The sequence below is a fragment of the Punica granatum genome, chromosome 3 (assembly GCF_007655135.1).
Source record: "Punica granatum isolate Tunisia-2019 chromosome 3, ASM765513v2, whole genome shotgun sequence".
Classification (NCBI taxonomy): Eukaryota; Viridiplantae; Streptophyta; class Magnoliopsida; order Myrtales; family Lythraceae; genus Punica; species Punica granatum.
Genome location: NC_045129.1, coordinates 35,466,043 through 35,708,735, shown reverse-complemented (window position 1 = coordinate 35,708,735; position 242,693 = coordinate 35,466,043). Strand labels below are relative to the sequence as shown.

At 39.4% G+C, this 242,693-nt stretch overlaps 31 protein-coding genes, 1 long non-coding RNA gene, 3 other non-coding genes and 2 pseudogenes across 66 annotated transcripts; 17 read left to right on the top strand and 20 right to left on the bottom strand.

The window, feature by feature from the left end:
• Positions 1 to 4,970: 4,970 nt before the first annotated feature.
• Positions 4,971 to 7,442, top strand: LOC116200586. The gene is made up of 3 exons (XM_031531420.1): positions 4,971 to 6,457; positions 6,577 to 6,970; positions 7,056 to 7,442. The coding sequence occupies exons 1-3, from the start codon at positions 4,971 to 4,973 to the stop codon at positions 7,440 to 7,442; spliced, it is 2,268 nt and encodes a 755-aa protein (XP_031387280.1).
• Positions 7,443 to 15,926: 8,484 nt separating this feature from the next.
• Positions 15,927 to 17,021, bottom strand: LOC116201166 (putative receptor-like protein kinase At3g47110). Of its 2 annotated transcripts, none has more exons than XM_031532296.1 (3): positions 16,888 to 17,021; positions 16,655 to 16,759; positions 15,927 to 16,480 (listed from the first exon to the last, which is right to left on the bottom strand). In XM_031532296.1, the coding sequence occupies exons 1-3, from the start codon at positions 16,934 to 16,936 to the stop codon at positions 16,335 to 16,337; spliced, it is 300 nt and encodes a 99-aa protein (XP_031388156.1). In that variant the 5' UTR covers positions 16,937 to 17,021; the 3' UTR covers positions 15,927 to 16,334. The 2 variants fall into 2 exon arrangements, with proteins under 2 accessions (XP_031388156.1, XP_031388157.1); XM_031532297.1 differs by having other exon boundaries at positions 15,927 to 16,477.
• Positions 15,959 to 22,019, bottom strand: LOC116201167 (annotated as a pseudogene).
• A 7,452-nt stretch (positions 22,020 to 29,471) lies between these two features.
• Positions 29,472 to 36,421, top strand: LOC116200947 (mitochondrial inner membrane protease subunit 1-like). 14 transcript variants are annotated; one of them, XM_031531957.1, is made up of 8 exons: positions 29,484 to 29,580; positions 29,768 to 30,066; positions 31,849 to 32,021; positions 32,205 to 32,389; positions 32,482 to 32,706; positions 33,465 to 33,575; positions 34,333 to 34,384; positions 36,147 to 36,421. In XM_031531957.1, the coding sequence occupies exons 4-7, from the start codon at positions 32,273 to 32,275 to the stop codon at positions 34,372 to 34,374; spliced, it is 495 nt and encodes a 164-aa protein (XP_031387817.1). In that variant the 5' UTR covers positions 29,484 to 29,580; positions 29,768 to 30,066; positions 31,849 to 32,021; positions 32,205 to 32,272; the 3' UTR covers positions 34,375 to 34,384; positions 36,147 to 36,421. The 14 variants fall into 14 exon arrangements, with proteins under 14 accessions (XP_031387815.1, XP_031387817.1, XP_031387813.1 ...); XM_031531953.1 differs by lacking the exon at positions 36,147 to 36,421 and adding an exon at positions 34,598 to 35,057; XM_031531956.1 differs by lacking the exon at positions 36,147 to 36,421 and adding an exon at positions 34,595 to 35,057.
• Positions 36,422 to 47,454: 11,033 nt separating this feature from the next.
• Positions 47,455 to 51,241, top strand: LOC116202003. Of its 4 annotated transcripts, none has more exons than XM_031533511.1 (9): positions 47,455 to 47,745; positions 48,164 to 48,486; positions 49,097 to 49,571; positions 49,916 to 50,027; positions 50,158 to 50,267; positions 50,491 to 50,576; positions 50,658 to 50,767; positions 50,874 to 50,906; positions 51,009 to 51,241. In XM_031533511.1, exons 2-9 carry the CDS (start codon positions 48,393 to 48,395, stop codon positions 51,057 to 51,059), a joined length of 1,071 nt encoding a protein of 356 aa, XP_031389371.1. In that variant the 5' UTR covers positions 47,455 to 47,745; positions 48,164 to 48,392; the 3' UTR covers positions 51,060 to 51,241. The 4 variants fall into 4 exon arrangements, with proteins under 4 accessions (XP_031389371.1, XP_031389370.1, XP_031389369.1 ...); XM_031533510.1 differs by having other exon boundaries at positions 47,461 to 47,745; positions 48,206 to 48,486; positions 49,910 to 50,027; XM_031533509.1 differs by having other exon boundaries at positions 47,461 to 47,745; positions 48,110 to 48,486; positions 49,910 to 50,027.
• A 6,512-nt stretch (positions 51,242 to 57,753) lies between these two features.
• LOC116199169 lies at positions 57,754 to 58,875 on the bottom strand. Its single transcript, XR_004155484.1, has 2 exons — positions 58,426 to 58,875; positions 57,754 to 58,285 (listed from the first exon to the last, which is right to left on the bottom strand). It is a non-coding gene; the product is annotated as an uncharacterized LOC116199169 (long non-coding RNA).
• A 9,564-nt stretch (positions 58,876 to 68,439) lies between these two features.
• Positions 68,440 to 72,437, top strand: LOC116201672. Of its 5 annotated transcripts, none has more exons than XR_004155916.1 (5): positions 68,440 to 68,795; positions 69,268 to 69,902; positions 70,292 to 70,353; positions 71,094 to 71,689; positions 71,968 to 72,433. XR_004155916.1 is itself a non-coding variant. In XM_031532978.1 (2 exons), exons 1-2 carry the CDS (start codon positions 68,603 to 68,605, stop codon positions 69,693 to 69,695), a joined length of 621 nt encoding a protein of 206 aa, XP_031388838.1. In that variant the 5' UTR covers positions 68,440 to 68,602; the 3' UTR covers positions 69,696 to 70,014. The 5 variants fall into 5 exon arrangements, 1 of the variants encoding a protein (XP_031388838.1); XR_004155915.1 differs by having other exon boundaries at positions 71,094 to 71,695; XR_004155918.1 differs by lacking the exon at positions 69,268 to 69,902 and having other exon boundaries at positions 71,094 to 71,695; positions 71,968 to 72,437.
• A 702-nt stretch (positions 72,438 to 73,139) lies between these two features.
• Positions 73,140 to 77,377, bottom strand: LOC116201669. The gene is made up of 6 exons (XM_031532971.1): positions 77,221 to 77,377; positions 76,527 to 76,798; positions 75,775 to 76,423; positions 75,458 to 75,657; positions 74,468 to 74,712; positions 73,140 to 74,264 (listed from the first exon to the last, which is right to left on the bottom strand). The coding sequence occupies exons 2-6, from the start codon at positions 76,796 to 76,798 to the stop codon at positions 73,633 to 73,635; spliced, it is 1,998 nt and encodes a 665-aa protein (XP_031388831.1). The 5' UTR covers positions 77,221 to 77,377; the 3' UTR covers positions 73,140 to 73,632.
• A 127-nt stretch (positions 77,378 to 77,504) lies between these two features.
• On the top strand, positions 77,505 to 80,619 carry LOC116201670 (protein MAK16 homolog). 6 transcript variants are annotated; one of them, XM_031532975.1, is made up of 10 exons: positions 77,505 to 77,665; positions 77,839 to 77,937; positions 78,071 to 78,180; positions 78,456 to 78,574; positions 78,667 to 78,764; positions 79,300 to 79,387; positions 79,471 to 79,602; positions 79,745 to 79,868; positions 80,163 to 80,314; positions 80,418 to 80,619. In XM_031532975.1, the coding sequence occupies exons 2-10, from the start codon at positions 77,876 to 77,878 to the stop codon at positions 80,460 to 80,462; spliced, it is 930 nt and encodes a 309-aa protein (XP_031388835.1). In that variant the 5' UTR covers positions 77,505 to 77,665; positions 77,839 to 77,875; the 3' UTR covers positions 80,463 to 80,619. The 6 variants fall into 6 exon arrangements, with proteins under 6 accessions (XP_031388835.1, XP_031388833.1, XP_031388836.1 ...); XM_031532973.1 differs by having other exon boundaries at positions 77,506 to 77,684; XM_031532976.1 differs by having other exon boundaries at positions 77,506 to 77,684; positions 77,810 to 77,937.
• Positions 80,620 to 81,781: 1,162 nt separating this feature from the next.
• Positions 81,782 to 83,982, top strand: LOC116200978 (plant intracellular Ras-group-related LRR protein 3-like). The gene is made up of 3 exons (XM_031532011.1): positions 81,782 to 82,599; positions 82,863 to 83,029; positions 83,127 to 83,982. The coding sequence occupies exons 1-3, from the start codon at positions 82,018 to 82,020 to the stop codon at positions 83,776 to 83,778; spliced, it is 1,401 nt and encodes a 466-aa protein (XP_031387871.1). The 5' UTR covers positions 81,782 to 82,017; the 3' UTR covers positions 83,779 to 83,982.
• A 6,911-nt stretch (positions 83,983 to 90,893) lies between these two features.
• Positions 90,894 to 92,057, top strand: LOC116200585 (ethylene-responsive transcription factor ESR2-like). Its single transcript, XM_031531419.1, has one exon. It carries the CDS (start codon positions 90,894 to 90,896, stop codon positions 92,055 to 92,057), a length of 1,164 nt encoding a protein of 387 aa, XP_031387279.1.
• Positions 92,058 to 97,729: 5,672 nt separating this feature from the next.
• Positions 97,730 to 99,223, bottom strand: LOC116201893 (annotated as a pseudogene).
• Positions 99,224 to 99,349: 126 nt separating this feature from the next.
• On the bottom strand, positions 99,350 to 103,979 carry LOC116201892. Of its 3 annotated transcripts, none has more exons than XM_031533344.1 (15): positions 103,804 to 103,979; positions 102,413 to 102,591; positions 102,184 to 102,295; positions 101,961 to 102,101; positions 101,625 to 101,729; positions 101,238 to 101,321; positions 101,026 to 101,141; positions 100,832 to 100,933; positions 100,622 to 100,738; positions 100,460 to 100,516; positions 100,282 to 100,348; positions 100,139 to 100,192; positions 99,959 to 100,033; positions 99,835 to 99,870; positions 99,350 to 99,709 (listed from the first exon to the last, which is right to left on the bottom strand). In XM_031533344.1, exons 2-15 carry the CDS (start codon positions 102,463 to 102,465, stop codon positions 99,620 to 99,622), a joined length of 1,209 nt encoding a protein of 402 aa, XP_031389204.1. In that variant the 5' UTR covers positions 102,466 to 102,591; positions 103,804 to 103,979; the 3' UTR covers positions 99,350 to 99,619. The 3 variants fall into 3 exon arrangements, with proteins under 3 accessions (XP_031389204.1, XP_031389206.1, XP_031389207.1); XM_031533346.1 differs by lacking the exon at positions 103,804 to 103,979 and adding an exon at positions 102,733 to 102,848; XM_031533347.1 differs by lacking the exon at positions 103,804 to 103,979 and having other exon boundaries at positions 102,184 to 102,290.
• A 12,367-nt stretch (positions 103,980 to 116,346) lies between these two features.
• LOC116201397 (probable protein phosphatase 2C 14) lies at positions 116,347 to 119,040 on the top strand. The gene is made up of 4 exons (XM_031532624.1): positions 116,347 to 116,719; positions 117,014 to 117,184; positions 117,908 to 118,258; positions 118,450 to 119,040. The coding sequence occupies exons 1-4, from the start codon at positions 116,453 to 116,455 to the stop codon at positions 118,948 to 118,950; spliced, it is 1,290 nt and encodes a 429-aa protein (XP_031388484.1). The 5' UTR covers positions 116,347 to 116,452; the 3' UTR covers positions 118,951 to 119,040.
• A 67-nt stretch (positions 119,041 to 119,107) lies between these two features.
• LOC116201398 (GDSL esterase/lipase At3g26430-like) lies at positions 119,108 to 120,769 on the bottom strand. The gene is made up of 5 exons (XM_031532625.1): positions 120,465 to 120,769; positions 120,182 to 120,391; positions 119,924 to 120,096; positions 119,557 to 119,827; positions 119,108 to 119,468 (listed from the first exon to the last, which is right to left on the bottom strand). The coding sequence occupies exons 1-5, from the start codon at positions 120,706 to 120,708 to the stop codon at positions 119,203 to 119,205; spliced, it is 1,164 nt and encodes a 387-aa protein (XP_031388485.1). The 5' UTR covers positions 120,709 to 120,769; the 3' UTR covers positions 119,108 to 119,202.
• A 6,585-nt stretch (positions 120,770 to 127,354) lies between these two features.
• LOC116198578 (GDSL esterase/lipase At3g26430-like) lies at positions 127,355 to 130,480 on the bottom strand. Its single transcript, XM_031528761.1, has 5 exons — positions 130,129 to 130,480; positions 128,600 to 128,809; positions 128,312 to 128,481; positions 127,932 to 128,202; positions 127,355 to 127,724 (listed from the first exon to the last, which is right to left on the bottom strand). The coding sequence occupies exons 1-5, from the start codon at positions 130,379 to 130,381 to the stop codon at positions 127,465 to 127,467; spliced, it is 1,164 nt and encodes a 387-aa protein (XP_031384621.1). The 5' UTR covers positions 130,382 to 130,480; the 3' UTR covers positions 127,355 to 127,464.
• A 5,731-nt stretch (positions 130,481 to 136,211) lies between these two features.
• On the top strand, positions 136,212 to 136,284 carry TRNAR-ACG. The gene has a single exon. It is a non-coding gene; the product is annotated as a tRNA-Arg (tRNA).
• Positions 136,285 to 136,646: 362 nt separating this feature from the next.
• LOC116200131 (eukaryotic translation initiation factor 4B2-like) lies at positions 136,647 to 142,387 on the bottom strand. The gene is made up of 3 exons (XM_031530846.1): positions 141,021 to 142,387; positions 139,116 to 139,544; positions 136,647 to 136,999 (listed from the first exon to the last, which is right to left on the bottom strand). Exons 1-3 carry the CDS (start codon positions 142,130 to 142,132, stop codon positions 136,975 to 136,977), a joined length of 1,566 nt encoding a protein of 521 aa, XP_031386706.1. The 5' UTR covers positions 142,133 to 142,387; the 3' UTR covers positions 136,647 to 136,974.
• A 4,185-nt stretch (positions 142,388 to 146,572) lies between these two features.
• LOC116199517 lies at positions 146,573 to 148,242 on the top strand. Its single transcript, XM_031529884.1, has 2 exons — positions 146,573 to 146,950; positions 147,866 to 148,242. Exons 1-2 carry the CDS (start codon positions 146,628 to 146,630, stop codon positions 147,873 to 147,875), a joined length of 333 nt encoding a protein of 110 aa, XP_031385744.1. The 5' UTR covers positions 146,573 to 146,627; the 3' UTR covers positions 147,876 to 148,242.
• A 143-nt stretch (positions 148,243 to 148,385) lies between these two features.
• LOC116199516 (protein-tyrosine-phosphatase MKP1-like) lies at positions 148,386 to 151,762 on the bottom strand. The gene is made up of 2 exons (XM_031529883.1): positions 148,974 to 151,762; positions 148,386 to 148,801 (listed from the first exon to the last, which is right to left on the bottom strand). Exons 1-2 carry the CDS (start codon positions 151,184 to 151,186, stop codon positions 148,798 to 148,800), a joined length of 2,217 nt encoding a protein of 738 aa, XP_031385743.1. The 5' UTR covers positions 151,187 to 151,762; the 3' UTR covers positions 148,386 to 148,797.
• A 3,659-nt stretch (positions 151,763 to 155,421) lies between these two features.
• LOC116201631 (protein GLE1) lies at positions 155,422 to 161,169 on the bottom strand. Its single transcript, XM_031532921.1, has 15 exons — positions 161,013 to 161,169; positions 160,754 to 160,924; positions 160,526 to 160,666; positions 160,286 to 160,400; positions 159,882 to 160,030; positions 159,357 to 159,522; positions 158,858 to 159,056; positions 158,500 to 158,603; positions 158,001 to 158,071; positions 157,809 to 157,890; positions 157,369 to 157,443; positions 156,765 to 156,848; positions 156,432 to 156,563; positions 156,178 to 156,300; positions 155,422 to 155,942 (listed from the first exon to the last, which is right to left on the bottom strand). Coding segments are annotated over exons 1-15 (1,887 nt in total). The 5' UTR covers positions 161,015 to 161,169; the 3' UTR covers positions 155,422 to 155,669.
• A 4,226-nt stretch (positions 161,170 to 165,395) lies between these two features.
• Positions 165,396 to 168,658, top strand: LOC116200735 (glycosyl hydrolase 5 family protein-like). The gene is made up of 4 exons (XM_031531600.1): positions 165,396 to 165,842; positions 166,626 to 166,873; positions 167,186 to 167,703; positions 168,015 to 168,658. Exons 1-4 carry the CDS (start codon positions 165,429 to 165,431, stop codon positions 168,506 to 168,508), a joined length of 1,674 nt encoding a protein of 557 aa, XP_031387460.1. The 5' UTR covers positions 165,396 to 165,428; the 3' UTR covers positions 168,509 to 168,658.
• A 214-nt stretch (positions 168,659 to 168,872) lies between these two features.
• On the top strand, positions 168,873 to 172,198 carry LOC116200733 (protein SIEVE ELEMENT OCCLUSION C). The gene is made up of 7 exons (XM_031531599.1): positions 168,873 to 169,326; positions 169,621 to 169,713; positions 169,827 to 170,272; positions 170,461 to 170,573; positions 170,663 to 170,790; positions 170,878 to 171,366; positions 171,485 to 172,198. The coding sequence occupies exons 1-7, from the start codon at positions 169,150 to 169,152 to the stop codon at positions 172,094 to 172,096; spliced, it is 2,058 nt and encodes a 685-aa protein (XP_031387459.1). The 5' UTR covers positions 168,873 to 169,149; the 3' UTR covers positions 172,097 to 172,198.
• Positions 172,199 to 173,940: 1,742 nt separating this feature from the next.
• LOC116199376 (protein SIEVE ELEMENT OCCLUSION B-like) lies at positions 173,941 to 177,057 on the top strand. Its single transcript, XM_031529703.1, has 7 exons — positions 173,941 to 174,221; positions 174,348 to 174,440; positions 174,686 to 175,134; positions 175,229 to 175,338; positions 175,425 to 175,567; positions 175,647 to 176,138; positions 176,233 to 177,057. Exons 1-7 carry the CDS (start codon positions 174,024 to 174,026, stop codon positions 176,848 to 176,850), a joined length of 2,103 nt encoding a protein of 700 aa, XP_031385563.1. The 5' UTR covers positions 173,941 to 174,023; the 3' UTR covers positions 176,851 to 177,057.
• Positions 177,058 to 178,832: 1,775 nt separating this feature from the next.
• LOC116202141 lies at positions 178,833 to 178,998 on the bottom strand. Its single transcript, XR_004156019.1, has one exon. It is a non-coding gene; the product is annotated as a small nucleolar RNA snoR137 (small nucleolar RNA).
• A 140-nt stretch (positions 178,999 to 179,138) lies between these two features.
• Positions 179,139 to 180,626, top strand: LOC116200584. The gene is made up of 3 exons (XM_031531418.1): positions 179,139 to 179,148; positions 180,080 to 180,192; positions 180,281 to 180,626. Exons 1-3 carry the CDS (start codon positions 179,139 to 179,141, stop codon positions 180,386 to 180,388), a joined length of 231 nt encoding a protein of 76 aa, XP_031387278.1. The 3' UTR covers positions 180,389 to 180,626.
• Positions 180,627 to 181,030: 404 nt separating this feature from the next.
• LOC116199375 (oxysterol-binding protein-related protein 1D) lies at positions 181,031 to 186,084 on the bottom strand. 2 transcript variants are annotated; one of them, XM_031529701.1, is made up of 8 exons: positions 185,178 to 186,084; positions 183,704 to 184,060; positions 183,414 to 183,501; positions 182,859 to 183,328; positions 182,362 to 182,517; positions 181,896 to 182,204; positions 181,411 to 181,755; positions 181,031 to 181,224 (listed from the first exon to the last, which is right to left on the bottom strand). In XM_031529701.1, the coding sequence occupies exons 1-8, from the start codon at positions 185,646 to 185,648 to the stop codon at positions 181,054 to 181,056; spliced, it is 2,367 nt and encodes a 788-aa protein (XP_031385561.1). In that variant the 5' UTR covers positions 185,649 to 186,084; the 3' UTR covers positions 181,031 to 181,053. The 2 variants fall into 2 exon arrangements, with proteins under 2 accessions (XP_031385561.1, XP_031385562.1); XM_031529702.1 differs by lacking the exon at positions 185,178 to 186,084 and adding an exon at positions 184,427 to 184,567.
• A 1,868-nt stretch (positions 186,085 to 187,952) lies between these two features.
• Positions 187,953 to 188,026, top strand: TRNAV-AAC. Its single transcript has one exon. It is a non-coding gene; the product is annotated as a tRNA-Val (tRNA).
• Positions 188,027 to 189,386: 1,360 nt separating this feature from the next.
• Positions 189,387 to 193,181, top strand: LOC116201030 (T-complex protein 1 subunit epsilon). Its single transcript, XM_031532096.1, has 9 exons — positions 189,387 to 189,713; positions 190,305 to 190,623; positions 190,764 to 191,112; positions 191,377 to 191,509; positions 191,614 to 191,666; positions 191,826 to 191,928; positions 192,187 to 192,353; positions 192,437 to 192,550; positions 192,808 to 193,181. The coding sequence occupies exons 1-9, from the start codon at positions 189,515 to 189,517 to the stop codon at positions 192,976 to 192,978; spliced, it is 1,608 nt and encodes a 535-aa protein (XP_031387956.1). The 5' UTR covers positions 189,387 to 189,514; the 3' UTR covers positions 192,979 to 193,181.
• Positions 193,182 to 195,686: 2,505 nt separating this feature from the next.
• Positions 195,687 to 200,279, bottom strand: LOC116199988 (ultraviolet-B receptor UVR8). Its single transcript, XM_031530615.1, has 7 exons — positions 199,987 to 200,279; positions 199,288 to 199,332; positions 198,892 to 199,184; positions 198,459 to 198,808; positions 197,578 to 197,979; positions 196,756 to 197,140; positions 195,687 to 196,313 (listed from the first exon to the last, which is right to left on the bottom strand). The coding sequence occupies exons 3-7, from the start codon at positions 199,114 to 199,116 to the stop codon at positions 196,068 to 196,070; spliced, it is 1,608 nt and encodes a 535-aa protein (XP_031386475.1). The 5' UTR covers positions 199,117 to 199,184; positions 199,288 to 199,332; positions 199,987 to 200,279; the 3' UTR covers positions 195,687 to 196,067.
• Positions 200,280 to 212,090: 11,811 nt separating this feature from the next.
• Positions 212,091 to 215,998, bottom strand: LOC116201621 (ALBINO3-like protein 1, chloroplastic). Its single transcript, XM_031532904.1, has 11 exons — positions 215,543 to 215,998; positions 215,134 to 215,244; positions 214,936 to 215,010; positions 214,763 to 214,823; positions 214,346 to 214,419; positions 214,142 to 214,246; positions 213,861 to 213,974; positions 213,313 to 213,416; positions 212,985 to 213,188; positions 212,577 to 212,900; positions 212,091 to 212,488 (listed from the first exon to the last, which is right to left on the bottom strand). The coding sequence occupies exons 1-10, from the start codon at positions 215,882 to 215,884 to the stop codon at positions 212,579 to 212,581; spliced, it is 1,512 nt and encodes a 503-aa protein (XP_031388764.1). The 5' UTR covers positions 215,885 to 215,998; the 3' UTR covers positions 212,091 to 212,488; positions 212,577 to 212,578.
• Positions 215,999 to 220,777: 4,779 nt separating this feature from the next.
• On the top strand, positions 220,778 to 221,735 carry LOC116200666 (photosystem II core complex proteins psbY, chloroplastic). Its single transcript, XM_031531505.1, has one exon. The coding sequence runs from the start codon at positions 220,915 to 220,917 to the stop codon at positions 221,512 to 221,514; it is 600 nt and encodes a 199-aa protein (XP_031387365.1). The 5' UTR covers positions 220,778 to 220,914; the 3' UTR covers positions 221,515 to 221,735.
• A 77-nt stretch (positions 221,736 to 221,812) lies between these two features.
• LOC116200664 (biorientation of chromosomes in cell division protein 1-like 1) lies at positions 221,813 to 227,029 on the bottom strand. Of its 2 annotated transcripts, XM_031531503.1 has the most exons (7): positions 226,739 to 227,029; positions 226,364 to 226,431; positions 225,713 to 226,280; positions 222,646 to 225,603; positions 222,460 to 222,499; positions 222,170 to 222,346; positions 221,813 to 222,056 (listed from the first exon to the last, which is right to left on the bottom strand). In XM_031531503.1, exons 1-6 carry the CDS (start codon positions 227,022 to 227,024, stop codon positions 222,199 to 222,201), a joined length of 4,068 nt encoding a protein of 1,355 aa, XP_031387363.1. In that variant the 5' UTR covers positions 227,025 to 227,029; the 3' UTR covers positions 221,813 to 222,056; positions 222,170 to 222,198. The 2 variants fall into 2 exon arrangements, with proteins under 2 accessions (XP_031387363.1, XP_031387361.1); XM_031531501.1 differs by having other exon boundaries at positions 221,813 to 222,346.
• A 529-nt stretch (positions 227,030 to 227,558) lies between these two features.
• Positions 227,559 to 230,680, bottom strand: LOC116200665 (very-long-chain 3-oxoacyl-CoA reductase 1). The gene is made up of 3 exons (XM_031531504.1): positions 229,707 to 230,680; positions 229,479 to 229,548; positions 227,559 to 228,016 (listed from the first exon to the last, which is right to left on the bottom strand). The coding sequence occupies exons 1-3, from the start codon at positions 230,342 to 230,344 to the stop codon at positions 227,762 to 227,764; spliced, it is 963 nt and encodes a 320-aa protein (XP_031387364.1). The 5' UTR covers positions 230,345 to 230,680; the 3' UTR covers positions 227,559 to 227,761.
• Positions 230,681 to 232,056: 1,376 nt separating this feature from the next.
• LOC116200667 (protein NOI4-like) lies at positions 232,057 to 233,319 on the bottom strand. The gene is made up of 3 exons (XM_031531506.1): positions 233,106 to 233,319; positions 232,438 to 232,626; positions 232,057 to 232,344 (listed from the first exon to the last, which is right to left on the bottom strand). The coding sequence occupies exons 1-3, from the start codon at positions 233,112 to 233,114 to the stop codon at positions 232,315 to 232,317; spliced, it is 228 nt and encodes a 75-aa protein (XP_031387366.1). The 5' UTR covers positions 233,115 to 233,319; the 3' UTR covers positions 232,057 to 232,314.
• Positions 233,320 to 234,509: 1,190 nt separating this feature from the next.
• LOC116201943 lies at positions 234,510 to 237,737 on the bottom strand. 2 transcript variants are annotated; one of them, XM_031533428.1, is made up of 7 exons: positions 237,322 to 237,737; positions 236,938 to 237,232; positions 236,351 to 236,411; positions 235,870 to 235,994; positions 235,692 to 235,754; positions 235,436 to 235,560; positions 234,510 to 234,992 (listed from the first exon to the last, which is right to left on the bottom strand). In XM_031533428.1, the coding sequence occupies exons 1-7, from the start codon at positions 237,357 to 237,359 to the stop codon at positions 234,845 to 234,847; spliced, it is 855 nt and encodes a 284-aa protein (XP_031389288.1). In that variant the 5' UTR covers positions 237,360 to 237,737; the 3' UTR covers positions 234,510 to 234,844. The 2 variants fall into 2 exon arrangements, with proteins under 2 accessions (XP_031389288.1, XP_031389285.1); XM_031533425.1 differs by having other exon boundaries at positions 236,938 to 237,240; positions 237,322 to 237,721.
• A 1,255-nt stretch (positions 237,738 to 238,992) lies between these two features.
• Positions 238,993 to 241,735, bottom strand: LOC116199417 (E3 ubiquitin-protein ligase AIRP2-like). Its single transcript, XM_031529760.1, has 5 exons — positions 241,327 to 241,735; positions 240,610 to 240,772; positions 240,446 to 240,512; positions 239,896 to 240,118; positions 238,993 to 239,415 (listed from the first exon to the last, which is right to left on the bottom strand). The coding sequence occupies exons 1-5, from the start codon at positions 241,452 to 241,454 to the stop codon at positions 239,205 to 239,207; spliced, it is 792 nt and encodes a 263-aa protein (XP_031385620.1). The 5' UTR covers positions 241,455 to 241,735; the 3' UTR covers positions 238,993 to 239,204.
• Positions 241,736 to 242,693: the final 958 nt, after the last annotated feature.

Here is a 242,693-nt window from a genome sequence, read left to right as displayed (position 1 = left end):
CATTGGTCTTCCACTAACTAATCTATATATAATTATAAAAACCGAATCAACTCATCGGACTATACCATGTAAGATGTAAGTGATCCGAAATTAAGTGACATTTAGGGTTTCAATTAATTATAACACGACAAGTGCCATGCTATTATTTGATAACGTCACTCTAAAATTCAAAGATTTCTTCGGTTACAAAAGTAATATATATATATATATATATATATATATATATATATTATTAAGAAGAGAAAATTTTCGCCTTTTGTTGCGGTGTTCTATGCCCTTAGAATGAAAACAAGAGAGATCTACCCTATGAACGAGGGGTAATTCACTTTGGTTTTTTATGAACATATCGATTTCATGGGAAAAAATAAAAACCTTGAACAAAGTAACATTGATAAGAAACAAATTTTAATCAAATATGTGGTTGCAAATGAAGGACGACTCCTCGTGATAAATTTTAGCCATAGTCAGAATTTTATGTCACTTATATGTCCGATCTAATAGTGGTCACATCCGATTTATTAGGATGTTCATCGAATCTAGCTCGTGAATAACACGGTTCTTGCGTCTAGTTGAAGATAAAGTGGTAGCAATTGCAAGTTGGATTGGTTTTTCCACAAAGACTAACTAATAGGGGGATTGGTTTTTCCACAAAGACTGACTAATAGGTGGATTGGTTTTTCCCCTCGGCAGCTTCGATCAAGCTTCCCGTTTCGATAACGGATTTTCCTCTTCCCGTTCCTCTTGAACTTGTACATTTTCCTCTCCTTGTTCCTCTCCAACTTGTAGATTGTCATCTCCTTGTTCCTCTGCTAGACCCAATGACACCGCCTCTTTCACCGATTATAAATTTGTTTGCCAATTTATGTTTAAATTAACATTCGATTTGATAAATGCATGATATGTTTTGTTTTCACCTAAGTATTCGTCCAAAATGGATAACCTTCTTCTTCTTCTTCTTCTTCTTCTTTTTTATGCGATTTTCGCAAGTAGTAATCAATCACAAGGACAACGGGCACTGCTAGTTGACGCCATTATTTTCCCCACTGGTCGTTGTGGAAAATCAAAAGCATCGTTTCTGATATTTCTGCATTATTACCTAAGTTCTGGGACTGGAAATATATTTGGATTCTTCATTCGGATAACTCGCAAGCGCACGACTTATGCCAGTTGGGCATTAAGTCAAAATTTCCTTCTTTTTGTATGCTTGAAGATTATCCATGTCTCGATGTACCGTCTCTTCATCAATATTACTCCTTCTACCTTTTTTATCAATAAATTCTGGGAAGAACCAAAGTTTCAGATTCGATATGACGACCCTGTAACAGATCGATTCTTCCAAAGGGCGCTATGACCTCAAAATAATAGGGGTCAAGGTCGAAAAAGGACAATGGGCACTGTTGTTAGTGCCATGACTTGACTTCCTATTTATTGTCGTGCCTGGAAGACTTTGCGAGTCTTGATGGTCGTAAAATGACTGGTACGAAATTATTGGTTACGAAATTACTAATCTGCCATCCCATGCGGCGATGCAGCGAGGCCGCCAGTGAAAATCTAGCAGCAGGACTCCTCCCACGGGGGAGCTGGAACTCCATTTGATAAGCATGTACGAAACACGAATATTGAGTTTTTGAAGAGTAGGAGTGTAAATGAGAAGAGCCAACTCGTAGGCTATCCGCTCGACCCGGCAATAACACAAACTCGACTTGGCATTGCCGAGCTCGAGTCGAGCTTTTGTTTGAGCGAGCCGAGTTGAGCTTGGTGGTACTCGGCTCGTTTAGCTCGCGAGCCTAGCCGAGTTTTTACATGAAATTACACATATCTCCTTTTTTAGTGAAATTAGGCCGCCAAGCCCATAATTCATGGACTGGGCTAGGCCTTTTCATCATTTTCTTAAATCCAAACAAATAAAATTAAAATTAAAATATGAAAACAAAATAATAATAAATAAAAATCTAATCCCTAATCGTCCACTTTAGTTCAGTCGATCGTGTGTCTCTTCCCAATTCTCCACCGCGACAGTAGTTAGTTGCTTCGCCTTCAATTCCACCACAATTGCATGCAAGTGTTTCTTTTTTTAATTGCTACGGGCTCAAAGCGAGCACATTCGATCGAAATCAACCTCATCTTGGTCAGAAAGGTCCATCTTGAGCGGAGGTCAATCGAGCTCGTCTTCGTTTTGAGTCCGTTGAATCAGCTCTAACGTCAAGTCGAGCTACTCGAGTATCACTTGAGCTCGAGCTGGAACCTGGATACTGAAACTCGATCGAGCTCGAGCTCAAACATTTTTTTAAGGAGCTGAGTCGAGCTTGCCTGTACTAGACCTCGACTCGGCTCGTTTACACCCCATTTGATAGTGATGCTGTTGCTTGTGGAGTATTGATCAAGCTGCAAAAGTTTATATGCTTGAAAAGGACGGCAGTTCTAGAACTGGTCCCTTCTAGTAGTGACTTGACTTTCCTATATCTCTTATTGTGTTTGGAATTGAGGATTGGTGCCTACCCCGTATTAAACTAGTTATTTCACCGTGTTGTGCCCGGGTTGATTAGATAATATTTGTTTCACATGATCAAATTAATATTGAAAATTAATAGTTATTTTTACACTTTTTAGTTAATTACATCCAGAAAGGATAGTATAGTACATATTTTTCAGAATGCATTTAACTTTAAAAAAAAGTTAAAAGTCATATATAATATATATATATGGGTTCATAATCAACTAATTATAATTTTATGTCAATTAACAAAGTTAATATCCCACATTCAACAAATCAAAAAATTTTTCCTTTTTTTTTAGGAAATGGTTTTTGGTGTAGCAACACAAGACGTCCTCAAAATAAATAGGTTTTGAGTTCGTTCCTCAACAATGGGACTTATGTACCCTTTATTTAGCTTTAATAATTCATGTTCTTACACTAGGCCCATGATCTCCCTAATAAACAAAAAAAAGATCTTTTAAGAAAAAAAAAGGAAAATTGATGTAATGATTAGTTATAAATCATATTTTTATGAGTTAAATAAAAATGAAAACAAATAGTTTATTATGTACAACAACCCAATAAACAAGATGATAAAAATAAATAATGAAAAAGCGAGCACCTACTAACTATAAGAAAAAAGAGGACAATCCTATCTTTGAATAACTCATCCTTATCACAAATAAGATCATTACGCTTATTTCTTCAGTGCTAAAATAATATTACACAAGTTCATTTTTTATTAATTGTCATATGTCCAACATGTGCTAAAATTCATGCAAGTAATAATCAAATTCTCATGGTATATGTTGTTAGTGATATGCCCTAGAGCCTGATTTATGCATTTGAATAATTCCTTTTATGATAATAAAGTTTATTATATTATTCGTATATTGTCTATATTTCTTAGAATAAAGTCCTTAAGATATTTTGAATGCTTCATTCTTAAGAGTTAAGAATATGAGTGACGAAATAATTCAGTAAGAATATCTTTAAACTGTTCACAATCGTAGGAGACTTAACTGGACATTATTTCTCCAAATAGATCGTCATTTCTGCTATTTCCATAATTAGTATATAGATACTAATAAAGATGGAGTAGTGAGTCTCATGCTATCCGATAACTGTTATCAGGACAGATATGTGGATACTTATATGATAAGTAGCCGAACGTGACGTGCAGATAATATTCATACGATAATTTACTAATGTCAATGAATGTTGTTTTGATCGTGTTAGTGCATATAGTCCTTAGACCTGAGATGGAACGCTATCTCAAGTATAGTTGATTAGGATCATGGTTCTTAGAATCACGATTCTAGAGGGGTCATACGATTCCGATCCTATGGGCTGAATCGCAATCGGCTGAATCGGGCCTGAATCGGGCGCAGAATCGCAGAATCGCGGAATCGGGCCGATTCCGCGATTCCAAATTCGGCCCACACTGGCGCAGAGGGCAGGCCTGATTTGGGCCCTTGGGCCGAAGCCCAGCCCATTGGCAACGAGCCCGACCCTTCTCACCCCCCTCTTCTTCTCCGGCTTCCCTCCTTCTCCCCGACATCTCCATGCCCTAATCCACTGGTCTTCTTCAATCTTCCGAGCTGTTCAATCTTCCGAGACGATTCTTCATGTTCTGCCCGTACCGGTGTGTCTTGTTCGGTTGTTCTGACTCCGACGAGCTTGAAGGTTGAAGTTCCGCCGGTCCGCAGATCCGACTTCGCAATTTTTGAGTTCTGATTTCCGCGAGCTTGCCGTCAGTTGCTTCCGATCATCTGCGCGAGCTTCCAGTGAGTTACTTGCTCTGCCTCTGCATTTTGCCCAAGCTTCCAGTCAGTTGCTTGCTCATCCTGTCTCTACACTGCAGTCTGTCCAGCCGAGAGCGTCCACTTTCGACTTTCCAGACTCCAGGTACCATATCTTGAACATCCAATGGCCTTCTGCTTCGATTAATTGATTAATTCGATAAACTAAAGTGAGATTAGATTACTGAATTGAAGTGAGATTACTGAACTGATATGAGATTTCTCGATTAGTAATCACGAGCAGGTCAGTCATATGCCAGATTAGCATTACAGAAGTGAGATTGCTGAACTCAACTGATTACTGATTACTGATTACTGAACTGAGATTACTGAGTCTGCTGAATTGATTACTGATTACTGAGATTACTGAACTGAACTGAACTGATATTACAAATTTGCTAGAAAATCAGACTTAGGATTAAGAAGTGCATTACAGAATGATAATATACAAGAGTGAGGGGAAGAGACTCGTGCAAAGCTAAATTCTGATTCTGAACTGAACTGAGATTATAAATTGTTGTGTTGAACTGTTGATAGTATCATAACAGAACCTTAGGTTTATGAGTCTACTGATTGTGCTGTAATTTCTAATGAGCCTGCACTGATTGTGCTGTAAATTTCGCTGAACTATTTTTTTTGAGTTTATGTTAGATTTGTTGAGTGGGTGATTATTGAGTTTGGGTTGAACGGAGATGGCTTCTGCAAGTGGATCTAGAAGTGCATCGGCTAGTAATACCGGGACAGTGGCCAAATCTAGAAAAAATGCAACTGGAGTTAGAGATGATCCGGCATGGGCACACGGTTATGAAGTTCCAGGAGAGAGGTTAAAAATTAAATGTAAATATTGTGACAAGGTAGTTTCTGGAGGTCCCTATAGATTGAAGCATCACTTAGGATGTACCAAGATTAACGTGGCACCTTGTCATGCTATTCCTGATGAAGTTAAGAATAATATGCTCAGTATTTGTATGCGTTTAGAGGGTCTTTCAATGAAGAAAAAACAAGCTAGTAGTTGTGGTTTGGAGGATGATGATGTTGTAGACGTTGATAATGATGATGAAGATGCAGGGGTTGGTATAAAGAGAAAGGGAAAGGAAACAACTGAAATTTCTAGTTTTTTTAAGAAGAGAAGTTTGAACATTCAAAGCAAGCAAAAACAACCAACAATTAATCAAATGATGAAGAAAGATTTAAGAGAGGATGTTTGCATGCAAATTGCCCGTTTTTTCTATACAAGTGCAATTCCATTTAATTGTGTGAAGAATCCTGAGTTTGAGAAGATGTGTCATTTGATTGGGAAGTATGGTGTTGGATTGAAACCGCCGTCTTATCATGAGATTAGTGATAAATATTTGAGAAAAAAGGTTGATAACACTATGTCATTGCTTGAGGAGCATAAAACTATGTGGAAAAAGTCGGGGTGTTCTATAATGTCAGATGGTTGGACTGATAAGAAGAGAAGGTCCATATGCAATTTCTTAGTAAATAGCCCTAAGGGAACAATTTTTTTGACTTCTATTGACACATCAGATATATCCAAGACTGCAGTGAAAGTATTTGAGATGATAGATGATATAGTTGAGCAAGTTGGGGAAGAGAACGTAGTTCAAATTGTCACGGACAATGCTGCCAACTACAGGGCGGCAGGTGAGATGTTAATGGAGAAGCGGAAGAAGTTATTTTGGACTCCTTGTGCAGCTCATTGCATAGATCTTATGCTAGAGGATTTAGAGAAGAAGATTAAGGTACATGAGCTGACGATAATAAAAGGGAGAAAGATTACGACCTTCATTTACTCGAGAACACTCCTCATCACAATGTTGAAGCATTTCACTAAGGGCAAAGATTTGATTAGACCGGCGGTGACTCGCTTTGCCACTGCTTATTTGACTTTGGGATGCCTCTTCGATAATAGAAATGCTCTACGAACTATGTTTGCATCCATGCAATGGAAAGGGAGTCGATTTGCGAAGTTAGAAGGTGGAAAGTATGCGGAGCGTACTGTTATGGATAATAGATTTTGGAATAATGTTAATACATGTTTGAAGGCTGCATATCCTCTCATTAAGGTGCTCCGCATGGTGGATTCGGATGAAAAGCCCGCAATGGGTTTTATTTATAATGAGATGGAGAAAGCAAAGCAGAAAATCAAAGCAAACTTCAAGGATGATCGGAAGAGGTAAAATTATTTATAAGCTGCTATATGCTTAATCTTTAATTACTTATGCATCATTATAATTTATATTAGAAATTTGATTATTTGAAAGTATCTAATAAATGCTCATTTCATGCTTTTAGCTATGATCCCATTTGGAAGGTTATTGATGAGAGATGGGAGGTTCAACTTCATAGGCCTTTGCATGCTGCTGCTTATTATTTGAATCTTCAGTTGCATTTCTCTTCTGAATTTAGAGCTGATAGGGAAGTTATGCGTGGATTATATAAGGTTATGGATAGAATGTTAGACGATGAAGAGAGGGATAAGGTTGATTTGCAGCTAGAGGAATTCAAGCATGAGAGAGGGCTCTTTGGATTTTCATCGGCAAAGTCTATGAGGTTCAAGAAGACACCGGCAGATTGGTGGGAATCATATGGTGCCGATACTCCAGAGTTACAAAAATTTAGTATAAGGATATTGAGTTTGACTTGTAGCTCTTCGGGATGTGAGCGTAATTGGAGTGCTTTTGAAATGGTATTCTATGAATTCCCTTTTTTTTATCATGTGCTTATTAGAATTCGTTTTAATATATCTACTAATTTTTTTTGGTTTTTCCTAGGTACACACAAAGAGAAGAAATCGGTTGCATCAAAAGAAGATGAATGATTTAGTATTTGTGATGTACAATTTGAAGTTGAAGGATAAGAAGATCAGGAAGCAAGTTGATCTTCAAGTGGATGACATTTCTTCCGACGATGAATGGATTGCCGAAGAGGAGACAGAGAATACTGTAACTTCAAGGCATAATTTTAACTTGCGTGCTCTTGGTTGTGGGGATGATGGTGACGAAGAAAGTGGAGGGAGTCAAATTGGCGATGAAGATGCAGAGAATATGCTCACCCAACAGCATGCCACGGTTGATAACTCAGAGCTTCCCGAAGAGGATGAATTTGATACTTTATATGATGATGATGTTGGTAACGATGAAGATTTGGATGAGATTTGACATTCTGTGTTATAATTTATGTTGTTAACAGTTTATTTTGAGAATTTGAGTTATGATTTAGACTTTGAATTTCGATAATTTGTAACGATATTTTGTGCTTTTAAGCCTTTTATAACTTATTGTTGGTTTTTGGTTTTTGGTCCTTTTTTGAATATAAGGAATCAAGGATTGATTTTTTTTTTGCTCAAGAAAGGATAATACATATATATATGCTATTTTTTTAATGTTAGGTAGAATCTTACGATTCACGTTACGATTCTACGATTCACGATTCTAGGTAGAATCGCGATTCTGAAAACCTTGATTAGGATTTGCTATTGCTAATGTATTTGTTCTTAGCGTGAGTATTCGACAGATAGTGGTCCTAGTTAGTTATACTTGGAGTTATGTGTCCGATCAAGACGAAATTCGCTAACCTGAGTAAACAGGAAAAGGTCCTATGGATATGAGTTTTATTCTGGATCGAGAAATTCTCGACCGGGGTAAATAGACTCGAATAGAAAAGAGTTTTTGTTCAAGTACTACAAATCTAAGAATAAAATCAGAGAGTCCATATGATCGGCTATAGAGTTTGGCATTTACCGTAACTCTGGCTAGATCGGGATCTTGTAGTGAAGGAATTCAATGCATGGCATATATGATCAAAGGTTCATCATAATGTTTCAATTATACATTCGTCATCATTTGGATTGTCACGATATGCTGCTAGGTGTCACTCGTGAACTTTAGGAACCAAGAGCATTTTGAGAATTATGCTTTTTATTAAAAAAAGTTTCTGGTAGTGTCAAATGAGTTGATACTATAATCCCATTGCTATTTGATGGTGAACCTAGTTAGTTACACACATTGAGTGTGTTTAAACCGAGAAAGAATTAATTTTAATTAAGGAAGTTAATTAGGAATTAATTATCGAACGAGGTTTACAATATGATTGCAAGGGTGCTAGCACATCCTGAAACCGAGTTCAATATCAAGGATAAATCTAATTAAGGAAATACTATAGTTTCTCTATTTGGAGAGTTTTTATAAATAGATTGTCTATTGATGGAAACTCATGTCAAAGACTTGTTTGATCTTTCTTTCTTGCAACAAGAGCAAGTCATTAGATGGCTTAAGTGTGAGGACTCATTTGTGATTTATTAATTAATGTGAATTAATTAATAATTGTATTTTAGTCCCTAGGGTAAAGATATATATAAATATGTTCTTACAAATAACCCTAGAATGCAATCAATCAACAAGAGAGAAAGAGAGAAGGTTTCGACTGAGGCAATAACAACAACTCAGCCGCACAAATCCCAAGGCTGATCGGAGTTCTTTTCGTTTCGGTGTTTTCGGTGTTGTCCTTAACGTCCTTGAAAAGATTTTTTCATTTCGTGATGATTCTGTTTGAGATCGGTGACCTAGATCGGAGTGTACGAGTCGAGATGAGTCTAATCTCGGTGGAGACGTGCTCGTGTGGACGAACTAGAGACCGAACACTTGGACGGTTAGTTTGATCGACTCGAATCAACAAGGTTAGTATAAAAGTCTAAACTTTTCTTGTAGATTCGATATGTGATATTGTCTATTCGTTTAGAAGGCGATTCTTATGTCAAGATATGATCTTGAAGATTTCAATTAAATGAGCACGCGTAAAAATTTGATTTTTACCGTAATTAACTTTTTCGCTACGTACGTGCTTGGTTTTCTAACATATGTTATTTAACTCACCAACTAAGAGATCATAACTGCTAGAATAATGAATTTTTCAGGATTTGCATGAAAGAAATTGAGTAATAACATGAAATGCAAACTTATATTTTATTTATTTTGTAGCATAGAAAGAAGAAAATAAAACGTCTGAGAGATATTAGCACATAATTGTATTTGTCACCGATTGTAGACATTATTCAATATTTATAAGTGTCGATATTTACTTGTGCATCTAGTGTAAAACTTCTTTTTATTAATTCTTGTACAGCTATAAATTTAATCAAAAGCATAAAAAAGAGTTATTCGATCTACATAAAATTGTGCATGTATATGTCTCCTTTTACATTTTTTTTGTGAATACATTTAAAATATTTTGAAAACATAAACGGAAAAATACTCTCATGAATTTTAAAATTAAATTAAACTCTAGATTGATATATTTATCAGTTTCACCAATGACTTTATGTATAATTAGATTATACACACACACACACACATATACGTTTACATTATTATATACATTTCTAGAGAGATTTTTCTTTTTAATCCATTACCATAACTTTTATTTTTGAAATTATTAAGTATTTGTATAAATAAACTCAAAATTTATATATTTTACTAATTTGACCCTATTTATGAGATTATATAGATATACAGATATCGATGGTTAGATACAGATGTTATGTTTAAAAGTAACTTATATATGACAATGTTAGTATATTTAAGGAGAAATACGAGAACTTCATAATCTTCTCAAATGCTTAATTTTAACAAGTGGAAAATTGTGGTAATAGAGCACCTTCTAATTCGTGGCACATATCAAAATTCAAAAGAAGAAATAATGCATTTACTAAAAGAATCAAAAGTACAAATTAGAAAATAAAAAATGATGTGGTGAGGAAGAACCAATAGAATTATTTAATTAATGATAATTATGACAATTATCCGAGTAATTAGCACCAAATTCCTAGTTTCATGCATTTCGATTGGTGCTTCCTCACTTCATGTGGTGAGGTAAAATCACCCAATAACATCCCCTTGAATATAGAGTCTTTCCCAAATTCGCTTTTTGAAGGGCATAGTTTGTCACGACAGAAAATTTTAACAGCGTTTTCCTTAAAATTTCAATAATCCAAAACCTGCTAGAAACTAGATTATTCATAATTTCCACTGTACCAGCTGTTCAATCAACTCATGAAGCTTCTTTATTAATTAATATCATATAAAACATGTCAATAATCCTAACCTCTCTTTTTTTTTTGTCATAAATTCCTCACCCTAATAAAAGGAGAGCTAAACAAAATATATCGGCTTGTAACATATTCAGACACATTCTATATAAAAAGAATACCTACAAATCAGTACCCAACAATTGGTTACCACCCATACCAATCACTCTTATATCTATTATTTTCTATGTTCTATCTTCTTCTACTGTAAAGGAAAAAAACGCAACCTCAGTCTGACTGAATCACGCAGTAAGTGCCTGTTCACAAATCTGAATCAACGTGACCGTTGCTTAAAGTTCCAAACCGCCCGTTTTTAAAATGTTGGTGCGCTCATGGGAGCCTCGACCCTTCTTCTTCTACTTTTGTAGCCTCTGTTTGACGTCATTCCGTAGTTGTCCTAGTGTGTTTGACTCGGCGCCTCCAAACTGTCCGATCATTTGCTTGTTAAATTCATCATCAACTCCATGGCAAAAGGTTAGTGGAGGCACGGCATAAGGGTCCTGACCAGGCTACTGTCATGTGACCTATGAGGGTCTCTATATGTACATCTTATAAGGACAAGGAGAAAGTATAGCATACGAACATAGCTTACGTGATTGTTAACCAGATATACGTTTCACTAGGTTTTGTAAACACATGCTTGTATAGCCTTCGCTTGAGATTTTTTGAGTTTAGTCTGTCACATTGTATGCAGGAAGATAGATGAAGATAAACCGAAACCAGAGGCACTCTACATGGAAGAGGCAAAGAATTAATCGGCTTTTGTGAATCAATGCTTGGCTGAGGCATCAGCGCGAAATGTTAGTGTTCGATGAAATTTCTGGTGATTCAGCATCATCTTGTTTCATATGGCATGTCTATGCAATGAAAGATAATCAAGGAATTGTTTTTCAGGCAATACTATTATGGAAAGAAACTTTGGATTCGTTCGCTTTATGAACTGGGGGGCCAAAATAAAGGAAATTAGCGCTAGACCTAACATAAAGTGCCCGGTTGAAATCCAACAGCACAGATCAAAGTGTTCCGATAACACCAACATAAATTACCCGTAAATGCTCGTGATGCTTCAAAGCAGTCCAGAATGCCCCTGGACCACTTGAAATTCCTGAGGCAGAACAACATTAGGTTAGAGATCAATTGATATTATTGATGTACCATTTTGAAAGGGAAATATTTAATCAGTTAATTTATTTTGTTAATTAATTAAATGATAATCACAATGCATAGTTTACTTGTATGCGTATGCAAATATATATATATATATATACAAGGATAATGATGCATCCCTGAGGATGACAATGAAACTCCCTTGAATCCTCCTTCCCTATAAATATGTGGAGTCCGCGATCAGAGGAAATGGCCGATGGTAAAAGTGATGTCAGCTGTGCATCCCTCAAAGATGACCACTACATAATATACGACGGCCATACTCATCTTCTTATCTTCCTTTGAGAACTCGAACTCCATGGACCATGAGAAGAAGCGCAACTCTGCGGTGAGCCATGCAATGATATGCCTGTGTAGTGCTGTCTGGCTTGCGATTTCACCATCTACCTGCTCTGGGGTCCATTGCCCGGGCCCTTAAACAGGAGAATCATCTGATGAACTTGTCCCGAACTATGACGATGAGTCTTGGTACTGTGCTTTCCCGCGAAGAAGTGAGGGACAAAAGGGACTCACTCATGTACTATTCCAAAGGTTGCAATTACTGCATCGAGATCAAATGTGTGATGCAAGAGGTATTCCCATTCTCGAACTTCTATCACCTGGAATTTACCTTTAGCAGGCATTTAGCATGATATCACCGTAGTTTCAAAGTGTTGGATCAAAAAGCTGGAAAATCTTCAGGACCTTGTCAGGTATGATAAATTAAACCTGTCTCCATTCTTTTATTGTTTCAGCTTACACTTTTGCTCACGGGGAAGTCCAGGCATGTGGAGCTAAGGACACTAGGCAGATGCAACCTTTCTGGTAAAGTGATCAGCAAAATGATGCGGTAGAAGACGTGGCAAATCGGTATCTCGAGAAAAACAGGTTTTGACGACTCTGTCTCGAGGGAAACAGCATCTAGAGCCAAACGGGAAATTTTAGGGTCTCAAACAGGCAATTTTATGTTATTTGGGCGTTTTGGCATAATTTAGGAAGAAGTTTATTTCTTTCGTTGCAATTCTCTAAAATAGTTTATTTCCTTTGCTGCAATTTCGTTTCTTCCTATTTAAGCGATGTAAGCCCTAGGGCTAAAGGAGTTGCCTTTTGATCAGTTAATAAAAATTGGAGCTTTCGTGCACTTTGCCCAATCTCGGATTTGATTTCAGTTTGATGCTTATTCTCTGGTATTCTGCGGAATCAACAGGTGATAGAAGGTCGTAGTTCCGGTATTCGTGTGCGAATCAACGGGTCTGTGACTGGTTACTCGCGTGTACGCTGCATCAGTTAGTATCAAAGCCTACGGTTTGATCTTGAACAAACATGCCACCCAGGAGAAGGGATCGTGTGGACGATGTTCTTGACCGTGACAACATGCGATACCTAGAATAGAGGCCGGAGCAAATCATGGAACAAAGGATGGATCGTATGATGGAGCAGTTAACGCAGAGGATGGCTGCACTTATGGGGAACCAGAATCAAGATCTACCAATGAGAAGTTTCAGTTTCATGCTAGCATATCACGTCGAAGACATATCATATGATGAAGCCAATCCAGTTTTCGATATATATCTAGATAAAAATCAAGAAGAAGTTACAGAATTTGTATTTGATAATCAAGGAAAACCAACGTTCGTAGAATCAATAGATTACAATTGTTCTTTAATTCCGCTGCGTCAGCTGAATGATGCAGCGGAAGACGTGGCAAATCGGTATCTTGAGAAAAATAGGTTTTGACGACCCTGTCTCGAGGGAAACAGCATCTGGAACCAAACGGAGAAATTTTAGGGCCTCAAACAGGTAATTTATGTTATTTGGGCGTTTTTGCATATTTTAGGAAGAAGTTTATTTCTTTCGTTGCAATTCCCTAAAATAGTTTATTTCCTTTGTTACAATTTTGTTTCTTCCTATTTAAGCGATGTAAGCCCTAAAGCTAAAGGAGTTGTCTTTTGATCAGTTAATAAAAATTGGAGCTTTCGTGCTCTTTGCCCAATCTCGGATTTGATTCGAGTTTGATGTTTATTCTCTGGTATTTTGCGGAATCAACAGATGATAGAAGGTCATAGTTCCGGTATTTGTACGCGAATCAACGGGTCTTTGACTGGTTACTCTCATGTACGCTGCGTCAGTTGGTATCAGAGCCACGTTCGCTCTTGGATCAGCGACGCCGCCTCGAAGAATGACTAATCAACATCGCGTTGCGGAGGAGGACGAACTGTATCGGAGGATCGAGCAGATTATTGATATCCGGCTGGTGCGTAGGTTGGACTTGGTTTTGGATCGCCTAACCGAGAGGATGGGGGCGCTGATGGAGGCCCGACAGGAGGTCGACCCAAGGCACGGCCGAATCCCGAATCCGACTGCAGACTTGGAAGATGTTGAGTGTGATTCATATTCTGTAAGGGACGCAACTTTGTTTTCCGAAGAGAATTCGTCTGATGACGCATTTTTGTAGCAGGAGGCGATGGAGAGCCTGAGTTCGATGAGGAGGAGGAGGATGATGAGGGAGATGACAAGGGTTGTGACGAGAACCGAAAATTCGATGAATTTGAGGGGAATGATATGGGTCTCTTTGCTTCTGCTGAGTATTATGAGGACGACAAGGAGGCTGATACGGTTTGGGAGACCATCGACAAGAGGATGGACTCGCGAAGAAAAGATAGGAGGGAGGCGAGAGTAAAGCAGGAAATTGAGAAGTACCGTGCCTCGAATCAACAGATGAGGACAGGGATGTCAGATGTCTCTATCGAACCAATCACTGCGGCAGAGTATTTTGAATCAGGATTTTTTCTAATCATCCGTTCTAGAGCATGGACTGACATTGGTTTCCGGTCAAGTATAGAAGATGTGTATGTTTGTGTGGATAATTTTATCTCTGGACTCCTGAGGTGAATTCTCCACCTAGGGGAGAATGATGCGGCAGAAGACATGGCAAATCGGTATCTCGAGAATAACAGGTTTTGACGACCTTGTCTCGAGGGAAACAATATCTTGAACCAAACGAGAAATTTTAGGGCCTCAAACATGCAATTTTATGTTATTTGGGCGTTTTTGCATATTTTAGGAACAAGTTTATTTCTTTCGTTGTAATTCTCTAAAATAACTTATTTCCTTTGTCCTAAAATAGTTTATTTCCCTTGTTGCAATTTCGTTTCTTCCTATTTAAGCGATGTAAGCCCTAGGGCTAAAGGAGTTGTCTTTTGATAAGTTAATAAAAATTGGAGCTTTGGTGCTCTTTGCCCAATCTCGGATTTGATTCGAGTTTGATGTCTATTCTCTTATATTCTGCGAAATCAACAGGTGATAGAAGGTCGTAGTTCCGGTATTCGTGCGCGAATCAATTGATCTGTGACTGATTACTCGCGTGTACGCTGCGTCAAAAAGAATTGTCCCTCGAAGAAGTGCAAAAATATGTGGCAGAAGGGGAAGAGAAGTTTAAGCCTGCGTGTTTCCTTGAAGACATTGTTCATGTTATTCTTTTTACTATTTCAACAGTATCGTAGCAAACTCACTGTATTTTTGCAAACTTCACTCGCTCATGTTTAAGATTTGAGAGAACAGACCAAGAATTGGAGTGGAATGGATCTGTTCATTAATCATCAAAATGCAAAATAAATAAAAGTGACTTCTAACTGAATTCTTGAGCACAATGGCCCGTTACTAACAACCTACTTGACTAGAAAGTAAAGCAACTGACTTCCTAAAATATAGCACAACAGCTAGTTGCCCCTAAAGACTAGGACCTCAGTAAACTGAACAGAAAAAAGCATTAAGACCTCAGTAACAGTAACAGCTCAAAATTCACTAACATTCGCCTTCTAAAGTATGAGCCGCACACACACCTAACTTTTCTCTAAGAGCTTCAAGCCGACCAACATGAAATGACTTAGTGAATATATCTGCAAGTTGGTTGTCTAAATTGCAATATACCAGCTTCACTTCACCTAATCTATGCACTTCCTTCAAGAAGGAATACTTAACTTTGAAATGCTTTGTTCTACCGTGAAAGACTGGATTTTGTGAAATGGCCAGAGTAACTTGGTTGTCCACAAACACCTCTATGTTGTTCTCTTGCTGCAGATGCAGATCATTCATCACTTTCTTCAGCCATATTGCTTGATTCACGGCTATAGTTGCTGCAATGAATTTAGTTTCTGTAATTGATTGAGCCACTAACTCTTGCTTCTTTGAACACCACGAAAAGCACCCTGATCCAAATGTGAAGCAATAGCCAAAAGTTCTTCTCATATCATCCACTGATTCAGCCCAATCACTGTCAAAATATCCCAACAACTTGAACTCCTTGACTTTACAAAACTTAATCTCATATGAAAGAGTACCCTTCAAATACCTCAACACCCTCCTTATAAACGTTTAGTTTGTTTTGTAAAAGAAAAATCAGAAATCTACGATGAGAAATCAAACAACATCACAACATTCAACTCATGAGAAAAAGCAAGCATATGTAATAGTAGAATTAGAGTCGAACCACAACATTACAACTTACCAAATACATTCTTAAAACAAAGTGAAAGTACACTCATTTAGATGTAAACATAGACTGTATCTTTTACTGTCTTCAATATCCTCAGCTTCTGGTAAGCTTCTTCCTAATTGCCTACATAGCAGCTACAACGTCTCTCGTGCTCATCCTGCCACTTGGAACTTCGGAAGAACAGACCAATCCTATTTCCATTATCAAGACCAGACACTCTTGAATCTTAAGGAACCTGTCGTGGCTCCTTCGAGTTCTCCTGATGTTGCGGCCATCATCCTCGTCGTGACTCTCCCGGAGCAAGACAGAGTCAATTATCTGCAGAACTCACTCCGGAAAGGCTGCCTTGGCAAAGAGATGAAGGTTCAGCCCATCACTGAACATGTCATCGGCGGGCCTCTTCCCTGTGAACATCTCCATGAGTTGACACCTCAGCCTCCGCTCCGTACTTTGCACCGATAAGAATTCATCTACTAATTACGTATATGATCAAGACCTTATGACATCTATATGCTTTGACTTTCATGAACAATAATCATTTCTTGGGCATATTTCATCCCTCTGCAATTCATGTTCTGCTCAACGAACAGAAAAAGATATACAAGGAAATGTAAAGGAACATGGTTAGGAAGAGTTTGGATAATTACCGGGTGCAATATAACCAGGAGATTCTTTTACTCCAATAGAACTTGTCAGCACAGAAATCAGCTCCCTAGCAGCTCCTGGCATGAACCTGACCAACCCAAAATCACCTACATGCCCAGTCATTTCACTATCAATGAGGACACTGCTTGGCTTAAGATCGCAGTGCACTATGGGTGTTTCGCATTGATGATGGAGATAATCTAAAAGCACAAGCAACATCTGCAGCAATATTCACCCTGTAGAGAAGACCTAATTGCCTCGGTATAACCTCTCTCTGCACTCATTCCAACTTGCCCAAAGAGGAAGGTATGGTGCCTAGAAGATTGTTTTTGCTCGTGGACTGGTGAGCCAACATTGACAAACTCCCGAGGGTGTGCAGGACCTCTCCGGTGAACATATTGTATGCGAGATACAATTCCTTCACTTTTTTGAGATTTCCAATTTCGGAAGGTCTGCTACCTGAAAAATTGTTGTGCAACACTGACAACACCTCCAGATTTATGAGATTCCCGATACGACTAGGCATGGTTCTGGATAAAGCATTTCCTTCCAACACGAACATGTCAAGAATGATGGACAGATTGCCGATGCATTTGGGCACTTCCCCTCCAAAATTATTATTACCTATACCAAGATAATTGAGATTTGTGGCATTTGTCAAGGAGCAGAGGAAGTCGAGGTCATTGGCTAGCCCCCTTCCCATATATTTTCCACTAATACCGAAAAAAGAGGAGGTTACTCATCTTTTGGAAAGACGGAACATCCCCCGTGAAACTATTGGATGTAATTTGAAAATAATTAGTTGGGACATGTTGGATATCGATTTGGGGATAGATCTAGTGAACCAGTTATACATTGGAGATTTGGAAGAGCGATGTCCAAGTCCAACGGCAAGGAACCCGCCAATTGGTTAATGGCCAAATCAAGAGCTTCCATGGAAGAAATGTTGGTGGGTGACGAAGGAAAATTTCCAACTAAATTATTTTGCACAAGAGAAAGAAAAATTACTTGAACAATTTCCAAATATGCTTTATACTTATTTACTATATAGTTGTAGCCAGATAATTCACAAACTTAACCCTTCAAAGTTCAAATTTCAGTATAGGAATTACTTCCATAACCATACATGTTTTTGTTAAATACAATATTCTGAAGTATTCACAAGAAAATGAAACCCTTGTTTGGAGAACTGTTCCTAAAGATGGTTTTCTAAAGATAATTTAAAACGAGATCTTGAAAGCATCAGAAAAGTATTTCTGGTTGTTTCAAAGGTTTCCCAATCTTTGAAAAACTAAGTACAAAAATGTGATCATTATTATGTTAACCTTACCTGGCTTAACACAACTATTTTCCCAAAAGAATTTCATAACAGTTTAGTTTTTCTGGGAACAAGGAACCTTAATGGAGAAAAGTCCAACATACAGCCCCTTAACTTTGAAGGACAACTCCAGCTTCACCGTCTCATATCATGTCATATTCCTGCCAAAATCACAATATATAACTGAATAAAACCTTGCTATGCTGACTCCAATTTAGCTTTCACAATATAGCAACCATCAATGAGTAGAAGATTGGTACATCATGTTCTCTCACTGCACTTTACCTGAAACTTGAACTAAGACACATATAACAGATGTGGATCAGGAAGCCCTCTCCCCTTTCTCTTTCTTTCCTATATCCTTTTTTTTTTTTTGGTTTTTACCCCAAATGGCCTATGGTTTACTCGTTTTGTCAAATCTATCATATTTTTTTTTTAATCAGATATATTCCATGGTTTATCAAATCTATCCCGACGTTATCTTTTCCGTCGACATCTAACGACCATGCTGACGTGGCATATGGAGGGATAGTGGGCCACACTTGCCACATGGGCACCACGTCAACATGGCCGTTAGATGTCGACGGAAAAAATAACACCGGGATAGATTTGATGTAAAAAGTAAACCATGGAATATATCTGACAAAAAAAAACCTACGATAGATTTGACAAAACGGGTAAACCATGGGCCATTTGGGGTAAATTCCCCCCCCCCCCCCCCCCCCCCCCCCCCCCCCCCCCATTTTAATTTTTCCTCTTTTGAAGGATAAGCAAATTTAAAAAGGAAGCAAGGTCAATGGCACCTTATCTGTATGGTGCTCCATGGTAATATCACACTTCCCAGTGGCGACATCCCAGATTTTGACTTGCCTATCGCCACTTCCACTCGCAAGTATATTCCTGTGTTTAGTAATTATCAATTAATATTTAAGAGGTCAAGTCCCGGCAAAACTTGCAAAAGACAGGGATATCCCCAGCAATAACCTGAACTCCTTGTTCCAGGCAAGACAAAGCACTGAATCTGTATGACTACCCTCCTTGTACTTAATGGATGCCTGAAAATGAGTCAAGGGAGAATTACAGAAAGCAGAAGAACAACAAAACAATAGGAAAATATATATAGAGCATAGAAGCATCCAGAAGTCCATTTCTCTGGGGACCTCAAGCTTTAGAAAATGGGTGAAAGCAATGTACCTTCTTCCCTTTCTTCTTTTTCTTTTTCATCTCTTCCTGGCCACCTAATACAAGGCATGGTTCCACTGCATCAATCTGCAAAAAGTAAGGAAAAAACAGTTGAATTCTCTATCAGCTCGCTATACAGTACAAGTTTTTAAGGAGTGAAGCTCCACAGAGTACATACAACATCAAGATCCCAAATCTCAATAGCAGGGTCCATTGAGCCAATCGCAATAAAAGTCAACATATTAAGAAAAATTATAAAACATCACAAAGAAAGTCAATTTACATCCAAACTTTGAGAAGCAAAAGTATTAGTTAACCACCACAGCTTTACTAGAATCCAGCATGAGCAGAGTTCTGCTTGTCAAGTGTCCTAACCTTTCTCTCCACCTTTAAGAGGACAATCAAGCCATTCTGTGCAGAGTGGAAAACCCGAAAGAACAATTTCATGGTGTACATACAAATTTGTATCTCCATCACCGACATCTTCTTGGAAAACATGAACCTGCTTAGCACAATGCATTCAAATATAAGCACTATCATTATTTGTCAGAGCAGTAAAAACAAAACAGACATGCAAAAGCTGACCAAGAGACGCGAAATTGAAGTAGGAGCATGAGAATAGAACCCGGCTTGAGGCCTCTAGGGTAAGAAATGATAAAAGACTCCTAGAAACTAGTGTCAAGACCATTAATACTAGGGTTCAAAATCTGGATAACCCTAACCCCAATTGCCTGATAACTTAAAAGTCTAAACCTAAAAGGCCCAAGCCTTATTGGAATATAAATATGATAAGAATCATAATGAATATAAATATCACAAAATTGTAGACTTAGTGTACGCTCCTGCACCATAATACATACCTCAAGGTGATTGTATTCTTCATCAGTCCGTGCACAAACTATAACAGAATCAGCTGGGTTAATTTCCCTGTCCTCGAGCTCTTCAGAGTCATCATCCTACAGGAATAAGGAGTGTCATATATATCCACATACATATACATAGAGAGAGGGAGATTCAAGACAGCAAAAGGAAACCCAAAAGTAGATTACAAAATAAGAAAAGCGCTTACATCTTTATCCTTTAGGTATGGGTCCATATCATTACTAGGGTAGTAGAGGTTGCCAACGCCAGTGCCAAACAGCTCTATCGCTGCACAGGATCCAATTTAATCTGATGAAAAAAAAAGTCTAAGAGCATAAATCATAATTTGTCAAATTTTTACAAATATAAAAGCCCTTAAAATGCACTCAGCAGCTTAATTTCCCTAGAGCATCAGCATAATCAACCGAGCCTGGTACTGGTTAATCTAGACTTAAGTAGAAAGATAGAAAGGATTAATTTTTTGTTGAAGATCTCAGCAAATAGACAAACCTTCATCCTCTTCATCATAACCATCCATGTTGAGCTCCTTCAGACCATCGGCTAAGTCCTCAAGAGGGGCAGCTGATTTTGCCATTTCGATTGCTTGACAAGTGCATCTGCTGCAGATAATGCATTTGCAACTTCGTCATCCTTCCCTGACGCATCAACATCCATATTTTCATCGTCGCTGCCATCATCTCCACCACATGAAATTAAACCATATCTTATCTTAGCAAACATACATATAATTCTGCACTATCACTTGTTTGGCGATGAACAATGTCCACTGCACAGAATTTGACAATACCCACAAAAAGCTTTCATTATTCAAGCAGATTCCACCCAAAGTAACCCATCGAGTTAACATATATCGCTCAAATAAAATATTTAACAAACTTCAATAACATTTTATGACATCACCGAACATATCAGTTTAGTCGATCCATTAGCATTTCCATCCAAATTTAAGAATGAAAATAAAACTACAAGAATCGGTTTAAAATCAAGTAAATCACTTCAGTCTGCAATCAAATATATGACCTTCAAATATAACAATTATCCAAAAACTAATTGATATGAACATAACAAGCTGTATACAATAGTGTCTAAATTTACTTTTTCTCCATTGCGCGACTTCTCAACATTTCCTCGATGCTTTCCTGCAAAGGTGGCTCAGCCACCTCCGGGACAGTCTTTGGAGCCCCTCTCGGGACCCATGAGATTGCTGATATCATTCTTCAATCTGTAACAAAGTAACCTATCAAACAAAATTTCAACTATAAGATAACAAAGTAAGAAAGACGGCAACACAAAAAGGGGTGGCCACCGAGGCAGCCGAAATTCCAGCTAATCCATATAGAACAATCGCCAATAGCAGTTTGCAACCCCTACTAAAATTGAACCTTTGATTGTATATTTCGCAATTCGTTGAATTAATTTCTGGATAAAACGCATTTTTTTTCCAGCTCGTTTATTCCATGGCATTGAAAACGTTATTCTTTACAAAACTATGAACTGCTTAACTTCATTACATTACATAGCGGGATCAGCATGTGCGATCAGACAGGGGCAGCCGCAAAAGAGAATCGCCGAATTCATATAAATGTGAACACGACAAAAATGAAACAAGTTGCAGGACCCCATACAAACCTAGTCACTGGTAGTCGAGGTGCCGTCTGCGGCGCAGAGGCCTGGCGTGAAGGGATGGAGATACGGCCGGGGAGGTAGAATTAGAAATCAGCAGCTGGCTTTGGAGTAGGGGGCGAGGAGCAGCTCAACGCGACAGCGGGCGCCGACGGAGAAGCAGCTTGGCCCAGCACTGAGCGTCAGGGGAGGGAGCAGCAGGCGTCGAGGGAGGAGCAGGTCATCACACATTGAGTGCCAGGGGAAGGGAGAGCAGGAGCAGCTGGCGCCGGAGTCGGCACGGGGTCGGGAAGGGAGGAGAAAGAGGCGGCAAGGTTGCAGGTTATAGTAGGGTCTTTAATTTGGATTTGGGAGATTGAATTTATTTATTTATTTATACATCATATTTGTGTTATTATTATTCTCAGGGAAAGGTACAAGAACCACCTTACAGTTTGAACTTTATGACAAATTACACCTGTAATTTTTCAATTATTTATTTATTTATACATCATATTTGTATTATTATTATTCTAAGGGAAAGGTACAAGAATCACCTTACAGTTTGAACTTTATGACAAATTACACCGGTAGTTTTTCAATGGATAAATAATACCACGTAATTCATTTCGTGAGACATAATAGAACTCATCATTAATTTTTTTGTCTTCAAACTTTTCATTTTGTCATTATTATCCAACTTTCAATAGTTTTTTAATTTGATCCTAAAATTCAAAAAAAAAGGAAGGAGCTAGGGTTAGGGCCATCGGTTGGCGATTCCGACTCCACCACCGATGTCGCATGCACCCACAGAAGATGTCGACGACCATGGAAGTGGGGTCGAAGCAACATATTAGCAGCCCCGCCCCCGAATCGACCAGGATCTTGAACTCGAGATCCTGATCAATTCGGGGGCTAAGGCTACCAATCGGCGACCCCGATCCCACCTTGAGGCTTTCGGCATCCTCTGTGAGCATCGGTAACCTCGGCGGTAGGATTGAGGTCGCCGACCAACGGCCCAAGCCCCTTCACCCTTTTTTTCAAATTTTATGATTTTGCAAAAAAGTTAATAGTTTGAGGGTAATATTGAAAAAAGAAAAGTTTGAGAACCAAAAGTGATAAAAAAATTAATGGTAATGTCCATTATGTCTCACAAAGTGAACTGCGTGGTGTTATTTATCCCTAGAAAAATCACGGGGTACAATTTATCTTAAACTCAAATCACAATTGGGATTTTTATACTTTTCCCTTATTATTATTACCAATATTGTTCTAACACGTGCATTGCACATGCTTATCTTTAATAGTAGTTATTGACATTTTTAGAGTTTTCAACAATAGCAAAAATTTCGAATAATAATCTTAATATATTAGCTTTATTTTAAATAGTTTAGTGGTGATTCTCTTATTTAAAGCCTAGTTATTAGAATCGGATTGGACCAGCTGGTTGAACTGGTTGGATCAGGAACCGACACCTCCATCGGCCTAGTTCTGTTTAAAGACCAAAATGCACGTTCAAACCCATGAACCCATAAAACTAGTTGATTTCTCAATCGAAATCCCTAAAACTGGCCAGTTCAATCAGTTCCCTCCAATTGTGTTAAATGAGAAAAATTGAAGCGATGTAAGGGAAGTCGAACACAAGACCTCTCGCTCCCTTTATGTGAAGTTGCACACCCTCTAGACCATTAAACTATCAATTTCTCGTGTTGAATTTACCCTTTACATGATTTTATAAGCATTTTGTTAAGTTTTGCAATACAAATGAGTGGATAAAGATACTTTCTCTTTCTATTATTTATTTATTTCTTCTTAATTATTATATAATTTTCAGTTATCATTACTAATCATAATTTTATTAGTAATATATGTATTATATAATTTTTAATTAAACGTGCGGTCCGACCTATCGAACTCGTAAACCTATACCTCGATCGGTTCGACATTCGGTCTGGTTCTGATAACACTGATTTAAAGTGCATTAAATATTTATTTAATCGTTAACATTATGAAAATTTAGTAAGGTGGTGTTTGGTACATGAGAATTTATGTGAATTTTCAAGAAAGATTATTTAAATTCTTACGGCATATAGGATTCCCATAATTGGTTGGGCAATGACAATCCATATTTATACTCTCACAATCCATATTTTCAATCTCATATTCCGACTAGAATAGTAATGTAGATTACCATGGGGTAAGAGGGTGAATTCCTACCTTAATGAAAATGAGCATTATTAGTAATTTAATTGTCAAGAATCCATCAAATGCCTTCTAAGTCCATCTATACAAACTTGTACCTGTAAATTCCTTTTTCGAAAATAATATTTGTTATGTCCTTACTTTCGATATCAATTTTGTTTCCTACTATGTGACCTTGATTTTGTAAAATCATTGTCGTGTAAATTTTTTGGAAATCCTATACGTAAGTGACTGGTTATTTTATTTAATATGCATTCTATTTATTAAACTATCAATATAGTTTGAAGCTATATTATACATATATCATTTTGAATAGGGGAAATTACGCCATATAGCCCATTATTTACAAGTTTTGTCAAATCGATCATATGTTTTTTTTACAAGATATATCTTATGGTTTACATTTTACTCTAAATCTATCCCAACATTATCTTATCCGTTAATAAAACGTTAGTAGGCTCCAAATATATCCCATGGTTTTAATTATTTCCTTAAAACTATCTCATAATTTTAATTTTTTTCTCAAATCTATCTCGGATAAAATGGGTCACAGTGGCAAAATCGTTAAACGTTGACAGAAATATAATGGCATAACAGATTTGGAGCAAAATGTAAACCATGAAATATATCTTCTAAGAAAAAATTCATATGATAGATTTGACAAGACTTGTAAACTATGGGTTATATGGGGTAAAAACCCCTTTTGAATATACGTTTTAGACTTTTTTTTATTGTGTTATTCAAAATTTTTATTTTCACATGTAAATTTTTTTTAATGTTCTTTTAAGTTTATGTGATAATTTATAGGGTAAATTACATTCTCATCTCTTGTGATATCTCTTGAGATATTGCTAAATGACACTTTACCCCGCTTTTTGACAAAAAAAATGACACTCTACTTCATTTTTGATAAGAAATTGACGTTCCACCACCCCATTGACTAAAGAAATTCTTCTTGTCCTCATTCTTTAATCCATTTTTCAATTTTATCCTATTTCGTTCTCTTATTCAATATTGTTCTCAACTTGTCACGGTTGGTTTACTTTGGTTATCATGTTTGAGTTTCTATTAAATTTATTGACGTGAAATTTTTTTTCAAATGAAAAATAATCTTAAAAATAAAGAAAATCAACAATATAAAAACAACTTTGGGTACTTTGACCGGTTCTATGACAACTATTAATTCCTTTAATTATTTGGGGTGAGGTATAGCTCCGAGAAGTCCTTCCCTTTGCATCGATATCAAAAAGTAGGACTAGTAAAATATTTTTTAGGGGTAGAGTCTCTCGTAGTCATACTACCACCTAAAGTTATTATTGCCAGAGTATTGCATGCAACTTTCACAAAAGTGATGGTGGCTTCTTGGAACCACAAGTTTTCTATATAATTTGCTAATATATAACTTTTTTTTCCAGAATAACAAAAGAAGTTTTAAAGATTAATTAAATAATAAATGACAACAAGGAGCAAATGAGGGGATGGCGCAGGCTGCCACCTAGGCAATACAACAGGAAAACATAGCTGGGAATCATCTCTTGGAATAGGACTACGAAGGGTTATGAGCATTTGTTGGTTGTATAGCCTTATATCTAGATCATCGAGGGTCTCAATGAATAGTCTTATCGTCAACTTTGAGCAAACTCTTTAAATTTATAGTAATTTTTCTTTATTACAAAAGTTTTCTATCAACAAAAATATTGCATGGTTATAGGCGTCTCTCAAGATCAAGATATCTAAAGTAGCAGTAAGATATCATCGAAAGCATCAACTATTATTGGACAATTACTTTTTAAAATTTTTGAAATATATATTATTCTTCAAAAATATTGTACATCATTAGATCAATTGAAAAATGAAAATTTAAACAATAAAACAAGGTGGATGAACCATGTAATATCAAGAATAAGGTCAAACAACAAGAATTAGGATGAAATTGAAAATCATTCAAAAGTTGAGACTAGAAAAGAGTTTTCTCATTGACTCAAGATGGCCAGTGGGTGGAGCATCAATTTTTGCCAAGAATGAGATTCAATGCCATTGAATAAAATCTTAAGGGAGGGAAGTGTATTTTATCATAATTTATATATGTCGTTAATTAATTATTTTCGAGTACGAATTATAGTAATATTTATTTTCATGTTCTATTACACAATTTATTGTTTTGAATGACAATAGGTATAATTATTGCATTATGATATCTTTTTAGTTCCTATATATGAATGTATATCTATACATTAAGTAATTCAAAGTATCTCTCGCTATACCATAGTGAAAAAAATACTCTTACCAGAGCCTCCTATTCAAGCGATAAGAAACTTCCAAAAGCCTCCAATTCGTGCGATGAGGAGCTTCCAAAAACGATCCATCAGCTCATGATTGATCTCCAATTCACGTCCCTTATTAATATATAAATAAACCTTATTAAATTATTTTACAATTTCTCAAGTCTCTATTTCTTAAAAATCCAAATTGTCTCATCGAACAACGAAATAAACTTGCTACAAGCTATGAATTTATTATACTTCTAATTTATGTTAATAAAATATTAATTACAATTTATAAATATAAACTCCCGCTCATATTTCTAATTTATATTACATAAAATATTAATTTAATTTTATAAATGTAAAAGTCCCGTGCATTGCGCGGTTAAGCGGATTAGTTCTCTTTTCGTTAGATTCAAAATTCTTATTTTCTGAGGTGACTTCTAATAATTCATATATTTCTCAATTAAAATTTTAATAGAACTTATTTAATATATTTATTTTCATACTTATTTATGTATCGATATTAATATGTCATTTATAATATCAGCTTTTTGGTAAAAATTATAATATAATTTTAGAATTACATTTATAAATAATATTTATGGTTTGAGTGCATATATAATATTATTTTATAAATAAAAATGGACTATTTTAACCGCATCTTATGCAACCCTATTTAATGTGAAGTGCAGTTCATTTTACTATATACTAATTTTTTTATCCCATGCGTTGCACCAATTTATTTTTATATATTCATAAACCATTTCTTATTGTAATTATATACATTTTGAAACATAAATTTTTTCATTAAAATCAATAAAAAATTTCAATTATTAATTATAATTTTAAGTATTATCTTAACATTTTTTGTTAAAAATAAGAGTCAGTCAATTATTCTTTGGGCACATAGCAAGTTAATTATTATAACAATATTTTGAAACTATTTATTTAAATTGATATTGATCATCTTATTTTTGTTAGTCATCAATATAGATTGACATATATTAAGTTTACTAATAGAATAAAACTTCATTTCCCTATCTTTTAAAACAATATTTATGAGATTCTTATTTCTAATTTTTTTTTTATGAGTTTAAGGGTCCGTTTGAAATGTAAGAGTGATTTAGAATCGCGATTCAAAGTGATTTTAACTCTACCCATAACAAAACAAATTACACTCATCAAAGTCAACATAATGGACCCCACACATACATATTTACACCATTCCATTTTAATACAATTCCATAATTACAATATTCCAGTGTTATCAGAACCGGACCGGACATCGAACCGGCCGAGCTATGGGTTCATGGGTTTACGGGTTCAACCGGGGGTTCGATGGGTCGGACCGCTTGTTTAATTATAAAATAAATAAATATTTATTATTTTAAGAAAATAACATAAAACACAAAAAATAGTAATATAAATTAAGAAAAACAGGGACCTTTGGTACTGGTGAAAAATCTTGAGCCGTGTCAAACCAGAGGCTGTATCTCTCTTCTCTACCGGCGCTTGTGCTCCCGTTCCCGTAAATGTTAGAATAGATTCTCCAATATTTCCCTCTTATGTTGCCCAAGAACTAGTAAAGATCCCGAGACACAAACCCAGACCTTGTCGTCACCCATTTTGCCACAAAAAAAAGGATTAAGTTCAAGAAGGAGAAGAGGAAGCTTGAACCTCCTCTGCTCGATCAGTTCAACAAAGACGGACTAGACGGGTGAGAGAGGCGAACTGGCGAAGAAAAGATTGAACTGATGAAGCCACCGATGATTAAACTTGGGCGTGTAGACCCATGTACCTCCGACCGACTCTCTCGCTCATAGACGAACCCAGTGACCCTCTCGACGGAGCTCTCGAACTGCAACGAGGCCTGCTGCTCCGGCGCCGATGACGGCTACGTAGCGAGACGTGTATGGTGGAGGAGGCTTGGTCAAGGTGTGGACTGCAGGGGCAGCCCTTGCGAGGGACCATGAAGATCCAATTGAACTGAAGAGGGATGAAGACTAGGGTTTCACCTGATCTCCTTCAATTTCGTCCAATTTCCTTCAATTTCGCCCGATTTCCTCTAAAAAATGCTGAACCCATGAAACCGCCCGGTTCGATTGGGTTCGATGGGTTTACCCAAAAATCGGCTGGTTTTTTTGGTTCACCGATTTTTTTGTGTATTTTGGGTTTTTTAGCTAACCGAACGGGTCATAGGTCCGGTTTCCAGTCCGACCGGTCGAACCGCCCGGTCCGGTCCGGTTTTGATAACACTGCAATATTCTCAACACCATTCATTTATCTATATGTTAAGATGTTCCCTCCTTTCAGCGTGCCATATTTGATTTGCAATACGGTCCCGTACTGCATCCATCGCCCTACTCCTCAGATTAGGCCTGCAAATTTCTGTTCGCCCTCTCCGCTAGCATTGTTAAAACCCTCCTAGCCTAGCAAAATCCTTAGAACCAAGGGGCAACCTTCGGAACCCTAATTCAGGTGTTCCTCACTTTGAATCGCAAATCGAAATTGAAATGCTAGCTGGAGAAAATACCTTGTAATAGGTGTTGTTGTGCGGTATTTCGTTCCTGCAATGGCCGCTTAAGAAGACGCTCGGTAGGTAGGGGCCCGACTAGAACCTTCGTTCAGGTAGCTCTGCTAGCGATGACAGGGGAGGGCATGCAGGACTCTTCGGGAATTTCGGGCCGGCTTCGCTCTCTAGCTGACGGGTGGCCGTTCTCGATTATTGGCACTGTCGTCAGGATCTGAAGTCGTTGACGAAGAAGAAATCAGGGGATTTGGCGGGCCGGGGCGACACGGGAGGCGCTGCAGGAGTTGCGGGGAGGTAGGGGCCGGCTTCAATGTACACCTGACGGGTGGGCATTCTCGATTGAAGGTGGAATCGACTTCGGCAGCTGTCGTTGCCGAAGAAAGAAGATTAGGTAGGGGCCTGGGCAAGGAGATTTCCAGCGCTGAGGAAGAATGAGCTCCTGGGGTTGAGGGAAAAGGTTGGGGTGGGGGCCTGGGGTGAGTTCAGGGGATAACCTCAACAACGGAAATATTTCCGCCAGCTTTGTTTGACCAATTTTGGTCAAAATCACGATTCAAAGTGATTCTTAGAATCACTCTTCAAATTCAAACGCCACCTAAGCTTCTAGTCACTGTTATCAGAATCGGACCGGACCGATTGGTTCAACTGGTCGAATCGAAAATCGGACCTATGTCTGGTCCAATTTTCTTAAAATCGAAAATGCACAAATAGACCGGCGGATCCAAAAAATCGGCCGGTTTTTAGGCAAACTCATCTAACCCATGTGAACCGGCCGGTTGGGTGGGTTCAAAATTTTTTAAACTAGAAGGACCTAAATGTAAATTTTAAAAAATAAAAAACTCAAAACTAATGAAATGAAAGAAACCCCAGTCTTCGTTCTCCTCTTCTCCGTTACTGCGTTGCAGAGGCTGCAACATCTCGAGCCCTCCATATCGAAGTCTCCAGGTGAAGTTCTGAACTGACGCCTCTTCTTGTCTTCCTCTTCTCCTTCTGTCTCTTCTCGGCTTCCTCTTCTCCTTCCGTTCTCCTTCACGCCTGTTCTCGGCTCATCTCCCAGTCTCAGAGAAGTTCTGACCAGAGTTGCAGGAGAGCTTTTGTCGGACTTTGCTTGATCTTTCTTCTTCTTTTTCAGGAGAGCTTTTGTCGGCATTCCACCGATTTGGGTATTGATTGATGTTCTGCAGTTGCGATTTGGGTATTGATTGATTCTTGTCCAGTGGTTACAAGAGACTGGAAAGAAAAAGGAAAAAAAGAAAAGAAAAAATTGGATTTACAGCTTTTAGTTCGATTTTTACCTTTACAGGAGAAAACAGAATGTATCTTTCTGGGGGTCATTCTTTGTGACGTTGATATTTATTCGATCTACGCCACATTATAAGATGATTGGGGCGTCATTGGATTGATTGGTATTTGTTCCCTCTTTCATGTAAGGTTCGTGCTGTCTATTCTCATTGCTCTGTCTCTCAATCCATTGCAAGTGTGCACATTGTTGTGAAAAGATTTTTTTGTTTGTTTTGTGGCTACAAATTATTGATGAAGCAGTGAGGATCGATCGAACTAGCCTAAATCTATGTTTAGACTGAAGAACATGAACTTAACACAAGCTTGCCATAGGAGGCACTCAAATAATAGAGAGAACTTCAAATATATTTCATTGCTTCATTCTGCTCCAGATACATTAATACATATAGAGATTGGGAAAATGAATCCCATACTAAGTGCACTTATCTTAGAAAGCATAAAAACACTAACTTTACCCCTAAAAACTAAAAACAGTTGCAACTAATAATGGCACCCCCATAAATTCGAATTTGAATTCCCAAAACAATTTAGCAACTACTTTATTTATTATGTTGGACTTCTCCACCAACAAAGATCTGCATCTAATTTGGGCTTGCCCGAGTGGGCTTTGGCTTTGCCCTCTTCTTCTCGAATTTCTTCTTCTTCTCGGGCTCGTGGAGCTCTGGTTTCTCTCAATCATATTTCTTCATGAATATAGTTGAGGTAGCCTCCTCATCAATTGAGGCTCTATATATATTGTTATGTTTTCAATCGTCAAAATCATTTGGGAAGGTATGGTTCCCATAAATTATGCTTAGATCAGATGGAGAATCTCAAAATCATTTATATTTCACCATAGAGCACATAGGTGGCCTGGGGCTGGTTAGATTGCTTAAGGATCACTTGCCTCGCACTTAGATCATCTTAGAGTGTCCTAGGCCATTTACATTGTGTATAATCTTTAGGGTGACCTTTGATCTGTAGAAGTTTGATGTGCATGTCCTAATCAGTTCTCGCTCAATTTGTGTATTAATTAAAGGTCTTCGTTATTTCATCCAAGCAGCTTTTGTATTGATATCATGCTTCTAATCTTTTACATTCACATCCTCGTCATCCTAAGGTCATATTAGTCTTGTTTACGTTAGATTTTAGATCTGCATGAGTGCAGCTGATCGTTGGCGTACTCTTTACTTTAGATTCAAGGACCATTCCATGTTTAGCCTTTATAGAGATTAAGTCTTAGCATCTTCCCATAATTGCATTTCAGTTAGTCCCTTTTTGAAAGCATCTTAAGTAATGCAGTTTTCCCTAGTAAAACATTTACTTAAATTTATATGCAGACTAGGATTACAAATCTAGGATTTTGAGTTGGATCATTCAGGGAATTAAAAGTTCTCTAAAATGTACAAGAACCCTGAAACTAGACCGTGCCAACAAATAACCTCGGTGGCTGATTTTGTCCCATTGTAGTAATTGGTTTCTAATCACCTAGACAGACCGACTAACCTCGCAGGTTTTTGAACTTAGCTGAGCCAGGTTACATGTCGGTACAAATGATGCAAAGGGTGTGCGAACATAAAGTGTGATCCTCAAAATAATATGCACTCTATTGAATATTTACCACATGGTAATTGTACTAAGCGGCTTATTATTGCTTGGTTTCCTAAATTTGCATTTTTGCAAGCTCCATTATGGTAACCATACTCATTTTAGAGATTAGACCCTCAACAACATATATAGTATAGATCAGAACAATATGCCTGTTTATAATGTTGATGATCTCTCAATGTATGAATAAATTGGAAGCCATAATGTACTGAGAAGGAAGGCATAATTCTTTTGTTTTTGCTTGATCAAGCATGAGAAATTGGCATAAACTTTATAAAAATGAGAAATTTGTTTAGCTTAACATTAATGTTTTATTTGGATCAGGATTTTGGAGGGAGAGGATTGAAAGGGAAAATGTTATTCGTACCCTCCTGCCATTCAAATTGAGTCTCTCTCTCTCTTGCTCAGTTGACGAGAAGGGATCCTCTTCTCTTCAGTTCAAACAAGAAACTTCCCAATTCGAAAGGGGTTTTGAGGAATAATGCTCTTCTTGAATCGTATACCCCCCCCCCCCCCAAAAAAAAAATTCCTCGGTCAAAATATTGAGTTAGTGCTGGGTTTTGCACCATATGAAATTTCATTTGCGGTGCAGAGACCCAAAAATCTTAAATTAGCATATTTTCCAATTGAAAAGGCAGCTGTATGAACCCAATGACTTATATGCCCAGACTTCAATGCAGGTTTCATCCTTTTCAAGAATCCCAGAAAGGGATAGATTTATTGCTAAGAACAGAGGAAAGGAAAAGAAATGGCTCTAAGAAATATAGGATTGTGGGCAGTAGAAGGCTTCGAGCTAGCCTTCTCTTTGGCAAAGTTCTGCTGCTGCATCCATGTAACTGGCTCCTACGTAATGTTCCCTGCATTGGTAAAATGTTGAATCCTCATCTCTTCTGTCCATAATCGACCAGAAAACCTAATGACAGGTTGACCTTTCTTTCTCGATACTCTGTTTCACAGGCAATGGGACCCAGCATGCTCCCAACCATCGATCTAAATGGCAATGTAATCATTGTGGAGCGGGCCTCAGTCTGGCTCCAGAAAGTGAGCCGGGGCGATATGGTTGTGTTAACGTCGCCGGAGGACCCGAATAAGCAGGTCATCAAGCGCATTGTGGGCATGGAGGGCGAATCTGTGACTTATCTCATCAAACCTGGAGAAAGTGATGAATGCCAGACTATTGTGGTATGTAGGTGCTTGATTTTCGATTTCCCTTTTTCATGATTTTTCACCCTTGTCTATCCCTTTGTTTGACCAGAGGGAAACAGAGGGTAAGGAAAAGGAAAGGGAGGGGAGGGGGAGTTTCTGAAACGCCATATAAAATTACATGGGATTTTAGAATACTTCCCCACGACTCCCTTTAATTTGCATCCAAACAAAGCATATTTTTTTACATTTGTGTGGCATTTGGTTATTATGGATTTTCTTTTTGTGAAAATTCAACTTAAAAGATCAGGTTTTTGTGGGAATTTGTTCGTTTCTGACCAAGAGCTCAATGTAACTCTAGCTACAGAGATGAGGGAAACAATACACGATATGAAAAGAACATACAGGAAAATAACTATGAGTTGCTTCCTGGGTCTTATTTCTGGTGCATAGGTTTGAAAGCAAGTTATGGGCCCGAGGATTGTTATAACGGATTCAAGGTATTATGCAGTGTGTTCGACTTTAAGTCATTTGGATCTTTGTAATCCATATAGGAAGGAAATGCCGAGCCTATTAAGGGTCTAGTAATTTCGAACAGTTGCACAGTAGATGGCTGCAGAGGATGTCTCTGCTTCTTTTAACTGTACAATGCGGCATAGATTGAGTTTTCTGTCAAAATATATTGAAATTGAATGTTACATTTGTGCGTTTAAAATGGAGATCCTGTTTGGTTCATCTGCTCCTGGTCAATATATTGCTTTTCGATGCTCCCTTCTTAGACATTCTTCTCTCTGTAGGTTCCAAAAGGTAGAGTCTGGGTTCAGGGCGATAACATTCACGATTCGCGTGATTCAAGAGTTTTTGGGGCAATTCCATATGGCCTTGTACATGGAAAATTATTTTGGAGAGTAAGGACGCATTTTCTTCAGCCCTCTCTCTCTTTAAGCTTCAGTTCTTTCTTGCTTGTTTGTTAGATTTATGATGGCAAACTTTTTTTTTGTTTTTGTTTTGGTGATGCATGGAAATGTGTTGGTCAAGTTCATTTTTAATGTTCCATTTGGTATGCTTCATTTTCATGGTTGTATTGCTCTGTTTGTCTCCATCATTGGCTGAAATGATAAGCATTTTTTATGTTTAGTGGCCCCTTAAAGTTTAGTCATACAGAGAAACAATCTACATCTCCGAGTCAATTTATTATTACTATTTTATACAGTCCTTGGTACCTTCCGTCAGTTCTAAGGATTGCAGAGTTTTTTACACTGTGTTCTTTCATTATGAGGACCTTAGGCAAAATTCATTAAATCAGTTCCGTGAAGATGTCAGCTGGTTTGGCTTAAAAGATAAACAATTTATCTAGAAAAAGTACATTTTACCTTTGGTGGCCTTTATAGGTTGGTGGGTTGGCTGTTGGTGGTTTTGCCAGAAGGCTGGGCTTGTTTTGTTCCAAAACAGGAATAAAAGTAGAAATTCGCAGGTGTTCCTTGAATTTAGTAGACCATCAAATAAATGATTGGTAACCTTTTCAATGTTTTCTCTCGAATGTAATTTGGTGGGCTCCTTTATTGGGCATTTTGATGCTCGGGAAACACTGAGTCATTCTATTAGATTCTTGTAATCATATCGCTGCATGATTCCATGTATTAACAAGACAATTCGGGATTGCAGGTCTGGCCAGCGAGCAGGTTTGGATCAATGTGCAATGTATAGATAGACTGAGGTATGCATGTTCGCTCATAAATTTTTCTGTTATGTTTATGGAAGGAAAGTATCATTGCTTGTCTCAGCATTATTGTTGCGATCTTCACTAGTGTGCAACGAATCTTCTTTCCCATGGCTGGACTTTCTTCTGAGGAAGTAATGTCGCTGTGCTGATTTCACCATATATTTACAAACTTTTGTTCCTTCGGGTTTTTGCTTATTTGGGCAGCAGGAAGGAGGGCAATTTTTTGTTTTTTTTGTGAAGCTCTGGAGTATTCATAGAAGCATACAAGTATGTTTCGACCCGAGCATGGGATGGGTGGTATTTGTAACACAGTGAGCTTCTTTCTCACTAAGCAAATTTGCTTTCTCGTTACAAGAAACTCAGCGATTTGTTTAATTGATGAGGACATGGTTGTTAGAATCGCGATTCGAATCGTAGAATCTTACGATTCTACGATTCAAGGGGTGGTTATCGATTCCGATTCTATGGCATCAATCGAAAAGGTAGAATCGTGATTGAATTGCGATTCGAATCGCAGAATCGTAGAATCAGACCGATTCTACGATTCTAGTTTCAAGCCAAAGTCATATGCCCCCTCCTTCCCCCCTCATCTCTCTCATTGTGCAACAGTATTGCTCATCGATTATCTTATTTTATGAAAAGTTTAAAACTTGTCTCCTGACTGTAAGTGATAGGGACTTGGAAAGTTTCTGGAACTGCTTCGAGTTGAGTTTCGACCAATTCCTGATTTTCGTATGGTTTGAGATGATTTAGGCTGAAATTTTTTTGACATTTTTAGATACAAAGATTATTCCAAGAAGGAATAGTGGGATCCGTGACCACGGTACTATATTAATTTTCATTTGAGATTTATCATCGAAAAAAAAATTTCATTTGAGGTTGTTATAGTGGAAGCGCTTTCTTGTGAAGACTAAGCACCATCTGATTTTGACGAACAATTATTTGATATTTACTTATACTATTTCTAACATGAGATTTGGTGTGTGTGTATATATATATATATGCTGTTTTTTTAATTATAGGTAGAATCTTACGATTCACGATTCGATTCTACGATTCACGATTTCACGACCCTCAACCGATTCTAGGTAGAATCGCGATTCTGACAACCTTGGGTGAGGAGGATTTTTAGTTGAAATCCATATTAACAAGCCCAAGCTCAAAGGAGCGTAACTTGGATATATTAAGGAAATATTCTCGTGATATGGAAAGGGAAGATGAGATGTCATGATCTATAGATTAGGAATATTACTATTATAATTAGGTAGTATATTTCATTTAGATCAAAAGATATTTAGAGTTAGATATTATCTTTTATTTTAGTTTAAGTGTTTTAAGTTTCCGATCTTGGAATAATTACATATTTGTTTTTACGAAGTTATATAGTAAGAGTCTAGATTTTAATTTTCTATTTTAGTGTCTTCTTAGTTATCTTAGGACTATATAAATGTCGTCCATATCATTGTAATAGGATGATAGAACTTTATATCTCAGTATCAATAGTATTTCTTAGAGGGGTTCTCTATTCTAGCGTGGTCATTCTAGGTGTTAATTCATTGGGTATGGACATGTTCTATTTTCTTCAAAAATTAAGATTTAGGTGCGAGAAGCCGTAATCCACGCTGCGTTATTAATGCTGATCTGTGGCAGCAGTTTGTTGTCTATGATTTATTTTTATTAGTAATTGATATTACATCGCAAATCTAACTTAAAAAGCACATATAATTTATGGAACTGGTTGATTTCTGTTGTGCAGGCAGGAGTATGTAGACCATAATCACTTTTAGAAAACTCCTATTATCATTTGGTTTTTTGCGTTGAAAACTAGACTTTCAATGCTTCTCAGGGATATATAACTCGACAACATTTAATGACATTAGAAATCAAATGTCATTCTTCAATATCGAATCTGTCATCTTGGTTCTGTTACACAGGCTTGAGGATGTTGGCCATACTTTCTTGTAGAAATTCTAATTCTCATTCAAATTGTTGTGTTGGGAACTAGAATTTCAGATCTTTTCAGAGATATATAATTCAGTCATTTTTAATGAAATTGGAAACCCAAGTTCCTTCAATTTTGATACGTCTTTTAGTTATACAAGTGCAGGTTGGAGTAAATTAGTCACCTCTTATTTTAGAAAATTTCAATTTTCGTTCAATTAGTGGTGTTGGAAATTGGGCTTGTAGAGTTTCTCTTGGATATATGATTTGACAACATTTTATGATATTGGAAACCAAACGTCATTCTTTAATTTCGAATCTGTTTTCTTGGTACTGTTGCGCAGGTTTGGTTATGTTGGTCATACTTTCTTTTAGAAAACTCCAATTATGTTTTGATGAAATATGGGGCCTAGCCCAAATGGATTAATAAGGAAATCAGAGAATACAGAGACGAGACATGATGGCTCTTACAATATCATCGAAAATCAAATGATCAAGTCTAATAGGACAACTAACTAGCCTACGGACTCTGAGAAGAAGTGTTAGAGCATGATTTGATAGCCAATCGATGCATATGTTGCCTTCACGATAGGTATGTTTAATAACTACTGATCAATTACGGTTGAGCAAGGAACAAATATCACTCATAATAGCTGCATTACGGTCAACTTGCTCTCCCTGTGAGCATAGGAGATATGCAACTCACTTAGAGTTAGTCTCAAGCACCAGCCTCCTTGTCCCAATCTCCCAGGATACTTGAGGTCATTTTTTATTATCCATAATTTTGCAAGAATTGAAGTTGCAATCTCGGTATTATGCGCAAAACCCCCAAGCCACATGCCATTCTCATCACGGAGTAAACCTCCAGTCCTTGTAGGACCTAAGTTCCCATTCACAGCTCCATCAGTATTGAGTTTTAGCCATCCATCACTCGGCATCCTCCATCCGATTAGTTTCCAATTCCAAGCCTTTTGATCTGTGCGTGCGTTTGCACAAAGGTTGCATCGAACAAACCCATGCATTACTTTAAAGATCATTGCAGCGCCGTCGAGAGGTTGGGCGAATTGGGGTTCAAAGATGGATTTATTTCGCCAACCCCGGAACAATCAACAAGCCACTCTGAAGTTAAGTGGCCATGAAATGCCTTATAGACCCAGGTGCGAGCAGAACAAGTTATTAATTAGCCATTACTCCTTACTTTCAAGAAAGAAGGATTTGTTGAGATTGATTGAGAGTAGTTGTCTCCATGTGTTTGCAGCATGTGTTTGGACCTGAATTTCGTCTCATTGGGGCCACATGCGTGTGCGCTGTTTGTATGGCTTGAGAGTGTCCACCTTCCTGAGAAACATGCGACGAACAAGCGTGAGAATGAATTACCACTACTTGTTTACGACCCAAAGGTTAAGGACCAGTGAGTTACTCAGGTCTAGGGGTATTAGGTACACCTAGTTTTGCTAAAGCATATGGTCTTTCAAAACCGAGAGTTCCGAATTCGGGGGTTCTATTACGTATGGGCTTATATCCCGTACGCTCTATCGGTACTCTAGTTTATCTAAGGTTTGCCATTTTTAATTTATTTACCGCGTTGATTAGGTGTGCAGACCCGAATTTGCTTTCGTCGGGGCCCGCATGCGAGCGCCTATGCTCAATCTTAGGAGTGTCTACATTCCCGAGGAAGCGTGCCAGACACGCGTGGAAAATAGTCACCACTTGCTTATTTACGACCCGAGGGTCGAGTGCCGGTAAATTGTCCGAGTCTAGGGGTGAGAGGTATACCTAGTTTACTAAGGCATTGGTCGGTACGGAGTCAGAAATTTCGTGCTCGGGGGTGCTGTTACATGCGAGCCTATATCTCGCATGCTCTTTCGATACTCTAGTTTGCTAGGCTTGCCATTTTCGTTTATTTACCGCGTGAGTTAGTTGCGTTCTCCTCGCCTGTTTTGACACCGTAAATTCAATGAGCTAAACGAGGTGGGCTGAGAAATCGAGAGAAAAGTAGGTCCTTGCATCGAGGAATCGGTTCGCTATCCTCGCATTACAGTTTGTTGGACCGTGGCGGTAGACTCTCTATGCAAATTGAAACCGCGAGGTCTCAAATTTACTCTTCTCCAGGTATGCATTAGACTGACTCGATTGGTTCGACTCTCGAACCCTTTGCTCACCGATCAATGATTCTTACAACGAATAAACATGTACAAATAAATAATTTAACAATGTGCCCTCGAATAATTACAAAATACAACAAAATAAAGTACATGGATCTCAATCGGTTTGCGTTGGGTCAATATTTCGCTCCGGTTTACTGTGAGGTTTTGAATGATTGATAAATGAATTAAGGCAATGTGGGCTCAAAGAGTCGGGGGTTGGGTCCGACCAAATCGACGGGCGACAAGAGAATCAATCGATTCTCGAGGTAACCGTTGAAGCGATCGAGCTCCTGGGTGATGCCTAATCACGGTTCACGCATCCGATCCGAGTCGTCTTCTGCATAGACATTACTCAGAACGAGGCGGTGACTCGAAACTAGACCATATTCCGCACTCGGGTTGCACGCGTTCAATGTGAATGGGGGCGTTGGACCCCGTGCTAATTGTTTCCTATGGACTCGAGATTGAGCCGCATCGAAACAACGAATAACAATGGAAAACAAACAAAAAGTGATAAAAACAGATAAAATAGATGAAAACAGACAAAAACTAACAAATACATACAAGTTGTCTATTATGTCAAGTTTACGTGATATAGCCAATTATTAACCGATGTTGATTGGCAAACAATTTTCCTAGCCTAGACAAGCAAGAAAACATGCTAGGACGCGGTGCTAATCCAACTATGCATGTGTGGATTTGTTTTAATCTTGTTATGTATAGCAACACTGCGGCTTTACTGATTATACTAAACACGTGTTTTGACCCAAGATTTGGTACTTAGAGTTCCACCTAACCACTTTCTAACGTTTAATTAGGTCGTGTGAATGGTTTATCAGGTTTTGCATGTTTTATTGCGAAGATACAGATCTAAGTCCTCGAATCAACGGTAAAATGACAGAAATATCCAAATCGAGTGAATAGTGCTATGCAAATAAGACTTGCTCTCGAGCGAGCTGCCCCTTCTCCACCTGTGACATGTGGTGTTTCGATCACCCTAACGCCTAGGATGTTGGCGATTCTCGAAAAGATAATAATGCCCTTGGACCGTAAAATGTGTTAAAGTGTTCGAGCAAAATTGATATCATATGACACATACTATCGAAAGTCGGTAGCCGGTGCCGATCGATCCCTTGGATCCATTGGGGTCATGCGGCCTCGAAAGAGCCGAGAAAATGATCGTTCTGCCTAAGAGTGGTCTATACCTTTTACGGTTCAAGGGCGTAACCGTTGTTTCGTGAATCGCCGACTCCTTAGACGTTAGAATGAACGAAACATTTTGACTCACGGTCGGATAAGGGCGGTCCGTTCGGGCACAAATGTCATTTGCATAGCCCTCTTCATCCATTTTTAGTGGTTTCTGTCAACCTACCATAGATTCGGGTAGTTAGATTAGGCTTCTCTACCATAAAACGTGCAAAAAAAAACCCGATTAACCATTCACTCGACTCAATCCAACATTAGATAATGGTTAAGTGGAACTCTAGGTTCCAAATTTAGTGTCAAAACACGTGTTTGGTATAATCAGTGAAACCACAATATCGCAATACATAACAAAACTTTAAAACAAACCCACACATACATAGTCAAATTAGCACTGTATTCTTGATTGTCTAGGTTAGGAAATTTCTTGCCAATTAATCCCGGTTAATAATTGGTTAAATCATGTAAACATGGCATAATAACATAATTTGTCTGTATTTATCAGTTTTCGTCTATTTCTATCAATTTTTCTTTGTTTTCTGTTAATACTTGCTGATTTGTTGCGGTTCATGCCCAAACTTGTTGGTCACGCTTTGTACAAGGTCCAACGCTCCAAACTATCGATCACGGGGTCCAATGCCCCCATGCACATCGAGCGCGTGCAACCCGAGCGCGGAATGTGGTCTAGTCTAGAGTCATCGCCTCGCTCCAAGAAATGTTTATGTGGAAGATGACTTGGGTCGGATGTGTGAATCGTGGTTAGGCATTGCTCGGGAGCTCGGCCGGTCCAACGGTCATCTCGAGGATCAATCGGCTCTCTTGTCATTCGTCGGTCCGGTCGGACCCGACCCGCAGCTCTTTGAACCCGCGTTGCCTTAATTTATTTATCGGTTATTCAAAACCTCTCGGTGAGCTAGAGCGGAATATTGACCTAATGCAAACTGATCGAGATCCATGTATTGTACTCCTTTATTCTGTAATTATTCGAGAGCACATTGTAAGAATTTTATTTGTACATTCAATTCATTCATTGTAAGGATCTCCAGTCGGCGAGTAAAAGGTTCGAGAGTCGAATCGATCGGGTCGAACTAATTACCCGTGGACGAGTAAATTCATTGCTTCGCAGTCTCGGTTCAAGCGGAAAGTCGACCGATATGCTCCAATCAACCGATGCACGAGGATAGCGAACCAATTCCTCGACATGTGAACTTACTCCTCTCTCAGGTCCTTGCCCCAATCCGATCAGTTCATTGACTTTACGATGTCAAAACGGGCAAGAAGAGCGCAACCTAACTCACGCGGTAAATGAATAAAAAATGGCCAGCCTAATAAGCTAGAGTATCGAAAGGGCGTGCGCGATTTAGGCCCGCACGTAATAGAATCTCCGAACTCGAAATTTTCGGCTCCTCATGACCATTGCCTTTGCAATTAGGTGTATCTCATACCCCTAGACCCGAGCAACTCATCGACCCTCAACCTTTGGGTTGTAAACAGGTAATGGCGAGTCATTCTCACGCGTATCGTCGCGCGTCCCCAGGAAAGTGGACACTCCCAAGCCGCGCCGCAGAGCGCGGATTGCGTGCCCCGACGAGATCGAGATTCGAGTGAGCACAACTTAGCGACTCCACTTGGGACACTTAGAGGGTTTGGGCTCGATTCAGTTTGCTTGTTCATTTACCGCTTTCCGTTATTCACCTTTTATCCACTTACGCACATTTATTTTATGTATTTGCATTACTTATCACGCTAGTTTTAAGTATCCATGGGTCGCGTCCCACGACCGATGATAGAAGCGCAAGTTAGATAAGGGTTTCGAGTAAGGGTATGTTGCACGGTTAGACCGTCGATTAGGCCCCCAAAGAACCCTGCTCGATTTCCAAGAATTCATGCCCTTGAGTCTGGAGCCCCCATTCCTAGGTAGCATGGTCTTTGTAACACCGAACCATGCATCATGCTATGCCTCCGTGCAAGCCTTCAACTTGGCTTCAACAACAATCCATTGAGTCGGCCTACACGCCATTTGCGTCTTTTTTTCGGTTTTTTTAGAGCGATGTACGAGTACTTTGTAATTTTAACTAAGCCGTGGACATTTATTTTTTCGCGCGCATGTGTCACATAATTTTCAAAACTAGGGCATTATTTGCGTTGACGAATTCCAAGACGATTTTACTTTCATTTTGGCAAGAGATGCTGCACTCGATTTCATGTCCGCGCTTCGATAGAGTCACGCCACCACTCGAGGAGATCAGCCACATATGGATAGCCCTGCGCTCGGTTGACCGTAACTACGTCCGCGCATTCGTGGGTGACATGCCCTTGCTATCTACCAAGAATATTGACTGGAATTTCCTTGAGGCCGCTATCGCATTTTGGAACAAGTAACACGCCGTCTTTGACATTCAGGGTACCGAGCTCACACCGACCATCGAGGAGTATCGGACCCTTATCAACCGGACTGCGATTACACGCGACATTGTAGAGCCCAACATCTATACTACCCGACCTATGTTGGTCTCACGCCTACTCGGGGTTCAAACCACCCGATTAAACGCCGAACTGGCATACTCCGGAAGCACGGAGATAGCAATCGAGAAAATCCTCCTTTTCATTCAATCTCGAGTGCACAGGGTTCAAGGGGACATTTTACGCAAAGATTTATTCCATGTTTTTTTACTATTAATCTTTGGGACTCTCTTATTCCCTCACTCGCGGGATCTTGTCGATGCGACCTTAGCCGGCGTCATTCTCCAAGTGGTCGGAGGGCGTGAGTATGAGGTAGCCCTCGTGCTGAGACCATTCGGTCCCTCAACTGCGTTATGAGAACGCGCGACCAAAGGATAAGAGGATCCCCAATCCTTTTACAAATTTGGCTTCAAAGCCATGCAAGATCCTTTGGCCTTGTGCGTCCGGTTATGTATTTCAGTGGCCTAGAATCAATCTTTTATCGATTGCTACCTCTTATGTTTGTGGAAGAACGCAATATTTTCGAGTGGATGAAAATCATTCGTGAAATGTCACTCAGGGCCTTTAAATGGCATGCCGCGTGGATATCATCTAGACCCATGGCCCTGAAGTGTCCCGATTTTTATGGAATCCCACTTGTAAGTCATGTGGGTCCACCACTTATTTTTCGGTGCTAGTAATGAGACAACTTTGAGGCATACAGAGGGTTCCCGAGAATACGGCGCGAGAAAGGTTCGAGCATACTTGGCAGGAAGACTAGACGACCGTAGATCACTGGCAAGCTATTGAGCAAGTGATGACTGCATGGCGCGTAGTAATCATCGAACGACCCTACTTCCCCGAGCACCCAACTGACTCAGTGTACACACAAAGAACCAGTCACATATCCGTTGATTCCATAAAATACCGAAACTACAACCCTCAATCTCCCATTGATTCTTTGAATTCCTAGGAAACTGATATCAAACTCAAATCGAATTCAAGAATGGGTGAAAGAGCATGGAAGCTCCAAAATTTATTTATAATTTTGAAAATTGTCTTAGCCCTAGAGCTTACATCGTTTAAATAGAGAAAACAGAATTATAATGGACGAAATAAAAATATTCTTTAAAATAAATGATTTTTCAAAAATAGCAAAAAATTCCTTAATAATATAAAATTTTCTGTTTGAGGCCATAAACGATGAAATTTAGCTTAAATCCCATCTTCTTCACGGCCGAGGGCGGTGACTTTTGCTCCGAAGGCCGTTTCCAGACAAGGTCATCAAACGTTGTTTTTCTCCATGTATCGATTTGCCGCTTCTTCTGCCATATCAGTGTCCCCTCTTGATCACCACCACTTCCATCTTAAACCTCAAGGCGAGGACCGTTCAGCATCTTTGTGATCTCATTTTTCAAGAGTTCTCTATGATCATCAATCTCGTATTGATCATGGGATGGCTTTGTGAGGAGATTCGAAAACCCTCCTTCCCTGACTAACGGAGAAGCACTAACTTGAGTAGCATTATAATTTGAAGAGGATAATGCAGTACCAGTGGGAGACATGGTTGGATTAGTGAAGTACGGAAACGGCAATGGAAGGCTCACCTCCGGACTGTTGTAAGACGGTTGAGTAGTGGCACGCAGAGGGGTATCCCAGGGGTTGTTGGCAAAGAAGCCACTACTAGGGCTAGGATTTGGGACTTGGATGCTAGCACTGGGGTTAGGGTTTGGGCCATGAAAGTTAGGAACGAGGTTGGGTTTTGAGTAATGGAAGTCGGTATGGGCATTCATGTTTGGGACCTGGAAGTTGGTGCTCGTGTTCTTGTTTTCAAGGCAATTGTTGTGATTCTTGGAGGCATTAATAGTCTGGAGCCGCGTCGCTTCTTGCATTATGTCCAAGAAAGCTTTGATGCAGACGTCGTTCACGATGTTTAGGATGGTGGACATGATCTCGTCACAATTCTCATAGAAGAATCGTAGGGAAAGAGGGGCGTCGGTGAGTCTCAGGGTCATGGGTATCTGCTGCTGGTCATTCTCAGGTGGTAAATCCTTGTGCTCGATGTACATGAGGCACGTTGCAGCCTCATCTGCTAGGACACTAATCATGCCATCGGGAAACTTGAGCATCTGGTTAACCAGGTTTCCCTTGTGGCAGCCCAACCGCTCAAACCAAATCCATAGGGCCATCACGTGCATCGACCCCACAGGGTTCCGATGGAGGTGGATGACGAGACGGGTGTAGACGGTGCGGTCTATGTTGTAAAAGTTGTTGATCTCCTTCTGGGTTATCACAAATGGAGCCCATGACGTGGAAGATGAGGGGGCAGGAGCACTGATAGGGAAGGCGGCGGAGGAGGAAGATGAGGAAAGGACGGGGTAAGTGATCGCCATCTCTTGCTATCGCTCTTGGAACTAAAACCAGAACCGAGCGATCGAGGTCGGGATTAGTGATGATGGTGTGAAAGTGAGGAGGGATGAGTAGGGTTTTATAGCACTGGTTGGGACCATAACCTTAGTGTTGTTTTGGAAATGACTGTTCGCTAATGCATTAATTGTACACGACGGGGCCAAAATGGGTAAAATCAATGACGCATTTTTTTTAATTAGGGTTTTTTCAATTAATCTACGAATTTATTGCTTGAAATTGTCCAAAAAGGGTCAAATTATGGTATGTGACGGTTTACGGTGACGGTTGGCAGAAGGTCATTTGAGCGGTTTCACATATTCCCGCCATGCAAGAGAAAAGTCACACCCCATGCAATCCTGTTGGCGGATACGTGTATTTTTGTCACTATATTTTAAACTTTTTTTTTCATTTGTTCTCAATTCAAATAAAGGAAAAAAAATATCAAATGGAAATTCCAGTTTAATTTATTGCCATATAATAATGGGTTGTGTCTTCTAAAGCAATTCGAGTTTGACTAGTGATGACAGTGCCGTTTGACACACTTCTTCTCTTCCTTCTTAATTATCTCTAAGTAATTAGATTTGAACGCCATAACTGAGAATTTAAAAAAAAAATCCCTCGTTCAAACTATAAGGTGTGAGTGTAATATAATTGACAAACCAAATCACGCGTATTTATTTTTATATCATTGATTCCGTTTTGTTCGCTGTAGAATCAATATGCCCATAAGCTTACATAGCGAATCGATGATTAGATGACGTTATCATACATTACGAATATAGTCAATAAACCCTCGGCTAGCTAACTGACTGACGACCATACCGTTTTACAAATAGACTGTTTAACGAACATTTTTTTATCTGTTGTAGTGCCAACATTGTAACCGTCTGATTAAAGTGCTTAATTAAGTTTATCCAACTAATTATGCAGGATGTCACTATTGATCAATAAAAAACAGTATAAATAGATCCATTCCTTATACTAATAAGGGATAATTCGTCATTATAGTTAGAGTTACTGGTCGCTGACAATATTATTTTGATTTTGACATATATCGATGGCTAATGTCATCTAATTCAATATCTAACAGCAACTGGAAATTTTTCATTTAAAGGGAGGAGAATTGATATTAGAATTAAAAAAAAATTAATTGATAAAAAAACCTTCCAATTAAAGAAAAGAGAATTAGAAAACTGTTTCATATACTTCTCTAAATTGCTTTGAATTTGGGGATTAGAAAATTCTCTTTTCCTAAAAAATAGTTCTTTATTTTACAGATTTTCATTTTTCACGAAAATTTTCTAAAAGATTGAAAATTTTTCTCAAAGTAAACGGGGTATAAGAGATTCCAATTCTCCAGATTTTCGATTTTCGCCGAAAGGTTTTTTTATCCCCCTTTTTTTGCTATACTAATGCATGGACTTCCTAGTAAAAACCGGGGGTGGGGGGTTTGTTGGAGGATAACTGGGCAATTACATGCTTTTGCCTCTTGTTTTGTTTATAACCAAGAAAGAAAGGTGTTCAAAAGCTAGGCATGAACTTTCTAATTTGCTTTGTTTATAGCCAATTTTGTATTTTTCATTTTCCATCTGCTTTCCACAGATCTTTTTCTCCTATCCTTACAAATTTCACAAAAACATAAATAATTTTGATCTTTTAAAAAAAGAATAGCGAACAAAAGAGAACTAAAGAGTATCGGGACCCATCGCTAGCTATCATTGGCCTCAGAGATGTCATTGAGGCTAAGTGTGGTGATGGTCGACTGTGTGACCCACCACCGGCAACCTCGTAGTGGTGGCATTGAAGGCCCTAGCGACTTAGCCGAGCGTGATAGTATCGAGATGGACCCCCATGGGATTGCTCTATCTCTCACTCTCTTTTTTCACGCTTATAGAAGGGGAGATAGATGGTGGTGATGGGCCTAACCCATTGCTATTTGCCTTTGTAAGATCGTCGGGGGCAGTAGAAGTTGTCATGCGTCCTCTTCGGAGGCAATGGTCGTCATTGTTGGCCCTCACTTCCCTTCTTCTCAATTGATATGTTGTTTTTCCTTTTATTTTGTTATTTTTATGATTTTTTTAAATTACTTGTTTTTAGTTTTAAATTATTTATTTTTATTTTCAATATTATCAAATATGTTTTCAGAGTTAAAAGAATATACTTGTGAGGAAAAGGTAAAGGAAGTTATTTTTTAAATATAACTGTAGTTTGACCTCGGAACTGGTGGATGTAATTAGATTTGCCTCACAACCTTCAAAATTTTGCACTATACTCTCCGACCTAAAGTGAAAAATAAGCATGGTGACCCCTATCAATGGAAATAGAGACTTCTCTTCTTTCTATTCAAGGGACCAAATTCCATAACATCTTTCTTTGGCGTTAATACTGCGACTAGAGTGCTCTTAGTATCTATGAAAATCATGTGCAAGGTACTACAACTTTGAATAAATTAGAAGTTCAAAACAATACGAAATGACATTAAAAAAAATGAGAATAATTCGGATTTGTTAGAAAACTGAAAAACTTTGGTATTTAATAACTCTTAAACTACTCAATAAAATTCAGATCAATGGTGATTTTCTGATATGTTATTTTCCATTTTAAATATTTATGCTATTAGATCTTAAAGGTTGCAAGGAAGTTATGTGTCTTTACAACACTTAATTACATTGAGCTGTTTAAGAGTTATAGTATAAAAAAGTTTTCAATTTTGTAACAAAACTCTTTACATTTCGGTCCCCTTTTTTATGTCATTATATATTCATGATAAACTTTAAAGTTTTAAATTTTAATGAAAGGGGTACCATGCTTATTTTTCACTTAGGCCAAAGTTATAACGCCATATTTTGAAGGTTAGTGGGCAAATCTAAAAACACCCTATAATTCGAGGGCAAACTGCGTTTATATCGATCTTTTACAAATAAACAATATAAATGTATATATTGGAAGGTACATGCTTAAATTTGAAACAACTCTCGATTTTGGCCATAAACAAAAAAGGAAGCCGAATTGTTTTGTAATTTCTCTTCATGCTTAAATTTTTTTATTCAAAATCTGTTTTTTTTTTTCTTTTTGTCATTTTGATATTATCCGACCAAGAAGTACGGCCGGTCTTGACCAAGAATGGGGCACCTATACTAGAATTGGGACCAGCTGGGCTGAAGAATCTCCCGGACCACCGAAGGGGACCTCGGAGTTAATCTCAACTTCAAGGTATTCTGTTCCCTTCTTAAACGTAGTTAGCCTTTTCTTTTGTTGGGCTTCTGTGAACTCTAAATTGGAAGCTTGAAGTTGAGATTAACTCTAAGTGTTCGACAAAATGCTTAACTGAAAATCGTGTAATTTACTAATTGTATTTTGAAACTGAGGCTTGGATAACAAATATGTGTTTTACCCCTTTGATAGAAATTACCAGAAGGGCTTACCCTTTTTTTTTTTTTGCGCTGGGATACCAGAAATGATAACGGTTGTTTCTTGTAATATAAGATACGATGATAAATGATACTTGGGACTGTTCTTTATAGACAGTTTATGGCCAATCTATGTGTCTTCTTTTACAATCTTTTTACTTGTGAAGGTGAAGATTATGGTTCTGTACTCTCTAATCTTTGGCCTCGAACATTATTTATAGCTGCTGCCTTCTTTCCTTCCAATATCCTGTAATCTCCAACAGCCACGGCAGGCGTCCTCCCTCCTCGGTAACCACACTTGTCACCTTCTTCTCCCCCTCAACAACGTTGTCCTCTACTTTGCTGGAGCTTCGCTGTCCTCAGCGAATCTGAAGATAGATAAGAGACTGAGCCTATCAGAGGCTGACATTGGAATTAGTCGCTGAGCTCAGCATAGAAGAACGGAGACTAATGGACAGTAGTACAAGGTTTCTCTTCAGCAATGGCACTTTTTTGCCGACCTACGAAGTCCCTCCTGTTTCTTCCTTCCTCGAAGCCCATCCCGGTATGTGTGCACTCCCCCCTTGTATCCGTGCATCCAACTCTCGTTTCTTTCATCAAGTCATTATTTGGCAGCATGATTTTCTTTTTTATCACAGATAATTGTTGCGTTTAAGAAAACAATTCATGTAAAATAATTACAACATGTTTGATTAAGCGGGCTCTTCCGACTGTCTGCTCCATGTCAATGGTGAATTCCCTGCGCACAGAGTAATTGATATGAGCTTTGACCAGTTGCTCAAATGGGTATAAAAATTGTACACCTTTTTTTTTCTTTTTTGCTGATGTGCATCCATATCGAGGATATGTTAGGGTGATGATCATGGTCATTCATAATGTTCTATTTTTCGGTCAGTACGAGGTTATGTTTACATCAAATGGAGCGCAAATACTAATGTCCGCCTAAAAAGATGCTTTAACTAATGTAAGAAATGAATGGAATGTTGACCAATTAAAGAATGAAATTGAATAATATTTTAATGATATTGTCGTGAAACTGCATTGTTGCTTGATTTCGGCTTTTACCAAATGGACCAAAATTGCATGGGACAAGAATATGTGTTGTGTAAGTCTTACTTGTATTGAATTCTAATGATAACCTATATTTGGATTAGGTGCTTATACAACCACTAGGACTCACGACAATGCCTCATGTGTATTGCTATGGGAACGGCATTTGAAGAGACTTGCCAATTCTGTAAAACTACTGTTCGATAGCAGCCCTAAGGTTTTGTTTGGAAGATCCAGTTGGTCCACTGCTCATTCATCACTGTCAGCATCGATAAAATCACCCCAGTTTGAGTTGATTATTCGGTGTCTAGTCAATGAAAATATGAGCAAAGTGAAACCTGTCGTGACCAAGGATACAAACATTGGGCATGAATGGGCCATCACAATTCTTATTAGTGGGAATGCTGAGAAGTTAACTGGAACTGTGAGTTTAGATGAAGAGAAGCTCTCCAGGGCTCTTGATGTTCATATTCATGTTGGCCCGTATATTCCAATGGTATTTGGTACTATTGGAGCCCGGTTGGCTTTGGCCGGGCGAGGAAGGATTATTGCAGCTGCAAAGCATTCAGATTGGGTAAGGTCAGTTAATCCCACTTAATTATATTAATGGAAGAAGACATTCTCCCTTTTTTTTTTTTGGCCAAAGTAAGAGGACACTCTTTATGGCGCCATTTAAATAGTGGAAGTATGAGGAAGTAAAATTTTTGAGTTTGAGGGTACTAACCTTTGTTGCCACTGGAAACGAATCTAGCTTTCATTGTCTGTTATTTCAAGACCTCAGCTATCTAAAGTATTACAATAGTTTTCAGGGAACAAAATTATATTTTGCCTTGTAAAGAGGGGCTTTTCCTTTCAGTACCATATCCGGTTTCTCTTTACTCAGAATCATTATGCTAAGATTTTTATAAGCGGAGCAGGAGCAGGAAGTCTTTGGAGAAGTTGAGGCCTCCTTCAGTGAATGAGTTGTTGCTGTCAAATGATGGTGATCATATACTCGAAGGATCAGTGACAAACTTCTTTGTTGTGTGTCGCAGGGTAGGCATTTTAGTAACTTTGCTAACTGCTTAGTTATAGATTTTGTCTCCATAGACTAGACTTTTTAAACTGTAAAATGGACTCTCCTCTCACAGATTGTTTTTTCCCTTGTTTTTCCCTCTTTTTGCAGGTTGAAAAATCTACGGATGTAAAGGGAAGCACCTACTCCTCTTTTGAAGTACAGACTGCTCCCCTTGGTGATGGAGTTCTTCCTGGTGTCATAAGGCAACTGGTCATTGAGTAGGCTCTCTTTAAGCTGATCTTCCCCTATATATATATATTTGTTTTTCCTGTAATGTCTTTCTTGTGTTAGTGTTTACTTATTAACTAATTTAAACCAGATTTCTGACAAGCAAAAAGGGAAAAAAAAAATGGCTTAGGAAACCTGTGGAGGTTACAATCCCAATAAACTTACAATAGCGCTCCTAAAACTAATCAATGTTGTCATTCGCGGTATTTGTAGAGTATGCTTGGATAAGGGAATACCAGTCAAAGAAGTTGCTCCTTCGTGGTCCATTCATGAATGTTGGGAGGAGGCCTTTGTCACAAGTAAGTTTCCTTCCATAGGAACAGATCTTTCCTGGCATTCAATAGTTCAATTTCGAGTTAAACTGGTTCTGGCGGCTGCAGGTAGCTTGCGGCTTCTGCAGCATGTGGAAAGCGTTAGAGCTCCGAGCACATGGGATCCATCAGAATCGAGAAGCTGGAACGAGATAGAGTGGGAGGAGAAGCAGTTGAAGGTGTGTCTCATTATTCACCAGTTTTTAGGTTCTTTCAAGTCTTTAACTCGGTCGAATTGTTCATGGCTTGAAAGTTATTTATTCTCCCATTGTCTGATTATATCAGGGAGGCCCTGGGATGATCACGACGATAATTCAGGTGATATATATTAGCATAGTCATTTTTTTTTCTTATAATCCTTACCATTTGGAAGTAAGCATGACAAAGCAGTAACCTTCGGTTCTTTTATTTTATGAGCAGGAGGAAGTCACGGCGAAGGCATTTGCTGAGGGTTACTTGATGACTTCATGACTCATAAACTGAATTCATCCAGATGCATCTGACAGAAGATTAAAGCAAGATGGAAAAATGTAGGTAACTAAGGAATTTTCTGCTGTAGAAATCTGTAAAAAGCAAAATCTCGACATTGACGTGGTTATAAATGACATGATTGAACAAGAAATAAAGACATAGCGGCATTTTGTTATCAAGAACTATTGATCCACCATTACAATCAGCAAGTTAAGATTCTTGAAGCCAATACATCCGAAGGAACAACTAATGTAGTATCAATGTATAAGATTCTTATACACAATCAGCACATGGGCATGGCTGAGGGCTGCATGAATTCTTTCTTAGGGATCAAGCAAGTCTCGAAGGATTCCTATTTTCTTAGTAGCCATGGGAGAGAGCATTATGAGATGATTCTCAAGCAGATGCCAATTGATATTGCAAAGTATAACGAGGAAGAGTGGGTACCTTCGCTTTTAGAAGTTGTCCGGATTATAAAATGGTTATCTGGATAATTGATCCTTGCAGTAAAATGAGCATAATTTTCCATTTATATATAACAAGTGAGTAGCCGGAGGATAACGGGAATCATATGAGATCTCTTCACTGTTAGTTTTTCGAGCATAACTTGTGAGTACCACTTCCAACTCAGGAGAAGATCACCTTTGACTTCGAAAACCAGAGTTGTTTGCATGCATTTTATGAACAACAAGAGCATATTAAGAAACATTGATTTCGCTTTTGCGCTACTAAGCCGAGAACCAGCAGTGACATCCCCGTACTTGTCGATCACTTGTTGATAGAGATGGTGTAATCGAACGAGAATCAAGTTATCACCATCTTCTATGTAAGACATCCCCAACGCTGATAGGATGGGGCATGTTGACTTCACCTTCTACAAACAACATGGTCCTTGAACTGTCTAAAGGCCTCATCTGAGAATTTGAATATAGAGACATATCCCGCGTGTTTATTGAATTATTTGCCAGCATCTTCTTGTACCTCCTTGTCATCGTTGCTTAAAGACTCGGTTATCTCGTCACTGCTCAAAATAACGTATTTTCTACTTGCTACTTCTGCAGCCTTGGTCCTGATTTCGCTTTCCTCTATCCCTTCAGTGGCCTCGTTCACTTTTGCTTTCTCGGCATCTAGAGATTGCTTGGTGGAGTCTTGAGGATGTACGAAGCCTAAAACATGACCACTCACAGTCCTCACTTGGATCGCCCCAAGTTCCCCCTGTATGTGCACGTACAATCTAACAAGTGACATACATGTGCCGGGGCAAAGAAACCAACATTGATGGTGGCCACAAACCGAAGATCGAGCCAGCTAGCTATACATGACTATCTATTGAAGAATAGTGCAGGACATACGCGTGTACATACGTGGGGCAATACGCAGCCGATGGTGGCAATGAATGGAGGATCAGTGGAGCGGTAGACACACTGCGTGGGATGAAGCTGCTGCTCACCAACATCGCACCAGCAGTCATCTTCATTGACCCCTCCAAGATGAGAGTCTGTGAGGGTTGAGGTTCATGTCATACCCTTTAGGACTGTATGGGATCAGAACAGGTAATGGTCTGCAAGAGAGAGTCTGCAGTCACAAGAGTAGTCCCCGCACCAGAACATCAGCCCATTGCATTCTCTTGAGCACGAGTGGCACCTCATTGGTAAATCAGGACGGACTTGCTCAGGGAAGAACAGAGGGTGCTCGGCAGCCTTGGGACTGCATGCGACATGCATCTTGAATTCACAGCCAACCTCTTCGCAAGAATAGACAAAAGTCTCCCTTCTTGCAACTGTTTAAGCATATACTGCAAAGGGACAGAAAAGACCATTCCATTCCGTCGTACTGGGAGAGAACCAGTCTGGTCCGGTGTAATGAACTGGGTGGTTAATCCTTTCAGGCAAGTTCTGCTTTCCACTATCCATCAATATTTAGAACTATGATAAAGAGAGCAAGAGATAATGGGTGAGTGAACAGAAGCAATCAGCACGTAGGAAACTAGTTGTACAAAGGGGAAGGAAAGAAATTATCAAGGAGAAGCAAACGGTTCAGCAAGACAGAAGCAGCAGACTATGCTCCAATTGAGCTATCTTCGGCAATGGCAATCACATGCGAGAAATATTAGACAAATAAGCTGATCCAGGGATCATGTGAATATATGTGAAGCTAACTACTGACTGGATACGAACTCAGAAATCAGAAGTTGCCATGGAATGTATATATGCTGTTGACTCAAAAAATTAGGAGGCAGATGCTCCAGGCTAGCCCAGGTGTGAAAAGGATTTCATTATTCTTAGGATGATTCAAAAACAAATTGAATTATGAATTACATATAATCCAGATCAAGCCACAACCTCAGCTAAAGAAAGAGACATCTTACTCTTAAAATAATTGGATAATCAACTTCTCACCTAATTTTGTTTTATCTCATTTGGTCGACTATTAATTTCTAACTTAATTTTTTCCATTTATCCCAGGTTGTTTGGGAGATCGCGGGCCGTTCCGTACTGTACAGGGGTCTCGAGGCAGATCAAGGGTCAGCCCGATGCATCCCCAGTGTCAGGAGGGTCGGTAACAATGCCTGTGATATTAATTGCCATCCACTTGCTGTGTGGTCCATTGACCAGGACACATATTGGACAACGACCATCATCATTCATCTGCGTAAACTCAACACGTCCTGAAGGATTCCCTCGAAGCTGACTATGGAATGTGTTATATACAATACATATATATATATATATATGTATATATGTATATATAAATAAATATTAGATATGTGTGTGTATAAGTATATTGATCCATTTCTGCAGATGAAAATGCAACAGCCCTGAATCATCTTTTCCCAGCAAAAGAAAGAAACGACCTTTGTGTCTGCAATCAAGGAGATGGCTGATGGTGGAAGTTATGTCGGCCGTGCATCCCTTGACAACGAACCCTGCATAATATACGATGGCCACACTCACCCTCTTATCTTCCTTGAGAACTCGAACTCCGCAGATCATGACAAGAAGTGCAACTCCTGCAGTGAGCCCTGCAAAGATTCGCCCATGTTCTGCTGCCTTACCTGTGATTTCACCACTCACTTCCAATGCGGTCTGTTGCCCTGGACCCTTAAGCCGGAGAAACATCTTCATAAACTCGTCCTGAAGGATTCCCTTGAAGCTCACTATGTTGATGAGTCGTGGTACTGTGATTCCTGCGAAGGAGTCGGGGACAAATGGGCCTGTGTTTACTATTGCAAGGGGTGCAATTATTGTGCTGAGATCAAATGCGTGATGCAAGAGGTATTTTTATTCTCAAGCTTCTATCACCAGGATTTTTACCTCTAGCAGGCGTTTAGCATGATATTTTTGTAGTTTCATGGAGTTGAATCAACCATTATAAATCCTCAGGACCTTGTCCGTGAAAAATTAAACCTGGCTCAATACTTCGTTATTATTGCAGCTTACACTTGCGGTTCCGGTAAAGTTATCAGCAAAGGATTGTCCCCTGAAGAAATGCAGAAATATGTGAGAGAAGCTGAAAAGAAGATTAAGCCGGTGTGCTTCCTCAAAGACATTCTTCAATCTCTCACGAGGATGACAAAAAGGAGCTCGACAACATTCTCAACAGCGAAGAGGAGTTGTTCGAGGTTTTTAATCAGGGATGATGACAGGATCCTTGTCGACTCTCATCTGCGTTTCGATGAGGAGTTCCTGCAGCTCGTTGATAAACTTGATTCTGCACCTTTAAGCAGTCTCAGAGAAAGCTGGTATGTTAGACGAAAGTACATAAACTAGAAGAAAGTCGGGGTTGTCCGTATGCCGTTTGTGAGGGTCGGGGATATTCTCGTAGCGCAGGAGTTAGCCCCGGTGTACAAGGACTTGTATAAGAAAAACGGTGATGATCTCACCATTGGATCCAAACTAAGCCCCCCTGAAGTCACTGGTATTTCTTTTCTTGTGTCAGGCAGTTGAAGGAGTGGGCAGTTAAAGTTATAGATATATAACACTAGATGTTCTTACCAACTGGTTCATCTCCTTAAAAGCAGTGATCAGGGCAGGCTTCAGGATCCAATTCGCCATCGATGCTCTGAGAAAAGTGCTCCGAGCTTACGTCGGGCTCAGAGTTATGAAGTCAGAAGACAACATCTCTCAAGAGATATGATCACCGGAAATAAAGAAAGAGACCCTGGAGGAACTCGAAGGCAAGCTCGAGGAGCATCTAAAATATTATGAAAATGTCCTGCCAAGCCTGCATGTTACGAAAAGCAAAACGAATAATTCATTAAAAAAAAACGAATACAAGCCAATGGAGCACATTAATGGATAATGCATAAATCGTAAATTAGTTCATCGATACGCTGATGAATCACTAACCTAATTAAAGAGAATCACTGAACTTCGTTCAAATAAAATAAAGCTCAAGCTCACGTCGTTCAACACAGGATTTTCCATGAGGAAACGAAAGGGATTATTCGACTAAATCCTCGTCACCTATAACATCAAGACAAGGCATTCTGCGAGCTCATGCAGCACATACGCATGCATGCAGCTAAGGAGAAGAAAGGAGCATGCAGGAATAATAAGTGGATGAGGGAGTTCACAGTTCATACTTCATACCGATGATGCCGACGACTTTCCTTGCAGCTTCAGCGCTCACCATATCTCCGATTGAGTTTGCTTCAGACAGAAAGCATCTTCTGCTCAGGTGTAGAGAGAGACGGGAAGAGAGAGTTCATGAGTCAACATACCTTGATATCTGGTTTACTGTTGTGAAATCTCTTCAGCTACTGAAATGTACTCTTCGTGATCAACGAACTTTCTATTACTTGGTTTATTTATGCTACACTTTTGTTTCTTCCTTTTTTGAGCATTTCAGCCCGTATTATCTGTTTTGGTTAGACAGAACTGGATGTGTGGTGAATGGCCATAGTCCGAAGAACATATGAGAAATTATTTGGTGAGACTACGGTTGGTAAAGACGGTTTTCCAATTCATAGAAGTTGAAATAAGGATTTATCTATGCTCAGCCAACATGTGGTGATCTTTCTCGGCGCGCATGACCCGAACTCTAGCTCGGGAGGGGCATAGACAAGGATAAACTAAAGCTAGAGGCATCAAGGGACAGAGTATTTAAGCAAAGGAATAGGACTTTGTCAAAAAATCGCTTCAGTAAAGATTCACATTGAATAGGAATGCAGGGGCACTCATGGGGCTGAACCGGCAACAATATGTTGCATTTCTTCATGAAGGCCAACGCCTCAGCCATCCTATACATATTTCCTTGAGTGCCTCTACCTTAGGTTTATATCTCTCTGTCTTCCTTCACAAGTTGCTGGATCTGCCAGTTACCTGTTGCAATTAAACTCGATGAATTTCAGGGAAAGCAAATACTTCTGAGTGCTACATAAGAGAATAATACATACATCCAAACAAATATCGAATATTTTTTTTCGAATAGGTTTTGCTGCATTTTAAATCCTTAAAAAGCAAGCATTTCATTCCTCCTGCTCCGGCCCCAATCAAGCCAATCATCACGAGCTGACCTTAGATTGTTAAATTCAATGAAACCTGATATGTAAAGAAGAGGCCCTGGAAGATGGAAATTGCACATGAGGTGTTGTTATTTGGAAATAAACTAATCTCGAATTAATGTAATCCAGATCCAGGCACACCCTCCATCAGCTAATCAAGAACATCATCTGTGCAGCTATGTATTTTTTTTTTCCTTAATTGGCAAGTCAATCTCAATTAAGGTTGTTTTTTATTACATTGTTCCTTGTTTCGCTGTCAAATGAAGAAAGAGATCGGATTATCTGGGCACGTCCTTTCAAGTTTCTTAAACCAACTTTGTTCTTGTCCTTGATGTTCACTGTGTTCTTCAAGCAGCTTGTATGTGCACTCAGAAAATGGGTCATCCTAAAGAATTGATCAGCGACCTCTGATGATTTAACATTGCTTAAATAAGTTAAATGAAACAGGTCCGACCGTAAGAAATTTGATCAAATCCAATTAATTTGCTTTCTTAGGACAGTACGATGCAATAGAAGAAAATCCTTTAAGCAGCAGTGGATTCTTCCTCAGGGTCCGGCACTTGGGACTCCACAGAGCGTGCATCAGGAATGGACGGGAGCGCGTTTCACAAGTATAGACGAAGTCTCCTTTCTTGACACTGTTTCGGCATTGAAGTGGAAGAATGCAGGGAATCTCCTGGATCTGGACCCTGAAGAAGACTACAAGTGCTGCTCGATAATATTGATTGAATCCGGTCTTAGCAATGTGGAAAGATGGCCTAGTAACAAACTAAGATGAATGACAGTTGAAATTAACTAAAAACAAATTAGAACGATTGAATCCTAACAGCACCTCATCGAAAGTTTGCAGTGATTATCAGAGTAGTTCGTCAGTCTCTCTTATAAGATCGTTCAGAAGAGCATCAGATCTTTTCCGTAAGGCACAAAGAGTTGCCCGTCCAGTCTCCATATGTATATACTGGTATGGATGGGTAACATTTACACCACAAATTCCAATTCGCACTCATTTAAGTTTTTCCTCTGCTAAAATTCGATCAGCCTCGGCCTTTGTTCCTCTGAGCACGAATTAGGCACGTCTCGCCAGGGCTCGTGATACTAAGAAAAATCGAGCTTCTGAATGAAACTGAGGAAATCGGTACAATTCTAGGTCAAAACTACTTCTCCTTCCTCTAAAAGCGAATAGCGGAATAAATCGAGGAAATTCATGGTTTGGCTCTTCAGTTCTTTCATACATATGGTGCTTAATTTCTCTCAAACTTTAAAAAGCAACAACTAATAGACTCGAGCTGCATCAACAACCGTGGCTCAATTTCCATTACTAGTTTTAACCGCGCGATAATTCAGGTTGATCTCTCAGTGGTACCGGCAGCTTGCCGTGTTTTCCACGATATTGGAAGTTCACGTCATCTGAAAAATTCAAGTTTCTGCCTATGCTACATTATTTTCTTACATTTCCATTCCTACTGTTTCACATTGTACTACTTTTCAACCTTGGGAGCCAACAAAAATTGCAGACTTGGTTGAGGACCACTGCTGAGTTTCCTTGGTCTTCAAACACATGTTCGGTTATATGTCTCTGCTAGTGTATTTACACGCGTTGATTAACCAAACACATGTTCCGCTCATTTCTAAACCGGGCTGCTGATCGCTCGGGTCATGATGCAGGTAAGGTATCACACGTCTATCTTCACAGTCTGATATGATCTCTTCGTAGCGTTATCTGAATCAAGATACAAACATAGACGGGCATGTTAGGATAGAGCGAATTTTAAATCGAATTGTTGTAGACATCAATCAACCAGAATTATGGCATGATGACGAATGACAGAATATGTAAAAGCAGAGGAGCCCAATTCACACTTAATGTGTCCGCTTCCATATCAAAAAGATAACCGCATCTTCTCCCGCATTGATATCAACTCAGCAAGACTTAGTACTGTGATATTGGACTACAAACGGTAGAGAAACTCGTTGTCCAATTCGTATTTTTCCATGGTGCGATCGATGCTCGTGAACTCCTCCTCTTTCTTTGACCGGAGAAGCACAGGTTCTGGGTTCGGGTGATGGCAGGCGTGTCAAATCCGAAATTTCTTCCATAATTTGTGCAGACTTTTTGTCAAGGACTTCTGCTAAATCCTTCAAGCATACGCAGAGCCCGTGTCTGTCCTCATGCTATTCATATATAAGACGCGGCTTCGGTATGTATCCTCATCTGTCAAAGATGAGCCCGGTCCACCGACCTGCGGTACCATTTGCGCGCTGCAATATCATACGATATTCAATGTCCCGAGTTATACACAAAGAAGGGATGGAAAATTCAAGGTCCGCAAGGTTGATTAATTCTTTTTCCCTTCATTGCTTTCCGGCCTACCATTTGATTTTACATTATTTGTCAAAACCTCGGAAGGCAACAACACTGGACCACAAATCGATCAATTCTCACTAGTCCTCATTCGATTGTTCCGATCACAGTCGGAGCGCGTGGGCCTAGCCTCCACGTACATCGGGATCTCTTTCAAATATATTCCATCAAAGTACGCAAAAGTGAATAAACAACGTGGATTAAATCTTATACGATCTGATATTTGATTTCGTTAATCCATCAAAGCATGGAAAAGTGAATAAATAACGCGTGAATTAAATTTTACACGTTCTGATATTTAATTTCGTAGCACTCTAAACAAATTAATAGAATTCGACCCTCTTTCCATTTCCGGTCCGTCCATAACGATGATGAGATTCGGACCACGCAGGGCCCCACGAGGACTGTATAGAAGCATTCCCAATCAATAGGCCACATCATAAAGCCGTTTCCTTGAACTTGAAGAATTCCCACCATGAAAAAGGTCCCCAAAAGAGGAAGTTTCTAAACATAAATATGTATGCCATTGTTCGTTTGCAAACACTGCCGACCATTGAATTATTCGAAAGGAAGACAATTCATAATTCGTCCTACGTTTGGGAACTTTAGGTGAGCCAGAATGATCAATGAGACAAAGTCTATTCTTTTTGTCAAATTAGAGAGTTAACAAGGTGGGTTAGTTCAAACGGTTCGGTGTTGGTTTCACTTAAGTAATATTTCGGGTTCAAATCCCTGTGAATATAAAAATCCACGCTGCGAGAGATTTACCTCTTAGTGGGCTAACGATCGGCTCGACTGGATTAGTCATGACCTAATTGAACTTTCAAATATCATGATTCACACCAAAAAAAATTTACAGAGTTCGAATAATATAATTATGAGACAATTGAACAGACCAAATGGATCGATCTCGAACAACAAAATTTTGTCGAGCGAAATGACTTTGAAAACGCTTACAAGACAATATAATTTTATATATATATATATATATATATATATATATATTGTATGTCGAATGCTGTCAGAGTGAACGAAGAGCATGCCCTTGACCCAATTATTCACAACAATCGATTGAAACTGACCTTGTCCAAATTAATATGTGAATTACAACAATCAATAGATACGATAATCCAGTTAGATGGTTAAAATTGTTTAGGCTACACCTAAAATAAATGTTTGGGTACATAGCTGCATACCCTACGCCGCCACCACAAAACGGTCTCCCTCGGGGCACCCTAGGCCCACATAGCGTCAGGGCCCCACACATTTCAGTGTCTAATGCTCCGTTTGGTTTCAAAGTAGGATTTTAAAATCAGATTTTAATTTTGAAAAAGAGTTGTATAAATGGTTATGTATAAGGTTCACCCTTTGACTTTGTATGAGTTATTTTGTTTTGTTGTGAAAAAAATGATAGTATAAATGGAGTCCACCCTTTGATTTTGTATGAATTATTTTGTTTTGTTGTGGATATAATTAAGTTAAAGTGTGATTTTAAGATCACACTTTGAAACCAAACAAACCATAAGATTTAAAAAGAATAAAATTTGAGAAAAATAAAAAAAAAAGAAAAAGAAAAAGGATAAGAGAAAAGGGGAAGACTACTTGCATATAATAAAAAAAAAAAAGAAACATCACCAGTATGGTAGTTTAGTGATTAAGCATCAAGCGTTTCACTTTAATATCACGAGTTCGAACTTCACTGAGAACGTAGAGCTCACCACTATATGGGTGTATTATGAGATGGTGGTGGCCAGCCCATAATGCTTGATCCAATGAGCCTTAGATTTAATTCACTAGTGTGTTGATGGGACTGCGGTGATCAAGTTGGGCTAAAAGTCTCAACGAGTTATGGCGAAAGAAACATTTCGTGGTGATTAGATTTCCTTAATTGAGACAGCCACAGTAGGCTAATCACCTGACCTAGTATTTTTACTCATCAAATAAAAAAAATTGCCAGGACTCCGTCAATTGAGTGGTAAGCCATATAAATTTCATAAGGTAGAGAATAAAAAATTCGAACTTGAAAAACCGCATTCTTTTTGGAAAGGTTGATATCTTTATTCAATCAAAATCTTACTTATACTATCCAAACACCATCCGCAATCCAATAATACAAGGCTAAACTCTTCAAACATGCATTAAAATCCCATAAAAATTGGGGAACAAAATTAATCCGTGGAGCGCAGGCCCCGATTTACCAGCTAAAGAAGATATAGGCAAAACCAGTACTCTCAAAAACACCATTTACAATTTTCTTAATCAATGCAGGATTTGATGCAGCTGCTCTTTTTGAAAATTCTGGAGCTTCTCTCTTGCCATATGCAATACACATAATAAGTCCATAGAAGGTTTGAACCCGTGCAGGTTTCGATTGTCAATTGACTTTCGATCTCCCAATCCTCATTCTACTTACATGTTACCAGAAAGTGTGATTACTGAATTGAGTAATCTTAAATATTCTCGCGATAACAAAATGATTATCAATTTTTGTAATCGAAAAAAAATGACTACTCTGATTATTAATACACTTTGATCTCCCGGTAATCGAAAAAAGAAGAAGGAAAAAAATGCTACCAACTTTGAGAATACGAGGAAAAAATTATATTCCTCGCGATTTTTTTTGGAAAATAGAAAAAGAAAAAAAGACTTAACCATCAAGTGACACGTCTGAGCTCACCCGCTCATGGAAAAGGCCAAACAGATGACAACCGACCCGGGCTAACGGACCCAACTTGATGGGTTCCGTGTCCTCCCAATTCCTAATCTCACTATACACAAGTGGCAAAGCCGTGGGCCCACGCCACGTGTCATAAAGAGAAAGGAACACTCTAAGTTGGGAATTTTTATTGCACGCCGAGTCCGCAACGTACTGGTAGAAAGTGCACAAATTTCATATATCAGTCAGAATCTACCAATTTGGGTAGAGTCCTGATAATGAGTAAGTTTCTATTTCCAAGATCACGAATCAGAAAATTTCAATTTCAGTTCTTATTCCTATACACCGGATACCTTGGAATCGAAATCAGAACTTATATATTATTTGTGTGTGATAATACACGAGACCACCAACACGGTGATCTAATGATTAAGCATAAGCGCTTTACTTAAATATCACGAGTTCGAACTTCACTGAGGACGTAGGGCTCGCCACTATGTGCGTATATTATGGGATGGCGGTGTTTGATGCTTGATTCAGTGGACCTTGGACTTAATTCATTAGTGTGTTGGTGAGGTTGCGGTGATCAAATTGGGCTAAAGTCTCAGCGAGCTATGGCAAAAAAAACATTTCGTGACGGTTAGATTCCCTTAATTAAAACGGGTACAGCGGACTAATAACCCGATCAACCCTTTTATTCATCAAAAAAAAGTATGATAATACACGAGAATGCTGGCCTGCCTTTTCCCAATTTGATTATTTTCTCCTCTCTCCTCCATCCTTCCTCTCTGTTGTCTCTCTCAGCTTCTTCTTCTTCTTCATCTTCTTCACGGTATGTTTATGCTGAGTTCGTCTTCTTCACTGTTAATTTCTCGCCATTACATTCTTTGAAAATTAAATAAATTTATAACTTAATTCGTTTCAATTGCTCGTTTTCTTGTTTCTATTATTCTCCAGCTCTTGATCTAACTGAATCAAAGTTGCTTGTGTTATTGCCTCCAAAAATATGGTGTTGTTTCTTCTCTACGTAGCTTAATGAAAACTGCCGCCATTCTTTTTTAAACGATTTTGCTTCTATCAATTAAGTGAGGTTATCAATTTCTTTTGCTTGAGATGGTACAGCTCTTTTACTTTGACCTACAGATGACATTTGTGTGTTGCCTCTCCCCTGAGCTCGACTAAGCAAGGGAAGGGGGGGGGGGAAAAAAAAGTGGGTACCCGGAACCGACAGTATCCCATAGGTTCCGGATAGGTTCAAGATCTAAAATTGAGGTGCACGTTTCGGTTATATAATCTCGGAACCGATCTTTTATACTGTAGGGTCCATATATCACAAAATTTACGGCGTTCTCAGACTCGCCCACCCCTACGCAAAACTATCAATTGGGCAACTTTGATTGTTTCATCTCCTACCTTCTTGAATCAATCAAAATGTCAATAATTTTCCGGAGAAGTTTGGGAATGGGGAGCATCACGATGTAAGAAAATTCGATGAATTTCAATATTTGAGCTACAGCAGAAAGGATTAATAACAGTGCAATATGATGCGGCAGAGTTCTCAATATCTCGAATTGTTTTTAATCGTTCCAGTGACTTGTAACCAATGAGGGAAGTCAAATATCGGGGGCTTGGATGTTCAATTTAGCCCTTCTAAGGCCAAGTCCTCGTCGTCATGCCAGTTGAGCAAAATACTCAGTATTAAGAGTTTCTTTTCAGTTTGATAATGGAGTTAAATTCCATTATAACTCCATTACATTTCATTTCCCTCCAATTTCACAACATAATTTTTTCATTTTTTTCTCATATTTAATAATAAATTTTTACATATATTTTTTTATAATTATTATTAAAATATTAATTTTTTAATAATAATATTTCTCAATCCATTTCATTCTTCTATCAATTCAACAATACAATTATTTTTTTCCTTTTCTTATATTTAATAATAAATTCTCACACATACATTTTTCTTACCATCATTATAACTTATTAGGAAAAATTCACGAGTTTACTTCCGACTCCGGCTCATCCGCAATCCAAAAACTTAAGCCAATGAGTTGCTAGATCATTGTCTCATATAAACTTATGGATTTCCTCTCTACTTTTCCATGTGAAATTATCTCCAACACCTACACTCACCATTTTCCATATAGAAGAGAAACCGTCCCAACAATTCTCCCCCTTCTCGACTACGTGGAGGACTTCGAGCTGGGCTTTCACTTCCAGACTCAGATACCCAATTGTTAGGCCCTTCATTAGCCACGAGTTCCACACTCAGGCCTTGGTGTGGTGTGGGTTTCCACGCATAGCGTGTGCACTTCCCCATGATCGTTACCTTGGGCTCTGATACCAGTTGTTGGGAAGGGGTGTGCTCAACCAAACAACAACGCAACGATTAATCTTGCTCCCCTACTAGTGTGATCGAGATAGAAACAAATCAAATTAACCAATAAACAGTAAAGTAAAATAACATCAAGAATTTTACGTGGTTTTTTCCCACATCGGGATTTTCCACGTAAAATTATTGGTGTTCTTTTACTTTACTACTTGTTGGTTGATTTGATTTGTTGCTATCTCGATCACACTAGTAAGGAAAAAAAATTAATCCTGCGTTGTTGTTTGGTTGAGCACACCCCTTCCCAACATAACTCCACTTAAATATAAGTATAAATATTTAAAATGATAATGGAGTTAAATTACATTTCCAAATACCACATAACCATATTCAACTGATTCACTAATCATGAATTAGTAAAGGGGCGGGGCGGGACTATATGGCCACTTCTCTTTGCATCCCTAAACTGTCATTCAATATTGGATCTTGGATTATGATAATATATTATTAATAATTTTGGTGGTGTTTATATCACGATCCATGTTTAGACTTTCTACTTGCGTATAAAATTTGAAATATCCCATCTCATATATAAAACTACGGTTGCATGAACCTGGATGTGGCACGATGTAGAAATCTCTCAACTTCAATTCTTATTGGGACCAGCTGGTGTCGTGTCACGGCTTTTCCATTTCTCAATCACGGGCGAGTTTAGGAGGATTTTATAGTTTTTACGCACAATGTTATTTCGGGCCTATAAAAAAAATAAAAAATAAAAAAATATATATATTAAAGAGGCTATAGCATAGTAATGTATATTTACATTTCATAATTAAAATGTTTTAGGTTTAATGCTCATTCTGGAATTATTTCTGTCGATTTATTAATTATATTAAAATGTTTATTTTAGGGCTTTTTGAAATAGAAAAATATTAAGAAATCAAGTAGCCGTGTGTAGTTTACGAGACTGAACGAAATGCAAGGGGCTCTCTCCGTCAGTCTCTCTCTCGCTTACGTCAAGGATAAGGAGATAAAGGCGGATAAGCTCGCCACCTTCCGAAAATTACTAAAATTAAAAAAAGAAGGAAATAAAAGGGAAACGAAAAATGCGAATAACAAAGACAAATAAATCTCCGTTGTTCAACGACATATCTTCTCTTGGAAAAGAAATAATTTAATTTCGAATCTCTATAAAATTATATAAGGAAATACTCTGAATTATTTATACTATGAATACATCATGGACTATGTCAATTTCTTTAATTACTCGAAAGTATTAGCATTGATCATGAAATTTGTCGAGAGAAATTCAGTCATATATTCTTATAAAGTAAAACAAAAAACAAAAAACAAGAAAGAAAAAGCAAATGGGGCTCAGGTGGGACCCATGAGAAACATGTTAGTGGTGACCCAGTTGAAATTGGATTTTGGGTGACATAATCATGGGAAAACGATAAGGGAGATTGAGGTGGTTTGAAATTTTTTTTTCCTTTTAATAATTCTATATGAGTTGATCTTCCTCGGAGAAGATTATCTTTAAACATCAGCAAAGCCGACTTCCGAGTCCGACAAGGTCGATGAAACCTTAAATAATAAGAAAAGCAAAGGAATTAAAGACCGTCTGAAGCATATAATAGCTTGTAATCATTTGTTTTTATTAACAAAATGAAGTTTGGGGACGGATTATTTCTATTTTTGATTTCTGTATGTTTCTCATTCAGGAGTTTAGTGCATGCAGAGAAAATTTTCGGTGACCCTACCTTATTATATAATTTAAAGGAGTACCAATGAAATTATAGTAAATGAATGGAGAAACTTTATTATCACGTGAAAAGCGAGACATGAATTTGTGTAATTTTGTTGAGGATATCTTTACATTATCGTCACTATAAGGAATGATGATTTACGATTTTCTTCGATAAAGTCATCTAATTCGTATATTTCTAAAAGGCCAAGTGTTGTAGATGGTGTAAGTATCAGTCACAACCAATAAATAAGGAATATTCCGTAATGCTCACCCTAATAAAATATTAAATGTTATGATGTTATGTGTAAAAATTATATTCAAAACAAGAAAAAGAAAGAGAAGAAAGAAAAGGAAAGGAAATTCGTTTAATGATTGTCTCCTCGTCTTTCTTCCATTTGATGTGGATGGGTTCCATTCCTCTCAAGAGTCATACCTGAATTGCCATGCGTGCATGAACGTGACCAAACTGCGGGACACCCCTTCCTACTTATTCATTAAAGTTAAACCATTTTAAATTGCATTCGGAATATAATACGTAAAATGCCATAATTAGTTGATATTGATATTCGATATTTCTATCTTTACTAACTAGCCATCTATACCCGCCTTGTTAGCGCATTTATAGGGATTACTTCTCAAGCATGAGTCTTTTTCGATAATTTGAACACGAGATCTCATTTTTAGCATAATCTTTATACTCAGAGTAAATTCAATTGTCCGATGAATCTGTGTCTTTATTATTGTTATATAACACGACTTTTAAGCCGGTTCAGTTTTAGAAAACAAAAATGATACAAAAATAAACATAATTAAATTGCACTTTTCCTCAAATATTTCTTTCCTTTTCTCTTTAACATATTTTCCCTTTTTGTTCTAGAAATAAAATTTATGATTTTATTTTTTGTAGTTATCATGGTAGTCTCTCTAAATTCAACAATCCAATCTCGCGTTTCTGAAATAGGTTGGATTTTGATCCTCTCTTATGAAGTCCCGATAGTGACAGGACGTTAGGACTACTAGGATTTCGGTTTGGGGATGTGATAGTATACTTGTACAAATTATGACCAACAATTAGACTTTAATCTTCAAACTTAAGTGGCAAATTAAAATGCCATGCAATTGTCCTTTCTCAGTTTAAAAAATCATCCACATACGAGGTTTGTATAAGGGGTTAAGAAATATTTGTACCACACGGAAAAATTTAAGAGAAAATTACAAGTTTAAAAGAAATTGAGTATCACAATTTACCAATTCGAACTTTTAAGTTGAAAAAATGAGCCTAATCGCTTATAGGCCTAGTGAAAATTTTACATATGGACAATCTAGATGAATATTACTAATGATCGATATTAGTAAAATTTTGAGTCAAATGCAATTAATGAATTAAACACGGTCCAAAGAGATAAGAGTAAGAAAATAAAAGGGTACAAACAATCTAAAGAATCAAATTTGATCTTATTAAATTCATCATTTAAGAGAGAGAGAGTGGGCGTGTCAACCAAAAGTGCAAGTTCAATTATCATTATGAGTTACATGTACTATGTTATTAACAATTAGGATTTTTATTTTTATTTTCTTATATTACAATTTACACCCATGAGTCCATATTATAACAGAAAAATTCATCATAAGAAAGGGAAAAAATATGGATGGATGCAGTTTTCTTATATATTTATCGGTATTATTAATTGCTATTTTTATCTTCCTAACCCATTACGTAATATGTAAGTGGGTTCCTTTTTTTCTTTTTCTTTTTTTCCCCTTTTTTCTTCTTGCAAGCTAGGTGCTTTAGCGCCGCGAAAGATTCCACGCCATTTGGTTCGCAAATTGTTAGATTACTGAGATTTTGAGATTGTAAGGAAAATATTAAACATAAAATTATTTTCCTAAGAATATAAAAAGGACTGTAAGATTGTTATATTTGACAAGTATAGTGAATTACTAAAAAAGTAATCAATAATGTAATATTTAATTTATTTAGTAGTGTAAACTTGTGAGATCCACGATGTGTTACAAAAGGAAAAACATTCCCAACTATGGCCTGAAAGTTTTAACCACGAAACACTATCCTGGGTTAAAACTTTTCGTCCAAACATAATTACTTTACCTAGATAAAATTGATGCACTTGGATTCTATATTATTCTCGAGACATTCATATCTTGTCCCTATAAAAATAAAATATGTGCTATATTATCATTTACATTTCATAAAAATTTTAAATTTGTACAATCTAAGAAAAGTATTTTTAAATTAAATTTTCATGTAATTTTTACATTGCTGATCTAGAACAATAAAAAGGTACCGATCATCACATTTACAAAAATTGAAGCTATAACTTATTGATTTTTAGGCGAGAACTTCTTGATTTATTAGTGTTTTAGTTTTTTTTAAAATTTTTTTAACTCAACTCAACTCAACTCAATTTCACTTACCTTCAATTCAACAACACAATTATTACTTAATCATTACTTTATCTCAACTATTCATTATTTTTTTACACTTTTTTCATAATTCAATAATACAATCATTACTTAATTATTAATTTACCTCAACTATTATTACTTTTTCACATTTTTTCTCATAATTCAACAATACAATCATTACAAACTAATTAAAATTAAAATTCAACTCATCTCTAAATTCTTGGTTGAATGGGAATCTTCTACTTATGTAAGCATGCGGGCCCCACCGTCCCGCCCCGGTGGCCCGCCGCCGTCCCCGCCGCTCCCGCTCCGACCTCAGCACGAAAATCTCTATAAATAACGCCTCAGTGGCTCACCAGGTAAGCTTTGAACTGAAGGCGGCAAACCCAAACTCCCTACCAAGCCCAGCCCTCTTCTTCTTCTGCTTCTTCTTCGATCTCTCTCTCTCTCTCTCTCTCTCCCCTCTTCGTTAGTGTCTGCAAGCGCTCTCTCCCTCTCTCTCTCTACACAAGCATGGTCGGACCCTCCTTTGACACCTGCAACCTCGCCCCTAAGCCTCCCCGCTCCTCCTCCACCTCCGCCTCCGCCATCAAGTTCCTCTGCAGCTACGGCGGTAAGATCCTCCCCCGTTACCCTGACGGCAAGCTCCGTTACCACGGCGGCGAGACCCGTGTCCTCGCTGTCAACCGCTCCATCTCTTTTGCTGGTTAGTATACACGCCACTTCTTCCTCCTCTTGTGGTTGCTCGTCATCCCCGTGGCTTTGGATCCGATCATGGTTTTAGTAGCGAATTAAGGAACTTGATTTTGAGATTTGATTCAGCTCTCTCTCTCTCTCTCTCTCTTTTTTTTTTAATTTCGTTCTCAGACTCCATTTTCATTGGAATAACTCCGCGTGTTGTCATGAATTTTGCGATGGAAATCCCAAATTGATTTCATCTGATTTTGTTATCGTTAATATAAAAACAAGCGAAGGATTTGATTCTTCGGATTCAGCTTCTTTAGGTCCTTAATTTCGAGTGAACAAGTTGTTAGCTTGACAATGAATAGATGATTGAACTGACTGTATGATTGCACCAAAAAAAAGAACAATTGACTGTATGATCTGAGAGCCCTTTGATGGATGCGTGTGTCTTAATATGGCATGATTCAAAGTGAGATTTTACGATTTTGGAACAGAATTAATGGTGAAGATGGGGGAATTGTGTGGCACGACCATGTCTCTTCGGTGCCAGTTACCGACTGAAGATCTAGATGCTTTGGTGTCAATCACCTCCGATGAGGATTTGGCCAATCTCATCGAGGAGTACGATCGTGCAGCTTCTCCTCTTTCGTGTTTAAAGATCAGGGCATTCCTTTCGCCCCCCAAATCTGCCAAAAAAATCTCTCCTCCATCTTCACTCGCATCCTCATCGAATTCAAGGTCGCCTTCACCTTCTTATAGAACCACCGTTGGATTTACCCCGAGGTTCTCGAAGCCCATGATGCCCAAGCCTGTAGGTTTTCCTGTTTGCATGGAAAAGTCTGCTGGGAAGATTCCTCAGCATCATGGTTATGGAAGCCCTGGCCATGTCTACCTCGTGCACAACGGAAATCACTGGCAATAGCCAATCTCAGCGTACTAATTGAAATCCAGCTATTGCTTAAAGGAGAATATACTAAAACTAGCCTCCAAAACAACATATATCAGTAAAGAAGGGAAGGAGGTGAAGAAAGTGTATATGATGTAATGGGAGGACTGTAAACAGATTTCTATCTGTGCCCATCAATGAATTTCGTTCCGATTTCATTTTGGTTGGATCAAGAATTTTATGGTGAGTGGGCATGTCTTTGAAGGACAAACTTTTCATCCTTAAGTAACAGATCCCATTATCCAGTGAATCATTTGCACTCATGGGTGCTACCGGGTGCCTTTTGTTTTGTTCAGATCCGTTTGCAGTGTGTCCCATCCTTTACTTCGTCCATCAAGTTCTCTTTGACATGGCCTGAAATCTATGCGTCTACCCCCATCAGTGTTTCTCATTGTCCAATGGGGCTTTTGCATAGCATTTATCGTGATTATTTGTCCGTAGATTGTATATTCTCTGGGTATTTGCTTGTGTTATGTTAGTTTTTTTGTATTTTTTATAATCATACTTTCTTTTATATGCTTCTCCTCCTTTCTTAATCATATTTGCTAATGCATTCTTTTTGCTTTTTGCAGCTTCGAAGTCATGACTAGAAGATGAAGAATGAAGTCTTATGTATTTGAGCTTGAATGTCAAGGTACACAATTCCTTCTCCTCACTGTCAAACTGATAAAAAAAAAATATCATCTTTCTCTTTTTGGAAGTGAACCTAGTACCTGTTTTGGTCACAATACTTACTGTTTTGTTCATCCACAATTAGTTTAGCAGCTCTCAAGCCTGCAATTATCATGTCTCTGTTCTTTCCTTTCATAAGAACTGCTCTTACCTTTAATAATTTGATAATATGGTGTTTTGATGGAGGGCCGAAATGGAGCTCCACTGAAAATACACAAGTAAAACTTAATTGGGTCCACCTTTATCAGAATAAGGAAATACTTGTTACAGATTCCTGCACTTGCTCTTTGGATCCAGGGAAGATAGGGTCAGGGGCAAGAGTGCTGAGAGTGACAGGGGCTTCGTCTCATTAGCCACTAAGATACCTCGTTCCTTCTAATACATTCATCACAAACAAATTCTGTTAGCATACAGTTAAATTTGTTAACTACTGAAATATAGTCATCATATTCTGGTGATATTTGAGCTAGGACATAATTAAACTTTCTTCATATTCAGAAAAGGTCGAAGGAAATAATGGTTGATACTGAAGGTATTGTCCCATGTCAGGATATTTTAGGGAATTCATGATACTGAAGCACCATACTTTGTTCTTCAAGTGCTGCTATTTAATTAATGTGATTTCCTTTATCTCCGTCCCGGTTGGTGGGATTAGATGGACCACAAGAAATTGCTGATATGGGCTGTTTGCACTTGGTACAGATTCCATTAATTGCTGCTGGGAACTGGAGACCGGCGGTTCCATGTAGGACCAATAAATATAAGGTCGAAGACAATAGCAGATTATTGGTAAAAACAACTAGAGACCATCCAAAATTTAATGTGTCCGTCGCAGCTGGAACATACTGTGTGAATGGAGAAGACTAGAAAGCTTATCTTTTAGCTAAGCCAGGGAGGAACAGACATCTCACCAGAGATAGACGCCGTAGTTACTGTGTCTGATTTTACAGCAAGTTGGTATCACGAGTCAGATCACATTGATTTCACATCGTGAAATATGAATGCTTTCGTGTAAACAATATCCGATATGACCGTGGGTGTGGGGTAAGAGTTGGATTAGGCAAGAAACTTTCTGGAACGAGACCCTGTTCTGGAAAGAGACAGGGTAGGTCCTTGAGTCGATAGCCATATCCGATTGGGATTCCAGAGGAAGACTCTCCATTCGTGTATCATTCCAAAGAAGAAGAATCTCTTACTGTACCAGCTGTGGAAAGGTGTCGGGATTACGACTCCTATCAAGAAGACAGGCATCATGAAAGAGATTCGAGGGTTGTAACGTGCGCATAAAGATAAAGCAGGTCAAGGTATATCCTGACCCACCATGTGTGATCTTTGTTGGCCTCCTTCTGTCCCGTTATTTTCCAAAGCAAAGGTGCCTGAGCTTTAGGATATCAGATCCCAATTAGTATTATCCATTATGCTGCTCCAAAAAATCTGTTCAAACCTTATCTTTCAAGCTTCTTAAAGTGCTGTGTTTCGATTGATCCAACTTGAGATTCGTTGCTTCCTTTTTGGAAAAGAATTATACGTGACATGCCTAAAGTAACGTTTGTTTCTATCCTATGATTCCTTGCAGGGGCTTGAAGAAAAAGTGAAAGAGAAAGGCAGCATCTTCAACAGAAGAGTGGAGAAGACTGGAGCCCATGAGAGCTCCATGGCTTATCCGCTTTGATGGGCTGAAAACTGCTGGGAACAGTGACCTCCCATTCGTGGGCACTGCTGAATGCCCAAGATGATGAGACATGTCTGAGCAGTGCCCGCAGTATGGGGCCCTGAAGAGGAAATCGGAAGCTGATGTCTACTTTCAATGTAATTCTTACCTAGACCACGTCCAAAAACAAAAACAAAAAAGCAATCAATTACTGATATTCACAACAATGAAACACCTATTACTCTTTTTACGTAGTCTAAGGTTCGAAAAAACCTCCCTGTAACCTCCCTTGCTATGTGTTTGTACTTCAGGAGATATTTCTTTCGCTTTGAACTTGGAATTTGGACTCGTTGAGATTTGACTTTGTATGACAACTTCGTTTGGTTCTCTGTGCCTGATCGAAAATGTTTTAGGATCGAAGTAGTTTCTTTGAAAATGAGGTAAACATGGATTTTGCCGAACAACTGAAACCCTCTCATTCGATTCTACTACTGCAATATGCATACATGTGTTGGGGACACACTACTACATGGCCGTTATGTGGGGGCACGTTAAGGAGGGAAACGGTAGAGTTTTAATGAGGTTGCTCCTTGTCAGTATGGTGACTCTAATTGTTTGTTTGGATACGAAAGAAATGGAGGGAAAGGAATGGGAGAGGAAGAGAGGGAAAGTTATATGGGATCTTCAAAGCTTTTGATACGGGATCTTCTCTTTCCTTCCTTTTCCTCGATCCAAACGGAGGGGGAGAGAGCCTTTCATGTAACCCAGGGTGAAGTCCATGGGCACCTCAGCCCGAGTCGAAGACACCTGATGCACTTACTCGACAATAAATGTCAACTGTGGTGCGTAGAAGTGGATAGAGACTTGGCGAACTCGACATGGAGCCCACTTACGGACTGATCAGCATCCGTTGACCTTACCGTAGCCTCATAAAGTCAGAGGTCATCAACATTAGATCAAGGTCATGAGCCTTCGAGGCCCGAGCAACCTTGATCCGTGTGCTCTCGCTCACTTCCAATCTTACCTTGGTTGAATCACATGTAGACGAATGGCATATTCCGATTCCAGTTCCTCCTAAAATGCAACTACCCAAGACATGGAATCAAAGACCAGTCCATTCTGATCTACCAAAAAATAATGCTGTCCATTTTACAATCAAATACTTGATGCATATGTAAGCTTATAATATGCGACGTAAGAATCCCCACCATTATCTAGCCCGGAACCTTACATTTAATCTCTATAACCACAATTGGATGGTCGACTTGAAAGCAATTACAGAATGACACGAGCTCTTTGGAGTACTGCAACCACTGTTCTACTCAATAGCGGCTCTGGTTAGGTTATGATCTTTCCCTTCTCCACACTGGGACCTCACTGCCGCACCCAATCGACAATGATGGGATATATGGTGTGATTCAAAGGTCTACATCCATCTTATCAGGATGTACTTCAACAGCCCCAACTGCAAAATTACCAGACCCGAGAGCCCGATCAGCTCTTCTATGACACCAAGAGCTTCAAGTGAATCCAGAGGATCATTGACATGCCAGATCAAATCATTTTCTTGCTCTGTAGTCCAGCGCTGGTTCATACTCCCGAGGGTACCTGTTCTTTTGAACTAATCGCAGGACTTAGCTGCATTTGGACAAAGAGTGCCAAAGACACAGCATGATCGCGTGCCAATGAATCATGTGGTGGGTAATGGAGTGTCCCGATCAAGGCCCTCCTGAATTTGGACATGCTAACGGACATCTCGTCATTGGACCCTTTATCACGACAAACCTTCATTACCTTAAGCACGTGTTCACATAGGTTGCCCATTTCCGACCAACTGCAGTCACACAAAGCAAACTGGGATCCAGGGTTCCACACAACATGGACCTTGTCTCGATCAAGTTGGCTGGTCACCTTAGCACATCTTCCTTCAATGGAAACATCGGAATCAGGAATTGTCAATGATTTGCGCCAAGAGTTGAGGCCACTCTTCCATTCTTCTTTCTTGTACCGTGCAAAGTGTTCCTTCTCTGAGTACTCATCGAGCCAAAAGTAAGCATGCACTTTCGTGCCCAACTTGTGGACCAACCAATCAGCGCGTCGATAGACCTCGGTGTCTTTCTCATTCAGTAATCTCAGTTTCAGCTGTCTGTGGTAAAACTCCATTGCTGCACAAGTCTCATGGCTAGCAAGCGGAAGAGTCTTTGACGCAGCTATCCAGACACCTATGAAGAGAATATTGTATATTTTCAATTTCACAAGTTAAAGAAACAGTCGAGAGAAGACCTATAGTGATAATCACAATCAAATTATCTAAACAAAAGTATGTCCGAACAGGAGTTCCAATTTTCATGGTCAAATGGAAAGATGAGTGGTTTGTGAATGATAACAACTGAAGAGATAAAAGAAGATAAGCATAGGAACTGACCAATTCTAGGATACCAGACGGCCTTAAAATAGTCCACTAAGTCAGAGGCATCGACAAAGGCATCCATGAAACCTTCGAACAAGCTCACAGCTCCATTGCCACTGCAGATATTGTCAGCCATTTGTCCAAGCTGTTTTGATATCTCAGCACGCATTTCAGTTTCCCGACATCTCCTTATCAAGTTCTTGTGCCATGCAAGACGGACACGCCAGAAACATAGCAACACGGAACACTGGAATACATCCCTGAATTAAGAACATAAGATAGATTCAGCCAATTACTTTTGCATCTTTAAAGAATGATGAGGTCTTCTGCCACTCTACAAGCTACCTGGTTATTAATTACAAATAGACCTAACGCATAAGACAAGAGAACTACAGAATAGATCCTAGCCTGCATTCAGGCTAGGATATAGTAGATTTTTTAGTAAACATTCGACACATCTAATGGACTTTTTGAATGAGAGGAGTTCAGAATCTAGCAAAAAATGTAGGCATTTTTGACCCAGTCCAACCAGTACTTTGGCCAAATAATTTAATAACTTTTTCTACAAAAGATTTAAGGAGAAAAAAAAGGTTTCATTATGCCTCTTGTGAATTATTTGTTCGACCACCCGATTGTTCACATGTTTCCCTAGAAAGAACATATACAAGCTAAATGGAAATCTGCCCTGAAGCCCAGTAATCTTGGATTTTCTTATGTTGTCAGGCAAAGGAAGTTTTTCTGCTATTTTCAGATGGTGTCAAACCACCATGATGAGAACCACATCTACAATTGCTCTCGACTATATCTGTCCAAACTCCGAAGTATACTTAACATTAAAAATCATGAGACAGAAGCACGTATTAACAAACATATGCTAAAGCTTAGCTGCTAGAGTAGTCACTTCCCCGATTAAATAAAAGACCTATTGAAGAATCATGGGACCACACAGCCTCAATATTAGTCTAGCATCCAATACAAGTAAAGATGGAAAAATTGGCCACCTACCTGATAGTAAGGAAATCAGCTAGAGGATCATCCACGATAAATCCTGCCAATTTCCAGGAGGAATCCTTTGTTTGGACTCTGTTGTAAAGGGCCCTCATCCATCTATGCGTATCTGTGTTTGCAAATCTAGGTGCTATAATCCATGCAACAGGGATGGCCCTATTGTCAGAATTGAACACAAGAAGGCTGTGAAGAGGATACTGATGAACATCATAACAAGAAAGAGTTAGCTTACTTATGCACACTAATAACAATGCCCATGCATGAGGCAAATGAATAACAGAAGTTTTTCCCAAAAAGGAAAAGGAAAAGCAGACCTTCAATTTGTTTGTCCCAAATCTTGAGTCAGACACTAGAAGGCTGCGATTACCAAAGCGAATCATTTGCTGCAACTGCCATTCTGTCTGGATACCCAGTGTGAATGGATCAGAATTGGAGAACCCCTCATAAAAGAAGACACAGTTCCGGTGACTATCCACCCACATGCCAATGCTGGTCATATCATCTGGATCCAGCTCATATGTGGAACGCCGAATGTTCAGCTCTTGTCTCCGGACATACCTGTCAGTCAAGAGGTCATCCCGATTGCTCGGGCCCCCTTGCCGCTCAACTAGCTCTTTATGCCTCTGCATAATTGTTTCCACAGAAACCCCAACATGGAGCAGAGACAGGACACGGAGTCGAAGATCCTCTGAGATGTACGGGGCAAACATGGCACGTGTACCAGCTGCCTTCTTGTCCTGTGGCCCGTGGCAGGGGAGACCTTTCTTATCCACATGCTTATCCTGGTTATAAATAATGAGAGCAACCGATGGCTCAGCAATCAGGCGTTTCACAATAAAATGACAAGTGCAACCTGTCTTGGTATTAGGTCGACCGGCATTTCTCTTCTTTGTGGTATAAACCCGACTGGGCCGTATAACGCCACCTTCCCTGGGGTCATCGGGTCCAAAGGAACACCAATACCTATGATCTCAACAGAGTTACAAAACTGCCTTGCCCACATTATTTTCTTTGAGGGGGTAAAATTAATGCCTTAAATTTCTTCCAATAAAATGTTGTTACTTACAGTATGTATTCAAGAATCCCATCAACCTTGGGTTTGTAAGTTGATTCTCGAGACCTCTTCCTCCTCGCTTCAACGTGGAAACTTGTAGGGCAGTCTTTGTTTGAGGACTCGCCCTTCACAAAATCATCCACTCTCGCATACGGAATCAGGGCAACTCTATCTATATTGTCGCGCCAACCTTCCACCTTAGACCACACAAGATCTGCGGCGGAAAACTCCAGCATCGGGGGATTCTGTACTGGAAGGGACAGAATCGCATCCCACCTAGCCATCTGTAAATGAAATACAGAGCAAACATCGTAACTAATCATCGATTCATAAACATTAACCACACATAACTTCCAAAACATCAAGACTGCTCGACCCAACATGAAAGAATTTGAAACTTCACTTAGATAAGCATTCTTTCTATCCCATATCCACATTGAATAATTCCCAAATCACAAGAACTTCAAGAAAGAGTGCATCATCATCAATCACACAACCTTAGAAAGCTTGGTTATTGATAACTAGATGCTAAGCAAAATTTGATCACGGGCACGAAGACAATGATCTGGGAAACGGGGCAGTCGAATAACAGAATTTTCACAGCTGCGGAGACCATCATCAGGCACCAATACGAATCAATCCACTTCCAATAATCAGGCCAGCAAAAATCTACAAATTAGAGAACCCAAGAAATGAAAGTTCTCACCTTTTACACTTCAACGGAGCAAATAACGACGGAGGCAGCTGCAGGGACGGAGAAGCCGCAGTGGCCGGAAAGAGACCGCCGGTAGCCGGAGGAAAGAAGGAAGAGAGAGAGAGAGAGTGGAGGCTAAAGCGGTGAAGCTCGGCATCAACCGAGCGACGGCAGAAAGCTTGAAAATGTTAAGGCCCATGGAGAAAATTACACTGAGGCCCATGAAAATATAAAGGCCCAGACATATGGCCCATTCGGCCCATTTCCCTCTCTAATCTAATTTCTCTCGTCTCCGTCCTCGTCGCCGGCGCGGTGTAAAACCCTAAAACCCCCCTCTCTCTCTCTCTCTCTCTGACTCCTGCGGCCCTGCCATTATCAGGCGACCGCTGATCGTCTTCGACTGCAACTTCTTCCGCTTCTGCAGCTGCACCGCCATTGCCGAACTGAAGTGGAAGAGGTGACGTTTCATTCTAAAGGTTGTTGTGAATATGTACACTCTTCTGACTCTGTTGATCAGCTGAGGCTTTGATTCGTAATTGATTGTTCCCCTATGGGTATTACTCTGCAGGAGATAATTTTCGTTTTTGTGGGCATCCCGAAGCTTATTTGGGTTACCTGCCTCTGTTACAGGAAGGGCGGTGTTGGAGCAATCGAATTCCGGTAAACGATGCAGCACGATGAGGTCATCTGGCAAGTTATTCGCCACAAACATTGTAGTTTTATGGCCAAGTGAGAAAATCCCACCTCAGAAATCTGCTTGCTCGCACTGCCCGTTTAATTCTTTTTGCTGACTCGAATTGATGTATTGTTCGGTTTGATTTTCATTTCATATGGTTCTCCCTTTTTTTTTTTCTCCTGGCAGAATTGAGACCGGGATCTTCTGCAGAAACCCTTATAACGTCACTGGGGTTTGTAACCGGAGCTCTTGTCCTCTCGCTAACAGCCGGTACGCCACCATTCGTGAAGAAAATGGTGAGACCTTATTTCCTTGTTGTGGTGCTTCCCAGGAGTTTTTCGATGTAAGGAGCATGTTTCTGTCTATTTATAAGCTGAGAATTTTATGGTGCACTGATTCTGATGCATTATGTTTCTGTCACTTGGGAAGCTGGGAAATGGGAAATTTCTGGACTACTTACTAATTAGATAGCTGCTTAGCTGATTGTGTTCAACTATTGACTTTGGATGTAGACTGCTGAGATATGTAGGCTTTAGCTGATCTTCAGTTGCTCTTTTTTGTTCTTCTGCAGGTGTTTTCTACTTGTATATGAAAACCATAGAAAGGGCTCACATGCCTAATAAGTTGTGGGAGAGAGTAAAGCTACCCAGAAATTATGAGAAGGCACTTGAAATTATTGACAAGCATCTGGTATTGGAAAGTTATGTGTAGCTTTTAATAGTCTGTAGCTGTGGCCTTAGACCATTGAATGATTAAGCCACATCACTTCTCTGTTTTGACAGATGTACTGGCCAAAGTTGCTGGTCCATAAAATCAAGCAGAGATTGACAAAAATGACTCAAATGCGCCTACGGATGAGGAAGCTGGAGTTGAAGACCCGGTTAGTTACCTTTGAACACTCTCAACAGATTCTAACTCGTCGTTTTTTGTTGATTCACAGAGATACTGTTCATCTGAGATGTTTTAGCACCCTTGATTGATTTATTTTCCGAGGACAACCTCTTCAGTATTTGAAACTTATTTACTTGTAGATTGTCGGAACAATATCCCTCTGTTTTTGTGTTTGCATCTTAAATGACATCATACTTTGAGTTTGAGTACTTTTTTGTTTGTGGAAAAATTTATGTCTGAAGCCAGAGGAGGTGATATGACAGTGTATAAAACTAAAAGCATTATGTACATGCTTGAAGCAATTATTCCCAGGCTGAATTATAAGAATACAGAAGGTTTGTGAATAGAATTGCAGCATGCGCCTTAATTTTAAAATCTAATTGCAAATTTCAAGTATCACTCTGTGCTAGGTATGCGGGTGGAATATTCTTATATTATATTTTTGAACTGGTATAGTGGGCATTCACTCGCCAGGAAGTTATGTTATCCATTTAAACTTAAAACGCGTCTGTTTTGTCCCCCAGAGAGAAGATTATGACAGTACCCACAAAACAGAAGAGAAGAGAGGCTAGAAGAGAAGAAAAGGCTGAAAAAGCAGCAGTTTTGGAGAAGGTTGAACATTGTCTTTGCTGTGCCGGACGCGTTTTACGCATGATATCACATTAGGCTTCATTTAAAATAATTTGTTTTTGCAGAGTATTGAGAACGAACTGTTAGAACGTCTCAAGAAAGGAGTTTATGGCGACATATACAATTACCCTGTCAAAGAGTACAATAAAGTGCTTGATATGGATACACTCCAAGCTGCTGGTGAAGAAGAAGAGGAGGTAATTTTAGTGGTTATATTCTTCCCTCGAATCTTTGGGATTTAACTGTTCTGACGAAGTTAAATTAATCACTTCAACTTAGGGTTTCTTTTAGGCAATTAGTTATATCTCTGCCCTGAGCCTTTACTGGTGAATCGAGCAGGAACAGGAATATGAAGTAGAATATGTGGAGGGGTATGATGAACTTGAAGAAGAAGAAGAAGAAGAAGATATGGAAGACTTTGGTGGTTTTGCTGTTAATAGAGTTGGTGCTGATGTTGACAATGGTAAACTTCTTACCTTTCTTTGATATCGAATCTATTGAACGCGCTTCTAACACATTGTAACAATAGCTTGATTGGAGTGGATACACGAATCACTTTAAATACAAGAATCCAAGTAGGCGGATTAGTCCGAGTGGAGAGAGAAAGGGGGTGGCGGGGAGAATGATCCATTCTTTTGTGATCACCATGATGATTTCAAGCTAAAACTTAATTCTTCTGAAGCAATTTCTTTGAATGGGCAACTGGAAAATGTACATGCAATGTGTATTGTGATCACTCGAATAATGATATGAGTAGTCGATGCAGGTGAAGACGATGAAGAAGATGATGAGGACATGGAACCAGTTGAGCCGAAGAGGGGAAGAAAAGAGTCCAAGGCAGCCTTGCGAAAAGCCAAGAAAGATGAAGACGGTGCTAAATCCAAGAAAAGAGCCAAGGTTCTTGTCGAGGTAAAAAGCTTCTCCCCCTCATCTTCAAAGGGACTCTCATTATACGTCCACTCAGTTCTCACCCTTCCCTCTTGGCGACTCATTTCCCTTTCAAAATTTTCAGGTCGAACGTGACCTCGCCGATGAAAGACAAGTGGCGACTCATTGAGAGCTTAGACATTGTCGGACTCCTATTTAGTTTTAACTTTGTAAAAGCAAAGATTGTAGTGCGTAAAATATCGAACGGCTTGTGGAGTGCCGCAAGGAAAAAATTTTGTTCATTGAGTAAGTCGATTAAAATGTTCATCTCCGACTATAGTATCCAAGTTCCTGCCTTGTGTCTCGTCTATGTATAACACCAGTCACCACTGAATGAGAGCTGTACTATCAAGGAATCGAAAGCAGGTTGCATTCATGAAACAATAAGTGGGCGATTGGTTTTGGAGTAGAGATTGATAAAATAGTTTGAAAAAAATTATTATTAAAAAAATTGATTGTAATAATGATTATTGAATAGTGTGAGAGAGAATTCATAATAAAATGGGAGAAAATGATAAAAATGTAGTGAAAAGTTTGGAGAATTTAGTATAAAAAAATATGTTGTAATAATAATTAGAAAAAAGTATACGAGAGAATTTATTATTAAATTGAATAAAAAATAAAAATATAATAATTGCGTTGTTGAATTGAGAAAATGATGAAGTGAAGTGGAGTAAAATTATATTATATTAATATAATCAAAACAAAGTTAATTTGCTTTGTTTGATTTTACGAATATTTTTTAATTCTACTCCATTTATTTTCAATTCAATAATATAATTATTAAATTTTTTTTATTTCTTCAATTTTTTTAACAATTCAATTTAATTTTTAATACTAAATTTTCTCAACTATTTATTATTTTTTTCACAATTCAACAACACAGTCATTATTTTATCTCAACTATTCATTATTTTTTCACATTTTTTCTTATAATTCAATAACACAATCATTACAAAAAAATTAAATTTTAAATTTAACTCTACTCAACTCTAAAATCAAATGCAACATTAAATTTCTTGAATTGCGTGATATAGTAGAGGAATTAGATTTTATGGAGAGATTAAGTAGAGTTGAGTTTTAGAGTTAAGTAGAGTTGAGTTTTAATTTTAATTGGATTGTAGTGATTGTGTTGTTGATTTATGAGAAAAAACGTCAAAAAATAATGAATAGTTGAGAGGAAGTAATGATTGTATTGTTGAACTATAGAAAAATAATGGATAATTGAGAAAATTTAATATTAGAACTTGAATTGAATTGTTAAAAAAATTAAAGAAAAAAGAAAATGTAATAATTGTATTATTAATTTTTATTGTGTAATAAGAAGAGTTAAAATTTTAAAAATTTGATTATAAAATTAAACGTGGTGTAATCTCTCATCGAAGATAACCAATTGGATATTTTGGTGAGGCCGCTGATGGATGACTCAAGTTTTGGCCGCTGATGGATAACCAATTAGTTTGTCTGTTTCATTTGGTCAGCAACGTTGATAAGATCGAATCGAAAGATCTCGTTTCCTCGGTACAGTCAACTCGGCTCCCCTCTATCGTCAAGCCAATAGCGGATCAGCAGGTTTAAGCCTTTCTTCACACTTCCCCGTCTTCTTCTTCTTCCCACTTATCGATCCTCTGCGGAACTTCGTCTCCTAATCACTCCCATCGCTGCAAGAATCCAAGAATCAAGAAATGGAGCAACCGGACCCCAAGAAGTTCCCCCTTCTTGCTTACGTCCTCTCCCAAATCGACCCCAACTCCTACCCCTTCCTTCCGTCGGAGCTCGGCCAAGATTTGATGACCCGGCTGCCTCACTTAGCCAACCCAAAGGTCGTTTCTCGCCTGACCCAATCGATCCCAGAGAGCATCGACCGAACTCAGACCCTCCTGGCCGCCCTCGGGCCCCGCCCGGACCCTTTAGCAGTGTCCGCGGCCCGGCTGAAGCTCGCCGAGCTCGGGGACGGCGGCTCGGCCGAGGCCGGTATCTATGCGGCGGTGGTGAGGCTGGACGAGATGCACGCGGAGTATGAGAAGCAGCTGAGGGACGCGGAGTTGAGGCTGGTGGAGGCGTACCGGTCGGCGGTGGAGAAGGAACTGGGGGGCGCATCGGTGGTGGACGAGGAGGTGGTTAGGATTCTGAGGGAGGCGGAGGGCGAGGCCGCTGCCCAGATGGAGAGAGTCGAACTTTCAGGCCGGCAGCTGAGGTTCGTGCCCGAGGCGTTCGGTAAGCTCAGCAGCTTGGTCGTGATGAACTTGTCGAACAATGAGTTGGAGGTTAGTTAATATTTTGTGTTGATTCTTGATTTTGAGCCAGCTTCGGTTCGCGTTCGATGTCAGTTAGATGCGCTGAAGCCATGAGGCTATGATATGAAGTTCTTCGATTCGACTTAGTGTTTCGGAGATTGAAAATTGCCAAATTATAAACTGATGATGAATATATGATCTCGTGGACTGATTATGTTCTGAAGTTCTCAACTCATTAAAGATCGGTAATATAATTGCCGGATCCCGCGGCCTTGATTTATTTGTCGAAGCAGGTCATTCCTGATGCAATAGCCGGGCTGAAGAGTCTCCAGGAGCTCGATGTCTCGTCCAACCTTCTGCGATCCCTCCCCGATTCCATCGGCTTGCTTGTCAGTCTGAAGATCCTCAATGTATCGTCAAACAAGCTAACTGCCCTTCCCGAGAGCATTGCGTGGTGCAGGTCTGCGCAGTTTCGGTTCGGTCCTCTTTGCTAAGCAGAACCAAGTAATGACTTACTGGCTTCATTCGCTTAATGATTGGTTTCTGATGTGTAACAGTTCGCTGGAGGTGCTCGATGCCAGCTTTAACAACCTGTCTTGCTTGCCTACGAACATTGGGTTTGGGCTGTCCAAACTGGAGAAGCTATCGATCTCCTTGAACAAAATCCGCATACTCCCGACGTCAATCTGTGAGATGAGGTCCTTGAGGTACTTGGATGCCCACTTCAACGAGCTCCATGGCCTCCCACAGGCGATCGGGAAATTGACAAACCTCGAAGCCCTCAACATCAGCAGCAACTTCAGTGACATGAGAGAGCTCCCGGACTCATTCGGTGACCTCATAAGCCTCAGGGAGCTAGACCTCAGCAACAACCAAATCCGAGCCCTTCCTGATTCATTCTACAGGCTCGACAACCTGACGAAGCTGAACCTAGAGCAGAACCCGCTCATAGTCCCGCCCCTGGAGATTGCCCTAGAAGGTGCCCATGCTGTCAGGGAATACATGATGAAGAGGTGGCATGACATGATCGCCGAGGAACAGGAGAGGAGCGCCCGCGAGGCGAGCAGGCAGCAGGCTGCTCAGAGTAGCTGGATCGGGTGGGGCACTTCAATGTTGGGTGGCCTCGCCACGGGTGTGTCGCAGAGTGTTTCGGGATATTTGCATGGCGGGAACTCTGCAGGAGACCCATACTTAGACCAGCAGCTGTGATTTGAATTCTATCATTCTCGTGAACTTGAATGTGTCGCGTGGGCTTCGCCCGGAGTTAAGGGTGCGATTTCGGTAAATAACACTGCAGACATATTATGGTTTAAAAAGGAGTCATACAGGTTTTGTTGTGTACTAAGAGATCTTCTGTAAGAGATTTTGCTTAATAAGTAGTCAATGCTCGAAAAAGTAATCGAATACTTTCAATTCGGCGAGATTTGCGGGAATATGCTTGTACGCATTACAGCACATTCTCGAATCTGCTATATCCTGATTCATATAAACTAGAAACCGGGTCGTGTTATGCGCGGATTTTATCGAGAACCATTTTATTGAGTACTACTGCATTTTATGCGCGCCTCGTCCATAACATAAGACTAAGAAATGACTGCTACCGTTGGTGTTTCCTCTTCTCAGGGCCATCACAAACGCAATTAAAAGATTGGGCCGCCCTCTATAACGTCTGACGACTTCTCTCGGCCCACGAGGCCCATGTTGGCCTTTGCTTCCTATTCACTTTTTTTCGGTATGCACTAATCTGGTGTTCAGAAGAGCAATATATCCTACTTAATATAAGTTCGAGTTGAGTCGGCCCAAGCTCTCCTAATCAACTAACTGATTTATGAAGAGAGATAATCATAGATATATATATATATATATATCATTAATTTAATTTATTTTATTTTATTTTATTTTGGAAGGAAACTAAAATTGTAGAGATAATAATTTACTTGGTTCATTAATTAATTGGGACTAATAATTTGAGTAGCAGGCTAGAAGAAGGAAGAGGAACACAAGGGGACAACAGGTCGACAATAGTACAAATAACCTATATATGCATTATAGTCTGACCTTTACATGCATATAGTGTATATAGCCTAATTGCTGATCTGGGACATACCTAATTGTATAGCTCCAGTCTAATCTCGATTTTTTTTTTGTGCGAACCTTGATATCCATAATCCCATTTGAGCACCGACTAATTCAATGAATCGGGTTGGTCTATTGAGGAGTAAAAGTTCTCCCGGCGTGAATTTTATATATTCACAAGAACTCGAACCCCAGACCAACCACGTTCGTTGACTGATAATTAAATCGTTGCTGTTGGCATATGGGAGGGGGCAGTGCTTGGTCGGGCCAATCACATGTCACGGGACACAGTTCATGGTTCATATATTCTTAGGTCCAACCGCATGAAAAGTCCTTGTTATGATTCAGCTCGGAACGACCCCCACGAGCTATAGATTTAAGAACATGCCCGAATCTTTTCTTTCATGGTAAAATGTCATCTCGCGTTTTCTATCTAATAGAGGTTGATTTTATATTGGGGCGCAATCTACCTGACCCAGCCGGCCTAGACCGGACGCATGTCTAATTTTAACTATAACGAGTTAAAGAGTTATTAGCAGCACTCTAGCAAGTGCAAGTAGATGGGGGGGCTGGGGAGGGGACAAATCGGTCAGGACCTGCTGTAACAAGAACACCTGTGGGGTGGAATCAGTAGGGCAGTAAAAAATTTATTAGGGCCTAATGTACTTTCTTTACTGTTAAAATTAAATTCTTTTTTAATAACGTGTCGGATTCAAGTAATTTTTCGATGGTCTATGAATGAAGAAAATTCATGTTAGGATAACTTTATACCCTTAACGGACCGACATAACTCAAATTTGATTAACCAAAGTTAGCTCATTGAACTTTTGAATTCCGATATGCATAATGAAAATTTAAATTCTTTTTCTCTTTATATCTTTTTCGAGGCACAAGTTCATTAGAAAAAAAAAAAAAAAAAACATTTTCAAGGCACAACATTAGGGAAGGCAACATCCGCACAGATTGAATGGCTCGAACGACGATTCATTTACTGCTAGATTCTCATTTCTTCTCTAGTCATCAGGCCAATATCACTTCGCTACCCTTTGACGATTCGATTGGATCAGTTTCCATGCCCCGCTTTTGTTTGACGTAGTTGATTTTTGTTTCATCCCCTTCCTTGTGAGCATTTTGGCTCCGAATTGTACATCGAAAAAAATAAAATAAAATAAATTATTACTGCCAGATTTTGCCTTCAAGTTTAGAAAAGGAGACTTTCATATAGTGTATATACACTATATAAACATACATATGCATATTACGTACAGCTACTCCCAAGAATTGAATGAGGGGCCGGGGAAGCTGCAAATGGCATTTGAGTGCAGCTCTGTACGTAGAGGATATATTAATGAAAAAACAAGCTGCATGCGGTGCGTTGCATGGGGAATGAATAAGTGCGTAGTTACTCATCATATATTAGCTGTTTCGAATGGAGGCACATCGACTGCTTAGTATGGAGGGGTTTGGTCCGTTTGGGGAAAGAAAATTATTAAGAGCTTTATATAATTTTATTATATTTGCAATTGGATATATAAGTTATATTTATAAAATGTACATATAATATTGCCCTGATATCTTCTGCCAAAAGGATAACTTAAAGCATATCGAGAATTGCTAGCTCCATGCCAAAGGAATGAATGTTCATCGAAAAGGGTCAATCTCTAACAATACTCAGTTATATCGAAAACCCGAAATGAGTATATATAGCACGCATAATTTTATACCATTTGACTGTGGAAAAAAAAAATAGACAATTGCTATTGCCGGTTGTGGAATTTTCACACTAATTAATTCATTCTGATCGAATTATTAACTCCTTGCCGATTGATGGTACTGTCTTGAACACATGATATTAATCGTGAACATGTAACTTCTTCACATCTTCATCTTGAACACGGTATATATAATTAATATGAAGTGTATGCAGCAGCTGTATTCTTTCTGAGAACAGTGACAACGTCTTATCTTATACATCCATCGATAATATATAGGAACTCACTATTTAGCAGAGGGTATTTGAATAAGGGAGGGAGAAAAAGAACAGAGATTATCTTGTTGGTAAAATTATGTACTTGTGATTCAATTCTCCCGGTTTAGGAAACAAAGGGACAAATGGTCAGTAGAGTAAGCCCAGAGATTGATAAGACTACTGGATTTTAAAGGGCAACCATGCATCTTTCTCAGGAAAAAAGAAAAAGGGTATTATATAGTAATACTAAAAAAATTCGAATCCAACTCTGGCCACCTTTTCCCCTAAATATAATTTTTTCCCATTACATGAGACTTATAGGTATAATATAATTAAATAAAATATTAATAATTAATAAAAAAGACGAATAATTTCACTAATAAAAATTGAATTTATAATTTTATAATTAGCAAGTAACGAACTTGTAATCTCATAATTAGCGAGCAACGACATGTACTATAATACTACGCTATCTCTCTATTTATTTTTTTATTTTTTTATTAAGTTATAGACTTTTTTTATTAAAAAAAGGGCAATACTCCTCTAATCGACCATTATATATTTGGCCCCACCCATGAACCCTTTTAGTGGGCAAAATCAAGAAAAAGCTCTGAATCGTAACTTTTCTCCAACGTCCCATCGGATCCACTTTGCCAAATCCCTGAACCCTAAATCGGACATGTCCCATGTGACTATAAATCCCCGCCCCAGTAGGAAATTTCTAGCATAACTCTATGTCACCGTAATATAGAGTTTCTCCACCATTGAATGTGTAGTGGGTTACAGGATCTAAGCGCATTTAATACGGGAGAATTCGTATTAGCATGACACGGAGTCATACTAAAGGATTCACCTCCTGCATTAATTAAATGATGAAATACCCGTATTATGAAAAAGAAAAATGATCAAATAATAATGAGTTTAATCATCAGCTATATTATTGGACTTTACCTATCACATACATATCATTCATATCATAATAAAGGCATATTCTTCCATATATTCCAATGCATAGAGAAGTCTAATATACAGCACTAAGTCTTCGTCCGTCATGTCCATAGCCGCGTAGGCATGCATTGCTGGTCATTCAGGTTACTACATAAACGATGGCATTAAAGCGTAGCAGCCCGACCCCCACTGAATATCGTGCATCTATAAGGAAAGGATAGGGAAAAATGAGGGGCCTATATCTGAAGTACGAGGACTCATGAAATATACCTTCAGGAGAAAATTACGATAAAGTCTCGTATGTGATGAAAGTATCACTGAGCATTGTATTACAATACATATCAGAAAATTTATTTTTTTAACAGCAACGTGTCATAAATTTGTAATCACATATATATCAATTGATTTGTAACATATGTAATGTGATGCCTCCGTTACATATAAAATTTTCTTGAAAATTACACGTATTTTTTCCAACTTAATTATGAGATTCTATCTTTTATTCTCGTCCATGTAACCTCTATCTCTAGATCTTGTCAGCGTGTAACTTTCGTACTTCTTTATACTTCTCATTCGTAATATAAAACTTATAAATGTCCTTTGTCTTTGGAAAGAATTATATTTTTTTTTTTCGGTAGAGTAACAGAATGAGGGCCCTAAAGAAAATTAAAAGTTATAATAACTGGGTAAATTTTTAAAAGAAAAATAAGGAGAGATATCGATCCAATATATGGCAAGATTGCTTGCAGCAAACAAGGGAGGAACAACTTCTGGGCGCCGTCGGTGTAATCATTCAGAATGATATAAATCATCTCACAGTCACAGACAGAGATACAGCGGGAGGGAGATGTTTTCTCTTCTGTGTCTCTCTCTCTCTCTCTCTCTAATCTCCAACTTCCGAGAAGATCCAATAAATATAAGAGAGAACACCAACGCCAACACCATTGGAACTGCAACTGGAACAGACAATATTGCATATATATACATATGCATATATATATGCATTGCAGCTTTATTCACATTACATCCTTCTGATCTGAGCTGATCTGATCTGATCTGGTAAATGCCCGAACTTCCGGTTCTCACCTCTTTTATTACAGTGCGTGTTTTTACTTTCGATATTGCAGACCCTCCTCAGAAATTGTCTGTATTTGAGCAAATCGAGATTAATGAATATAAAAATTAACAGCTCGTACGTGCGCAGGAATTTAACCAAACCTAATAAAGTCCGTAATTCAAGGGCATGCTGCATGGGAAAGTCTTGCTGCTAGCCTGTTTTATTGCAATTTTCAAATGCGGTGGTACTGTTTTTCTTTTTCCAATTGTAAGAGAAATCTCTGAATGAAAATTATATTAATAATTATAGAATTTATGATGAGAATATTGAATTCGACGTATTTTAACTGTAAATCGTATACCATTGTACTAAGCTCCTTTCCTTCAACTTATTGTCTCTATTTTCGATATCTTCATTTTTACACTCGGGATCAACCAAATGAATTCCCTTTTTCTTTTACACGTGAAGTTCATGACTATATCATCATACTCGGAGAATAAGTAGAAAAGAAAATTGATAATAAAGTGCGAGATAATATTTGAATCTGCAACCTATTTCACTGTACTTCCATTTTCAAAATTAGGGCGATTAATTAGCACATTTTTCTTTGAAATTAACTTAAAATGCTAATTAATATCAGGTTTGAATCTTATGAAAGACGACCTTTGTAAGTATTTTTCCCATGAATATGATAGATGAGGAGAGAATTAGGTATATATGTATTTTTTGGGGTCATAAACTAGCTAGGTAATCTTTAAACTCAATCAAATCTATCAAAAATAGTATAGTGTAGTAGCGTACGCTCTAGTCTGGTGATCAAGAGGTCTCAAGTTCGATATTCAAGTGAGACTAACCGTATCCCTTTATTAGATATATTTATGATTTTTATTTTATTATACTTGTTAGGCTCATGACCTCCTTTATAATCGAAAAAAGAAAAACTCAATCAAGTCTAACCATGAATTAAAATAAAAATATTGCTGATTAGGGTATAAAGAAACGAGGAAAAAGAGAGCCACTTATTACCCCCCATTCAGAGCATATTGGCTGAAAAGGGAACGTTATTAGTTATGCACATTGCGGGGTCTATATCGTGGGTGAACCTAATTTTTTCGTACATGATGATAATTAAGATGATCATCAAGAGCTCATTTATTTCTCTTCGCACAATACATTGGCACGTACGGGAGAGAGAAGGGACAATATGATGACCTTTTCAGCATTACTCAGGGAGAATTAAGAGTATAAAGAAACTAAACACCCTCCCCCGAAAAAAAAAAACGAAGAAAGAAAACCAAATTTCGAAAGAGAAAGAAAATCGTGCAGATCGTCTTTCGTTAATATTATCATGCAATATGCACGTTGAGCGAGATTACATATATGTGTGTGTGTGTGTGTGTATATATATCTATCTTTGGAAACACAAGGAAATCTATAGCATTTAATAGCGACTCCACAAATGCTGGTTATATATATATATATATATATATATATCGTCACCGTCTTCATTTCAAGATGTGGCATGCTCTGAAAGATTTGAATTTGTTACACTTGATGAAGAATATCTATTAATTATGTGTTTATTAGGCATCTTGAAATTAGTAAGTATCGAATTTGTCTGAGTAATATGTTATTAGGGATGATGCAACCTAAATGGTGATGATCCTATTGTTTTCGTGGTAACGCACATGCTTAGTTTGTTACATGTGTGTGCATGCTCCCACTAATGTTGCTATATATTAATTTCTTGAGATGTACAGAGCATTTTTAATATGTACTATATACGGTATTCAGACCTCGACCCCCTCATTTACCAAAAACACACACATATATATATATACACATAATATATATGGCGCGTACGACATTTGAACGAAGTGTAAAGTGATTAAAAAATCAAGAGTTTGAGGAAAGGGATTTGATACAGTGGTACAAATCGCCGTCTGAAACCATGAGATCTTGAGTTCGATCCTTACTAATGAGACTTTCATACCATTTTATTTAACTTTACTATTTATATTCTTATATTAAATCATAGGTCTCTCTAATGATGAAGTTTTGAAATGAAATTTCATATCGTTTTTCTTTAATGATAAAAAGTACATCATGAATAAAAAGTTTATATTTTCGGACTTCACAATAATTTTAATAAATTCTCCTCTTCTTTTCACGTCTATATATATAGATCCTCACCACTCCCCATTTGCTACAATATTACTATCTGCGTTCAGTACTGCACTCTTCTCTTTTGCTCTCAACAACAAAACCCTAAAAATGATGGAGGAAGCCCTAAGGCGTCTGAATGGCGAGACGATGGTGGTTCCCTCCTCCTCCTCCTCTTCTGCAGCACCGACCAAGAAGTGCCTCTCCAACGTCACGGCAACATCCTCCTCTGCCGCCGTCAAGAGAAGCCTGAGAGACTCCTCCGCCGCCCCAAACTCCTCTGGGGTGACAAGATACCGAGGTGTTAGGCGGCGCCCCTGGGGCCGGTACGCTGCAGAGATACGGGACCCGCAGTCCAAGGAGCGCCGTTGGTTGGGAACTTTCGACACGGCTGAGGAGGCAGCGATGGCCTATGACTGCGCAGCCAGGTCCATGCGCGGCATCAAGGCCCGAACCAATTTCTTATATCCACCCAGTCCTGAAGTCCAACCACATCGCTTAATGAAAATGCTTCCATCCAACCACGGTAACATCACTGACTACTTTAATGTCTTCTCACCGAGGCAGCTGTCGCCGTCGCACCTCCACGTCCCAACTGCCTGTCACGGTCACCGCACCCCTCTGCAGCCGCCGCCGGTAGCTGAGCCGGCTTCTGCCCAGAAGAACAAACTCCTACTTCGCCGTGATTTCATGTACCCTAACTCGTATGGACACCTCCAGCTAGGAACCGCGGCGGCCTCTTGCTCCTCTCCGTTGGCCAGTGCCACCATCTCTGATGGCAATGTTACTGATCCACATGGCAACTGCGGTGAATTTCATCCCTTCATGAATGCGGATAGTACTATGAACATGGCTTCATCAGAAATAGAGTTCTTCCCGCAGTTGTCGGAGCCATCGGACTCGGGGCTGCTGGAGGAAGTAATCCGCCAAGGGTTTTTGCCCAAGCCCTCCTCTAAGAAGAATATTGATGGAGCAGCTCCTGGATACACATCAGAAGAGAGTCGTCCTGCGGTTCACCATCATCAGTCGAGCTACGAGGTGAAAAGGGAGGCGAGAGACAATGACGCTGGCGCCGTTCCCGGTCATTACCACAAAATTCGCAATGTGCACCAATACCTTCAAGGTTTTGATGTCTCAGGCACTCGCGATCATGGCGGCAACGTTCTTTCGTCCTCGGCAAACCAGTTGCTTGTGGAGGACCAGGAATCAATCTTCAGTGACATCATTCATTACCCGGAGATAATAAGAGCTTTTGCTGCTAGGGTTCAGAATTAGTACTCATATAACCAATCGAGGTTTTACACTAAAATATATATTAGGTGCAAGGGGATATTTAGGTATATCTATCGACTTATGGCATCGGATCATATATCTAACGAACTAGTCCGAACTGCAGGTATTATGTATGCCATGGTGCTTATTAGGCTTTATATTCAGAAATATTTCTAAAGGTTAATATATTTTTAATTACTATTTCTCCTGGTGATTGACTAAATCCATTCCATTTCGCTCTTCCTTTTTTAATTTTTTGGGTGAAAATTTGCTCTTTTTTTTTTAGAACAGGCTAGTTTTAACTTTTAGGGCTGCTAAATATATTCAAAATACCCAACCAAAACCATTCCGAATATAAAAAGATATGGAATGTAGTTTGGTTTTCGGTATTTACTGTTAAAAACTGAAAAAATTGAACCGAACCATATATATATATACACATAAGATAGATTTTTCTTTCTATGGGGTTCGCAGCACCTCTGTACTACTGAACATTAAACTTACCCAGCCCATTTCTAAATAAGCTACATTCTTATTCTGCAAAAAAAAAAAGAGAGAGAGATAAAAAATGAAATCAAACCTAAAAATTATCTGGAAATGCAAAAACGAGCCACATGTAGGCACACTTGCACTTACTATAAACACAAAATTACGAACTAAACAGATTCTAGAAAAGTTCTCCTCTCGTCGAACCTCTCTCATCAAAGAAATCTTGCTCATCACAAAATGAACAGAGTATACTTTCAGGATGGTGATTTTCTAGGTTCGGAATTATTTTGCAACTGGTCTTTTTTTTGTTTGAGATGCATTACGTATGATATATGTAACTTTCTCCAGTAAGTGAAATTGATCTGGATGTAACCTAGTACGTGAATCTGATTGCTCATAATATGAAAGGAATACGACCCTAAAGAGTATTCCATTACTCAGTTAACCTAATTTAAAAGGCCGAATATTTTTTTTCTTGAAAAAGTGGTTTGAATATGAATACGATTTCCAATTTTTTCAAAAATCAAATTTAGGATATGAGGCAAAAATCAGCACTAAACTGAAGTCGAGCACCGTAACTAATGTTATATATGCTGATGCTCCATACTTTTCCCTCGGAATGAAAAATTAATAGAAAAGATAATAGTTCACGTTCAAAAAAAGATAAGGAAAGAGAGAGGTTTATATTATTTCATGGACCTTTTCTTGATGTCCCTTTGTTTTGTTTGATGCTAGTTGACTTTGGAATGAATGCCAAATGTAAAAAGTCTTTGTACGGATATTAAGGCTCTGTTTGGTTTCAGAGTTATATTTTAGAATCACAATTCTAACTTAATTCTACCCACTACAAAACAAAATAACTCATACAAAGTCAAAGAGTGGGTCCCATTTATATTACTTTTTTCCACAACAAAACAACATAACTCTTACAAAGTCAAAGGGTGGACCCCATTTATACCACTCAAAATCAAAATCAAAATCACAATTCTAAAATCCTACTATGAAACCAAACACCACCTAACGTTTCTATTTCTTTTCTTCATTTTTTCAATTATAAAAAAAATTATGACTTTAATATAAAAATAAAAAATAAATAAAAAGATTACAGACATTCTCTTTGGTAAAAATTCAACATAAAACCTCTTAATTTCTTTTTTTTTTCTAAATTTGTGCACGCCGAAGAAATTGAAAGAACCCAACAATTATGACAAATTGTTAATAACACTACCAATTATGTTCTTGTTAGAATTTCATTTACGAGGCCCATATATATATATATATATTTCGGTGTGCATCAGATACTCAAAATTTTTAATAAACTCCTAATGTAAATGCAATCGGGCCACTGAGGAAAAAAAAAAACTCGTGCAATTACTGGAGACAGCACATCTAATCCCAAAAAAGAATGTATACAGTTAATTAATTAACTATCTGGGGGTTGGAGCAACAAACTAATTACTAGATAATGAAGAGTAGCCAGTGAAAGGACAGCTTGGCCAGTCATGTCTCAGGTTTAATCTCCACTTTGGGACAATGTCGCATAAAACCCCATCCGTATCTGTACTTTCATCTATGGCCCGGGGAAGGGAAGAACACAGTGCAGCTCCGTGGACTACGAATGCTTTTCAGTTTTTGTCCGGAAAATTGCACAGTTAATACAAAAAAAAAAGTTATACTGTAATACAAAAACTAAAAATTATAACAATTCTATACAAAATGTTTTTGTTTTGTTACAATGTTAGACAAATGTCGATTTCAAAATAACATTGTCAATTTTTGCTAACGTGACCCCTACGTGGCTGTTGACGTACCAAGTTTGAGGACATAACTCCTACATGGACTACGAATGCTTTTCAGTTTTTGTCCGGAAAATTGCACAGTTAATACAAAAAAAAATTATACTGTAATACAAAAACTAAAAATTATAACAATTCCATAAAAAATGTTTTTGTTTTGTTACAATGTTAGACAAATGTCGATTTCAAAATAACATTGTCAATTTTTGCTAACGTGACCCCTACATGGCTGTTGACGTACCAAATTTGAGGACATAACTCCTATGTGACTGTTGATAAGACATTTTTAAATAAAAATCAAATAAAAATAAAAAATTAATATCAATATTTATTAGAAATTAAATATTGTTTTTAAAAATTTAATAAAAAAGTGAAATAACATTTAATTATGTCACGTCACTGCCATGCAAGAGATTTGTCGCCAAAACTTTGACATGTCAACAACCACGTAAGTAATACGTCAGCAAAAATTTGACGGCATTAATGTAAAATTGACAATTTGTCTAATATTTTAACAATACGAAAATGTTTTGTCCAAACTTGTTAAAATTTTTAGTTTTTTAATCAAAATATTACTTTTCCAAAATTGTTACAATTTTTTAGTTTTTTTAATCAAAATTTAGTTTTTCAATAGGTTTTGTAGCAGCAGTGCAATTTGCTATTTTTGTTCCTTCAGCTTTTAATAGCTTTTCAAATTGTGATAATAAATTTCTAGTGGAGATTCTCTTCATCGCGTCTCGTTTCAAGTTTCCATTTGATTTTCTTTTCTGTTATAAGGGAGGCCCATTGATCTAGTACTATATCTTTTTGTTTTTGTTTTTTTTTTTGTTTTAGTAAGTAGTTTTCGTTGGGTGACATCCATTCTTTGACAAACAAAATCACAGCTGAAACAGAATCAGAAGCTGCAAAGAAATAATTGGGCCGAGAGGAGGCCCAAAATGAATGGAAAACTATGGGCGGGCTTGATTCACAATGGCCCAATATCACATCACTCTGGCCCTCTGGGGCTTGAGACAACGGACACTTTTTCTTTTGTTTTCCCTTTTATTTTCCTTTTTTTGTGGGTTCCCCGCTTGACAGGTTTTTTTTTTTTTTTTTTTTTTTTTTGTAACCCGGGGTGTCCAGATTTCGTCCGATTAATCCCCGGGTTCTGTGAATCCCCAGTAGCGCACAGAGCGGGTAATCACTCCAAAAGCGCTCCGGTGGCTCCAAGGGGATTCGAACCCGGGATTGGGTGTAAACTTAGATATACCTTAACCGCTAGATCAAATCTCTTGAGATTTTCCGCTTAACAGGTTGGTCCTTGAATTTAGACTAGAGAGAGACCATGAGTACAGTTATTGTGGACATACAAGCACTCAATTTTTGGGTAAAAATACGAGAGTGAGGCCTAAATGCATTAAAATAGAATTAATAATTACAATAGTGAGCATGGTGGTTCCTACAATATCCCCAGAAATAAGAAAATCAAGCACAACTGGACTCTGACTATCCTATGGATGTCGATGGGGAATTTTGGCGCATAATTTGCAAGCCAATCCGCACATTTATTCCCATCTGAATACACAGACGATCACCCAATCCCGATGAATCAATCTCAGATGTTTCATTGACACTGGTTTGCTCCCCATTTGATCGGAGGAATGAAACAACTACTTGGGAGTGGACTTCAAGAATCACCTTCCTCATTCCTTGGACTGAAACAACTACTTTGGAGGTTTGCAGGGATTAGAGTTATCACGATGAGAATCAAAAGGCAGACCAATACTGAAAAGACCAACCAAATATAACATAACCATTCTTCAATTGTAACCTCTGTGAAAATGCTTTTCGTTCATTTTCATGCATATCATAACATCTTATGAATCCAATTCCTGACCTTAAGTTACTGTGTGATCTCAGCACTCAACCTCCTTAAAATAGCCGGCAAATCATATCAATCCTTGCTATTTCAAAAGTCCCTCGTTCGTTATAAACTTGTAATTCATTCCATACAACATAATACAACAATAAACAATATATCAGGTTTTGTGGATCATATCACTGTATTATGTCTCATTAAAAGAGTGTTCATCAATCATCTTCAACAAAAAACTTGGTTCCTACTTAATATTAGAGCACTCCCGACTAATCTATATATTGTTGAGGATATTAATCCCATATAAAAAAGATGAATCAAAACACATTGGTTTATATGAAACTTGGGAACTAACACTTATCAACTCGAGTTTTTAAGTGGAAATAGGTATAAGCCTGTATATCGTATGTGACCAATGGAAATTTAATATGGTATCATGATGTGCGCCCCACACTACGCTAAGTCCAATATGTCCGAGTGTAGTCAAAAGTGAGCCTCGTGTTAGTATCCCCCTCGCCCGATCACGGAAGATGAGCCCAATAAGGCAGAAATAGACCACACATTACACGTGAGGATGGACGTTCACTCGCCTAGTGTAGTGTGAGTTCTCACACAGGCGCACGAAAACATAACATGCTCTGATACCATGTCGGCCTATAAAGCGATTACGCTAATCTCTAATTCAAAAGTTCGAGTTAGTAAATTGTGAAATTCAATCTTTTACAAATCTATATATTTCTCTTTATTTTTTTTGTGTGGGACAATTTCTCTTAACACATGTAACACATTTAACTAACTAATGTCAAGATGCTGAGTAGCCTCTTGGTTCTAAGAGAAGTTCATTTCCTTGACACAACATACAAAATCGAGAAAGAGTTTTCTCTCTCCCAGCACGAAGCACTTTTAAGTCCTCGTTAATTAAATTCATCCAATACAAATATAAAAGTATAAGCACATGACTTATGACCTTCCATGAGGAACATTTTGGAGGTGAAGTACAATATAAGATCAATTGTCATGTTGTTATTGGTAGTAATACGAAAAATCATATATTCAAAGATTTGTTTTATCCCTCATCCTGCCTGGCATATTTTGATACATCTCCCCTGCTTTTATATATTGTAAATATAGATGTATTACCCAAGGTTTACTATTAATTAACAGACCGAGCTGATCTGCATAAGCTGAGTTGAGTGGACGAAGTAGATCGATTTAAGGCCATTCATTGGTTGACGCAACGCTTATCGATTTGTATATTTGCACACTCTTTTGATCAAATCAGTAATACTCGCGATACCTCACCTCTGAATTATATCATTCACTTTGCTTACATGTTTAAAAGGGAATGGTTTAATTAGAGTTGCCTCGATGATAAAACATTGTTGGCCAAATAAAAAATCTATTCTACCCAATAAAATTTGATTCAAGTAATTCGGTACTTGTTCATCTTAAATACGATTTCGGATTCGAATCTTGTAAATTGAGAAAATCTTTTATTGGGAGAACTTTATCCTCGAGTAAGTCGATCCGGCTCAAATCGAATTAGTCATGATTCATTATACTTTTTTATACTAAAATATACATACAAAAAAGAAAAATCTATTTCAACATTTGACTTGACCATTATCTTCTACCGCAATTATCACTAAAAGAAAAAAACAGTGCAACACTTTTTCTCTCTAGGCTTCGGCCACTTTAAGCGCCGAAAAAAAAAAGAAAAAGAAAAAAACTCTTGAATTATTGTAATACGGGCTCTTAAGTATGCCCCTAGAAATAAAACATAAAGAAACGACTCATGCATGTTATGACTTGAAACTAAGATGTTCAGATCTCAGAGTTGAACTCCTGACCCGATTAACATAACGGTTTCCCTTCTCGACCGAAAAAAAAACAATAAACATAACATAACATTATTAGATCATCGTTCTTTTCGTCTCGTAGATCGGTACGTATAAAAACGAGGAGACCGAGGACAAAAGTATATAATACATATACGTCCTCAGAAAAACCTCTCATACGTCCAAAAACATACGGCTTTCCTCTCCGCTCTCAGAGGAAAGACCGGCAGAGCGGACAGGTGAGCCTGCTGATGCTGCAGAGGTTATTGAACCACTGCTGCAGGCACGCCTTGTGGAAGAAATGCCTGCACCTCAGCTCGCTCACCTCCTCCTCCTCCTCGAACCCGCACAGGCACACGCAGCACTGCTCTGCCATGGCCCTGCTACCGATCATCACCGTGCTGCTTCCATCCTTGCTCTTCTCACGGCACAAGTACCTGAACCGAGTGGTCAAGACGACCCCGCTCTCTGTCCCAGCGGTTAATTCTTCCGCTTGACTTAAGGGTGCGAGATAACTATTGTTGGCGTTCCCGGGGGAGCCGTGACCGAGGGAACGCGCCGTGCTCTTGAGGAGCGCCACCACGAAGATAGCGCTCACCACGAGCATCGGGAGCAGACCGTCCTGGGCGTTCGGGAAGCTCGAGAGGCCCATCTCACACAGTACGTACAACAACAGCTCGTTGCAAGCCTGCCGAAGCTGAAGTTAATTGATATAACTGCACCAATAGATTACAGCATACCGGGATCGGCGCCACCTGTCGACACGTGGGTCTACGAAGGCGGAGCGGGGATTGAGTCAAGACAGCGGTGCTGGGCTGCCACGTGTCGGTCAGTTTTGAGGCGGGAAATATCCACCCTCTCTGTCTCTTTCTTTCTCCCCACCTCCGAGGAAAGATCAAACTTTCCGTTAGCATGTGGCGGCGTACTTGTGGGCCGCCAGCCGGGGCTACGGGATTGTGGGCCCCGGCTCAGAGAGACCAACCCCGCCCCACGTACGTGTCCAGATCCTGATAAAGAAGTCGCATGGCCAGCTAACTCAGCGATGGTCAACTATGACGTATCTCGTGAATTTCAAATCCTTACACCACTTCACCACACTTTACGGCTAGATCAAGTCGATCCAATTGATAACATGTCTTAGCTTTCTGGTCGAGCCACAAGTTCGGTTCTATTGGACTAATAACGAGTTTGAACAGAAAAGACTAGTCTTCTAGGTGCTGACTTACCACGAGATGCAACACCGCTTCGCCTCACACTGGATCGCTTATGTCGTCTTGCTGGACACAAGCAACTTGGGCAGTGAAAGGGAATAACTGAAGCGAAAGATTCTATATCTGTGATAATTTATTAAATTATGATGAAGATTCTATATCTGTGATTAAATAATTATGCAAAATCTATTGTATCATGTACTCGGATTAACAAAACCAATGGCCTGCTTAGTATGATGTGATGGAAAGGGTAACCTATATCCTACGACTGTAGCACCTCCGTCTACACCCCCATCATTCCATCGTACCAAACCGGCCAAATGGTTTTGGTACTATGAAGTCACTGGATCACCGAGAGTCGGGGCTCCCAGCTTCAGTTTGTTTTCGTCTTAAAGTAGGCCTCCTCTGCTGCAGCTATCCGCTTCTTGAACATATCCCACTCCTTTCTACACCTCTGCCTCACCTGCAACCATCATTTCAGAGGCACAAGAAAGACTTACTGAGAATGTAGATATTTTCCACCACAAGAGATTTCACTCGTGTATATATATCGGTAATAAGGATTTTTCGTTCAATGAATTTACTTACCCCTTGCCATGGTGCCTTCCCTTCGCTTGCTTCTCCCTATAAGAAGTCAGTCCGGTAATGTAAATACTTGATCTGGTTGAGCGTTTTAATTAATTTACAGTAATTCAACATATAAAGCCATTACCTGGTTCCCCAGTGAGGGGACGCCTTGATGAACAATCCACTGAGAATCCACGACTCCAATCTTCTCATGTGCAGGCTGTTCTCGAGAAGCAGACCGAGCACACAAAATTTAACATCATGAGCAACAAAAAAAGATCAGGATACAAGAAAAGAAGACAGTCTGAATCAGAAGGTTGCTCACCTCAACACATTTTCTGAGAGCAAAGTCAAGACCCCATCCATGGACCAGATCATTCTGTTAAAAGAGGCCGATATCAGCAAATAAATAAGATTGACATGAACGGCATAAATAAAAAACAGGAAGTGTAAAACGTGTGATGGTACCTGAATCATATGCCACACACAACGCCAGGCATCTCGGGAAAATACTGGAGCCATGATCTCAACAAACCTGCATCAGGAAAATCCAATACATCATGTGATTAACAGTTTGGTCTGCTGTTGAATGTAAAAGCAACCTTAATATATAAATAGTAACATGACTAATTCTTGAGGCAATTACGCTGCACAGGGAGGCTGATGTGGGTCAGGACACCATCCAGGTCTCTCTTCTGTTTCTCTGCAGTTGGTTACAACAAATTAGTGAACTCCAGGTAATACATGTTAATTGACCATGGAAATCTACAATACGAGGCATAACGAGCGGAGGTGCAGTCATTGTTACTTGTGGACTTCCTGATCAGCTCTTCGTTTAGTCATTCGCCAAGTTAAGCCTCTGCTGCTAGGATCCAGACCGGGCTGTGAGATTTCCAAGCCGTGCTTCCTCACCAGTCTGAGGTATCTATGTTACACAATACAATGCATAATGAAGTTGGATTAATCTGAAATAGAATGCCAGATAGGACTAAAAAGTTCTCTTGCATATCAAACTTACTCCTCTGCATTAAAATGCTCGACCCCAAGATCTTCATCCCACATAAAGATATAGTCATAAGGTGCCACAATGTTGGGATGCAGAAACCGCTTGGCGTACCACCTAAGCCAAGATATATGGAGAAAGTAGGGTTACAACTAGATTGATGAAAACCAGATCATTTGTCCTATGATGTCTTATTGGGAATTCCTTACCATTTTGTCTGCTTCGGGACGCTCACATGTATTGCCGTTTTGGACCACTCATACTCATCCCACTCAGTCGTTCGCCCATCATAATGGAACAGCATAATCGTAAAATTCCCTGAAAACTGGCAAAAGGAATTCGGCCTTCAACAACTTGAAGACAGAAAACAAGGGGAGATGGCAAACAAAGAAGGGGAGGAAAGAAAGAGAAAGAGACATACCTTTCTAATGGCTGCGTCAATGTTCTGTCTCTGCTTATACCCAACAGTGAAAGTCACAAGATATCTGGGTTTGCTGATTAAGTCCTGGAGAGGGAAGCTTAGTCAAACATCATCGATAGTTGCATAAATGTCTTCAAGGTTCAAACAATCAAGATCTGACTGAGAATTAGACGGGTGCAAAGGCCAACAATTGCTTTAGAAATTTCTGCTTACTACCCTCGATTTAGTAGCTTTTCGCTCTAGGAACTCAGCAGTACATGCATTTGCTTGAAAAGAGTATTTAATCTTTTGAGCGGGTACATTTGAAATATTTGGCAAGCTGGGAATTCTCCTTGACAAATTGAGATATCGACTGCACTATATGAAACATGGGTAGCAGAAACACACCTCACTTGGCTTACCCCACAATCTGCGAAGATAGAAGTCTGACTCAGCAGCAACAATTCCTGGTGGCAATCTCTCTGCTCCTCGTGGATTGGTAGGGACCCAGATCTATATAGATACCAGTGAATCAAATGGAAAGAAAATTCACTCAAAAAATTGCAGTCAATCTAGATGACTTCTCTCCTCTAACAAAGAATATCAAGAATTTATGCTATATAATAATATGCCTATCTCGCTATCTGCTTTCTATATGGAAGCCTTCACAGAAAATGACTTTGTTGGCATATATGTTAGCTGGATTCAGATGCTAATAATGCTGAAATTAGTGAAGGAAATTACGCTGGCTTGAGCTTGATTCGTGCTGGTATTGCGACCTTCATTGGTAACTGAAGAAATCGAACTAGTCTGATTTAGGACTCCTACTTCATTTTTGGGGCACTTGACCTCAAAACCAGGAAGAAGGCTGGTTGGAAGGCTTAGCTGCCAATTTTCAATAAATAACAACTGATCAGCACAAAGGAATAAATTCAAAGAAAGTTGCTGGAAAAGAAAAGAAAAGTACCTTAGTAACTGATAATGATGGAAAGGACTTGCCGATGAAGAAACCAAAAACTATTCCAACGAATATTGCTATAACTGACCTCATTGGATCATTCATGTTCTTCTTAACTGCACTGCAACCAGCCAGAGCAAATGCTGAGAGTTTATTCCATTGCTTTGGGACTATATAGACAAACCTCAAATTTATGAGAAGTGCATTCATAAAACAAACAAGCCATTAGGAGTTAAACCTTCGCGCAAAAGGTCCCAGTCCCATTTTATGAAGAGTCTTCTGGGAGAGCATTTATATTAAGATAAGCTGCAGAGCTGAAGCTGCTTCGCTTAATTAACCAGCTTTGAGCCTTTTTTCCTCCTTGCTAGAGATGCCAAACCTCAGATAAAGTAAAAGACTGGAAGTAGAAAGTACAACCTATAAAAAATAGAATGAATTAAACAAAAGTTAAGCTACAGAACTTTCAAACCCAGAAAAGTATATACCGATGACTATGTGTGGGCACCAAAACGGAAGTAACCAATCTTTGGTCTGACAATAACTCAAAGCAATTATTACCTCAAGAATTCATTTTAATTCTGGTTCAAGAAGACTAGGCAGGGTATAGTAAAAGAGGCGCATTCCTAAACTTCACGCCCAGGACCTCGAGGCGACCACATCACATTAACTTCACCCTACTCCCAAGTAATTCAAAGTTAAAAGCTCAAGCAACCACATCCTCCTTAACTAATACTTGCAAGTTTCAACCTAAACTGCAATTACGTGCTCAAAGAATTATATTAATTCTGAATCAAGAAGATAGGGACTAGCAAAACTCAATGATCGTTCCTGAGTCTAGATTTCATGGCCAGAACCTCGAAGCAACAGCAACAGAGATCAAGCAATCACGTTCAACTTTCTTAGCTAATTACTTACAAGTTTCGATCTCAACTGCAACTGTCCTTCTATTGCAGAAAAAGGAACAGCTTTGCCAGAATTATAGGCGGGCCTATCCTTCCCTAGCCCATCATCAATTTATAAGTAACAAAAAACAAAGCATAAACAAGGACAAACTCTTTGCTTAAATTAGTTACCAGTTCGATACTAAATTACAACATCTACCCAAGTAGTGTTGAAGTAATCGCTCCGCCCAGAAAAAAACATACATTACTATAGTACACAGCTGTAACACATATACTAGAATCGAATATAATTTTTCTATTAAAGAATCATCAGAGCATGTTATGAACTTTGAAAGATGACGACGTTGCTGAAGATGGAAAGATCATGACACCGAGCAATCACTCGCTCACAATTCCAGCAAAACGCACGCAATCAACTCGATCAATAACTAAAATGAACACGCCAACGAACAGTCCAGTTCATATCGAAAACGTCGAAAGTCTCATAAAAATTAAGAATTTCAGGATGATCGCAGCTGAATATTCTCCTTCCTTCGTCATCCGATGAGAAACAGAGAGAGTCAAATCAAACTCGAGAATCCCCACCCAAACCAACGCAACTCGACCAGTTCAGTCGACAAAACGAAATTGAACTCGAGAAGCTTCCGGAGACTCTTCTCTCGACACAGAACGGTACAAGCAGCACTGTGCACTGCTAAGGCTAAAGCAGCAGAATTGAGGCGATCACCTGTGGAGGCTGCGACGAACTGATCGAGGAGAATTCGCCGCAGGAGAGCTCCCAGACCGACGGCAAGTCACGAGGGAACCGCTGGGAGAACGAAAAGAATGAGGAGAGGACAGACCTCGGACTCGTCAGCTGCCTTTTGCAGGGGAAGACGAGGGAAAGGAAGGCGTGAAGATGAAAAGGGTGGAAAGAAAACACATTTAATAATTTTTATTTTTATTTTTATTTTTATATATTATTTTTTCCTGCGGGAAAGAGGGGATTTTTTTTTCCTCCGATTATCTCTACGTGATGGCAAGTACCGTGGCGTGAAGTGCTGCGAAAACTTTTAATTAATTATTTTCAGTTACTATAAAGGAAAAAAAAAAACGCTTTTCTCCCACTTTAATGGTCATATATCGAATAATCATCGCGAAAAATTATCGTGAAATTTCAGTTATTTCTACTTTCTTTCGGATAAGTTTGCTCGGCCGGGTTCTTTAAAACTTCGTTCATGTGTACAGTTGTAGATTTCATACGTACATCTTTAGTGGTTTTTAAGCATAAATGGTTTCGGAAAGAAATTTTTAAATCGTGATTTGTTATAAGTACGTGATTTTCTCTGATATATCTATTAATAATTATGCAAGCTGCTTTTATTACTTGTTCTATATTTTGGGTAAGCATTAATTATCTTTAACAATTCTAAATTATTATTTCCTTGCATTTTACCTTATTTTGTAAACAACATTAATTTCTCGATAATTTTTTAGTATTTTTTTCATTGGTAACAATATTTCTGATTTTATATTTAGTAAATTCCACGTATATAATATGATATTATCATCTTGAGAATGGAATGTGACTAATCGTTTGTATCAATACTCAAATCGCGTGAAATGGTTATATTTGGACATTTATTTTATTATAGGGTTATATGTTATTATTATAATTATTCACCAAAAAAGGAGAGATTTATATGGTTGAATATTCTAAATTGATTACAAGGTCAAGTCGAACTATTATATTTTTCCTTTACATTCCTTTTATAATTAATTAATGAGTCCTGCCGAATCGTTGACCTTGGACCCCAAAAGTCCTCAACGGGACGGAGACCGTCGTTGGATTTTTTTTGGGAGCTTACGTGGCTAGACCCTATTGGCTGGAACTCGTAGGAGGATGTCGAATTAGCATGGACTGCACGTACCGTACCGGCCGCGACAGTCGGCTGTTATTATGGTTAGACTTTTACGCGCCAAACGAAGCGACCCAAAAGAAGATATTTATAATAAAATAAATTATTTCCTTGTATAAGCTGTAATTTGTTTATATTTAATAATTTGAATGTAGACAGTAATTAATGGGTTTTATTAGTCATTTTCTTTTTTTTCCCCCTGACCGAGTAATAAAGGGTAAAATTATATAAATAGAATTTTCAAGAGGGTTTTACATTATTTCATTAAAAAATATGAATCTATCTAATAAAAATGAAAATTTAGTGGATATAATTTGTAGGAATGGCATAAATTGATCAAGATCCTCTTTCATTCATCTTGCCATCCAAACATGTTCGAAATTTCCCTTATAAAAATTATCTGATAAATAATTAGAACATTTAGGTTGCCATCTTGAAACCAAACAAGCCCTTAACATTTTAATTTTATTGATTAAATCTGGTGAAATTTATATATATAACAGATTTTAGAATGGATAATAAAAAAAAGAATGAAATAAAAATCGCTATATCACCATACGCATGAAAAGTACTAAAATAATTGGGCAATAACTGTTTTTTTTGGTCAGCTAGCTTGATAGGACCTGGTCCACAAGATTTGAAAGGCGACGTAATGAATAAGATCAAGACCGGAACATGTCAAGTCTGCCCCCGCGGGACCGTGACATATGATCGAGACCCATTATTATTCTTCTTCTTCTTCTTCTTCTTCTTCTTCTTCTTCTTCCTCCTGCCCTGTTCTATTACAACAGGAAGTCCATTTGTTTAAAAAAAAACTAAAGAATTTTTTAAAAAAAATAAAGAAAACCACAAAATTTTTGTTTTCAAGTTTTTCCACGGTACCATGTGGCTTGTACAATGAGGAAGGTAACTGGGTGTTGGCCAACCCTCGACTTGAATCATTTATGCGTGGTCTCTGTAAGTCCGACGCAAGATGTCGTCCTTCTGAAGTTCATTAGCATCATATGCACTTCTTTGATGGATTGCTGTATTTAATGCTAGCGGCGCTCGACAACATGTGATGTAGAATCATGCCAGAAGATGACTCCCCGATTATGTTATACTGAACCCCCAATTTGGTGTAAAGATCTCATGTGTGTGTAGATTCTGACGTAATTTTCGATTATTAATTCACGACTTGATACTTAACTTGTATGCGAAGATAAGAGATTTGTAAGGGCATAAGGACATATGCCCATTATCTTGCCACGTTCATCGAGTTATTTCAACTATTAAGCTCTGAATTCTTAAAATTTTTAGAAACATATAAATATAAAATTGCGATACTAGTGGTTATTTTTTTATTTTGAGTTCTTTTTAGAAAATCAATTTTTTAATATTTCAAAAGTATATAGATATAGATTTATGGAAATGTGATTATTTTCTCGACTTTCTGCTTTTTTAAAAAAAATTAAAAATATTTGACGAAAGTATCCAAATGGAGCAAATCATAGAGGATCATATTTGTTTTTCAAAAAATAAATTAGATCATAATTTTTATTATAGAAATGATATGCTTTATATTTACTTTTCAAAAATCATATCATTTTATAGATTTAGATATGATGCGTTATTCGTATTATATTGTGTATGATACATCATATACAGCAGAAGTATCTCATAAAAAATATTACTACCAATGGATGCGCGTTCTTCAAATTTTTGTACGCATGTAAATTCTTTAACTTTTTGCTTTTTATTTTTTTCCGCACAAAAAATTTCGCAAAATACTTGAATTCTCCAATACTATGTAACATCACATTCTATCTCATGCAACCAACGGACCTTACGACTAGTATGTATGGAAAGAAAAGCGGCGGATGGGATTTGATCTTTTTTTTGTCATTGGATTTAATATTAGAATTTGAGATACATTGTTCCAGGTTGGGGCCAACTCATTTGAGATGTGGGCCTAGAAATGGTTAGCATTGTGGGCCGACAGTTTGGGCTTTTAGGCCCACTTTGAGCATTCACAATCACAGGAGGCAGAAACTGTGCTTTCCGCCGCCGCCGCGGCGCCCCCCCCCCCCCCCCCCCCATTTTCTTTTGGCAGGATTAGGCTTGTTTGACAATAAAATAAATTTTTATTTTAACTCTATTTCATTTTTAACTCCGCTTGTATGCATTTCAACGATGTAACTATTATTTTTTCCTTTTTTCTTCATTTTTTTTATTTTAACTATCATTCAATTCAATTTTTAATACTAAATTATCTTAACTATTCATTACTTTTTTCACAATTTAACAATATAATCATTAATTTCTCTCAACTATTCATTACTTTTTCTCATTTTTTTCATAATTTAATAATACAATCATTACAATTCTAAATAAATATAATTATTTATAATTGGAATGGAGTGGAGTGAAGTTTAACTCCATTTCATTTCCAAACAAAGCCATATCTCCTTCCGTGGGATGGAATATTCTATTCAAAAGGTCCTTATTAAAATAATATGGTGCCTACTTTAAGAAACCATCACTTCTCTAATTTAAAAGTTTTTTTTTTTGCTGAAACATTATTGCACATGTCACTCTCATCCTCCAAGATACCGTTCCATCTAAATCTTGTAGGATCATCCATCGAAATCCCGAGAGACTTTTAAACCTCCAAAGGGCCGACCAATGAAAGGGGCCAATTATACTCTAAAAGTGATTATGACTATCCAACAAATTACACCAATAGAGTCGATTGAGATCGCCCCTAAGTTGCGAGTCGGATAAAACCTAGAATGGGCCCCAATTTTTTCATTGTGTACTCCTACCACATCATTTATTTTTTCGATTACAAGAAAATCCCATCGACTTAATACCAGAGGCAGATTTATGTGGAGTGCAATGGGATCAATTGACCCACTAAGCTTCGAAAAAATTTGCTATTAGTAGTAGTAGTTATAGATATTTTCATTTTAATTTATTGCTGCTGAAAAAATTACAAAAAATTATGGTTCAAAATACAAATTGAACCCACTTTCTTCCCCGACTCTCTCTCTCTCACATGCTAAAGAAACAAAATCTTGGGGTCAATTTACAATAAAGTATCTCAAATTTTTCTCTCTACGTGAACGCTAGTGAACTATTCCTTTCTTGTCTTCTCCAAGCCTAATATTTTACCCAATTATCCCTTTCGCCTCGTCGACCATGCGAGTGCAAATCCAGTTCATATACTCTTATATGTTGTGTACACGATAAGAATGATTTCACTTTATAATTTCTATATTAATTTCAATTGATTTTACTTATAAAAAAATGTCAATTAATTTCTTTCGCCTGACAGTTTAATGTTTAATCTGTTTTCTTTTTTACAGGGCCAACTGTAATTATTCTCATTGTTGTGTAATTTATTTGAAAAAAATATCCGATTAACGATTCAAATTTTCATTTTTTATTATTATAAATTACTCCCCAATTAACCAATTGATATACAATTCTATACTATTTATAATGTCCTTGTCTATTATTACTATTATTATTTCGGACAAGAAAAGTTTTATGTAACTATTATTTTTCAAAAAGATGCCCCTCCTATGAAATAAGATAGTAATTGGGAAACATAGGATGAAATTTAAAGGTAAATTTGTATAATTTCTTACCCACATTCCTACCACTTCTCTCGTTATCTCCGGTCCCCCATTTCTCCTCTCTTTCACTTTCCTTTTCTTCACCATAGTCTTCGTCTTGGTTTATTTTCCTCTTGATATTATTATTATTATTATTATTATTATTATTTAATGATGTGAATTAATCAAAATCTATTTTTCAATCTTCATTACGACTACAATATTCTCATGGTTATTATTATTGATAGACCGATATTTCAAAAATTACAAAAAAAAAACACTTAATTTTAGGAAATATGACAGTGCAATTACGTGTTACATTAATATGCAAAATAAATATAAGGAATAAGGAAAAAAATACGTAATACTGTGCATAACACAGATACAATTTAAAAATTGAACTCATATGGTTTGATATTGCTTTCCGAGTAGGTGGCACTCTAGTAAAACGAAATAGGATCATAGTTTGCACCTATTGACTTTAAGTTCATGGATCCGCCCATGAATACGACGAAGTAGAAATCATAATAGCCAATAAAGGAGTATGGATAGTTCTCAATGAGAATCGAATCTGCAACCTCTAACTTGATCGGGGAACCGCGTTGCATCCACTTTCTCTCCCACTACGTTATTCAATCGTAATATTCCCTCCATTTAATTCATCCTTCTCATAGCTTCTTTTCCTTCATTTTCTATAAGTACCACCCCGAATGAAACTCGAGAGAGACCAAAAAACACACACATAGAGAGAGAGAGAGAGAGAGAGAGATGGCTTCTTTCCTTCTGCAAATAGTGTGCTCATGTTGTTGGCGACTTCTCAATGCATTCCCATTCCTATTTCTACCGGCAGCCAGATTCAACGGACCGAACGTCCCCGCCATGTCCTGGCAGCCGCCGGGAAGGGACCGAGAAACATCCTTACGAATCATGCCAGTAGTAGCCAGCATCACGGTCCCCGATGTCTATCATGGATTGGCGTGATGAAAACCATACTGACGCTACCGAGTCTCCGCGGTTTCATGTTTTCAAGCAAGGGTCAAGGATTGGAATCGGAATACCTTTAAAAACAAACATATTCTCCCGAAAAAAGAGATGTAAGACACCCCCCCCCCCCCCCCCCCCCCCCCCCCGTCTGGCGGGAATTCGTAGATGTTTGGAGCTGCAAGCCAATCCCTTTTTATTGCAGCTAGAGACACAATTACGTGAGGAATTCTTGGAAATTCTAAGGCAAAGATGAGGAACTATGGGCACTCAAAGCTACAACTGATTGGATTTCGGTGGGGGATCCGTAATACTAGATTTTTCCACATCTCCACGATCGTAATACTCAGAGCTCAATTTGGATGTTGGACCTGCTTGGAGATGAGTTCGCCAGCAGCAGTGGACCAATTTACTAATTGGGCCAGTGACTAGAGAGGAGATTCGTCGTGCAACATTTTCTACATAAGGCTCCGGCACCTGATGGCCTTCATGCTTGCTTCTATCAGAGGTGTTGGGATATTGTGGGAAGCTCGGTTGTCTCTCTGTTAGAACGCTTCTTTGTTAACTGCGAGCTTCCAGAAGAAACGAACAGTACCTTGCTAACACTCATCCCAAAAGAAAAAACTCGCTGGAACCCGTATCTAGTTATCGCCCGGTTGGTCTTCTTAACACAATCTACGAGATTATCTTTAAGATTCTCGTCTCTCGGTTCTGCCCCTGCCTAAGAGATCAAATCTCTCCCTTACAATCAAGTTTCATCCCTGGATGACGAGCGGCCGATAATGTTTGTCATTCTCCGGGAAGGAATTCAGTCGTGCAGAACGAGGAAGGGAAAGAAGGGTGTTTTTTTTTTCCCTCATAATAGACTTAGAGAGAGCTTATGACCGCAGTTGCAGTGTTAATTGATTCTGTTACTTCGACCATCCCATCCCGACCCACATAATGCAGCGTACGTATCTTCCAAAGAAAATCACCAACAAGCTGGACAAGTTGAAAATAGAGATTTTCTATGGGGATCAACCACAGAGTAAGAAAAAAAATTACATCTCGTGGGGTGGGACTCGGTTACCTTGAAGAAAGACGTCGGAGGACTTGGCAATCAAAAGAATGGACCTTCGGAACTGAGCTCTCCTTGGTAATATTGTGGCTAGGAACAGTGGAGGAGGAAGCACCAAGGCCAAGGTTACTGAAACATGAGTTCTCCCGTTTTTCATCTGCATCATGGCCACAATCCCATAACTGGGCGAGCTTTGAGAACTGGTATGCAAGTGCGGGAGCTTGGGGCGAAATGGCGTATCGGTGATGGATCAAAAGTTAATTTTTGGAATGATAAATGGGTGGGGTCTAACACCCTGGGAAGCTGCATTCAAGGTCCCTTGACCCCAGAGGAAAATGTTTTCACTGTTCAATCGATAATCTCTCCCCCCAGATACTACCTGGGACCTGAGTAGCATCCCATTTGTCCTCCCATCAGATCTGTCCAATCTAATTAAAGGGACTCCTCTTAGTTATCTCTCTCCCGCACAAGACACGCTCATTTGGGGAGACTGCCAAGATGGTAAATTCAGTACGAAATCAGCTTACTCCTCACTCATACGAGAATTTGCTTCTGTCGGTTACATCAATAGCAACTGGGTCTGAGATTGTAGAACTCTACCTCGTGTCCGGTTGTTTATACGGCTCCCTCTTATTGAAAGTATAGCAACTCCATCGATGCTTGCTCAAAGGGGCACCCAGATCGACCCTTCCTGCCCTTTCTGCCACAATGCAACAGAGAGTGATCTACATATATTGAGAGATTGTTGCGTGGCTAATCCTTTTCGGGACAATTTCAAGATCTCTAGGAGCGACACTCAATTCTTTTCTACTCCACTGGACATTTGGCTTCAAGAAAACTGCACATTAAAGCAAGTTTCTATACTTGGGATCTCCTGGGGCACCATCTTCTGCTTCGCAATTCGGACGCTGTGGAAAAACAAAAATTCTTTCACCTTCAAAAGATCAACACTCCACAAGGATTTACAAAAGCTCACTCTAGAGCAGGTTGCAGAGTTCCATGCTACCATTAAAACATATTGGAGGGGCAAGACTAAGCAAATTCTTATTGGCTGGACGCCACCACCATCTACATACTTCAAGCTTAACACGGACAGCTCCAGTAGGGGCAACCCAGGCCAGGCAAGTGGAGGGTGGATTATGAGGGACTCAAATGGAAGCTGGATCTCGGGCTTTTCTATAAACTTAGAACTGACTACTAGCATAGTCGCCGAGCTGTGTGCTCTCCGACAAGGCCTCATTCTTGCGCTAGAGATGGGCACTGATTGGATTTGTGTGGACATTGATGCTCAATTAGGGTTTGATTGGATTTGGGGTGCGAGTTCTTCTAATGGGCTTTTATAAGAACTGATCGATGATTGCAGGACGCTTAGTGGGAGGTTCTCGGACATCAAACCTAGCCATATCTTTCGCGAGGCGCACGGTTGTGCGGACTTTCTCACAAAAAAATGCAGAGATCAAACTGAGGCGCTTGTTATCTTTAATCATGTTCTAGCCTTCTTAGGACTATCCTTGTTTAGTGATGCTACTGAGGTCTTGGTAACCCGTGATGTAACAGATCTTGATGTCTCTGAATGACTATTTGAATGAGTAACTTTCCTTTTCTACCAAAAAAATATTATAATGTGTAAAACATGCATGAAAAACAATATATGATAAGGAAATTAAAAAACTAATAACTTAATTCTTATAAAGTGAGAATGCATGTATAAAATATTAAATACTAATTATACTCTTTTATTACTTTTACTAATATACATATACAAAAATACTTAGAGAAAAAATATACTAAATATCTTTTCTCAATATTATACGATGTAAAATAATTATCCTATAAAAGTAAAATAAGTGAAAAGTTCAAACAAATTTCATATGATAGAATTACCGTATATTGGATCATGTATCGAATAGTGGGTGGTGAAACTCAAAATATATACATATAAATGATATTGATTATTGAAAGTAAAACTCAATACTAATCATTGTTATGATTTCTCGAATCAAACTTTCTAAAAATAAATAAATAAAACTATCAAACTCAAAGTTGATGAAAGAAATATCTCAATTAAATTATAAATATTGAAGGGTCTTCAATTACTAAAGCAACACCATAGTAAAACTCGAATAAAAGTTTCATAAAACAATCAATATCGAAACAACTAGTATGAAATTTGCATTAAAAAGTTTATTCTACAATTCAAAATTTAACCAAAAAAATAAGAATAAATAAATAAAATTAGTGAACATGAAGTTCATGAAGAAAAGATTTTCATTAAATTATGAAATAAATATAAGAAGGACACATTCAAGGTGTATAAATTAGAAAGTCTTACACTTACTGAAGCGACACCCATAAGGAACTGTAATAGAGATCCAGTCAAAACCATTAATATCGAAACAATCAATTTTGAATTCGCATTAAAAAATTTATTCAACAAATCAAAATTCAACCAAGAAAAACAGAAACTTGGAAAAGGGAAAAGGAGGTTTAAAATTATATATGGAGATACATATATGTTTGGATCTACTATCCCTTTTGCTTCCCCTATATATACATATATATTCATAAAAGTAATATTATCTTATGGTGATATATATCAAGATTTTGTGGAATATATATATTCTACTGTATATTCTTGACTTATGTATGATGTATATATTCAGTTATTGTATATTTCGTTGGGTTATATGTGGATATAATGTATATATTCTACTATATAATTACATAAGAAAATAATGTAAATATAATTCAAATTAGGACAATATATATAAGAATATTTTTTTTATAAAAGCATAGAGATATTTTCTTAATATAAACAATGACTTATATTTCATTATATATTCCGATGTACATTTCACTTTCCTGATACTAATATACCCATGTTTGGAAATATATTCCATCAGATATTCCAATTCACCTGATTATATTCCTTCATAAATATATAAAAATTTCCTCATTGTTAACGATTCTGTGGCATCCTGAATACTATAAAAAATTCATAGCAAGCAATTACCCTTGTATGAAATAAACAGTGGGGATGCTAAATATATATGATTAAAAAGATTATATATCAAATAGTATCTAGGTAATGATATGTAATCTAATAGCAACAGAAAAAAGATTAAAATTCAATAAGAAGTATTAAATGTGACATTAAAAAGCGAATTATGTAAAGATTGGAAGGTGAAATAACACATGAACTTTGTATCGTACCTCATGATTCATTTGTAATTATAGAGGAAAAAGAATTATGAAAGAGTAAGGAAGAGAGACTTATGGTTGTATATTTACATCTAAATTCTAAAAAAGTCATTGCATTTACATCTAAATCTCGCAATTACAACCAAAAGAGACCATGAACAACATAAAGTAAGCAAGAAAGAGTCAATTTCGATTACGATCATTTATATAACTGTAAAAATTAAGCCCAATATGCAAGATAAACAACTCACTATTCCAAAACTGCAATCATCTTATTAGAACAAAAAAGCATTAGAGTTATATCCTATCAAAAGAAGATCGGTATCGAAGTAAATTACTGTCTCCAAATTTATTCATTCAAATCAATGTTCAAAAAGAATTAAAAAAATAGTGAAAAGAGATATAATATTGTTGCTTTTGAATTAAGCCCAATAAGAAAATAAATTTCTTACCATTCCAAAACCGCAATCACATTATCAAAATAAAGATTCATTAGAGTTCTATCTTGCTAGTAGAAGATTGGTATCGAAGTCTATCAAAAGAAGATCGGTAATGAAGTCAATTACAAACTCTAAATTTTTTTCAATCAAATCAATGTTCAAAAAGAATTTAAAAATCTAAAGAAAAGAGATAGAATAATGTTGCTTTTCAATTAAGCCCAATAAGCAAATAAATGACTCACCATTTCAAAACCGCAATCACTTTATCATAACAAAGAAGCATTAGAGTTATATCTTGCGAGAAGATCGGTATCAAAGTCGATTACAAACTCGAAATTTGTTCAATCAAATCAATGTTCAAAATAACCGACCCTGTTATTTATGATCCAGCCATAACCCTCCGTATTGACCCTGTTGTACCTGCCCAACCCCACATGATGGAAGAAGCCCTCCTCTTAGTTTAATATATAATATGCATATATAAGATTTTCTAGGAGAATATATTATTATGTATATCAATATAAACAGCATCTATTATATTATAATGTAAATGGGATCGCTTTATTTATATATTATAACTCTTGATTGAATTATACTCTATATATTTTGACAGGCTATATGTGGATGTAATTTATATATTCTATTATATAATTAAATAAAAAATATTATGAATATATTCAATTAGAACAATTCATATATGAGAATATTTTCATGATAAAAGAATATAATAAATTTCCTTAATCTATAGGCAGTGACATGACAATGCGAGAGAGCTACGTTTCATATTTTTGATGATGTGTCGGTGTAGGAATTCAATTCGGAGTTTATTTTCATATTTATATAGATATAGATTAGAGGGAGATGATTTCATATTATGTAGAAGCCACAATTTTCATAAAGACGCATGATGAACTCTCTACGATGATACAATTATATAATATGTGAAATATATGATGTGTTATTTAGTCTTATTTTTTTGTTGAATCGATGAAAAAAAATTGGGTTAATAACCAAAAAATCCTAAACTTTTATTTTAGCATAAACCTTTTTCTTTAACCAATTAAATCACAAGTTACAAATTGGATAACAATATTAGCACACCATCAATTTCTCAATTAATTTTAATTGGAATTGTTGATGTGTACATAACGGTGTCATATGTTTCACGGTGATTGGCTGAGTGGGTCTCACATTTTTTAAAAAACAAATAATATTCTAAAAATTAAAAAAAATAGAAAAGGAAAAAAAAGGGTAGTCAGGTCATGTAAGGCCGAAGTGAGGAGGAAGGGAGGTGGCTGGCGGTGGGGGCCTCGATGCCGGCCAGCACCCCCCCAATTGGGGTCACCAGTGACTTCTGCTGTCTCCGGCAACAGTAGAAGTTGCCGGCAACCCCAGTTGGGGGAGTGGTGACCGGCGTCGAGGCCCCCACGACCACCTCCCCCTCCTCACTTCGGCCTTACACGACCTTTTTTCTTTGTTATTTTTTAATTTTCAGAATATTATTTATTTTAAAAAAAATATAGGACTCACTCGGATAATCATCGTGAGACATGTGGCACATTCATGTGCACGTCAGCAATTCCGGTTAAAATTAATGGAGAAATTGACGTTGTACTAACATTGTTATCTAATCGGCAGTTCGTGATTTAATTGATTAAAGAAAAAATTCTTATTAAAATCGTTAAAAATTTGAAAAATTTAGGATTTTATTTGCTATTAACCTAATAAAAGTTATTCATTTGAGGATTTAGGCGTAGGTTCCTTCGTCTAGTTAAAAATAATAATGTGATTATTTTGAGGAATCATTACATCTCTAATCAGTAGGTTTGTATTTTTTGAATAAATTTTATCCTTAATAGATCAACACTATTAAATTAGTCAGAACCAAGGACAATTGTGCATGTCCACATAAAGAAAATGTCCGTTCAAACCGTTGACTATCAGTCCAACCCCAACGGCTCGCTTTCACCGGCCAATGGAAATTAAACTCGTGCTATAACCCACCTGAAATACCCATACTGCCCCTGCATTGTCTCTTCTTTTACCTTCATGCCCCTGCCCTCGGTCCCTCTTCCTCTTCCTCTTCCTCTTCCTCCTCACGCGAAACCTCTGTTTAGTAGCCTTTAAGCCACAGAACCCTCTCTCTCTCTCTCTCTCTCTCTCTCTCTAGCTCATTCAGCTCAGCCTCCCGTCTGGTCTAATGTTGATCTCCGGCCGCGCAACCTCCACCACGACCCTCGCTTCTTCTACACTGAAGCGGAAGAGGCCGCCGAACATTGAGATCCCGAACGTGCTGCGGGAGGTCCGACCGGGCGAGCTGAAGCTCCGGGACTCCACCCCGAAGAAGAGCGACGCCGCATGCCTCGGATCTGCCGCTGGAGTCGGCGTCTTCTCCGTCAAGGGTAAGAAGAAGTTTATGGAGGACACCCACCGGATCATCCCCTCCTTCCTCGGCAACCCAAACAAGGCAAGGACTTAGCTCCGGTGGCTGTGGTTTCATATTTCTCGTTATGTGAGCTTGAACAGCGAGAGAAATGCTCAGCTTATTTTGACTATTCCGTTGATTATCATTTCTCTGTCAGAGTCAGAATTAGCCATTGTAATGTCAAACAAGCAACGGCTTAGCGCCGGTAGCTGTTGTTTCATGATTCTCTTTATCATAAGCGTAAACTTGTCGAGTTCGAAGCTTTCAGTGAATTCCGGGGAAATGCAGCTATGGTTATTGTCGGATTGTGACTGACATTGTTGGCACAATTTGCAGGGTTTCTTCGGAGTCTATGATGGGCATGGCGGTAGAAAGGCTGCCGATTTTGTCGCGGAGCGGTTGCATAAGAACATAATCGAAATGGTGGAGAACTGTCAATCTGGTTCATCAAAAGAAGAAGCTGTTAAAGCCGGGTACTTGAAAACCGATGAGGAGTTTCTAGTCCAGGTGATTTGCAGTCTATTCAGCTCTGGCACGAGGATGGACTTGCTCTTCTCTGTCTAGTTGGTGCATGGTCGATCTTTCAGAAATTAGTCTTTGTCCATTGCTCTGAAAAGTATTCGTAATGCATTAAATTACCGGTAATTTCAATGGTGTTCCTCTAGGAAAAATATTGAAGAAACCTTTTCAGGAGATTTGGTCTTGGTCCACAAATGCTGCTCTTACAACTACGGATTGGACTATCCAGGCTTTCATTCAGCTTTTCGGTTAATTTATAACGGATGAAACCAAACTTAAGTTCTACTTCGGCTGCTTATTGACATCATATAAGTTTAGGTTCATGGGTCATTCAACATTCGGTTGCTCGAGTAGTCTAGCTCAGCTTGAGAACTGCACGAAGTAAAAGCTTCAACTTTGGACGGTTGTTGAAGTTCATGAAATTATTAAAACAGAACCTTAGTCTGATAATTTCTCGAACCTCTATAAAATTGCATTACATCATGATGGTTCTATTTGGTGATTTAATGTGGAATTGTTGTTGAATTGGTGATGAATAATCTATAAGCTGATGGAAGTATGAATTAAAGAGACATATACTAGCTTTTTCGTACTTCATGTTTCATCTCCTGACTGATTATATATAAGCCACCTGCTTTTCTCCTTCTTAGCTTAGTTTTTATGATTCCATGTCATCTTGGTTTCCATTATCAAATTTTAGAACTAATGCAGGGTTTAAGCAGCGGTGCCTGCTGTGTTACTGCCTTAATCGAAGGACAAGAGATCATCATCTCAAACTTAGGCGACTGCAGGGCTGTTCTTTCTAGAGGCGGAGTGGCCGAAGCTCTCACGAAAGACCACAGGGCTGACGAGGTGATTGAAAGGCAGAGAATAGAAGACAAAGGAGGGTATGTGGAGATGCACAGAGGGGCTTGGAGAGTTCATGGGATTCTCGCTGTTTCTAGAAGTATCGGAGATGCTCATTTGAAGCAGTGGGTTGTGGCGGAACCCGAAACAACAGTCCTTCACCTGACATCGGACATGGAGTACCTCGTCCTGGCCTCTGATGGGCTGTGGGAAGAGGTGAGTTCTAAAGAAAAGGGAACTACTAATCATCGCCCAGAGATACTTCCATAACTTTCTTCCACAGAAAAAGGGAAAAAAAAAATGGATCTCTTAGACTATAGGGAATCATTTCCGTGGAGCATCATTTGAGTTGTGTTTACTTATATAGCTTGAAAGTTTAATCTTCGCCCCTTTCACCATTTCCACAGGTCGGGAACCAGGAAGCTATCGATATCATTTCTCGTTTATGCATGAAAGAAATGAAACCTCTGAAGCTAACAGATCTTCGCCAGGATGATAATGACGACACCTATGGTCGTGTAAATGTGAGCCCGTCGTCAAAGTTGCGGCGAGTCGCTCTGGTCAAGCAACAGAAGAGAGCGAGCCAACAATCTCCAAATCATTTAAGAACGTGTGCTACCATGAATGGAGATACTGAAGAAGACGACATTTCTTGTGAGATTGATGGCCCTCCGTCAAAATTGAGAAAAATTTCACTGATGAACCGAATAAACCCTAAGCCTGATCACCCAAGTCAAGAGAACAGCCTTAATGCAGGGTTCTCTTCAATCGGGATAGTAGCTGCTTGCAAGGAGCTTGCAAACCTTGCTGTCAGTAGGGGTAGTTTAGATGATATTACAATCATGATCATCGATCTGAATTGCTTCAGATGCAACAATCTCTCCTCGGGTAGTTTAGCATGCAATTAGTATTCCTGCTAAAAGTTAGATGAAATTATTCTCATTGTAAGATACGGTGAAGCAGTCGACCCAATTTCCAGTTTACGATAATCTTCTTCACGTGCTTTGATCACTTTTCAAATAGTATTAAGATGTTCGATTTAATGGAGATTGCTGTAAATCTTCATTCAACACTCAAACAATGGGCAATCATAGCAATACTTTGAAGGAGACAGAAGAAAGCAACAAAGGTAGTTGGTGAAAATATACGAAACTGCTGTTCTAATGTTCAATTCTATTGCAGGACATACCAAGAGGAATTGGCGGGTTCGAATAAGACCCATTAACGATCTGCTCGATCACCCACTTATTTGCCGCCTCGGTGTAGTGAGCCCCATCCCAGTTTACCCGGACTGATGGGTCTTTGCAGGACTCTGCGATTAAGATCTCTTTGCCTTTGACAATCATCGTGGCCCCGCACTTCCTATATCTGTTGTAGTTATACTTTCCGCCATGACCACAGCAAGCTACTAAAGGCCGCTGGAATCCTGAAAACATTGAAAGGAACATTAACATCGGCTTTTGATCATATTCTGCAGAAGTGATGAAAAGTTGAAAGCTTGATTAGTTCTATACCGAATTTCTTTGCTTGGGCGATCAGTTTATGCTTCACTGAGTAGACATCGACATAGGTGATTGAAGCTTCGGGAAGGTCCTTTCTAAGCGTATCGACAGCGTCCTTCAATTGACGGTTGAAGTACTGAGCCACCTCATTGAATGGTGCCCCGCACCCGAATTTATCCACTTGTGCTGCTGTGATGAGAAATCGGTCCAATACGTAGGGTAGGCAACCCAGCGGGCCCGTGTTATGCACCCAAAATGATCTTCCGCCTTGATCATACACACCCTGTTCAAATACCAAAAGGCACATAGAGCCTCATTCTAATCATCAAATCTCGGAAATAACATATTTTAGTATCACAGTACAGAAAGCGAGTGTCACCTTCAGGGTGTTGGAGAACTGAGTGATGAGATCAGGAACGTAGGCCTTGACTTGTTCCACAGTCATGTTGAGCTTAAAACCCGAAGTGAGGTCGTTCTGCCCAATATCGAACGTATACAGAGCTCGACCGAAGTAATCTTCCTTGGGCAAGAGCTTCTCAAACACGCCGCCACCTGTGCAGACATCAGCAGTAAGTTATACAATCTTCTGCATTGCTGTCTGATCTTAAACTTGTCTGATGGGTTCGCCGTAGCGTACCTTGTCTGCGGAATATCTGGGATCTCTTAAGGAAATCCGAGTACTCCACGAGCTGAACATCGAGCGACACGGGGCTGTATCCGCTCTGGGCCATGGTCGTGTTCTGGGGCCTAATGGTGGATCCTGCGGTTGCGAAGTTGGCTCCATGGCTGTAGTTTGAGCCCACAGAGTCCAAGTATGCACTCAAATGAGGCAGTCCCAACCGTTCCGCTTGTTAAAAAGACAGACATTCAAATTAACTCGGGATTCGATCCGACAAAACCGTGGACAGAGAAGTTCTTACCAATGAAGTCGATCATCAGACGCCCATCAGAGAACCGGCCAGCAGGGCCGTGGAAGTAGGTCTCTCCGTTTGGTGGAGGGGCCTGCCCGAACGCAGCAGAGAGCCCGCCCGTGTCGGAGTTCGAGTCCCCGAAGTTGAATATTGCCGGAAAGTTACAGGCCGAAAGAGATGTGGAGAGATCGGGGAGCATTGCCAATGAGAGCATTAGGATGAGATTTGCCCATTTGAAGCGCAAAGCTTCCATGGATTGACCGTGAGCGGGAGTGAGTTGTGAGGGAGACCGAGAGATGCATAGGTTTTAAATGCAAGTTGCCGATAAAATGGCCGAAGTTTTAAACAATCTATTTTTTAATTCACCGAAAAAAAAATTCCTATTTTTCACTTTTGTTTTTTAGGATAAGACCATGAGATAGATCCCGCTTAGATATCGACTTAATCTTAGTCACGAATAGCTTCCTTTTCAGTTAGTAAATTCAAAAGAAGTGACTGTTTGAACTGGCTTTATCAATCACTGTGAAAATGATAAAATGGTGATAGATAAACCGTTATTTTTAATCCTCTATTTTGGTAGTGATGCTGACATTGACGGCAATAAGAAATTTTACTGAGCATGGAGGCTATGCTTAGTATGGCATGTGACAGAAGAAAGTACGATGATAAGTAGTTTTATTGGTCCCGCTCGAACGGGACCATTTCCTCACCTGGCCTCTTTCATGTGGTAGGCGGGTTGGTCTTTGTCCTTCCCTACTTCGCCCCGTCATCGATCCAGTGCTTCGGCAATTGTAGGAGAACCCTCTGCCATGTTATCTTTCAAAAAAGCTTTAAAGCCCTGTCATTCTCGACCGATCTGTTGGGCGACTGGTTGAAACTATCGAATGAACTTTCAGTCCGACCAGTCGGTGTTCACAACATGTTCTAGATTCAACTCGACATCTTAATGCAGTGTCTGTGCTTGACACGAGCATACGAACTCCTTATTAAGCAAATGGAACGAAGACTTAAAGAACATGGTAAGTGTAGAGGAGATGAAACTTCCATCGAAACAGCAGATTTAAAATAGTGTATATCCGAAGTTCGACTCAAACCCTATGGCAAGCCATCCTCACTAGGTTTAGTTGTTTGAAAACGACCCACCGACTATGTGATAAAAAATCTGCTTGTTATAGCCGCCTCGGTGAAGTGGACCCCGTCCCAGTTCACGTAATGCTGTGGATCCTTGCACGACTTCCCGATCCGTACTTCATTCCCGCCCTTGATGATCTTCAACCCGCACCCATGGTTCTTATTGTAGTTGTACTTTCCACCGTGACCACAACATGCTCTAAACGGCTCTGTAAAACCCTGCAAATAATGCCAACCCGTATCACCAAAGTTGCGCAGGAATGCGGCACTAGCATCGTTTCCTTATTGGAAGGGACCGCTTAGTCTTGGACCATCGGATATTCGTGCTAAATACATCAATAAGTGCACCAGAGCAATGTCTATATGTACACTATCGAGATTACAACCGAGTCCAAGTTATTAAATTTACGAGACAAAGATGAACATATATTTACTGTACCACGTTTCTTCGGCTGGCTGATGAAAGAATACTTCACGGATTAAACCCTGCCACCATCGATCCAGTGCTTTAGCGATTGCGGGAGAACCCTCTGCCATGTTATCGTTTAAGCGAGCTGTAAAGCCCTCCCATTCTCGACGGATTCATTGGGGAGCCAATTGAAATAACAAAATGATCTCTCAGTCCGACTAGTCAGTGTTCACAGCATGTTCTAGATTCGAGTCGCCATCTTAGTTCAGTGTCTATGCTTAATATGAGCATAACCACACCAGCTAGCACCTCTGTAGGCCATGTAGATACGTACGAACTCCTTATTATAAGGCCGCAAATGGAACCAAGCCTAATGGTGCTTCCTCAGAGATAGCTCGATCGATCTACAAAGCTTCCTAAAAGGACTTTGTTTCAATTCTAGGAATTCCCAAACCTCTTACTAGTTCCTTAGGAAGAGTGAACAATTTTCCAGTTAATGGTCCCAAGAGGAAATATCTACTCAAACCTGTCTAAAGCCTCGTTAATATAATGGGCCGGGGAGTGAGGAGCATTGCCTTGCACGTGAAGGAATTGAAGGCACGACTGATTTAATGAGAACGACACGGCCTGCTCCGGAAAGAAGTCGAGATTTCCACCCGACGCAAAGCCTATGTCTCACTTTATCAACCGCATACTGAAAATCTCTGGCGTAAAGCTGTTTGAGCGTAAGCCACTGGGAAATTCAAGTTGCTTTCCTAAGTCTTCTGTTTGTTCGATCCCCAGACAAAAACAAAAGGATTTTGGACTTTTGAGTGCCGATCTTCATGCCGGATGATGAGCAAAAAGCATTTAATAGATTGATCACAGCTTCCCGAGTCTGAAGATTTGAATCACCAAAGAAGATGATGTCATCCGCAAAAAGAAAATGAGAAATGCCGAATTCTGTCCATTTCTTGGCTTGAACGGCATTCTCAATCAGATTTGACAGTATTTCATAGGAAGGATAAAGATATAATGAAAAAAAATTAAAAGTGGGTGTAGTGCAATATCGTATACCGTCACATAATAATCAAGAGTTTTTAGATTCAATATTCAATGAGATTATCCATTCACGGACCAAAATTCTCTCGAATACTAGGCCACACATTTGGGCCAAGGAAAATGCAATGGGTCATACCTTCAGGCCAAAGTAAATGGGTCTTACATAGGCCAACAATACATGCATGGGTATACATTCAAGCCAACATTCATACGACGGACCAAATGGGCCTAAAAATGAACCTAAGGCCCAAAAAGTAGGAAATGAGCCCAAGATCCCTAACCTAAAAAAATCCAAGTTTATTTTATACTCCTACCTATTGCATTCACCGTTTTTCGATTTTTCCTAATTTTATCAACATGGCCATATTTACGTGAATTAGTCGATTAACCCCCAAAAATTCTATAAAAAGTGATCTTAATCCCTCTAAGTCAATTTGACCTTCAACTTGAATCTTAACACTTAATTAGTGGGTTGATTATCGTTAATCCCCGTGACGCATGTCAATATACATGATTATTTGTTTTTATTCAATTCACATAAGAAACCGAATTATTAGTCCGATTAAACCAAGTGATCGACTTTAATTCGGTTTAGGGAATCTCAGGTCTTGATGACCTGCCTTCAAGGTCACGAAGACCTTCCTAAGTCCTAAGACTCCTAATTCGATCACTAATTAACCTGAACTCGCGAATTAGGCCAAGTATACATAATTATTACAAGTTAACATGTCAATTTTATGATTCGATCGATTTTGACTCGATTGGACGTATACAAGTTCGGCTGACACTCACAAGGGCGGTTATCTACATTAATCAAGCCTAAAGACACTCGATTCCTAAGGTCGAAACCCTAATTAAGTCAATTTCACCTCTATAGGTCTAATTACCCTTAATTAGACTATAATTAAGCGAAATTGGACTCAATTGGACCCTAATCCACTCGGCCCTCATCGTCACTCATACATTCACGAGCTACATACATCAATTTAATCACAAATTACAAGAAATGGCCACAATTAGGTCTTGTTACACAAGGGGATGAATAATCAATATAATTTACACTGAATTAAACCTTAATCGATCCCTATATCAATCAATCGAATCTTGGATTAATTCAGCAGAAATTTTTCAGCATGCTTAAAAGCTCGATTTTGAGCTAATTAAGGCTAATTAAACCTAATTGAGCAAGGTTTCAAACAATAGAAAGCTAATTACACGCAATTAGACCTAATCAAGTAACAAATCATCAAAATGACTCAACGAAACCCATTTTACAGAAAATTACAGAATGCTACGAAGCCCAATTTCATTTTAATTTCACCTACTTAAGCTAATTCGAGCCTAGTTACTCAAAGTCAAGTTCGTGTTTAAACAGATTACACACAATTTAAGCTTAATTAGATTCAATTGACCCCAAACTAGACCAAATCATCACACAACCAGAATACCATCATGAGTAATTAAGCACGATTGAATGTACAAGTTAATTACAACTAATTACACCTAATTATGCGCAAATCAACTCAATTAGCACCAAATCGAGCTCAATTAACATGTAATTAGTCTTTTTTCGAGTATAATCAAGATTAATTAGTCAAGTTTGATCCTAATTAATCAAGATACTACTTAATTAATCCTAATTAAGCTCTAATTCACACAATTTACCACCTTGTCATCTAATCTATACGTATTTAACCTAATTAAGCACATAACCATCAAGGCACGAGCTAGAGAGCTCGGCCTTAGCTTTGGACAGAGACCTCCTCTCACCTTAGTTCAGACAATGGTTCGGACTCCCAAACTCTGAAATAGTGAATCAGGTTTAAACTCTTCAAATCCTACTAAATATATGTGAACTATAGGTGTTATTAGGGATTTTAGGATTATTTTGGCAGAGTTTCAATACATGAATTGCAAAAAATCATTAATTCTGTAAAAGACCATTTATTTATAGGAAAAATAAGTCAGGGTCATTTTGTAAATATCGAAATAATTGGGGTAAAAATGAAATATTTTTAAAAAATTTCAAAGGTAAGACACGTGCCAGCTGGCCTTGGGGCGCTGCTGCTACCAGTGTCGCACGGGTACTGGCCGCATCCATGTCCTAAATTTCACGTTTTTTTCGGAGGTCAGTTCAACTACCTTGAACTGAACTGATTTTGTCAAAAATAATAGCATGTTCACCCACAAACTTATTAGAAGCTTCATACTTGCCCTTTTTCGAGATTTTAAAACATATTTGAGCAGAAAAAAATTATCGAAAAATATCCTCGGTTTTAGAAAACATTTCTTAACTAGAAACCACCAAGACATTAATATTTTTACTACGTGAGAATATCGATTTATCCGTCTCGAACCCTTATCATAAAATATATGAATCAGTTGGGTTTTAATAAGAGAAAATTTATCATGCCTTTTTACGTAAAAAAATACGAACAATTAGGTTTAAAACAAAGTCTTCGGAGAGTGGGCGTCACGTTTCAAAATTCATTTTACACGCACATCCCTGGAGAAAGAAATATTTCCAATTGACTCGTATAATTTTCAAAAAATAGGCACGAAAAGTTAAAATTAAATACTTAGCACTCGATGACTTATCTGTTTATCGATAATTCGTCTTTTTACGGGGCGATCCTGAGTTGCTTTATGGGTTCTTTGATTTGATTTGCTCCATAAATGGTAAACCGATCTGAACGAAGTGCTTAGGCCAAGCAGCCTCCGTTAAAAAAGATAAGACATAGTGGATGAGACCTGCCAGAGGAGAAACCACTCCTCCCCATGAAGGAATTTCAGGTGCCGTTTGGATTTAGAATTAAAGTTACTTTGATTTTAATTTTGATTTTGATTGTCAAAAATGACAAATGAGATGTGATTATAAATTTGACTTAGGAAACGTGTATTTTTATTGTGTAGTGTGTTGAATTAAAGTTAAAGTTAAAATTTTTGAATTGGGAAATGTGTATTATTGTTGTGTAGTATGTTGAGTTAAAGTTAAAGTTAAAGTTAAAGTTAAAATCAATAGGTTGTGAATCCAAACGGGCCTCAAAATAACTTTTCTTTTCTCTTTTTTTTTCTAATTTTATTTTTGGAGTAATATTGTAGCTTTTTTGTTTATAAATATCACATAAGAAACGAATTATTTCCTATTGTGATGGATACGTTTTAAATTTTCAAAACAAAAATAGACCATTTTGACAGGATCAGGATAAAAATATTTAATTCTAAACAAGTTTTTTCCGTTCATTTTAATATACTTTTATATTCTTTTCTATAATGCAATCGTTCTCATCTTGAAAGACCAATCTTTTGTCAGGATCAATAATAATTCTCAATATCTTTTGAAAATTAATATTTTATTACATTCTTATTGGCTTACCCAATGTTCCCCTGGGTGGTGACTGGTGACGACGGTTCACATGGGTGGCGAGGGTTATCGAGTAAAATCCGGATTACCTTGTCCTATCAAAAGCTTATGAAATATAATAAAAAAAAAGGAAAATTTTATAAAAGGGCGGAGGACATTGTCGTCATATGATCGTTACGGACCAGCTTACGACACGTATCCTCATATGGTCAAGACGGACCATTTTTCAAGTATCTAGAACGTGTTCTCATATGGTCAATATGGACAAGTTTTAACGTCTTAAGATTTATAAAAAGAGAGGAGGACACGTGTCCTCATACAATCAATACAGACCGTTTCCAATGTATTATGAATAAGAACGTGTCCTCATATGGTCACCAGTTTTAATGTATTAAGATTTATGAAAAGGGGGGAGGGCACGTGTCCTCATACGATCAATGCGGACCATTGTTATTATATTGAGATTTTTCTGGGGTGAACCTTTTATTATTTTTTTGGGCGAACATGTACGTGTATTAAGATTTCTAATGTATTAAGGTCGCACAAAGTGAAGGACCATCATAGCGTATATAACCAGCGATATGGAATTATATGGCGACTTTAATTTTACGTGGTCCAACTCCAGTCATTAATTTCGAAAATTTCTATAATAGAATTCCATGATATTAAGTGGGGAGGCATGCTTATATGAGATCTGCTCGTTTGCCGCCTCAATCGGAGTAAAGCCCAGTCATTCTCAATGGATTCATTTGGGCGCCGGTTGAAACTCATCGAATAAACTTCCAGTCCGACTAGTCAGTGTTCACGACATGTTCTAGATTCGAGTCGACATCCTAGTGCAGTATCTTCGTTTATTAAGAGCATACCACATTAGCACCCACGGGCCATGTACGTTGGCGCATGCGAACTCATTAAGCAAATGGAACAAACTGAGACTCTAACGAACATGGCAAGTGCGGAGAAGATGATAATTCAATTAAACCAGCAGGAAATCCAGGAGGGAATGATGCTCGCTCACATTTGGAGAGAACAGATTTAAATACAGTGTACATCCGAAATTCGACTCAAACCCTATGGCAAGCCATTCTTAACGGGGTCTTGTTGTCCGACAACAACCCGCTGACTATGTGATCGAAGATCTGCTTGTTTGCTGCCTCGGTGAAGTGGACCCCGTCCCAGTTCACGTAATGCTGTGGATCCTTGCACGACTTCCCGATCAGTACTTCATGCCCGCCCTTGGTGATCTTCGACCCGCACCCGTGGTTCTTATTGTAGTTGTACTTTCCACCGTGACCACAACATGCTCTCAACGGCTCTGTAAATCCTGCAAATAATGCCAACCCGTATCGTTAAAGTTGCGCGGGCATCGGGTCCATATTGGAAGGGACCACTTAGTCTTGGACCATCGGATATTAATACGAAATACATCGATAAGTGCACCAGAGCAATGTCTATCTGTAAACTATCGAGATTACAACCGAGTCCGAGTTATTAAATTTATGAGACAAAGATGAACTTATGTTTACCGTACCGTGTTTCTTCGGCTGGCTGATGAGAGAATACTTCACGGAGTAAACATCGACGTAAGTGATTGCAGCCAGGGGCAATTCCTTCCTCAACTGGTCGACTACCTTCTTGAGCCCCCGGTTGAAGTCTTGGGCTACCTCATTGAAGGGCGAGGCGCACCCGGCGCTATCGATCTGTGAAGCCAGGACGGGGATTCGGTCCATTACGTACGGGAGGCATCCCACCGGGCCCGTGTTATGGATCCAAAAGTACCTGCCTCCCTCCCCGTACACATACTGCTCAAAAGAACCATCGATACGGTCATATCCTGTCAATTTCTGGTGTAATGGAACAGGCTTCGTTTTATCGGAACAAATGCGACACGATTCAAGGTTGATAGACTACCTTGATGATGTTCTTGAACTGGCCGAGGACATCGGGGATGTACGCTCTCACTTCGGAGGTGGACATGTTGAGGAAATAGCCAGCAGTCAGGTCATTCTGCCCGATGTCAAATGTGTATAGAGCCCTCGAGAAAACTTCTTCCTTGGGCATGAGCTTCTGAAATACTCCACCTGAAATTTCGTCAAGTTTTTCCTTAAAATTAAAACAGATAAATGAATAGACAATTCGATATTCGAGTGAGAAGTAACATTATACAATAAACTGAGAACATTTCGTGAATTTTATTACCTTTGGCACGAGTGACCTGGGACCTGCGGCGGAACTGGTAGAGCTCGTTGAACTGAACATCAAGGGAGATGGGACTGTACCCGTACTGCCTTATCGTGGTGTTCTGGGGCCTAATGGTCGAGCCGGCCGTGGCAAAGTTTGCCCCGTGAGTGAAGTTGGTGCCCACTGAGTCCAAGTAAGCGCTGAGGAACGGCAATCCGAAGCTTTGAGCTGGCAATTTCACAAACGAAAAAAAAAAATTCAACTACAATTTTTATTATGTTTCATATTTAATCATCTCAAGATCTTATTTAAAGAAAATAACGATCTATCGAGAAACGTACGGTAAAATTTTTCGATCTAGTTGGCCTTTTGATCGATGATTGAATGGAGCAAGAAGAAAAAGACATTAGAGAGATAACGAAGATCTTGTTTTTGTGGGACATTGTGAAAGGTGCTGCCTTTTGGTCCACAATGCACGTGGTTTTGTGGCATTATCATTATACATGTCACACTTTTGCGCTTTTTCTGTCACGAAACTCGCATAAAAGAAAAGTTATTTAACTTTATTGAGATCGGCATGCGTTCGGGTGTTCATCTAGTATTATTCCTCACGATCGTTCGGTTCGACACCTATCTAGAATGGCAAAAGCAATCGTTTCCGACCCGTCGCATGCCGCCCGACCGGGTTACAATTCTGTGAACGAGATCGGTCGTGTTCGACGAAATCCGAATATCATAGGTGTCGGTGGGTTATGGTCAATGGCATTTAAATCATTGCATGCCAAATTGGGGAAATCTTCACCTAACCTCAACCTCGTGAGCTAAGCTATTATATTATTCTATGATGAGGTTTTATGGCCTATCAAAAAAAATATGATAAGATTTTATGACATTGACCCACAACAAGAAACTGTTCAAAAATTAACTTATTTATTCATTTTCTAAATGAATAAAGTTAATTATCTTTTGATGGACTAAATATTCATTCATTCAATCAACGTGGATTTTATTCAAGCGGTTCAACGTTTATCCCGCTTAAGTAAAGTTTTAGGTTCGAGTCTTTGTGAATGTATAAAATTCACGCTGTGAGAGCTTTATCCCTTAGTAGATCGACCCGGCTCAACTAGATTAGTTAGAGTTCAATTGAACTTCCCGATATCATGGTTCACAAAAAAAAATCATTAATCTAGCTAAATTTTCTTTCTACTCTAGGCTCTCCAAGATATAATCTCACCCAGTCATTCAATAATCACGCAACGATAATTATAATTGATTGATTGATTGGATAATTGAATAATTAATTAATCAATTAGTGACTATCGATACCAAAGAAAAAGTTCATTCCGATTTATTATTATTTTGTGAAGTACGATATATTTTCTTTCCCATACTTTAGCTCTTGGATAGACCATGCATTGCTATTGTTTCTCGACATTAAATATAAACGTATGAGTAGTGGAACATAAAAAAAAAAATTCACTAAAATATCGAAGAATAGAAACTAATGAAATGATTGTATATGCTTTATGAAAGTAAAAATTAATTACCAATGAAGTCCACGACGAGACGGCCATCGGCATACCGCCCTGCCGGATGGCCGAAGTAGGTCTCACCAGCAGGCCAAGCCGCCTGTCCATACACTGCAGAGAGGCCGCCAGTGTCGGAGTTTGAGTCCCCGAAGTTGAATATCGCCGGAAAATCACATGGAGCCAGGGCTAACACTGGCCGCGAACCATTGTGGATGGCTGCAGAGCAAAGGAGGAAGATGGTGAGGATTACGAGAGAGAGCTTGGGCTCCATTTGGGAGATAGTAAGGAGAACACAAAGGAACAGGAAGCAGACTGGGAGAGAGAGAGAGAGAGGGTTCGCAGGTCGAAGAAGAGGACTGTTGAAAACTTATGTATATAGAATATATATAGGAGAAAATTATTAACTAATTAATTAGTCAATCGAAAAATAGAATTTTTGTGGAATCTATGAAATATAGGTTTATTTTCCGATTCAGTATTTTTTATGCAGTATAATTGGACTAGCGATGCATTGACTGAAATTTTAGAAAAAAGAGACTATGTTATAAAGGGTGGATATTACATCCACGGATTTCAAAAATTTTTCCTGAAAATTTAGAAAAGAAAGACTATGTTATAAAGGGTGGATATTACATGCATGGATTTCTAAATTTTTTTCGTGCAATATGATATTCAGAAGCCCAACGCCATTAACTATTTAAGTTCAAATCAAGTCAGTCCACTAAATAATATAACTTTCTCAGCGTAGGTTTTTTTTTCATTTATAAGACTCAAATCATAGATCTTGATCAAAGAAAATAAACGCTACATACTTTAAACCAACTCATGTTGATTGATTTCATTTTTTAATGTTCAAATTTAATCTGTCAATATTATATGAATTTCTTCTTTTTTTTCCCTTTCTTTCACTATTTTAGTTTTCTGGAAAATAAATACAATTCACGTGTTGCTCTTTCAGTCTTTTTGTCTGTGCTTATTGGTTTGGGATAAGTGCTGAGACCTGCCAAAGAAGAAAAATGGATAATAACTTCCCTAGTAAGGAATTTCAAAGTAGATTTTGTTTATAAATATCACATAAAATACGAATTATTCTCAATTATGATGGGACATGTTTTAAATTTTCAAACAAAAATAGAGCATTTTGACCGGATAAGGACAACATTTAGTACAAAGAAATGAATCATATTATCGTCATAACATATATCGTCAGGGATATGGAAATATAAGGTAACTTTGCTTGGTCCAACTCCAATCGTTATTATCTTAAATATCAATGATTAAATTCCATGATATCAGGTGGTGAGGCGTGCTTATATGAGATTTCACCCGTTGAAAAGTTCAATTTTTTGTATATACTTATGTAAAAAAACATTTCGTTTCTAAGAGTTTTAAGAACATGAGAGAATGGAATTAACCTTGGCCTCCCGGTTTTCTAAATGATTACTGAAACATGGATATATCATTTGGATGATGGTCTATTTGACAAATACTAAGACGCTTTCGTTATGTTCGAGCATCATGGATAAAGGCCCATTAGAAAATGAAATGACCACTAGGCCTGTTTCCAAAATATGTATACAGCACAAGTGTATATGTGTGTGTGTGTATTGCGATCGACCCAATAACCACAAATAGGACATAAAATGGCACTGCTAAAAACTGAACATTTTCCAACGAGCTGATCCGCGGGAACACTATTTTCCAACAGAATTTCCGACCGAACAAGGCAGTCGGGAAAATGGGCTTACGAAAAGCCTTCGACGGCTTTTCCGATGGAAACGCCCGTCGGAAAATTTTTTCAACGAGAAGGTCCGTCGGAGGTATCGTCGAAAGTTCGACGGAATCACTTCCCGTCGGAGATTCCGTCGGAAGTCCGATGGAATCTCCAACGGGCACTCCGACAGATTTTCGACGGCGTCGAAAAAAGTTGCCACAAAGGAGCATACGGCCTTTTCCGACAGCTCCTCAGTCTGAAATATGTTGAAAATGCCGAACAAAATCTTTTTTTTGTTGTCCGCGACCAGGACCTGATGCTCTCTATTCCCATTTATTCATGTTGCCTCCAAATCTCAAACCCGATACCTCTCATCTGACCTGTCCCAATCCATGTCCGTCTCCTTATCCATCAAGTTATCGTCGTCTTGGCTTATCATCTATTCATATATTAATTGTATATATGGTCCATTTATTGATCCGATTTACTAAATAAAACACTGTCTTTTAGATATTTAATTAATTTTTTTACCCTAATATATAATAAATTAATACTGAATTCATACTAATAATTTTATTACAACCTGTATGACAACAAAAATAGTAAAACAATTGAACATGTAGTTTGGGTTTAAAAAAGAAAATTTCGACAGAGTTTCCCTATAAAATATTAAGATCTTATTATCACATTTAAACTTATTCACAAATTATTTAACATTAAAAAATATCCAAAATCATAACACACACATAAGTTTGACAGGTTCAACATGCATAAGTTTAACACGATAGGCAGTAATATTGAAAAAAACATAAATCCAACGTCACAAGTATCTTAAAACAAATATAAACATCACAAACTAATCATCGGACGAAGATGTGTCGTTCAACTCCTCATGACTCTCCTCCTCATCCTCATCCTCATCGTCATTCTCATCGGACTCCTCGACCACATGTCTCTCCTCCTTGGACCCAGATTTACCTTTTTTCTTCAGTTGGTCTTTCTTGTTGCCCTTCTTGGATTTTTCGCTCTGTTTGTTGATTTTTTTGAACAATTTGAGAATCATACCCTTCATTATCCCAATCTCATCATGCACAGGGGCCAAGGGGTCTGATCTGACATGTGTTGTCCTAAAGGGCCCTACTTCACGGCAATTAGTGCGAGGAGCCGAAATGAGCTCATAAGTCTGTCATTCTTGTTCGTCCCCACGACCTTCCGCCAAGTCTCTGCTTGGGGAGGAACAACCGATGATGAGGTATTCGTTTGCTGAGAAGTAACCTCCCTGACCTTTTCCTATAGGAAGAATCAATAAGAAACCATTATGCATGGCGGTATATGCAATTCTCCGCAAGCAGTATAAATTAATCATTTTTCATCTATTAACTTGCAATTGTCTCCTTTGTAAAAGGACTAATCCATTTGTTAGTTTTGCTGCTCTTATGTAATTTTTCAAACATATAGGGCACGTAAGTTGTTCACTTGCAGCCTTCTTCTACAAAGGATGAATGGACGAGTTAGCATTATTATTTCTATCATAACCAAAAAAAAGAAAAAGATTGAGTATTTTATGAGATGCACATCTCGATAAGCATGAGTACTATATGATACATTCTCTCCGCAGTGTACTGAAACTCTAGCATTGGATAGTCAATTTGGCCTTGTTTTGTTGACATTCTCTAGCGTGTCTTTCGCCCAGTCTCTCTCCAACTCGGCCAAATGAGCTTCTCCAATGAAGTTGGCCTTTTTTTTGCTAGTTTGATGCTCGTAGTACATCCCTCGTAGTCTGGACTTGCACTTGCTCATGAGGACTTGCCTCATGTAAACCTCATATCGTGGGTTGTAGTAAATCAAATTATGCATATAAATAATCGATTAGTTACGAAATGAACAATGAAATAACTATGATTTAGTATTCGAAGTAATCATACCTTCCAGTCTTTAAACAATAACTCATTCACTTCGTCTAGGACATCCTTATGAAACTTTACTATCGTCGCCCCTAGCTTATAAAAGCGGTCGATATACTGCCTTAGAACGATTGAAACCATGCGGGTGCCCTAAACAGAATCAATCCATCTGCAGTCATCAAAGTTTATGTTATTCATATTAAGGAAAATAATTGTCGGGTATGTGTACAGTAAATCGTTTACAAAGCAAACATAAGACGTACCCTTCTTTAAAGTCTAGTATAAGAAATGGGAGGCCATTGATCATCATTGGCTCCGTAGGGTAAATGATTGTACCGTTTTGATCAACAAAGAATGGGCAATGGGCTTGTTGAAAGGGGGGAACCTAAGAATGATAAAGTCCCACTCGATGGTGCCATAATCCCTTTGGTACATGTGGATCAACATGAGTTTGTGGTACCTGCAAACACATTTTCTATTTTTCAAATAATCTACTTATGAAACGCACTTATAGTGTACATAATAAAATTTATTTTATCTCTAGATGACCCTATAAACCCATTGGAGACCCATAAGCAGGTGACGAGTGGTTCGGTGATCACTGTAGAACCATATTTACCTCTAAATTACCATATTTTCCTCTAGATGACCATATAAACCCATTGGGACACCTCCACTGGTGAAGAAGAAGGGAGATACAGGTAATGATCCAAATAGTAGCTGCAGGTACCATAAAGCTCAAGGCCACAACACCGAGGATTGCAAGACACTAAAAGGGAACATTGAAAGGCTTCTTCAAGCTGGCCACTTAAGGTCATTTATTCGAAAGTGAGGCTGTGAAGATAGAGCTCGAAGCCCCCGACACGATGGGAGTCCCTTGCGACACGAGAAGCCCTATCAATACCGCTCAGAACGTGGCAAATTTTGCGAGGACTTTGTAAGCGGAGTTATTCCTTGAAAGATCCCATTAAAAAAAAATATGCTTATAATTTTTGTTCTTCTAGGAAGTTTATTTTTAGTACTTAAGATACTTTCAATTATGTTATGATTATCTAACTCTTAGAGGAAATTTTAGCTTTCATGCATGCATGGCTTATACAAGAGCATGATCTATTTCAACCTTCTCTTGCTAACGCGATGTTTAAAATCCTCTTATAACGAGATCTTCGCTCATAATGCGATGTTTAAAATCTTTTCATAATGAGGTTTTCGCTCATAACATGATGTCTAAAGACCTTTCATAACGAGGCCATCACACATAACGCGATGCCTAAGGACCTCTCATAAGGTCATTGCCCATAACGCGAAGGAAGATCTCTTAAGACAAAGGCATCACTTACAACGTGGTAATAACGGCACATGATTTTGATCCACCCTCGCGACCTCTCTAGCTGACGAGAGTGGGGGCTATGTTAGGGACCAGAAATTGGCCTGACCCATCCGGCTCGACTTATCATCATGGGCCCACCTTGATACACCGAACCAGTAATAATATCTTGTGAATATATTTCTTCCACAATTATCTCTCATATATCTCATAATATCTTTGATATTATCTCTTGAATATTCTACTGATGTATACATTTTATATACGAGATATTATTTCATATCTCTAACGTTATATATGGCGAATACATCTACTTATTATTTGTTATCAAATATTTTACACGGATTGCGATATCCCGATACAGATATATTGAGACTCCTATAAATACCTCTTCAGGTACCCTGAACCCGAGGTTCAATTCTTCTACCTTTCTTCGATACATTTTCATTTAAGTATTGGAGAGAAAAATCGGGATTCCCTCCCATTCTTCCCTTTTTTTGCATGTCACTCAAGCTTCGTGGTCGACACGTGATTAAGGTCCAAAAACTCTTATTTAGAAATTAAGAGATTTTAAATTCAATTATCATCAATGAGACTATCTATACCCATTTACTTTTTTATTGTTTTTACTAAGATCGTATTTTTTCTGTATTCGAAAAAAATGAAAAAGAAAAAATAAATGGATAAGATCATCACTCTCGGCATCTAAGGGTGTTAAAATCGAAAAGGTGGAAGAGCTAATTTATCATTTTCGAAGTTAGTCAAATGAGTTTGTTTTATGACATTATTTTCTGACGACTTCTGCAGTTTGTTTTGCTATATTTCATAAAAATGCTCACCGATCACAATGATATGACACTGAACAATCAATAAAATTGCAAAAATTAAAACTATTATTATTCATTGCTCGTGATTAACACCCATTGATTAACCCCTATCTATCCGTTTACAGTAATTAATTTAATTAGTATTTTCTCAAGTCATGTAACAGGACCAAGGCCCGAAAAGATTTCATATGGAACATAGCAATGCTCCTTGAGATGTTCGATTTTTTTTCTTTTGGTTATATTCACCCCCCCCCCCCCCGGTTTACTTTAGTGGAGCTTCGAATGTTGATTTTTTATAAAAAAATTTAGTATTACGCAAGGTCAACTCCGACTCCATGGCCCAATGGATAAGGCGCTGGTCTACGGAACCAGAGATTCTGGGTTCGATCCCCAGTGGAGTCGACTTGCATTTTTTTTGCCCCCCATTTGCATCGATCCATCTAATATTGCATCCCCGTTTTCATCGATCCATCTACTAATGCAAATGATGTAATCGATCCCCAGTGGAGTCGACTTGCATTTTATTTTTCCCATTTCCATCGATCCATCTAATAATGCAAATGATGTAAGAGCAACATTCACATAAGTACTACATTGATCGAATATCTAAATCATATCAATGCATATAAGGTCCGCAAGACCATTTCTTTTCAAGCTTGAGAGATATGCTTACACTGTCCCAACTCAAGGCTCTCACACCCAGTTGCTTTTACTGAAACCGCACATTCGACAACACAAGTAAAAATTAAGACGACAAGGCGATCGATCCCATTAGGACATCATGACATAACCAGGAAGGATACATCCGGCAATGTATATATATAACATAACACCCCAAAAAAGGACTATCCACAATGTAGTTCTGAGACTTGAAAGTCCCCACAAAGCAATTAATATAGGTTTCTCCTCTCAATAGAGTGACAAAATTAGACTATAACCGACATATTTGCAGTTCGTACTCCCATCAAAGTACTCCAATAATCCCTGCTCAACTTTTCCATACTAAAGAAAGAAAAAAGTACAGAAGCAAAATTTGTGTCCACTTCACAGTTATCAGATCAGAAGTAAAGTAAGAGAGCCTACCGAAGCAATTCACCATCTCTGCCTCGAACTTGACCTGACAAGTGTCAAAATCGGACAAACATAAGTGTTTTGAGAGGTTCTCTGACTTCATATTCAGAAATATCATAATGCAAGATCAAGTTCTTCTAGATAATGATAGATGCATATACAGAGCAAGCTTCATCCGAAATACCACATCTTCCAATTACTTCCATAGGTTAACGGATTAGAGCATTACTTTCAACCACTTCAATCAGAGGGCCAGACTTTTTTAATTATATAGGAGCGACAATCAGCAAATAACTTTCAACAAGACATCTTCCTTTCAGTATGAAACTGATGAATGTCCTTTCTTTCAGTTTCACATATCTAGTATTGTATTGACATAAATTCTTATTCTGTTCTTCATATGTACTGCATGTATATAAGTACAAAATATACGGTCCATTTACAGTGACTTTTTAAGTCACGGTAACGCATTTGGTACTTTCGTTCGAGTGTTAAGTAATTCAGCTCGAGTGTTTAATACTTTATACTCTTCATCGCGAATAATAGAAGTACTAAACACTTGACCTGAATTACTACATGCTTGAACTGAAAGAACCAAATGTGTGCCAGTGACTTTATGTCATTTTAGAATTTCCAAAAAAAAACATATAATATGAATAAAATTGACTTGCGTGCTCAAATAACATAATTATAAAAACAGTATAGGTATAGTTAAAAAACATTTGTTTTGGCAAAGAATCGTCTTTCATGCCATTTTAATCATCATTTTTCAAAAAAAAAATGAAAGAAGAAAAATAATTTGTATGTTTCATTATAAAAGAGCCAAGAAGGGGAAAAAAACAAAACAAAACAAAACTTGCTCTGCGAATAGAATGGAAAATAAAAAGGAGAAAAAAAAAGGGCTTAATTTTCAAGATACACGCTGGTAAAAAGCAGATTCTATAGCTAAAATTGCTAGTGTACTTGAAATTCCCACATATATTTGGCGAGCCCGAAATGATATTTTGAAGGGAAACTCTGATCTTTCTCAGGAAAAGATATGGATCTGGATTAAGAAGGCTGTACAAGGCAGGATGATGGGAATAAGGAACTTGGGAAGAAAAGCCACGACAGCAAACCAGAGGAAACTCCTTACAGATTGGGGCATGACTGTCAATTGAAACACTGCTTTCTATTTCTAGTAGTTTCTGTTTGTGATTCTTTTGTATCTCAGCCTTCCCTGGGTTGTTGTATTCTGGATTGGGCCTGTAATTTATAGGCTTTTGTATCTTTTCAATGAAGTTGTTATTAATAAGAGCACCCACTAATTTCATCAAAAAAAAAACGCTAGTGTACTTGTTCTCCTTTACCTTCCTTTTTGATGATATGAAAAAAGAGCACAACTGGTTCATCGAAAGAAGGGGAAAAAAATTTGCTAGTGTAGATACATATTGGTTAGATATAGCGATAGAGGAAGTTAGAAGTCTCAGAACATAATTTTGACGTAAAAGAGGGATATACATTAGATAGACACAAAAGGGAACAGATATTGTACTTAAAAGATTATCTTTATAATTATTTTGCTAAGCAATAAATAGAGGTACATTATATGTTGGTTTAGAAAATCAATTTATCAATGGTAGAGGCAGGATTTTCCTTTTCAAAACATTCCTTCTTTATTAGAAGAAATCTTCTTTCTTCTTTCTTTCTTTTCTCAACTGTGAGATGATAGAATGATTCCCTACTCTAGGAGATTTTCCTTTTCAAAACATTCCTTCTTTATTAGAAGAAATCTTCTTTCTTCTTTCTTTCTTTTCTCAATTGTGAGATGATAGAATGATTCCCTACTCTAGGAGAGTTCCACTACTCGGCTACGCCATGTGCAACTCTACTTTAATACATACCATAGGTAGATGGTGACAGGTAACAAATTACAATCACATGATGCAACCTTCCCCCGTAATAGGACTCAGAATTTGTATTAGCGAATAACTATGAAAGAAAAAGCTTAAACACCATGAGGAGAACTCCATCCAAGTAATATGAAGAACAAAAATAAATTCATCTACCGAGAAAAAAAGAAATAAATTCGAAAGAGGAACCAAAATCTTAAAAAGAAATAGTAGCCACTCCAAGCAGGAAGAAAACAGAGATAAGCAAAAGTTTCTTAAGCAAGTACTCACCCGTCGAAGTCTCTATTGGTAAAAAATCCCTTTTCCCTGCTACCTTGGAACATTCTTCTTTCACTAATGGGCCTTCCCCATGCATCTCCTGTACCTCGGGATAGAGGGCGAACGCTGTGGTCTACGCTACGGGACTCATCAACTGAACTGGACCGAGAGGGTGGCCTCTCTGAAAAGCTACTAACACTGCCTGCTCTGGAACTAGGTCTGTCAACCGCTTTTTGACCGAACCGAACTTTATCATCCAAATCACGGATCAGCAATTCCAGTTCCTTCTCTTTTTGAGACAATATAAACCTTACACTGGTTTGATCTTCTTCTGAACCTTGCAAAGATTCAGTCTTCCCCTTAAAAGCAACTTCCCGTTCCAATTCTAGCTTCAAGCTTTCTATCTGCTCTTTCAGTATCTTTTCCTGCTCTGTCTCAGGCCTGAAGTACAATGTGGGAGGTCAAAATGGAAATCATCATGAGATTTAATAAGTTTCCATGAGTCGTGACCAAAGTGATTTATGCAGAAAACAGAAGGTGCATAGAGGGCATTAAAATGTATAAACAAGATAGAATATTGATACCACCTAATATAAGAACAACCAAAAGCAGCCAGCTGCTATAGAGCCAATGACAGCCTAATCTTTGATACAAAGTAATTAATAATCATAAAAGAACGGCATAAAACATTCAGAGATCTTCTAAGAAAAATCCAATAATTGCATGCCCAGCTATCGAACCACAATATGGGGGCCTCATATCAGGCTAGTACGATAGAACTTAGTAGATTAAGCACTTAAAGTTTTTATTGAAGTTAGTTTGGTAGGAATAGGTTGGGGACTAGGGAGGAAGAGAAAGGGTGCAGAGAGAGATAAAGGACCTAATCTAACAGTAATTTGAATTATTTGATGACTCTACTAGGTTCTACCTAATTTGGAAGTCCCTTTTTCTTCAGATGTTTCTCCTCTTTCCATTACTCTTTTTCTTCTTTATTGTTCGTCCAGCTCATTCTTATAACTAACTTTTAGATGCCCCCTGACTTATTAAAAACGTTTCCACTTTAATCCAGGCATACTATCTATCCAATCATACAATCAACTGAATAGGATAAATTCTCTTTTCCCTCTACATCCTCTCTTTCTGCAGATGAAAGTGAATAGCTGCATCGTGCATATAAATGGATAAGGCTCAACATGCTTACATCTCTTTTCTCTCTTTTGCCCCTATCAATATATGGTGAGATAACGAATGCACTAGTAAGAAGCATTGAGTTGAGAATACATGCAATGAGTTGATACCACGTTCTCGAATAGCTTTTTTTTTTTGTTCCTTTTTGTTTTTGTTTTTTTTGGCCAATGGAATATGTGAGATGCAGGACCATCATGGACCAAACGAAGGAAGCAAAGGAATAAGATAATGTAAGAAATGAAAGCAGAGTCTTCGGCAAGATTTGCCCACCCAACCTCAGTAAGGTACCCTCGCTTTCTATTTATCATATTCACCTACATTTATACCCCTTTTATGTTCATATGTACCCAGACACATCAGAATGGTCACACTAATGATGATTCAAGATATTTTTTCTCAATCAAATAAAACTGGCATTTGCTGTCTGGATGCTATGATGGACTGCGGGTTTCTACTACACCTCAGAAATTATTACAGATTTCTGATGCACTCACTATGCTTTCCATAAATTCTACTCATTGCCTCCCTAACCTGCAAGATAGCTGCATTGTATTTGCCAATTTCACTCTTTAATAGTCCTAGTGACTTCGAAATCTATGGGAATGATCGTCGGAGAGAGCTTTCCCTCTCCGAATATCAAAAGCAATAACCTTTAGAGCTGAGCAAGCATCCTTACAGCTTATAAAGAAACAACCAATGATAAAGTTATAAGCACTCAACGGGACTTACCGATCCACACGACGGTGCTCCAATTCAAAATCGATTTTGCGCCAGTCCATCCCTTTCTCTTCCAACAACACTTCCCGAGGCTTGGCATCTCCAAATGGGTTTACTTTCGGCCTTGGCTTCACCACATTCTCAGTACTCTCGGACCTTGCCGACTGTGCACTCGAAGGCCTGCTGGAACTCGCACTTGTAGGCCCACCGGTCTTTTTGGCCTCAATCTCCAAGTCCAGCTTCTTGAAGTCCAAACCTTTCTCGGCCAACACCTCCTCTCTCGGCCTAGCGGCCCCAAATGGACTAGGCCGAACTGGTTTAGCAGGCTCGTCCGCACCTGTATTGGAATTCTCTTTTGGAGGGGCCAGCACTAATCTAGGGCGCTCCGAGGGCAGTGGTTCTCCTCTAGTCCACCGATCTGGCTCGGTCCTTGAATCATGAAACCCGGAACTGAAGCTGGAATGTCGAGCAGGAGGTGGTGGTTGGAACTGGGGCTTCTTCCCGAAAGTCCAATTATCAGCCTCATCAGCCCTGGAGCTGCCCCCTCCTCCTCCTCCTCCTCCGAGTGAATTGTACCGACCTGGCCGGCTTGAATCGAACGACGGGAGCGTTTTCTTCGTGGTTGCCCAATTATCCACCTCATCGGCACGAGAAGGCTGATCAAAATCTGAAGCCCTGGAAGGCAGTGGCCCGCGACGATCATCATCAAATCCACCACCATACGACCTCCTGCTCCCACCGCCACCCCACGAGCTGTCGCCCTCGTCGTGCATCCTGCCCCGCATCGGACCGGACCTTCCATAAGAGGAGAAGCCGCCGCCGAGTCGGCCATGCTGCAGCTCCTCAGCAGAGTGCTCCTTGGGGCCGGTAGGGAGCCGGAGCATCTCATCGGTGGTGAGGCCCTTGTAGGCGGAGCTGGAGCCGGTCCCGGTGGAGCCAGCGGAGTGGAATTCCGTCAGGGACATCTTTTTCTTCTTGGACTTGGCGGTGGCAGCTTCCTTCAGGCTAGGGAAGCTCTGTGGCTCGGGGCCGGCCATGGCAGCGGCTGCCGCCGCCTGCCGCTCCTCCTCCTCGGCGGCATCCGCCTCGGCGGCCCAGGAGCCGACGCCCCACGCCTTGGACATTTCTCAGAGATCAAGATCTGAGAGAGGAATTCGGGAGAGAGACTGAGACGAACGATCTGATAACTAGAAAAAAGAAGGAGCTCAGCAGCTGAGAGGGTAAAATTGATGGGTGTGAGCATGGGGCTCCGTCAATGGAGCCGGAGCTCCGACGACATGCGAACGGAATCGAATCGAATCGAATCGGAGAGGAGAGGGAAGGTGGGTGGGCTGAACAGTTAAGCTGCCTGTGAGCATAGAAGGAAGGGAGGAAAGATTTTTGCTTTTTATTTATTTATTTATTTGTGAGGCGGAATGAGCCATGAGGAAGAAAAATGAAATTACAAAAAAAGAGAAAATATTTCATGCTGACGCTCAGGACAGGAGCGTGTGAGTCACGGGCCAATGGGAGTGGCGGATGGTTAATGTTTAGGGGGTAGATGGAGATTTGGCGCGCGCCGCGCCTAGCTAACTCGGCCGTTCGTGATCACCATCATGGGAAGTCTTTATAAGGATATATTGTATAACGAATATACTCTTATAAATTTTATTTTGGTTAGCAGTAAATGTTTTTTTATGTTATTTTTAAAAATTAATAGATAATAGAAATCTTTATTTATTGACTTATCACATCGTCACATTAATATATCTATTACATATAAGTTTTTTTTCGAAATGAAAGAGTTTGGAAGGTCAGATTGGGGAACGTCTAAGGTGCATATATATGTATGTATGAAAAAGTACAAAAATCCTTCATATGATTTGAATTCGGGACAAATTACATTATGTATTTTTGTTAGGAACAATTAACCACACTATGGTATATACTCTGTTAAACATAGGAGATTAGGACGTTAATTTTTTTTCTATTTTCAGTCCTCAATATTTAACATTTTAATCATTTTGATTTTAAATCTTTTTCTTTTATTATTCATATTATAAACTTTCCATTTTATTTCATTTTAGTCTTGTAAAGAAAATCGAAAGGGAAGGAAGGGTCAGGGTCGCCAATTGTGGAGGGGTCGGGACCGCCAATTCCCTTTCGATTTTCTTTGTACGACTAAAATAAAATAAAATGAAAAGTTGGGGCTAGAAATGATAAAATAAAATAAAATTAGAGCCAAAATGATTAAAATGCTAAAAATTGAGGACTGAAGTGGAAAAAAATTAACGTCGTAACTCCCTATGTCTAACGGAGTACACCATAGAGAGGTTAATTGTCCCTAACAAAAATACATGATACAATTTGTCTCGATCCCAAATCATAAGAGGGTTTTTGTACTTTTTTTTCATAATAACTAAAATACTTAAAATTACAATAGAGTAAATTAATTTTAAGTAAACTAGCCATTTTTTTAAGTAAGTTCTACTCATTTTAAAATATTAGTTGGAACAAGATACTTTTTATGAGTTATAATAAATTTTTTAAATTCTTAATAAATTATTTATATTTGAAGTAAAATACACTAATTTTAAATAATCTTTAGTTACAATGCTAGTAATTTTGAGGTTATTTTACTTAAAATTTAGAATAAAATGCTTGAGTGGCTGCCTATCCTTGTATCAAAATTATGCAAACTAGGGAACACCTCGTCAGTTGAGGTCCTCCCGGCCCTGAATGGTCAAAACTTAACAGGGATGGTTTGGCTCTCGGTAACCAGGGTAAAGCGGGCAGTAGTGGTCTCATTTGAGATACGAATGGCCACTGGATTGTAGGATTCACACCGTAAAGTTGGCTTAGCTACTAGCGTGGTGGCATGAGTTATCGGCCCTCCGTGATGGCTTGCAACTAGCTGCTAACCTCGGGATTACTCACCTTGAGATGGGGCTAGATGCGAAGGTCGTGTACGATCTGATTTGGAGTGATTGAGCATCTAACTTGCTATTTCATACACTCGTAGCCGATTGCAGGACCCTGACCAGCACATTTCGGGGCATTCGTGCTGTGCACATTCCGGGCTAGGAAGAAAGTTGGTTTGCAGCAGAAAAGTTGAAATTTTCAAATAATAATGCAGATGATGCAGAAATCACATTTATATCAAAAGAAAAAAAACTTGTTTAAAATAAAAAAATAAAAAAATTTGAAATTTATTAAACATTATTATGAAAATATACATACTCATAAATTTAATATTTACTGACCATTTATTACTTAACTGAAATAAGTATGTTCTATTAATTAATTTGATTTTGCAAAATACTAACATATTGAGTTTCTTCTAATCGCGACTTATAAAATTTAAAATTTTATTTTAAACAATTATTAGATGATAAACACATAGAGTTAATTAATTTTTAAAATATTCTTGAAATTAAAAGATGTTTTTAGGTACCACATATTTGTGATTAATCAATGTTATATTCAAGTACATGTAAATATTTTAACTTCAAAATATACTAACTTGTCATCACTCGAATATGAAATTTTTATTTCTTTTTGCTCTTTAGGTAACTAAAATTTTATTAATATTGTATCTAAATTATCTTTAAAAAAATGATTAAATTTTCACTATGTTCCAAGACACTTATTTTTATATTAGTTAGAGTTTTTTGCTACTAAAAGGTCGATCAATGAGAAATCCTTGATTATCTTTCCAGTATATGTTGCAGCTTTTAATGAATTCTTCAATTATTATATATTGTACACAAATTATCCAATGACAAATTTATTTGATTTATCGTGCGTTGATGGTGAAGGTCAGAGGTCCGGGACCGTTAGATGAGGAGACTTATTTAGCAAGGGGTTGTAATACTCTCAAGACTAGAGCCCAACCGAACACTCTGCCCAATGACCATCTGTTAAGTCGTGCCAACTTTTTTTTTTTTTTTGGCCGGGTCATTTCGGTGGAAAAATGCACATGCTTCAATTTCTTAGAATATACAAGTATTTATTTTATTCTTCTAGTTGAGAGGAACTTCTTATGTTACGACAAATAGATAATGACAATATATTAGATTCAGCCGTTCCCATAGTTGCGGTTTTCAGTATGTCCCGATGAACACGAGAAGCAAGATACTTATATATATATATATATATATTTTCTGAATAATAATAATAATAATAATAAACAATAAAAAATAAAAATCCTTATAGAGAAGCAATGCCCTTATAAGGAGGTGAAAAGAAGGCACAATATCATATCAATTACAAATACGATTAGGTTATCTATAAAAATAAAAATCCTTATAGAGAAGCAACGCCCTTATAAGGAGGTGAAAAGAAGGCACAATATCATATCAATTACAAATACGATTAGGTTATCTGCAAGCAAGTTAGCTTCGTGGTAGATGTTTGGTGTGCCTTGCTCGGACCTCACTCATCTCTTGGCAAAGGTTACTGCAATGATTGACATTCGACAGTAACATATACGAGCTTTAAATAGTACATAATACACACCCTAAACTAGATGATGCAATACTTAATAAGCTTCAATCTCATCATAAAGAAAGTCAATGTTAAGCTTCCGAACTAAAAGCATGTCCAGCGGATACAAAATTGGGTGTCGGTGCCCCATGTGGCGGTACCGGCACCCATACTGCCATTGGACCTGCTCCACGTGGCAACACTGCCCTTGGCACTCCTAGGGGAGTGCCGTGTCGGGTCAATTGGGGCAGGTCGCGTCGCTAGCTGGGGCTCATGCAACCTGCCCCTTAACTTTTTATTTAGAAAAAAAAATTCAAAAATCAGAGAGAGAGGAGGAGGAAAAAAAGAAGTGATGGGCCCAAACCCAAAGAGAAGGAAAAATATTAAAGTGGTGGGCGCAATGTGGTGTCAACCATTAGAGTGTTTTTTATAATGAGTGCTACTGTCGTATTTTTTGAACTTGCTTTAAGAATAGGCCATCCGAGACGGACCTATAGAATTTGGATTTGGTTGCAAATAAAAAAATAATTTTCTCGAGTTAAGGGTGAAGAATAGGACTTTCATCAAAATTGAAATAATGATACGTAAAATTACTTAATAAGTCAAAATTTTAGAGAGGCGATTGCCCCCGAGCCATTATTCTAGACATAATGAAGGGACTAAAATTCAGTAATGATACTCATACGATATTTTTAAAATTTTAACTTAAAGTACCTTGTGATCACAGCAAATAAACATTTGAACTGTAATTCCACTCAATAAATTGAGGATATCTCCTAAAATTAAATTATCAACATAAATGCATAAAAAGAGAGGAATGGGTCTTTGCGTAATGACACAAGGTGCCGCTCGGTACCAAGAAGTCCTGACAGTGGGATTTATGTACTCTTTTATTTCGTTTTATTTTCTTGCATTGTACTACCTACATGTCTCTATTATTACAAAAAAAAAGAGCATAAAAAGGAATTCTGAAAATTAGAAAACAGCCCTTTACTTAAACGGATCGGCCCGGCCCGGCCAGGCCCAGTGCCGCTCCCTCGGATTTATTTCCCAAATTGCCCTTAGAGAAGTCTGATATTCACAAGCCAATCCCCGTCCGTCACTTCACTTCTCCTACAGCAGAGAAACCTTTCAGCAAAACCCTAGACCCTAGAGATGAACTCCATAGCCAGGGAAGCTCGAAGCCTATTGAAGCGCCCGACTTGGGCGTCCGGCCAGTCGCTGAGCTGCAATCCTCACCATCACCAGCAATGGAGGGGGATCCGGGTGAAGGTCTTGAACGGGAACCTCGAGCGGGCACTGACCTACATGCAGCGGGTGATGCAGTCCAGCGGGATCGAGCGGATGATTAAGCAGGAGCAGACTCACCACATCAAGAACTCCGAGAAGCGCGTGCTGGCACGCAAGAACCTCGAGCGTAAGCTCCGGTCCCAGGAGTTCGCCCGCAAGCTCCAGGCGGTTCTCGTCAAGAAAGTCAGGTAACGTCCTCTGGCTATGCGGCCTTGATTTTAGCTTTCCGGCGTCGAAATGCATTGAATTGGAGCTTGTAGCGTCGAAATCACAGCTTGAATTTTGCTTCAGAGGTGAGTGAGCATCGGAAAAAAGGGATTGAAATTGGCTGCAGACATGATTCATTCGTAAAAACCGTGAACATGAGATTGAAAGTTTGGATGTTTGGATATGATCTTGTGTTGATTAGAGTTGCTGTTAGTCAACATAAATGTGCAAATTTCTTGCTCGAGCTTTAGATAAGTCCAAACTGGTAGAATGCGGATCCTAAAATCCGGACCAAGAGTTGTGTCAGATGACTTAATTGCATTGCCGGCCCTTATTGCTCGAGGCTGATGCAGATCTCATCTGTTTGATGGGATAAAACTGTCCTTGTCTCCTTGGCTTAAAAATCTTGTGCTTTGGAGGATTCTAATTCTATCTCGAGTAAGCTTTGCTGAAGTGAAGTTCTGATATTTTATTTGGCATCCGATAATTTTCGACTGGAAAGTAGAGGTGCTCAATAATGATGGTTCAACTGCCATAACTTAGGCTGTGGTTCATGTGAATACCCCAATCTCCTTGGCTTGTGTTTCTCGTAAAATAAGGGGGGAAACCGTATGCCTGTTATGCCATATCGCTGTAGTGACAATTTCATTCCACCTGTGTTGCGGACGAGGGAACTTTGGATATGGCATTTCCAGAATGGATGGAAGTATGCCTTTCAGCTCAGTTGAAAATTTTATTTCCTTCCGACCGGCCAACATTTGAATTATCTGTTATCTCATACGGAAGCCATTGATTTCATGTGGCCTTGCTTTCGCAATTTTGTCGATTGTCGTATGAGTCTTCCTTCTGCAGTGCTGCAAGAATACCAACTTAATGTAATCTTGTGTAATTTGCAGGGGCATGTGAGAACATTTTGGATCGGTATCATCAGACAGGGAGAAACAACATCAATTTTTATGACACTCTTGGCAGTTTCCATGAGCTCCGACATCGATAAGTTACCTTCCTGTTCGACACTTTGAGGGCAGTACAAATTTTTTAGATGGTGCTTGATAATATTACAGTCTCTTAATGTAGACTGCCCAAACTTCCAGGAAGTGAGTGATAGACATGTTTTATCTGCGAAAGGGTTGTGTTCTATATCCCGTGAGCTGAAAATTCTCGCTCTTGAATTTGATGGCAATTTCCTCGATCTATTCGGACATTGTGCAAATTGAATCATCAGAAATGTCTAATGCTAAGCAGCTTCTGCTGTTTCCAGTCGAAGATTTCACGTCGGCATGTCATTCAGCATTCAGCCATATTATAGTTTCTGCTGCTTTAATAAGCACATCTGAGCAATAGTTGTCAAAGGGAACGACACCAGAGACCCAACACGATGAAAATAATTTACCTCGATGTAATTCCGAACAGAAGTAAAGGGAAAGTATTCTCGACTTCACTTATTGATATTATTCTCTTCTCCTTTGCGCAACTGAAAGTTAATAAGCTATGTATCTAATATCTTGTCCCTAATTAGCGTACAGTACACCTTTCTGTACATCACATATCGACAACTTAGTTCAATAAAACAGTAGATAGATAAATCCTTCCCATACATCATCTCACAGGCAGGCCACTTTTGCTGCCTGGGATGCCTGAATCTTCAATCAAGGCCGGAACAATAACGAGCAACGCTGGATTCTGCAAGTGGTCCTTGCTTTTCTCGATCAACAGCAAATCGAACACGGGTACAGATGTTGTCTTTCCTCTCGAGCGTATTCTAAGCAGATTTTTATGCAGGACCCGTCGAACTCTATGAACTATTCTGGCACTTTATCCCCACTAGTTATCTGCAGAAGACCACGATCATATATGAATCCTTGCCATCGGGAATAACAATTATAAATTGTCCGACGATTATGAAAAACAAGATTCATGTGAAAAAACAGATACATAAGCACACAACCTTTGCAGTTTTATTCCGACAAATAAGACTTCAAATACATCGAAGCAACTATTTACCTGCACAAAGTGGAAAGATGAAAGCTCTTTCCCTCTTCAACTTCCGCTAACATTTCGCCATCGAGCTTTGACACGGGATCAGCATCAGCCTCCATCATTAACACTTCCCCGTCATCTTCGCCATCCTCCAATCGGTCATGATCAGCATCCTGCATCACATCATCGCCCAAGTCCGGTAGTGAAAAGGACCATGGCCGGACCAGCTTCCTGTGAACGTGAGATTGCTCATCAACCGATGGTAGGCGCATCCGAGGCGGAGGATTACTCCCTCTTCGCTCTGCTATAGAGGGTAAAATGCCCTTCCCCTCTAGACGCGAGTTCGCAACCCTCGAAACCTGATCAGCGGGGAAAACCTCTCTCGGGGAAGCCGGGCTATCCTTACTAGGTGAAGGAAACTTATCCCACCAGCGGATGTCCTTCCTCAGAGCTGGGCCTGCTGATTCCAAGCCAGAAGGTGAGGGCTGCTGGGAGGACTGGTAGGGCAAGTCAGACCAGTTAGAAGACGAGGGCGAGAAAGTGAACGAGCTCCCGGAATAGTCAGATGTTGATGGTGAGAGTGTCGGGGACTTGGAACTGAAAATTGGGCTACCAATCGGGATTCGAGAATATGAATCGGGCGAAGAAGTAATGCTTCCTTCCTCCTCTTCTCTATAAGAGCCAGTGTCGCTTATCCTCTGGGGACTGCTTGTGAGGAAGCAACTAAGCGAATCCGGCGAGCCACAGGGATGTGTTGAAGGTGTCAATGGCGATGAGGGGATATTCATATGATCAGACTCTTCTGATTCCCTCGGTGAACTTAGAGTTGCAGTGGCTGCAGAGTTAGAGACCCCTTTCAATCTCAATGAGGTGAGATACTCTCTCATCAAACCGCTAGCAAACTTCTGCCTAAGTCGGTCCCATCCATTTTCCCGAGCTGGGAGGCACATCTCCGTATCGGTATTCGATACAGAGAATATCGGAACGACGCCTCCAGCGAGGGCCTTGTGGAAGATCTCAAAATCTAAATCGTAATCCTTCACTCTCCTCCCGCCAATCTCAACACAATCGATAGCAAAACCTGAATCACTTTTGCGAGAGGAACTTTCTTCAGTTCTTTCCTCAACCCTCTCGTCCCCATCAGACAAGAGTTGCATATTTGCAAGAGAATTCCAAAATTCCGATGGCTCTTCCCCTTCTCCTATCCTCAAGATGGGGCCCTTTGCCCTCTCGTATCGGATGACCTGAAACGCTGCATCCATCGCCTTATTCGACATCACATGTTTGCACTCCTTCCCGACCCAGACATATATAGCATCGGGAACATGGACAATGAACGCACCCCGAGAATCAAGCCCCTTGGCACCTGGGCGGCCGAGCTGCTTTGGCACGAGGTGCAGAGGATCGTAAGGTGAGTGCGGGGCCATTCTGTACATTCTGATCATTCGAGCAGAGTTAGGGGATGGGAAGTTCACCCTCTTCTGGCGCTGTAGGAGCTGACAGGCGAATCCCATGTTCGGATTCGTCACCCCTCGTGCAGCCTTCACATACTGGAACGCATCCTCAAAGCTCTGTCCATCCCTCCACATGAGGTAAGCTATGACCAGGGAGGTCGATCTAGAGACCCCCTGACAGCAGTGAACCAGAACCCTCCCACCCTGCTCCCGGACATCCTCGAAGTAATCGAAAACATCATACAGAATGCTCGTAATGTCCTCGGACGGACTATCCTGCAACCAGAGAGTCTTGTACACGAGATCCTCCCTGAAGTACTCGGGCGAGACGAACCCAACGCAATTGAGGACGTGGGTGATCCCGTTCTGCCTCAGCGTCTCCCTGTTCTTGGCCACCGCATCGCTCCCGAGATAAATATGGTCCGCGATCTTCGAGCATTCCTTGTCGAAGAATGCGAGCTTGTCCCTCTTGAACTGGAACTCCATGCCGGAGCCCGTCCCGCCCGGGCCGGGATTCCCACTTCCCCCTCTCGGGGTCTGTATATTAGGCCACACACCGAGGTCGTCGGACCCGGCCTTGGGCCACTCCTCAACATTCTGTCGGGAAACCGAGAGGGGCTGGAGCGGCGGGAGGCACAGGCGGGCCTTGCTGTTGTTGGCCGGGGCCCGAGGGTTGGGGTTCGGCTTCGACGGGGAGCGGTCCGTCCACGAGACGGACCGCAGGTAGGCCTTTCGGGGGGCCGGCGGCAGCGGCTTCCCCCGATCATCGTCCTCGCCGACCATCTCGACCGGGAACCCCCTAACAGAACTCTCCACCGGGCAAACGGGTAGAGGTCAGAGGATTGGTTCCGGGGGGCATTTGGAAAAGGGCAAGCTGTCGGGGATCTTTTATTGGAAATTACGGTCCCCTTTCCCTTCTGCCGTCTTCCACTCAAAACCCTTGACTGATTCTCTCACTACACTTTCTTTCTCTCTCTAACGACAGGCATTCGCAGAGGGGGAAGACGAAGAAAAATCAAACACGAAAACGAAGACCCAGTAAAAGCATAAGAAGAACAGTAGGGGGTGGCTCGCTGTTGCTTGCAGAAAACGAACAAGATAAAGGAAGGGGGGGTTTCAATTCAACAGAGAGAGAGAGAGTGGGAGAAGCTTAGCTGAGGGATGATAGATGCTAATGGAGGAAAAAAAATACAAAGACGATTCGGTCAATCCAAAGATTAAGAATTTGTAAAAGAAAAATGGGATTTTTACAGGCGAATGTGTTGAACGGAGACTTACTGGACGAAGACGACGACGAAGAAGAATCTTACAGAGGAAAGGAACAGTTCTTTGGAGGTACGTGGTGGGCGTCTTACGTTGCTGCAAAGGACCTGCTGCTTCTTCCTAGCTGAAAAACGAATATAGTAAAAAAAAAATTTTCGGTGAAATCACGACGACGTGTATTCGGATAAATAAAGTTGAAACGATTATAGTAAGATTATTTGTTTCGTTCAGTTATCGGCTTGCCATCAAACGCTTTCATTGGACACTGGATCGCCGTCTACGACCGGGTAAGTCTGTCAAGATGGAATCAACGTGGCTATTCGGGCAGTTCATCGACTCTTCTTCTTACGTAACCACATATTATGTTCAAATCTTGTAAAAAAAAAATGATTCTAAGATCTTTATTTCTTAACGAGTTGAGATGGATCGAACTGAAATAGTTTAATCCAATTGAGGTTCCGGTCAGTGGTTGGTAACATGGTATAGATTAAAAAAAAAAAAGCATGCTAGAGTTTGTAAATATTGTGATTTATTTATTTTTAGAAATTTTTAGGAAAATGTAAATAAGAGAGATGAAATTTTTGCGCACGACCGGTGCATGTCGGCCCAGGTTAGATGGAGAGAGAGAGAGAGAGAGAGAGAGAGAGAGAGGAGGGAACATGGGGGAGACTGGGTCAAAGTGCCACGTCATCAGGCAAGTTATTGCTTTGAAGTTTTGTCCTTGCGTGAGAATATTATCCTAACCAATTGTCTACTTTGTTCGACCCAAAGTATTTGTCCATTAATAATCGGGTTCAGTGCAGCGATACTCTATCGGAAATCGAAGGATTTGTGTGTTTGATACCTTTTCGCTAGGGAATCCTCGATATTTTCCATGTTCTCTATTTCCTAATAAGCCGATAAGCCACCTAGCAATCGAAAGACAAAAAGTTATTCCTCATAATTATCTATAAAAAAAAAAAAATAATCAATCAGGATGTCACTGTTTTAAGTCTAATTTTATGGGGGCACTAATACCATCTCTCACGAGTATTGTAATTGGTCAATCTAAAGTGTCAGACCATGTAGTCGGTAGGTAGCGATGATTGACGCGATAACACCGCAATAGTTTATCGATTGGCCATGCCACGTGGTCGCTGGCATGGCTCGCGGTGTCAGCTCTCCATAGAATGCAATTCCCCAATTGAATTTCATCATAATTTCTTTTAGGCCGTCGAAATTTATACGAGTTAACTGCGAATTAGAGCCCTAAACACTTGTTTCGAGTATAATTTCCCCCTATAATTGGATTTTAGGTTTATTGGAGAAGCCTCTCAAAGTTCGATATTCCGGCCTACCAGCATAGAGAATGAGGCCTCACTTCCTCACGTTTCATTTTTTTGGTTATAAACTTTTGACTATTTTTACTCTTTCAGTTGATCAAACAAGCAAAGACTTCATAAAATTTTCTGACCTTTTTTTTTTTAATCTATTCTCGTCCCTTTTACGCATCATGTCGGGTACTGTAGTCAATGCTCATGACAATGATCTTAAAATAAGAAGGGCTAAAACTTTAGTAAGAGGTAAAAGACCGAAATGGGCTGTTGTGGAATCTTAAGGCAAGTGGTATGAGACCGTGGAAAGAAACAAATAAGGAAAATGGACAAATTTCATGATACGAAGTGGAAAAATTAATTTATTTTATTATATGAATTTACGGCACATATGTGTTAATAAATGGATTAATTACCTCAAAAACATATTATTATTTTTTACATTTTATTAATTCTAATACGAACTTTTTTTTTATCTATAAATACATAAATTCTCAATTTGATATCAATATTAGCACGCGTCAACTCTTTCGTTAATTTAAACGAGAATTGTTGGCCAACACCCTCGATCGGGGTAGTCGACGACCTCAGTAGTCGCTAGTAACTTTACAAGGGTGGTGGTGGCCTCCGGTGAGCCCTTCCTACCCAAATTTGGAAAAAAAAATAAGTAAATTCCAAAAAGAAAGAAAGAAAGAGAGGTTGACGGCGAGAGCCTCATCAACGGACACCACCCCACAATGAGGGTCGGTGTCATCACCGGTTATCTCATTTGAGGGGTGGTGATCACCGCTAAGGTCTTATCGATCAAAAAAGATAACGTCATGCTAATATTGATATCAATTTGATAATTTGTGTATTTTTAGATAAAAAAATTCGTACTAGAACTAATAAAATGTGAAAAGTTTATATTGTTTAGGTAATTAACTCTTAATAAATTGTCACTTGTTAAAAAAAACTCATTTGCGATAATTAAGAACGTTAAATCCTCTAATAAAGATCCTAAAAATCCACCAACATGAGCTGATTCAAGTGATTTGGTACTTATTTAGCTTAAGTAAGGTATGGGTTCGAATTCTTGTGAATGTAAAAAATCTATGCTGTGAGAGTTTTACCTCTTAGTGTGCCAACCCGGCTCGACTGAATTAATCGAAACTCAATTGGGCTTCCGAAAACTATGATTCACAAAAAAAAAAATCCTTCTAAAACTTTTTTTTCCCCGAGTAACTCCTCCTAATTTGTAATTCCATTCACAATGATATAAGTTGTAATTTATGTTGTGTAGATTACAACTTATACTATTGTGAAAGTAATTTTTTAATCAAAAATTGATTATTAGGAAAATATAATAATAATATACTATAATATAATTGATATTCTCTCACATCTCATAATCAATTGAGATTACCTTTGTCTCTCTCCTCTAAAAATTGGGTCAACAATGTCACTGTCCCACCCTATTTAAGCCCCAGAAAATTGCATAAATTTCTTTGACCCCAAAACCTAATAATGAAAGCGACCTATTGGTTGATTTTTGACTGAGGTAGCTTATCCCGATCTACCTTCGATTAGCCCAATCAACTTGTCCAATTGAGAACAACGTCATTTTACTTCCCTTCACAACATTCCAATTGTTCATCCAAATCCTAGTTTTGTTATATTTAATCATAATCTCCGGCCTTCTCAACGGCTCAACCTCGTTCGGTCTCGCATTGTTGGACAATGATAGGCTAACCCACCCGGATGAAGTGAGGCACGCTGATATCGTATCTCTCAAGTCAAATGAAGTGCATGTTTCAAAAGTTTTGCATCTTTCTTGGTACGTAATACTGACCGAGTTACGGAACTGTCAATGCTTTACAGTTTCAAGCATAATTACCATAGTATGCATATCATAATCCCCGCTTACAATATCGAAACTTCACTTCTCATGGAAGTAATCCGGATTGCCGCCGCGGGAGCAACCGACTTATACCCGGGATCGCGTTCATATAGCTGTCGCCAAGGATGTGTCACCTCCATCCACTCGAAGTCATCTAATTTCTACTTTTCTTTGGGAGGAAACAAAGAGAAGAGGGGCCCGCGTAAGGCTAATTGCGCAACTGGTCAAGTAAGGTGGGCTTTGGTCTATACAAATATATACACGCCCACCCGCATATGAACAAAATGAGGTATATGATTATTAAGAATTAGTCCCGTATCAAAAAAAAAAAATCCTAAATATATAAAATAATTGAACTTACTGAGAAAAATAGAAATAAAATCCTAAATATATAAGATAATTAGACTTAACGTCTTATCGGTTCTAACTTTTAAATGGATATAACTGAACTAAATCTACATAAACATAAAGAACCCAACAAAACTGGTCACCCACCGAGAAAGCCCACAAAGAACAGCTCATACTTCCAAACAAATCACTAAAAAGAAAACCACATAAATAAATAAATAGTAGAAGAAGACTAACAATGGATTCTATTCAATTGCAGAGATCTTACATCAAAAAGAAAAAAAGAAAAAAAAATTGCAGAGATCAGTACATACAATACACGAGTCTATATATGCATATAAATGTGTACACATTATATGCATACAGAGTCTTCTGTGAAGTCGAAAATTTAAGTCCAACAAGAGCTGAACATTGACTGTGTAAGTTGGCTAACAGTTCCAACTATCTTCCTAATACTCACTCATCAATAGTAGTATCTGTTGGAAGGGTAATTGTATGACTCACGATAGTCCGACTCTGGTACCATCTCTCTGGAGAGCAACGCGCCCTGCAGGACCCTTCCTTCGGGTACTTGGAGAAACTTCTTGTCCTCTATGTACGACTGAATCTCTGCAATCACAGGATTCAGCTCCGAGTTATCTCGAGCTTTTAAAGCGGCCAAGTAGTTTTCCGAGATCACGTTGAGTATCTTCCCGAACTGAGATTTATATTTTCTGTACAAGGCATAGCCTGCCATCTGTAAATTCGAAACATGAAATGAAGCAAGTCATTAGGCAGTGGCTGGATGCAGTTTGGATGAATAAACAGGCTATTAAAGATGGTTCTCCTAGGAAAACAGTTCTCTAAAATCTCTTCCTAGGAAACTCTCTGCATTTGTAGGACATAATTTCGCTATTCAAAACGCTACCCTCACTGCTAGAACTGATATGTCCTTGCTGGAAACTGCATATCAGATATTTATGGAAAGTAACCTGCAAGAATGACTTGAGTGTAACAGCTGTATAAATGTTGGCAGGTAGAGCATTTAGAAACCGTGCAAGCCATGCCCATCCCTCTGCAAGGCCATGAGGATTTTGGACTCCCTCAACCTCCGTCTGTAAAAACAAGCCATTTTTTACTAGTTATTCCCTTCACGATAGAAGCAGTTATCATCTCCAGAGCAAAAATTCATACAGAAACTAAGGCGTCTACAGGTATTTATTAAGCAAGATTAACGAGGATAAACCTGCACGAGCGCCCCATACAGTCTGATGTAAGATTCCAGCCGTTTCAAATAATCATTCACACTCTCAATCTTGCCATTGTCTTCTTTGAACCCGAGAGATTTGTAGTGAGCCTCTCTTGATTCAAATGCTGGCTGGAAGTGATTGAATGATTATTAAATTCCGTGCAACAATATATCAAAACAGATAAATGTACTCCTAATCCCATTTTGCTTCGAATAATCGGTTAAAAAGCCGTGCACTTCTCAATCCAACATAGTGGAAGCATTTGCCATTGCACAATAGGTAAGAAATTTTTACTGAAGATATCATTGTGCCGCAAAGAAATAAGTTACCTTTGAGTACATTACGTATTTTGGAACAGTAAAGATGCAAACCCTGTGAAGCTCTGCAAGAAGAAAGTCCATTGCTTGAGGAACCTGCATCATCAAAAATAAAAAGCACATCAGCATGACAAGAGAAATTCAACAGAACTCGACAGTTCAGAAGAAGGAATTTCCAAAATTTTATCATATAGGTTAAACCCTGGACATCGTGTAGTTCAGAAAATCTCAACTCACGTCACCGTAACAGCTGCACCTTGAGATGACAGATCACAAATTTATACGGATGAAAGACTTATTACACCACCATATTTAACTCATCTTGGGTTCAAAATTGCTCAGTAAAACAAGCATCAGAAGTACATTGCAGGGGCCTCATGAATGAATAATAATCAATGAGGAACAGCGTGCACATCATAAATGGGTGCGCACATTAATTTTCCTTTCAAAGGTCTGAAATCCTGTCATTGTAACCACTACTGGAACTAAGAGGACTAGTGAGACTGAACAATGGACATAGCTTCAGTACTTGAATTACGTAAATGTGCCCCACAAAGAGATGCCCATATATGTGGTGCCCAAAATAAAATTCAGAAATAATAACAATGCACCATACCTTGGAGGCAATGAGCACAATAACATGAGCCCACGCAAATGCACTGGTATCAGGGCTTTCAGAGAGGGAGACAACCTGCAAGATTAAACATTAGAATCAATGAAGCCACTTCCAGTGTCTCACAGCTTGCTTGAAAACTGCTTTGAAAGAAGGCTTGCATGCTGCATAGAAGGGATGCATATGCAACATAGTCCATCCTTTAGTCTTAAAGTACTGAATTCTCAGTTATAATTCATGAATCCTCATCAAATTACTCACTCTCCTAGTGAACCCTATGATCATGCCTGCATCTTGATTATGATAAATTTTGCATGTTAATTTTGTCTGGATGCCACACAACTTAGGATTCTCTCACCATGTTCTGCAGTTGAACACAGACTTCTGCCAGCTGAAATACGACGTTTTGAAATATGAACTAAGATAAGGGAGGAGCATGTTACCTTTTTCGCAAACATCACGATACTGATGGACTGTGGGCAAGAAGGATCATTGAAAATCTTGACGAGTTCAGTGGCTTTAGCCCTGCAAAACATAACATATAAAACGTATAATAAGTAGCTCATTCAGACTTTTAACCCTTCATTCAGCGAGAAGCAGTTAAAACCATTGTGAAATCACTAGCATTTCTTCACCTGACATTGTCCTTTATCCCCCTTATTTGTTTAATCAACCTCACTATATGTCTCTCCTTGCTGCTGAAATCCTAAATTCAGAAAATTACATAAACTACAAATGAGGAACTAAGAAAAAAATGCATCATAAAGATATTAGATTATAGAAAAGACTAAACACTGAAAACAGCAATCATGGAAGACATAAATACAACAGAATCAGAAACTTAAATGAGGAAAACCATTATCCTACTGTTTATACACTGCATAGTGTATACGCTTATATACATATTATGTATATATTATATGCATATATATGTGTGTGTGTGTGTGTATTTAAACATCATGAGTAAAAACAGAAGTGTTGCACCTCGTGAATCAACATATAGTTGCTGGAATGCCTGGAATGCTTGGATATCCTAAGTGATAAGACTCGTAACAGAGTATAAAAATACATAAATGCTATGTGCAACATTTTATGTTAAAAGCCAACCGCCATAGAAAAGACAGCAGGTAATACCTTGTTCAATCTTAATGCCTGATTGTTTTCTTCTATCTCTTTATATCTCTGGAGTCTTGCTTGCTCTAAGTTGAGAGCACTTTTTGCTGCCTTGACTATGTCACCTAAAATGGCATTTATAATTAATAAAAAATATAGAGACACAATCAACATTTTCCACATTTTACCACTTATCCATACAAAGATTCTCCACACTCAAATCAAAAGTGAAAGGAAAACATGTAATAATCTTCTTCTGGATGGTAAAAGCACATAATATCATGATAATTACGTAACGTTGATTAGTACTCAGCAAAGGAAAGCAAAGAATTATTGATATATGAGTGGAGTCAGCAGTGCACTAAGTTGATTTACATACCAGCGGATTCTGGCTTCTTTATTCCAGTAGGCTGAGCTTCCTTGGACTGGTCAATCACCCGTTGTTTAGCTTGTTCTTTTTGAGCCTTCATAGCAGCATCTCTCTCAATTTTCTCAGCAGCTTCCTTATCCGCTGCTTCTTTTGCTTTCCTCTCAGCTTCCAGGGCTTTTTTTCTCGCTTCCTCGGCTCTAACTCTAGCCTACATTCAAGAAAAGATCTCCCTAAGATACTAAAGGTTTGCATAAAAGTTCCATGTAAGAGCATACATTGCCATAACCAAAAACAATCTAAGGTTAATGAGCAATCCATACTATGCAAATTTTGGCATTCAGATCCATTTTGATGGTACCGATAACAATTCATACATGAGTTTTGGTATTTTGAGGTTACTCTAATTTTGGCAGCTCATGTTTACTTTTGTCCTTATCCTTAAAGAATTTAATAGCTTAGGAGAAGCGAAAGGTATAGTTCAAAGCACTGGAAGGCCAAGGAAACAAACCTCTGCTTCTGCTTTAGCCTTCTCTTGGCGTAACTTTTCCTCATAAAGAGCCTTTCTTTTGGCCTCTTCGTGAGCTGCATCATTTCTTATTCTCCTCTCCTCAATTTGCGACTTTAGTTCGTACTCCCTTTGGATATCTGTTAAATGGTTATCCAGGCCCTCTGCACTGCAAATTAACTGACATGTAAATCGTTGCTACTCAAATATCCATTAAACTTTATAGGAAAAAACATGTTTAGCAGGAGTAATTAGAATAATTGCATCAGCATATTTAACATTCATTGAAAATGGAGCAAGTTATTGATAATTGTGGACCAGTGCTTTTCCCTTTCAGTTTCTTTGTATGGGGACCTAACTTATTTGGAAAATTTAGGAAGAGCAATAAGAAATAAAACAAATCTCTTAAGAGCAGAGATATTCAACAGCCACTGAAAATTGCATAGCACCATGAGTAGATGGTGAAAAAAATGCAAGAAGCTTGAAAACGAAGAGGGAGTATAACAAAACACTAACTCGACCACTTACATTTTTCGATGATACTGTGTATCCATCCTCTTTTCAGTATCCCATCTTGCATCTCTATATCTTCTGACTCGTATAAGAGCGGCAGTGGACTTCTCATTTTCATTCAACAAATCTCTCTCTATGGTTGAGACATGATTCCTAACCTCCTCCTGTTGATCAAGCCAATTTTCACAGAACGGGTTAGAAAAGTTTCATTGAGTGAATGATGCAACTACTATACTGTATCCTGTATAAATACAAAACAGTACAGATATTAAGGCCGTGCATTTGTTATAAATGGCAACAAATACGAGAAGAAAAGGGGGCAATGGACAAAAGATAGAGTTGATAGAGCAGGTCATAGTATCATTATGATCAAAATTTAAGGTGTAAGAGAATATGAAGAAAAGAATGAACACACACACCTTAAGTCCAAACTGATAATCATGGTTTAGCTCGAACAACGAACCTTCCACTAGTCCTACTTCATCCATCAAGTAGGGCTGTCCTTCAAGAGGCGAGTCCTCGTCACTCTCATCGCTGTACTTCAAACAACAAGTTTCAGTTGAAATTACAGAAAGCAGAGCCTCCTTTACATATAAAGACACCAGCTTTCAAATAAAAAGAGAAACCTGGCTAAGTAAACTCAATGATTGAATCCACACCTCAAGTACACCTCGTGGCACTCGAATCGATTGCGAGCCACTATCCTCTGATCAATTGCCTCCTCAATCTCATCATCTTCTGCGAGGCACATTCTGAAGGCAACGGGACTTCTCTCAGCATTCGTCCTACCGGAAGCATTCCTATACCGAAGTTGCAATCGAAGATATGCTCAAACGTTCAATTCAAGCGAATAATAATACGAGAAAAGGAGACATCTTGATGGGTACCTTAACTGCCTCTCACTGAAAGGAGCAGATAAGAATGGCGAAGAAGCGTTAAGCTTCTTCTCCACAGCACTAAGCTCGGATAGAAGAGCATCGAAGCTCCAATCGGGATCGGGGTCTAATGAAACTCCATGGACGTTCCGAGGACACCGAAGCTCCAACCTGACACCGCCCCTGAATTACAGCAGAAACAGGAAATCAACGACTCCATTGAAGCAATGAAGAATCAAACAACAAACGAGGTAACAAAGCTTAATCTTACATTCTTAACTCCGAAGCACCAACACGAAGGAAGATGTTAAGCCTAATCAACCCTTTGGTCGCCGGCCAGTGGGTCTCTCCGGCGCCGACGGGGATACGGCCTAGCAGAGGGAAGAGAGCAGACGAACTGCTGCTTCGACAAATCGGAGGAAAGAATCAAATTGGCCGGGGGGGCAAGACGGCCGGTCCGGTTCACTCGCCGGTTCATTTGGTTTAAACTTTAAATCAAACTGACCGGTCTGGTCATTATTGGTTCACGATGCAGGCCGGTTCGTGGAGGACAAACAGTGGCTGCTGCAGCTTCAACAGTCACTTGGCGGGACAAGGGAAGATAGAGTTGGTGGTCACGGTGTGTGATGGTGGCCGAGAGGTGTTGGTCGACAGGTCTCCCTCCTCTCTTCTTTCGGACTCGAGGCTTCTCTTGAACTGAATTAGATAAGACTTGCCGGACTTCTAGAAATAAAACCATTTTAGCTTCTAATTGACACGCAGGCTCATTTTACTATCTAACTGAGACCTATAAATCAATTTTACAGTTTATATTGGGAAGGACAGCTAACCTTTCCTTCACAATATCAAAAATTCGCCTGATCAAAACCAAGACCGAACTAATTTGCTTCGAGAAAACTCTTGCATTCCTCTCTCGCCATATCTAATAAACGCAATGCGACCATAACATTTTTAAAACGAATCACGCCCAACCTTCTTCCTATGAGTGCAAGAACCCATTCAGATTTCGATCTGAATGGGGAACCGATCTGAGTAGGAGTATTTCTATTACTGCATTCAAAATAATACAATAATGAGACTAATCTTGTATTCAAAATCCAAACTTCAATGGATAAGTTACTCAATATTATATCAGCCTAGTTTTTAAGTGGTGGCTCATATTCCCTACTTAGGCGAGGGGAGAATACGCACTATTGGCTGCACTCAAATATATTGGGCCAGGCGTGATGTGCGTACACATACACGCGTGAATTTAATACGCATAACTTGCGCCCTGATATCATATTTGGCCAGGCATGACGTGTGTACGTATACACGCGTGGACGCGTATATGCATAACCTGCGCTCTGATACCATATTGAATTTTTATTGGACTTATACGGACATTGTGCCATTTTCATTTAAAAATTCAAGCTAATAAGTGTTGGTATCCAAACCTCACATAAACCCATAAATATTATTTCATTTTTTCCATGTGGAATTAATAATTCCCAACATCATATATGCAAAAATGACACAACGTTATGGACAACCAATGACCGTCGTCCGCAACTCCATGTTTCCTACAACTTAGGGAGCAACAACGCAGTAAAATGGTCGAGAACGAGGTTGATCTCAGCTATTTAGCAATACCTTACACCTAATAAACTGCAGAGGAAAAAAATCATTGTGGAACGATGACATGGCTAATTAAATTTAATTTAAAAGCATCACAATCATATCGACTTACTAATACTCGGAATTTCATTCGGGAATTGATTTAATATAATTAAGTCACCGGAGAGAAATTTGAGAAGAACAGGAACAATCCAGCCGGTGGCCAACTGATTGAATCAATCAATATTTCCATAGTATCGGTCATTACTTACTGTGCCTTTTAAGTCTTGCCAATACAAGATGAAAAAACTGCAAGACAAAGCATACAATGCGTAACGCAAAGGTCCTCCTCTCACTCTCCACCCTTTTTGAATTATTATGAAATTGTTTTATAAAACGAAAGCAAATTCTTTTGCCAAAGTGAATAATCCATAATGGCAATTTCTCGATATTTTGATATGGTCGTGTCAATAATTATGATTTTACGTATGGTCCATATGGTTTACACACATACATATACATCAAGACATGACAACCTAGTCATTTATAAATTGTTTGGATTGAGGGTTATAAGGGAGCGGGTTTTGGTAGATTAATATATAAATCTATATAAAATATTAAAAGTCAGAGTGACGCGTTGGAATGTGTCACATAGGACAAAATATGTCTCTAGTTGCGAGATCTTTCGTGCCACCACCTATGAGGACGTGACAATTGATGCGGTATTATGTCGCCACCTTAGCTCCAGAAGTCGAAAAGTCTCGAATCCATGAAAAGTCATAAATCGTATATTTATGATCATTATATATATATATATATATAATTGTATCCCATGCAATGAATCATGGTGGAATGGTAAAATCAAACCATCTAAAATTCTAATTAGTTTTTAAAATAATTTTAATTATATATAATTGTTTCTCATGCAATAAATAGGGTTGGAATGGTAAAATTAAACCATCTAAAATTTTAATTTAATTTTTGAAATAATTTTAATTAAATTAAAAGTAATTTTATATCATATATATTTTTCTTCCCAAATTCTACACAATACATATACTCTGTGTGACACAACACGGAATTACACATTAAAATAAGAATCATATATATTTTTTATAATGACTCCTCAATAAAAAATAATCTATAACAAAATTAATTATGAAGTGATAGATGATTTTACAGTCTATAATTGAATAAATAAATAATATTAATATATAATTAGAGTTTAATGTTACAATCTCCGTTCTAAGTTTATGTAAAAAACTTAATATGAAAAATAATGTTCATATCACATGAAACAAATAATTCTCCAAACGCATAAAATTACTTCAAACATATTCATTTATACTTGGGACCATGATTTACATGAGTTTACTTTATTTGAAACCCAAAAAGTATAATTATATTTGAAAATATTGAGGGGTGTAATCTCACTTTTGAATGCAAAATTTTCAAAGAAATTTCATAAAAGTTATCCATGTGTAACTCTATGCTAAGTTTAAGTTAGAAAAAATAGTATGAAAAATAATGTTCATACTATATGAAACAAATAATTCTCCAAGTGCATAAAATTAATTACAACATATTTATTTATATTTTGGACCATGATTCACATAAATTTACTTTATGTCGAAACACAAAAAGTATAATTACATTAAAAAATGTTAAGGAGTGTAATCTTACTTTTGAATGCAAAATATTCAATGAAGATCCAAGTTTTTGTGTCTTGTATTTATAAGCATATGGCATATTGAACTTGAATAATTTTACATACATGGAGTAGTTCTTTCCAATTATTAAGAAAACATTTCATTCTTTAAGAAATTTAATTATATATTATTACATACAAATTAAATTACAAGTTAGCTATTCATCTCAAGGACTGTGGACCAACTTAGTTGATTTTGACACGATTTGTTTCCTTCTTTTGTTGGACGAAGAGGTACTCCTCAAATCAGCTCACACTCAACTCAATGAATCCACATCTTCAAACCAAGTTAAAGTAAGATTGTCCACGCTCATCTAAAGAACTCCTCGAGTCCAAATACTATGGCCTAATTTCAAAATTTCAAGGGAATTTTGATCCTATATTAGCATGATTGTCAATTGTAAATTTCTCACAATCCTAAAAAGGGGATAGAAAATAAAATGTCATTATCTACCGAAAAAATAAAAATGTCATTTAGCTTTTACAAAAAGTAAATAGTAAAAGCACATATAAATCATTGACAAAGTCGGGAGCCAATCCTGGGTAGGTTCGATATGGTTTAAGTAGAACCGATATCCCCGTACACCCTAAAATTTAGTAAGCAAGGAGTATATATGGGAGATTATTCTAATGTGTCCAATACATATACTTAAGCTAGGATCAAGGAACCTTTTGTTGCTTAGCTGCTCTAGTTTCCTTGGTTTGATTGTCTTGGGATTTGACTATTAGGGTTAAGTTGATTAAGATTCGATTGCGGTTTGTAATATATGGTGGAATCTTAAGCTCGGATGCCGGCCCAAGACGCCCTGTATGTTCTACTTTTTTCGTGAAAGTGGAATTTCTCCATGAATTATAGACAAGGCTGAAGATTCCTCTCTCGGTGTTTACTAGAGACCATAGTGAAGTGCTATAGACAAGTCTTGATCGTGATTACGGTTTTAAAATGGTAATATTCAATTGTATTTATTTTATTCTGATATAGTTCTTCACATTATTTTCCTTTGTTATTGTCCGACGGATAAACTGTTATATTTCGCTCTTGTAATATCTGATCGGGTGTTTTTCCTGGTATTCCTTTTTATAATGGATATATGAAGTATCTTTATGACCGCTTCAATAAAAAAAAAAGGATTGCCACGTATGTGTTTCAAGTAATAAAATTAATTTGTTTGAACTCATATAATTCATTGATTAAACCAAAATTATTAATTTAATTGTGGACAAATTTCTTCCTCATTGGGCAATAATTTCTTTTGGGCAAAGCTTCTGCTTTCTTGCTTACCCAAAAAAAAAAAAAAAACTTCTGCTTTCTTCCAACTATAAATATAATTAAACCCCTCAACATCTAAACAAAGTTTATTCCCTCTCTGTATAGTGGCCAATATGGGACGGCTCCACCTCTCTATCGATCTACGGCCGCTACTCTTCCTGGCATTCCTCCTAATCGCAGGATCCTCGAGGGCCGCAGCGCTGCCGCTGTCCACGAGCTCCCGGTGGGTCGTGGACGAGGGCGGGCGGAGGGTGAAGCTGTCGTGTGTGAACTGGGTGGCCCACCTGGAGGGTGTTGTGGCAGAGGGGCTGAGCAAGCAGCCGCTGGACGACATCTCGAAGCAGATTGGTGACATGGGGTTCAACTGCGTGAGGCTGACTTGGCCGCTATTCCTGGCCACTAACGACTCCCTCGCTGCCCTCACCGTACGGCAGTCGCTCAAGGGGCTCGGCCTGATCGAGGCCGTCTCCGGCTTCCAGGCCAACAACCCCACCCTTATTGATCTCCCCCTCATCCAAGCTCACCAGGTTGACTCTCAACTAACCTATTCTTCATTTATTTGACTTAAAAATGATTATAATTCAACAAATTATCATTCCCCCACATAATTGGAGCTGCTCGTATGAATATGCCCAGGAGAGAAACTGACCGACTAATACGCATTGAATATTTTTTCTTTTGAAGATAGAGGAGCATGGAACCGAACATGCAGGTCCATATTTATTCGAACGATGAATCGGGATAGGAAATATTCTAGGAAGTTAATTAGCTCGATTTTGTTAGAGAAATTCGACATGTTATTCCTTAGGAGTTAGGAGTAAGACCAGCCACATATGGCTTCAAATATCGGAATGATTACAACCGGGATAATTAGTTCTTCCCTCTGCTCATGCGAACACTATCGACAAATCCCATTTAAATAGTTTCAATATCGGTGGAATAATATTTCGAAATGTCCGATGAGTAACGTATGGCGGATGGTGAAAATGACCATTGATTAATGTAAGGTGTAAAAGGTGTAGCTTGATGATGGTGACGCGATTGCTGTTTTAGCTACCAGTCACTGCATATGTTCTCGCACGCTATACCCAAATTATTAAAATATATGCCCATATGACTTTTGGGCATAAGATAAATGCAATATTCCGATCTTATCCACAACGAATGTTCTTTAAATGTTGTCGGAATTACATTGTTGTCATGAGGGCTAAAACTTTCCATAACCATAAATTTTCTCTATTTATAAGCATCGAAATACTTCAACTATGTGTAATTTGATAATTGACTTGGCGAGTTTAATTAATTTGCAGGCAGTGGTCAAAAACCTTGGGGAGAACAATATTATGGTGATATTAGACAACCACATAAGCAAGCCCGGCTGGTGTTGCAGCAGCTTCGACGGCAACGGCTTCTTCGGGGACACGTACTTCAACCCGGACATCTGGGTCAAGGGCTTGACTAAAATGGCCACCCTCTTCAACGGGGTTGCCAACGTGGTCGGGATGAGCCTGAGGAACGAGCTCCGAGGGTCCAGGCAGAACACGAACGACTGGTACAGGTATGCACATATGTGATCATGTTAAAGCGGTCATAATATTGACCTACAAGCCCCCATTTTCTTGTATGTACTATATTTAGTGAATAAACGAATAAATAAATTATATCATACTTTTAAAAAGTTATTTTTTTAAGAACATTCCAAAATTTCATATGATATGACGCTATAAGTAAAACACCATGCATGAATAATGGACCGTTCCGCTTAGTTTATGGACCAAATATTATTCCAGCCCACATAGGGGAATATTAACATTTTAAGGCAGACGATTGTAGTTATTTCAAAACGTTATACGTTATATGTGCACTGCAGGTACATGCAAAGAGGAGCGGAGGTGGTCCATGCGGCGAACCCGGATGTGCTGGTGATCCTATCGGGCCTGAGCTATGACAAGGACTTGTCGTTCCTCCGGACCCGGCCAGTGAACCTATCATTCACGGGGAAGCTGGTGTTCGAGGTGCATTGGTATGGGTTCTCGGATGGGCGGGCATGGCTCGATGGGAACCCGAACCAAGTATGCGGGAGGGTGACGGACAACATCATGAGGATGTCCGGGTTCCTGCTCGAGAAGTGGCCGTTGTTCATGAGCGAGTTCGGGATTGACCAGCGGGGTACCAACGCCAACGACAACCGGTACTTCAACTGCTTCATGGGCCTGGCTGCTGAGCTGGACCTGGACTGGGCCCTGTGGACCCTCGTGGGCAGCTATTACCTGCGGGAGGGTGTAGTGGGCCTCAATGAGTACTACGGGGCCTTGAATTGGAATTGGTGTGAGGCCCGGAACTCCAGCTTCTTGCAGAGGATCTCAGCCCTTCAATCCCCTTTCCAAGGTATATATCATCCCATTCCGAGCACGATGTTCGGGTTTATATATAAAACGGAAACATTTCGGCTTGTAGACTCGATAGGTACGGATTGTCGACTCGGATATACTTATGGTAAAATTAGTCTTTATGTTTCGGTTACAAAAGAAATTGATAGATCTAAAACGGTATTGGATAAGAGAAGGAAAATACCGAAATACGGTAAGTCCCATTAATAAAAATCGAATCCTACACCCTTTGGCCTCAGATGAAGGAGGATGCTACTGCACGAATCCCTCTTTCTTGATTTAATTAGTCTTTTGCTTTATGTGAAACAGGGCCTGGGATATCAGATTCCAATATGCACAAGATCATATTCCATCCGATGACGGGCCAATGCGTGGTGCGGAAGTCACTGCTGGACCCACTGACACTGGGCCCCTGCACAGACTCAGAGGCATGGCACTACTCGCCCGCCAAGGCCCTGACCATCAAGGGGACCTACTTCTGCCTCCAGGCCCAGGAGCTCGGGAAGCCCGCGAAGCTCGGGATCATCTGCGCGGACTCAAACTCGAGGTGGGATCCCATCTCAGACTCAAAGATGCACCTGTCCTCCAAGGCCGAGGACGGGTCCTCGGTGTGCCTGGACGTGGACCCCGACACTAACATTCTGGTGACTAATGAGTGCAAGTGCCTGAGCCGGGACAAATGGTGCGATCCTGCCAGTCAGTGGTTTAAGCTTGTGGATAGCACGAGGAGTCTGGGTGGTCCAGAGGATAGTTACAATGTCTTGGATTCTCGCTCGACTGATGGGGCATCAGCAGTGATCTGATATTGCACCGGTGATATTTGAAGGACTAATTCGTGCCGAACTCCATGAAAAGTTAACTTCACCTTCACCTGCTAATATATTTAAGGATACACCTTTATGCCATTGATCAAACGGAAAAGGTCTATAATCGGGGCTTTCCTGATTCAGGTATATGTGTCTTTTGAAGAGTTAATGCAGATTACTGAAGTTCTAATGACGCCTTCTTGTAGACGGAATGAACCATTATGCATCTTCTCTTGAAACGGTAATGAAGGGATTCGTGCAAAAGAAAACCCGAGCTCGCAACTCCGATAGGTTCATGAGCAGTACTCGTGTTTAATAAGGAAAAGTTGCAGATGGTCTCTGCTTCAGACCAAAACTTTCAAAAAGACAAAGTGCAAAAGGGAACTAATAAGGCCTTTGAATTGGATTCTGTTGTCTCCACTTTAGAAAAGCTGCAGATATAGAAACTCTTCTTTAACAAAAGCTTGGGACTCTCTGTGCTCCTTTCGATTACGATTCGTCATCTATAAGACAGAAAGATCGAAAACTTGTCCCAGAATAGAAATATTCCTTCCCTCTCACTCAAAGTGGCATCAATGAAGTAGCTCGGGTTTTGTCAGTGGGTTAGTGTGCCATCTAGTGTCTTTCCCTTGCCATCCATGAATACTGTGGAAACTAGCGCAGACCCAGCTTGCAGCACGCCGTCAGTGGAAGAAGAAATTCTGATCAGGAATCTCCTCATTTCCCATGATCCAGATGGTCGTGATCTCGACTCTGACCTACTGCTTCAAGCAGTCAAGAATGTCTTACATTTTGCCACTTCGTCGGAAACAAAAGTAACTCTTGAAACCAATTTTCTTAAGTTCCGCATTTGGTTTCTCAACCAGTTATGGTCTCCTAATTCCTTCTGTGACTCGGTTTAGTTGACGAGCATTAGTCATTTTCATATGTTCAGCTGTTCGTTGTACCAGAAATCAGTTAGGATCTTCCGGAAGTGACTTGAATTTGAAAATCCACCTCGGCTTAGGATTTTTCTCAAAGTCATGGGAAACATTTTAACTCACAACAAGAAAGAGTTCGAATACAAGGTTTTGTTTATTCTGCTTAAACTCGTATTTCTTCGTCTCCAGCTTGACACGGCAGAAAGAAGTTACAACAGTCAAATCGAAGAGGTCGGTTCCCAAAAATTTATCGGAGATGTTGTCGACAAGATTTTGCGAGAGGTGAATTAGTCTATTCTCTCTCTCTCTCTCTGTCTCGTACGGCAGATAAGAATTTTGTGTGCTTCAAGAGCAAAAACTAAGACAGTGTTTCATATTTTTCCTCATTTTTGCAGTTGTTCTACAAGCACCATCACGGAGAAGACTTGCAAACGAGAACGATGAACTTACTTGATTTGCTTAGGAACTTCCGATGGAATGAGAAAATGGTCTTCATACTCGCTGGTTTAGCCTTCAGCTACGGCGAGTTTTGGCTCGTGATTCGGCTCTGCCACCAGAATCCATTGGCCGGGTCAATATCAGTGCTCAAGCAATTCCCAAGTGACTTAAAGTTGTTCAAGCCTAGATTGAAGGCATTGAGTTGTTTGATCGGGAAGATGATGGAACTGACAGAGCATGTAGTGAAGTTCGATAGCTTGCCGATATCAGAAGTAAAGATGGATCCTGAGTTGGTCGAAACCACCAAGCATCATATGTATTTGGCAGTGTATTGGGTCGCTAGAAGTGCCATTAAAGGCTCCTCTCACATCGCGGACTTGAGGGCTGTCAAACCGAAAAGAGTGCATGTTCTCTCTCTCCCTTCAGCACATCTGCAGCATTATTATTATTTTTTTTTTCCATTTCTGTTTCGACTTGGAGAAGATCGTTTTACAGTTAAAACTGTGTAAAACTTGGAATGCAAATTTACAACAGACTTTGGTAGCATTCGTGGAGCATCTCTCATTCTGCTTTAATAACGTCTATTTACAGGTGTAGAAATTTGACAGCAGGTGCAGCATGGGAGCTACTGAGTTTGGTCCTTAAGCTAAGCAACTCATGCATCCGGCTGCAGAGGCTTGTCGAAGTTTGTCATCGGCAAATAGGTTGCTCCATAAAACAACGGCAAAACGTTGCTTTTGTGATAGAATGCTTGAGGTATTGTGCGCTAATTACACCTTTCTTCAAACGGCAGAGGAAAAAATCTACAAGAAGCTGACGGGTCTTTTCAATGAGACGCACGTTGATAATCAAGAGGTACTTCGCGTGTTATTCTCTCTAAAGGATAACTTGCCTTTCAAGAAAAGTCTCTCGCAAGAAAAGGTATTCCTACATCTCAGCTTTCTGCATATATTTTTAGCGAAAGAAGCTTACAGTGAGACTTTGAACATTTATTTTTCTTCTTCTCAGGTTGGTATTTCGAAATTCAAGGACAAAGTGGTTATTCTTTACATTTCGAAGCCCGAGCTTCTCACACCAGAGGACTTGCTCTTCCTACTTCACCAGATGTATAATAATCCTCACATCAGTAAATTAGAGGGATCTTACGAAATTATATACATACCAATCCTGACTTCCACTAGCTGGAGTGACTCAGAAGAACAAAACTACGACTTAGTATCGAACTTCTTGCCCTGGTACTTGATTCGTAAACCCCAGCGGCTTAGCTCAGCAGCAATGACCTTCATAAAACAGGAATGGAATTATGAAGAAGAGCCTATCAGCGTAGTTATTGACAATAAAGGGTCGGTAATAAACTTAAATGCTATCGATACAATGAAGATTTGGGGATCTGAGGCATATCCCTTTTCAGCTTCTCGAGAAGAAGAGCTCTGGAAGTTTGAGAAATCTACTTTCCTGCTAATGTTTAATGGGATTGATCCTCTCTTGACTGATCGGGTATGATCTGGTCCTGCCTAATAGACTCCTCAGCTTTTCTCATTGTGGATTGTGTTTTTTCATTTGCATATGTTAGAGTAAAGTTGATTATGATGCTCATAAGATGATATTAATTCAGATTCGAGAAGGCAGGAATGTCTGCATTTACGGAGGAGATAATGTCAGATGGATCCGAGAATTCCAAGCAAAGATTGAGGAGACTATTCTAAGCAAGGCTCTGCAGCTCGAGATAGTATACGTGGGCAAAAGGACCCTCACTTCGCTAGTGAGGAACATATTACTTGCCGAAACCCAATACCAGCCAAGCAATATCCCTATCTCTGTCACAAATATCCAGTTCTTCTGGACTCGACTAGACAGCATTAGAAGATCAATTCTTCGTCAAAGAAACAAAGCAAATGTCGATCATATATTACAAGACGTGTCGTGGCTGCTGGAGATTGATGAGAGTGCAACAGGCTGGGCCATGCTTGGAGACGGGACATCGAGAGACACCCTAAGGCTGCGAGGTAAAGAGGTTATGGAGTGTTTGGACATGTTCCCAAAATGGCAAGGAAATGTGTCGAAGTGGGGATTGGTGGGTGCCATTAGAATGGCTCTGGAGCCGCCATCTACTCCAACACCTTGCGGCCACTCGGAAACTATTCCATTTGACGAGAGTTTGTTGGGGAAGAATTTGTTCTGCAATCAATGCAAGCGCCCAATGAAGGGCTTTGTCACGTATGAGTGAATAACGGAGTTTGCAGATGCAGTTCCTGTGTTTATTATGTTTCTTGACAGACAGTACAACATTCATAGAATTCAAAATGAAGTGAAACCATTTTTCCTAAAATTTCGATTTCCATAATCTCTCCAAGAGGTCAGTGATGTTTCGGGGCAAACTCGATTATAGGAATTGCAAGGCCATGGTGTTGAAATGGGCCAATTCTAAAAATTACAGAATCAACCTGTCGGCATACAACATCAACTTCATAAAGCTAATGAAAGTCTGGTACCTCGGCAGAAAGAGACTGTAACTCAAACCAGCCAGAAACAGCATTATTCAAGAGTGCTCACATGCACACTTCGCCGAGGAAGCTATTAGATCTTCCGAACTTTCAGAAAGACTGAGCAGCTTCATTCTCACCAACACCGCCTTGCTTCGTAAGGGTAATTTGTTTCTTACAGCAAGCAACGGTTTATAAGCATCTTATCCATGAGAACCACATGGGATTAAAGAAATGCCTCAGTCGGGTCCCGGGAAAAGGAGACAAGAAGGAACAAGTAAAAGAAAGAACAATGAAAGTCGATATTCTCTTCTCTTTGCTATAATCATCCAATCCCAAAACCTGTTAACCTGTTTGGTTTCTTCAAAATGATAATTTTTGAGAAAAGACGTCCAATTGGACTCCGACTTTCTAATTTTTCCTCATTTTACTCCAGCCACAAGCAAGGTAGCCTTTAGAGTCTCCTCTTTATTCCTCTTATACTGCAGGTAGATAAACCGGGTTGGGGACAATGGAGAGAGTACATAGATGTGCGTATATTTCCTAGTTATTCTTTGGTGGTATCAAAATGTACCTGAAATAGTCGTAAATGATGTTTTGTAGTCAGAAGTAAATGTTCAATGTTTGTAGTCTTATATGGCATATTCGCACCGTACTTAGTCACTTGGAAACTGTTTTCCATGTGCCAAACACAGAAGCCAAAATCGAAAAACAGGAATATTGAAACAAAGCTATGGGTAGGAACAAATGAATTCGAAAGACTGCTCGTTTCTTTCCTGTAAATGTTTCCAGATCATTTGCAAGCAATATGATGCAAATTCAGAAAGATCTAGAAATCCGAAGGCCAGGAAGTAACCGCCTGCTACTGCAGGACCTCGCAGCCGATAGGACACTATTCCATTCGATGAAAGCTTGCTGGGAAAGATTTTGTTCTGTGATTGTGGTTCGTGCCTGATGAATGGCTTTATCGTGTACAAGTTATCGACAGAGTTGGTAGTTCCAGATGGGTTGTGTTTAGAGGTAAAGCATTGTTCCGGAGCTAGAGAAGGAAAGATCTGAAGAACTTTTCAGACACATGATTGCATTGCAGAGGAAACCAACAATTAGATGAAATTCCATTAGTGAAAATGATATGGTGCTCAATTGTTCATCGCGATGTTTATATGAAAAAGCATCACAGACGAGCACTGACTGATGATCATCAGAACACAGAAAGACTGAAGAACTGGAAATGCAGAATTAGGAAAGCGGATTTGGGATCATAGAGAAAAGGATGAATCATATCCACGAGAACCACATGGGAGTTAAAGGAATGCCTCAACTGGGGCCCCGGGCCAAGGAAAAAGGAAATAAAAGAGAATAAGAAACGCGCTTGATAAGCCGAAATCCCATATAAGTTTTACAATCATGTATCCTAGTTTGTTCATCAAAGTGGAAAAGGAAGGGAAAGAGACATCCTGGTCCATACCAGAAATTCTAAACTTAGCCGAGCTCCTGTATTTTAACCCTGCCACAAGCAAGGAAGCTTTTAAGACTGCCCTTTATTCCTCTGCATATAGACAACTGATTGGAATCCTTCACCCCTCCCTTATATAAGACTCCTCCACATCCGAAGAAAGGACACGCAGATCAAACCGAACACCTAGCCCCTCCAGGACAGGACAAGCAGCTATGGAACTCTCACAAAGGGCGCCGCGCGGGGTCTCCAGGGACCGCCTCATGTTCTCTTCCTCGGATGATAACGCGATGCTGAAGCAGATCGTATCCACTCATGCCCCGGATGGCCGGGAATTTGAGGTCCGCCCAATGCTTCACTTGGTGGAGGACATATTCAAGCGTTCCGAGGTCACTGGCCCCGGCATGGTCCCCGTAAGAAATTACTTCCACCGTCTTGGACGATTCTTCTTGTTCTTTTCTGTAGCAGTTAGTTAAGCATTATTTGCTACGACTTTGGTGATTTAATGTGTGTACTGTGTATATGCGTGATATGGGCAGGCGGGGCAACCGCATTCAGATATTCTGGATGATAGAATCATCCGCGACATGCTCGAGTTCCTGTCTTACACTATAAACAGAGTCGCCTGCGAGGTATTCTTTCTTCTAACAAACTGATAGCAACAATCGATATCCTTTCTGTTTGGAATCACGTAGGAACAATGCATTCACAAAACTTTCCCAACTAGTGGAAGCAAATGAAGTAGTTCTCGAACGCAAGTCGTTTGCAGCGACAACATTCGAGTATAATCTTCTTTGATGGTCGTCCCTCGAAATGTTCCACGTCGTTAAATTGAAAGCTTGAATTCCTGATTTACGGTGTACGTTCCCGTGCTTAGATGTCCTGCAAGTGCATGAGTGGGGGAGATGCCCACGCCACGGCTGTGAACGTGTTCAACATCCTCTCGAGCTACAGCTGGGATGCCAAGGCAGTGCTCGCGTTGGCAGCGTTCGCAGTAGGCTACGGCGAGTTCTATCTCGTGGCCCAGCTCTACACTAGCAACTCCCTCGCCAAGGGTGTCGCTGCCCTCAAGCAGCTTCCCGAGATCTTCGAGCGGATTGACATCCTCAAGCCCAAGTTCGACGCACTCAAGAGCCTGCTCAGTGCAATGGTGGAGCTAACCAAGTGCATCATCGAGTTGAGGGAGCTTCCTTTGCAGTACATCAGCCCCGAAACACCGGAGCTTGAGACCGCGACTTCGCACATCCCCACCGCGACCTACTGGATCATCAGGAGTGTCGTGGCCTGTGCCTCCCAGATTACTGGTCTCGTTGGAATGGGAGCCGAGTATGTTATTCCTTCTGGTCCCGAATGTCATTTCATACCAGTGCATTATCGGGTGATAAAATAGCAATTCCCTTCCAATTAATTCCTCGTGCAGATATATGGCTTCGGCATCTGAAGCGTGGGAATTATCGAGCTTGGCGCATAAGATCAACAGCATACATGACCATCTAGTGAAACAGCTCACCCGGTGTCACCATTTGATAAGTACGAACAGTCGATGATAAAGTTCTTTAGTAGACTGTTGAATTAGTTGATCGGCTTGGGCACATTTTGAGTCGATGATTTTGCAGATGAGAAGAAGCACATCGAGGCATTCCAGAAGCTCGCAAAGCTCTTCGATATGCCCCACATTGATAACATCAAGATCCTCCAGGCATTGATCTATGCCAAGGACGATCAGCCTCCACTCATCGATGGCTCAACCAAGAGAAGGGTCAAATCCATCACCATCTCTTCGTACGAATTAATTATATCGCCGTCTCAGCTTTGTTCAATTAATTTATCTAAAGCAGGTCGGGCTCGAGGAGCTGAGGAGGAAGAACGTGCTGCTGCTGATCTCAGAGATTGACATCCCAGCGGAGGAGCTGGCAATACTGGAGCAGATGTACATGGAGGCGAGGCAGCACCCGATGAGGCCTGAGAGCCAGTATGAGATCGTATGGATCCCGGTGGTGGACACGTCAGTCCTGTGGACGGATGAGATGCAGAGGCAGTTCGAGGCCACGCAGTTGATGATGCCGTGGCACTCGGTGCACCACCCGTCGCTCATCGACCCCGCTGTGATCAAGTACATCAAGGAGGTGTGGAAGTTCAACAAGAAGGTCGTGCTTGTGGTATTGGACCCACAGGGGAAGGTTGTCAACTACAACGCACTCCACATGATGTGGATATGGGGAAGCTTGGCTTACCCCTTCACCAGTGCTAAGGAGGAAGCCCTCTGGAAGGAAGAGACTTGGAGGATCGAGTTGCTCGCGGACACCATCGAACCGCTAATCTTTAACTGGGTATGTTCGACGATTGGTAGGGCCATCTTTGTTCGTCAATTCAAATATGGGACTTAATGGGACTTAACAACATCTCGTTTTCATGTGATATCAGGTATCAGAAGGGAGGTACATATGCCTTTACGGTGGAGAGGACATGGAATGGATCCGTAAATTCACGACAACTGCTCGGGCGGTTGCTGATGCCTCTAGGGTCCCGCTTGAGATGCTGTATGTCGGGAAGAGCAACCCGAGGGAGAAAGTCCGGAGGAACAATGCAGCCATCATGCAAGAGAAGCTGAGCCACACGCTCCCCGACCTGACCCTGATATGGTTCTTCTGGGTCCGGCTGGAGAGCATGTGGCACTCCAAGGTGCAGACCGGGAAGAGCGTGGAGAACGACCCAATAATGCAGGAGATCATGACGATGCTGACCTACGACGGGAGCGACCAAGGGTGGGCGGTGATCAGCAGGGGATCCGCTGAGATGGCCAAAGCAAAGGGCGACACGATAGTGACCACCCTGAAGGACTATGATAACTGGAAGGAGAAGGCACACCAGAAGGGCTTTGTGCCCGCGCTGAAGGACCGGCTGCAGGAACTCCACACCCCGCACCACTGCACCCGCCTGATACTGCCAGGGACCGCCGGGCGGATACCCGAGAGGGTGGTCTGCGCGGAGTGCGGGCGAGCCATGGAGAAGTTCATCATGTACCGCTGCTGCACGGATTAATTTAAAATCACAGGATACGTGCTTCCTTACAAGTTGTGTGCCAATAATTTGACCGTGTATATTTATTTAGAAGCTACTATTGTCATCTCTTCTATAATGGCCATATGAAAGGCCAATGCTGTACCTATTGTGTATGAATCAAATGTACATCATTTTAATAACGACTATCAAAGATGTGTTTCTAATCCGGCCAGTCGATTCATTTCATCATTTCAGTCGATAAAGTCAAACTCACCTCGGTGTCGTTTGATTGGCTCGCAAGTCTTCCAAGTTCCAACATTTTCTCATGCCGTTTCAGCCCCATCTTATTTCTCGACAATGTTGGCAATTTCTCACGTCGCATTATATTGCATTAGGATGGAAACTTATTAGAAACTTATTAGAGTATGTTTGGAAAGTGAATATTTTCTAACTCTGCTTTATTCTGTCTATTATCCGACAATCGACAAGTGAGGTTGAGATTTTTCAAGATGATGAAAACTTGCAATGCAATTGATAGGACTTGTCTTAAATTTTTTATTTTTATTTTTTCCTGCGCGTGCTTTCAAGAGCAAGCAGAGAACATAGTCCTTTTCTGAAAAAAAAAATACGGCAAGCACAAGCTTTTTTTTTAAAAAAAGGACAAAATATGTCATTTATTTGCCCTCGAAAAGCATGCGTAAAAAAAATAATAATTTAAGATAAATCTTATCAATTATACTATTAGATATCGTCATCTTGAAAAATCTCAGCATCACTTGAGTCGATAAAGTCTACTCAAGTCAAACTCACCCCGGTGTCGTTTGATTGGCTCGCAAGTCTTCCAAGTTCCAACATTTTCTCATGCTGTTTCAGCCCCATCTTATTTCTCGACAATGTTGGCAATTTCTCAGGACGGAAACTTATTAGAGTATGTTTGGAAAGTGAGATTGCATTTGGTTTCATAGTAAGATTTTAAAATCAGATTTTGATTTTGATTTTGAATGGAATAAATGAAACTCACCATTTGACTTTGTATGAATTATGTTATTTTGTTGTGAAAAAAAGTGATATAAATGGAACCCACTCTTTGACTTTGTATGAATTATTTTATTTTATAATTGGTAAAATTAAATTAGAATTGTGATTCTAAAATATAATCTTGAAACCAAACACGCCCTGAATATTTTCTAACTCTGTTTTATTATGTCTGTTACTCGACAATCGACAAGTGATGTTGAGATTTTTCAAGACGGTAAAATCCTACAATACAATTGATAAAATTTATCTTAAATTTTTTATTTTTTTTTCCCCGAACGTGCTTTCGAGAGCAAGCAGAGAACATGTTGTCCTTTTCTGAAAAAAAAAGAGAAAAAAAAGCCCTCCCCGGCAACAGCAAGCACAATTGTCGTGACCTGTGAGAATTTTTTAAAATTTTTTTCAAAAAAGGGCAAAATATGTCATTTATTTGCCCTCGAAAAGCATGCATAAGGAAAATAAAAATAAAAATAATAATTTAAGTAAATCTTATCAAATCTACTGTTAAATCTCACCATTTTGAAAAATTTCAGCATCACTTGTCAGGTAACAGACATAATTATATTATGCAGAGTTAGAAAGTGTTCACTTTCCAAACAAACTCTAAAATTTTCAAATTTAAATTTGCACATTAATTACTCTACTCTAATTATTAACTAAATTATTATAAATCAATTAAAAGTAATTAACTTTATCAAGTTATTCTCAATTTCTTCCCCACACTTTGACCCTCGTCTCACTTTGGTTGGCCCTATAGGAAAAATAGAGTTCTGCTAGAGAAACAATGTCAGAACATCAAGACATGGATTGAAACATCGGACTCTCCGAAAATTTAGGACACGGAATCGGGAAGATTTTGAAAGAGTGGAATAGTTTTAAAAGTTTGGGGATAATTTTGAAAAATCGGGACAGAGATCAGAGCAGAGGTCGGCAAAGAGATGATTCGGGTGGGAGAAGATCATCGGAGAAGATCACCGGAGGGGAAGGATTGTACCAGGAGACAGGTAACACAGTGCAATCTCCGATAAGGAGTACACGGCGCTGTTTAAAACTGGCAAAAAGCTTAAGAAAAGCTATTCATTCGTCTATGCTTCGGAAACATGAACATCCCTCACCGCATTCATCAGAGGGCGTTCACCAGTAAGAAGCAACTTCCAATATCAAAAACCACGACACACAAACAGTTTAAGACGAGCGGATCTGATCGGGAAATTGACGGTGGATGTCACAGCTCGACGGAGTGACGAGGCCGAGTGAGGATTGGACCGGCCGCCGTCGATCGCGGGAGAGCGATGGTGAGAGGTTTGTCGGAGCTGAGAGGGGTTTGATTTTCGCTTCCGTTGACGCGTCCCTCTGGATCTGAGATAGCCGCAGAGAAACGCAACGCCTATCGAAAGCGGTAATGCTCGCTATGGAAGTCAAAAGACTGTAGAAGAAGAAGAAGATGATGATTATCAGTCAGCAATGCCGCCATGCAAGATGCAGTAGATCGCAGATGACAAAGGCAATGACGGGATGGGGATTATATAGAGGACGGTCTAGGGTTTGCGCGGAGGAGGGCGCAGGCCGTTCAACTCGTTGCGGGCCGGACCGGCCGAACTCCAAGCCCCCAGTGCTCAATACGAGACTGATCTTCGAGGCCCAAGCTAAGGCTAGCCCAAGAAAAAAGCGTCGCAAATTCGCAATGATCTTTGCATGCCTATACAACCATTCCCACGTGATTACGCGTTGATTAAACGTTTGCACGTTCGCTAGGTCACATTATACGTGATTTCTCAGCTTTTGCCAATAAAGTGTGGTAAAATGAAAGCACACCGATGACCGTCAAGCTAGTTTAGAACCCCGTGGTCAGAGAAGAGTCGATTCCTTATTCGTTAATAAAATTGAAGTATTTCTTTTCTCCCTTTCTCATTTGGACTATGATTCAACTTATTGACTGAAACTAATCCCGACCATCATCACAATGTCTTAGATGAGTTTCGAGCTCCTATGCCACATGTAAGCACAACCATGCGAAGGGCGGCATTTCTTTCCCAGTAGTTGTCAACTTGCAGGTGACGAAAAGCATTTCCATTTTTTTTTTTTCCCGCAACGCTGCAGCGCTTTTCTAGACTGATCTCCTGTGTTCTTTCGGCAAGCGTAAGGTTGTCATTATATATGGCGGTTATCAGTTAACCAACCGACAGCACAAGGATTCCTTTCCTATTTGTGTGAAGTGTCTTTCTTCCCTGAGGAAGTAGGTTGGTGAGAGTGGCATCATTCTTTGGGATGACAATTGGGGCCTTCGTTTTCTGGCAGTTCATGGACAGAGTCCATTCGTGGATCGCCCTCCATCAAGACGAGAAGGTAAGTCCCGCTCCTTCCTCTCATCTCTCTTTCTTTCCCGGAGTTCCTCTTGTTAGTTCCTTTTGTTTACCGACCCGAGTAATCGCAGATCGAGAGGTTGGAGAAGGAAGCGGAGATAAGGCGAGTCCGGGAAGAGCTTATCCAGCAGCTGCAGCAGAAGCAGACCAACTCCAGCCACACGGATCCGTTGGCATGACCCTCTCCCATTCTCCACAGTTAATTTCCTCTTAGAAAAACTCCACAACTATGAAACATTCATGTAATTCAATGGAAAGATGTTAATTGGCTTTGCTTCAAAGTAGAAATAGATGTAAGGATTTTATCGTTCACCTGTATCTGCTCAGTCCTAGAGACAGTCCGTCAAATACGGAATACCTGTTACAGAGGCTTAGCAATCATCCCGAATCGAATAAAACTGTCGGAATAATTTTCAAGTGCGACAACGTTAACTTTCTTAACCTCAGATCAGATGACTTAGGCGCTGGGCTCAAAGTTCCCAGGTTGCAGAAGAGGATAGGTAGGGGAGGCAGAGTTTGAAAAGGAAGAGGTATGACATTGACAATGACATTACCCAGAACCCGAAGTTCTTCTAATGAAAGTGATCTACAATAGATACGGATATCCACGCTACAACTTACAACTGTGCATCTTCTCTGTACCAAAATGAAAATGAAAAAAGGGCCGCCTCCGAGTTCGGGATCACAAATAAACACAAACATGGGGGGGGTGGTGGGGGGGGGGGGGGGGGGGGGGGGGGGGGGGGGGGGGGGTGTGGGGGCGGGAGGGACGAGGAAAAATAGAACTAGAGGAGCTGTGGAAACACGATGCAACCAAGAAAGAAAGCAAACCAAACGAGAGAGCTCATTCTTCAACTGAACAAGATGGATCAACATTCTGCCCAAATATGTCAGGAATACCGTCCCAGTTTTTTTGCTCTCTAGCTTCCCAATAACCGCCAGTATAACGATAACAACCATCTTCGTCCTTCTGAAACCATCGGGGCTGCCAACCTCTCTCCTGCAACTTTCTTGCCTGCATCATCACATAAAGTGGCATCAAAGGGTAATTCAGGGTGTGCCCCTTTGCTGCATATTATATTTAAGAGAAAAGAGAGTGCATTTCCAGTTTATAAAGTGTTGTTCTTGCTGGAAATCTCCAGGTTACCGATAATTTGGTGCAGATTCTGATTAGAAAAGTTAAGGTTGTGCAGATAATTACTTGTCTTTGTAGCTGTTCCAGTCTCAACTTCTCAGCATTTGCCAGCTCATATTCTCCATTTTCCAAGTGCCTCTGATCCGGTCTCAGCCTTGAGTCAGTTGGTGGCAGTTTATCCAACAACCCTGGTGTAATTTCATTCAAGGATATTGCAAAAGAAGATAGATTATATCTCGTCTTTGTAGCATACTTGTCTCTCTCCCACAACAATACAGCTTCTGTCATTGGATCATAGCCCTTGGGCTTCGTAGTTGGATCTCCCAGTACATAGTACATTGCCTCGTCCCACTTTCCTACCAACATTGCAACCTTTTCACCAGTTCTATTGTCTTGTACAAATCCATGGACCTGAAATTCCATGCAAACAAGTAAGCTCTGCAGATTTCAAAAAGTTTGAGTTCGAGCCCAAATCATGAGGTGGTTGATATAATCTATTCGATGAATATCACCTTCTCCACTAATGATACTACGAAAACAGCAGTAATTACCTGATGAGGATTTCTGTCTATGATAGACTGCTCCTTGAACTTGAGCTTGCACGAATAGTTGCCACTACCTCTGATGCGCATTGTACCATAATGATCACAATAGATCTTTCCTAGTATGATGTTGTAGATAGAAGTTGTGACCTTGCTCCACTGAAATGTCTCCCCATCCTCGAATTGCAGTGTGAGGACACCCACAGGATCGAGCTGAATAGAACGACCCCAAAACTTGCCTTTGAGATTTGAATCCGCCCAAAATTTCCAGCCTCTTCCTTCGCAGTGACATGCAACTACCATTGGGTGGTGACTAACCTGGAATTTATCCACTTGTTAGACAGTTACTCCACTGAAACGATATCATGTGTGAAGTCGCCCAAGAAGGCAACTAAGTTCTTTGCGAAGCATGTAAATAGCCGGACCCAACTAAAAGGTCAAATGGAGAAAATAAGCAAGAGCATAGAAGCTATACTTTCTCAGAGAAAAAGCGGAGTCCTTTATCTGGGTAGTCGGCTTCGTAAGTCTCCCCAAGGAGTGGATTGAATGGTTTGCACTGCCGCCCTTCAGTTGATGCATAGCCGGACACAGCAAAAGCTGCAACATTTAATATTCTCATCAACTCGTTTCCCTGCACGAGATGAATATTTGAGAGTTATGGTATGTAGAAGAAATTAGATATTCCTCCAGTTCCAACAAGAGCAAAGGAATTTCTAAACAGGATTTTGAGCCAAAAAGGGAGTACTTAATGGCACAAGATGTTTAGTGGACAGTACTGATTCCATCTAATGGTATGAAATGTTTAGTAGATACATGCATCAAAAAAGAAAACATCTTCGATCAAACAAGATCTCTGATTACCGATAAAGGCGAAGTTTCAGTATATCAAGAATTATCAAACTAAAGCCAATTGATCAAGCAGCCGGATCAAAGGCATAGCTCATACAGTGCACAGCTGGACAAAAGGTATACCTGTTTTCCCCATTCCAGAGCTCGATCCACCAAGTGAGAGTACTCCAGATCTTCGAAGCACTTCTGCAACGAGGAGAGCGGTTCATTAAAGTAAACAGGAAGACAAACTCCCGACAGATCCTTTCCGATATTGTCCTTAATGATCGACCACAAACCAACAGGCTTCTCTTTCTCCTTTGGATCGGGCAGGTTGTCCCTTCTCTTTACATATGGATATTCAACCGCCTTTATTTCTCTGTCAATTCCACGGATATGATCAGAAAAGAAACCATCCCTATCAGATATGCAGGCACTGCCCATGTTTTCCCTACACCTATAGGAAGCACTTCTCAGAGCATCTGCGGACAAAAAATCATTTGTGTCGAAATACATCCCATCTTCTTCATCTGTTTCGACATCACCTCCATCTCGACTTTCATTATCCATCTCAGATTCACTTCCAGAGCCCTCGGACATGACAGAATAGAAATCTGAAAGTCCAGAACGTCATGAAATAAGTGAGCTGTAATAATCTGAAGAGTATGAACACAGCAGCAGACTAAACGTATAACTAACCACTAAATCTTCTATTTCCATGTCCACAGAATGAATCGCGCTCCTTTGTTTCATCCACTACAGTGGTTTCCAGCTCTATCTTCTCAGCCTGCATAAACAGAATATGATCCATTTGAAGTAGCCAAGTCTACCAACAGAGGACAACAGCAAATCCATGTCAAAGGATAAGAATGGGAATTGGAACTCAAGCAATGAACTAAAAAACCTCAGCAGTAACTGCCCTCTGCATGAAAATATAATTAGGAAAGCAATTTCAACAGTCAATCAAATCTAAGAATGACGACTAGTACCTCCAGTTGTCTCAGTGAGTCCAACAACATAACATGTTTTCGCTGAAGCACCTTCAATTGGTTTTGCAGTTCAGAAAGTTCTGAAAGCATAAGAGACTCACAATCTCTAATGACAGCTTCAGTGACACCATCCTGCAGCAGCCGCGACCGAAGCTTTTCAGTTGAAACAATAACATCATCAGAAGGTGCGAAGTCATTGCTCGACAGCACTCTAGGATATTGATCTTTCGCTGCCAGAAGCGCGTCAACCCATGCAGTTCTGTCTTCTCGAGATACGCAGCGCAGGTGGAGAGTTTTTGTGCCAGTGAATATCGACAGCCTTTTATCATCTGACCTACTAGCACGAATGGATGAAACCTGCAACCCATAATAGTGGGGCATTAAGTACAAAAGAAAACCACAAAAATATGCCATGAAAACAGATTTAAGGGGCGAAGTCATGCTCTGAGGATGACTAGCCATCAGCATCCTTCGGGAGAACCAAGAAAAACCTCGTTATCCTCTGATTCTAATAGTTTATTTGCTCACTGAAACTTATTGTTCACCATCATCCAACCCCGAATTAGATCTCAACCATGAATTCAATAGCGTACAATCATCAGATCTAGATAAATAAATTCCATCCCGAGCTTCCATCCTTCACAAATTACTTTTTCAAGGAGAGATCCTACATAAGGAAAACATGGTAAATAATTTTTTTTAGATGGAACACTGTTGATATACCATACTACCATCGATCGCATTTCATTTCGTAGAACAATCCTAAGGAGCTTCTTTTTTTTTTTTTTTTCCACCGCAAGGGGCTAGCTCATGACAACTTTTGGGTCTTTAAATTTAAAAGCAGGGTTTACAATCTTTCTCAAGATTTCTCCTGTACTATGATATATATACAATGATTATCACGGATCTCACTGGCTCCAGATCGGCCACAGCCTGAATCTAACATTCCATATCTTCTCTTCGTCGCCCCTATACTACACAGAAAATATTCAAAACATCGGAGACTAGTAGGTTGCTTATGATCAGTCGCTTCGCTTAAAAACACAATGCACCCAACAAATGACAACGAAGGTATGTCCTATAGCTCAACAACGAAGCCACGAAACTAGCTCCTACGAGCTCTCCAACCATACATCGGGTTAATAGCAGCGGAACAAGAACGCTATGGAAAGATATCAAAGCAGGAACACATCACTCAAAAGGGTATTCCCAAAAGGGTATCCGTACCGTTTCTGTTTTCTATTATGGCATAAAAGAAGGAAGATCAAAGAGTAGTCTTTCCCCATTAAAATAAGCCAATGGAGAGTTCCACTCTCTATTTCCAGAGGACTTTTTTCCCTTTGCCACTTGGTATGGTTATCTTAAAAACAGCCTAAAAGTAAACTCGAATCAGACAAAACATATGACAAGAGAAACCTAATCCAAATCCGAATTAATGAAAAAATTAACGAAGATCAATTATCTGGTGATGAACCTTTAAGTGAACTTCACCGAATGGCCTGCACTGCTTCCTGCCATTGATCCTCCAGCTCGCCTTCCTCACGAACTTGAGCGACTCCTCTCCGATGACCCTGACGCTCTTCTCCGCCGCGGGGCTCATCACGATCTTGTCCGGCCCGTGAACTTTGTAGTAGGACAGCACCCCGTCTTCGAGCACGAACCACCTCGCGCGCCATCCCTTCCCGTAATTCACCCACTTGTACAGAATCCCTCCCAGACTGCCGCCGCTCCCGCCAAAAACCTTGGAGTCCCTGCCGCCCTCTCCGGCTGCTTCCTCGCTCCGAGCAGCCGCCGCGGGCCTATCGAGGTCGGCCCCCACCGACGGAACCTGAGCTCCGTAGCTGAGCTTCGAGCTGGAGTTGACCGTCCTGACTGCCGGATCGACGGCGACCTGGCTCCTCTCGCGGTCGATCGAGACAGGAGCAATGCAGCACAGTGGGTTCATCCTCTATGCCAGCATTCACCGCGGATCGGTGGAGGATAGCTGTACCAGCTGGGATCGAGTCCGGATTCGGAGGAATGCGGGACCCGATCGGAGCAGGAGCAGGAGTTCGAGAAATGACATAAGATCCGAGATGAACGAGAGAGATGATAGGACAGGGCTTCGTTAATGGAGGAGGAGGTGAATGGAGTTAGTGCCTGCGCAGTGTAGATGCAGATCTAATTAATTGCAGTGGACAGTGGGAGCAGCAGTCGGCAGAGGCTGCAGCAGTAATGGCAGCAGCAGAGTGGAGGGAGGGACGAGGCGAGAGGAGCGTAGCTCAGGAGGAGCAGCAGCAGGCAGGCAGGAGGACAACGACGACGAGGAGGAAAGCTAAGTGAAAGCAGGAGCAGGCCATTAATGGAGGATTAATGCCACTCCTCCATCATTTCTTTTCTCTCACTTTTTTTTTTAATAAAACAAAATTGTGAGACATACTGCTCTGTAATTTCGGAATGAAATCCATCCACATTTTAATGAGACCGCGGATATTCCCAATTGATATTAATCTCATTCGAGCGTCATCTTAAATAAAGCTCGTTCAATAAAGCTCGTTCAATTTGTCGTTGACCCACTCATCGTGCTATTTGCGATATGTATTTTGTTGGTTCCGTTTGTTGTGTTTTGGGCTCTGGTCTGAGTAGTGGTAATGGTAATGATTGTGAAGAGACCGCTAACAATGAGCAGACTGGCGAGTGTTTTAAGTGGACGGTCCAAAAACGTAGACTTTGCCCCCCCCCTCCTTCATTACAAAAATCTAATTGAGGTCAATGTGATCAACCCAAAAAAAAAAAAAAACACTAAGGTTGATCGAGCGATTGATGACTATAACACTGTTGATTTACGACAACATTTTCGGCGTAGATCAACGAGTCAGTGACTACCACAAATTTGTTATCGAGGAGGAATTAATTCAACAATGATTTCAAAATCATCTCTCGGATTGCAGAAATAATCTTTCAAGTTGGTGCATATGCTATTTGGCCGGGCATAAATTGCCTGATGTTCCGCTGGGAATACTTATCGAAAACCAAATCTACTTTCATATTCTAAAATTGCTAACACTGAGCATACTTCAATCCCATGAGAATGCAGAGTGCATGCCTGTGATGATCATTGGAATCTCAATGAAACATTTCACGATTCAGCTGCAAGACAGTTCATGGGATCGTCGGACTGTTATATCGGTGTGGGACTTGCGCCAAGCTGCTAGTCTAACGGCCTCGGGGGCTCCCTGGACAGTTCGACTATTGGACCGGATACTTCCCCGATCTCGATTCTTCCGGTTTAGAAGGACGTTGAACGGACTAGTACCCAAAAAGATATAAAGGAAAAAAAAAAAAAAGGATCGGACTGAGACATGTATCTTTCCTCACAAGCCCAGAGCCACTGTCTGTGCGCGGGCCAACACGGTCGGGGTGAAATGACCCCGCAGGCCCCGTCATTGAGGTGCTAAAAAGGGGTATTTCGGGAATTTCACGGGCGTGAAAGCGATCAGTGAAGTGGAGACGGGCGGGTTTTGCTCGGAGTAGTGTGGGATAATCGACAGGCAAAGTTCTACCATGAAAATGGAGCCTCTTTTTCATTTTTAATCTTTTATTTTTTATTTTTATAAATATTTTTTTGGTGGAAATCAAAATGGACTTAACTTAAACGTGGCCAAAATCAGTCTTCACTTCTATCAATATCAGTAGTTTTTTTTTGCGATTTTCTTATTTATTTTTGAAGCCTTTATAATATTAGGACTAAGTTGGAATGAGAATAACTCAAAGAAGTGGCATATTACCAAATATTCGATCCCCTATTTAATTCGCCCTTCATTTACCCAGTCATAAAGAGAGGAGAAAAAAAAAAAGGAAAAAAAAAAGTGCTCTTCATCGATGTCTCTTTCGCTCAAATCCACGTCTCATGATAGACACTAATTTATCGAATATTTAACAAATTCTACTTCTAAGTAGGGCCACTTCATAAGACTTCCGTCTAATAAGTGGCGTGATATGACTCAGGTGTTGGTCCTCAAATTAAAGACAAGTATTAAATCTCGATAACGTCAGGATTAAATCGATGGATCTCCATTTGCAGCCAGGCGCACGACGTCAATACGAAGCGAATCTTATCCTCACTCGACCCGCAATCTAATTTAAATTTTGTTTCCATTGGTGGAGCGTGCACTGTTAATATTTATTGGACATACCACTAATACATACCAACTTAACCAGAGGTCCCCCTTACACATTGGTATTTAATCCAAAACAGCAAAGCAAATGAGGTGTCGTGGTGTAGTTGGTTATCACGTCAGTCTAACACACTGAAGGTCTCCGGTTCAAGTCCGGGCGACGCCATTGTTTTATTTATTTCGATAAATAATTTTTTGATCCGAATTGTCAAAATTAAAATCTCTCTTTATTAGTGCAGTGGCCCATTTTGCTTTGTGGGCTCAAGCCCAAATACCTTTCTTTATGTAACTTCTTCTTGAGCAACCCTTACTAGCACAAGTACCTTTCATTTCCTCCCGATGATTATCTTGTGTCAATTGATTTGCGAATGGTATCGGCTCGTTACTCCGTGGATATATGGTTGAGGCTTTCATATGCCATCCTTGCATAATACAATCTCTTTGACGCACATTATGAAAGGTTGGGCAAGCGTGCCAACAAGATGCTCGCCAGTACAATGAAGACTAGAGCTAGTCTCGAGTTAGAGCATTTAAAAAAGGATGCCATGAAATTTGGCATGTGAATTCATTATATGATCATTTTATGTAAGAACAATGTAATGGATAGAGTACCATCCTGTACAAGTCACGCATTTATAAAATGGAGAAGTACGAGTGCACGTGGGGAAGAACAAGATATTCATCGATCGGTTGCCGCAATTACCTATAATCTTTGAAAATTCCCTATCGGAAAGATTAAAAAGAAGAAATATCGCCAAAATTGCCGTGAGTGAGATCATTTTCTTGCTCTTGCAGGCGATCATCGCCGAGAGAATTTATAATAGATACCCGATAGCAGTAATGACCGTTACGATTATAGGGACATCAAGTGTTGTGGCAGCACTCGGTCCGGGAGCCGGTGCTGGCAATTGTCTTGAGGAGGAAGAGAAAGTTCCGGCTGCAATAGGACCACCAGTGGCTGTGGCATCGGCTTGAATCGATCCCCTTGGGGAAGGAGAATCATTGTTGACATCGCCGATCACCCCACTAGAAGCATGAGACGATGCACCGAGGGAAGCCTCGGTTGTAGCCGCTGAAGCCATGTTAACAACAATAAGAGTAAAAACGAAGGTAAGAATCAGATCGCGAAGTGTCATATTTAGATAAATTTATTTTCTAGAACCTGGAGACTTCAAGAAATATCTATTCGAACAAGTATGTTCGGGTTTCTGAGCGGAACACTTGCTGCACTTGGAGGGGCCGGGGACTCAATTTAAAGAGAGCTACAAGGTCCAATGTGAGGTTTGGCGATTCTAAGACGCACGAAATCAAAGTGGCTTTCCGTTTTCCGAGGAAAGCCATAGCTTGGTGGGGGTTGGTATCTTTTCTTAGGCTAATTTTAGCCGAGCATACTTTGAGCCGTAACTCGGCCCATAGATCAAGCCCAATATCTCATGAGCCCACCCTCCAGGGAAATGGTCAGGCCCATCCGTCGGCCCAATAACCAGACCGCGCGTCTCGTTAGGGCTTTTTCCACGCTCAGAACCCTTCTTGTTGCCTTCTACGCTCTTCTCCACTTCTCCATTTTCCGCCATAGCCAATCTCGACCTACAGAAGAAGAGGAAGAAGCTGACAGCAGAGACGGAGACGGGGAGGGTGTGGAAGCGGGAGAGGAATGGCGTTGGCGTTCGATGAGTTCGGGCGGCCGTTCATTATACTGAAGGAGCAGGATCAGAAGACTCGACTGAGGGGCCTCGAGGCTCAGAAGGCCAACATTTCCGCCGGGAAGGCCGTCGCCCGCATACTTCGGACCTCTCTCGGACCTAAGGGCATGGACAAGATGCTCCAGAGCCCCGACGGCGACGTCACCATCAGTGAGTTCCCCTTCGCTTTAGCTTACAGTGCTGCAGTGACTGTCGTTGTTTCTTCGAGAGGTATAAGTAGGTTTTGGAGCTATCTATGTCTTTTTCATTGTGGATCTATGATGTCTGTTTGGGTAATCAAACTAGTGTTTTTTCTCACAAGTTGATATCGAGCTTAAATGGAAAGAAGTTGGTGACTTGAGCTTAGAGAAGCTCTTCGCAGTAGCTCGTTTTGGTCGCGCTCTTTTGATCCGCACTTATTGACATTAGCGGGAGGCTTTTCTTACGTCTGTGAATGCACTCCCGACATGAATTGCTTTAGCTGCTACTGCTTGGTAAGCTTACTGTTTGCAGATGGATGTGCACGATTCTCGTCTAGAGTCTTGTCCGCGGTTCAGTAAAATGCTGCACACTGGTACTTGAAAGTGCCTGCAGTTCATCAGTTGTTTGCCTGATTTGATTGTCCCAAAAGGGTAGGAGAAAGCGATAGACATCGCTTGCTGGGTTTATAATGCTGATACAGTGGATTGGTTATAGAAGTTATATAGCAAGATTTATTTCTGCCAATGTTCTCATCTCACTGTTTTCCTTTTATGTTGTCAGCAAATGATGGTGCAACAATTCTGGAACAGATGGATGTAGACAATCAGATTGCAAAACTCATGGTTGAGCTCTCACGGAGTCAGGATTATGAAATTGGTGATGGTACAACTGGGGTGGTTGTCATGGCCGGTTCACTTCTGGAGCAAGCTGAGAAGTTATTAGAGCGTGGTATTCACCCCATTCGTATTGCAGAAGGATATGAATTGGCTTGTAGGATAGCTGTTGAACATTTGGAGCGAATAGCTCAGAAGTTTGAATTTGGAGTGCCAGACATGGAACCCCTGGTTCAAACTTGCATGACTACTCTGTCATCGAAGATGTGAGTCTGTCCTGTTCTCTGGTGCTTATCAATTTAATGTTGTCAGCTCGAGTTGCAAGAATTGTCCCATTTTTTGAATTATTTGTACTTTACTAGTTTGTGTTTTGTCATCTTTCTAAAACTTTGATATCATTTTTCAGTGTTAACCGGTGCAAGCGCGATCTGGCTGAGATTGCAGTTAAAGCAGTTCTCGCAGTGGCAGATTTGGAGAGGAAGGACGTGAATTTAGATTTAATTAAAGTGGAAGGAAAAGTAGGAGGGAAGCTGGAAGACACTGAGTTGATATATGGCATTGTTGTTGACAAGGACATGAGCCATCCACAGATGCCCAAGCGGATTGAAGATGCGAAGATTGCCATCCTCACCTGTCCCTTTGAGCCCCCTAAGCCAAAAACCAAGCATAAGGTTGATATTGATACTGTGGAGAAGTTTCAAACTTTGCGTCATCAGGAGCAGAAATACTTTGATGACATGGTTCAGAAATGCAAGGTAAGTGCATGATATTCCTAGTTTATGAGTCTTGTTTATATTTACATCTTGGACCAGCCCCAGGTTTCCTTCATTGAGGGACATGCTCTAGAATACTCATTTGAGCACTGTATAAAGTTTTCATGGTTTATCTTGTCAACTAACTTCATGACTTTGATGCTAATTAACTTTTTAGCTTGGAGATGCTTTTTTGTAGGCCATGTAATAGAAATGTGAACTACATTATCTGCGGGTAGTTGCTTTATCTATGTGTTTCTTATGCAGGATGTTGGTGCAACCTTGGTCATCTGTCAATGGGGATTTGATGATGAAGCAAATCATCTATTAATGCACAGGAATTTGCCTGCAGTTCGTTGGGTTGGTGGTGTAGAGTTGGAGCTGATAGCTATAGCCACTGGTAATTCAACTCTAAGAATGTGCTGTGAAGTGTTTGTATTTTAGGATAGCTCGATCTACTATTATTATTTTGCTGCATCTGCTGAAGCTGATATTGTCATTTAGGTGGGAGGATTGTGCCAAGATTCCAAGAGCTGACACCAGAAAAGCTAGGGAAGGTGTGTCTTATACATGGTTTTCTTTTTAACATATTTGTTGTATTAAATGCCTGGTGGGTATGATTACAATTGCTGGAGTATGTGCTCTCAAGTCTTACCATAGAGATGTTATTCAACGTTTATCGAATGAAATTGCTAACTGTTTCCCCTTTATTGTAGGCTGGACTTGTCCGGGAAAAATCTTTTGGTACAACAAAAGATAAAATGCTGTATATTGAGCACTGTGCAAATTCACGGGCTGTTACCATATTTATCCGTGGAGGTAATTTATCCTTGAGCTACATTCTTTTTTAACAATCAAGCTATTACTCTTTTTCTGGTGCATCTGATCTGAGCTTTAGCCTAGCATCATGATAAAGTCTTATCGGTTTTAAAGTTTTTGCTGAGTTAGATTATGCTCTTTTATAATTGCATTGTATAGACCTTATATATAATATAAAAGGGATTAATAAAAACATATCGATATAGTGAATAAAGGAACAGGTATTAGATGACGAGCACTAAATGCTTCTGGCATCAGGTAACAAAATGATGATAGAGGAGACAAAGCGCAGCATCCACGATGCACTGTGTGTGGCTCGGAACCTCATCCGCAACAACTCTATTGTGTATGGTGGTGGCTCTTCTGAAATTGCATGCTCAATTGCTGTTGAAGCGGCTGCTGATAGATATCCTGGTGTCGAACAGGTAATGATATCCCTTTCCTATGTGGGGCTAAATTACAGCATTTAATCTTTATATAATGTTATGCTTCTATGCTACTTCAACAGTATGCTATCAGGGGATTTGCTGATGCCCTGGATGCAGTTCCCATGGCACTTGCCGAGAATAGTGGCCTGCAACCTATTGAGATACTATCTGCTGTTAAATCTCAGCAAATTAAGGTCTGGGCATTTCTATCCCTTTGTCGCCTGCCTAGATTTTCTTTCATGGTTATAACATAAAAATTTCCTTCAGCTTTTGCTGGTCAACCTGCAACTATTAAATGCAATTGGTCGGTCTAGGGAAAGCCTTTTCATATCGGGTCTAGTCTTGATTTCGTTTCTCCTGCAAAAAGATTTAAACTGTTTTCCTTGGGTGAGTAGGCCATTCAAATTGTTAATGAGTGATCTTTAACTTTTCATTTAAACTGATAATACAGGAAAACAACCCGTTCTGTGGAATTGACTGCAACGATGTTGGCACGAATGACATGCGTGAGCAGAATGTGTTTGAGAGCCTGATAGGGAAGCAGCAGCAGATCTTGTTGGCAACCCAAGTTGTGAAAATGATCCTGAAGATTGATGATGTCATTTCCCCTTCTGATTACTAATTTTCCAGGTAGATCATCGTGCTTCTCCCTCCAAGACTGAATCCAAGCTGCTAAAGTTTACTGGCTCTGATATGTCCCCTAGTCATTGCATATCTTGTGTGTGACCTCTTGAAATTGGCAATGTTATAAATTTTGAATTGGATTTGATCGAACACGCTCTCTGATTTTCACTTCATGAAATGAGATGGTTTTTATTCCTATACTATCGACATCTTTCATCACGGGAAGAACACGTCTCGTCCATTCATAATATGAAATATCCTCTAACGCAACCTAGAACATGTACGATAATGACTGCAAAGCACATTAGACTCCTTTTTAGGTATCCATTTATTCTTCCTTTTTGCTATGTTTGATACGAGGAACGGAGAACTTTTTAGATGGAGTCATATAAGAGCACGACATCATCTTGTGCCGAGATCACATTCCGTTTCTTTTAGACGAAGATTCCAAATTATCTCATTAGAAGGCCTGTCGTGATATCTCCGTTGGCTCAGGTTAATAATACAATAGGAGCTTGAGTTTTAAGTTTCAATGGTCTTTATTGAGTGCCTAGAAATGACAGATTACTTGCAGTCGATAGAAACACTCTTTCTTGCATTAGCGTTTTCATAATCCACTTAGTTATTATACCTGCGCTTCGTCGCGGGTCCAAAAGTTGTCTCAAATTATTTGTTAGATACATATTATGAAGAAATTATTATTTTTTATATCCACCTATTTATTAATGATATAATATCTTGAGATGATAGGTTTGGAATGTTCACGGGTCCGTGAAGAATGAGCTCCTTGTTATAAAATAACTATCATTATTATCTTTAGTTGGTCTTATTATATGAATTCAAATGCTCGAAACAATCAAATATGGAAAACGATCGATGGATTATAATATGGTGATAATATTTTAATTGCATCGACTTGCACTTTGCTGTCGGTCCATTTTTCGTGCAGCTAGGAAGATTTTACAAATCAGATGACGCTGTAATTCTTTTTATGATATAAACACCTATGTATATCTAGACAATCTGTCTCTCTTTTTTCGATATCGTATTCCATTATAAAGATACATAATTTTATGTATAATTCTATATACAATAAATAAGGACAACATATTATTAAATATATTATACAATAATGTTCTTATGGTTGATAGAAAAATCAAATATTAGATCACATAAATTCGATAAATTAGGTGGATCTTTTAGAAGCACATATTCCTTCGGGGGAGCGATTGGGGCGTGGACTCTTTAAATGTGTTGTTTTTGCATAGGATTGTAATTTATAAAAATTTTCAGATATACTAACGTCATGATGTTTGTGTCATTTAACGCAACGGGTTAGTCGAGATACTTGCTAGCTTGCTGGGTCGGGTTTAAAAACACTGAACAAAAGGGACACACAGAAAAATGAAAATAAAGGGGAAAAAAAACTCAAAGAGAGAGGGTAGGTTTTCCACACACGACTTAAAATTTGAAAAAGAAAAAGTTAGATACATCCCAATTTGTTTATCTAGCATTTTCGATACGAATTTTTTTAAAAATTTTCTAGATGAAAAGTTATGAATTTTTTTTTTTGGAAATAATTGATTCAACCAGAATGACTCGTTTATCTCGAGGTGTCAACCGGATTATTTGGTATCTTGTTCGACTCTGATTTAGAATACTAACGAAGGGGTTAAAAAATGTGAACATTAAAAAATGGGAACTAAAAAAAAACTAGAGTAGCCGCGAGAGCAACGAATACTCTAGGCAAACGGATTCATCAAATTACTTGATACCTTATTTGAGTCGGATTTAACAAAGAGTAAAAATTTTAAAAAGTAAACTATAATTTTTAAAAAACTGAAATTAAAAAAAATAAAAATAAAGAAAAGGCTTGAGTGGGAAGGATCCCCACTCGCCGGATAGTCCCAAAATGAGACGTGAAATCACATCTTGGTTAAACGGATTGGGTAATTTTCTCCCTTGGCTTTTATTTACGGATTCGGGTGCGGCGGCGGTCATGTTTCCAATAATTCCGGGCTCTTGGTAGGAAAGGTTAAAGAAAAGATGTTGACATAGGGAGCATTCTTAGCGTGAAAGTTGCGGTGTCCCAAAAGATAGACTATTGTTATTAAGCAGTCCCTGTCGAGAGATTCCTGCCGTAAGAGGACACTGTTAAGAAACCTCCCAAGCTCCAACCTGGCCTTCAAATTTTCTGGCCCCGACCGAAGAATAGTTAACGGTCCAGATTGGATCGCCCCCTAATCCAACGGTCTAGGAAGAAACGAATCGCGAGATCATCGTTCTATGCATTTTTTGTTGATTAGCCTGATCAATGATTTTTGTCGGTGCATATGAAGAGTCCTAGTATTTAAGCCTGTTCAATGATTTTCATAAGGTACAATACATGTGAAGAGTCCTAGTATTTAAGGTAAAGTACCGCCTTTTCGGGTGAGTTCGTAATTTATGCTATTTCTGGGTGAGTTCGTAATTTATGCTATTTCTGACTGGGGTTGTACGGTGTCGTAACTTCCGGACGGAGACTAGTGGTCGGCCGGAAGAGTGGCTGAGGTAGGCCAAAATCGATGCAAACACGGACTCTCTCTCTCCATAACAGAACAGTGTCGTAACTTCTGGAGACTGGTGGTCGGCCGGCCGGAAGAGTGGCTTACATAGGCTAAAGCCGATGCAAATACGGCCACTTCCTCCATAACGGGACACGTAATAGAAAGAAATGATGCTCGGAATTTAAGCATGATTTAATTTACAAATGAACATCGAACAATGTCCCGACCTATTTACAGTTGGAAGGCCTATCAATCAGCAATAGCCATAATCATCTTCTTCTTCTTCTTGAGATAAACCACGCAGCAATAGCTCCTAAAACTACGGCTCCCTAGTCCACTTTTGTTCCTGTCTTCTAGGCCTTATCTTGTGCCCTAAATTTCTATTTACATCGAATTAGGAACACATTGAAACCCTAAAACAGCATCAAATCAGAACAACAAGTGCTGCTATGCAAATGAATGGGAATGCGAGCATTCCAATGGTTAGATAGATAAAATAGATAGGTTGGTTGGTGGGGAAAGCAGTCTTTAGTCTGCGTGCTTAGCTTAGATCGAGATCGACCCGCTCTGGACTGCCTCTCTCCGTTTGGTTTGCTGGAAGCTCTATCCCTAGCTGCCCTTTGTCTCCTGCCCCAAATGCGTACAGCTTGCCCGACTCGGTGAGGGCGAAGGTGTGGGCATTCCAGTAGATGGAATTGGTCAGGCTGATCTGGACGAACCGCTCGTTCACTTGCTTCAGTGAGGTCACTAGAGCTGGGCTTAGCACATTTGCGTGCCTGTTGTTGCCCTGCAGACACGAAAATACTAGAATTCAGGTGTCGGACCATAAAATTCGGCAAGGAACACTAGGAGGTATCACACCATTTCCGGGTGTTGATTCGACTTGAATGGACTAACGAACATTGCATGGGGTGGGCCCATTTGCATTTAGAAGGCAATGGGAACGGCAAATTTATTGCGTGGGTCAAATGATTATACGGCGATGTTGATTGTTTATGACCCCGCATTCGTCCACAAGGACTTATTAACCTAGATCCTGGATAATTCCTTCAAGCTAGGGTAATCATAATTCGTAACTGTCAATCCATAGAGTTTTCATGGTCATTGCCATCGGACCCTAGTCATGGATGGCTATGATTGGCCCATTTAGAGAGCTTCATTCATCTATATCTAGTCTACCGAGAATCTCCCAATCTGTAAGTTGCTCTTGTAATAAAATAAGCAAATACCTGTCCATCCCCAGCGGGATTGTGCCCGAGACTAGCAGATTCTCCGCACCCGAAAGAGTACACATCCCCAACATCGGACACAACAAAAGTTGTGTAGTCCCCTGTGGCAACATGGATTGCCTTCACATTGCTGAGCGATTCCACAACCTTAGGGACTGACTCGCAGTCTTCATTGCCATGTCCTAAACAGCCATAGCGACCCCAGCCCCATGTGCAGACCCTTCCATCCCGGCCCACCACGGCTGCATGCCAAGCCCCAGCTGCCACCACCATTGGGTGGAGATTTAGGTGCTGGAACTGCTCGATTAGACGCGGGTGCTTCTCGTCGGTTCTAGAGCCGTGCCCGAGCTTTCCTCCCAAGCCACAGCCAACAGAGTAGACCGACCTGAGCAACGCAATAAAACAAAATGCATTCTTTCGTTAGAATGATGAGAAGAGAGATTGGTCACTCAGTGAAACATATTTTCCAACAGAAAGGCAGAACACACAGGATAAGTATAATGTATGTAGCCATTGAGGCCGGCATTACTATTTTAATGTATTATATACTGATATATACCGATATGCAATGTGACTGAGAACAATGCTTGCTTCTCTTCTATAGGCTAAACATCTCTAAATCCATCAACATGGTTTTGTGAGGAACAAGGTCGATGAAATGGCCAGAACAGAGAGAAAAAAGGCATTTCCTCAAGGCTATAATTTCTTAATCATGGGGAACACTAACAGGTGCATTCATAGATCTTCCGAATAAATTTGGGTACTATACTATAATAGACCGAAAAGAAAGCGTAGGAAATCAGAATGCTGAGGGAAACTCACATTCCAGTAGGTTTAAAAGCCAGAGCAAGAAGATAGCAGTATCCAGCTGCAATTTGGACAACCGGCACGTTCTCGAGTGCCCCGAGAAGAGGACGAGGCTCCAAGTCATTCGGTTCTGTATGGTGGCCCAGTTTTCCATCATTGCCCCAAGAGATTGTGTAGACCCTGCCTTCTCTAGATAGAATGGCTGTGAAGAAATTCCCGATCGCAGCTTGCACGACAAATATGCCTTTCAAAGATTCCACGAGCTGTGGGGTTGTGACCAGCTCAGATCCCTGGGCCCCGTACTCAGCCTCTCCAAAGGAATCCTTCCCAAAGGTGTAGACCTGACCTGCATCGCTAATAAGCATTGTCCTGCCCGCACCGGCAGCTGCTTGGATTATTCGAATGCCCTGAAGAGATCTGCAAGAATTAAAGAGAGCTCTATTAGCCTCTGTTTTGTGCATCTGCATGGCAACTGTCTAACATGGCATTTGGTATTCTTATCGAATTCAAATTTCAAGTTCGGGTGGTGTTAACCTTTTTGATATTTCTCATCTTGTTCCATAACATTTCAAGCTGGATTGGCACTTGCAGGGCAGTCTTACACTATGCTTCATCGATATTGTTTGGTTCAAGGCATCTTCCTATTTAGCTTAATCTCTCTACTAAAATAGGTTTGCTTAACCCGCTATAAGGTTTTGATTTTTCTTTCTTATAACCTCCCTACTCATATTAATTTATCTCGTTTGTATATGTCCCTTATCATTCCTGGTTTTGCCTGTACGTGTTGAGCCACCTCGGCTTCCACGCAAGGGGATTTCTTGAACCATGCTTAACATACATTGTCGATGCACCTTTAGAGTAGCTTAAGCTTTTAGAAGAACTGGTCAACACGAGACCTTATGAGTCGAGGCCGTGACTCCTCCTCGGTGTTGCCATGCCCTAACTGCCCTGAGCTGTTGGAACCAAAAGTATAAACAGCCCCTTTAGATGTCACAGCGATGCTATGACCTGGGCCTGCAATTGCCTGAGACTTCTCTCTTCGGCAACACGCTTCTCCGGCAAGCAAGAAGCTCAGGACGAGCTTCCACGAGCCCCCACATCTCTCCTTCAGCTCCTGCCTCTCTGATGCCTTCATGGGCCTAAAGATGGCCCTCTTCTGGCACATATCAAGAGCTGCGAGCTCAGTTATGGAGAGCTCAGGGTCAGGGGCGAAATTTGCTGGCTGCCGGAAGAAGTTACAGGTTGCCTGCAATGACAACACATAAAAATCATTGAGCAGCATTACCAATTCTCAGGGTTTAAATCAGGAAAAGGATAGAGAGAACTTGCCTCGAGTTTTGCAAGGTCCTGCGGATCCAAATTACAGGCCGTGAGGACATGTAGGACTATAGAGGGGTTAGCTGCCAACGGGAACTCCCCGGGCCTTGAGTCCCCAAAGCAATGGCGCATCTGACGCTGGAATGCCGCCCCTGGGGAATCGACGATGGGAGTGATCGGAGGGTCGGCAATGTTGTGGTAGGGGATCGAGGGGGTCCCGCTCGTGGTGGCATCCATTGGGCACTGCTGCGAGTTATTTCGGGCAGTGCCCCAAGTTCCGCAGCAGGATGGGTATTCAAAAGGTCCTGAAAAAGAATACAGAACCAATGCAGATTAATTCGATAGTCCGAGTCTCAGTTCGTACAACAGCAATTAGCAACTCAATCCATTAAGTGCTTCGCGATGTACCTTGGGTTGCAAGTGATTGATCAGTAGAGTTCAGGGCTTATACACCTACATAAAGAAGGCAGAACACAAGTGACTGTTAGACCTCCATTGATGGCAGCAAGAGAAGTTTTCAACTAAGAAGGTATTAAGCAGATGAGGAACACAATGCAAATGGATTCAATCCAGAAATAGAAGAATCATAGATATGATCACCCAACAGAACACATGAAATTTCCCAAATCCAGAGCTTGGAAGACCAAAAGGGAAAATACAGCAAAAAACAAAAACCTTAACTCTTCAAATTTGCTGATGCCATGCCATGGGAATTGTCAAGAGCATCAGAAAAATGGTGCAAAACTTGGCAAGGAAGGATACTATTCCTCCATTAAAGGAAATCCTACATGACAAAGGCAGACACCCAAAGAGGAAGGTAAGGAAGAATTCCTCCAACCCATTCATGTCAAACAAGGAAGTTGTCTTCCACACGTAATCTCTCTCTCTCTCTCTCTCTCTGTTTTTCCGTCTCCACACACAAACCCATCGAAAGCAAACAGAACCCACCAACGAATGCTTCACCGCAGACCCATGATTACAGATTCGGTTCCCATCACTTGTTTTGGCACAAAAAAACAAGATTTTTAATCAGATGATTCGATTAGAAACGAGCAGTTCGCTTAAGATCGCATAGATCGGGCAAAGAATTGAGGATCGGAGGATTACAATTCACGGGGCAGCTCCGATTGCCCAGAAAAGCCCGCATGCAGCCGCCAACACAGAAGGCGCTGAATTCCCGATAGCTCGTTCCCACCTACTCCGATCGTTCGAATTTGGATTCCCAGCGAGGAGAAGGATTCTGGGTCTTTGTCTGTCTCTGTGTGTGTGTGTGTGATAGAGAGAGAAAGAGAGAGAGAGAGAGAGAGAGAGGAGAAGGAAAGGGAAGAGCTTTGTTCATCAGATGAAATGGAAATGGAAATGGAAATGGAGATGAGAAGATGAATAATTGTTATAAAGCTCTCTCTCTCTCCCCCTCTCCCTATCCATCTCAAATGGTATTTATATTTTTTTCTTTTCCTTTTCCTTTTTCTCGAGAAAATAATAATAATGAAATGAAATTGGAAACGGAAATTGAACATTTTGAGAGGTGCAGCCGACGAATAGATCTCTACAAGTATTTGACAAGTCGGGTGCAATGCAGTAATACATATATTTATTCCGTTCTAGGTCCCATAATATACACGAGACTTCTCGTGTCATTTTATTTCTTTTATGCATATTTTGTTACTTGACTTATTGAATCACTATGTAATCAAAAAAACATATATATATATATATATTTATGTAAATTGATATTGATGGATGATTGATGAATATATATATGGGTATGGTAATACGTTATGTATAAGCGATGAGGTGTCCTGTTGGGTGGAGAGAAAGCTCTGAAGGGGATTTTATATTATATGCCAAAAGCTGGAATGTGAATTACACGTCAGCTCCTCCCCAAACCAAATCCCTCCCCCGCCCTTTTTAACTATCGATTCCGTCCGGGCTAACCTCCTTTAACTTAACCCGCAGGCTATTTCACGGCCTGCGGGTTGGGCCAAGATGATATGGATCGAACTCCTCTGCAGTTGGTCCGAGGTTATATCTCGTGTGAACACCGGCCCGACAGCGGACCTCTGCTCCTAATGTCTATTTCCTGTCACTAGAGATTTGCCGGGGAAAATGAATCGATCATCTAGTTAAAATCAGTCAGTTGTGCATTTCTGATATGTATCGGATGCGGCCGCCCTACTCTTGCTTGACGTAGTGCGGGCTCTTAAATGGGGGTTGGTCCATGATACATAGATATATATTTTTTTGCCAGATAATAATGCACTGATTTGAAGGTGCATTTACGGTACATGCCAATAAATTACTTCTATTTTTTAAGTAAATTATTTTTCATCAAGTAATTTATTTTCTTTTTACATATTTTATTTTGAATTATAAATAAATTACTTGAAAATTTCAAGTAAATATTTGTATTTACCATCCTTGCACTTTATGTATTAATATCACGGGACTGTAGAATATTCACTGAAATGGGCTTCGTGAAAAGGCTCAAAGTTACTTCATTTCATGTACTTCTTCATTATCTTCTTTTTTTTTAGTAGGCACTTATTTATTATATTTTATTAATAGGAAGAAAATGATATCAGAGTCCAACTAAAACGAAACGAATTAAAATGGAACGAGAAATATATGAATTAAAATTTCGGTATTTAGTTGACTTAAATAGAAAGATAGTAGAACATGGTAAAAGATTGAATAACAAAAAATGTATCGACTCATAATCTTTTTTTCAAAAAGATACAATTCTGAATTTATGGTTTGAAGTTAATGAACTATATAATATTGCAAGTTGCTGCTAAGTAAGTTCCAACATATAATCATGAATTAATTTACCTTTCAAGCAAAAAAAAAATAAAATATATATATATATATATATATATATATAATCATGAATTGATATTTAGAGAAAGCTCACCATAATATATATATATATTTCACAAGAATTTATAACCTAATAAGTCTAATCATGCCATCAGTCTCATGGCTCTAATCACCTCCACCTTTTCTTTTTCTTTTTTTTTCCTTTAATATGATACTTTGATAGTGTTTACACCATCTTATAGGCACCTTAACCCATTCGACTTTCCAGAAGACTTAAAGATAAGTCATCCGTGCTCAGTTTATAGGATTATCATTTAGAGTATCACCTACGATTTAATTTTAGTGTGATCTGGGTGTTCCGAACACAAAAATTTTAGATATTACTTTTTTTTTTGGTGAATTACAAATTACCTGACTTTGTTTGTTTTTTCAATAAAAAATTATACTTTATCCAATTCAATTTTATTTTTTTCTCATATTCAACGCTGCAATTATTAATGTTTTGTCTTATTCTCCATTTAATAATAATTTTTTTAAAATTTTTTCTAATCATTTTTATAATAAATTTTAAATCTAATTTCACATATATATATATATATATATTCTTACCCGTTCATATATCTGTTAATATTTACAGTCATTTCATAAAATTAAGTTAAATTGAATTATGATCCAATTCAAAAATCAAAATGCAAGCGCAATTCACTAAAACGGGGTCTTGCTTCATATCGCATCCAAGAAAATGACGTTGGGACAGAAAAGTCAAAGAATATTTAAGAAAAAGGACTTTTCACATGAAAATAGACATTTATGAAAGAATCCACATGTCGGTTATACATATTTAAAAAAAAAATAAAACGAATATTAAGTGAATGAACTGCTCAGGCAATTAAAAATGAAATCAGTTACCAAGAAAGATAATGAAATTTACTGATCCTATAGTTACCTGAGGCTGTGTTAGTTTCAACTCAAATGCTTTAAAGTTAGTTACGTAGTTATAAGGGAAAGTGAATGAAAGAAATAGAGAAAGTCCAGAAATGATAGTCTAAATTACTCAATTATTAGTATAAAATTATTTAATGAAATAAGTAGAATATTTTAATATTATGAAATACGTCATTTTTTACTTATCGATTCCATTTACTCCTTACAAAATTTTTCTGATATTTATTATTCATCCCCACCTTCTATACATTTCATCCCTTAATTAATAAAGTGCTTCATTTTTAAATATTTAATTTATCAAAAATCACCTAATCAAGAATTTCTCCTTGTCGCCTGTGTTCTTTCCTAATGCTGGCCCCCTTATCGTACGTGCTCTACTGGCCATGGGAGATATATATACCATTTCTCCATCTTATCTCGCGACAATGCAACACATCAATAACAAAAGGTTCGATCGAAATGTGATCACGCGGATAGCGATGAGGTATTTTGTGTATATATACATATTTTTAATTATAAGTGAGAATCATGAACCTAAAATGTACTGTGTAAATGGTACCGTTCCACGGTTATGCCGAGAAAGAGGGAAAAACGGGGTCATTTTTCCAAGGTAAAGTATTGAGTCGTGGGACATATATATGTCTCCCAATCAATGTGTCTCTTTTCTGGATTACAAGGTTACCTCAAATCATTGCAGTCAGCCATGGAAGGAAGCGGACCTCTTTACCTTTCCAATGCCACCCGGAAATTGAGAAGGCAATAAGAGTTTTTGACATCGGGAGCTCCATTGGTCCCTTTGAGAAACTATACATCTTGATTCTTTTGCAAATCGTTGAATTAACTTTTTTGTGTGAGATCCCGCATTAGAAGAATGATAATAATTTCACGGCATACAAATATAAAGGAACGGTTAATTTTCAAAGTATCCGGTAAATATAATTCTCTTCTCGGTGCTGGTTTTTGTGTTGTAACTGAGAAACAAATTGATAATAATTTATGTCCATGTGAAGCTGGGCAGGGAACTTCATGCTTCCCCCACTTTTCAGTGAGCAATCATATATCTCTGCTTCACCAGATGTGGAGACCAAAATCAAAGCCGTTACTAATATGGATTGATGGAGTCCGGCGTCTCTTCTCTTTAAATAAAATTTCGACGTAAAATCTTATGAATGGAGAAAAATTGCAAATCAAGAGAGTTTTACCCCTCAAATAGCCGAATCTACTCGAACCTAAATTTAGTCGGGACTATTAAAAAGATAAAAGGAAAATCAAAGCCCTATACTCAGCAAGGTGGGGATATGCGGAACGGATTGATTTTACCGAAAATTTGAAGAAGATAATTTTCGGAATTTCGTCTCAGGTTAATGACAGTGGATCGACAGAAACAAGAGATTCTTCAGTACCTAGTACCTAGATGAACAAGAGATTTTTCAGATGATTTATGACAGTGGATCGATCTCAATTTTCGTATTCCAATCTTAAAAAAATAGAAATTACGGATCATAGAAAGAAAGACGCATATTAAAAACTGTAAATGTATTCGAGTCTTGTGAATGAAAAACATTCACGAATGAGAGAATTTTACCTCTTAAGTTGGCATAATTCGAATTTGGATTAATCAAACTCAGCTTGAGGATATATACTAGTGGTCCACATTAAGGACTGCAAATGCATGATCCAGCAGCCCCGACACTGGCCTTAAACCTCTACAATGATGTTGTAATTTGTTTCAAAATCTTTGTCGATTATATTCATTAAGTCCTTTTATTAGTGCTGGATCTCACGCATGATGAGCGATACAGTACATTAATTGTTTGCTGGAAGAATTTAAAACAGAAAATAATTACAACATGCTATGCCCGCAATTACAATGTCATTAGCATGAAAAAAAAATCGTCGAATAGAATTTCTTCATCATAGCACCGAAAACACACATCTGTTTTTTTTTTTTTAAGCTCACATTTTTTTCAGTGTATGTTTCGATACTATCTAGTTCGAGCATACTCAAATTTTAAGAACATTAGAAAAAAAAACTACAAGTTACCAACATGCATTGGTTTAGGTAGTTTGACATCGATTCTCTTTAAGGTTTCAAGTTCGACTCATTTGAATGAAGAAAATTCACGATTGTGAAAGTTTTATCCTCAGTGGACTGACTTAGTTCAAATTGGAATAGTTGAGGTCGATTCGACATCCTAAAATCGAGGTGCACATCCCAGGAAAGAAAATAAAATAAAAAAGCTAGTTTTGGTCTAAAGTTATAATTAAGAGTAAATGATGATCGATTAACTTGTTGTTTCCATGAGGCAATTTTACTAAAATATTCCACTTAACAATAATCTCAATTAATATGGAAATTATATACGGTGCATAATGGTGATATCTTTTTCCACGAGGCATGTGATTATTTGTGGGCGCCTGTTCACGATGCTTATGATCATGCTTTGAATATGACAATCAATCATGCATGGGAGATTATTACTTTTATTTATACGTCATCATATGATAATTATAATATTATTATGAATAAAAATTGGGGACGATTTGTAAAATGGAAGCTTTTTATTATATAATTAATTGGGAGGAGGGGTAGCTTATGAGATTCTTGTATCGTAGTTCCCATTGATCAATTCTTTAATGCAATTGAAATCATAAAAACCAAAAAGAATTAATCACTTAATTATTATTTATGATTTGAGATGTTCGGGATCAAGTGAATGTGTGTGTCAGTTTTTGTATCACTATATGTTAATATAATCAAAGAATTAATTTCTGTACATCAACTCGCACTAATTTTGTAGCGTCTACGCATATTTAACCTTTTTCACCTGCAGAAATGAACTAATGACAGTTCGTAGGAAAGTTGAACTTTAGTAGTTCACCTGTGATGTGCGTCGACCATTTAATGAGTTTGAGTTCATAACATTTCGATCGCGGGATATCTACATGATACTTTCTTTACACATGGCTTTTCTCGAAGTCATCTATATTGATGTGCAACGCATGATGGATAGAGCTGCAAAATCTACGTGTTTTATATTGTGTAATTATAAGGTATGAAATGGTCATGACTCACGAGGATTTTTTATATACTCACTGCAAAAAAGAATACAAGGAAAAATGCCCAACCGAATATCATAAGAGTTGGATATAACAGTTTATCCTTTGGATAATTTACAAAGGAAATAATATGAAGAACCACATGAAAATAAAACGAGTACAATTGAAAATTACGTCTTGAAACCGTTAATCTTGATCACGACATGTCTGTACAATTTCACCACGGACCCCAATAAACACCGAGAGGGGATCCCCAGCTTAGTCCTTAATCACGGAAAAATTCCACTTTCACGAAAGAAAGTGGATTGGTATTTGAGCGTAAGATGCCATCACAGATTATAAATGCAGACAGATCTTAATCAACCTAACCCTAATAGCCTAACCCCAAGACAATCAAACTAAGGAAACTATAGCAGCTAAGCAACAAGTGGTTACTTAATCAGTTCAAATCAGTGACCGTTAGCCAACCTGTCCAAAATCAACAACAAAAGGACAAGCCACAAAAAACTGATTTTAAACGGGCGGGAGTACAGTGGGCCTGCCATCCGTGGGGGAGGTGGCGCCAAACGCGCCGGTGAGGAGGCTGCTTTTCTAGGGTTTCTACTTGGGAGGGAAAGAGGGAGAAGATGGGGAAGGGGGAGGTTCGCCCGAGAGGGCGACTGTGTCATATATGTGTTTAATATGTGTATATGCACTAGCTAGGACTTATAATGGGAATTGGATGCATATGGGTATAGTGTTCAAAGATCACAAATCAGAGTGAACAGTTTAGATGGACCCATACCAAAAAGGCGAAAGAAAGGACACCAATTAAAAGACGTCGATATAGTTGATTTGGACTAATGTGCAGCCTTGCATGTATGTATATATATATATATATATATGTATGTGTATAATTAGATATATATGTTTGTATTCGTATGTGTGTATATCATCTAAGAGAGGATACCAACTACCGAGATAAAAGAGAACGAAAAATTTCCAGTCCCAGAGTTTTTTTTTCCTTTAATCATGTTACTAATAAATTATCATACATATTCATATTGCAAACCTTCTCCCATTATAATTAAATGACCAGTCATTTCACTCGCGTGTTGTCCGAGATTATTACTCATTAAAAAATAATATATTTTATTGTATATATGATCTTTGAAATATTAATTAGTTTATTATTATACAATTAGGTTTTTACTAATTTCTAAATTGACGATTAAATGAAATGAATAAAATTATTCAAATCAAAATTAAGTACTTTATTTACATAAAAACATACTTTATTCATTTAAAAAGAATCATTTTATTAATATTATTAGCAAAATCAAATTAAAAAATTATTTAAATCCAAATTCGGGTAATTATTTAAAATTACATATAAATTTATTCTATGCATTTTGTGGTTCACTTAATATTTTTAAAATTACATCTCATTTTAAAACATGCATTATATTTTTATTCGTAAATTCTTCTTTTGACATTTTTTTTTGTTTTCTATCACATTAATGTCAATTATTCAGTAAAAAAATATGAATTATGTATAGAGTTTAATTATTCAAAAATTTTAATTATTATATATTTACAAATATTTTGATTTCACATGTAATTTATGCCCCGCGAAACATTTAAATAATTTTATCTAATATCAATGATATTAAAACCCTAAAAAAGAATAGACGGATGAGTAGGGCATCAATTTAATATTGGAGTGAATTAGAAATTCGAGAGTGATATTCATCTTCTTAAATGAGTAATCGATATTTTTCTTGAAATGATTTCATAATTAATTAAAAGGTTCATGTGAAGGTCGCTCAAAGATGAGCTAGGGGTTTCGTTATCTAATAAAATTCGAGCAACGTTATACATCCAAATGAAGTAACAATATTTATCCTTTCTATCATCTTGCGGCATTATATATTATATATAGATGCGTGACAAGGAAGAAATAATAGAATTGTTTCATTATACAATTAATCGTTTCTACCTTTGCGGCCATTCTATTTGGCACTTCTTTAATATGATCATCGTATCATTTCTCATTTCGTTCGGTCGATCTAGCAGTGTCTCCAAACTAAAGATGGTCACTATGTGTATATGAATTAATTGCTTATATTCTTGAGGTATCCTACCTGTGGGTCGACCGAGGCTATATTTTTTCGTATTCGCTGGATAATTAGAATAACTGCACCATATATATGCAAAATAAATAACTTAAAGAGGTACAAAGTTATTCAATATGAAGTAAATTATACGTATTTCAAGTAAATTATGCATATCACGTAAAATTGGCTGAGATAAATTATTTAAATTCTAGTAAATTACTGTTTTTTAAGTGAATTTGCTGGTCGAAACCCAATTGCATAGTAAATCACTAATAACTAAAATAAATTACACAGGTTCGAAAAATCTTATAGCTAGTTTCATGAGTTTTTAGGAAACTTTACTTGAACTAGTTTTTAAGTCAGTACTTGTTTGTTTGTGTTATATCATCACTTTTGAATTTTTTTTCAAATATTACAAGGTATAAAACCATAAAAACATTATTAAATTGAAGAAACAGAAAGGAGAAGCATTACAATTGACATATTACCCATAACATTGTGATTATATTAACCCCCCCGCCCCGGGCAAAAAAAAAATTGTGACTATTAACATACGCATCTTTATATTAATTATAATATATAATTATCTCGTAAATTAGTCAAACACTCTTCCTTTCAAAACTCTAATTAATAATAATTGTAACAATTAATCATGATAAATGCTCTTTTAAATATGATCGATATTTTCTCTAGTAATGTGATGCGCGATGAGGTAAAATCGTATGGAAGTATTTCTTTTTATTTTCTTTTTTGCCATATCCCTGTTTTTTTTTTTTTAAAGAAACTGGAGTCTCACTCCACGAGTCATTACTGAGTTGGTGAATATATATAAACATCTCCTTAAATTATTAACGTAATTAAAATTGTTACTATTATTTCTATAAGAGTAGGTTTACTCACAGTTACGTGTACGCAAGTCGTCTATATATATAAAATATTGTCATACTAAATGGAAATATATGACAACTCTACCATACATGGACTTCAAGTTTTCTAGTAAGTTACGGATAAAGTAAGTTAAATAATTTATTTGAAAATACAAGTTATTCAGATTTGAGTTTTGTGACTGAAGAAAATTTATGTTATGAAAATTTTCCTTCTTAGTGAATCGATCAAACTCGATCCAGATTAATAAGAGCCATTAGACTTCCAAATACCAAATGCACACCAAAAAATGCAAGTTATTTTACTTGCATATATCATACACATAATTTCAACCCAATGTATCATAGAACCAACCCAAAAATATAGGCTTTCTTTATATTGTTTTTACAGGGGCGATCTCCATGAATTGGGCCAGCAATCTTAGCCCAATCAACAGGAAGAGTTTACTATGCGGTCGGGCCCACCAGCACCACTGCCACGTGGCCGAAGCAGCCAATGGATCCAACTCTTGTCTTCATCCCTTTCCTCGTACTCGTCTTTCACTTGCACCTGTCCGTCCACATGGAACCCCTGTCCTTTAATGGTTGTTTGCCGCCATTTTCAAAGCTTAAAGCTGCTGCTGCTGCTTCTTCTGCCTCCTGTTCACTTCACTTCCCATCTCTATCAACTTCATCCCCGATCTGTTCTTTCCCGTCATGGCTCCGGGAGCTCCTCCTCGGCAGCCCTCTGCTGATGACTCTATTCCAGGTCCTCCCGGACGAGGGTTGGGACCGAAGACTACTCGGCCTATTCATCGATGATGATGATCCTCAGGTGCCTGAGGAGGTTGTTTCAGGTCTCTCCTCCCCCCGTCCCTCTGCAATGCACTCGCGGCCCCGATGGAGTGTCAACTTTCGAGTTTGCCTCCCCGCGCCATGCGGAAGAGGTACTGCTCAACGGGCCCCATAACATCAACGCCGTGGTTCTCGTGGTCAGGCAGTGGCGTCCCCCCATTGGCACTCCCAACTGCGACTTCACCCGGGTTCCTTGTTGGATCGAGCAGAAGAAGTTGTCCATGCATCTCGCAACCTGTTCCACTGTCACGGGTGGGTTATCGACATGAAATCCGTGCGGCAGACCCGGCAAGGATGGGGGTCGAGGTTCCTCATCCTCAAGCGCGTGTTGAGCTGAATCTGGAGGCCCCGGTGCTCCCTGCGATAGGCCTGGCGGAGGGCCAGCAGCTGCATGAAGTGGTTGCGGGGTTCAAGATTGGTGTCCCCTGTGAATACTACGGGTTATATGGCCATGAGTCGGACTACTGCTCGGTGATCGACGAAGCCTTGCGCTCGATGGGGAGCAAGAGCTCGGGCAATTGGTGCCGAATTCGTTATCATCCCCGGGACTACTACCTATACATCGATGCCAACGATGGCAGTGCTCACCTCAAAAGGTGGCGCCGCCACCCCCCTGTCAGTAGTGCCAGGGACCTCTACTGGCACATCAACTACCCTAACCAGACCTGCGCCTACATCAGGATGGGTTCCACGTTCTACCGGTCACCCCTTCGTTCGCCCCCTGACCTCACCATCTGTGCAGTCACCTCGGACTCCTCCTTGTCCGTCCACGACATCTCCGGTGGCCCACTACCCCGTTACAGTCACGGCTCTGTCTGTCCAGCCCATACAAAACCCTATTCCTGTTCGCCGCCTCACTGCCGCTTCACATTGGCCACAGTTTTACCTGGGACCCTGCTATCCCTTCCGCAGCCTTTACCCCACCGGCCCCTACGCAAATATTACCCAAATGGCCCCTATCCTTCATGGTCCACCACCACCATTCCCAAGTCCATATACTCCCATGCAGTCCTCTTTCGTCCCTTCACCCCCTGCGGCCATGGAGACTCCCGGTAGTCGTAAACGTGCAGCTTGAGAGAGCATCCTGACCTTGGGAAGGAATGTGGTCATTCGTGACGTGGCAGATGAGCTTGCGGCCCAACGACCCCTGCGTCGTCTCTATGATGAAGCTATCCTGCAATACCCTAGCGGTTGGTTCCAGCGGGATTCCTTCCCAGGATGTAATATCCCGTGTCGCTGCTCGTCTTTCCTTTATGTATCTCATCCGTTGTCGGCTAGCGTTGTCTGTATTTCCCGTGGAGACACCTCGACCCGGGCGACCCGGGGCACCATGAGGACTTCTGCTTGGAGCTGACAGAGGTCGGGGCATCCCCCGACAGTTCATTTTTCTCTGGGACATGCTCCTTAATCAGTGCACGTAAAAGGACTCGGTGTCGTAGTATGACAACAATATCCGCTTCCTACTTATCGACTCCCAACATTTTGATCGCGGCCGTATGCAGGTTTGCACCTCTATGCTACCTACTCCTTTTTGGGGTTGGAACTGATCGCTCTCCCGAACATATATATGTAATGTGTATATGTTGTCTTCCTAGGAGATATATGGAGGTGGACCATAGTGTACGTATATGTAAAATGGACATCGCTCCTAGGAAACTAATACTTAAACCTGTTCGTGTATGGAATTTAACCTTTTCAATTAGGAGTACTTTTCCAGTAAGTGCATATATCGTTCGTTTGATGAATGCAAGTTGATGACAAATATATATATATAATTAATGCAAGTTCAGGACATTTTGATCGCGGGAAAATTTTCATGAAACATTCTTTTTTCACGATACATTCTTTACGCACAATTCTACCTTTCTCAAAGTGAAAAATGTAGAACCCACTCGGTCAATCACAATGTACCACGTGGTATCGTCATGTATACCTCAGCAATTCTGATTAAAATTAATAGAGAAATTGACGATGTATTAACGTTGTTATCAAATCGGTAGTTTGTGATTTAATTGCTAAAATAAAAAAAAGTTCGTTTCCGCCGAGATGTGCTCCTTTATCCGTAGTACTGGTCCTCCTATATCTCTTGGTATGGTACGTAGTATGACGATAAGATCAATTTTCTACTTATCGACTCCCGACATTTTGATTGCGCGGGGGGGCTCCTCCTTGCCACCTGCTCTTTTTGGGGTTGGAACTAATCTGATATATGCCCCTGTCTGTTAATCCCGTACATGTTTGCATCCTCCTAGAAGATATGTCATGGTAGTGGTCCGTATAATGTCATGTATGTATGTAAATGGACATGCGTGCCCTCCTAGTGTCGGTTAAGACGGTACATGCTGCATCCTATTCCGTGTCTGTACTACTGACTTACCTGTAGTATAAATGGTATTAATCAGTTTAGATTTGGTGTTATGGTATAAACTCCGCGCAACGACTTCTACGATTGCAACTGGTCCAGTTTGGTGCAAATTTTCGCCTATCAATCATCTCGCGGATCGATCAATAGTGGAAAAACCAGTAGTCAGGTTTGAGGCAAAGTGAAAGTGAGACGGGGTTGATTTCATCCTTTCACTGGCTAACAAGGGCTAATTCCTTCCCCATTCATTATTGTAACGAATATACAATGGATACAAGATAGTCGCCGTGTATATGAAAGGCCCAAATCCTTTCCCACTCAAAAACAATTTACACCCACTTGAACAAAATCATTGTATCTCACCATCCGCAGCCTGCAGCTCATAGGAAGGCTGGCATGGTCAATGAAGCCGTCTCGGTTTTCCATGATTGAGGCTATACTGATCATACATCGTGCTTAAGTTAAGGTGCTCTTCTTCACTTTTGATGGATTGTATATGTGTATCTTTTGATCGATAACTCCTCACTCGATCAACTTCCATGGAAAATTGCCCTTTGCCATGATGGCGATTCTTCGTGAAGGTTTTGAGTATATCTCCCTGTCTGCAACTGCAAAGTCAAGTCCACGGATACAACTAATGAGCAAAACTATGTAACAGCAGTTTGCAGATAACATAACAAGAGCAGAGACTCGAACCTTCACGACTGGTTCCTATCGTTGACCCCTTGAGCCTCGTGGCTCGTTGAAGCGTCACTGCTTTCTAACTGGACGGACTGCTCTTTCTGTTCTTCCTTCGAAACAGGATTGGAAAGCCCACCATTCACTGCAACCCCACCATTTGAGGAATCACGAGTATTGAATTCGGTCTTATGTTCATCAATCGCTCCATTCACCGACCCAGATCTTAAAGTTCTGTCTTCCTCGTTCCTTTCATTGGATAGAACCGTTTCCTCTGCTGGTTTCTTTTGTTGTTCCCTTTCACGTTTCTGCCTTTCCTCTTGTTCCTTTATTTGCTTAAATCTGAAAGATATGAACCACTTAGGCACTGAAAGATAAGCATGATTGCATCGATGCAGTACTTAAAGGTAAAAGAATAATCTCCACCTTTCACCGGGACGTGGACCCTCAGCAATCAACTTTTCTTTCACTGGTTCCATTCTAGCAGCAGTTAAATCAGAACCAGTCTTCTGAACTCGTTCTTCTTCTTGTTTGATGATAGTTTCAGCAGATTGTGCCAACGGGTTTTTGGCGCCGCCTAACCTTTGAAGCCACACTTGCTGTGCTGTGCTCAAAATATTGTTTGTGAACCTGCATAGAGATTATTTAAACGTCTAGAACAAACTAATGAAATAAAAGGTATATAAGTAAAGAAGAGGTTCATCATTTGTGATCAAGTCATGCTAAAATTTAAAGGTCTGTCATATTCACCTACCAATAAAGACTTAAACCGGAAGGAACAGATAGAGCGAAGTAGCCAATCAACACAGGAAGGAACTTGGTTATTGCTTGAGAATTCTTCATGTTTGGATCATTACTCTGAAAATCATGAGATAAGTTACGAGCAATCTTAAAACTAAAAAAGCCACTACTTCCAATCATAAGCAAACAACTACGCAATACATAGAACTGAGGAAAAATGAAAATGATACCAGTTGGCAACAAAAGAATGCCATTAAGTAGCAAAAGATATATCGGCACCAAAATAAATGTATCCTAAAAAGTTTAGAAACTGAGACACATAGAGGACACCTATATCTTAATTAACATAAAAAAGATTTCTTGATGGACATTATAGGGTGCATTCTTTAAGCACACAGCTGAACCACAAGACGAGATAAATCCTGAATTCTTCCCAACAATCTTCTAACCAATCATTGCTAACATCACGCAACTAAAAGCATGTCACACAACGCAAAAGGAGCCAGAAGTATCAAATGGAGAGTTTGAGCCTAATGAGGCTAGAGCTGAAAATTGACTGACCTGAGGCTGAAATGACTGCATTATCTGCACAGATATGTATTGTGAAATTACCAGCAACAGAGGTAACACAAGATATGCCAAGGTATCCGACCACCCAAGAGGTGGATGACCATCCTGAAAACAATTTGAGCAATTAAGAAAAGGCATGTAGTATATTCATTCGCCGGATGGCTACATACTGCAGAAGAAATTTATTCACATGGCTCATCTCTGGATAAAGTGCAATTAAAGAAAATATTTTGTCAGGCTGAGTAGGAAGAACCAACTCCCGATGTACTTACCACAAAAGGAAAAAGCCAAGAAATGCCACTGCCATTTTGTCGAGCTGCAATTGTTGTTGGGCCAGCCAGGGAAGGTATCCAGAAGAAACCTTCTGTAAGGAGCCCCTTAATAAATAGAACAATACGCCATCAAATTTGAATCTAAAAACCAAAGGATTAAAAAGGGAAAAAAAAAAGTTTCAGCAATAAGGAAAGTTTCCAAACCTCATCTGCCACATTTGAAAGTGCTCGATAAAGCCCAATCCATACAGGTATAGTGGCAAGGGTGGGCAAGCAACCTGAAGAAGCAGAACAATGAAGAGATGAGCTATAACAGCAAGAAGAAGAATTAGGCCTAAAAATGAGAATGCACAATCACTTGAATCATTCCTATCTTCATACCCTTGTCCCACTTCAACCCCCAGCCTATCTTTTACAACCAACCTAACATTACTACACGCCGGAAAATGCCAACACACAAAATATAATTATAGCTATTTTGATCACAGCACTAAAACTCCAATTTTATTAGTTATAGGCATTTAAAAACAATGTGAAGTGAATAGGTTCTCTTCCAGATATATATTATAATCAATACAGGACATTTATTGTAGCAGTTTCCGAGAAGCATGGCAGCATTACCAGCAAGAGGATTTATTCCAGCTAGTTTATACAGTCGAGCAGTCTCAAGCTGGATTCTCTCCTGGAGACAAATAGAGGTGAATGCATCAAGACAAAGCAGACTAGATTACTAAATCATTCTCGAACTAACTTCATTGGTCCACGTAATCCAAGAAGAGCTAAATGAATTTTACCTGATCTCCTGCATACCGCTGCTGAATTGCCTTTATCTGAGGTTGCAAAGACCGCATGGCCATTGCAGATTCCACCTGAAGATAACAAAAAAATGGAAAAGGTACCCATCAGGCAAGCAGAATTTTCCCAAGTCTTTCATGCCACACTTTCAAAAGCAACAAGCCCCAAAGCTTTCTGCTTTCTAAGTAAAGGGAGACCTGTTTCTTTGTCAAAGGAAACGTTGCAGCCTTAACAAGAACCGTCAGAAGAATGATCGCGAATCCATAAGCGTAAGGCACGTGTAAAGTGGAAAACCCGTCCTTTAGAACCTGCAATCAAGACGTTCGCGTAATTTCGCACATAGCCACAAAATTAAGAAATGGAAAAACGAGTGTTTCCCAATTATCGAAATTCGACGAATTTGCACCATTCAAAGCACATCCCGCAACTTCGGAACAAGTCATTTCTTGGCTATAAAATGGAAGTTTCGTGTTATTATTGCCTTCATAGCATCTGACAATCCGATGTTGACGTTCGTTACCTCAGAAAGCTTCTCTTTTCATATTCCTCAAAACGGGTTGTAAGCAAAACTTTGCAGTTTCTTAGCTGATCAGAGTGAAAACGCACCTTAAGCACAGCCTCCATGTAATTGGCAATACCGGAAAGCCAGTCATTGTTCTGTTTGGCGGCACTAGTAGTATCCACGACAGTGTCAGAGGCCGACACGGCAGCATCGGCGACAGTGTAAATCAAGCCCTCCGCTCTGCTGAACAGCTCCCGAATCGCATATTCCGCAGTCTCCTGGTCGGGCCTGAACCCGAGACGAGCGACACATAGAGTTCCACGGAGGAAGGGCTTTGAGTGTGGGGGAGCACCGAAGCAGGGCCGGTGAAGTAGGAAGGGAGTCTTTGGGGCAGGGAAAGGAGGGAGAACAGTGGAGCTGGTCAACGAGAAAGGAGAAGACGCCATTGAAGATACGGATCAGTCCAATTTTAGATGATGAATGATAAACCCTAGAGAGGGATTTTTGGGGACGAAGGAAGGAGAAAGCTCTCCCGGGCTTTTGGCTTAAACAGAGGATCTTTATTTCTATTTCTATTAATTTTTTATTTAAAATTTCAACGTGGCAAAGACATGTAAAAGAAAGAAATTAGTTAAAAAATGAAAAAATATATCTCACAATATTTTGCTTTTGCGTAATTTCATCACAAACTTTTATAATTACATTATAATATACGTTTGAAGTATAATTTCAATTATAGTCTGATATTAAATTTTTTGTGAATATTAAACGGAAAGCTGATGTGGGGCACATAGTGGATGAATAGTGCACTCATACTCTTAGTATATGCGAAATAACTCATATTTTGGCTCGCTCAGTGTTCTTTTACCCATATGACTCTCACACTATCAATATCTGAATCTCATTCCAGCCTTTTCGCATACAAAATTAATCTTTTTGAAAGTAACAACGGCATCAATAGAATGAAAAAAAATCATTTATATAGTGAACGACGGATGAAAAATTGTTAGAAAGAAATGAAAAACTCATACATGTCAAATGAAATGCAAACTTTTATTCGGTTTCTACTATGAGACGTGTGAAGAGAGAAACTGGCAAGAGCTTGGGTTATTTCGTATATGGCAAGAGTTTAGCCCACTATTCATCTACGAGTGTGCCACATCCATTTAATTTTTATGAAAAATTTGACGTTATAACATAATTGACACTACACACTAATCGATGTGCAACGTAGTGTAATTTTAAAAAATTATAATAAAATTGACACAAAAGTAAAATGTTGTACTATAATTGATATTACACTTTAACCGATGAATTATATACTGTAATTTTATAATGTTGTAATAAAATTAATACAAAAGTAAAAAATCGTGTTATGACATATATTTTTCCCAAAAAAATGATATCTCCTTGTTTTTTATGGTAAAGTGATGTTTGGTAGGTTGCGGACTGGGCTTGCAACTGGCAAAAGCATCTCATTCTCGATGCTCTTATTGGTTACCTAGACAATGTATTAGAATGCTTGTTATATCTGCTAAAAGGTATGCATAATGATCATTTTAAGACTTACACATATTCTAAAAGGCATTTTTGAATATGTTAATTATCGTAGCAAAAAATATGTGTAAGAGCTCTGACAATTATGGTTTTATGTGGTTTGTGGTTACTTAGGGGATGTGACTATGGTGCTTCTTAAGACAATATGTTTTTGGGGACTAGCGTGTGTATGTGCATATGCTACAAGTAAATGGATGTTGGGAGTGTATAGGGTAAGGAAACTCATTAAAAGTGTGCTTTTTAATGGTCTAAAAAAATGACTATTTTTATTATTTAGTATGAGAATTTGTTATTTAACAAGAGCCTTGTTATATTTAAAGAGTTAAATTCACTTTACCTCCCAACCTATGAGGAGAATTTGGGTTTGCCCCCTAACCTTTAAATTTTTGCAGAACACCTCCCGACGTTACCTGAAAATAAATACGATGCCCCCTCAATCAATTTCCGATCAAAATTTCGGCAATAAAAAAAGCACATGCCACTCGCATGTCAAGTAGCCGCGACCCATCTCCCAACGGTAATGGTCTCCTCTCCCCGACGGTCTTCTTCCAGGCTCCAATGTAGACAGTGGCGACCCATCTTCCAGAGGCGACCCATTTTCCTATTCAATCTGCTGAATTTGTCATATTTCCCCCTCTTTCAATCTGCGATTTGATGTAATTGTTAAGCAATTCAATTGTTTTCTGTTTTCCAAAACCCGACAGACGTCGGAGTTTTATTGTTTCCAACGAGTTCCATTTCTTATCGAATCTGAACATGGATCAGACAACTTCTGCTCCATTTCGGGGGAGCAGAAAATGGGGAATTGTTGGTGTGTTATTTAATAATTAATTATTCTCACTGTGTTGCTATCACTGTGCAAGACAAAGTACGAGGAACGAGCAAGAAATGGTGGTGTGAGATAATTTTACCCTTTTATTTTGACATGTAAGTGGATGTGCTCCTTTTTTTTGTTGGAATTTTGATTGGAAATTGATTGAGGGAGCATCTTGCTTATTTTTCAGTAAGGACGGGAGGCATTCTTCAAAATTTTGAAGGTGAGGGGACAAACCCAAACTCTCATTGTAGGTCGGGAGGTAAAGTGCATTTAACTCTATTTAAAACTAATCGTGGAGTCCGTGCATTGCACGGGATAAAATGCGATTTCTTTTTCTATTTTTATTATAAAATCATGTGTTATAAATGCAAAAACGAAAAATAGACCAGTCCAATAAATACCTTATGTTTTAAAAAATAAAAAAGTTCGTTTTATAGAGAAACTCAAAACCCGAGAAATAAACGATCCATCCAATAAATATATATATATATATATCTTTTAAATATTTTAAAAATTCTTTTTCTAAAGAAACCTAAAAAAATCGAAAAAATTAATGAATTGTCTCACAAATCTATATTTATATAAAAAATTTAAAAAATATTTTTTATTTTAAAAATATCCAAAAAATCGAGAAAATTCCTTTCAGCATGACACGGGTAGAAAAACTGAAGAGTTTAATACTGACAACAAAATATGGTACTAATATATAGTTCCATAAATGTATGATATCATACTGAAGATTACCAAAAATGGAAAAAACCCTCATCAAAAGGCATATCTAGCCAAACCTTTAAAGGAACAACAAAGCTTGGACAATATGGTGGTAACCTCGAGCTGAGATGATCCAATAATATAAACTATATATATATATATAATAAAAGTATAAATTAGATTATTTTAAGATATCTAAATCACCATAATCAATCTAAAAAGAGAATTCGAGTTTTAAAAATCAAAATTTAAGAACAATGATTCTTCTCGGAAGTTAGTTTATCTTTATAAAGTTTTTCAACATCGTAAAGATAAAGATAGATTCCACTAATCAATTCCCTAATTAGTAACAAAAAAAAAAACGTTTCATTACCGAACCACCTGAAAAGAATGATGCAACGAATTATCATATCCCCGCTTGCTGGATATTTAGTTGAAAAGAGATTCATAAATCCATAGGAATGAAAGAAAAAAGAAATTCAAAGCACAACATCTAATTGTATAAATTTAATTGCATATAGGAAAGAATTTCAAGTGAAACAATAACATATGAACAACTCATCTTTAGTGGTAGACGCATTTTTTGAAAGTACACGTGTGGCAATGGTATTCTTTAAGAACTGAATAAGCATTGTTTATTTACGTGGATAATACTCTTATTTATAACATATCATACAAAATTTTAAAAATATATTCTAATTTGTATTATGAGAGTATTGTATATATTATTATTTCCGTATATTAGACAGTTGTTGGAGGTTTCCTTCTTTCTTCGGATTCTTCCCGTGATGATCCTGAGGCTTGGTCCTCTACATGTACACATATCCTCATTAATGAAGACAACGAATTATTTCACAAAATCTAATTATTTGTTTTAAAATCAAGGAAATAATGAAGGGTCCCACAAAATCTATATTTATATATTTTAAATATTTAAAAATACTTCTATTAAAAAATTTAAAAAATTGAGAAAATTCTATTAAGAAACGAAGCTTTCTTTTAGTTTATCTGACCGAGCCCACCTTATATCTTGTTTATATATATATATATATATATATATATATATAGATAATAAATTTCCCAAAAAATAATGGTCCATCTCATAAAAGAATTAAGTTTTTTTTTTGTCATTTAGTAAGTAACTCATACTTTCACTAATAATAAATTTCTTATCAAATAATCAGACTCTTATTGAAATTCACCGACAAATAATCCGACATGCAGTGAGGTGGCGCGATCCAATTGATCTATGCAATTAATCTAATTTCTTATTTGCTCTTTTTAAGGAGCCTCCTTGGTGAAATTAAATCCATTGATGTTTTATTATTAAAAAGAAAAAAAATCTGCAAACTACGAGCCAACTGCACATATAGCCGGCTATAATAATCCATTTTAAGTTACACAATACTGGCTCTTAAGTTGATAAGGCACTAGTTCCGGTTATGACGAGTCCTTGGTTGTTCCACAAAATTTGGTGGCATCAATATAAATTCACGCTGTGAATCTGAGAGAGTTTTATCTATTAATGAACCAACTAAATTCAAAGTGACGTAGTCGAGACTCATTGAATTTCCGAATACCAATGTGCACATGAAAAATATACTCAGTTGATCTAGAATCGGTCTCTAATTAGACGAAGTCGATATTCAAGGTTAAAAGGAAAAAAAATAAAAATAAAATAAACGTTGATTGGGCTTGGGCCTTGATGTCCTGTATCAGGTCCAATAAGAGCTAAGTAGTCTGGACCTCTCACTGTCTATCCGTCGATCAGAATAGAGGGAAAGCCACCCTGGTATTTATGCCGTAGGCTGATGCTGATCTAATCATACTAATTATACATTTTCAATACCAATGTGGTCCATGCGATGCATTTCCTCAACCAATCAAGTCTAATACTAATTACCCATTTGGCATTCCGAACCAATGCATTCGGTCTATATGACGTGGCTGAACCGCATCGTATAATCGAGTGTTGATTCCGACATCCCCTACAAATACACCGTAGAATGTAAGTAGACCTGAAATTTGTGTGGAGGGAGGAGTGATCCCGAGCGTATGCGCTTACTCCTCGACGTAACTGATGATTTGGCTCGAAAACTCTGTTTTCGGATTATTACACTAAATTATAGACCCAAAATCTCACACGATCGGCTTTCAACCAATAACAAGTGATAAGAAACCGAAGGTGGGCCATGCAACATGAGGCTCAAACCTTCCCATTGGAGCTCTAAGGATAAGAGAAGAATCCAGAGAGAGCTCCCATCGCCATTGGACACTCATCATCTTCTCAAAGGATATTATCATCTCCTCCAACTCACTCCTTTGCCTTGCACACAGAGACAGACAGACAGACGGAAGAGGAACCAACCGCAAGGAAGAAACAAAGCTCCAATGGCGGCAACAGTAGCTACCATGGCCACTCTCAATGTCAAGTGCCTCAAGGGCCCCAACCCCGTGAAGGTTCCCGGGAAGCCCGCCTCCCTCCTCTCCATCCCTAACCTCCCGAAGGGTCTCGTGGCCCTCTCCGAGGCCAGGACCCCGGCGGAGCTCTGCCTCTCCGCTTCGGCCATTGCGGGAGCAGTCTTCTCAACCCTCGCCGTGTCAGAGCCTGCGCTCGCCGCCCAGCAGATTGCAGAGCTCGCCGAGGGAGGAGACAACCGGGGTCTCGCCCTCTTGCTGCCGATCATCCCAGCGATCGCGTGGGTCCTCTTCAACATCCTCCAGCCGGCCCTGAACCAGCTCAACCGGATGCGGAGCTCCAAGGGCCTGATCGTGGGGCTTGGGCTCGGGGCCGTAGGGGCATCAGGGTTCATGTTCAGCCCGAGTGCCGAGGCAGTCACGGGGCCCATCTCGATGATCGCCGACGCCTCAGCCGGCGGGGACAACCGGGGACAGCTCCTGCTCTTTGTGGTGGCTCCGGCGATCCTCTGGGTCCTCTACAACATCTTGCAGCCCGCTCTGAACCAACTCAACAGGATGAGGTCTCAGTGATGAAGAAAGAGGGACGGCAGAGAAGGGACGACCGATTGGTTTTGTATTGAAAGTGCGATGGCACAGAGACAACCTTGTAACTATGCACTTTCTGTCAATGAACTTTGTTATTCTCCACCCTTTTTTGCTCTTTATTACAGTGCATTTTGTGCTTAACATTAGGGTGTACAACTGTATAATAACCAAGATAGGTAATCATTTATGTATATTCTTGTTTCTCCTGCTGATTCCGAATCATTCGATAATTGTGTCCGTCGATTAAGTAGAATGAAATAACAATAATTTAATATAAGTGGCATAATACCAAAGTAACCACACCTTTCTATATAACTTCCTCATTTTTGGGTCGATGAACTGATACCGGGTGTATAATGAGAAAGCTAAACAATTTGTAAGTGTCCTCTCTCACCACCTCGAACCACATTGAACATGACAAAAATGTTGCTTCTCCAAAAAATCATATTTTCTGTAAAGCAAAACTCAGCCCAAGCTTCCCTGATCTGCATTATTGAGACCTCATCCCTTGGGCCGTCGATTGGAGACTGGCGAACAAAGAGAAGCATACTGAAATTGGCCGAACAATGACGGCGAAAAAAGCAGCAGCAGAAAACCCAGAATGCCATAATCTCCTTAAATAGGTATATCTTGATCTGACCTGCCGCCCCGTCTTTCACTTCTTTGTGCTCAGACGTTGGCCTGACTGTCGGGAACAAATTCAACGGGCTGGCTCTCATTTTCTTCCAGTTGTGATGCAGCGGCTAGCCTGGCCTTCTTGTACCCACTCGAACTCCTGAGGATTCTGTCCATGGACAGACTCTCCACCCCTTTAATGCTGTTCCAGAGAAAACCAAGCAATGCAATGAGGAGTGATACGGAGAGGAAAACAAATTGCACTGACATGCAGGAATCAAGAGTGCAAGAAGCTCGACTTGATTAAGCACCAACCTTGATTTGCCTTTGCTATGTTCCCCGTCTCTTCTAGAATCTAAACAAGAAGGTCCAGCAAAAAAAAAAAGAAGAAATTAGTGACAGGAAGCTCCCGAAGCTTCAAAAGAAACCAGAACAGATCATTTCAATCGCATAAAACAAGGGATGACAGATTATTATTTGGGAAAACAAATTTTAGCGTACCATCATTCAGGGTATCGCTGTCGGAGCTGTCTGACAATGAATTGTCAGATGGGGTCCTGGTGCTTGCATCTGAATTCTCGACTCCCTTACGTTCGGAACTCCCACTGCTTTCTTCCATGAAAATCGCACCAGATAAAGATAAGAGACTTCTCTTGCGTTCGGAGCTATCCACAACTTCTCCCTTGTTCTTGTTGGAAGGCTTTCTAATAGCTACACGGAAGCGGTCTACACTGGAACGGCCCCTTTTAGGTTTCTTCGACCCTTTCATGTCAGAATTTGATGCAGCAGAATTTTCGCTGTCCCTCTCTGAATTAGCATTAAATTCCATGATTTTGGGCTTAGGGAATGCCGATGCTTGACTTTCACGTCCATGAGTTTTACGGATCTTCTTGACTGGAGAGGTGAGTTTATCAGACTTACTGAATCGAGATGTTTCTTCACCAGTTTGTTCATTTAGGTGAAGCGATCCTGTCATAGCAGACGATGCCGATTTCCTTTTTCCACTCTTAACTTTCAGGTCTCTCCCTGCTCTGTTTTCCTTTGGCACTTTGACGACTGAGGAATTACCAGAAGCAGCAACTTCCTGCTGGGATTGCCGAGGCACAAAATATTCCCTGAAGTTGATCTCTCTCCCATGCAATTCATCCACAGGATTATTCGCTTCACCTGCATGATCGTCTAGGAGAAGATTATCAGCAACTTCATTAAGGGGGACGCCCTGTTTATTTGCTTCTAATGATTGCACTCGAGCAATATCAGAATTGCTATTAGTAGTAGGATCAACTGTAACCTCGGCTGTTCTCTGGGCTTTCAAGTCTTGATCATTTCTCTCAGCTATTGAACCTGTTGCCTTTGACTTCTTTCCTTTGGCCATTATGACAGAGCTTCCCAAATTACTAGTATCCTTCTCCATCGCGCTATGACTGGAGGTTAAATCCTTTGCCTCCCTATTAGATCGGATACTCTTTTGGGAACTTTGCCTACTTTTAGTTCTCTTCTCAGCCTTCTCCCCATTATTATCTCCATGATCGAGATTCAAGTTTTCATCAGCATTCACAACTGCTGTTTTCTTTCCCTCTGCACCACGAGAGTGATTCCTGTCCTCCTTTTCAGTTATATCACTGGACTGATCAATATCCTTATTCTTATTACCCCAGTCCTTAGCTTTCTCCTGCATCTTCTCGTCATTATTATCTGCCTTTGCTGGCTTTTCGATAATCTGCAATGAGGATTGCCTCTCATTTCCATCCTCTCCTTCAGATGTCTTACTGGCAGCGACCACTGCCCCCTCCACTTGAGAAATATAGTTTTGGTCTTTATCAATTCTATCACTGGATTGATCAGTATTCTTCTCCCTAGAACTCCTCGTTGTTTTCTTCCTTTTCTTCTCCTTACCTATATCTACATGTGCTGAATTTTCCATGACCAGACCCAACCGTTCTGTCTCATTTCCATTTGGCTCATATGGTTTACCCTCAGCAGTCACAGTAGCCACTGCTTCTCCACCTTCTGCTCCAGAGAAATTGGCTTCTTTATCAACTCCATCATTGGACAGATCAACATTCTTCTCCTTAGAACTCCGTCGCATAGTCTTCTTCTTTCTCTTGTCCTTGCCATTATCTGCATCCGCTGACTTTTCGGTGTACTGACAAGACTGTTCCATCTCACTTCCACTCTGCTCATAGTATATATTTTCAGCAACCATATTAGCTATTGTTTTTGCTCCCTCTGCTTGAGATAAACTCGCTTCTACTTTATCAATTCTATCAGCATTTCTCTCCTTAGATCTCTGTCTCGTAGCTTTTTTCTTTGTCTTCTCCTCGAGATTATCAGCATCTGCCGATTTCTCTGTAATGTCCTTGCCATCAGCATCCACAGCCGGCGCATCTCTTCCTTCTGCTTGAGGCAAATAGCTTTGCTCTTTTCCGATGTCATCAATAGATTGATCATCTTTCTTCTCCTTAGAACTCCGTTTCCTAGTTTTCTTCTTCTGTATCTTCGCCTCAAGGTCATCTTCAACTGCTGCTTTATCTGGGATATGCTGCAGAGATCCCACATCATCCATGTGCTCCTCGTCAAATTTCTGATCAGCAGCCATTGACCTGGTTTCTTTTCCCTCGTCTTTCGATGGACTGCTTTGCTCTCTCCCAGGCCTATCACTTGTCTGGTCATCCTTAGAACTCTGTTTCTTAGTTCTTCTTTTAGTCTTCCCTATGACACTTTCAGCAGTTTCTGCAATTTCCCCAGATATTCCCATGTCGATTTCATGCTCCTTACCACACTTCTCATTTGCATCCACAACTGCTATTTTGTTTCTCTCCACTTTCGATTGACTGCTTTGCTCTTGTTCAGGTCTATCACTTCTCTGATCAACATTTGTCTCCTTCAAAATCCGTCTCTTACGACTCTTCTTCATCTTCTCCACAGCAATTTCAGCATTTTCTGTGATTTCCCGAGAGATTCCTGTCTCAAGTCCATGCTCCTTGCCAGTGTTTTTGTCTGCATCTGCAACTGCTACTTCCTTTCCCTCCTCTGACAAGCTCTTTTCATCATTCAGCCTATTTTCAGATTGAATATAATCTACAGCTTGCTGAAGCTCAATGAAAGAATTATCATGACTTATTGAATTTGATATTTCCAATTTTTCTCCAGCAGAAGACTTTCTTCTGCTACTCTTCTTCCTTCTTTTTGGACAAACTGTATTTTCCTGAATATTTTCAGTATCTACTGCACGGACAACACTAACTTCTTCAGCACCCACATGAGCATCGTTAGCCTGCAACATTTTATTCGTATCACGTCGACCAGTTTCCGATAGTTGATTATTGGCTAAAGCAGCATTCCCAGCTGAGGGAAGTCCAACGTCCATCTCATGAAAAAGAGAGCAATCCTCGTCAACAAAGTCGGCAGCACTTTGGTTTTCCTTTTTAGCAGCACCCAGATCATTCATCTCAGCATCTGAAAAGAAGAAGAAAATGTTATAAATCCTATAATCCCTTTAAACTCCCTATGTCTACTTCATTACACATAGGCAAAATAATAATGGGGGAAATTACCATACTCTTACCTGCTCGCTGAATAAGAGCATCATCAGCCTTCTCGATACTATCAAGGACTTCAGGAAAAGGCGCAGCATGAACATTTCCTAAGACAATGGCTTTCTCAAGGTTGGTAACAGCAGCCCCAGTATCAACTTCCATCGTTTCCCCATGAATCTGGTCCAAAACATCCTTCCCAGAAGGAAGAACAATAGCATCGGATGAATTGAGAGGTTCTGTTGCTTCACTTTTCATTTTCCTCCTTTTCTTACTTGGATTAATTTCCATTGGACTGCCTTCATCTCGTAATTCCAAGCACTTCACAACTGGCAGCAAAGTTTCTTGACCATGCGCTTCAAATGCAACCCTTAAATCTGGTATAGCTTCACTGCCATGTTCTATGGCAGCAACGGTCCCATGTTCATTACTCCTTTCCTTAATCTCCACTATAGCATTAGGAGGTTCCCCAGGGTGACATTGGCGCTCCACTGGACTCGAAGCATCAAAATAAAGAAACCAACCTTTCTTCACCCCATCGAACGCACTTATCACAATTATGAAGTCGGATAAGTGATAAGAGTGCCCTCTTCGGTTGACCTGTCAGGTTATGAAATATCATCAGCATTTTAGTACACGGACAACATTATCTAAGCCATGCCCTTCATGCCAAGGCAACACACCTTTACTGCGTTGATTTTGATCTCCCCAAACTGCGGAAAGCACTGTTGGTGCGCTCGAATAATTTTCTCTGCAAACAAATGCCAACCAGTATTCCTAAGTTCACTGCACAATGCTATTCAACCAAACTGAACATTATCTAAAGGTGTTTCCCCAAAATCTAAGACGCAACTCCAGCAGAAGTTGCATACGCATAATCAATCGAACAATATAAGACCGTGTATTCGACCAGATGAGGAGATCCTCTGATGGGAAAGAATCATTTCAGTGTGCAAATGCAGGCTATGAAGAATCAAGCTAAAGCTTTATACTGACACCAAATTTCATCCTTCCAACAAATCAGTCATTTTTAGTGAAAATCTCAATAGCTTCATTACTTTTGAGGTCCGAAACTGTGTCGGATTCGGAGACGGCCATCGCGAGGTGAGTGTCGAGGCTGGTGTCCACAAACACCACGCGGTGCGACGCAGTGGCGGCGCCAGCGCCTGAGTCGGCGGAGGAAATCAGTCGCGCCATCTTTACCGGGACGGTGGTGCCAGAGGCAGTCGACGTTTTCGTTGAGAAGCTGAAGCGAAGGGCTTTGATAGGGTTTACTGCGCTACGGTCGAAGAGAGAGGCGGAGCTCTTGCCAAAGGCTCCATTAATGGAGGATTGGGACGGCATGTAGAAGACGAGGGAGAGCGTGGGAAATTGGAAATATACAATTTTGACAGATCACCCCTTAACTTTTCATATATTTACAAAAACTCCCCTAACTAGTGCAAGTGTTAGGAAACACCGCCTCAGCCATGTCGTGCTATTGATTAGCGATTACAATATATTTAGTTCGTCTTAAAATCAAATAAATGGGCTATAATGCAATGACACGTTTTGATTTGAAATCAATAAATTTTAGATTTGATATGATTTGAAATCAATAAATTTTAGATTTGAATATCAAATATGAGGTTCCCTTTTCCCTTTATTTTTATTCACTATTCAGATTTTTGAATCTTATTTATAAGCGAAAAATATTTCAAAAGAATATATTCTTATTCGATTTTGGCTCAACGGATACATGAAAATCAAAATTAGCTGTTTAAATTTGGTTAGGGAGAGAAATATTGACATAGAGTTTATGACAATAGAATTAAGCTTAGTCGTTTTTTAACCAGTGATTTGATCCACTTTGGAATGAAAGATAAGGGACCAAACACAAAAACAATAAACGCAATGCTTGACAATATAAATCGAACGTTTGAGACTCGCAATACGGCGGAAAAAAAAGCGAAAGTCTTCAGGACTCCGAATTCATACGACCATGAAAAATATGCGACGCCCGGAAATAAACATCACAAAGATTAATTTGTGCCCGTGTATCTGCTCATTAAGTTAATTGGAACAAAAGTCCTATTTATCATCTATTCCTTCTTCCGGGAATCCTTGAGCTGCCCTCTCTTCCGAATCTTGAGGCAGTACCCGAGCCTCCAAGAATCGACAAGGGACTCAGGCAGGGAGGAAGCGAGGGCCCAGAGGAGGGTGTGGGGCCAGTAGGGAGTGCAACGGGGCTCATATCCAATCCAACGCAAAGCTGCCCGAGCGTAGCCCTCTGCTGATGGGACGAAGAAGGAAGATCGCCTTATCGATGCCATCTTTGTTGCCACGTAAAGTGGGACCTGCAGAAAAGGAAAAGAGAAAAGCCAACCACGAGTTAGACGAAGCTGCAGGAGTCCATTACATTATCTCATCTCATGTTCTTGAATGGTAAATAAACGTATTTCGTCAATGAACACGTCAAACAGGTGCAAATCGCGTACAAGAGCAAAAGAAAAGACCAAAATGTACAAATGTGCCACCTCTGGAACAAGCGCTGGAGTCAATCATATCCAAAAGAAACACGAAATTCACCTCTACTCTGCACCTATTACGGCAAAGAACAACCGAGGCAATTTTTCTGTTTTCTGATATTGGCGGCTCATTTCGACTAACCAGCCATAGGAAAGAAGACGGAGAACTTTAAATTCTAGGAATGCCAGCTTATTACCCAAAGAAAAGGGAAAAGAAAGATCGCCCACTTTTCTCTTGCAAAGCATGGAAACAACAATACTGACTGTCCAAATAATACTTCCAAAGAGGCGATTTTTCAAGATTGGACCGAGACTTATATTTTGTTTTCTGAAAGAGATGAACTGAACCACGCAAGAAAACAGGAGGCTGTTTTCTGAAACCAAACGCAGTCATAAGATCCATGCGGCTAAGTCATTTAAAGGCAGACCATAGCTTGCCATGAAAGTGTCATGTGCAAGCTAACCTTAAGTTCTTAAAAAAAGTCTTGGTCGTGATTAGTACTATTGGTCGTGATTAGTACAAAAGAACGGAAAAGGCACCAAATGGAGTGTGTGGTTCTATACAAATAGTCTTTCAACCAACCATGGAACTAAAATATCAAGAACTTCATTTCTCTATATTCCAACCACAAAAGGTCTGATTCTAGTACATCGACAGCTCAAACGATTGCAGAAGATGCACAATTAACTAAATAAACCGAGCATTGCTATTTCCCTAAATAGGAATGCCATAATTGTTATTGAGCAAAAAAAAGAATACCATAGTTGCTTGAGGACCACCAATAATGGAGTTGTAAACTGTGAGCAGGATATCAATCTCATTTATGCAGTGTAAAACCCGGAACAAACTAGTTTCTGGGTAGCACATCATCAGACTCGAGCTTGGAGTCTTACTTCAGTCACTATAGTTTGGCATGCACAGTCTGTTTCTAAGATTCAATCAACACTTCAAATCTCAGAGCAACAGCAAAGACTTCTTCATGAAGTAGTTACACGGATCAGCAACTAATACAAGAATGGAACAAGGGGAGGATGATCAAGGACAGTTTCTGCTCACCTGAACTCGAAACTCTTCACAAATGTTCTTTAAATCTCTTTCCCTCTAATTTTAAGAACTAATCCTGAATCTCGGTTTCATCTCTGTACAAACAACTGTGCTACTCAATCCGACCAAGCTTCTCTAAAACTTGACAAGCTAATCGCAAACAATATAATGAAGAGACTTCATCAAAATCCAACAGAGAGGCAAGAAGAAACAAGGGAACGATTTCTCAGAGGACAAGACATTTACCTGGCACTGCACATCGATTCCGCTCCTCTTGTACTCGACATAGAGGCACCTCGAGAACTGATCAATATACCTGAATATGATCAAACGCACAAAGAAGCAAGGCCCCATATTAGCTAAAGATACAAAACAATCCTAGTTGAAGAACCCGAAAAAGTTCACATCTTTAAAGTAACAAAACTTCAACTGATAACTCGAAGCACGAAAGCAAACTTAGCAACTCCAACTTACGCTTTTGTGGCTGCATAAACAGCATAGAGCGGATCCGAGGGAATAACAATGGCGGCCCCGGAGCCGATGTTAACAATAGCCCCCTTCTTCCTCTTCAGCATCACTTCGAGAACCACCTTAGTGACCTTAGTGGTCCCCTCGATATTGACCTTGACCAAGTTCTGAAGCAGCTCTTCGTCGAGCTCATGGAAGAACCTCGCATACGGATAGGAGATACCCACATTGTTGATAAGAACCCCGACGTCCAACCCCTCGAGGACTTCCTGAATCCTCGAGACCCCGTCGTCGAGATCTCCCGAGAAGTCGACCACCACGGTCTTGATCTGAGTGTTCCCGTACTTGGCCCGAATCGCATCGGACACGTCCCTCAGTTTCTCGACGCTCCGGCCGACGAGGACCAAATTGAGCCCCTTCCGGGCCAACTGGAAGGCGAAGCCCTTCCCGATTCCGTCGGTGGGGCCGGTGACGACCGCCCACGACCCGTATTTCTTGAGGTTCTTCCCGGGCCTAAGGAAGTTGACATAGACCCAGTTGAGGAAAGCGAGGGAGAGGCGCAGCACGGAGATGGATCCTAACCCGAACAGCACGAGGACCCACAAAGGCTGGGCCTTTAGCTTGTCGAGAAAGCAGCCCTCCATGGCTGAAATCAGAGATGGGTTCGGTGAAGGCAAGCGGAGAATTTATAAAGAGATGCCCAGGTTGGGGGGGGGGGGGGGGAGGGTGTGCGGGATGTGCTGTCGGGTTCGGTGTTTTTCGGTTAAGGGTCGATTCGGAAATGGCGGACAATCCAAGAAGAAGAGCACAGAGGGAGCTCTCTACGGTACGGATATGGAGGAGACGGGTGGGGGGGGGCTCGGACCATTTAAGAGGAAGTCATGAGAGAGAGACAGAGGGGTCGGTGAAGGTAGATGAGCTGAAAACTGCCGCAATTAACTACGCCCCGCGTCTAATCATGAGCACAGGCAGCTCAACCTTAACAACAGCAAAGACGAAGAGCTCCCAGTCCCATCTGCATCTGCAACTGCAAAATTATTATTATTATTATTATTATTATTTTCCCTCTTTTCATTTTTTTTTGTTTTTTTTCTATTTCCGAGAAGCCGGTCCAGGATGGACCGTCCAGGAAGCCCGGAGACCATTGGATGTGGCGGTTCATCAAGTCCCTGGGTCTCCTCAGGCAGACGTAAGAACATCTACTTTGGCCATGATGCATTTATTTATGACCTTCACAGACGAGATGAAAGTCGAGATTAATGGAAAATGAGCGACTCCGTGTTAGTTGCGTGTGCCTCGGGTTTAGCTTGTACCGAGTATATTTATTTAGGAATTGCATTTCGATCTAGAAGTAATGCACTTAGCTCCAGCAACTGTGCACTGAGTTGTGTCCCGCAAGAAAAAGCAACCTTATTAAGTAGTTAACGCAGATCACCTACGCCATCTGCATGAACAGGTCAATTGATTAAGACCTCCGTAACGGCAAGCATCACATTTCTACACTTCATAATTCCCTTTTTCATGCAAGAAACGCACGTCCCGCATGATTTTCCCTTGTTGATTCCGGTTTGTAGCACTTTACATGAGAACTATCGAGGTACAAGAGACAACCATGGGTTTAACCAGTAAAGTTGTTTTAGACTGATGTGAACATTATCAACTTGGCATTCTAGCAGAAAAAGTAGTAGGCATCAGACCACCCGACAAAAGGCCCACAGGGCGCACAAACGAGCGGGACACCAGCTCCGACGTGCATTGCTTCACCTTCACCGGATGTGCCATAATATATGTGCAGGCACACTGAAAGATATACGAGTTTTTCTCAAGGAGCAAGACTAGATAGTTTCTTGCTCGAGTTTGGCCACCAATAAATATAAAGTAGCGCGTGCACGCATCTGTCCGTTCAACATGCGACAACATATATGTTAAACAAATTGAAATAGCTGTGAGGCAAAACCTTTCTTTTCAAGCCAACCGACTTCCCGCGAAGGCAACCTCATTTACGAGGATGTGAGCATGCTCTTGTATTGCTCTGCAGTGGACGGTCTTCTTAACCATGCATCAAACTACATCTGACATACGCCCTCCATTCATTTCTCTGCACCGCGAGGATGAGATCAATGTTGGTGGCAGTTTTATCACAATGTCAACGGTAAACAGCGATATCCATGAAACACATAAGCTTTCGGCATGCAATCTTGATCTGGAATGTTCTTCACGCAGTTGAAAATCTTAGATAGCATAATCTTCTGCAATGTTTTTTGCCAGCATATCCCAATTGATCGGCTCAGAGCAAACTGTCGGGATGTTCATGTCACGGAAAATAACGGAAATAATATCAACTTCAAACCGATCATTGAAGGCAGCAATAATAAAAAGCCGTTGTATTACTCTTGCCTTTGAAAAGATCATCAAACTCGTCTATATTTACACAGCGCTCCCAAAAGACTAGAAAAAACGTCAATATATACGGGCATGAAGACAGCAAGGGCAGCTACTCGTATGAACATTTTTTCTCCCTTCCCCCTCTACTCTAGTGGTCATTCAGGCCAAAATTAACAGCCGACAAAGCGATTCCTGGATGTTGAGATTTTGAAGCTGTATAAAGTCCCAATCAAGCAGAGACGCAGCAGAACCATTTTCTCTGCATCCAAGATCATCGGCAACAAGAGTCAGAAACAGCGTCCACATCAAGAAAAGGATCTATTTTTCCCGAACAAGAATCTGAAGCTCTTACCTTAGGGGAATACTCGTGCTTGTCTTTCTCATTGGAGCAGTTTGACGTCTGCTGGGACCTCACGCTGCTGGAAGCGATGCCCATCTTCTTCTCGTCTCTTGCCTTATTGAATATGACAGTGAACCCATCCGCGGATGCGGGGTCATTCACGTCCCATTCCCCGAACTTCGGCAGTGCCCTTCCCTCACGCTGTAGCATTATAGCAGAACAATATCCTTACTAACCCCGAACCAGTTCCGACAAAACAAAAAACTGAACAGAAAGTCCTATCTTTATCTTTATGCATATAATGAAGCATCAAACGAAAGTACCAACAATTTGATTCAGTCATTATGCTGCAAGGACCAAAACCTCGTCATTTTCGCTCTAATCAAGGAAGCTAACAGGACAAAAATGATAATCTTTTTCAGGGGAAATCAATGCAAATCGCGATCTTTGTTTGAAAATGTGATTACTGAACATGCCGAGAAACAGTTTTCCGTCCATCGTACACTGTTCGTCGCAGGAATGAAATGAAATGTGCCATCATTGTCGGAACTATGCTCAGCAAACCAAATGCAATCAATAGAAACTACTATTGAGCATCAAGACGGCTCCAATTACACAATCCCAGCTGCAAGAACACACGATCGCGAAAGTCGAAACGAAATTGAGGACCGGAATCTTACCGACGACATGGTTGGCGATTCCGACGAGAAATGCAGCGGCTGCTGAGGGAAAGCGGAAGAGGAATGAGGAATCCGACAGCGTCAGTGAGGAGGGAGAGATCAAAGGTTGTCGTGGATGTCGATGATGGGACATAATTGCTGTGCTTTTAAAGAGGAACAGAGGATCAAGAGGGAAACGGATCGACTAACGACTTCGGTTCCTCCGACGAACCGTACTCGTCCGGTACGCGGGGTGTTCCGGGGGTTATTTTGGGGATTCCGTAGCCAAATAGTAGGGCTGTTCATGATTGTATTTCTGTTCTGGTTCGGTTTTTCGGCCGTCAAATGGTTCGCTTTGGACCACGTTTTCCGCCGAACCAGACCGCACCATGAACGGCGTTTAGTATTTCGGGGATTCCGTAGCAGAATATTCGTTCCGTTGCTTTAGATGCCAGTTGCCAACTTAAATAAGAAATTGATAAAAGTGTGTTTGGATTGAGAGTTGAGTTAAGTTTTGATTTTAATTGGTTTGTAATGATTGTACTGTTGAATTATGAGAAAAAATGTGAAAAATCAATAAATAATTGAGAGAAAATAATGATTAAGTAATGATTGTGTTGTTAAATTGTGAAAAAGTAATGAATAGTAGAGAGAATTTAATATTAAAAATTAAATTGAATGGTTAAAAAAATTTAAAAATAAAAAAAGTAATGATTGTGATATTGAATTGAAGATAAGTGGAGTTGAGTTGAGTTGAGTTGAACATTATTGGGAAAACAAACACACTAATTGGCCAAAAATATTTTTTAAAAAAAGTGAAATCGATAAAACGGGATTTTAGGGACGTGTCAAGGGATTAAAAAAAAGGATAAAGATATAAACATTACTGAGGAAAAAATAGGCAAAAAAAAAACAGATTAATATAGTATGTATTGGAAATTCTTCGGTGCGGAAATTTTTGGTGATTGGATATCGACATTTCATATTGTAGGAAAAATATTCGCACTTGAACAACATTTTATGCAAGTGCGAAAGTCAATATGAAATATTATTCTTCTTATGCACATTTGGTACAAGGAAAAAAAATATTGTATACAAAACATTGTTTTTAATATGCAAAAAAATTTTGCGCAATAAAAACAATGTTTATTTTTATTGAATTTCGAAAGTATAGTTCGAATTAAAGTGCGAAAACTTTCCGCAACTGCACTTTTATTTGTAAAGAATGAATTTCTTTTAATGCAAAAACATTTCTCACTTGTTCAAAACTTCTCCGAAAACCTTTGGCACTTGTATGAAAGTTTTCCACTCGGAGCAGCTGAACCTTTCGTGACTGCACTGAAGAATTTCCACGCATGTTACAAAGTTGATAAAAAGGATTTCAATTCGAGAAAAATAAGAGTGTAATGACATCCGCTCCCGATCTTGAATCATGACACTTGATTTGGTGCATGTGCGTGTGGGTGTTTCTCTTTGATTTTTATTCCGGTCTCTCTTGTAACCGAGAAATGGAAAAGCTAAAATAAAATAACAAGATCGAACATACAGTAACTTGATTCCAAATCAACGTTTCATATGCACCACCGATTGAAACATGAGGAGAACCGCTGCACGTTTCATGCTGGACCACCTTGTGTCTGTCAAACTCCACCACACGCTTCGGTTCATCGAAGTGCCCCCTCAGGAATCTCGAACTAAATTCGACTGTGATGTACATCTATACTATACCTTCTCAGAGTTCTCGTTTACAAAAGAAAGGTTCACCTTGGTTCCCGCTTTGACGAGTCTGAGTCGAACCGCCACAAGATTCCACCAACAAGATTGTTCACTGCGTGGGAAACCATGGGCACAACGATGCTCCCCGAAGCAATTGTTGCCCAACCGTACATAAATCCAACAAAGGTTGCCCTGAAATAACAAGATGTGAAAATCAAGTTACAAGCATATATAAGTCAAAGCTACTTATCCAAATATATAGGTCAAAGCTATCAGCATCAGTCAGCTTCCTATTTTCTAGTTCTGCTGACTGAGCAAAGAACAGTAGATATTCGGGGTCATCGTTATCAGTATCATAGACCTGTTAGTTGCATGGGCTCATTCAGTCTAGGTCCGTCCCGAAGAAAGCCACCCCGGTCATACCATCTCCTGGATGATCAAGTTCTGATAACTGTGCTTACACTTACTCAGGAACTTACCGCATGCTAAAATGTTGACAGCTTGTAATCGACAATGAGCAATGCCAAGTTTGTCATAGCAGGTTACAAGTTACAGCTTGTAATAGACTGAGACGGACTAGTAGTAATGGCTCACTTTTGCAGAATCAGAAGGGCATTAGTGATTAAGAAGAGTACCAAACAGCGAAGGAATACTTCCGCCCACTCCCTAAGTGCAGAACTCCAAATATGGAAGCAACTACGAGGACACTTGTCCAGTTGAGTCCTATTACTGGCATCAGAGCACCACGAAAAAGAAGCTCCTGAAGAAGCATACTGCAATCTTATAAAATCCGACAAATAGATGTAACTAAAGAAAAGGAAAACTTATTACTTGGGAAAAAAAAAAAAAGAAGATAGGAAAACACAAGAAATAAGAAGATATCTTCTGTACCTCACTGATTCCAGGGAAAAAAGCGACTATGGGGTAATCCAAAGATTCGAGGGAAGTAAGAACCTGCAAACATAAAGGGATGCCATAGTAGATGAATAAGGCACTCAAAACTTGATTGTTGAAAGTGAAGTATGTCACAGACCCTTCAACTTTTGATTGGCAGAATCAAAATCCAAACCTGTTGATTCGCTGCTTCACTAGACTCGGCAAAATCAGGCCACGTCTTGAGAAGAAGGTACCGAGATGATGATATGAGAATCACAAGTCCTGTAATCAACTCAAGATGCCACATCTCAAAACCAACTGTGCACAAGGTTCCGATTTAAAATGATTACTTAATAATACGATCCCCACTTAATAACAAAGCAGAATAATAGCAGAACTTTTAGTCTTCATTCAACATATGTCGGGATTCACTGAAAATTTCTTGAATTGGTGGCATCCAAAACCTCCTTCAAAAATTCAAATTTAACAAATAACTTAAATCCTACTCTTCTGTTAAACTCAGATGTTTTCTTGCTTCTGCTATCACGTGTTCCTGAATGAACCAAATGCTTTGCTGTAGGAACGAAATACCGGTGACTTAATGAAATAGCATATAGATATATAAAAAAAGAAAAAGAGATCAACAATGAGTCAGAAGAAGAGTAGAATCGTACATGTCACTTCCTTGGTGCAATCAGTGACTGGCAATCCTTCCATGAATGCAATATGGGACACCTGAAGTTTCCATTTGACAAAAGTGAATTACTAGAAGGACAACACAAAACCAAGAAAGGAAAATTCTTTGCTTCACTGTCTATTGTAAATTCAAGACCTACATATTATAAAGCAGGTAGCACGGAGAACTAGTAATTCAAAACATTCAAGGATCGGTCCACATGACAATATACACGAAAGCGCCTACCGGTGAAGTAAACGTCAGAGACAAACAACAAAAGCAAGCAAATGGGATCGGGGCAGTGAACTGTACATTAGAATAGTTGGACACAAAAAAATTCACAAGGGACCAACGAGGAACCCAAATGCTTTGTGCTATGTGATTCACTTCGAGGAATGTCTCGAGGGAGCCCCATGCTCTTATATGTGAGCTCTTTCGAGTCAACCGGCTTTATCAAATCCACAACATTGCCCAAACATACACATAATAGAATGAAACAGAATCAACACAACTGACATGTATGCCCTGACAAGCTGCATCAAAAATGCATATCAGTTATCAAATGGAAATGTATCGGACACCCACCTGCCGAATACCGGCCCCAAGGGCAGCCAGCAACCCTGAAGTGACTACACATGCTTGAAGAACTGCATCTCTAGAGGGCATAACCACTGAGCCCTGAGCAGCAGATGCTCCCACATACGAACTATCATCTTCTTGAGCAAGATCAACTTTTAAGGACGATCCATCTGCAGAATTCCGGCCCTTCTTCTCATCCAATAAGCTCTCATCAATTCCCACATCATCACCTTTCCTGGGCTTGCTGCGTTTCCTCAATCTCTTCGCCGAGGATTTAACAGCGAAATTCCCCAGCTCCACTCTATGGCTCTACAAAAAGCATTTCACTTCTCAATGAACAATCACATAGAGGAGAGATGAACTGAAAAGTTCGAAACTTTCGGGTCTCACATCGAAGTAGTTGGCTCTCGGAATCCCTTTCCGGCCATGGTTTCTCAAAACAGAGCAGTTGAAGGCTCCGCAGGTTGTCGCCCTGTACCCGCCTACAGTGAGCAAACCCATCACCGAATACTGGAAGGACGAGACCTTTAATCTTCCGCTAAAAGGGGATAAACCCCATCTTTGCAGTCAACAGAGAGCAGATGAACTTGAAGAAAAATGCAGAATTTTGCAGGAAAATTAGGAAGAAATTCGACTAAGACGGGTAGAAGAATAAGAAAAAGCTGATATTTTCGGGCAAGATAATCTCATCCACAAGCTTTTTTTTTTCTTTTTTTCTTTTTTTCCTTATTGATGCCTCGTGCAATGTAGCTCAGTCGATCCAGTCTGGGGTCGAGACTGAAGGACTTTCCAACATTGCGGTCTCAGTCTGCAACATTTTCCACTTCGTCACGACACAAAAGGCCGACAATTCTACGGTGGAATCACTCCTTCTATATAATCACTTTCTAAATTCCTTTTATACAATCACTTTTAAAATTGTTGAATTGGAGCCCCCATTTTAGATTTGCTTGTAGCAGCAGCAGCATTGTCGCTCAACTGCGACTAAGTTTAAGGTTGCCTTGTCTTGATTTCTTGGCTTCAGAGTTGTGTCAGTCTTCATGAGTTTTCGGACTTGTGTATGTAAGTAACATCTCTATCTTGTGACCTGCGAATAAGCACGAATATAGATTGAGGAATCCGGTGTCTTTGTAATCATTCAAGTAGAAACCATCTTCTAGGAAAAATTAAAGAACAGTACAGTAGCGCGTCTCCCGTAATAATAAGTTCGATACTCGTGAAATTTTTCATCTCTCTTTATTAATTTTTAAGGTTAATATATTTCGATTTCATTTTCTAACAAAGTGTAAACTTACCAAAAACAAAAAATTTATTTTTTATTATACAAAATTCATGAGTTTTTCTTTTGGAATTGAAAATTAATTGAGGAATATATTCTTTCTTGTGTCTAAATCTCTCTCTTACTCTTTTTTTTTTTTTTTTTACTAAATGGTAAATACTTCTTTAAAGATGAAAGGGATCAGTTACAACTCCGATACCTGAATACGAAAGGAAGACGGCAAATCTAAACGAAGAACTAACCCCTCGTAGCTGCCCATCTAGCAATATTATGAGCCAAAAAATTAGCAGTTTTTTTTTTTTATTGAGTTTCCATCTTTTAATCCGGTACTCTCTAATAATATTGAAGTATCCGAGCAATATATTTTTGGGCCAAATATCCAAAAACAGATAATAAATTGTCAAACTCAAATATAGTGGATTACATCCGTCATACAGTTTCTCGGCCGGTAACTGGTCACACATCCAATGTCCATCGCCAAGATCATTCGAACAGCAATGATGCGTATTAGGCTCAATATCCTACATCGATCTTGCTTACACTGTACCTGGCTGCGAATGATCGAATAACACTACTGTAGAGGTTTCCCGATGATGTAGAATCAGTGAAGACGATCTTCAACTAAAATTCAACATATATTAGGTACTAGTATCGGTTTCTTCAAAGTCCGTTACGGCAGTTGAATATTTAACGCGAACAAAAGAAAAAAAGAGAGAATTTTGTAGACGACAATCATCTGTTATCGACTACGAAAACATCAAAAAACAAAACCTAACCGCAGATTTTCCTTGTTTTATGCTCTTTGAATTGAGGCTCGAGCTAATTTCTTTATTCATCCTGACAAAAGTTCGACAAAGTACAATGAAGACTCGTTTACATCACGAGAAGAAATAAATTCCTCCTCACTTGCCGGACTCTTATCTACATTTGGGCAGTCAGCTTTCTCTTCTTTGATCTGTACATCATTGATCTGGTTCTAATCCATCCTCACGAATCAGATGAGGTATTCATAGTAGAGTAGGAAAAGGGCATCGGGGCAATCTTTAGGTAAGGAATTTACGTAGAGGTAGAACCGCAAGAGATCTTCTTTAGATACCGTTGCCGGGTCAACCACTTCGTCTTCACTAGTTAGGACCCAGAGATCTTCGGACTTCACTCTCTTTAAGCTCCCACGACAGAAGGGGCACGACTCTGACTTCACGTTCCTGTGAAGCAACACAAAAATTAGTTTAATACAGACGAGCAGTGTCTTCGAAACCAGACTGGATGGCTCACAGTTCAAACATGGCCTGAGCATTAGGAAGCAAATCAATCTTCCTAATATTCTAGCAGAAAAGCCTTGCTTGAGCAGTTTACGCACTAATATTCAAATCTTCAGGACTAAATTCAATCTTCCAGCATGCATTTATGAATTTTTACTTTTTTCTACTCAGGAGTCATCAAGCACGAACAAGGTTGAATTTAGCTGATTGTTTTAGCAAATCCGGTGAGTCTGGCTGGCTTTTTATACTGATAAATAAGCTCAGACCTCGGAACGATTCTGCCCATACTATCAGACAGGAAAGGGTCTCGGTTCACGGTTCCATTTGTTTTCAGTTTGACGATCAAGTTGTGACGGGACTTTCAATTTCTGATAACAATCACTTGACAGATTTTCATCGGGGTTTAAGGAGTGATTTACTTACCAATCACGATAGCACTTTATGCACATGGAGTGGCAACAACCGGGCAACACCATTTTTGTACAGGGCTCCAAGCAGATCCCACATTCATCTTCTCTCTCCAACTCATAAGCGAATCTTTCATCTCCTTTTGCTTTCTTCTGACTGCCGGATTTAACGGCTAAATCAAATTTCTCCAATTCTTCCAAGTTAGCATGCAGTCTTCGAAGGGATGGCAGTATAACAGCTGCAAGTAATTAAGTAAACAAATTCTGTTACTCCACGGTTTCATCACAAGAACTGTTTTAAATTCATCATGCTATCTCTCATAAAAAAAACATCTTGAAATCGCAAATTAAGAATAAAGCACACTGAATTGTATCTTCTAATCAATCATTTCCCATGCGTAACAGTTACTCTTCAATTTTGAAGAAGACTAGTTGGTGAAAAGCTACTTTTCACCAATGCACTCTTTCAACTGACTGATTCTGGAAAATCAAAGTCGAAGTTGCAGGTTCACTGACAATAGAAACGGCAAGATACTTGTTAGAGAAAATGAAAAGCGAGCAGATACCATAGAAGTCCCGTATTGTTGCTTTCCTTGCGTTAGCGCGAAGGCTCAGTCTCCCATCCGGGTAAACCTGTAACAGAAATTGGAAAGGTCACATAAATATGCAGTTGCACTTACAGACGACTATGCAGCCTAAGTACTACATAAAAACTCGATCAAACACGGACCTTGTATATAAGGATGTGGAAGAGGTTCAAGTACCCCGGCAAGAAACAAGCACAAGAATAATCAACCCATCGAAGCAAAAAGAAGAAAAGAGGTGCCCAGTTATTGCAGACCAGTTTCATACGAAGCCGAACTCCACCCTTCGAGTTTGGAATGGCAGCAGCCCTGCAGAGCAAAGAATCTGACTTATTAGAGAGAGAGAGAGAGAGAGAGAGACAGAGAGCAGCTTGAATGAAACACCAAAACCAGAAAACAAGTAAAGCTCCCTGTATTCAATCTCCGTCGAAAACAAAACCAGAAAACATATCCCAGAAATGCCCAAAATCATCAAGTAAATCCATCCAATTCCAGAACCAAAAATGCCCCAAAACAAAATTGCACACTCTCATCCTTTATTTTGCAGCAGCTACATGTCAGATTCCCCAAATTAAGCAGAACAATCTTAGAATCATCAGGTAGCACTTAGAGCCCAACATAGACCTCAATTGAGCAGTAACAGACCAAGCAGAGACAGTCAAACTGGTGATCAAAGTGATGTTCCTAGCACAGTTCAAAAAATTAACCCAAACCCACCTGACTAAAAGAGGAATTAACGCAACAGTGACAGAGTGAAGTCAAAATCAACTCACAAATGGAGGAACATAATCATTAAACAAATTAACACGAAATAGAAAAGTAAGAGAAACAGGATAAAAGTTCAAAACAAGAACACTGCTTACAGAGAATTAGCATGCTGTATGTCAGCCTCCAATACTTTGACAGAGTCCCGGTACGAGGAAAACCTCTCTATCTGGGAAGACATCACCAGCCCCCTCTCCCCCTCTCCGTCTCTCTGTTGGCGAAGCATTCTGGGTTTTGCAGGGTAGACTATGAAGGCCCCAAAAAATGTCTCTTTTTCCCCCCCCCCTTCGGAAGAGAGGCCAAGAGGCTGTATGTATGATGATAGTTCTGAGGGATTCACCCACTCGGGGTTTTCGTTCTCATCATCTCTATGCTGCTTTTCTCATCTGATCACGAATATAAAAATGGATAGACCAAGCCTCGATCAATTCATCGCCATGGGAGCTTTTGTAATTTCCTTCTCGCCCTGTTCAGAAAATTATTTATTTTTCTTTTTTTGGTCATTTTTTCAATTCAATAAATAATTTTCTAGAAATTGTTTGACGTTTTGAATCTTGATGATCTGTTGGCCGTATCAATTACTTACTACTGCCTGCCATTGACAGGACGCGGCTGACTTGTTCAAATCCATGACGCTTTCTTCAGCTGTGTCTTCATAGTTCTATCCAAAGTTGTCTTTGTCTTCCTCGATGATTTATCCGCAGTTGTTTTATTTTACCTTCTCGATTAGTCCATCTCGAGTTATTTTTTCGCTTTTTTGTTTGTCGAGCACTAAGCGAAATCATGACTTGATTGCTTTTCTTTTTAACTCGTAAGTAAAACTACTAGAAATAATTTGTTCATGTATATTATATTTTTCGAATATAAAAAACTGAAAAATGAAAAGATAAAAGAAGAATTAAAAAGCAATAAAGGGTTATGGAAAAATTCAACTAACGAGTTTTGAAAATAGAGTCTCTTGATTTATAGAGAGAACGCATGTGATAGAGTCTCTTGTTTTATAGAGAGAGTACGTGTAATTATACGATCATGCTAAAATAACATAATACTCGTTAGCAAAATCAATTTGAGATTTTCTTTTTCAATAAATTAATCTTAATACCGTTTAAGAGCATTGCTCTTTCAGATACTAATAAAAGAATTCAAATTTTTTTTTTCAAATAAAGAGGGAATCATTCTAAAATGGCATGCTCATTTTGTGTTCAACTCTTGACATTAGGAAATCCAACTGACACCTAACTCCCAAGCTTTGGTCCACGCCTTGTGGCTGTTTCTTATCCTTTCTTTCTAATTTTGTAATTTTATAATGTAAGATATAAAAAATTCCTTTTTTCATAAAAAATAAATATTACTAATAATATTTGACATAAAAAGGCTTTTAAGTCGATAAAGGGGCTTCATTCTAAAGCCCATAGAGGGCCTACTAACGCTTCGACGGTTGTGGACGGGCCCATATGTCTCGTGG

What these genes read in the sequence shown, in the direction of transcription:
- LOC116200586 (XM_031531420.1), top strand. Translation starts at nt 4,971, where the DNA reads ATGGCTTCTGCAAGTGGATCTAGAAGTGCATCGGCTAGTAATACCGGG. An exon ending in TTCAAGGATGATCGGAAGAG is followed by an intron (nt 6,458 to 6,576) that starts GTAAAATTATTT and finishes TCATGCTTTTAG; the next exon opens with CTATGATCCCATTTGGAAGG. An exon ending in ATTGGAGTGCTTTTGAAATG is followed by an intron (nt 6,971 to 7,055) that starts GTATTCTATGAA and finishes GGTTTTTCCTAG; the next exon opens with GTACACACAAAGAGAAGAAA.
- LOC116201166 (XM_031532296.1), bottom strand. Translation starts at nt 16,936, where the DNA reads ATGAGTGCAGAGAGAGGTTATACCGAGGCAATTAGGTCTTCTCTACAG. An exon ending in AATTAGGTCTTCTCTACAGG is followed by an intron (nt 16,760 to 16,887) that starts GTGAATATTGCT and finishes CTGGGCATGTAG; the next exon opens with GTGATTTTGGGTTGGTCAGG. An exon ending in TCCTGGTTATATTGCACCCG is followed by an intron (nt 16,481 to 16,654) that starts GTAATTATCCAA and finishes ATACGTAATTAG; the next exon opens with TAGATGAATTCTTATCGGTG.
- LOC116200947 (XM_031531957.1), top strand. Translation starts at nt 32,273, where the DNA reads ATGGCTCTAAGAAATATAGGATTGTGGGCAGTAGAAGGCTTCGAGCTA. An exon ending in ATGAATGCCAGACTATTGTG is followed by an intron (nt 32,707 to 33,464) that starts GTATGTAGGTGC and finishes TTCTCTCTGTAG; the next exon opens with GTTCCAAAAGGTAGAGTCTG. An exon ending in ATGGAAAATTATTTTGGAGA is followed by an intron (nt 33,576 to 34,332) that starts GTAAGGACGCAT and finishes TCGGGATTGCAG; the next exon opens with GTCTGGCCAGCGAGCAGGTT.
- LOC116202003 (XM_031533510.1), top strand. Translation starts at nt 48,393, where the DNA reads ATGGACAGTAGTACAAGGTTTCTCTTCAGCAATGGCACTTTTTTGCCG. An exon ending in ATAAGGCAACTGGTCATTGA is followed by an intron (nt 50,268 to 50,490) that starts GTAGGCTCTCTT and finishes CGGTATTTGTAG; the next exon opens with AGTATGCTTGGATAAGGGAA. An exon ending in TGATCACGACGATAATTCAG is followed by an intron (nt 50,907 to 51,008) that starts GTGATATATATT and finishes TTTTATGAGCAG; the next exon opens with GAGGAAGTCACGGCGAAGGC.
- LOC116201672 (XM_031532978.1), top strand. Translation starts at nt 68,603, where the DNA reads ATGGTCGGACCCTCCTTTGACACCTGCAACCTCGCCCCTAAGCCTCCC. An exon ending in CCGCTCCATCTCTTTTGCTG is followed by an intron (nt 68,796 to 69,267) that starts GTTAGTATACAC and finishes ATTTTGGAACAG; the next exon opens with AATTAATGGTGAAGATGGGG.
- LOC116201669 (XM_031532971.1), bottom strand. Translation starts at nt 76,798, where the DNA reads ATGGCTAGGTGGGATGCGATTCTGTCCCTTCCAGTACAGAATCCCCCG. An exon ending in GGGATTCTTGAATACATACT is followed by an intron (nt 76,424 to 76,526) that starts GTAAGTAACAAC and finishes TTGAGATCATAG; the next exon opens with GTATTGGTGTTCCTTTGGAC. An exon ending in TTGGGACAAACAAATTGAAG is followed by an intron (nt 75,658 to 75,774) that starts GTCTGCTTTTCC and finishes GATGTTCATCAG; the next exon opens with TATCCTCTTCACAGCCTTCT.
- LOC116201670 (XM_031532975.1), top strand. Translation starts at nt 77,876, where the DNA reads ATGCAGCACGATGAGGTCATCTGGCAAGTTATTCGCCACAAACATTGT. An exon ending in CATTGTAGTTTTATGGCCAA is followed by an intron (nt 77,938 to 78,070) that starts GTGAGAAAATCC and finishes TTCTCCTGGCAG; the next exon opens with AATTGAGACCGGGATCTTCT. An exon ending in GAGCCAAGGTTCTTGTCGAG is followed by an intron (nt 80,315 to 80,417) that starts GTAAAAAGCTTC and finishes CAAAATTTTCAG; the next exon opens with GTCGAACGTGACCTCGCCGA.
- LOC116200978 (XM_031532011.1), top strand. Translation starts at nt 82,018, where the DNA reads ATGGAGCAACCGGACCCCAAGAAGTTCCCCCTTCTTGCTTACGTCCTC. An exon ending in TGTCGAACAATGAGTTGGAG is followed by an intron (nt 82,600 to 82,862) that starts GTTAGTTAATAT and finishes TTGTCGAAGCAG; the next exon opens with GTCATTCCTGATGCAATAGC. An exon ending in GAGAGCATTGCGTGGTGCAG is followed by an intron (nt 83,030 to 83,126) that starts GTCTGCGCAGTT and finishes GATGTGTAACAG; the next exon opens with TTCGCTGGAGGTGCTCGATG.
- LOC116200585 (XM_031531419.1), top strand. Translation starts at nt 90,894, where the DNA reads ATGATGGAGGAAGCCCTAAGGCGTCTGAATGGCGAGACGATGGTGGTT.
- LOC116201892 (XM_031533344.1), bottom strand. Translation starts at nt 102,465, where the DNA reads ATGCTCTCCCAGAAGACTCTTCATAAAATGGGACTGGGACCTTTTGCG. An exon ending in TGTGGGGTAAGCCAAGTGAG is followed by an intron (nt 101,322 to 101,624) that starts GTGTGTTTCTGC and finishes TTCCCTCTCCAG; the next exon opens with GACTTAATCAGCAAACCCAG. An exon ending in TCCCCTCACTGGGGAACCAG is followed by an intron (nt 99,871 to 99,958) that starts GTAATGGCTTTA and finishes GACTTCTTATAG; the next exon opens with GGAGAAGCAAGCGAAGGGAA.
- LOC116201397 (XM_031532624.1), top strand. Translation starts at nt 116,453, where the DNA reads ATGTTGATCTCCGGCCGCGCAACCTCCACCACGACCCTCGCTTCTTCT. An exon ending in TCCTCGGCAACCCAAACAAG is followed by an intron (nt 116,720 to 117,013) that starts GCAAGGACTTAG and finishes CACAATTTGCAG; the next exon opens with GGTTTCTTCGGAGTCTATGA. An exon ending in CTGATGGGCTGTGGGAAGAG is followed by an intron (nt 118,259 to 118,449) that starts GTGAGTTCTAAA and finishes CCATTTCCACAG; the next exon opens with GTCGGGAACCAGGAAGCTAT.
- LOC116201398 (XM_031532625.1), bottom strand. Translation starts at nt 120,708, where the DNA reads ATGGAAGCTTTGCGCTTCAAATGGGCAAATCTCATCCTAATGCTCTCA. An exon ending in CCAGATATTCCGCAGACAAG is followed by an intron (nt 120,097 to 120,181) that starts GTACGCTACGGC and finishes ATGTCTGCACAG; the next exon opens with GTGGCGGCGTGTTTGAGAAG. An exon ending in AGTTCTCCAACACCCTGAAG is followed by an intron (nt 119,828 to 119,923) that starts GTGACACTCGCT and finishes GTATTTGAACAG; the next exon opens with GGTGTGTATGATCAAGGCGG.
- LOC116198578 (XM_031528761.1), bottom strand. Translation starts at nt 130,381, where the DNA reads ATGGAGCCCAAGCTCTCTCTCGTAATCCTCACCATCTTCCTCCTTTGC. An exon ending in CCAGGTCACTCGTGCCAAAG is followed by an intron (nt 128,482 to 128,599) that starts GTAATAAAATTC and finishes ACGAAATTTCAG; the next exon opens with GTGGAGTATTTCAGAAGCTC. An exon ending in CAGCCAGCCGAAGAAACACG is followed by an intron (nt 127,725 to 127,931) that starts GTACGGTAAACA and finishes CATTATTTGCAG; the next exon opens with GATTTACAGAGCCGTTGAGA.
- LOC116200131 (XM_031530846.1), bottom strand. Translation starts at nt 142,132, where the DNA reads ATGTCCAAGGCGTGGGGCGTCGGCTCCTGGGCCGCCGAGGCGGATGCC. An exon ending in GAGCACCGTCGTGTGGATCG is followed by an intron (nt 139,545 to 141,020) that starts GTAAGTCCCGTT and finishes ATTGTACTTCAG; the next exon opens with GCCTGAGACAGAGCAGGAAA. An exon ending in ACCAATAGAGACTTCGACGG is followed by an intron (nt 137,000 to 139,115) that starts GTGAGTACTTGC and finishes GACACTTGTCAG; the next exon opens with GTCAAGTTCGAGGCAGAGAT.
- LOC116199517 (XM_031529884.1), top strand. Translation starts at nt 146,628, where the DNA reads ATGAACTCCATAGCCAGGGAAGCTCGAAGCCTATTGAAGCGCCCGACT.
- LOC116199516 (XM_031529883.1), bottom strand. Translation starts at nt 151,186, where the DNA reads ATGGTCGGCGAGGACGATGATCGGGGGAAGCCGCTGCCGCCGGCCCCC.
- LOC116201631 (XM_031532921.1), bottom strand. An exon ending in TTCAGTGAGAGGCAGTTAAG is followed by an intron (nt 160,667 to 160,753) that starts GTACCCATCAAG and finishes ACTTCGGTATAG; the next exon opens with GAATGCTTCCGGTAGGACGA. An exon ending in AGGCATTAAGATTGAACAAG is followed by an intron (nt 158,072 to 158,499) that starts GTATTACCTGCT and finishes TTCTGAATTTAG; the next exon opens with GATTTCAGCAGCAAGGAGAG.
- LOC116200735 (XM_031531600.1), top strand. Translation starts at nt 165,429, where the DNA reads ATGGGACGGCTCCACCTCTCTATCGATCTACGGCCGCTACTCTTCCTG. An exon ending in AACACGAACGACTGGTACAG is followed by an intron (nt 166,874 to 167,185) that starts GTATGCACATAT and finishes TGTGCACTGCAG; the next exon opens with GTACATGCAAAGAGGAGCGG. An exon ending in CCTTCAATCCCCTTTCCAAG is followed by an intron (nt 167,704 to 168,014) that starts GTATATATCATC and finishes TATGTGAAACAG; the next exon opens with GGCCTGGGATATCAGATTCC.
- LOC116200733 (XM_031531599.1), top strand. Translation starts at nt 169,150, where the DNA reads ATGAATACTGTGGAAACTAGCGCAGACCCAGCTTGCAGCACGCCGTCA. An exon ending in GCTGTCAAACCGAAAAGAGT is followed by an intron (nt 170,273 to 170,460) that starts GCATGTTCTCTC and finishes GTCTATTTACAG; the next exon opens with GTGTAGAAATTTGACAGCAG. An exon ending in AAAGTCTCTCGCAAGAAAAG is followed by an intron (nt 170,791 to 170,877) that starts GTATTCCTACAT and finishes TCTTCTTCTCAG; the next exon opens with GTTGGTATTTCGAAATTCAA.
- LOC116199376 (XM_031529703.1), top strand. Translation starts at nt 174,024, where the DNA reads ATGGAACTCTCACAAAGGGCGCCGCGCGGGGTCTCCAGGGACCGCCTC. An exon ending in CTCGTTGGAATGGGAGCCGA is followed by an intron (nt 175,135 to 175,228) that starts GTATGTTATTCC and finishes TTCCTCGTGCAG; the next exon opens with ATATATGGCTTCGGCATCTG. An exon ending in ATGGCTCAACCAAGAGAAGG is followed by an intron (nt 175,568 to 175,646) that starts GTCAAATCCATC and finishes TATCTAAAGCAG; the next exon opens with GTCGGGCTCGAGGAGCTGAG.
- LOC116200584 (XM_031531418.1), top strand. An exon ending in CCCTCCATCAAGACGAGAAG is followed by an intron (nt 180,193 to 180,280) that starts GTAAGTCCCGCT and finishes GAGTAATCGCAG; the next exon opens with ATCGAGAGGTTGGAGAAGGA.
- LOC116199375 (XM_031529701.1), bottom strand. Translation starts at nt 185,648, where the DNA reads ATGAACCCACTGTGCTGCATTGCTCCTGTCTCGATCGACCGCGAGAGG. An exon ending in CTCTGGAATGGGGAAAACAG is followed by an intron (nt 182,518 to 182,858) that starts GTATACCTTTTG and finishes CATCTCGTGCAG; the next exon opens with GGAAACGAGTTGATGAGAAT. An exon ending in TAGACAGAAATCCTCATCAG is followed by an intron (nt 181,756 to 181,895) that starts GTAATTACTGCT and finishes ATGGAATTTCAG; the next exon opens with GTCCATGGATTTGTACAAGA.
- LOC116201030 (XM_031532096.1), top strand. Translation starts at nt 189,515, where the DNA reads ATGGCGTTGGCGTTCGATGAGTTCGGGCGGCCGTTCATTATACTGAAG. An exon ending in CGACGGCGACGTCACCATCA is followed by an intron (nt 189,714 to 190,304) that starts GTGAGTTCCCCT and finishes TTATGTTGTCAG; the next exon opens with CAAATGATGGTGCAACAATT. An exon ending in GATATCCTGGTGTCGAACAG is followed by an intron (nt 192,354 to 192,436) that starts GTAATGATATCC and finishes CTACTTCAACAG; the next exon opens with TATGCTATCAGGGGATTTGC.
- LOC116199988 (XM_031530615.1), bottom strand. Translation starts at nt 199,116, where the DNA reads ATGGATGCCACCACGAGCGGGACCCCCTCGATCCCCTACCACAACATT. An exon ending in TCACGGCCTCGACTCATAAG is followed by an intron (nt 197,980 to 198,458) that starts GTCTCGTGTTGA and finishes TAATTCTTGCAG; the next exon opens with ATCTCTTCAGGGCATTCGAA. An exon ending in ATCCCGCTGGGGATGGACAG is followed by an intron (nt 196,314 to 196,755) that starts GTATTTGCTTAT and finishes TCGTGTCTGCAG; the next exon opens with GGCAACAACAGGCACGCAAA.
- LOC116201621 (XM_031532904.1), bottom strand. Translation starts at nt 215,884, where the DNA reads ATGGCGTCTTCTCCTTTCTCGTTGACCAGCTCCACTGTTCTCCCTCCT. An exon ending in TGCAGTCATTTCAGCCTCAG is followed by an intron (nt 213,417 to 213,860) that starts GTCAGTCAATTT and finishes CATGATTTTCAG; the next exon opens with AGTAATGATCCAAACATGAA. An exon ending in GGTCCACGTCCCGGTGAAAG is followed by an intron (nt 212,901 to 212,984) that starts GTGGAGATTATT and finishes CATATCTTTCAG; the next exon opens with ATTTAAGCAAATAAAGGAAC.
- LOC116200666 (XM_031531505.1), top strand. Translation starts at nt 220,915, where the DNA reads ATGGCGGCAACAGTAGCTACCATGGCCACTCTCAATGTCAAGTGCCTC.
- LOC116200664 (XM_031531501.1), bottom strand. Translation starts at nt 227,024, where the DNA reads ATGCCGTCCCAATCCTCCATTAATGGAGCCTTTGGCAAGAGCTCCGCC. An exon ending in CAGCGATACCCTGAATGATG is followed by an intron (nt 222,500 to 222,645) that starts GTACGCTAAAAT and finishes CTTCTTGTTTAG; the next exon opens with ATTCTAGAAGAGACGGGGAA. An exon ending in CATAGCAAAGGCAAATCAAG is followed by an intron (nt 222,347 to 222,459) that starts GTTGGTGCTTAA and finishes TCTCTGGAACAG; the next exon opens with CATTAAAGGGGTGGAGAGTC.
- LOC116200665 (XM_031531504.1), bottom strand. Translation starts at nt 230,344, where the DNA reads ATGGAGGGCTGCTTTCTCGACAAGCTAAAGGCCCAGCCTTTGTGGGTC. An exon ending in GTTTATGCAGCCACAAAAGC is followed by an intron (nt 229,549 to 229,706) that starts GTAAGTTGGAGT and finishes GATCATATTCAG; the next exon opens with GTATATTGATCAGTTCTCGA. An exon ending in GAATCGATGTGCAGTGCCAG is followed by an intron (nt 228,017 to 229,478) that starts GTAAATGTCTTG and finishes CCTTTTCTGCAG; the next exon opens with GTCCCACTTTACGTGGCAAC.
- LOC116200667 (XM_031531506.1), bottom strand. An exon ending in AGCACGAGTATTCCCCTAAG is followed by an intron (nt 232,345 to 232,437) that starts GTAAGAGCTTCA and finishes TCTTGGATGCAG; the next exon opens with AGAAAATGGTTCTGCTGCGT.
- LOC116201943 (XM_031533425.1), bottom strand. Translation starts at nt 237,432, where the DNA reads ATGGGTTTGCTCACTGTAGGCGGGTACAGGGCGACAACCTGCGGAGCC. An exon ending in GTGAAGCAGCGAATCAACAG is followed by an intron (nt 235,755 to 235,869) that starts GTTTGGATTTTG and finishes TTATGTTTGCAG; the next exon opens with GTTCTTACTTCCCTCGAATC. An exon ending in TTTTCCCTGGAATCAGTGAG is followed by an intron (nt 235,561 to 235,691) that starts GTACAGAAGATA and finishes ATGCTTCTTCAG; the next exon opens with GAGCTTCTTTTTCGTGGTGC.
- LOC116199417 (XM_031529760.1), bottom strand. Translation starts at nt 241,454, where the DNA reads ATGCTTCGCCAACAGAGAGACGGAGAGGGGGAGAGGGGGCTGGTGATG. An exon ending in AACAATACGGGACTTCTATG is followed by an intron (nt 240,119 to 240,445) that starts GTATCTGCTCGC and finishes AATTACTTGCAG; the next exon opens with CTGTTATACTGCCATCCCTT. An exon ending in ATAAAGTGCTATCGTGATTG is followed by an intron (nt 239,416 to 239,895) that starts GTAAGTAAATCA and finishes GTTGCTTCACAG; the next exon opens with GAACGTGAAGTCAGAGTCGT.